The 243,793-nt window shown below is 37.6% G+C and overlaps 3 protein-coding genes and 1 long non-coding RNA gene across 15 annotated transcripts; 2 read left to right on the plus strand and 2 right to left on the minus strand.

Annotated features, from left to right (window-relative positions):
• The first annotated feature begins 5,634 nt into the window (after window positions 1-5,634).
• LOC131509415 (protein lifeguard 1-like) lies at window positions 5,635-37,523 on the plus strand. 3 transcript variants are annotated; one of them, XM_058725112.1, is made up of 11 exons: window positions 5,635-5,740; window positions 5,867-6,005; window positions 9,212-9,480; window positions 21,091-21,169; window positions 21,881-21,934; window positions 22,592-22,682; window positions 27,923-27,960; window positions 28,044-28,131; window positions 30,145-30,234; window positions 32,865-32,912; window positions 36,994-37,523. In XM_058725112.1, coding segments are annotated over exons 2-11 (912 nt in total). In that variant the 5' UTR covers window positions 5,635-5,740; window positions 5,867-6,003; the 3' UTR covers window positions 37,147-37,523. The 3 variants fall into 3 exon arrangements, with proteins under 3 accessions (XP_058581095.1, XP_058581097.1, XP_058581096.1); XM_058725113.1 differs by having other exon boundaries at window positions 5,636-5,740; window positions 5,881-6,005; XM_058725114.1 differs by lacking the exons at window positions 27,923-27,960; window positions 28,044-28,131.
• LOC131509416 (uncharacterized) lies at window positions 28,094-34,066 on the minus strand. Of its 3 annotated transcripts, none has more exons than XR_009260486.1 (3): window positions 33,413-34,066; window positions 29,268-29,386; window positions 28,094-28,285 (listed from the first exon to the last, which is right to left on the minus strand). It is a non-coding gene; the product is annotated as an uncharacterized LOC131509416 (long non-coding RNA). The 3 variants fall into 3 exon arrangements; XR_009260485.1 differs by having other exon boundaries at window positions 33,447-34,064; XR_009260483.1 differs by having other exon boundaries at window positions 33,424-34,064.
• A 15,182-nt stretch (window positions 37,524-52,705) lies between the features above and the next one.
• ANKIB1 (ankyrin repeat and IBR domain containing 1) lies at window positions 52,706-197,494 on the minus strand. Of its 3 annotated transcripts, none has more exons than XM_058725117.1 (20): window positions 196,972-197,494; window positions 145,498-145,778; window positions 135,390-135,690; window positions 122,398-122,580; window positions 112,607-112,724; window positions 105,168-105,376; window positions 103,893-103,981; window positions 96,909-97,053; window positions 95,250-95,416; window positions 84,944-85,032; window positions 76,740-76,870; window positions 68,085-68,219; window positions 67,065-67,151; window positions 66,912-66,978; window positions 64,396-64,541; window positions 63,199-63,377; window positions 62,327-62,378; window positions 58,148-58,244; window positions 56,186-56,319; window positions 52,706-55,844 (listed from the first exon to the last, which is right to left on the minus strand). In XM_058725117.1, exons 2-20 carry the CDS (start codon window positions 145,683-145,685, stop codon window positions 55,104-55,106), a joined length of 3,258 nt encoding a protein of 1,085 aa, XP_058581100.1. In that variant the 5' UTR covers window positions 145,686-145,778; window positions 196,972-197,494; the 3' UTR covers window positions 52,706-55,103. The 3 variants fall into 3 exon arrangements, with proteins under 3 accessions (XP_058581100.1, XP_058581098.1, XP_058581099.1); XM_058725115.1 differs by having other exon boundaries at window positions 58,148-58,262; XM_058725116.1 differs by lacking the exon at window positions 196,972-197,494 and adding an exon at window positions 194,299-194,525 and having other exon boundaries at window positions 58,148-58,262.
• Window positions 197,495-197,528: 34 nt separating this feature from the next.
• Window positions 197,529-243,229, plus strand: KRIT1 (KRIT1 ankyrin repeat containing). 6 transcript variants are annotated; one of them, XM_058725118.1, is made up of 17 exons: window positions 197,529-198,025; window positions 203,002-203,105; window positions 204,044-204,203; window positions 208,679-208,771; window positions 209,873-210,002; window positions 211,703-211,946; window positions 212,125-212,240; window positions 212,471-212,614; window positions 219,343-219,499; window positions 220,401-220,508; window positions 222,842-222,998; window positions 224,779-224,930; window positions 230,095-230,261; window positions 230,994-231,081; window positions 231,665-231,871; window positions 238,384-238,500; window positions 238,988-243,229. In XM_058725118.1, the coding sequence occupies exons 2-17, from the start codon at window positions 203,004-203,006 to the stop codon at window positions 239,054-239,056; spliced, it is 2,211 nt and encodes a 736-aa protein (XP_058581101.1). In that variant the 5' UTR covers window positions 197,529-198,025; window positions 203,002-203,003; the 3' UTR covers window positions 239,057-243,229. The 6 variants fall into 6 exon arrangements, with proteins under 6 accessions (XP_058581101.1, XP_058581102.1, XP_058581103.1 ...); XM_058725119.1 differs by having other exon boundaries at window positions 197,529-197,987; XM_058725120.1 differs by having other exon boundaries at window positions 197,529-197,877.
• Window positions 243,230-243,793: the final 564 nt, after the last annotated feature.

Below are 243,793 nucleotides of genomic sequence, written 5' to 3' on the forward strand. Positions count from 1 at the left end.
GGTTTAGAGTCATTGTGATGTCTGTATGTTTTATGCTTGTAGCGATGTCTCTGGTACTTTGTCTCACAGGATCCCCTTTAGGATCTCTTGTAGGGCTGGTTTAGTGGTGATGAATTCCTTCAGTTTGTGTTTGTTTGGGAAGACCTTTATCTCTCCGTCTATTCTAAATGACAGACTTGCTGGATAAAGGATTCTCGGCTGCATATTTTTTCTGTTCAACACATTGAAGATCTCGTGCCAATCCTTTCTGGCCTGCCAAGTTTCAAAAGAGAGATCAGTCACGAGTCTTATAGGTCTCCCTTTATATGTGAGGGCACGTTTGTTTATCCCTTGCTGCTTTCAGAATTTTCTCTTTATCCTTGTATTTTGCCAGTTTCACTATGATATGTCGTGCAGAAGATCGATTCAAGTTATGTCTGAAGGGAGTTCTCTGTGCCTCTTGGATTTCAATGCCTTTTTCCTTCCCCAGTTCACGGAAGTTCTCAGCTATTATTTCTTCAAGTACACCTTCGGCACCTTTCCCTCTCTCTTCCTCCTCTGGGATACGAATTATGCGTATATTATTTCTTTTTAGTGTATCACTTAGTTCTCTAATTTTTCCCTCATACTCCTGGATTTTTTTATCTCTCTTTTTCTCAGCTTCCATTTTTTCCATAATTTTATCTTCTAGTTCACCTATTCTCTCATCTTCCTCTTCAATCCGAGCCATTGTCATTTCCATTTTATTTTGCATCTCGTTTAAAGCGTTTTTCAGCTCCTCCTGGCTGTTCCTTAGTCCCTTGATCTCTGTAGCAAGAGATTCTCTGCTGTCCTGTATACTGTTTTCAAGCCCAGCGATTAATTTTATGACTATTATTCTAAATTCACTTTCTGTTATATTATTTAAAACCTTTTTGATCAGTTCATTAGCTGTTGTTATTTCCTGGAGATTCTTTTGAGAGGAATTCTTCTGTCTGGTCATTTTGGATAGTCCCTGGAGTGGTGAGGACCTGCAGGGCACTTCCCCTGTGCCGTGGTGTATAACTGGAGTTGGTGGGCGGGGCTGCAGTCAGACCTGATGTCTGCCCCCAGCCCACCACTGGGGCCACAGTCAGACCGGTGTGTGCCTTCTCTTCCCCTCTCCTAGGGGCAGGATTCACTGTGGGGTGGCATGGCCCATCTGGGCTACTTGCTCACTGCCAGGCTTGTGGTGCTGGGGATCTGACGTATTAGCTGGGGTGGGTAGGCAAGGTGCACGGGGGCAGGAGGAGTAGGCTTAGCTCGCTTCTCCTTAGGTGATCCACTTTAGGAGGGGCCCTGTGGCAGCGGGAGGGAGTCAGACCCGTTGCCGGAGGGTGGCTCCGCAGAAGCACAGCGTTGGGTGTTTGCACGGAGCAAGCAAGTTCCCTGGCAGGAACTGGTTCCCTTTGGGATTTTGGCTGGGGGATGGGCGAGGGAGATGGCGCTGGCGAGCGCCTTTGTTCCCCGCCAAACTGAGCTCTGTCATCCCGGGGCTTAGCAACTCTCCCTCCCTTTGTCCTCCAGCCTTCCCGCTTTCCTAGCAGAGCTGTTAACTTATGACTTCCCAGATGCTAAGTCGCAGTTTCTGTCAGAACACACTCCATCCGGCCCCTCCGCTTTTGCCAGCCAGACTCGGGGGCTCTGCTTGGCCGGCAGGCTGCCCCTCTACCCCGGCTCCCTCCCGCCAGTCCGTGTAGCGTGCACCGCCTCGCCGCCCTTCCTACCCTCTTCCGTGGGCCTCTCGTCTGCGCTTGGCTCCAGACACTCCGTTCTGCTAGTCTTCTGGTGGTTTTCTGGGTTCTTTAGGCAGGTGTAGGTGGAATCTAAGTGATCAGCAGGACGCGCACTGAGCCCAGTGTCCTCCTATGCCGCCATCTTCTCCACCCACATTTTCTGAAATACATTTTAAAGCCTACGATGTCAAGCATGTGTTCATTAGCTGTTGGGTGTTGATGTCGTCACACGCCCTGTAGCCTCTGATCTTGAGCACTCCACTGAAAGCATGAGAGTGGAAAGGCAAATAACTGGCTTCGCCTTGTTGGAAACACTTTTGACCGGGAGGACCTTCAGAAAGGGTCTTGGGGCCTCCCTGGGCCACACTGGCGAACAGCTGACCTAGTACGAGGGCATTATGACAAGCCAGCCCCCTTCTATGAATATATTTTCAGTCAAACAGGCTTCACCAGGTAAAGGGGTCTCTGCTTTTCAGCCTCACTTCATAGTGTAGTGGTTGCATACCTGTCTTCAAGACCCTGGGTTTTCTAGGCTTGATATACTTGGAGAGATCTCAATGAGTATGTTGGTGGCATCTCCCAAGGAGAAAAAGAAGAAAACTATACTGAAAGGCTATGATATCACAAAATCTCATTTAGTGCTTATGACAACCCTGAAAGGAGTTATTATCCCTATTTTATTGTTAACTGATGATTAACGGAGGACCATGATTTGGACCCGCTGCAGGCACATAGCCTCTGCTCTGGCACCACATCTGGAAAGACCTTCAAAGCAGGCTGTGGCTCAGGCATTCTTGCTCTGAGTCTAGGTTTCCCCAATAGTAGAACAAAATAGTAACTACTTTCCAGGACCGTTCTGGGGATTAAGACCAAGTGTAAAAATGGTTGAGAAAAATAGGTAAGGACTATTGTCTCCTCATTTTAGAATAGAGCATTCTGTGAAGGGCACCTAAGTGGTAAATTTCATGCCCCCTAATGCATCTCTCCGTCTCCTAATGTACTTCTTTTTGCAGTTCATCTGCAGATTAGTCCCTCTCTTTCACTGAGAACCTTGACCCCTGGATCACCAGCTTCCTCTCCACCATAGGACACCATCCTGGGTTGGGTCAACATCCACATGTGTGAAAACACCCAACACTGTTTCCTCCATTCCTCCTCAGCCCATATCTCCATCTCCTGTTTTTGTCAGCTCCTACAGCTCCTGGTCATCTCCTTCTGAGATCATCAGGAAGAACTACATTTCCCTCCCTTTTATCACAAAGTAACTGGCCACCAAATCAAGAAATAGAACATTACCACCATGAAAGCCCCTACTTACCCCTTATCCAGAAATAACCAGGGTATTGGCCTCAGACACCATAGATTTTGTATATTCCTCTTGTTGGGTTAAGAAAGTTGCCTTCTGGTTCTACTTTCATCAGAAATGTATACAGTTTTATCAAATAGTTTTCTCTATGAGATGATCACAATGTTTTTTCTTCTTTATCAATGTGTGTGGATAACACGGGTAGATTTCTGAATGTTAAACTAACATTACAACTCCTGGAATGAATCCAACTTGGTTGTGATACACCATCCTTTTCACATACTGCTGGATTTGGTTCAGTAATATTTTTCAAATTTTGTGTCTATGTTCATGAGATGGGCTTATAATTTCCTTTCTTGTAATATCTTTGTCAAATTTTTGCATCAAGATTATGTTGGCCAAAGTAAGGACTTAGGATTTCATTCTGAGTGACACATGACTATTTGAGGCTCTTCTATGTGCTTATATGAAGATAAAGGAAAGAAAGCAATTTATAAAACAGTGTATAAAATATGATCATTTTGCATACATTTGAAAGCTATATGTGTGTGATGAGTATTTGTGTTAGTTGTTTAGAAAGAAAACTTGTCAGTTGATGGTAACAGAATTGGTGAGGGAGACTTTCACGTTTCATTTTGCATTGTTTGAATTCTTTTCACCACATCGCGTGTTCCTTTTATTTTATTTTTTTTATTAAAAAACTTTTTTAATGTTTATTTTTCAGAGAGCAAGACAGAGCATGAGCAGGGAGGATAGAGAGAAAGGGAGACACAGAATTCGAAGCAGACTCCAGACTCTGAGCTGTCAGCACAGAGCCCAATGTGGGGCTCAAACCCACAAACTGCGAGATCATGATCTGAGCCGAAGTCGGATGCTTAACCGACTGAGCCACCCAGGCACCCAATGTTCCTTTTCTTTTAAAAATAGAGAAAGTATCAAATGGGAAAAAAGGAAACACAGGCAGTTTTTCAGCCTTTAAAATCCTCTCCCAGCTGGAGATAGTGTGCAGTGGACTGGGTCTGGTTCAAGGACTGGCAGCCGGATCTCCTGTGGCTCAGGTCCTTGTCTGTAAAGCAAGGATGGTATTGTCCATCTTAGGGCCGTGTGAAGATTTGATCAGTTCTTGTACTTGGTTCGTAGTTCTAAGTCAATAAGTGGGGCTTCTCCCCCAAGCAGCAAAGCTGTCAGTCCTGTGCAGACGTACTAGAGTGTAACAGAGTGGTGTGCTGTGGGGACAAACTGGGCTGCTAGGCAGAGAAGGTGATGCCGTCAGGGGTGGAGAGACAAGTCAGGAGGTGAGGGAAATGGGTGGGAGAAAAGAACTCAGGAAGGCAACTCGATGTAGGCTGTGACCCAATCCCCTGCTTCCTCACGGGTGCCTCAGTAAGAGCAAGAGCCACAATTGGCCAGGCTTGGCTCCCTGAGCTGCTAGAGGAGAGGTCTGAGACTGAAACAAAGACAGAGAGAGACACCCAGCCTGAACCCAAGCGAAGGGTTCAGTTGTTGCCCACAGAGACAAGTTGTACCTATGGGGATGCTTGAGAAAATTCTGTTCATGGTGTGTGTGTGTGTGTGTGTGTGTGTGTGTGTGTGTGTGAGAGAGAGAGAGAGAGAGAGAGAGAGAGCTTTGAAGAGAGAAATAAATACTTCCTAAGGTCTTAAAGTTAACACTAAGGGAAAGGAATAAAGCTTAATTCCCCAGGGAATTCTCAGTGTTGACAGTCTAATTTGCATGGTTCATTAATTTAAAGTCTTAAAATTAAAAAAAAAAGAGAGCAGATGCATAAAATATATCACAGGTTGGTTTCAAAGAGAATGCTATTCATCCCAGTGAATACGGGCAGCGTGGAACTCCTTGACCACTCATACCTTTGTCCTTTACATCTCAGGTGCAGAGCACCTGAGTTCCCACTTACTTACCTGTCAAAGGAGGATAATAAGAGCATATACTTCACAGGGTCAATGTGAGCATTCAGTGAGTGAGTGCATGTGAGACTGTAAACGACTTCTGCATCTGATAAGTGCCCAATTTATTAATGTTGATTCTGAGGCCAATAAGAAAGGAGGGGAGGAGGAGGAGAAAGAGGAAGAGGAGGAGGAGGGGGAAGCATTTCTTTTGACCAGATTGGTCAAGGCATTAGTTCTACTCCCCCCTGACATGTAACCTTGGGAAAACGTAGTTAACTCAAGTTGTCAACTGACGACAAACTAGGGAGAGAGATTGTGGACGAGACAGAGATGGTGCAGGAGAGGAGAGCCTAGGCAGATACTCTTGCTGACCTTTCTCTTTGTCATCCTCAGGAGAGGCGTCCTGATGTCCACATTCCCCCACAGACACACCTTCCGTGTCATAACCTAATACAGTTGTACATGTGTCCCATGGCTCCCACCCCCGCGCCTGGAAGCCTTGGACCAAGGTTTTAGGACTCTCCTTCACCTGTAGTTGGTTTTGGAGGTTCAGGGGTAGGGCCTCATTGAGACTCAGGACACAGCACATCAGCCATGACCCTTTAACCACTGTGAGTCTAAGCATAGACTTGACTCAGAGCCCCGCTCCTAGGCAGCAGGGACTCTGTCCCACCCCAGGTTCCAACTGCCACTCCCCTAACTGTCACTCAGAACTTCCCTTCTCAGCCTCAGGGTCTGCCTGTCCTTTGGATGACCTCTGGTTTAGGAGACAAGAAAGCTTTCTGAGGACCAGGTGAATGCCTTGTTCTAAGATTAAGGCAGGGCTGACTGTAGTTTCAGGAGAAGAGCTCAGCTGCCTTTGATCTTTGTTGGTTTGTTTTTGTTTTCAAGTGCTTTGAAACTCTTGCTGCCTCCCCAGCTTCTTATTTGCAGGACTGCCTGGGAGGAAACCAGCTCGGGTATTGAAGCAGCTTTCAGCGCTTGTGGGAGGACCGTTTTCCTCAGAGGAGCTCCAGACTTTATCAACACAGAGAAGTCTTTCTTTTTCTCTTCAAAATGTAAATATCTTTTTTTATATAAACAATAAATGCTCATTATAAAAATTCATACAACTCAGAGTGTATTCCCCAACTCTGCTGTTAGAGATAAACATACTAACAGTTTGTAGCATATGTCTTCAGTCTCTGGAAATTGTGTGTGTGTGTGGTGTACATAATTCAAAAGTGTATCGTAGTGAGCTTATGGCATGAATCCATGTATATCTACCTTTTCTTTGCCAAAATCAACCTAACCATTCCTTAATGGCTGATATTTAGTCTGTTTTAAAATTTGGGGCAGTAACAGTGAATAAGGTAATGAGCTCTCTTATACCTGTATCATTGCCTGTTCAGATATTTTTACGGGATAACCTCCTGAAAATGTAATTGTTGGGCATTTTGAATCTGATGCTGCCAAATTACTACAAGAAAAAGGTTTACACAGCTGCCAACTCCCTGAGGTTATCTCAGGGCTGACTTTGCCACTGGGCACAATAGGCACGTTGCCTGGGGCCCACTGTCTTTTAGGGGTCATGAAAAAATTTTAATTTCTTTTAAAATCAGAAAAAAAATGAATAAATAGTATACAATTAATCCAGCCTGGATTGTACTTTTTTTACACTAGTGCATTCATAAAATGTATATTTTAATATTTTTTTGTGTGGAGGGGGATCCCCAAAGGCAAATGCACGTAGGACCCCCACAAGTCGTAATGTGGCCCTGGGTTATCCATTTTTTCTATACCCTTGCGACTCTGAGATTTATCTTTTTAGTTTTCACCGGTCTTTTATGCAAAAAACAAAAACCACAATTGTTTTTACTTGAAGACAGTTCACAGTTGTTTTTACTTGCACTTCTTTGGTTATTTGTGAGGGATTATCTCCTAAGTTCATTGACCATGTAACTTTCCTTTATGAATTTCCTATTTATATTCTTTTCTCATCTTTCTGTTGAATTGCTCATCTTTTCCTTGTTAGAAACTTCTTTTCACAGTAAGCATTGCAAACTTTATTTTCACAATTTTGCATTTCAGACTTATTGGTATCTTTTTATAATGATATTTTAAGTGTTTTTGTACCCCAGATTTAGCAAGCCTTTCTTTTATGGTATCATTGTTCCAAAGGCCTACGAAGATTTTTTTGATATTTTCTTATAGAATATCTATGGCTATTAGATATTCTATATTTTATGAGATATTATAATACCTTTAATTCATCTGGAATACATTTTTGTAAAAGATGTGAAATGGTTCTTAACTTTGTTTTCCATGCATAGCTAATTGTTCCAACACCATGGGACAATAATTTCAAACTCCACCTTCATCACATTTTAAATTCTCATATATACATGGGTCTATTTCTTAAATGTCTTCCATTCCATCAATCCATTTAGCTAGCACCACACTTTTAATTCTATAGCTTCATGATATTTTGGTGTTTGATAAGGTAAATCGCTACTCCCCACCTCCCCATAATCCTTCTTTCAATTTTTTTGATTATTCTCATATGTTTACTCTTTCTGATGAACTCTAGAGTTAACGTTTTCAAGTACTAAAAAAAAAAAAAAATCCCAATGAATTTTGTAAAATTTAGAGATTAATTTGAAGAGAAGGACATCTTTACAAAATAGAATCTGTCTCTCCAAGAGTATGGTGTTCTGTTCAGACCTTCTGTTTATGCCATTCCCAGTTGGTCTATGGTTTGCCCAATCCCTGGCCCTCTCAACAATCTCCTCAGACTTTGTGGGGCAGAAGGCCAGCAGCAAGGGCTTGTCTGAGTCTTTATGTCCTCCTGAGGTTAATGGTGGGGGGCCTTTATTTGCCACTTTTGGTTCATTTAGTTCTGGTTTTCTAAGAACTGTGTTCTGCTCTAAAGCACTGTGGCAGAGCCACCGTAATCTCTTATCTGGATTTCTGGTCTCTTTGCTTCTGTTTTTGCTTATTCTGGCTCTTTCTCCACACTGTGCCTAGTGCAACCTTTCTAGTCAGATCCCCATGGTGCCCTGCTAGAGAAGCTGCAGTAATTCCTCATTGTATTAGTTGTCTATGGCTGCTGTAACAAATTACTATAAACATGATGCCTTAAAACAATACGTATTTTCATCTTACAGTCCTGCAAATCAGAAGTCCAAAATCAGTCTCATTGGGCTAAAACCAAAGTGTCAGCATTCCTTTCTGGAGATGCTAGGGGAGAATAAATGTATTCCTTATCTTTTCCAACTTCCAGAGACCTCCTGCATTCCTTGGCTCTTGGCCCCTCCCTCCATCTTCCAAGACAGCAACTCTATTACTCTGACCTCTGCTCCTGTGGGCACATCTCCTTCTGTGACTCTGATCCTCCAGCCTCCCTCTTATAGGTATAATTCTAAGGATGCTTGTGATTCAGCTGGGTCCTCCAGATAACCCTGGATCACATCCCTACATCAGAATCCTTAACTTACATCTGCAATGTTCTCTTTGCTATGGGAGGTAGCATTTGCCAGTCCCAGAGATTAGGATGTGCACCTCTTTGGGGGTGGGGACATTTATTCTGCCTACCGCAGTCATTACCTTCAGGATGAATTTGGCTTGCCAGCCCCTCATTGACCTGCCCTAACTAGTCCTCTGTCTAACCTCATTCTGCTCTGGAACCTGACCTCTCTGCTGCTTCCAGTTCTGGTCCAGGCTGATTCCCCTGCCTTTCCCCACCTCTTACTCCTACTCATCTTCCAACTTTGGCTTAAACTTCACTTTCTCTGGAAGCTTTTGACAACCTCTTCTACTTCCTGCATATTCCTCCAGATTTCATTAGGGGTTCTCATATCATCCATTCTTCCTGACCCTGCTTATTTTGCCTTTTATATATGTGTTTTTTAATATGAAGTTTATTGTCAAATTTTGCCTTTTATATTGTTTGGTTATCTTCTCTTCCAAAATATAAGCACTTTGAGGGCAGAGCTGACGAGGACAGCTGCACACTTGGCACATAAGAGGGAGATTATTAAGTCTTTGCTGAATGAATTTATAAACATTAATTTTATAATAGAATGCAAGTTATTTTACTCTATAGACCTCATCTTAAAAGTATTCATCATTCATCCAATAAATATTTGTTAAGTACTGACTTGGTAAGTACTGAGCTAAGGCAGTTAAAATTAAGAAAAAAAAAATTCCTTGAATGGTATGAGGATGCTAAGATTGTAGTGGGTTCATGAGCACAAGGACTTAAATCATGATTTTCGTCCTTCAGGAAAATGGACTTGGAGGTCAGTGAACCAGTAGACTTTAGTTCTGGAGATCATCAGCGTCTGGTTCGGAAAGCAGTAGATAGTAACGTCCAGACCAAGTCTAGTGCCTCCACAAGTTCACCTTCATCTGAGCCACAAAGAAATCATGGAGAACCACATGCAAAGACTAGAGAGCCCATGGATAGCTATGTGGTACAGATTTCAGAGGATACCACCCCAGAGTTCAGCAATACTTTAAGCCATCCGTTCTCAGATTCATCAATCCGCAGAGGTAAGAATAAAGAAATTAACTTTTTGGAACAGAAAAGCAAGTGTTCTCTTAAAATGTTTCCAGAGTGGACTGTTAGAAGACTTAACTTTGCCTTTACTTTTTCCCAGTCATACTTTACCATGAAGCATGATGTAGGGCCATGATGTAGATGGCCCCAGACTGGTCCAAGGCATTCAGAAGTTCATCACAAACATATTATGGGGAATAACTTGTGGTTCCCTTAGGATATATGAATTACTCATTGATTGTGGAATGTTGTCACCTACGTACAACGTGATGCCATGATCCCGTCTTAAGTTTTAAAGCATACTAATTCAGTGCCCTAGACATTAATTTTGTATAGGAAATACATTCAGCTGTGAGCAACAGGAACCTAAAACACTATGGCTTAAATAAATATTTCTTTTCTCTTTCATGAAATGGGAAATTTGAAGGTAGGCAGTTGAAGGCAAATGCTGCAGGTCCCCAATGATCACTTTGTCACACTTAGACCTTCTTAGGGCCTAGACAACTTAAAGGTGGACTGTGAACTTTGAATCCCATTGCCGACTCCCTGTGGCCCTCACCCCCCATCTTGTGGCTGGAAAGATGCCTTTTGGAGCTCTGGCCTTCCAGATAGGGAAAGGCAAGGGCAAAGAAAGGCCATGGCTGGTCTGCTGCCTTGACAACCGCAAGAGATGCCATTCATGGGTCTCAGATGTCCTGAGAGTCAGCCAAATCTGACCTCTATTGAGAGGCTTTCCCAGAAACCACACCCACGAATTTCCAATCTCCTGTCATTGACCCTACCAGGATCATGTGGCCACCTCCACGTGTAGGTCTTCAGTTGGGCCCATTGCCATCTTTAACAAGATTTGGGGTGGATAGTGATGGAGCCAGGGAGAATGGATGTCACTAAGCAACTAGTCACCTCTGCCACAGATACCAATCTTTCATCACCAGGTGTTGTGCAAGAGGAATATTTTTGCATTTGGTCTTTACAACAACCCTGTGAATGAAGTAGTTGTAGTGTTATTTAACAGATGAGGGAATCAGGTTTAAGGGGTTATATTGAAAACATATGTAAAGCCTCCTCACCACTGTTAGAGTTAATTATTTGCCTCTCCTGGAGGGCAGAGGCTGGGACCTTTCCCACTTAAAAAAAAAATTATATGGTATATTGACAGCACTATGGAAACAAAGGAAAAATATAGCAGGGTAATGGATTAAAAGTTATGGTAGGGGTGTCTGGGAGGCTCAGTAGGTTGAGCGTCCAATTTTGGTTCAGGCCATTATCTCATGGTTCGTGGGTCAAGCCCCGCTTAGGGCTCTGTGCTGACAGCTCAGAGTCTGAAGCCTGCTTCAGATTCTGTGTCTCACTCTCTGTCTGCCCCTTCCCTGCTCATGCTTTGTGTCTCTCACTCTCAAAAATAAATAAACATTAAAAAAAAAAAAAAAGTTATGGGGCTGGGGGGCTATAATTTTTTAAAGCAGCTTTATACAATTTATCTATCATAAATTCACTCCTTTTAAGTGTACAATTCAATGATTTTTAGCATATTTACAGTTGTGCAACCACAAAAAGAAACCCATATCCATTAGCAGTCAGTCACCCCTCATCCCATCCTCCCCCTGGCCTCTGACAAACCACTAACCTACTTTCTGTCTCTATGAATTTTTGTGTTCTGGATATTTCATATAAATGGGATCCTACAGTATGTGATCTTCTGTGATTGCCTTGTGCTTAGCATAATGTGTTCAGGGTTCACCCATGTTGTAGTACATGTCAGTACTTCCTTCTCTATGATCATATAGTAGTCTATGGCTTGGATAGAACACATTGTGGTTATTTTGTAGCAGGATTCTCACACAGAGAGTCCTGACCCTGAGGCTTTTCTTTCTAGGAAGCAACTTTATTCCTGCCAGCACCACTCAGTTGTGTTCTAACCCAAAGAAATGAGCCCTGAACGCCACGTGGAGTAGTTTTTTTAATGTATTTTTCACTTCTTTGTCTCCCATATATGGTAAAACACAAACATGCAGTCTGATTAAGTGGTCTCATGTTACAAGGTCCTGAGGAATGTTGTCAGGTAAGCGAAGAGCAAGGTTGCCTTGAGGATTTTATTTTTTTCTTTCCTTAGGGAGGGGACCCTACCACATTCCCCCCTTTGATGCTCAGACCCCTCTATTTAGGGTCAAAGAGCATCATCTTGGTTTAGAGGTTTATATAGGCTGTCCTTCCACATATCTAGTATATAGTCCACCTGGGGCCCACCACTTGATAGCTGCGTTGATGTTGTCCCAGGCCTCTCAGAGATGAGAGAAGTTAGACAAGGAGTGGGGATCTGGCTCAAGGTGATCTGGGTCCCCCACCATTGGGTTTTTCAGGCAGTTGAGTTAGAAAATGTTTGGCCTAGGCATGTTAAGTTTTTAACAGAGATGACGATGAGCTTTTTTCACACTAAGCAAGACAGTTTTTTTTCAATAATTGACCTTTTGAGAAGCCAAACCCTGATAGTAGGACTGGGGTATTTTGTTTTACTATAAGTTTGTGGGTATCTAACTTTTTTAGTCTTTTATGGCCTTTGTTTCGCCATGTTGGTACCAACGAAGTATCCTATCCACAAAAGGAAGGTGAGTGTTAACAGAAACCTCTTCTCACATTTTTAGCTGGCCGGAGTGGCCTCAGCCCATCCTATAGCAAAGAGTAGAGCAAGAATCATAATAGTGAGAAGCAAGGTGTGACAGTGCATCACAGTAAGGAAACATATAGAAAATAAGGAAAGTCTTTTGTTTCACTGGACTGTTGATTCCTCAGGCTTTTGCCCTGGGTAGATTAGTCAGCTTGTGGAGTGACTAAAGCGGGGCTGCAGTCTCCTGGAGCCTCTGGAGTTGCAGACCGCTTCTTCCATATGGTGAGCTTGCACAGCATTGATAGATCAGGAATGCACTCCCAGTTTCGAGATTCCAGCTTCACTCTGCTGTAGTGAATCCAGGGACCCACTTCAGTGATGTGTACTGCAGTAGGGGTGAACAAAATGACCGTGAATGTGCCCCTCTAGAGGGGTTTTAGGGGTTGGACATTTCATTCCTTTATCCATGTTGCATCTCCTGGTTAAAAGGGGTGAGTGTGTGTGGTCAGATTCACATGTAATCGCTCCCTGACCCAGTGGTCTAAGGTGGTTAAGGTAAAGCCAAGGCCCACATCTGTTGTCTTAGGGTTAGATTGTCTGTCTCATTTAGATCCCCCTGCCTTATGCCCTTGATAATGGGGGGAGGGCACCTATACAGGATTTTATAAAGGGAGAACCCCATCTGCTTCTTTAGCCTCCCACGGCAGCCGCAGTCTGCCTCCCTGGATGGCCCTTATATTTCCCTCCCTAATGTAACCCTTTCCCTATTTATTTCTCCCCTCGAATAGGGCCTGTAACTGCTGTTAGGGAACAGGGGCGATAACTGTTCTGGCTTCTCCAAGCTGGTAAGGGATGGTGTAGGGGTATAGCAGTTAGAGTCTACCCATGGGTCCGTCAAGTGGCCCACAGTATGGTTTTACAGGAAGGCTGGCAGGCATGAGGTAGCATAAACATTAGCAGATACCAAGAGAAAAACACAAAGTAAAGATTATACTGACCAATAAGATGGCATCTTAATGTCCACAGTTCCAAATCTGTCAAATAATCTAGGAGAGACCCTGACTTTGTAAACAATATATGTCAGGGAATCCCTCATAACCCAAGTGATGGAGAAGCAGGAGCAGTAAGTAATCAATGGTGGCTCTATTTCCAAGACTTTGGCCCTAACTGAATTAAAAAAAATTTTTTTTAAGCATCTAATGCTTGTAAGGTGTTACTTAGAGTTTTGCTGAGTATACGCAGTTTGTTTTATTTTGAGTTGTAAAACTTTTTCAAGAGCCAGGAGTTCTACTAGAGAAAGAGTCAAGGCAGCCATTTACCTTATTAATTTGTAAATTTTCAGGTAAGCCATACCTGGGTATTATTTTATAAAGCAGAGTTTTTATTACTTTTTGTCCCTTTTCTATCTTGTAGGGGAAAGCCTTTACCCAACTAGTAAAAGTATTAACCCCCACAAACAGATACTGGAATTTTTTTTTTTTTTTTTTTTTTTTTTACTTTGGCATCTGAGTGAGACCTTATTGTTAGTCTTTCCTGGATAGTCTCCAGTTCCTTGATTGTCTGGGAGAGCAAGTTTGTGGTTGAAAGGATTGTTTTTAAGACATACTTTACAGCCTGAAACTACATGCAGAATTCTCCTTGACAAGTTTTTTCGAGTAAACATCCTTTGGGCCATTTGATAAGTTTTGTCCCTCCCTAAATGAAAGGCCTGGTGCTGTATTTTAATAATCTTTTGCTCTGTGAGCATGGTAACAGTAATTGCTCTGCTCTGTTTATAACCATTCCAAGGACTGGAGACAGTGTCTAGAAGTCAGACCCCAGTTTATTTCGCGGGGGTGGGGGGGGTGGGGGTGGGGGGGGTGCAGAGAGTAGGTGGGATTGAGTCTCCTTTAATAATTCATATAGGAGCCAACTATTTTCCCGAATTCTGTTATCTATAGCCTACAATATCCACTAATTTTCAAAAGCTCACATAATTGTTTATCTGTTTGTAGTTAGTAGCACCATAGTCTCTAATTTACTTATAATGTCTCTTTCTAGCTATGGAGTAAGGCTCTCTGGCATTATGAGGAAAGAATGAGAAGAAATTAGATTTCCCCATCTACATCCCAGGGGCTGAGAGAAAATTTAGTTAGAAGTTTTCCAGAGGTCACGTTTGGGTAGTTGGCCTGGAGTGGAAAGGAGGACAGAAAAGGTAGCTCTGGTGTTAAGAAAGAAATCAACCAGTTTTTCCTTCTATATTTAGAGTTACCCAAGGCTCTGGGTTTCTGATAGACAGTTGGTTTAGGGGAGCCAGTGTGAAGAGCCCCAGGCCCTGGTTAGTCCCTTCCAGGGACATTGGTTATTTGAGCCCTCACAGATAGAGGTCCCGAGGGCATTCAGATCTCCCTCCAGTGATTGTTTCTATATAAGGGGCATGGATTATGGGGTTTTCATTTTGGTTGTCCCCTCTGAGGATGTTCTCATTTTAGTGCTCTGAATGGCCATATAAATGGCACTTGGTGCCAGGACCGCAGGAAGTCCAGTCTGACATAGTACATAAGGCCACAACTAAGGCCTCAGACTTTTTTTTTTTTTTTCTGGCCTCCTTTTCTGTTTTGTTTGTAATATACCCAATTGGCAGCTCATAAGAGCTCCTCCAAGGATCCCTTCAAGGCCAACAGCCAATTTTTGCATTTTCTCTGAATATCTAGGGCTGATTGAGTGACAAATTTATCCTTTAAAATCATCTCAGCTGGGGCGCCTGGGTGGCGCAGTCGGTTAAGCGTCCGACTTCAGCCAGGTCACGATCTCGCGGTCCGTGAGTTCGAGCCCCGCGTCAGGCTCTGGGCCGATGGCTCGGAGCCTGGAGCCTGTTTCCGATTCTGTGTCTCCCTCTCTCTCTGCCCCTCCCCCGTTCATGCTCTGTCTCTCTCTGTCCCAAAAATAAATAAAAATTAAAAAAAAAAAAAAATAAAAAAAAAAAAATAAAATCATCTCAGCCTTAGGGGTGTCAGGGGAGATAGCCATATATTTGATGAGAGCCTCCCTCAACCTCTCCAGGAAGGCCATTGGGCTCCCATTTTGTGTTTGTAAAATAGTGGCTAATTTAGCATAATTTAAAGGCTAGATTTCCTTAAAATTTTTTCTCAAAACATCTATCTCATTAAGAGTCTGATTTAACAAAAGCGTTGTATCCTTCCAGGTCAACTCAAAAAAATATGTAATATTCTGGAAAGGCTTTATATGCTTATCTGATCAGACAATTTACCTACATCTCCTATTATCTGTCTTAAACCTTGTAATGTAAAAGTTTTTTCTTCTGGCATTCTAGCTTCTTGTAAGGGAAACATGCCTGTTACATTACAGGGAGGGCCTGGATAAGGTGGGTAGCAGGGAGCAGAATTGTATTTTTTTAGATAGATAGATAGATAGATAGATAGATAAAGGACCTGAAGAGGAGGAGGTTGAGGTGGAAGACTTCCCTTCCTCCTTCTCTAGGTCTGTTTTGGGTACAGGTAAGGGGCCCTTAATTGTTTCCCCTCCTGATTGCTGGACTTTAGAAAGGGTTGTTATTAAATTAGGATCCACCTTATATTGCTTACATATATCATATATATATGTAAGCATATATATATGTAAGCATGCATATATATACATACATAAGATATTTTCTTAAGGCCCAAAAACAATGAACATAAGGGAATTCTCCCCATTTCCTTTCACATTTGTAAAACATGTCCAATTGTAGGGTTGTATTGTCATTGATAGTTTCCTCTGGTGTCCAGGTTCCCTTTTCCAATTTGTATTGGGGCCAAGCCTTGGTGCAAAAGAAAATGAATCATAATGCATTCCAAAGGAGTAATGGCCTTGGTTGGGGAATTACCCATCTATAGGAAAAAGGAAGAAAGTTGTCCCTTATCTCAATTTCCTATAGCCAGCCAGGAGAAACCTCATCTCCCTGGCCTCTTGTTTTGGCTGGCTATGCGACTGGCAGCCAAAAGCCCTGTCAGGCTTGTGAGGTGCTGGGAGTAGTCATTCTTACCCAAGCTTGACCTTACCTCTGAGAGCTGGCCTGGTCTTTCCAGTTTGTTTTGTTTTGTCTTGTCTTTTTGTTTGTTTGTTTGTTTGTTTGTTTTTACCCCTCTGTTTCCCACCTGTAGGACCTTGGGAGTATGGACTGTGACTAAGCAAGACTTTCCTGGTTGCCATAGGATGTACTAATTTTATTTTGGCCCAACAGTAACTTACATATTGATCATTGGCCATTGAGGGAAGGGGTTAAAGAGCCAAAGTCAAGGTCTATTCCCCTGCCTTTTTCAACAACGCCCACATAAATATGTTTCAGTCATGTGGAAATCCATTTTTTTTTTTAATTTTTTTTTTCAACGTTTTTTATTTATTTTTGGGACAGAGAGAGACAGAGCATGAACGGGGGAGGGGCAGAGAGAGAGGGAGACACAGAATCGGAAACAGGCTCCAGGCTCCGAGCCATCAGCCCAGAGCCTGACGCGGGGCTCGAACTCAGGACCGCGAGATCGTGACCTGGCTGAAGTCGGACGCTTAACCGACTGCGCCACCCAGGCGCCCCCTTTTTTTTTTTTTTTTTTCTTCAACGTTTTTTATTTATTTTTGGGACAGAGAGAGACAGAGCATGAACGGGGGAGGGGCAGAGAGGTGGAAATCCATTTTTGGCATACAGTGGGCTATGTTTAGTAGAATGGCTCTCATGTATCTTAGTAAAAGCCCTTTGTATATTATCCATCCCTCATATGGCAGAGGCATCCATTCCTCTGCTAAATAGGAACAACACAAATATGAAGGATTTGGAGGACTGCATTAAGGGTATTGTCATCATTTTCCCAGCCTTTGGATCAAAGGAGGAAGAATTTTAATCGCAACCCTGTGTACTTTTAAAATCCATTTATTTTAACCTTAGTTCATCCTGACCACACATAAAATTTCTTTTTAAATATTTTCCTTCACGAACATTCTACAATTTTTCCTTGCATTTAGATTCTGTCCCAAGCCATTTCTCTCCAAATAACCAGTCTCATTTAGGACAAAATTACTTTCTTTTACCTTCAACAAAAATATATTTCCATTTCTTATATCTTTGTTTCATATCTACTACTTTCTACATACAGAGTTGCTTTTCTTATTTTTATCAGTTTTAACTACATGTAGCAGAATTTTAACTCTTAGAAACCTTAGTCTTCAGTAAAAACTAAGTAGTAACCAGTTGTGAACTCTGTTACATCAGAATTTTTTTAAATGGCAAACTTATGAATCCATTAAGCACAAAGCATGTTTTTCAACAGTTCCAAATATCCTTTATTTCTGCAACAAGTCAAAAGCACAAACCTACACCTAGTAATTAGTGGTTTAGCCTCTTATCTCATTAGATATCGAATGAATTCAATCTCAATTTAGCATGCATGCAAGCAAAACTTTAACATTTTAGGTGACCAAAGACTTTAAAAGCTATCTTAACAATTACCCATGAAAACTTAAGAGACCGACAAAATTAACCGTCACTTTAAGTCATCCTTTTGTTAACAAATTGAAACAGAGATAACATGAGCTTATTTGACCCTCAGCAAATCAAGGTAGAATAAAAGTTTTTTTAATGTTGATAAACATCATCTATCTCAAACCAACAAACTCAAATTAGCTTAAACACTGAATACATTTTACTTGAGTCCACATAAGACAATTTGTTCCCCTTGGTTAATTTTTACCTGCAACGTTGGTGGGGAAATCTGACATCGGTGGTCTTTGTTACTGGACATCTAGGGTGGGAGGAGGGGCTGATGGTGCCCGAGGCATTGAGGAGCCAGTTGTGCCAGCCGCCCCTCAGGTGGTGCAGAAACAGGAGCGGGGAAGGGAAGGCAGAAGAGACAGGTGCCAGCGGAAGGCAGCTCAGACAGAGGAGCAGACTCCAGGTTTCTTTTGTTTTGTTTGCCACCAGTGGAATGAGACAGTCCATGTCAGTCCTGAGAAGACAGGGAATTCCCCGAAACAAAAGGAGTTTTGGCAGCTGCTTGGGAATATTCCCTCAAGTCCCTGTTCTGAGGTAGAATTACCAGAGACAGTTGGCTCGAATTATAGTCGTTGACCAAGGAAATGAAGGAGACACAAGTCCCCATACACAGTCACGCGGCAACTCCAACCTGCTGCCCAGCACCAACACCTTAGTGTTGCAGCTTTGTTCCTCGTCCCTTGTGGAACTACTAGTGCGCCTCTGGGAGGTGATCAGGCTCCCCTTCTGCCTCTTACGGGCAGGTCTGCCAAAACGAACCTGGGTTCTTAGAAGGCTGATGGGCATCCCTGAGCCGGTTCCTGGGCCTCTTGGGTTCCATGAGCACATACAGGGGTTGTTGCCCCAGTGTGCCAGGAAGGCTGATCTCCTGTGGATCAAGCGGCCTGCTGGCACCAGGTGAGGCTGCCTCTCCCGGCACCCTGAGGTTTGCAGCCCCAGTGGCAAAGGAGGTGGAAATGCACTGTCTGAATCCCGGACGAGCCCCCCAGTAATGTAGCAGGATTCTCGCACAGAGAGTCGTAACACCAAGGCTTTTCTTTCCAGGAAGCAACTTTATTCCTGCTGGCACCGCTCAGTTGGGTTCGTACCCAAAGAACTGAGCCCCAAATGCCACGTGGTGTAGTTTTCTATGTATTTTTTTACTTCGTCTCCCATATATGGTAACACACAAACATGTAGTCTGATTATGTGGTCTCATGTTACAAGGTCCTGAGGGATGTTGTCACCTATGCATATAGTCAGGTTGCCTTGAGGCTTTTTTTTTTTCTTTCCTTAGGGAGGGGACCCTACCACAATTTATCCTGCAGTTGATAGACATTTGGGTTGTTTCTACTTTTTGGTTATTATGAATAATGCTGTGGTCAATATTCATATTTGAGTTTTTGTGTAGAGATACATCTTCATTTCTCTTGGGTTAGATACCTAGGACTTGCTGAGCTATGTGGTAACTCTGTTTAACATTAAGAGGAACTGCCAAACTTTTCCAAAGTGACTGCATCATTTACATTCCAACCAGCAATGTATGAGGGTTCCTATTTCTCCTAAGTCCTTGTCATCATTTCTTATTGTCTATCTTTTTTTAAAAAAAAATATTTATTTTGAGAGAGAGAGAGAGAGAAATCACCAATGGGGGAGGGGCAAAGAGAGAGAGAATCCCAAGCAGGCTTTGTGCTGACAATGCAGAGCCCAACATGAGACTTGAACTCACAGACCGGACTGTGAGATCATGACCTGAGCCGAAATCAAGAGTTGGACACTCAACCAACTGAGCCACCCAGGCCCCCCTCCATCCATTTTAAACTAATAATTAGTTTTTGTGTATGTATGACCTAAGGAAGGATCCAATTCACCCTTTTGTATGTATTCTCCCCCTCTCTTTGCCCCTCCCTCCCTCCCTCCATTTCTCTCTCTCTCTCTCTCTCTCTCTCTCTGTCAAAAATAAAATAAGCATTAAAAAAAGCATTCCCTCCCAGTCTCTGAGACATAGTAGAGGTGAAATAAATGTTGATTACATGAATGTTTTAATGTAGGCAACACAGAACAAAATCGGGCACATATGTTCTGGTGTTTTTATTAAGATAGCTCAGTCCCATTTCTTTGTTGTCACCCTTCCTGTGCATAGAAACCACACAGCAAAACGGCACAGTTGACAGTCCTTTAAGTCATCTTTAAGCAGCACTCTCTGGTTTTTTTTCTCCTTTTAAAATTGAGAGAAAGCTACAAAACAGTTCATTGTCATCCCCAGCACCATATTCAGAGCACTCCAGAAAAACTTGTGCAGTAGGAAGTTAGCAAAAGGAGATGCTGACATGTTCTGTATTGTGCTTGGGAGTGCGGCTGGGAACCCCTTGGTCTTGTAATTCCTTATGTTACCTGATGTCTGCTCGAGTAGAAGGGAAGGGAGTTGCTGAAGGCAGGAAGGTGGGCAAGAAAAGTGGTGGGAAATCTGCAAACTTCAGGGCAGCCCAAGGCCATCTCCAAGGGCTAACCACCCTCACTACCTGCAGCTTTGAGGCCTCTCAGTGCTCCATTCTGCATGCATGGGGGAGCTGGATCCCTAGTAATAGGCTGCAATATTCAGAGACTTTCAGGTCACTTGTGGTCCTAAGGAGGACAGGGTGTGAATCATAAGGAATTAAGTTCCTGGGTTTGTCTTTTAGGTTTTTGGGACTTCTGTGGATAAATCCTCAGATGGCCAATAAAACACCTCTAACCATCCAAATGGAATATTTCCCACAAGTTCTGTAGAGCTGTATTTTTGTGGTTATTCCATTTGCTGACTCTAAACTACTCCTTTTCCAATCCTCAAAAAAAAAAAAAAATCAGAAGAAATATTCTTTTGTTAAGTATCAAAAATAGGTAATTACATTTCTATTAAAATTTTTTTTAATGTTTATTTATTTTTTTTTTTAATTTTTTTTTTTTCAACGTTTTTTAATTTATTTTTGGGACAGAGAGAGACAGAGCATGAACGGGGAGGAGCAGAGAGAGAGGGAGACACAGAATCGGAAACAGGCTCCAGGCTCCGAGCCATCAGCCCAGAGCCTGACGCGGGGCTCGAACTCACAGACTGTGAGATCGTGACCTGGCTGAAGTCGGACGCTTAACCGACTGCGCCACCCAGGCGCCCCTTAATGTTTATTTTTGAGAGAGAGAGAGAGAGAGAGAGAGAGAGTGTGTGTGTGTGTGTGTGTGTGTGTGTGTGTGTGTGTGAGAGAGAGAGAGAGAGAGAGAGAGAGAGAGAGAGAGAGAGAGAGAGAAGGGGAAGGGCAGAGAGAGAGGGAGACACAGAATCTGAAGCAGGCTCCAGGCTCTGAGCTGTCACAGAGCCTGATTCAAGACTCGAACTCACAAACCGTGAGATCATGACCTGAGCCGAAGTGACCACTTAACCGACTGAGCCATGCAGACGCCCCTATATTTCTTTTTTTTACTTTTGAACATTGTATCATAAACATAATGTTTCTGTCTCTTCAGCTTTCGTTATAAAAGTGTTCCTGATCCTGTCGGCTCAGTTGGTGGTCACTGGGGTGATTATCAGCGTGTTTATTTTCTGGTAAGTCTTTGTTACTGATGTAAATGAAATATTAAGTTGTTCACATTAATTCTTATCGAATCAACTCAATTTTGTTCATTAAAAATTATCTATTTTTTCTTAATCATTCATAGGATATAATATCTCTATAGCTTTGTTGTTTTTGAGGCAACTCTTAGACCAAGGTGTTGGTAGATTTCCACAGTTTTACTTCAACTTCCTAAGCCAAGATCTTTTTGTCTTAGTCTTTTTGGGGCGCTATTTCATTTTCTGTTTTCCCTGGCTATTTCCACAGATGAAAGTGGATAAAGGAAAAAAGGTGAGATTATGGAGGCCTTGGAGACTTGGAATGTTGAAATTATTTTAGGGACTATGACCCATCACTGCTTAAACCTATCCTGTGAAAATCTCTATTTACAAAACAAATATATGAGAAATTGATTTTCTTTGCTTTGTACACTTAGCAGTATTTTTTAAAAATAAAAATGTCACCAGGACATTTGCATTCATACATATTTAACTTACAACTTATTATGACTATCTTTTTATAAATATATTTTAAGAAGCAAGGTATGGTTATATGTTTCACCATTTAACTCCTCATTTATCATTGCCAATGATTAAGGGTTTACCCCTTTCCCATGAGATTGTTTTACTTCTACTGAAATATTACATTAGTTAGAAAAATAAACAATTTATCATTTAAAACTATATTAATTATTTTTTAACCAGGAAGGGTTTAAAAGCTTGGGTGCTCATGAATGCCTGGTTCACCTATGCAATCTTGTAAGTATTCTTGGATTTAATAAAGTGTGGTTTTTTTTCTATTAGCTATTGACTGAGGTTCTTTATTAGAAATTAGGTGAAGGTATAACATTCTTGAAATGATAAAATCATAGAGATGGAAAACAAGCAACTTAGTGGTTCTAAGGAGCTAGGGTGTGTGTGTGTGTGTTGTGTACCATAAAGAGATGGCATGAAGGAGATCTTTGTTGAGGTTTTAATGATGGGATAGTTTCAAATCTTGATTGTGGTGCTGGTTACACATGTCTACTCATAGATTTGTGTCCAAGTTCTATGACATAGCATTATATATACCTTGTACCAATGTCAAATCACTGGCTTTGGTATTATACTATATTTATGTAAGATGTAACCTTTGAGGGAAACTGAGTAAAGGATGCATGGGACCTCTGTCTCTTGGCAACTTTTTGTGAATCTATAATTATTTCAAAATAACATTTTTTTAAATTCTATGGATGAAAATGAGAAAAGTTAGTTTTAAAAGCTAAAAAAAAGAAGTAAAGGTAATAATCTGCATGCAGTTTTGTTTATAATAGTGATTATCAGATAATAATGTATATTTCTGTCTCTATTCATCTACCTGTATCATTTGATAAAATCACTGGAAACAAATAACACATGGCTTTCAGTTACCCTCAGGCCAGCATTTTTTGGTGTACTTATTGTATTTGCTTGTTGTGGGAATCTCCAGCGTCAGGTGCCTGTGAATTACATTCTCCTGGGAGTATTTGTAAGTAAACTTTGTTAGCATGTGTTGTTAGCTCACCTGTGAAATACATTTTTGACACATTACTAATTCTGCCTCTATCGTGGAAAATCTTCTTGTGGAATAATAGAGATAGAAATTATTTGTGAGATGTCCTCTGGGCTCAATCCTGGCTGTAACAAAGTCATAAACTTGTTTATGAGATCGTATCCATGCCCTTTTACTAAAGCTAGAGAATCTGGGCACACTGAGCAAGTCCTTATTGCCAGCGACCTTGCCTCTGGGAGGCCACGTGGGGAACCTGCTCAGAATCCAGGCTCCATTTCAGGAACAGTTAACTTGACTGTTAATGGCCCTCTGCCGGGCACAACAAACACATTCTGTTATGGAGAGTGGATTCCACATTTAGTTCACAAACTCATGTGTTTGAAGTATACTTTATTTTTGTAAGAGTTCTCTTATTTCTATTTCAAGTCTCACTGGGTGCAGAAACCCAGGTCAGCGCAGGTTCCCTTGGTTCCCCACCTTGCACCTCTGGCTTTTCCAGAGAGTTGGGGGTGAGGCTGGGGCTTCTGGTCCTGGGCTCTCCTCATTTCAGCACAGTCTGGTTCCTGTTTCACCAGCGCCTCCTGTGGGGCTTCCACTCACAAGGTCTCACCACATAGGTCCTTTCTTTGTGGATCAGTGCTGCTCTCTCTGGGCCACAGAAAATGTGTGGCTCCTTTTCTTGTAGCCAGTTCCTTTCTGTGCTGCCCACAAGGATTCCAGGAACTCAGCACCCTTCCATTGTGAAGATTTATGTACCAATTGATTTATTCCTCATCTGGTTCCATACGAGATTTGAGGTAGCTTATAAAAACACCCACAATATAAGAGGATAAGATAAACTGGTAGGGAAATCTGATGAAAGGAAAAATAAGGGTAAGAAAATAAAGTCAGTGGTTAGATTAGTGTACAAAATGCGTATGCTCCCTGAATAGCCAAAGCAATCTTGAGAAAGAAGAACAAAACTGGAGGTATCACCATTCCAGATTTCAAGATAATTCTAGATTTCAAGATACGCTACAAAGCTATAGGAATCAAAACAGTATGGTAGTGGCTCAAAACAGACACATAGATCAATGGAATAGAATAAATAAACCCACAATTATATGCTCAATTAATCTATAAAGGAGATGAAAATATACAATGAACAAAAGACAGTCTCTTCAACAAATGATGTTGGGAAAACTGGACAGCCATATGGAAGAAAGAATGACACTGGACTGCTTTCTTATACCATAAACAAAAATGAAATAAAAATGGATTAAATACCTAAGTGTAAGACCTGAAACTATAAAACTCTTAAAAGAAAACATAGGCAGTAAACTCTTGTAACATTGGCCTTAGCAATATTTTTTGGGATCAGTCTCCTCAGGCAAGGGAAACAAACAAACAAAAAAATTGGGACTACATCAGATTAAAAACTCTTGCACAGTGAAGGAAACCATCGTCAACAAAACAAAGAGGCAACCTACTGAATGGGAGAAGATATTTGCAAATGATTTATCTTAGAAGAAGCTAATATAGACCTATATCTTATCTGTATAGCTATATAGATAGATACTTATACAAATGAAATCTAAAAAAATCTACCAAAAAATCATACCAAAAAAATCTAATTAAAAATGCACAGAGAATCTGAATAGACATTTTTCCAGAGAAGACATATGGATGGCCAACAGATGAAGAGATACTTAACGTCACTAGTTATGGAAATGCAATGAGATGTCACTTCACACGAGTCAGAATGGCTAGTGTCAAAAAGACAAGAAATAAGTGGTGGCAAAACGGAGCTCTCTTGGCCTGTTGATGGGACTATAAATTGGTACAGTCACTGTGGAAAACAGTATGGAGTTTCTCCAAAAATTTAAAATTAGAAATACCATATGATCCACTAATTCCACTTCTGGGTATCTTCCCAAAGAATGAAAACACTAATTGAAAAAGATATATGTACCCTATGTTTATTGCAGCATTATTTACAATAGCCAAGATATGGGGGCCCCTGGGTGGCTCAGTCCGTTGAGTGTGTCTAACTCTTGATTTCGGCTCAGGTCATGAGCCCAGGGTTGTGGGATCAAGCGCCCCATTGGGCTCTGTGCTGAGTATGGAGTCTGCTTAAGATCCTCTCTGTCTCCCTCTGCTCCTCTTCCCACCTCAAGTGCGCTCTCTCACTCTCTCTCTAAAATAAGAACAACAACAAAACAATAGCCAAGATATGGAAGCAACCTAAGTGCTCACTGATAGATGAGTGGATAAAGAAGATGTGGACATATGTACAATGGAATGTTATTCAGCCATAGAAAGAATTAAATCTTGCCATCTGTGATAACATGGATGGACCTTGAGGGTAAGTGCAAAGTGAAATAAGTTAGAGAAAGACGAATATCATACGATTTCACTTATATGTGGAACCCAAAACAAAACACAACAAAACAAATGAATAAGCAAACAAAACAGAACCAGATTCACAAATACAGAGAAAAAGCTAGTGGTTGTGAATGGGAATGGGGTAGATAGGCAAAATAGGTGAAGGATTTTAAGAGTTACAAACTTCCAGTTATAAATGAATCAGAGGGATGGAAAGTTCCAGGGGAATATACTCAATAATATTGTATGATGGCAGCTGATAATGTATTTATTGTGGTAAGCATTTTGCAACATATATAATTGTCAAATCACTGTGCTATATACCTGAAACTAACACAGTATTGTATGTCAACTGTACTTCAATGAAAAAATTTTAAAATGCATAATCCTGTGCACTTGAGTGTGATGAGGCTAGATTTGGGCCTGTGCCTTCGGGTGGTCAAAGAAAGTAAGGACACATGACCAGTGGTGACATTCTCAGCATGCAGATAGCTCGGTGTCTAGTGTGATTTATATGTTGGGAAGCACATCTTCCTCTGGAGACTAGCTCTCTGATGCCCACGTCTGGGCATCTGGGCATTCCTTGGCTGCCAGTGCATTGAAAGGCCTTTCTTACCTGGTGTGGATACCTTGCTCATCACTCGGGGGAGCAGATGGGGTTTCCTAGTTCCTGGACAGACTACACTCAGGAAGAAGTGCAGGTTAAAAGCCAGGCATAGAAAGATAACTATACTAGAGCCTAGTCCTAGAGCAGAGGTGATAGGATGGGGAGAGGAGGTACTTTTCTAAAAATACTTGAAGTTTTTATTTAAAAAGTTTCCATGTTTTTAATGTTTATCACAAGAAGAGATCAAAGCTCTCATCTCTGAGGTTTTGTTGTTTATCCCGAAGCAGGGAACAGCTTAAGAGAAGAAATATACACAGGCAAAAAATTAGATGCATTTTGTAGACTTTATGTTTTGGCTAAGTATTAGGAAATATATGGAGAAACCATTTCAGAAAAGGAGTTGAGGGGAAAAAAGCACACATACCGAAGACAGCTTTTGTCCCATAGAATTTTGAGCCTGTGTTCTGCGCTCTTGAAGCCATCAGGCAGGTTTGACTTCTAAGGCCTCTTGTTCTTCTCTTTGGAAAACTGAAGGGTGGTTTCCACCTTTAAATCATTCTCTCTCCCTCTACTTCTGAGCCCTATCTTCCTCCCACTATCCTCTCCCCACCCCACACACACTTATGTGCTGCTAAAGATAGAAAAACATGAAGCATTTGAGCAAGTAGAAGAAGAAAATCTTAAGAGGAAGTTTGGAAGCAAGCACATTATTAAAATATCATGTGGGGGGCACCTGGGTGGCTCAGTCGGTTGGGCATCGGACTCTGGATTTCAGCTCAGGTCATGATCTCACAGTTTGTGGGTTTGAGTCCTGTATCGGGTTCTGAGCTGACAGCACGGAACCTGCTTGGGATTTTCTCTCTCCCTCTTTCTCTGTTCCTCCCTCACTTTCTCTCTCTCTCTCTCAAATAAACTTAAAAAAAAAAATCATGTGTAGGGGCACCTAGGGGGTGGCTCAGTCAGATAAGCTTCCAAATTTGGCTCAGGTCATGATCCATGAGTTCAGGCTCCATGTCAGGCTCGTACTTACAATTCAGTCTCTGTCTCTCTCTCCCCCTCCCCCCAGAGTGTCACACTCTGTCTCTCTATCGAACATAAATAAACATTAAATTAAAAAAACAATCATGTATACATGGAACAGATACACTGTTTTTAACCTGTGGTGGAAATAAGGACAGCTTTGGTAGATTTAACAAAGAAGAGAATCAGGCAACTACTCACCGAGTCTGGGAAACACAAAGATGCAATCCAGGACTCTCAGGATTCCAGTTCTTCTCGTCTCTTATCCTATATGATGTTGGCCAGCTGGAGAAGTTCAAAGCCACTCTAGCAGTCCTTGCACCATGGTTAAAATGTGTCTTCATTTGTACTCCTGGAGACCAGAGCATTCTTTCCTGGCTCTTGCCATGGACCAGAGGGTTAGCCGAGTTTCTGGATTTGGCTCTGGTGGAGCTCCCTACCAGCTGGAGAATGTCCTCAGGCCCTTCAGCCACTGTTAACTGTTGCCTCACCCCACCTGCCCACTGTCCTGGAGCCTGACCACGAACCCAGCTACAACCTCGTTGCCTTTTTTTGGTCTCTGGCTTGACCACCTGCTGACTCTCAGCACCTGCCCCTCTCCCACATGGCCCCAGCAGACCATGGAAACCCTCTGGCCTGATGCAACCTCAATGCAGCCCTCTTCCCAGCCCTGGATGGGCACCTACAGGTGCAGCCACACCCTCTGTAGAGATCTGTCCTGGAGCCCCATCCCCAGTCCTGAAAAGGTCTCAATCCTCCTCCCTCATCTGAGGTTTGAAGTTTTCAACTCTCACCCAAGCCTGTAGGAAAGGTCAGCACTTGAAACTGTTGGTGAAGAATTAGTAGAAACAGAATGTCCTGCTTTGATAAATTGTTAAGGTGTGTCTGTGTGGGTGGGCCCATTTGATCTGGTCTTACAGATAAACCTTTTATTATGGTTTCCATATTCCTAACTAACACATATTTAATGCAATCAATATGCTGAAAGTTACTCCTGCATTCTAAGGAATTTTTACTAATAGAAGAATCTTGTCAGGCTCAGGGGAATGTTAGGTAAATGTTTAGTTCTACTATTTTTGTCCCATAATTAACCTTCCCATAGCTCTGGGCACCGGGGTTGTGCATATTCCCACTCCCTAGACCCCGCCAACACACACACTCTTTAAATCATCTCTGGATTCTGGGCCTATGGGACCAGGGTTCTGATTGTGAATTTTGTCTTTAGACAGTTCTTCAAGGTCTGCTGCTGGGAGCTGTTTCAGTGTAAGTCTTTGATACATATTTCCTTTCTCATGTGTGCTTTTCTTTGTATGTATGTGAACAATAATCACAGTCTCTGGTTTTAGTTTCTGTAATACAGAGGAAGTGCTGTGGGCAACAGCAGTGACTGCTCTGGTGACGTTATCGCTCACTTTATTTGCTCTTCAAACAAAAGTATGTATCACCGAAAACGATTTCTGTCACAAGGGAGTGTGTAGATGTGTTCCTTTGGCCCTTCCTGACCCATTCTTATCTCTCCTCCTTCCTGCTCACTGCTGTCCTGTGGGCCCACCTCCGTAGCTTCTTCGCCTTCTGGCTTCTGACTTTCCTAGTAACCACGTTAAAAAAACAAAACAAAACAAAACAAAAAGAAACAGGTGAATTTAATTTTAATCATATATTTTATTTAACCCAGTGTATGCAAGGTATTAACATTTCAGTAAACAATATAACGCAAATATTGAGACCTTTTACATTCTTTTTTGAGGTAAAATTCAAATTCAGTGTGTATTTTATTATACTTACAGCATACTTTACTTCAGACTAGCCACACTTTGAATGCTTACCTAGCCACAAGTATGGAATGCATAGCTCTAGACAAGTATTTAAAAACAATTTTTTGTAAAATGTTTATTTCTGAGAGAGAGAAAGCAGGGGAGTGGCAGAGTAAGAGGAAGACACAGAATCTGAAGCAGGCTCCAGGCTCCAAGCTGTCAGCACAGAGCCCAACGTGGGGCTCGAACCCACAAACTGAGATCATGACCTGAGTCGAAGTCAGATGCTTAACCGACTGAGCCACCCAGGTGGCCCTCTAGACATACATGTTTTATTTTTTTATTTTTTAATTTATTAAAAAAAAAAATTTTTTTTAATGTTTATTTATTTTTGAGACAGAGAGAGACAGAGCATGAACGGGGGAGGATCAGAGAGAGGGAGACACAGAATCCGAAATAGGCTCCAGGCTCTGAGCTGTCAGCACAGAGCCCGACACGGGGCTTGAACTCATGGACCGCGAGATCATGACCTGAGCCGAAGTCGGCCACTCAACCGACTGAGCCACCCAGGCGCCCCTAGACATACATGTTTTAAACAGCCATCAGAATCCTCTGGAGGGTTTGTTAAAACACAGATTCTGGACACCCTGGAGTTGCTACTTCAGAAAGTCTGGGACACAGCCCAATAATTTGCATTTCCCAGATAGTGCTGGTTTGAGAACCACATGTGGAAACCTAGTGCTTCTAATTATTCTCTTGGTGTGCAAGAAGTAAGGAGTGAGGGAGGACATAAAGGAGTTAGGAAAAAGCTCTTACAAGAAAGTATCCTGGATTCAAGGGTCTTCTTTTGCTGTATAATATTCTGTTCAGGTCAGAAGATGCATATTCCCCTTTGTTTAAAAAAATTCCTCAGCTTCCCCAGGCTGTTTTCATCCCTGATTTATGAAGGCAAAACCAAAAAGCATATTAATAAATTTCAAAATTACAAAAGAATCAGCAATAATTTTTGAAAGCTTAGTGTATATATTTTTATTAAAATATATGCATACAAACATGGAAAGGCGCCCAGTTCATTGCTGTATTTTATGCACATGCTTTCAGAAATATGACCATACTGTACATACAAATTTACATTCTATTCAATGTACATTTTTTATTAGGGGAAATGTCCTATAAATACAAAAATAGAATAGTATAATGAGCCCTCATGTATCCACGGCTCTTGTTATTTCATCCATACTCCTACCTTCTTCTCCCTCATGAAGCAAATTCCAGTCAACACCACACTTTTTTTTTTTTTCAACGTTTTTAATTTATTTTTGGGACAGAGAGAGAGCATGAACGGGGGAGGGGCAGAGAGAGAGGGAGACACAGAATCGGAAACAGGCTCCAGGCTCCGAGCCATCAGCCCAGAGCCTGACGCGGGGCTCGAACTCACGGACCGCGAGATCGTGACCTGGCTGAAGTCGGACGCTTAACCGACTGCGCCACCCAGGCGCCCCAACACCACACTTTTTAATGTAGCGTTTTTCAGTGATAGGGGCAAATGGATGTCTGTGGTTCTCAGAATTGTCCAGGGTAGATTATTAGCAAATGGGACAATTTCTATCTATAGGACATAAGATGCATCTCTAAACCTCCTGAAATTCCTTCCAGATGATAAGTGAGCTGTTTTTGTGTTATATTTCCTCAGTGGGATTTCACCATGCTAAATGGGATGCTGTTCGTTTTTCTCTTCGTACTGTTAATCTATGGAATTTTCTTCCTCTTCATATGCTCATATGTAAGTGGGATCTCGTTTGGGAACCTCAGAGAATTGTTAGAGGGCAAAGTGCTGGTTGTGTTGGCCTAGATCTTCTGTGAAGCAGACACTCGGTTGGGTGAACTGGGTGAGGACTTGAATGGGAGAAGTGTCTGTGAGAGAAAAGGGGCTGGGGAGTCTCTGAGGGCTGGAAGACGTGCCCCACCACAGTAGCACATCTGACACCAGGTGAAGGGGAGGGAAGGTGGGCAGTGGGAACATTCTAGACATGAAGTCGAGGAAGGTTCAGCAAGGCTGTAGGGGGAGTGTGTGTGGGGGGTTCCTTGAGCTAAAGTTGACTGTAGTCAACTTTACAACTTTATTGTAGGAATAATACAAATATTTATTGTGTTGTGTAGTCCTGTGTCTCCCAGGAAGTACTCTGCTGCTCCCCAGTGACTGACAAGTGACAAGCGTGGCCCAGAAACTCACTGCAGTGGGCTGCACAGCACAGCAGCTGGGCACCTCCCAGTAGCTGGAGGTCTGTGAGGCCTGTCCTTGCGGCCGCCCAGCGTGGTGTGGTTGGGGTCCTGTTGGAAGCGTGGGGCATGAAAACGGAGCTCCTTCTCTAGACTATAGCTGTCTTTCCCCACGAGGGTCTTGGGGTGAACCTACCCACAGGGCTGGTCAGACTTCTCCTATACCTGGGTGCTGCTGGTTTGAAGTAATGAAAGTGGAGTGATGGGCTTTTCAGACTTTCCCGATGGCAGCGTAGAGTAATTCCAGCTTGCTTGCTTGCTTTCCTTCCTTCCTTTCTTCCTTATATATATTCATTGACTTCTTACCAGATATCAGATATAAGCTTGTGGTTTTCTCATAGGCATTACATTTAATTCTCATGACCTTTATGAAAAGTACATGTGTCATCTATTGTTTAGCTAAAAACACATGCTCAGAGAAATTAAATAATTCACCCAGGTCTACACAAGGAGTAAGTGGCAGGGGTGGGATGAAAGCCAGATCTGTGGGACGTCAGTGCCATGCTCTTCCCAGCGCACAATCTGTGGATGGAGGCTAGAGGGGGTGTGGGCCCGGCTTGTCATTGGCCCCTGTGGGGAGACCCTATGGGCAGCCAGCTCCACTGAGGATTGGCCTGGAGCCTGTGACCTTTTGACTAAAGCCCTAAGGCCAACTTGGCCCAACTGCTGAATCCAAGAGTTTCTTTGACAACAAGTAGACTTGTTAAGTGATCTTCAGACAGATAACTAAGAGTTAAGCCTGAATTGGTTTAGCTTTATGAATGACTATATAGACTTATAGTTAGGGAGATTTTATTTTATTTTATTTTTATTTATTTTTGTCGCATCTATTTTTTAGAGGTAAACTCGAAGATATAACAAAGATGTGCCTTAAAAGGCCACACAGCTCTCCATTTATTATTATGGCTGGTAGCCATAATAATACAAATTGGTAGGAATAATATTGGTAGGAATAATACAAATATTTATTAGGTTGGTTCCATAGGTCTTTACAATACCATTTAGGTGCAGTTAAGAAACAGTGTTTCCTACTAGATAGACGAAACTTTGTTCCCCCTGTAAACTTCCTTTCACAAATATTTACAATATATAATCTTACACACATGTTAAAATGGAAGGGAAGACTTTTGACAGAGGCTTGTTGTAAGTATACAGGCTTGTTTGACTTTGGCAATTTTGAATTCTTCAGACTCCAGTAATCAGGTATTTTCTTACTATTAGCTCATTCCAGAAATACTGTCCCTCCCACACTATGTCACTGATTCCTAGTTTATGTCATTGGCCAAGGATCTTCCCTGGTTAGCAGAATGCTCTATTTGTCTAGGATGAGCTTTCTTGTCCTGAAGAGTGAATGACATTATTTTTCTCAGATGTTATATACCACTTCTTTATCCTCTCCCTCTATAGAGCCAACCCCTTTGGCATTCACATCAGTCCCATATTCTGATCAGGGCTGTTTTGGTTGCAAGGAACAGACACTACCCAGACTAACTCGAGGCAAAGACCCAGGGAAGCTCATTGAACTCCTAGGTGGGAAGAAGCGGCAGGATTCACAGAAATGGAAATCCCACATTCCTCTCTTGGGCTGAGTTGATCAGCCTTTTCTGTATAGTAATAATAGCCCCAACAGTAGCTGATGATGCAACAGCCTCTGGGAATTGATTTCTGACTGGCCTGGTGCATCTGTGTGATCTTACTTTCTGGTCAGTCAAGAGAGTCACTGCTGTTGGAGTAGACATCTTCCACCTCTTGTCAGTTAGCCCTAGCTAGGGTATATGAGGGTCACTATTTTCACAGAGCCACCCATTCCAAGAGTGAGTATAGGGGCAGACGCCCTAGAAGGGCTATGCAATGGTGCATAAAGTGAACCATATCTAGTATGTTCTACTTGTCCTACCATGCGTGAGATGTTTAGCACTTATCTAGCAAAACTGATTCGACAAGGGTAGCTTTCATGTATTTGCTGAATGGAATTGAGTAGATGCTGTTGACCACTATGTTCAAAAAGATGAAATTCCCCACAGATGTGACTTTCCTTAATACTGGGTCCTTATCTGACAGCAGTAAACTAAGTGAGCCCTTTCGTTATTCCAAACCTTTTTCTTAACATACAATTGTTTCTTCTCTTTGCAGTGGTTGCACCTATTGTATGCTGGTCTTGGAACTGTACTCTTCTCACTTGTGAGTCTAATTTCTCCCTCTCTTTGACAAAGAATATGGTCTGTGCATTGACAAGTGCTAGGCCCAGAGTCAAGTAGAGTCAGTATTTCATTTTCCCCTCCTATGCCTCCCCCTCTTCCTTTCCCTCCTTCTCCTTCTTCTTTTTCTTTTTTTAAAAAATTTGTTAAATGTTTATTTATTTTTGCCAGAGAGAGAGAGAGACAGAGCATGAGTGTGGGAGGGGCAGAGAGAGGGAGACACAGAATCCAAAGCAGGCTCCAGGCTCCGGGCTCTCAGCACAGAGCCTGATGCAGGGGTCAAACTCACGGACTGCAAGATCATGACCTGAGCCAAAGTCAGACACTCAACCGAGCCACCCAGGCGCCCCTATTTTTCTTTATAAAGACATTTTTTAGAGCACTTTTAAGTTCACAGCAAAAGGGAGAGGAAGGCACAGACATTTCCCACATATCCCTTGCCCCCACACACGCATGGCCTCCCCCCCGATCAACATCACTCACTAGGGTGGTACCTTTATTACATTGCCGAACGTACATTGACGCGTTATAATCACCTAAAGTTCACATTAGACTTTACTCTTGGTGTTGTACAGTCAGTCTATGGGTCTAGATAAATATATATTGACAGGTTCCATCATTATGATATCATACAGAGTGTTTAAAAGCCCTAAAAGCCCTTTGTGTTCCACCTTTTGATTCCTCTCCTACCTCCAACTCCTGGCAACCACCAATCTTTTTCCTGTTGCCAAATTTTACCTTTTCCAGAATGTCATATAGTTGCACACCATCTATAGCCTTTTCAGAATGGCTTATTTCACTTAGTGATGTGCACTTAAGGTTCTTCTGGGTCTTTTCATGACCTGATAGTTCATTTCTTTTTAGTGCTGAATAACATTCCATTGTCTAGATGTGCCACAGTTTATGTATCCATCCACCTATTGAAGGACATCTTGTTTGCTCCCAAGTTTTGGCAATTATGAATAAAGCTGCTGTAAACATCCCTGTGCAGGTTTTTCTGTGGAGTTTTCAACTCCAATGGGTAGATAGTAAGGAGTGTGATTACTGGATCAGATGGTAAAAAGTATGTTTAGTTTTTAAGAAACTGCCAAACTGTCTTCAAAAGTAGTTGTACCATTTTGCATTCCCACAAGCAGTGAATAAGAATTTGTTACTTAACATCCTCAGCAGCATTTGATGTTGTAAGTGTTCCCAAATTTGGCCATTCTAATAGTGGTATCTTATTGTTGTTTCAATTTCCATTTCCCTTATGACATATGATGAGGAGTATCTATTAATGTATTTATTTGCCATCCATGTATCTTCTTTGGTGAGGTATTGCCTATGTTTTTCAGCCCAGAGAACAAGTAATGATCTTTTTAAATCAGATTGTTTGCTTATTGTTGAGTTTTGTGTGTGTGTGTGTGTGTGTGTGTGTGTGTGTGTGTGTGTGTGTGTATTTGGGGCAACAGTCCTTTATCAGATGTTTCTTTTGCAAATATTTTCTCCCATCTATGGCTTGTTTTCTCATTCTCTTGACATTGTCTTTCACAGAGCAGAAGTTTTTAATTTTAATGAACTTCAGCTTATGCATTATTTCTTTCATGGATTATACCTTTGGGGTCATATCTAAAAAGTCACCACCATACCTTAGGTAAAAGATCCTCTGTTATCTTCTAAGAGCTTTATAGTTTTGTGTTTTACACTTAGGTCAATGACAAAACAAATTTTTGTGAAGGATGTTAGGTCTTTGTCTAAGTTTTTTGTTTTTTTGTTTTTTGTTTTTTGTTTTTTTTGCATATGGATGCCCAGTTTTTCCAGCACCATTTGTTGAAGAGATTATCTTTGCTCCATTGTATTTATTGCCTTTGCTCCTTTGTCAAAGATCACTTGACTATATTTACATGAATCTATTTCTGGGCTCTCTAGTCTGTTCTATTGATCTATTTGTTTCTTCTTTCATCAATACCATACTGTCTTACTCCATAGTAAGTCTTGAAGTCAGACAGAATCAGTCCTCCAATGTTGTTTTTTTCCTTTAATGTTGTGTTGGCCATTCACACCTACCCCCCCCCCCCCAACCTTTCTTTTTAGTGTAATCATACTATATAGAAGGTTCTACCTTTGCTTTTTCACTCAAAAATAATGGTGTTCACATATTAGCAGTCATGGATTGAGCTTATTCTTTTTTTTTTAAGTTTATTTATTTATTTTTTTTGAGAGAGAGAGAGAGAGAGAGAGAGAGAGAGATTGCAGGAGGGGTAGAGAGAGAGAGAGGGAAAGAGAGAATCCCAAGCAGGCTCCATGCTGTCAGCACAGAGCCTGATGTGGGGCTCAAACTCACAAACCATGAGATCATAACCTGACTAAAACCAAGAGTTGGACACTTAGCTGACTGAGCCACCCAGGTACCCCAAGTTCATTCTTTCTTAAAGGCGCATGGTATTCCATTTTATGCTTTTATCATGTCACATATTTTAAGTTTTCCTTTAATTATTTTTGGCATTTCCAAACATACCCAGAAGTACCAAGAATGGAGTAATAAACTCCACATACTATCACCAGCTTAAAAATACCCACATTTTGCTTCATCACGTTCCTTTTTATTAGAATTATGTCCTGTCTATTTTCAAATGTCAGAAAAATTTAGACCAGGAAGTTATGTATGTATAATTCAGTTTTCTTATTTCTTCTCCTAATACCGAAAGGAACTAACTTGTGCTCATTTTCCTTTACTCTTATGCTCTCAGCCTTTGCATATTGATGCCTGCTGTTATATTTCTTGTGTCCTGTTTCAGGCATAGTTTGTTTCCATGCAAAAGTACATTGGTGTTTCTGTTCCCAGTTTGGAGGCAGAGCAAAAATTCTTGTAGCCTCAGACAGGTCTACCCAACACTAAACAGATAAAGCAAGAGGGACATTGACATTTTTTCAGCGGGGTGAGGAGGGGATGCTTAGCCACCAGAGTTGTAGGGAGTGAGGCAGGGTGTTACTCCCAAATGCTCCTGGGGATCTGAATCCCAACTGGGGCTTCCCTGTGGGCTGGCTGTGTCTTGGGTTGTGTCCTGAACCCCATTCTCCCTGAGGGGGAGGGGGACAGGTGGATCCCAGCTCATCTCACTCTCACTTTCCTGTCTGCCTTCAAAAACATAATTTCACCTGGAAGGTGTACTCCTAACAACCAAGGCATGTCTGTGAAACGATTAGAAGTTATTATCCCTCTTATGAGAAGAAATAAGGTAAAGTCAGGAGTTCTTGGAGGGGATGAAGAGAGAAAAGTGCTTCTCTGTAGAAGTCAGGACCTCAGGGTTATAAATGAAGTCTGGAAGCTCCGCTGCTGTGCAGCCTGCTTTTTAGGGTGACCAACTGTCCTTGGTTTGCCTGGGACCGAGGGGTTTCTAAGGAAACCTCCTCTAATGTCCTCATGCTGCCCAGGGCTGCTCACCCAGCCACAAACACAAGGGTGAGTGAGCTCTCTGGCTCTTTTCCTGCAGTTTTAGGAGCTCCTCATTCTATCTACTGCAGCTGAGCTACACTTTTTTGAGGGGGAAATATTTATCTATATACAAATCCCACCTTCCCCTCATTCTATGTTTTGGAAATACTAACATCATCATAAAGCCATTCCAATGGCAAGGTTTGAAAAATGCTATCATCCAAAGCTCCAAGAATTTCAGCATTATTGCTGCACATCAATCTAAAGGTCAGGAACCATCTTTATTTTCATTCTTGGTTCACCAAGAACATGTGGGAAAATCACAAATACAGGGCAGTTTGTAGTTTATCTCTGTGTCCAATTGTCCCACCTCATTGGCTAAAGGAACAAAGTTTTCTGGATTTGGAAAGCAAAAGAAGGCTCACAGACTTGATCCTGCTGGCCTCAGGAGGATGAAGCACTTGTAATAGAGTACAAACTCTGGGACATAGTGAATGGTTGAGGCTGTAAAAATAACCTAACTTAGCCATAAATCGACTTTATGCAATATATTTTACTGATGCTAAAATATTTTCTCCAGGTAATTTAGGATACTTATTTGATAGAAATATACCATTTTTGTAGCTAATTCTTCCTTCTTTTCTTTAAGTACTTGGTGATGGATGTGCAGCTCATGGTGGGAGGGTGCCACCATCACTCTGACCGGCACCCCGAGGAGTATGTTTTTGCTGCCCTGAACATCTACTTGGACATAATCAACCTTTTCCTTTTTATTTTGGAACTGATTGGACTGGCACGGTAGTCATATGGCCAAACTGGTTCATGTTGAAAAAAGGGAAGGAGGGATGCTTCTGAAATGTTGCCAGGCTCAGACATGAGAAGGTTACCACTTCATAAACCTTTTGTTAACAAAAATATTTAAAGATACTTACTTTTTGTCAAATTAAATCAAGCATTCAGTAGATGGTAGCTGTAGCTGTGATATTTTTGGTTCTATTGTCACATTGCAAAACTATCTGGGGGACATTTCTAATTTTTATAAATTCAAAAGATGAGTATCAAAATTACATGCTTACAAACATTTGCAAGATGCCCATTACAGTGTTGAAGTTTTCCAGGCAGTATTTCAAGCAGTAAACAACATCTCTCTACATGAATAAATTTGATTACAGAAACCTATATGTACCCATTCTCTTCTCTTGGACATTCTGTGGACATTTTTGAATATTTTGGCATCTGACCTTTTTTTTTTTTTTTTTGAGTAAGATAAACTAAAGAATTCTGCCTTTTCCCTGTATTCCAGAGTCAGACTGGAGAGAATAGTAGTATCTATCTAGTAGGGGTCAGAGGAAATTAAGAGAGTTAATGTGCAAAAAGGGCTCAGGATAGAGTATCAGCTATATTGTCACTGTCCTATCTATACTCCCAGGCTTAACTCAGCAACTACCTCCACTGATTGTCTGGAACAGCTAAAAAAATAATCATGATAAAACACACATAACAAAATTACCATCTTAACTATTCTTTTTTTTTTTAATTTTTTTTTTAATGTTTATTTATTTTTGAGACAGAGAGAGACAGAGCATGAATGGGGGAGGGTCAGAGAGAGAGGGAGACACAGAATCTGAAGCAGGCTCCAGGCTCTGAGCTGTCAGCACAGAGCCTGACGCTGGGCTCGAACTCACAGACCGTGAGATCATGACCTGAGCCGAAGTCGGACGCTTAACCGACTGAGCCACCCAGGCGCCCCACCATCTTAACTATTCTTGTACGGTTCAGTAGTGTTAAGTACGTTCACAGTATTGTGCAACCCATCTCCAACAAATGTTTCATCTTGCAAAAGTGAAGCTCCATACCCACTGCAGTAAGAAGTCTCATAGCATTTTCCATCATTTATTTATTTATACATATCTTATATAACTGGTTTGATTACGTTCCTGAAGGTCATAGATTAGACAGGTCTTTATATCCCTTCTGGAGTCTCTCACCTTGTTGGTGTGAGATGCTTGATGAGAAAATTTTCACTGAGATGTAAAAGTTCACAGTTTCAGAGCCATCCAAGTGAACCTGTGGCTACATCCTTGCCTCACTTGTTTCTAATTTCAGCCAGTCTCTGGTGCTCGCCCCAGCAGGAAGCATGTAAGTCACGTCTGCAGGATGAGCAAAGGCATGAAGCAGGCCCACACCTGGTGTGCTTCAGGTGGCTCAGGGAGGGAGTTGGAAAGAAAGATTTATGTAGAAGGATGGTTATGCCAGGTGATTAAGGACCTCAACTTTCAGGCTCAGGATTTCAGACCTTTATCTTGTAGGCATAAGATTTGGATTGCAGTATCATGGTGAAGGTAGTGCTTTAGGAGAATTAGTCTGCATTATGGTGGGTGGGTTAGAGTAGAGAAGGGAGGTGTTAGAGAGGAAGGTTGTATGAGAGCTAATGCAATACACGGAAGGCACGAAAGGACAGTTGATAAATGGGGTAGAATGAGTCAATCATATGTGACCATGATAATGGCCAAAAGGCTTGATGGAGGTTGAGGTATGATTGGATGATTCTTCAGGGCAGGTTTTTACTGTGGGTAATTGTCACTTACTAAAGTAAAGCCTTCTGAAGAAAGAAAAAAATGGCTTGGGGAGTTGTGAGGTGATGTGATAAAAGTAGGTTTGGATATTTTGATTACTTGAAAAGAGAGGAAATGTTAATCTGGCAGAGTTTCAGGAGATGAAGCTTGGGGCTAGAGGTAATTGGGGGCCATCACAAGCAAGAACTGAGGCTGAGAGAACAGATGAAATAGGAATGACATAAATAGGGGAGTCCAAAGACCAAGTTTTGGAAATGCCATAATTAGGATATGGAAGGAAGAAAAAGAATGTGGGACATGAAAACAGAGCAGTGAAAGCATAACATTATGGAGGCCAGACAAGCCTTTCAGGAAGGTGTTGATGAAGTGTAGCTATAATTCACTTAGGGCTGTGGTGTTCTAGGCCCTTGAAAATACACATCGTTTCATTTAACCTACACTCAAAGGTCAAGGCACAAAAAAGCAATAACAAACCCAACAAATCTGACAATGACTGGATCACTGATCTGGAGAAGCAAGGAGAACAGAGTCCAGACTTCATGGAGGCAAAAATGGACATTGTGGAAGGAGAGGCCAGACCCTGAGAGAAGTCTGGTTGCTTCATCTCTGGAAGGAGAGAAACAGCAGAGGCAGGCAAAGGTTGTAGGTTTTTTTTTACTTTTTGGTTTTTCACTTTCCAGGACAGGGGAAATTTGGGGCATATTTGAAGGCAGAAGGAAGTGAAGGCACTAGAAATGGGAAAAAAATATCAAAATAAGTAGGGATATGAGGAGGGATGGCCTTGGACAGGCCCAGGGCCCTTTTTTCCAAAACTGGAGAAAAGCATTGGAACATTTACCTGTGGCAGCCTCTTTTGAGATGGAGCGGGGAGCTGTGGAGCAGAGGAAGCAGGGTCTGCAGAGCCCATGCTGGGGGAATCAGGGCTTAGAGAAGAATGGAAGAGGTTTGATCTGGCTGCCAGGGACTCTGCATTGGGAGTCAGCCAAAGAGAACTGGGAAAACTCCTTCCTCCTTAATCGAAAGTATTAGAGAAAATAAGGCTGCGAATCAGGCAAATGAACTTCTCAAAATTGATACTCCAAGGAGTTCCAGTTTGGGTAATGTTAGAACAACAGTGGATTACAATTCTGTGATGACTGGATCATGATAGCATAAATCTCTTATCATCAGTCTGAAATGGATCAGTTGGACAGAGATTTAGGCAAGTGTTGTCTGCACAGTCTGTTTGTGATGCTATGGTATTACAAATTAGACAAATAGAATAAAGTAGAATCAGATTGAAAAATCCGGGCTGGGGGAATAAAAAGCTTACTGGGGAAGGAAGTTTGATTCCATTCATTGAGGAGGTTAGTCTTGGTTCTTCAGAGGTCCACAGTTAATCATAAAGAAGGCTAACATGGAATTCAAGTGAACCTGACCGGGCAAAACAATTTGCAAATCCCACCTCTGTTTTCTGTTGGGGTCAGGCATCTGTCTCACAGATGAATTTACAGATCTCAAGTAATACATTTGAATTTAAGTACAAGCACTATAGTCATATACACCTGACTTTTTGGTTACCTATTGTTTCAGATTAGCCCTATCTCCACTACTTAAGTAGAGTTTCTTATGTGTTTATAACCACTTAATACTACTGGCAAAGTCCTGAAGATGAGCATAACCTCTGAAATATGGGCAAGTAGAAGACAAAGGGACTTTTTCAAAGCCACCCAGCAAAAAATCTGGGAGGGCCCTCTAAAGCTCCTGGGTTGGCATACATTAACAAACATTGCCACGGGTACAACTGCCAAAGGCTTTGGTAGCCAAGTCGTGGTGAATTAATTTAATAAAAGAAGAAAATTCAGCTGGGAAGCTTGAGGTTTTGCATACTCTCCTGGCATCAAGAAAACCTTCCTGCATATAATAGGACATGCTGGCCAATTTCGGTAAGTTTCTGCTGTCCCAGCACCACATTAGGTATTCCTGTTGTTTTAGCAATGTTCACAGCCACACACAGGCTATTGTGTGAGTCTACTGTGTATGCCATTACATAGCGGTGACTTGATTAAAAGAAATTCCAATATGTCTATGACAATCTTTTTTTTTTTTTTAATGACAATCTTTTGACTTTTGCATTTAGTAAGGACTCTGAGGAAGCCATACCTCTTGGCATCAGTCTATCCAGTGAGATAGACTATCCACTGAGATAATTTATTCACAGTATTAGAAATCTGTCTTTTAAGAAGAGTCCCCAGTTTGGAAATCTGTCAGGAGTGGTCTCTAATGTGTGACACACTTGAAAATCAACTCAGGATGTACTCAATAGGCAATGGAAGCTTACAGGAAAAGAGAGGAGAATCTATAGAATTCTATAATTTTAACTTCTTTTCTTATATTATCCCAAATGGGTTCCCTCATCTAGCTCTAGGTTTCTAGGTTGTGATGAGCACAAATATTTATCTACATACAAGTGGACCTTGCTGAAACTACTCATGTTAAAGGCTGTTGCACAGTCCACTTTGTTCATTTTTTAAAAAAATTTAGTTTGAGAGAGGAGCATGGGGGGGGGGGGGAGGGGGCGGGGCGGGTGAGGAGGGCCAGAGAGGGAGAGAGAGAATCCCAAGCAGGTTCCATGTTGTCAACATGGAGCCCCATGCAGGGTTCGATCTCACAACTTTGAGATCATGACCTGAGCTAAAATCAAGGGTCGGATGCTTAACTGATTAAGCCACCCAGGTGCCCAAGCTTTGTTTTTTTTTTTTTTTTTTTCAACGTTTTTTATTTATTTTTGGGACAGAGAGAGACAGAGCATGAACGGGGGAGGGGCAGAGAGAGAGGGAGACACAGAATCGGAAACAGGCTCCAGGCTCCGAGCCATCAGCCCAGAGCCTGACGCGGGGCTCGAACTCACGGACAGCGAGATCGTGACCTGGCTGAAGTCGGACGCTTAACCGATTGCGCCACCCAGGCGCCCCAAGCTTTGTTGTTTTTAATATCAGTATGCCACTTGGCACTCTGTGGCTCAAAGAATGTCAATAGCTGAAATGCTGTGGCATATACTTGACATTGCTGTCAAGAACAAATGTTGGCAGTTTCAGTAGTTTCAGTAGGTTTACTTAATCCAAGTCATTGAAACAAGTCAACTGCTGAAGATCTCATCAATGGTTCCCAAGCTGCAGCACTACTGACAGCTCATTATGCACTAAGACAACATTTTATTTATGATTGTTGCTCTAAAGATGCGGTCAGCAAACTATAGCCTGCATGTCAAATTTGGCCTGCTTTTTAAATTTTTATTTTGAAATAATGACAGATTCACAGAAAGTTACAAAGAAAATGTAGAGAGGCCCTCTATACTCTTCACCCACTTTCCCTGATGGTTCTTACATAACATACAACACCAGAACCAGGAAACTGACATTGGTATGACATGTATGTATATAGTTCTATGTGACTGTACTACATAACCAAGGTAGCCAAGATAGACTATGACATCACCACAAAGATGACCCTTGTGCTACCCCTTGATGGTCACACACACTACTCCCTGCCCCCACCATCCCAAACTCTTGATAACCACTAATTTGTTTGCATCTCTATTTTGTATTTTCAAAAATGATAAATGGAATCACACAATATGTGACATGTTGAGACTGGCTTCTTTCACTCAGCATAATGCCTTTGAGATCCTCCCTAGTTGTTACAAATTGGGTCAATTGTTCCTACCCTTTCATTGCTGAGTACTAATCTAATGCATGGATAGAACACAGTTAGCCATTCCTCTATTAGAGGACATTTTGGTGGATTCCAGTTTTTGGCTTCTATGAGTAAAGCTGTTCTCAACTGTTGTGTACAGGTTTTTACATGGACATGTTTCTCACTTTCACACTAGGTGTGTGGGTGCTGGGTCATATGGTAAGTGGATGCATGGTTTTTAAGGAAAATACCCAACTATTTTCCACCGTGGCTGTGCCATCATCTATTCCAACCAGCGGTGCATGAGTGACCCATTTCTCTTCCTCCTTGCAAGCATTTGGCGTTGATGCTATTTATTTTAGCCACTTTTATAGGTATGTAGTGTGTCCTATTGTGATTTCAATTTGCATTTCCTGATGGAGTAATGTGGAACTTTTCATATGCTTATATATTAGCCATGTATCTTTTTATGTCTGTGGTAAATATTTATTATCTTTCTCATATTTAAAAATGTTAAAATACCATTTTGAACATGAGTGATTCTAGTTTTATTTTATTTTTATTTAATTTTCTAATTTACATCCAGTGAGTTAGCATATAGTGCAACAATGATTTCAAGATTGGATTCCTTAATGCCCCTTACCCATTTAGCCCATCCCTCCTCCCACAACCCCACCAGTAACCCTCTGTTTGTTCTCCATATTTAAGAGTCTCTTAAGGTTTGTCCCCTTCCCTGTTTTTCTATTATTTTTGCTTCCCTTCCCTTATGTTCATCTGTTTTGTATCTTAAAGCCCTCATATGAGTGAAATCATATGATATTTGCCTTTCTCTAATTTCACTTAGCATAATACCCTCTAGTTCCATCCACGTAGTTGCAAACAGCAAGATTTCATTGTTTTTGACTGCCGACAGATACACACACACACACACACACACACACACACACACACACACACCCACCCCACATCTTCTTTATCCATTCATCCATCGATGGACATTTGGGCTCTTTCCATACTTTGGCTATTGTTGATAGTGCTGCTATAAACATTGGGGTGCATGTGTCCCTTCGAAATAGCACACCTGTATACCATGGATAAATACCTAGTACTATAATTGCTGGGTCGTAAGGTAGTTCTATTTTTAATTGAGGAACTTCCATACTGTTTTCCAGAGTGGCTGTACCAGTTTGCATTCCCACCAGCAGTGCAAAAGAGACCCTCTTTCTCTGTTTCCTTGCCAACATCTGTTGTTGCCTGAGTTGTTCATGTTAGCCATTCTGACAGGTGTGAGGTGGTATCTCCTTGTGGTTTTAATTTGTATTTCCCTGATGATGAGTGATGTTGAGTATTTTTTCCTGTGTCGGTTGACCATCTGGATGTTTTCTTTGGAGAAGTGTCTATTCGTGTCTTTTGCCCATTTCTTCCCTGGATTATTTGTTTTTTGGGTGTTGAGTTTGATAAGTTCTTTATAGATTTTGGATACTAACGCTTTATCTGATATGTCGTTTGCAAATAACTTCTCCCATTCCATCGGTTGCCTTTTAGTTTTGCTGATTGTTTGCTTCGTTGTGCAGAAGTTTTCTTTTGATGACGTCCCAATAGTTCCATTTTTGCTTTTGTTTCTCTTGCCTCCAGAGACGTGTTGAGTAAGAAGTTGCTGCGGCCAAGGTGAAAGAGGTTTTGGCCTGCTTTCTCCTCAAGGATTTTGATGGCTTCCTGTCTTAGGTTTAGGTCTTTCATCCATTTTGAGTGATTTTTGTGTATGGTGTAAGAAAGTGATCCAGGTCCATTTTTCTGCATGTCGCTGTCCAGTTTTCCCAGCATCACTTGCTGAAGAGACTTTCTTTATTCCATTGGATATTGTTTCCTACTTTGTCAAAGATTAGTTGGCCATATATTTTGGGTCCATTTCTGTGTTCTCCATTCTGTTCCACTGATCCGAGTGTCTGTTTTTGTGCCAGTACCATACTGTCTGGATGATTACAGCTTTGTAATACAGCTTGAAGTCCGGGATTGTTGATGCCTCCTGCTTTGGTTTTCTTTTTCAACATTGCTTTGGCTATTTGGGGTCTTTTCTCGTACAAATTTTAGGCCTGTTTGTTCTAGCTCTGTGAAGAATGCTGGTGTTATTTTGATAGGTATTGTATGGAATATATAGATTGCTTTGGGTAGTATTGACATTTTAACCATATTTGTTCTTCCTATCCAGGAGCATGGGATATTTTTCCTTTTTTTGTGTCTCTTCTACTATTTCTTTCATAAGCTTTCTATAGTTTTCAGTGTATAAATTTTTCACCTCTTTGGTTATATTTATTCCTAAGTATTTTATGGGTTTTGGTGCAACTGTAAATGGGATCGATTCTTTGATTTCTCTTTCTGTTGCTTCATTATTGGTGTATAGGAATGCGACCAATTTCTGTGCACTGATTTTATATCCTGGTCATGTTACTGAATTCATGGATCAGTTCTAGCAGCTTGTTTGTTTGTTTGTTTGTTCGTTTGTTTATTTTGGTGGAATGTTTTGGGTTTTCCATATAGAGTATCACGTCATCTGCGAAGAGTGAAAGTTTGACCTCCTCCTGGCCGATTTGGATGCCTTTTATTGCTTTGTGCTGTCTGATTGCTGAGGCTAAGACTTCCAGTACTGTGTTGAATAACAGTGGTGACAGTGGACAGCCCTGTATTGTTTCTGACCTTAGGGGGAAATCTCTCAGTTTCTCCCCATTGAGGATGATATCAGCGGCAGGTCGTTCATATATGGCTTTTCTGATCTCGAGGTATGCTCCTTCTATCCCTACTTTCCTGAGGGTTTTTATCAAGAAAGGATGCTGTATTTTGTCAAATGCTTTCTCTGCATCCATGGAGAGGATCATGTGGTTCTTGTCCTTTGTTTTATTGACATGAAGAATTACATTGATTGTTTTTGCGGATATTGAACCAGCCCTGCATCCCGGGTATAAATCCCACTTGGTCGTGGTGAATAATTTTTTTAATGTATTGTTGGATCCGGTTTGCTAATACCTTGTTGAGGATATTTTGCCTCCATGTTCATCAGGGAAATTGGCCTAGAGTTCTTCTTAGTGGGGTTTTTGTCTGGTTTTGGAATCAAGGTAATGCTGGCTTCATAGAAAGAGTTTAGAAGTTTTCCTTCCATTTCTATTTTTGGGAACAGCTTCAAGAGAATAGGTGTTAACTCTTGCTTAAATGTTTGGTAGAATTCCCCCGGAGAGCCATCTGGCCCTGGACTCTTGGTTTTTGGCAGGCTTTTGATTACTAATTCGATTTCCTTACTGGTTATGGGCCTGTTCAAATTTTCTACTTCTTCCTGTTTCAGTTTTGGTAGTTTATATGTTTCTAGGAATTTGTCCATTTCTTCCAGATTGCCCATTTTATTGGCATATAATTGCTCATAATATTCTCTTATTATTGTTTTTATTTCTGCTGTGTTGGAGGTGATCTCTCCTCTTTCATTCTTGATTTTATTTGTTTGGGTCCTTTCCTTTTTCCGTTTGATCAGACCGGCCAGGGGTTTATCAATTTTGTTAATTCTGTCAAAGAACCAGCTTCTGGTTTCATTGATCTGTTCTACTGGGTTTTTTTGGGTTCGATAGCATGGATTTCTGCCCTAATCTTTATTATTTCCTGTCTTCTGCTGGTTTGGGGTTTTATCTTGCTGTTCTTTTTCCAGCTCCTTAAGGTGTAAGGTTAGGCTGTGTATCAGAGACCTTCCTTACCTCTTTAGGAAGGCCTGGATTGCTATATACTTCCCTCCTATGACTGCCTTTGCTGTGTCCTGGAGGTTGTGGGCTGTGGTGTTATCATTATCATTGGCTTCCATGTACTTTTTAATTTCCTCTTTAACTTCTTGTTTAGCCCACTCATTCTTCAGTAGGATGTTCTTTCGTCTCCAAGTATTTGTTATCTTTCCAAGTTTTTTCTGGTTGTTGATTACGAGTTTCATGGTGTTGTGGTCTGAAAATATGCATGGTATGATCTCGACTTTTTTGTACTTGTTGAGGGCTGATTTGTGTCCCAGTATGTGATGTATTCTGGAGGACGTTCCATGTGCACTGAAGAAGAATGTATATTCCACTGCTTTAGGATGAAATGTTTTGACTATCTCTGTTAAGTCCATCGGGTCCAGTGTGTCATTCAAAGCCATTGTTTCCTTGTTGATTTTGTGTTTAGATGATCTGTCCATTGTTGTCAGTGGGGTGTTGAAGTCCCCTACTATTATGGTATTGTTATCAATGAGTTTCTTTATGTTTGTGGCTAATTGATTTATCTATTTGGGTGCTCTCACATTTGGAGCATACATGTTTACAATTGTCAGGTCTTCTTGGTGGGTAGACCCCTTAATTATGATATAATGCCATTCTTCATCTCTTGTTACAGTCTTTATTTTAAAGTCTAGATTGTCTGATATAAGTATGGCTACTCTGGCTTTCTTTTGGTGACCGTTAGCATGATAGAGGGTTCTCCATCCCCTTACTTTCAGTCTGAAGGTGTCGTTAGGTCTAAAGTGGGTCTCTTGTAAACAGCACATATAGATGGATCTCGTTTTCTTATCCATTCTGTTACCCTATGTCTTTTGATTGGAGCATTTAGTCCTTTGACGTTTAGAGTGAGTACTGAAAGATATGAATTTATTGCCATTATGTTTCTTGTAGAGTTGGAGTGTCTGGTGGTGTTCTCTGGTCCTTTCTAGGACCTTTGTAGTTTTTGGTCTCTCTCTCTCTCTCTCTTTTCTCTTTGACTTTTATCCCCTCAGAAACTCCCCCTAAAAATTTCTTGCAGGGCTGATTTAGTGGTCCCAAGCTCCTTTAATATTTGTTTGTGTGGGAAACTTTTAATCTCTCCCTCCATTTTGAATGACAGCCTTGCTGGATAAAGAATTCTTGGCTGCATATTTTTCAGATTCAGCACATTGAATATATCCTGCCACTCCTTTCTGGCCTGCCAAGTTTCTGTGGCTAGGTCTGCTGCAAACCTACCTGATCTGTCTTCCTTTGTAGGTTAAGGACTTTTTTTCCCCTTGCTGCTTTCATGATCCTTTCCTTGCCTGAGTATTTTGTGAATTTGACAATGATATGCCTTGCTGATGGTTGGTTTTTGTTGAATCTGACAGGAGTCCTCTGTGCTTCCTGGATTTTGATGTCTGTGTCTTTCCCCAGGTTAGGGAAGTTTTCTGCTGTGATTTGCTCCTGTAACCCTTCTACACCTCTTTCTCTCTCTTCATCTTCTGGGACCCCCTATGATTCTGATGTTGTTCCTATTTAATGAGTCACTGATCTCTAATACTTAAATTGTGCTCCTTTGCCTTAGTCTCCCTCTTTTTTTCTGCTTCATTATTCTCCAGAAGTTTGTCCTCTGTATAGCTGATTCGCTGTTCTCCCTCATCCATCCATGCTGCTGTGGCATCCACTCGAGATTTCAGCTCAGTTATGGCATTTTTTATTTCATCCTGACTAGCTTTTCCTTCTTTTATCTCCACGGAAAGGGATTCTAATCTATTTTTGACCCCAGCTGGTATTCTTATTATTGTGATTCTAAATTCTGGTTCAGACTTCTTGCTTGTATCTGTGTTAAGTCCCTGGCTGTTGTTTCTTCCTGCTCCTGCTTTTGGGGTGAATTCCTTTGTTTCGTCATTTTGAAGGAAGAAAAGGAATTAATAAGGTACAAAAAAAACATTGAAATTAAAAAATTAGAAATCACACACACACACACACACACGCACATGCACACACATATCAAATAAATGATGCTAGATCATCGGTGTGTTTTGGTCTGGTTATTGAAAGGAGGTTGAAAGATTAGAGAAAAGGTGGGGGAGGGAGGAAAACGTTTGAAAATTTGAGAAAATGAATGCAATGAAATAAAATGAAATGATGGAAGTAAAATAAAACTTGAAAAATGTACAAAAAAACAAAAAATATAGTAGAAAAAAATATTTTAATAAGGATTGAAAATGAAAATAATTTTTTCCCTTTCTGTATTGAAGAAAAAGAAAAGAAACAGAAAAGAAAATAAAGAAAATTGAATAGATGGACCAGCAAACAGACTGAAATACGATTAACATTACATCGTTTTCTCCTAGAAGTAAAACTATGAAGCACTTCATAGTCCGTAAAGTAAGCAGGCAGAGAGATTTGTGGTGTTCCTGAAGAGTGCAGTTGGCCCAGTTGGGTGGGGCTTAGTGCAACAGCTCCGTTCCCCACTAGATGGCACTGCTTAGCTTGCTTGGGTGTATTGTTGTGGCGCTTGTAGGTGTGTATGCACATGGGTGGGAGGGGTGACAATGGCCTCACCCAGGTACCCAGTCTCTACAATTGGAACTCTCTGCTCTCCCCGATCCGCAATCGTGTACCCGTCCTTTGTCTCTGGCTTCTCCACTTTACACTTTCTCTCTGGCTGCTTTTGGGGGGGGGGGGGAGTAGTTTTCCTGTGCTCCCCCCCCGCCCACACACACATCCGCCTACTCCCGTCTCTGTCCTGTCTCCACACGCAAAAACAGCTCCCTGCCCTCCACGGCTTCTCTCTCCCCCAGTTCACCTCTCTGCACCATGTACCTGCTGAGTTCTGTGGTTCAGGTTGTGCAGATTGTTGTGTTAATCCTCAGATCAGTTTCCTAGGTGTGCAGGATGGTTTAGTGTTGATCTGGCTGTATTTCATGGACGCGAGATGCAAAGAAAACTTCCATGCTGTTCCACCATCTTTGCTCCTGTCCCTGAGTATTATAGTTTTGATGTTGGAAGGGATGCATGCCACTTCTAAATAATAGTTTTTAGCTATTTTTGACTTTGTATATAAGTTTTCGAATATATCATCTATAGCTTAAAGCACTATTTCCTGGGATTTGGTAGGAGTTTCTGCTGAGCAATTGAATCAAGTGCAGGCCTTACTGTGTACTGAGACCCCCCACTAAGCCATTGCCTTTTTTTCAGGTTGAAGTAATACATCAAAGTATTTCCTGAAGGGGTACCTACTAATTTATTCATGTAAAATTGAGATACTTACTTCCTTGGTTACTTGGTTACTTCCTTACTTCCAAGTTAGCTGTACTCTCAATTATACCTCTTCTAACATAATTTCTATTTGACTTGCAGGGCCTGTTTGGCCTGTGTTAATTTTCTAATTCCAGCTAACTCACTTCAAATTGGAGAGGTCATCCCAATGAGTCACAAGGCCTCCATGGGTCAGGCATTCAGTTTCAACAAGGGCCTAGCAGCAGGTTGATAGGTGAAGGTCTCTAAAATGGTTGTACTTAGTGGCTGCATCAGGCAGGTGGCAATGTTGTGCTGGGAAATGGTCTGCATACTTTCACAGGAGTGATCTTCCTTTCTCCTGCTGGGGTTTCTTTTATTGTTTCTGTTGGACCACTGGAGAGGAGACAGCCGGGCTAACCGGGGAGCAATTTACATGCCCCACTGTTACTTCTCTGGGTATGGCAGTCCTTGAATGGGAGAAATCCCAGTGACAATTATGAGACAGGTAATCGTAAGCATTAACCCATCAATTCCACATTTGGATTTGGAACCTGCAACATTACACTGAATCACCCATAAGACCCCACTCATAAGGGAAGGCCTCCCTTCTCTGCTGTGGAGCTTGTGTGAACAGTGTAAAATATGTGTGAGTTGGGAGCTATAGCAGGTGGCATATGGGTGCAGGATCCTGCTATCCCCCTACCAAGAGAGTGGGAAACCTGAGGAGGTGGGAGAGGCTAACCTGTGGGGAAGAAACTGAACTGTTGGCTTTTTTCTCCTTTAGCCCCTCACTCCAGGGTCAGTGCTCCAACTAGCTCTCCCATGGCAGTGGTGATGCCTGTCAGCATCCAGAGAGAACCAGGGCCCAGAGGCTCCTTTCTTCTCCACGTGCCACAATGTGTTTTACCCACATTGTGAGGGCCGCCTGCTCTACACTCTCAGGCAAGGCTTTGCATGCACTTTTGCAGTTGAACAGTGTCACGACTGCTTGCAGCCCAACCAAACGAACCTTTAAAGTTTTTGGTCTACCTAAAGCTCTCAATCAAAAAGCAAGTTTCTTATTGCTGACAGCATTTATTTTATGTTTGGGGGCTCCTTGACTCAGGAACTACAGCAATATAACCTTTCAGATAGGGTCACAGGAATTGCTGATTGCTTGTCATGAAAATATTCCTTCCTCTGCCTTCCTGCAGGAATCACCAGCCATCAAGGTACCATTTGGGCAGCTTGTTTAATCCTAGCTTTTATGGTTAAGCCTTTAAACATTAGGTCAACTTCTGTTCAGTAGTAAGTAGGACAGAGGGAAGCCTTTCTCCCTCACCCCCCACCTGTCACCTGGGTGAGAGCATTCACTACCAGGTAGATTCTGGTGAGTCTTATATTCCCAAATCTGGCCCATGGTTCCTCTTCCAGAAAAATCATGTTTCTGTCAGCATTCCATCCCCATAGCCAAAATTGCCAGGTCTGGGATTTGATTTTACCCTATCAGTAAGAACCAGTAAGTTGACCTGTCACAGTATCATGGCTGCTGACAGAAGACACAAGACTCCTGGGTCAGAGGTCAAGGATTTTATTTAGCATTCTTAACACAGCCTGCAGAATGAACATTAGCATGTTTGTTGCAGTTCCCATTGTCCCTAGATCCACATGGGCAATGCACTGGGCCCGGAGAGATGTCAAGCATGCAATTGAGATACACTGAGGGTGAGGAATCCACTTTTACAGCAGGCCTGCTCCCTGTCCTCAAGGTTACTAACTACATACATCCTGAGAAATACCCAGGCAAAACTGTTGTCAGCCCTGTGGTCTTGGCCCACCCAGCAAAGTGTGTAGGTGCAGAAGAGGTGCAACAGAACTGGACAGTCTTGTCTGACAGCTTTTCCAATATTGTGTTTTGTTTGTTCTTTCGTGTATTTCTCTTTCATCCTCTCTGTAAGTGGACGCCCTGTGCAGGCTAGGCCCTTGGGCAATAGGTGGCTACAAAATGATGTGTAGCCTAATCAAGAATGTTTTCAAATTATAGTTTCAAAAACTGAAGAAGGATAAGTCCTTTAAAAGTGTGCCCACCACTCAGTATGTCAGCCACCTGTCAGTCCTAAGTGGGACAGAGAGCTAAAGAAAACTTTTCTGGTCCATCTCTCTTTAAGAATTAGGACTACTGCCAGTTTCTAAAATAAGGACAGTCACATAATAGTCTGGAAATGGCCACTTACATTTTTCTAGAAAGAAATCTATTCTGGTGAGAGGGTGATGACTGACAAGGCAGTAATATACCGTTGCTAAGGAGAAGACCCAATAATTATGCTGATGGTACAAGGCTGACATAATATAACTCAGCCCAAGTGTAGAGCATGTGACAATTTTTTTTCTTACAGAGTTTTTATTTCAGCCTTAAAAAGACTCCCAAAATTTGTTATTTAGATTCCAAGATTTTACTCTTCAGAGATATACTAACTGTTACTGTTTTAAAATTACAAAGCAAACTTCAGTTAAGTCTCAGCTTTTAATTCATGACAGGTAATAAGCAACAACATTTGAGAACTAAAAGGAGAACAAAAATGAGATCGGTGGCTGCAATAAACAACATCTGAAGAATCATTCAGTAGATGGACATTAGTGGTTAAGCTTCAGAGTCACACAATGAAAAACATAAATACATGACTAGTTATCGCTGGCAGACCCCACAAAGCCTGAAGTTCAGATGCAAAGGGCTGTTTTGGTAACTCAGAGGAGATAGAATAATGCAATGATGGTGTTTCTATTCATTTGGCATAAACTCTTTTTCCTGTCCTAAGCAGTTTCACAAAACACCTTAAAATTCTATCTTTTCCTGTGTGTTTCTATTAGAGATTTCAAGGAAAAATCCTAACACTTTTCTCCTGAAAGTGATGAAAATAAAAGCACTGAAGTCACAATGTTTTAACACATTGTCATGCAGTGTTTCAGAGTTTATCTTTGGGGTATAAAATAGTAAGTGGGCTAGTGTAAAAAATATTATGCACTAATTAGTTACATGTAAGAACCAAATTAATCCCAATTTTTTTGGAGAGAATTTAATTTGAAGAAAATCAGCTTCCTGACTTGGTTAAAACAAAGACTATAATGTAATGAGACAAAAGTGAAGTAGTTTAAGTAATAAATGTTTAATCAAAGAATTTTACATATTAACAGCATTCATTTGGCCAAACATCTACACGTTTGTAGAATCCTACTGTATATAAAGTGGGAATGTATCAAGTATAGACTATGAAAGTGCAAATAACAAGTCAAGGTTAGAGTAATTTTTTTTTTTTACATTATAAAATTAACTTGTTTACAAAATAGGCTTTGCCAAACTTTATTTCTGAACTGTAAAGTCAATGACTGTGTTGTTTTTAAAATATGTACCAAGGAAATACAAATTGAATAATGATCATTTTTCATGCTCAGGAGATAGCACAGAAACAAAGGGTACTGCACAAGGCGCAAGGAACCAGAACCCATCACATACACTGTCTTCACACAGAGCACTCTTTCTCACCTTATTGCAGCTTCGCAAGATGCCTCAATGTGATACAAAGACTCTTTCTATTGAAAAGTTACAACTCCGTCTAAAAACTGATTGGTGTTGATATTTTTAATCCAAAATAAATTTGTAAAAAAATCCTTTAATGGACTGTTTCAGTTGAATATACAGTAATACACTGTAGACAAAGTCAGTATTTTCCCCAACTAATTTACTGGGGATTGATATCACTGTTTCTGAAGACCGGGGAAATAAAAGCTAATGTGGACCTTTGATATCCATGGCCTAGGAGCGATTCACACACAGTTTATTCTAAGGGAACCCGGGGAATATTAAGAACTCTAATAGAGTGTCCTAGCCATATGAATTCCAAGTACAAGAGTTTCAGAAACAGGTTTTGGAGGAAAAAAAACCGTAATCACAACTCACATGGATATCCATACTAATGTAACCTTTTACCCAGCCCAGGACTTGCCTGTACAAACTCAGTACTGAAATTTTGGTATCTGTAGATTTCTGGTAAGAATCTGGCAAAACATTAAATGGAGTGTTGCATATCTATTTTGTTTATGTTACGCTAGTTTTGATAATATGTAAGTAAAACAGCCATTCCAACAGTTTACTCTAGTTTTAATTACACACTGTATCACTGTATCTTAATTACAACTAAGACCAGTATTTTCTTCACAGTAAGACACTGATAACTAGGAAGTTGATTTTTTTTCAACACTAAACAGTAATCACACAGCAAATGAGTATTGTGCAATAGAACAAACACATGTCAGCATTTGCTATTTAGGCAAACAAACCGATTGAACATTTAGTTGTTACATTTACTGTAAAGGCAAGGCCATGGGTGGTTTTATGGAGGTCTTTGCAATTCATAGCATAGTTATTTCAGAAGAGACACTGAAATTTCAATTACTCACTTATTTAACTGGCAACTATCCATTTAGTTAGGCAAAGGCACGGTAACATGTTGCGCAGGATGTTTCATTGAAATTTTTTAATAATTGTGGGATTTACTATAACTCATGAAAACTCCACTTTTTTTCTATTTTATAAAACACCATTAAAAGTAATTGCACCCATTAGTAATTAGAATGCACTGTAAAAGTGTGAAAACAAAGAACTATGATTGCACTTCCAATAAAGTGTCTCTTAAAATACAGCACCGCTGTTGCTAATCAACTGTATTTTAATATTAAAATAAACTGTTTTTAACAGCAGCATTAGGTTTAGTTAACTTAAGCTACAGGCTACATTTATTTAAATGCAGTCTCCATGGCAACAAAAGCCCATTATATTCTGGTACCAAGTGGCACCTTTAACTCCCGAGAAGGCTGAGACTACTCTGGAGCCCTCTAGGACACTACACACCTAAACGCCTTGTTAGTGCACGAGTCAGTTTGGCACAAGTGGACTGGAAATAGACATGAAAAGAAATCTTTGATTCATGTGAATATTAAAACTACACCGTGGTAGACGTAGCACTAAAGAGATGCCTTGGATACCTCAATTCACACCGCTCAGACAAAAAGGAATAAAGTTATAGAAGAGCACAGAGATCGAGGAACAACATGTTATTAGATCTGTCCAAAATAACTTCTAAAATGAAGAAAACTTTTTTCTTTAAAAGAGGAAAAAAACCACCCAAGGATTAGGGAGTAAGCCTTTAATTTAAACATTCAATTTAAGTATCGCTGACTTTAGGCTAAACAGAGGACTGCATTTTCTCACAATGTGGAATCTAGCCTATTTATTCCATTTGTGTTTCTCTTACTCTTCTTTTTTGTCAGCACAAAGGGGAAAAGCTATCCAATTAAATACAAAAGAAATTCCCTCTAAGGTAAAAATCAGAAATGAAGCTACCATTCAAGGGAACTCCTTCGTATTCAATACTAATGTCAGTGGTTTATAATTGAGTTGGAATTAAGTGGATCAAGTCTCTACAAAGCATACTCCACTAGAATACCATCTGTACCTGTGATTCATTTAGAGCCCAGAGGTGTGCAGTTCACACTAAATGTACTTGTTCAAGCCAGTCACTTGAGGTCTGAGGTGTTTGGCTTGAAGCATCTGAACCATCCCCATTGTTGGCTGCTTCATTACTACTAATGCCAGCTTGAGATGCTGCTTCCCCAGCCAGAGTATTTTCTTCCAAAGGATTTTCTTCTTCTATTTGGGTTCCTCTACCTTCACTGACCATGGCATCTTGAAACACTGAATCTTCTGGTGGCACCAGCTCCACATCCCTCTTACCTTCTGATTCATCTTTGACACAGGGGAGCTGGGGATCTGCACTGATTTCTGTAACTGCTGGAGGAATCAGGGCGATACTCTGAGGATTCATGTCATGAAACCAAGCCATGATGTTGCCAAGAAGATTGTCATTGATGTTGGCATCCTGGCCAGCTGAGTCAGGGTCACTGGATGAGGGATAGAATTCACTTCTCGCCTCACTGAGAGGGTGTGAACTCAGAGTGTCAGTTGAAAATGGGTCACTCTCTGCTCCTAATCTCATGAGGCTGTCACCAAGTTCCAACAGCTCAGAGCTGCTCAGTGCAGCCCGAGGGCTATCTGTGTTCCTGGGGACCGAGTCTAGTCTGGAAGGTAAAGAGGTGCCTATCGCTCCTAAGGATGCTTCATTATTGAGGAAGTCTCTATTTTCCTCATCAATGGCCAGCCCGGATTCTTGCAATGACAACTGTATTGCAAGAAGTATATTGGGATCATCTTCATCCAAGGAACTCAGAGCCTGAGGCAACAGAAAGTTAAATCACTTTAAAATTTAAAAGGAAAAATTATTTAACCTAATGAAGTTTACCAACTATTCTTTCACCAGATAAATAATACTACCTCTATTTATACAGAATTATTGCTTTATCTACTCAAATCTTAATTTTTTCCTTGTCCATGCTAAAGAGAAAAAAATTCCTTAAGATAACTCTGACATTTAGGAATCTTTTCCTGTAGTACATCTCTGAAACAAAGATTTTTAATGAAAGGAAGAAAAAGAGCAATAAAGTAAAAATAGGAAGTCAGGCTAAACAGAGAAAGAGCAAAAACAGGAACAATGAGGCTGCCCACAAAGGCTACCTGAAGAGAGTCCTGGTTTTCAGAGCGACTGGCAGGGGTGTAGTCACGCAGGGAAGAGCTGTGCAGCACGCTCATAGATGCGGAACTTACCACAGAGGCACCCGGCCTGCGGCCACTGCCACCATCTGGGATGTCTGTTTCAAAGCAAGTGGAACCAGAGACAATTCAGTCATACAAGATTTCACACATGTTTTTTGCACTTATTTTTTTAATTTTTATGTTAGCAAGCAGGGGAGAGGGGCAGAGGGACAGAGAGGGAGAATCTTAAGCAGACTCCACACTCAGCGCAGAGCCCAATGCGGGGCTCAATCCCACAACCATGGGATCATGAGCCAAAATCAAGAGTCGGAAGCTTGGGGCGCCTGGGTGGCTCAGTAGATTCAATGTCCAACTCTTGATCTCTGCTCAGATCATGATCTCACATTGGGTTTGAGCCCCATGGTGGTGGGCTCTGTGCTGACAGGGTGCAGCCTGCTTCAGATTCTGTGTCTTCCCCTCTCTGCCCCTACCAGGTGCATGCCCATGTGCTGTCTCTTTGAAAATATATAAATAAGCTTAAAAAAAAAAAAAAAAAAAGTCAGATGCTCAGTGGACTGAGCCATCCTGGAACCCCGACACATCTTTTTATTTTAGTCAATAATTTGTCTTTCAGTGCTGGTGAAAGCCTGTGTTCACATGTTCACTTAATCTTTCAGAGATTCTCCTCCCTATATGTCTCATCAAAATATATCTAATATTACCACTTCAAACACGATTGCTCTTTACGTTTTTGTTTGCATTACATATGGTTCTATTCATAAATGCAAGTGCTACCACCACTCTTGTTTTCTTAAGCAATAACAAAGGTATTTTAGTTTTCAAAGTTCTTAAAACTAAAGAATTTTGGAATTACAATAGCCTGAAGAACAAATCTTTAGGTTCATTGATCCTGATTTATTAAATATGATCTGCTGACATAAGAATTTGAAGATTTTCCATTAAGAATTTAACATTTAAAAGTTGATAATCAAAATAATTGATTTCTAGAGGTGCCTGGGTGGCTCAGTCGGTTAAGTGTCTGACTTTGGTTCAGGTCATGATCTCACAGTTTATGAGTTCAAGCCCTGCATAGGGGCTCTGTGCTGACAGCTCAGAGCCTGAAGCCTGCCTTGGATTCTGTGTCTCCCTCTCTCTCCCTGCCCCTCCCCTGCTCACATACTCCTTCTCTCTCTCAAAAATAAACATTAAAAAATAAATTTTAAATGATTTCAGAAATTTTCTTTTAAAGAATGTTAACGGGAGAAGTGAAGCTAGGAGGAAAATATTCCATGAACACAGTAACTGATCAACAGCTACAATTTATTAAGTGCTCTCTAGGTGTTACTAGTGCTTAATTAAGGGTTTTATACACATTATCTCATTTAATGCTCACAATGAGCCCACAATGTGGCACTGTTTTTATTGCTTCTTAAAATGAGGAGACTAAATCTTAGAGAAGTTAAGTCAACCTGACTGAAGTCTTACACTGATACATAGAGAAGGGGTCATGAATGCAGGTTCCAGCTGACTCCACAGCCCATGTTCTTTTTTTTTTTTTTTAATGTTTATTTATTTTTGAAAGAGACCGTGGGCGAGCAAGTGCAAGTGGGAGAGGGGCAAAGAGAGAGGGAGACACAGAATCTGAAACAGGCTCCAGGCTCTGAGCTGTCAGCACAGAGCCCAATGCGGTGCACAAACCCACGGGTTGTAAGATCATGATCTGAGCCAAAGTCGGATGCTTAACCAACTGAGCCACCCAGATGCCACTCCACCGCCCATGTTCTTAACCTCTTTGGTTTTATGTATCCTGTGACATTCAAAGCATCTGCATATTGATTATATATCTACACTACAAACTATTTCACAAACATTTAAATTTGCCAGTTTTAAGAATAAATTCAAGAGAACTAAAAAGACTAAAACCGAGCCAACTTAAGAGCTTACCTAAAGTGCTTTCACTCGGCTCATCAGGGTCTGGAGGGTTACTGAGCAGACTGTGCACATCTCCTCGACGGCGTTGTTGTCTGTGCCTCCTCCGATACTGAAATTCAGCATATTCCTGCATAAACCAAAGGTTATAAAATACAGAAGAGCATGCAATTTTTTTTAATGCAAATAAAACACACACTTTTTTTCCAGGAAAAAAGAATGTGTGATTTTATATACATATAAAGTCACTTGGCATTAACGAAAGAAACTTCAGGTTTTGCCATGCCAAGGAAACAGAAAAGGTAAAATGGAAAAAGAAAAATTTTAAATAGTCATTACAACTGCCTGGATAAATTGGGAATACTTGCAAGCTCCAATGCCAGGGCAGAACTGAGCCTTTTTCATATGCCTGGGTCTTGTTACATAATGTTTAACACCATAACGATTTTGCTAATATGTTAGGCTTTTATTAATATAAGCTAGGCTCTTGGAGGTCTGGTTTTTAAAAAGTGACTGTGATATATGCAACAGAAAGGGGGAAAGAAAAAAGTGTACACTACCAATTGCTTATCAGACTATGAGATTTTGCATTCCTTGGGACTACAACATATCATACTCACAAGTTAAATGATTAAAAGAAAAATGTGAAATTAGCTTTAAAATAAGATGTTACTTGGCTTCCTTCCTATATTAGTTAATATGTGGGGCTATCTACAACACAGGCAGAGGGCATATGGGAAGGATGAAGGTATGGGTGGAGGCAGAACCTGGGACCACCTGCTACTATCTGGGTATACACATACTTTTCCAGGTTTTAGTGACGGAAGAGATTAAAAGAGAGGCCAGTGTGCATGACACTAGCACAAATAGGCTGATTTTGAGAATCATTATAGAATCTTTCAGTGATAAACACAAATATACTCAGGTTTATGATCATCCTGGTTACCCTAGGATATTCAATATGTTTACGTTGTGAAAGTACTAGAATAAAAACAAAGACAAGTTTTTACATCATAAATAATACTTTCACATCACACTACTCTGGTTAAATTTATTTAAACTCCATTTATGTAAACAAGCAGTTGGACTCCAATATGAAATGGGAGGCATCCTACCAGGTTAGAAACCAAGAAAGATCCTACAGGTTCTCAGAGGGATTATTTAGGTTCTTTAAAATTTACTGCTGAGCTGCGGTATGAGTTCTTCCTTTGCTGGAGGCCCATGATCCCAAACTGGATAACTATTATGTGTCATCATGGTTCACTAGACCACTGAGGAACACTGCATTTCTTAGCCAAAGATGGCATGAAAATTTTATTTCAGTTCAAGGTTTATATTTAAGGACAATTTGCTTCCTTTGTACACTCAAATACAGTACAAAAAGTTATTCTGAATTAATAAACTATTAGTTTAGTTACTATTACTATTAGTTAGTAATAGTAAACTATTACTAATCACATAATACACATATTTCCAATTTAAGAAAACTAAAATTTGGGTTAAAAACAACCATAAAAGAGGGGTGCCTGGGTGGCTCAGTGGGTTAAGCATCGAGTTCGGCTCAGGTCATGATCTCACAGTTCGTGGGTTGGAGCCCCGTGTCAGGCTCTGTGCTGTCAGCTCAGAGCCCGGAGCCTGCTTCAGATTCTGTGTGTCCCTCTCTCTCAAAAATAAATAAAACATGAAAAAACATTTTTTAAAAACAACCATAAAAGAAACTTGTTATAATTACTCTGATGGTAAACCCAATAGCATTCTCTCATGATGCAACAGGCTTAAAAAAATTGATCTCATAAAATTAAACCTATCTGAAAATTTCTAAGAATTCCTAGATTTTTATATAAGCATATGAAAAAGCTTTAGTTGTACTCCAAAAGGTTGAAGAGTGTTAAGGTTACAGACAAGACTGAGAAATTTTAAGATTTATAGGAGAAAAAGCTGCTAGGAGCTTTTTGTTGAGCACTAATTTATTGAGCACCAAATTTATCAGTGACTTAAAGAGATGCTTTAATCCTTCTAGAACTTCCATGGTGTAGATACTGTCATCCATATTTTACAGATGAGAAATTAAGGAAGAATGGGGAGCCTAACGTGTAATAAGTTCCAGAGCTAGACCTTGAATTCAGGTGTCCCTCAGACTTTAACACTATGCTCTTTCCTCTGGGCTCCACTGCCTTTAAAGTGGTACAAAATACTTATGATTGTCACTGACTCAATTTAATTAAAAAAGGAGAAAGATGGAATTAACTTGACTGAAAAAATATAAATTCAACCTAAAAGTCTATTGAAGTTTGGTAACATTAATTTTTTTTTTTTCCAAAGTATATATGAAGGCAAAGAGCTAATTTTTAAAGATATTATTTTGGCAGTTACTTGATAGTCAGAATTTTAGAGTTTCACACTGTAGAGTAATTCTTTAGACTTGCAATAAGGTTTACATAAAAGCTTGGTGTTTCAATGTGTCAAAGACTTTAAAGAAAAATAAAAGTAGTTAAAAAAATTCTTATAAAACTTATGAACACATAAAAATAAATTTAAGAAGGAAATGTTACTTATACTTTCATAATTGTCAATCTCTGGAGAACAAGAGCTCGATAATTTTATTCATAAATATTCACATGTGAGGTAGCAAGCTTTCCTGTTTTTTACAAAATGAATCTGTGCCAGTCACATTAGTAGGTCCTCAATATTCAAGGACAAATATTTAGGATTCCTAAAGTTACTGTCAGAGCTAGAAGCTACAAGAGATGTGTACATGACTATGAGTACATTGGTAAAGGTTTTATTTTTGCTCAAATAAAGCTAAATTGTTTTCTACCTTGAAATACTGAAATCTTTAGTACTCTTTTTTTCATAACTGAAGCATGTTTTTCATGCTTTTAGGTAGAAATTTTCCATAACATCCTCAAAGCTGTAATAGAATAAGCATAGCATAGAAAAAGGTTGATAATTTATTTTATAACAGTTTCAGTAATATATTAAAGTCTTTATGCAATTTAAGTGAATTAAAAATTTTCCATATCAGAGCTCAAAGCACAAATTGTTTTCTCAAGTCAGTATTTTCTTAGATATATCTACCAATACAACAGGCCACAAGGTGATTGCAAGTATCCTCAGTAGCTGAAAAGACAAAGTATCTGTTTTAAATAATCCACAGTCATTTCTAGATAATTTCATTCTCCTTCAGTTGAAGACAACAAATGGGCTATAAATTATAAGGTTTCACTGTTTGTCCTGCTCCCTTCTAAGAACTAAGTTAAAAGGTTATTGTAACATAAACACCAGATAGTATACTGTTTTAAAGAATAAGGAAGGAGAGACAGAAGTAGAGATAACTGCTAAAACCATTTAAAATCAGACTCAACAGGAACAGTGGCAATTTAAATCTCAGAAAATAGCAATGTGATTAAGATTTTCACTCTATCTTATTTGTGGGAATTGCTACTTGTAGTGTTTGTATTTTAGACTGCATTTTATTTATTTACTTTTAAAGATTTTATTTTTAGGCAATATCTACACTCAACGCAGGGCTTGAACGCATGACCCCGAGACCAAGAACTAATAAAGTTCTTGGTGACTGAGCCAGTCAGGCACCCCCTAGACTATTTGTATCTTAAAATCTATCAATAACAACTAAAAAAAAAACAAAAACAAAAAAAAAATCAAGACAAAAACAACCAAGAAGAGGGTGAAAATCTTAAAGAGCAGAAAGCAACTAAGCAAAGCATTTTTTCTGCATAAACATTATTAATGTCAAGTTTCCACCTTAGAAACTGATTTATAAATCAATTCAATCAGGTTGTTGCAGTAACTTAAAAAAATAGACTGTGCAGGTTTTTCATAGATTCAGACTGAAACAAGATTATGACAAAAAATGCATTTCTAATAAAATTTATACTCATTAACCAATTTGAAAATACACTCCAAAATATATGCTATATGTTAGCCTTAATTGTGACTGTTCAGTAATTACAAATAATAAAAAGGGGGATGCATTTAACAATGTGATGATAATCCAATACCACAAATGGCTAAATGCAGGCTCTGCTGAGGCATTTTTATTATATAAGAAAGAGAAAACATTGCCAACGATCTCAGTAGGATTTAGAATAGATAAGGGTGGAAATGCAAGCAAGATATCACTAAGGAAAAATATAATTAAAAAACGAAACAAAACCCCCGCAAAACAATTACCTCAGGTGATGCAAATCCTAAATATTCCCAATCCCATGTTCCACCAGCAAAGCTACAAAGAAATTGGACATACCATTTGATTTATTATCAGCACTACAAAGTATGAACAATCAGACCCTTGCCCATTGAACATTATTTTTAATTCCTCTGCTTGCAACTTGCTTAACCAAAGTACACCAACTACTGAATTAAAATGATCTTTCAATTATTTCTTTCAAATTCTAATTGTTTGTGTAAAATAGTATAAAAATAAAAATCATCATGTTATAACAGTATTTTATGATTGCTTCTATTTTTATGTGTTTATGTAAAAATAGGGTCAAAGGAATTTCTAATGAGTATAATTGTTATGAATAAGAAAACATGCTTTAATTTATAGTGGCAGAAATAGTGTAAGTATCTGAAACAACCAAAACTCAGCTGTTCTTTATTGGATGAATATGAATCACTTAAATTATTAATATGAGATTTCTAATTTCTTCATAAGCTCTTACATAAAAATATAAGTATGACTATAACAAGTTGGCAAGGCTTTCAACTTTGACACTGTAAGATGTTTATGACTATCCTATCACTACATACATTACATATTTGAAGTGATGCATTAGAATACTCTGAATTATGAGTTCAATGAAGTGTGAAATTAACCTAATTTATTCCAAGAAACTACACAATGACAAAAAATGAAAAAAAAAAAAAGAAATAGTTCTGTGGGTGGAAATCACCAAAAAGAAGTTAACATGCTTTTATCAGCTATCCATATTTAAGTATAAGTAACTTCCAGGAATATAAACCCTAGTTAGATAAAAAATAAACCTGGTGGCATTTGTGGCTGGGGCTAGGATAATTTCCACAGTGTGCATCTTTTTTACCTGCGCCTTGGAGCTTCTGGTGAGTCTGCAGGAGCAACTCCCCGAGCCACAGATGCCAGGAATTCTTGTCTCTTCTGCTGTACAAGGCATGCTGCCTTGATGATCTTGTGGCGGGGTGTACGAAGGTAAGGCCTATTGACTTTTTGGGCAAGGTCTTCAGTGACCATTTCTAGGTCTGTCTATGGTTAAGAGAGAAAAAAGAAGGATTATAGGCTGAGTACGTTAGTCAATTGCAAATCCATGGTCTATCTGGTTTCTCAGTTAAATCTAACTCTTTTGAAGTCAGAAATTAATCCAAATTATAAAATAACTTCCTATTTGACACATACTTCTTTTTTACAAATTTCACAAAAATAGCCCTCATTTGATAGACATTTATAACAATGTAGAATGGTATGGATTACAAAGACATAGTATACCAGCTGTCTACAGGAAATTTATCATTTGTCTATGTGAAAAAAAAAACGAGTAAATTTCAAGGCACTACACATGCAAACACATGACTGCGTAGTGTAGATGTAGACCAAATGTAAATGCTGAAGGAATCTGAGGCAAGGCAAGACCCCTGTGATCTGGGGTTAGGTCTGAAAGGCTTCATGGAGAAAATTAATATCAAGCTTTTAAAAGAAATGTAGGATATACGTTAGTAGACAGCAGTTCAAAGGGGTGACATGAAAATTGTAGCAAGAGAAGAAAGTTTGGTGGATTAAAAAAAAAGAATGTACAATGAAGTTGGTTAGCCACAGTGATGTCACTTGGCTTAGGTGTTTTTGTTTTTAAATGCTGTAACTTTTTCAATTGGACTTTTAATATAAACTGGTAAATAGCAACTTTCCCATCTAGTATGTAATGTGGTTTCATCTTTGAAGATAAAATTTCTAATTACATAATCAGAATTAGGCCATATTTCAACATCAGCCAGTGTAAAACAAACAAATAAATGTGGTAGGAAATGTTTGCTCAGTCAATAGCTCAGAATTGACTCAGATCTTACAGTGGCAAATTTAAATACAAAAAAATTTCAGTTTATTACTGGTTAACTTTTCCTTTATTTAAAAACCATTCTAAAAATGAAAACAAAATTGTTTACTGGTCACACCCAAATAAGATAAAACTTAGTTACATGGTTGAAAAAGGACAAAATCTGTTTTTTTTATAATTACTGCATTTAAATTTAATTTTAAAAAGATATCTTACTTGCATGAGTTCAAAAATTTCTTTCTTTGTGCTTTTAGGTTCTAAGAAAAATCCATATGGATAAGAACACTTGAGAATGCGTCGAGTTTTTAAGAGCACATGAACTGCATCTTCAATGAAAGTGGTATCTGGACAGCCTCCTTCAGCTATAAAGTAAATCAGGCACAGTGAAAAAAAAAAACTGTTTTGCAAATATGCTGTTATACTATTAAATGACTGAGTTTTCTTAAAAAAACACTCACAACAAAGGATCTCTGGGAAGAAACTGAAGTAGCTGTATGATAATAATAATTTGGACGACTAAAAACCTACACAAAACATTCATGTGTGGCTTGTATACATTTATAAATGAAGCACACACTGCAGCCACCTAGGAGCACTAATGGCAATCATGAAGGAATGTGTACACGAAGTCTGGATTCTGTTCTTACCCTGTTGGTTAAACAAATCTAGCTTTAGGTCAACTCCTCTTCGCTATGTTTTTCAGGTTATCTTTACTGAAACTTTGCTGATTAAGAGATAGGGGCACCTGGGTGGTTCAGTCAGTTCAGCGTCCGACTTCTGTTCAGGTCATGATCTCACAGTTCACGAGTTCGAGCCCTGTGTTGGGCTCTGTGCAGACAACTCAGAGCCTGGAACCTGTTTTGGGTTCTGTGTCTCCCTCTCTCTTTGGCCCTCTCCCGCTCATACTCTGTCTCTGTCTCTCTCTCTCTCTCTCAGAAATAAATAAAACATTAAAAAATTAAAAAGGAGTTGAAAACAAAGGCGGGTGGTGTCTGGCTGGCTCAATCCGAACAGTCCAAGACTCTTGATCTTGGGGTCATGAGTTTGAGCCCCACATTAGGTGTACAGATTACTAATACAAATAAACTAAAAAAACAAAAAGGAATTAAATGCCCTGGTAAGTTGTTTGCTAGGAAAAAAAAAATAGCCTAATTATGATTATGCTTCTGCAAAAAAAAACATTGTAAGAAAAAGATATTATGGAGGGACAACTAGAAAACTAATGCTAGTAAATAAAATATATCAAGGAGAGAAAGAAAGGGAGGAAGACTGAGGAAAACAGGAGATGAAACTGCCTTAATACTGAGACTATTCCTTTTCCAAGTATCATTATAACATTCTAGCTTTCTCCTTTAACTGCAAATAAAGGGAAACTAAGCAGTAGAATCTAGATTCATAAGTACTTTTAAAAATAAGATTATTCTGCATGCCCGTGGAAAGAAATTACATGTGTACGTACACACACTGATATATACAGACTATTCCAAAATACCTACCCTAGAAGAGGGATCTGAACTAAGATGTAAAAAAGGAAAAACAAAACAAACACCATCCCCCACTATGACATGTGTGAGAAGTATGTGAAGGTTTGTTTCTTAAACCTTTCCAATTCTTACATCATTTAATGTATCTTATTATGTTGTCTAGAACCACCGGAAGGTTCAATATAAGCAGTAATTCACACCTACAGATATTTACTAAATGTTTGCTATGTGTCAGGCATTGTTGTAAGTATTAGGGACAGCCTCAAAGAGACAAAAATCCTTGTTTGAAGAAATGTAGAATGTGTGAGGGTTTTGTCCCTTCAATTTTCACTATGGACAGTACCTCAAGAGTTTGATAATGGCAATATAGTTACATCATTACCAAAGTCTAAAAACGTAATTAACAAGGAGATAAAGCTGCTACTGATACTTTTTCTCCTACTCTAATTTATTTAATTTATGCTTATTATCTTAATTAGGGAATTACCCTCATGAAAAGGGGCTTTTTATAAACTAGAGCAAATACAATTACAATTGCATTTTTAGGCTGAAAACCTTTCATATATAAGTTATGATTATATTAAAAATATGACTTTAAAACAAATATGGTAGAACCTATGCTCTGTGTGGTCATTGTGAGATATTATATTTTAATGATGCAAACAATTCTTAATCCAATTTAGGAATTTTTTTGGATTTCCATCTTAGGATCTGTAAGTCAGCCCTATCACGTCTTTGCTTTTAGACTCCGATGTGCATTATTTATCAGTGAGATGATTTCTCCCAAAATTGTACTTGACTTCCATCCCATTAGGCACTCTGCTAAATTTTCTCAAGAAACTTTGGGATTTCAGTCACACTACAGTTGGGGGGGGGGGGCATGTGAATCTTGCTCTTTTGACTATATCAAGGATGCTTTTTAGGCCCTTTTAGGGCCCATCCACTGTTTCTGATATTGTAGAACATTAGCAGTGGTGCAGAGGAAGCAAAACTATAATGTATGTTTATCTGCTAATAGCACAGGCTACATTAAGAGGAGCATATAAGGTAGTCTGGGTAGAAAATCTAATTACAGGGGACTCAGCTGCTGAGATGCACTCTGGGCTTCAGAGAACTCTAAGCAGTACCAGAATGAGCTAATGGAGATCATGTTTTCCTTGAAGGGCCTTAACCTCCTACCAATTAAGTGACTTAAGCATGGAAAAGGCTATTTTATATTAATTATCACACATACCACTTATAACTTACTTTCTTTGAGAGCTCTACTCAATTGCTCCATCTTTTCTTTGGCTGTTTTAAGAAGGCGTTGTTCTAACTAAAGGAATAGAAATACATAATTTATATAATTTTATTTATTTACAACAGTATAATTCAGAGCATTTGAAATGATTTGGGACATACCTGATAGCTATGCTCATGGTTTTTAAATCTTGTATAATAGTGCATAAATCTGTCAAGTTCCTGAAATCGTTTGTGTTTTTTCTCAGCCTAGGAAACAAAAGTCCATAAATGACTTTTATAAATAAAATACTAGCTATTAAGATTGGGGACTTTTGTCACTTAAAATTTTTATTAGTAATAGGTAATTGTGCACACCGATTTGCTGATTATTTTATTGAGAGAAATCTCAATTTTATTGAGAGTACATTTTTAAGGCTACCAGAACAAAGTCTTGCATTTGTATTCTCTGTGATAAACCATTGAATCTATGATCCCAGAATGTAAGGCAAAGATGCCTCTCGAGACCTTCATTTATCAGATCTTCGATGTTTTACTACGTTGCTTGTTGCTATGGGCTGAACTGTCTCCCCCCAAAATTCATGTTGAAGCCTTAACCTCCAATGTGACTGACTGGATTTGAAGACAGGGCCTATGTATGAGGTGATCATTAGGGTGGGGCTTTAATCCAGTAGAATTAGTGCTCTAATAAGAAAAGAAAGAGACACCAGAGGTTTCTCTCTCTCCATACTACGTGAGGACATAGCAAAAAGAGAGCCAGCCCTCTGCAAGCCAGGAAGAGAGTCAACTACCAGAAATCGAATTGGCAGGAATCTTGAACTAGGCTCCAGAACTGTGAGAAATACCTTTCTGTTATTTAAGCCACTCACTTTATGGTATTTTGTTATGGCAGCCAAGCAAAGAGATTTATTATATGCTATAACATAATACTGTATTGTTGACATTATGCTAAAACTGTTAAGTCATTACAGAGACAGGGATATCTGAGACTTATCTCTACCAATATATAAAAAAAAGGAATATTAAAAAAAAAAAGCTCTCAAGTTGATAGACCTATTGTGTTTAAATTAAAGGCTACTATAAAGGCCTCATTATAACAAAGGTAGGAAAAGAAGAAATGCAAAATACTTGCAATGGTATTAAGTGGCTTAGCCAGAGGCCTTAATTTAAACAGTTGTTTACCTCCACAGTCATTTCCTTGGATTGCTCCTCCACATGTTGAATGACTTCATAGCGAGTACATCTGTAATAACCTCCTGTGGAAGAACTATGTTTTTTCCATTCTTCTAGGCAAATCCAGCAAAAGTCATACTTGCACTTCAAAAGAAAACATATATGCAAACATCACCCTGTGTTAAGATGCAAATTGTTTTCTGATTTCAATCAACCACTTTGTAGAGATTAAACAATTCTGCCTCTGTGACCAGGAATAAATCTTCATAAAGACATGCCATGTTTTTCAATGTGTCCTCTGGGAACCTCATCTGCACTATGAAAGATGTGGGGGTAGTTCAAAATTCCTGCTGATGAGGATAAATGAAAAAGTAAATCATAATATTATGAAGTAGTATCAAGGAATCTTTAAAAATAACAATAGGAGGGGTGCCTGGGTGGGTCAGTAGGTTAAGCGTCTGACTTTGGCTCAGGTCATGAACTCGCTTTCATGAGTTCGAGCCCCACGTCAGGTTCTGTGCTGACAGATCAGAGCCTGGAGACTGCTTCTGACTCTGTGTCTCCCTCTCTCTCTGACCCTCCCCTGCTTGTGCGTGCTCTCTCTCTCTCTCAAAAATAAAGATTTTAAAAAATTAAAAAAATATATCAATAGGATATTCTTTCCCAGTGATAAAGACAGATACAATATTTAATATTTGATTTTTCCAGTGCATGGTAGTCTTACTTTGGTCTCTGAAGCTTTACCAGTCTTCATCAGAAGTTGTTCTGATGACTTTGACAAATTGGTTTTGAAACCAGAAACAAGTTTGAAAGGTTTCTAAGTAGGAGGACTGATATAAAACCTGTTTCTCATTTTTAAGAAAATTTCACTTTCTTAATTACCAAAATTAGCAGATAATGCCAAAAATATGAGAATCCCAGTATGAAAATACATCCTTTTTAAATGCTTACAGATTGGGGGTCAGAAAGATCTTCTCATTTTAAGTCTGTTTTCTTCTGGCACTTTTTTTTTTTTTAAACAGTTAAATATTGGAGCTGTTCAGAATTTATCTGGGTATACTGTATACAGTATGGATTCAACTTTCTTTTCCACACAGCTACCCAGTTATTTCAATTCTATTTACTGAACAGTTCATGTTTCTCCACTGATTGGAGATCCTCCTTTATGTAATATATACTAAATTCCCACATATCTGTGTCTATTTTCTGGGCTTTCTGTTTCTAGATTAATCTCTAGATTCATGTCCCACCACCATGATGAGCTTTTACAACAGGCTTAGTATCTGACAAGGCTAGTTCCTCCTTAATGTTATTTTTCAGAGTTCTCCTAGCTGTTCTTGCTTTGTTTCTCCATGTGAACTTTTGAATTAGCTTATCTAGATACAGAAACAAAACCTGCTGGTATTTTTGTTTGGAATTTTTCTATCCAACAACTTCATTACCTTTCCAATTATCATCTTTTGTGTCCTACACAAAAGGGGGTCTTAAGGTTTTCTTCATATAAGTTTTGTGTACTTCTTAAGTTTCTTTCTAGATAAATGAGATTTTCCTTTTTAGTTTATATTCTATTTGGATGTTTTTGGTACACATGAAGGCTATTGCTTTCTGCATATTAATTTTCTACTCTAATTTACTGAATTTTGTTAGTAGTTTTTAAATTAATTCTTGTGGGTTTTCTGCAATCTGCAAAAAAAATTTTTTTATCACTTCATTTCTAATTTTTACATCTCTGATTTCTTCCTATTGTCTAAATATGTTGACTGGTATCACCAGTCCAAGTTAATACTATTTGAACAACTCCTTATCTTGTTCTTGATTTTAGTGAGAGTACCTCTAGTATTTCCCATTAAATATCATGCTAACTTTTGGACTGAAGTAGATTTATTTTTATCACACTAAGGAAGAGTCCATCTATACCTATTTCTTTGAGTGTCTTAATAAAGAATGGTTGTTGATTTTTTTGTCAAATGCCCTTTTGGCACCTATAGAACATATATCTGGTTTTTCTCTTTGGATCTACTAATAAGACAAGGTATAGCAATTGCTCTTAAAAAGCAATAGCTTAAAAAAAAATTTTTTTTGGATGTTTATTTATTTTTGAATGTTTATTTATTTTTGAAGGAGAGAAAGAGCTTTAGGGGAGGGGCAGAGAGAGAGGAAGACACAGAATCAGAAGCAGGCTCCAGGCTCCAAGCTGTCAGTACAGAGCCCGAGGTGGGTCTCAAACCCGTAAACCATGACCTGAGCCGAAGTTGGAGGCACAACCGACTGAGCCACCCAGGTGCCCATCATTTTATTTTTTAATGTTTGTTTATTTTTGAGAGAGAGAAACAAAGTATGAGTGGGGGAGGGGCAGAGAGAGGGAGGCCCAGAATTGAAGCAGGCTCCAGGCTCTAAGCTGTCAGCACAGAGCCTGACATGGGGCTGGAACTCACCCACAGTGAGATCATGACCCGAGCCGAAGTCAGACGCTTAACTAACTGGGCCACCCAGGCACCCCCAGCAATAGCTTTTTATTTAATTTTTTTTTTTCAACGTTTTTAATTTACTTTTGGGACAGAGAGAGACACAGCATGAACGGGGGAGGGGCAGAGAGAGAGAGGGAGACACAGAATCGGAAACAGGCTCCAGGCTCCGAGCCATCAGCCCAAAGCCTGACGCGGGGCTCGAACTCACGGACCGCGAGATCGTGACCTGGCTGAAGTCAGACGCTTAACCGACTGCGCCACCCAGGCGCCCCAGCAATAGCTTTTTAAATACCGAACCATTCTTGTATTCCGGAAATAAACCTCATGTGGTCAATTACTTCTTTTTTTATAAAACAAAATTTTCTAATTGAGATATAGTTAACAATTATATTAATGTTTTCTGCTGGATTATATTTGCTAAGATTCCCCCCTCTAATATCTTATTTAGGACTTATGCATTATTGTTCATAAGTAAGACTGATCTATAACTTTCTTTTAATATTTATAATCTTGTCAAGTGTTGATATCAAGGTTCTCACTTTATAGTAATTTGAAAGTTTTCATTTTTTAAAAATGTTTATTTTTGAGAAAGAGAGAGACAGAATGTGAGTGGGGGAGGGGCAGAGAGAGAGAGGGAGCCACAGAATCTGAAGCAGGCTCCAGGCTCCAGCTGTAAGCACAGAGCGCCACACAGGGCTGGAACCCACTAACAGTGAGATCCTGCACGACCTGAGCCAAAGTCAGATGCTTAACTGAGCCACCCAGGCGCCCCTCATTTTTTTTTTTTTTTAAACAACTCCCAGAAATAGTTTAAGTCACAATAGAATTGCCTGTTCTTTAAAGGTTTGATAAAATTCTATTGTGAAACTGTTAGGGCCTATTGCTTTAAAGGGGGGAGATTGCTGAAAAACTTTGTTTTCTATGGAAATAAGTTTGTTTGGGTATTTCTTCTAGGTTCAGTTTTAATAAATTACACTTTCTTAGAAAATCAATCCATTCCACTCCAGGGCGCCTGGGTGGCTCAGTTGGTTAAGTGTCCGACTTTGGCTCAGGTCATGATCTTGCAGTTTGTGAGGTCAAGGCCCACATTGGGCTCTGTGCTTGACAGCTCATACCCTGAAGCCTGCTTCTGATTCTGTGTCTCCCTCTCTCTATGACCCTGCTCTGCTCACGCTGTCTCTCAAAAGTAAAAATAAACATTAAAAAAAAAAAAAATCAATCCATCCAAATTCAAGTTTGCTTTATTTATTGATTAGTCCCCTTAATTCTTATATCATGTTTTTGAACTCCCTTATCTTCATTTTTTTCTTATGTAAGCTTAATGGTTTATCTTATCTTAAAAAAAAAACAAAATATTTTTTGGATTTATTAGTTGTATTGTTTTTCAGTTTTTAAGTCACTGATTTCTGCTTAAAAAAATCCTTCCTCCTGGTAGTCTCCAAGTTTATTGTTTTTCTAATTTTTAAAGTCATATGCTTAAATCATTCCTTATTTTGTATTGCTTTAATAAGGCTAGGGGACATTTCTGAGCAGTGCTTTAGATATAGGTACTCAGGTTCTGATAAAGTAATATTTTCATTATCCTAGTTTTCTATATATGCTTTAATTCCCACTTTTACAATTTTTTTTTTTTTTTTTTTTACTCAGGAGTTGAGAGATTTAAATTTTCCAAATGGAAAGGCCTTTTGTACCTTTATTACTAATTTCTTTTTTTTCCTTTTTTAAATTAACTTTTAAAAAAAATTTTTTAAAATTTACATCCAAATTAGCATATAGTACAACAATGATTTCAGGACTAGATTCTCCAGTGCCCCTTACCCATTTAGCCCATCCCCCTCCCACAACCTCTCCAGTAATCCTCAGTTTGTTCTCCATGTTTCTGAGTCTCTTCTGTTTTGTCTCCCTCCCTGTTTCTATACGATTTTTGTTCCCCTTCCCTTATGTTCATCTGTTTTGTCTCTTAAAGTCCTCATATAAGTGAAGTCATATGATTTTTGTCTTTCTGTGACTAATTTCACTCAGAATAATACCCTCCAGTTCCATCCACATAGTTGCAAATGGCAAGATTTCGTTCTTTTTGATTGCTGAGTAATACTCCATTGTAGATATATATATATATACATACCACATCTTCTTTATCCATTCATCCATCAATGCACATTTGGGCTCTTCCCATACTTTGGCTATTGTTGATAGTACTGTTATAAACATTGGGGTGCATGGGCCCCTTCAAACAGCATACCTGTATCCCTTGGATAAATGCCTGGTAGTGCAATTGCTGGGTCGTAGAGTAGTTCTACTTTTAGTTTTTTGAGGAACCTCCATACTGTTTTCCAGAGGGGCTGCACCAACTTGCATTCCCACCTTTATTACTAATTTCTATTTCATTCCATTATGATAAGAGAATGCTACTATTATTACTATTTGTATTTTCTGCAGTATTACTGAGATTTTCTTTGATGAACAATGGTCAATGTTTTTGCTAATGCTCTATGGATACTTGCAAAGATGGTGTAATCCATATTTTCAGGATATAGAGTTTGAATATACAGCAATCAGATATACCTTAGTAATTATGTTAAATCTTCTGTATCTTTACTAATTTTTTCTTTACCTGATAGGTCAAGAACACAGAAATGAAAGTCTCTGTATTCATCTAGCTCTTCACTAACATGCATTTACACAATAAATTGTGGATATCAAGGTTCTGAGAGTATGCAGGTTTTGTTGTTTGCTATTAGCAAACTCTGTGCCTAATTTGATACAAGTACCCTTCAGTACAGCTTTACTGATATCTCCAAATTAGTGGCAAAACTTTCTACAAAATAGCCAAATTTCATATTCTATTAGAAAAATAATACAGAACTTAAATAACTTTTATTTTTTAGTTGCAGCACATAGTTTTACAGACTCAGTTGAAGAAAATTACTGTAAGTGATTTAAAATGTGCGAGAATGCAAAACTTAAATAGTCTCCTAAAAATTATCTAAAAGGAAATGAATAAAAGTGGGTTTTTTCCTGAAATATACAAAACTATTTTTATAAGGCTAAATTTGTTATTCTGTTTTTAAAAAAATTTTTTTTAATGTTTATTTTTCAGATAGAGGCAGAGTGTGAGTGGGGAGGGGCATAGAGAGGAGACACAAAATATGAAGCAGGCTTCAGGCTCTGTGTTGTCAGCACAGAGCCCGATGTGGGTCTCGAACCCACGAACGGTGAGATCATGACCTGAGCCGAAGTCGGATGCTTAACTGACTGAGCCACCCAGGCGCCCCACTATTCTTCTAAGATGTTTAACAGTTTGATTCCAGAAAGTAAAAACTGTGCATTGCATCACAACACTGTGACATTAATAAAAGTAGACTATGACTGGGGCGCCTGGGTGGCGCAGTCGGTTAAGCGTCCGACTTCAGCCAGGTCACGATCTCGCGGTCCGTGAGTTCGAGCCCCGCGTCAGGCTCTGGGCTGATGGCTCGGAGCCTGGGGCCTGTTTCCGATTCTGTGTCTCCCTCTCTCTCTGCCCCTCCCCCGTTCATGCTCTGTCTCTCTCTGTCCCAAAAATAAATAAAAACGTTGAAAAAAAAAAAAAAAAAGTAGACTATGACTTAGTCATTATATTAGAGCATGGATTCAATTACACATGATCTATTGTTCCACCTTCACATTTAAATTTTTTTTTTTTTTTTTTTTTTTAACGTTCATTTTTGAGACAGAGAGAGACAGAGCATGAACGGGGTTGGGTCAGAGAGAGAGGGAGACACAGAATCTGAAACAGGCTCCAGGCTCTGAGCAGTCAGCACAGAGCCCGACGCGGGGCTTGAGCTCACAGACCGCGAGATCGTGACATGAGCCAAAGTCAGCCGCCCAACCGACTGCGCCACCCAGGCGCCCCTCCACCTTCACATTTAAAAAGAAAATTCTAGGGGCGCCTGGGTGGCGCAGTCGGTTAAGCGTCCGACTTCAGCCAAGTCACGATCTCGCGGTCCGTGAGTTCGAGCCCTGCGGCAGGCTCTGGGCTGATGGCTCGGAGCCTGGAGCCTGTTTCTGATTCTGTGTCTCCCTCTCTCTCTGCCCCTCCCCCATCCATGCTCTGTCTCTCTCTGTCCCAAAAATAAATTAAAAAACGTTGAAAAAAAAATTAAAAAAAAAAATTCTAAAAGTATAAAATTTTTCTGTAGCAAGGTTATTACTGTCTAGATGTCTTTCTTCTTCTGTGTCCTAAGAATTGTTAGTTTCTTTTGTTCAATGCAAATACTTTAGATGGTATATTAGACAAGACTATTACATTTACATAGTGTGCAAGTAAATGTTTCTTTTAAATGCAACAGAAGCTTAAGCAAAAAGCTGTTTAAGATAAAAAATCTTAAATCATTAGCCTGATGAATTCATGAAAATATTCACTCAATACGTATTTAGCAACTACTTACTACTGGTAGGTGTTTGAAGGAAATAAAGGTAATTATCGGATCTTGCCTCTTTACTGACTCTTTATTAGTAGCCCAACTGCTGATTTTTATGGTCAACCTGTATTTCTTTACACATCTATATAGTCTGTATCAGATTTTCTAAGAAAAAACTAATAATGGATATTGGAGAGAAGACCACAAATAAAATACTTTTGGCCTGACCAGCTGAACTAATAATAAGCACCTCTGAGCATTTTGCTCAGAACACTGTACTACATTTTTTTCTTCTTCCTTCTTAGGAAATCATTACTGTCTCACTAATACAACTAATTTATGTTAATTTTATAGTACTAATTAGCTTATAAAAATGATCTGGTAACTGCTATCATTTTTTATGTAATAATGATAATGATCATTAGCTTTAATATTAAAGCTCAAGTCATACTGGGGCTCTTGGGTGACTCAGTTGGTTAAACGCTGGACTCCTGATTTCAGCTCAGGTCATGATCTCATGGTTTATGGAATCGAGGCCTTGTTGCGTTGTCAGCTCTGAGCTGACAGTGCAGAACCTGCTTGGGATTCTATTTCCCCTTCTCTCTCTGCTCCTCTGCTGCTTGTGCTCTCTCTCTCTCAAAAATAAATCAATAAACTTAAAAATATATATTAAAAAAATCAAGTAATACTTAGAAGATATTGATGTATTTAATATTGGAATCTTCTGAACTATTTGGGTTTCTTTCGCAATGTAAATTAGAAAAGTTACATTATCCTCTCAATTTTAAATAATTATTTTTTATATACATGGAGCTTCCAATGAAAAGAAAAAAATTGGATATCATTATAATATAAAAACAAAAATGTTTATAAATTTGGCATGGATTAATAAAATATTTATTAACCTAATCCAGAGAATTTATTTTCAATATGGCAGTTTCTTTCTATGCAACTATGTCAGGAGGGTAGTCTTCCAAAAGTCATTATTTATATTAGTTATTTTTTGGTCAAGATCTTTGTTGGCATTTTCATTTCCATTATTTTTAAGTTTATTTATTTACTTTTGAGAGAGAAAGTGAGAGCATGAGCAGGGGAGGGGCAGAAATAAGGGAGGGGAGAGAGAGAATCCCAAACAGGCTCTATGCTGATTGTGTGAGCCTGACGTGGGGCTCAGTCCCATGAACCATGAGATCATGACCTGAACTGAAATCAAGAGTCGGACACTGAACTGACTGAGCCACCCAGATGCTGCAGCATTTTCAATACAGGAAATAATTACTTGTTTGACTGATGATTTCATTAGCAGACTTAAAGTCTGCCTACAATCTTAGGTACTTTTGTTACATAGCCACTTACACATAGACACCAAGATTTAGATTTGGACCTAGCGGAATTGCCTGGGTCCTGACTTGGGCTTTGAAACTAAGCTGTGTGCTCAAAAGCCAGCTTTGTAAGAGTTCTCTATATAAAGTAGCACTTTATCATTTAATATTATTATTTATATACAGGCAAAACTCTCAAAATAATCACTAGGAGAGATGATTAGCAGGGAAAGATTCAGGCATTTTTGATCTTCTGGCCAAATATCACTGAATCCTTAACCTATTTTTAACATTCATCATGAGTATAAAATTTAGTAGTATAAAGCAATACTTATGTCATTCAACAAAGAATATAGAATTTAATCTGCTAGAATCCATCTGAAACCCAGCAACATTTTTATGCTTGTTTCTTCTTTGGATTAACAGATTAAGATTCTAACAGTAAAGCATGCGAAATCCTCTTTAACTTCTTACCTTGGCACACTGCATGTGATTGCATCCCTCATTCTTCTGTATCGGAGACTTACAGTTAGCACAAGGCTTGGAGTTTGTTAACAACCAGAGACAATTGGCAGCATCCTCATAAGCTTCACTAACTCCTACAACTTTAGGATATTAAGCACAAACACAATATACATGATTTAGTGTATAACTTCAGAGGGAACCTCCCCCTACCCCCTGTGAAAGTGTTCTTTGTAGGGTGTCTCTAAGTTTTAACCACGTATTTTTCTTTTTTTTAAATGTTTATTTATTTTTGAGAGAAAGAGAGACAGAGCACAAGTAGGGGAGGGGCAGAGAGAGGGAGACACAGAATCTGAAGCAGGCTCCAGGCTCCAAGCTGTCAACACAGAGCCCGATGCGGGGATTGAACTCAAGAACCAGGAGATCATGACCTGAGCTGAAGTTGGACGTTTAGCTGACTAAGCCACCCAGGCGCCCCAAACCATGTATTTACTTTCTTATTAGGATCTATGGCAAAGTTTTAAAACTGCTTTATTCTGAATAGCAGGATTATAGGATAAGGAGGTTATTCCAAAAGCTTGATATATGAAATATGATTTAAAGATTTCTTTCTAAAGTTGTGTTCAAATAAATTGGGGAAGAAAAAACCCATTTTAAAAAAGCAACATATTACTGTCTGTTTAAAATAACTATTATAAAAAGAATGGCCTCTAGACCATAATTTCTTGTGGGTCAGTTGTAAACATAATGACCAGATACTTTTCACCATAGTAAAAAACATGAAAGTTATATTGAAATATCAATATTTTTATCCATGAAAACTTCAGATAAACTAAAAATGAATCCCATGTGACATGTCTAAAACTAAACTTATCATTTCCCCTAAACCTGCCTCTTTCTCTATTCCCTGTCCTAGTAAATGATATGATCATCAACTCAGAGTCAATCCAGGAAGACCATGATTTTGGACACCCTCCTTTCCCTCACCTGCCACATTCCATTGTTTCTACCTCTTTCTCTTTGTTTATGTCTCCTCTCAATTCCCACTGCTTACTGCTTTAACTAAAGTACTCCACACCTCTTGCCTAGACAATTAAAACACACAAAAAAACAATCTATTTCCCTGGCTCCTTCTTCTGCCCCCGACTTCTACTATACTGCCTACACAGTGATCTTTTAAAAATACAAATTGCTTTTTGGGGTACCTGGGTGGCTCAATTGGTTAAGCGTCCAACTCTTGATTTTGGCTCAAGTCATGATCTCACAGTTCCTGAGATAAAGCCCTTACATTGGGCTCTGTGTTGATAGTGTGGAGCCTGCTTGGGATTCTCTCTCTCTCTCTCTCTCTCTCTCTGCCCCTCTCCCACTTGTGTGTGTGCTCTCAAAATAAATAAATGTCAAAAAAAAAAAAAACAACAAGTCTCCTTTAAATCTTTAAGATGCTCCCCACTGACTGCAAGATAAAATAAAACTGCTTTAGCAAAAAATGCAAAGTCCTTCATGATTTGGCTGCTGTCTACCTGGCAAGCTTCTCCTACCCTCTAACCCCACACTAATCTTCTATTCTTCATCTGAAACTCAATTTATTCTACTTTGATTTGAGATCTGCAGTCTTACGGAATGTCATGGTTTTTAAAGATTCTAAATCTTACATTTTATGTTTTATAACCAACACCCCTCCCAGCACCCCAAGAGGAGAGTTAGGAGCTAGAGAGAGTTGCAGATGCACAATTAAAAAATCATTTTTTTCCTCCCTGTCAGTATGAAGTTTGTTTTGTTTTCTAGCTCTAAGTGCACAGGGAAGCTCTACCTTTTCTTTCCTGAAAAAGATGTCCAAAACTCACTTTGACATCAGTGCACATGGCCCATCCAATCAAGGCCCTGAGTACATGCAGCCACTCCCAGAAGGGTGGGGTAGTTAGTGTACCGTTAAAAGCAGGTGAGAAATCAGACTCTTTGAGTTTTGAAGTTTAAAAGGAAAAATTACCCAACCCTAGAGAGGGAAGGGAGACAAAGGTTTGGGCTGGCTGACCTCTGGGATGTGACTCAGTATATGAACTGGAAGAGCTGAGCACTATGATTAGCCCTTCGATGGAGCTTAGCAGTGGAGGAGTGGGGCTGTCTTGCTGCAAGGAACCCCAAGTGCCTACCTACTTACGTTTGTTCAACAACAGAACAGCAGCTACTGCTGGACTATGAAGCACTGTTTTTCAATTTCACCACATAGCAAAGTGAGACAATAACAACAATGAACAGACCAGACTCCACTCCAGTACTAAACCCACTTGGTAGAAGATGGTTTGATTAGGGTGTTGCTACAGAGAACTCTCAGTTAATTTAGTGGAGAACAGGAGTTTCAGAAAGAACTTACTATACTTATGGTTAATCAGCTCAAGCTGTGGAGGTAATGCCATTTACAAAGGGTACTGCTTTAAAACCTAATCACTAAGTACAATGTCTAATTTTTTTTTTTTTTTTTTTAAGGAGTGGCCTTTCTCCTCCTTTCAGCATCAACATTATTTTTAGCTCAGAGGCTCTAACATATTCTTATGGGCTTTATTGTCCATTGTTATAATAAATAAAGCACAAAGCCATTAAAACAAAGCAGCTTGTGTGGCCTGCAACATAACAGTTTTTTCCTACCACCCTCGGAGAGAATGCTAGTTCCTGTGTTCTAGAGGATTGTATGAAGTAAATTGTGTTCAAGAAATAACTATTATTAAAACAGAAACTTGTAGTGGGAAAAAGGCCTTTACTTCTAGTTCTCTGAACATGCTCATTTCATACATGTGCCTTTTGTATATACTCTTCTTCATACCTGCAATATCTATCTCCCTTCAGTCTACCTGGTGAGTTTTCTTCACCCTGAGTTCCAGACTCTTCTCTTCAATTACATGACTATTGTATCTTGATCTTCCTTCCTCAATAATCTAGTGTGCTTAGGTCTCTTTGTAAGAAATATTAACTTCATTTAATCAAGTATTAGAGCATAACAATCTAAGATCTACTAGTAGAATCAACATGTATGTAAGTGAAAAAAATGTTGATTTTAAAGACTGACTTCTTAAAAAGACTATTTGAATTCTATTCAATAACCATTTATTATGTAGTATGGAAAAACTGGCCTGAAAATTTTTATAAATTAGCTATCTTTTCACAGAATATATAATCATTCCCCTTCTTGCTCTCATTAGACATAATAGAGGCAGTTTCAGTGCTGAAAAATAGTATTTGAATCCTATATTGAATTCTTTGAACTAACCTTAGTATATGTTCTAATACTTTTTTATCATTAGATTTTGTCACTCCTTTTGAGTCTCATAATTCAAAGACTTTGGAAAATTGGGCATAAAGGAGAAAATGATCTCAGGAATTGACAAGTTCAGTTGAAAATGCTTATGCCAAAGATATGTGACCATGATCCAAATTAATATGTAAACAATACAGCATTAAATCATACTTTTCTTTCTTGGAATATTATTTTTATATATTTAATGATGATGTTCTACTTAAACATTTCAGTTGGTCCACTATTGTTTGCATGAAGCCTTATCCTAAATTTCATAAACTTCAGTGGCCATTAATAGTGGTCAACAGGTCATCACATTTCAGTATGGAAGACAATGAGAAAATTCCTAGGTTTTTCTCAGCAACTGGGAACTTTTCTGCAGTCTTGGCTTTGGTCCTTCTCTGGTAGACAACTTTTTAGGTATCCTCAGTCTTTTGTCTTCTATCCAATTTTCTAAAGTTCCTCCATTTTTCTGAATTAAAACCCTATTTGGAACTCTTTAAAAGAATCTTCAGTTTTTAATTTGAGGTCTCCCTGTCTCTGGCCACCAAAGTAACTATGTATAGACTATATATACCATTTTCTAGTGCTTCTATTTCTCTTCTCTTTTCATTATCAGAATCATTATCGTATGTAAAGATATTCTGTCACAGTTCCACCAATAATCTGCACTTACTAGCTAGGTTGTTCTCTCTCTCTCTCCCTAGTAAAAACTTATTTGTGGGTATGGAATGATTGACCAATTTTACAATGTTAAAAGATAACTAAAAATAATCACCCATTTCAAAATGCTTGTTTTATATCTTAAATCAGACATGGCCATTTTCTACTCAAGAATTAAATAATATATTGTACTAATTACTTCCTGTTGTGCATTAAGTCTCCTAGGCAACTGGTAAGTGCACTAGATTTACAACTTAATAAAATTACATCTTCTTAACTCTCCTCTCCTACCTGCATTGCCTCTGTCTTGTTCCAGCCCTCATATCCTCTTACCTGGACATTCTGAAGTTTTCTCAGAAATAATGTTCTTACCTACTGTCTCAATGGTCCTTATTCACCATCCACACATCCACCTGAGTGTTCTTTCTCAGTAAGCATCTTTGATTATCACTCTCCGACTCAAAACTCCTTTTCAGTGTCTCAGGATGAAGTCAGACCTCCCAGCATTGCACATAACCTCTACCTCGCCGCACCCGTGACACCTGATTTGGACTTCTGCCTGTGCAGTCTCATCTCTGGTGCAGCACCTTTCTTTGCACTGGTTTGTACTCAGTATCTGCAGCCCTTGAATACACCATGCTATCTCACAGCTCTGCTTCACCCAAAGCCCCAGTACCCTTCCTGTGTGCGTGAAGTACATCTACCAGTTCTCAAGAAGCAGCTCAAGCACCAATTCTTTTATAATGCTTTTCCTCACACTCTCGTAGAGAACTGGTCTTCTCTTGCTCTCTTCCCTCCCTCACAATGTGCCACAGGTATGCTGTTCTTTCACAGCATTAATAATATTTCTTTTTCTTAGTTTTGTATATAGCTGTCTTCATCTCTAAAATGTAAATTTCAAGTAGAGGTCACCTTATTTCCATATTCTAATATAAAATACCACTTAATAAATGTTAAATAAATAATAAAGATATCACTTAAAAGCAACAAGTTATTTCTAAGTTTTCTCAGCATCTCTTCTAAGCTGCAGATACGCACTTGTAAAATCCCACTGGACATCTCCACATATATGTCCTACAAGTACCTCAAGTTAACAATGTCCGTAACAAAACTCATTATTGTTCCCTGAAAGTTACTGTTTTTTAAAAAATATTTATTTATTTATTCGTGTGGGGGTGGGAGGAGGGACAGAGACAGAGGGACAGAGAATCCCAAGCAGACTCTACGCTGTCCGTACACAGCATGATGTGGGGCTTGAATTCATTACCTGTGAGATCAGGACCTGAACTGAGATGAAGAGTCGAACGCTTAACTGACTGAGCCACCCAGGAGCCCCAAAAGTTACCCATAACTGAATTTCCTAGGCTGACCAATGATCTACCCTCTTACTCAAATTAAAAATTCCCCTCCCTACTTTGATCTCTCCTTCAGTCTAACCTTCCTAGTCATCACTTATCTTTATAAAAATATCTCAGATGCCACTTCCCTACTTAAAAAATGCATTCTATGGCTTATTCTGTTAATAAAATAACTTCAGACAATTTGGCAAAACTTCACAATCTGGCAACACCTATCTTTCCAGCCTCATCTCTTACAAATTCTCCCATGGACATTAATGTTAGGCTTCATATAAATGTATAAAGAAATGTAAGTAGGTGGGCAATAGCAAACCATGTCTAATAAATATGTTTCTTGGTTCCTGAAGCAAAAAGAGAAAGCAAAATCCAATTGTCTTGTCATGTTTAAAGGTGTTGCAGGATATTAGCATTAATCTATGGAACTCACACATGTACACAGACCCATACATATCAGGAGAATAGGGAAAATGGATGGGTGTCAAGGGAGCAATGGCAAGCTATTATCTGGGATTCAAGAAAGACACACAACGTTCCGGGGGAATAAAAATCTATACAGGTGTTTTTGATTTGGGAAGTTCCTAGCATGTACCAGGTACTCAAAAAAATATTTGCTGAGGAGGGTCTGGGTGGCTCAGTCAGTTATGAGTCCGACTTCAGGTCATGATTTGTGAGTTTGATACCCGCTTCAGGCTCTGTGCTGAAAGCTCAGAGCCAGAAGCCTGCTTCAGATTCTTTGTCTCCCTCTGTTTCTGCCCCTCCCCTGCTCACACTCTCTCTCTCAAAAATAAATAAGCATAACCAAAATTAAAAAAAAAAGAATTGGAAATATTAAAAAGAATTGTTGATTGATAGAACGTACAGGGTAGAAATATTTAATTGGATCTCACCATGAAATGTCCTAAGATGATCCATTTCTTTTTCTCCTGGATAAGGGACATAAGCCTTCTCATCATGTGAAAGGTATCTCCCTCATTATCAATTAATAAACTGATATTCTGGTTTACACAGTAGTCTCTTCTTCATGGATTTGAATGACCCTGAGTCAATGCATAAAATGAATCTTGTGAATCCAAAACGCTAAGGACAAGCTCCTGGGCAATGGTATATTGCCTGATAGAATACAAAACTGTAGGGTTTCATAGCTGTCAGCCAGACTCTGCCAGCGTCACTTCAGCTGCTGACAGGAATAACTGCCAGATCTCTGCCTCTGCAGATATGCTAAAACCCAATTCCTCTCTGTCTTCAGGAGGATTCTTTAAAAAAAAAAAAAAAAAAAAAAAAAAATTTTTAACATTTATTCATTTTAGAGAGAGCACGAGTAGGGGAGGTGCAGAGAGAGAGAGACACACACACAATCTGAAGCATGCTCCAGGGTCTGAGCTGTCAGCACAGAGCCTGACATGGGGCTGAACTCACGAGCCATGAGATCATGACCTGAGCTGAAGTCGGATGCTTAACCGACTGAGCCACCCAGGTGCCCACCTTCAGGAAGATTCTATGACACCCGCCTGCCCAGCCTGATTTACTCTCATCTTTATCCAACTATAGTAGTTATCATGTGATATTGTAATGATCTGACTGCTTCCCTTCTAGCCTATTACTTTTTGAAGGCTGGCATCATCATCATGTGCTTTGCTCATAATAAGTATAGGTTCACTGAGTGAATTTTTAAAAAAAATTTTTTTAATGTTTATTTATTTTTGAGAGAGAGAGGGACAGAGTGTGAGCAGAAGGGCAGAGAGAGAGGGAGACACAGAATCCGAAGCAGGCTCCAGGCTCTGAGCTGTCAGTACAGGGCCCAACAGGGGCTCAAACTCACAAACTGAGAGATCATGACCTGAGCTGAAGTTGGACGCTTACCCTACTGGGCCACCCAGGCGCCCCTGAGTGAATTCTTTTTTTTAAATTTTTATTTATTTTTAATTTTGAGAGAGAGAGCACATGTGCAGTTGTGCATGAGCGGGGTGGGGGGATGGGCACAGAGGGAAAGAGAGAGAGAATCTTAAGCAGGCTCGATGTCCACATGAAGCTCAGTGAAGGCCTTGCTCTCATGACCATGAGAACATGACTTGAGTCGAAATCAAGGGTCGGATGATCAACTGACTGAGCCACCCAAGTGCCCCAGTCAATTCTTAATCCTGATTTGTAATACCTCCAACTAATTCCATTATATAAAAAGTTAAAAAAATTAACTTTTATATTAATTTGAAAATAAACAGTTGTCATAAAACACTTCAGGGGATGAGAAATTATTGCAAAGCAGATATATTTACTTGTTAAATGCAGGAATTGCTATTAGGAAGGCTAATTCAAACCCATTCTGTTTCTAGGCACATACCCTGTTCCTGATGTCACTCATTCCAATCTAAGGGTTAATTTCCTCATCTGCAAAATGGAATTACTAACACCAATTTCATAGCATTTCTGTAGGATTAATATTTATAAAAATCTTAGTTAAAATAGTTATAGACATGTCATTTAATATAAGTAAATCTACAGAGCCACATAATACCAAGAAATTAACTTATCTTATCATCCAATGGAAGATTCCAGGGAAGTAAGAAACTTCCTCTCACTACAGTTTATACATTTCTTCCCTTAAAGTACAGAAAAGCTAGTTGGTCTACCCCAGGATAAAGGGGAATGGCTGTAGGAGAAGGACTTAAATGTGACCCCTGTTTACCCTGTTTATCTTAACTTAAAACAGTCCGTTAGAAATATGGAACCTCTGATTCACCATTGCAAAAACCTTGTGATGTCCAAAAGGGTGTTGGTTAGAGGTGTAATGTTAAACAGGAGAGCTATAGCATTGAAAACTTACTTAATGAAGACTCTAAGTAATATGACCATATTATCTTTTGAATGCTATTAGAACATATAGTATAGCTTTCTAAGATTCCTCTTACGTTCTTCTGGTTTCATTTCAGTTATTTTTTGTAGCCAATTTTTCCATGTTTGGCAGTCACAAGGCTCATGTGCTTCACCAAGGCACTCCCTGAAGAGGAAAACATAGAAAAGGCAATTAAATATTCTTTATCAACATCAAGGCAAAAGAACAGGTGAAAAGTGTTCTTCCAATTAAAAAAACATTTTTTTAAAGTTTATTTATTTTTGAGAGAGACGGACAGCGAATGGGGGAGGGGCAGAGAGAGAGACAGAGAGAGAGAGAGAGAGAGAGAGAGAGAGAGAGAGAGAGAGAGAGAGAGAGAGAATCCCAAGCAGGCTCTTGTCTGCAGTGGCATCACAGAGCCCAATGCCAGGCTCAATCTCATGAACCATGAAATCATGATCTGAGCTGAAACCAAGAGTTGGATACTTAACTGACTGAGCCACTCAGGTGCCCCAGTGCTCTTCCAATTTTAAAGCTGAGAAAACTGAAGCACAGTGACTAGTGAGAAATGAAGTATTTCAATAGAGGAAGTGAAAATATGATTCTAGAACTTGATACTGCCAGGTCAATTTTTTTTTAAAGCAGCACATTCATTTACACGTTTTTAAAAGTTCCAAATAGATTACCTAACATTTATAATTTAGTTTTGCATGCTATAAGTTATGAGCTATAAAATATTTTTATCAGTTAGGTTCTGTCCTCACTAATACTACTCAAAGTTTGTTCCCTGGGATAGCAGCATTGCCACTGCTCAGGAGCTTGTTAAACATGCAGAAGAGCAGGCCCATAAGACCTACTGATTTAAATCTACATTTTATCAAATTACCACGTGACCTGTCTGCATTTTGAAGTTTGAAAAGTACTGTTTTACATTACATTTTTGTTACTTTGACCTTGGAATTCCCAAGTAACAGCTAGGGCAATTTAATTTACCATTGAGTTTGCTGAATCCCAATTTTCTGTTTAACTGGAATTTGGCAAATTTTGATTTAAATAATTAAAAACATCAATTTATCATTTGTAACTTGATTTTACATTCTTTCTATAGCTATATAAAAAATCCAACAGGCTTAAGGGGGAGCCTGGGTGGCTCAATCGGTTGAGTGTCTGACTGTTATGATCTCAACAGTCATGGGATCGAGCCCTGTGCTGATGGCTCAGAGCCTGCTTGGCAGACTCTCTCTTCCTCTCTCTGCCTCTCCCTCACCTCCTCTCACAATAAATAAATAAAGATAAAAAAAAAAAAGGCTTAAGGCCTTTAAAAATTACTTATTTTAATTCAATACAATGGTATATTTTGTAGTACAAAGGAAATTTTACAGTAAATAACAAAATATCATTTTGAAAGGAGAAAAACCCAATCTGTAGGTGCCATCATCATCATCATCATCATCATCATGTGTTATTTTAAACAAAGATCTTATTTGCAAAGTTTAAGTCTTAAGAAGACACACCTGTTGATGCAGGTAGAGTCTTACCAACTATGAAGAACATTTTACCATATTAAGAATGTTTTGGGGCACTTGGGTGACTCGGTTAAGCGTCTGACTTCAGCTCAGGTCATGATCTCACAGTTTGTGGGTTCGAACCATGCACAGGGTTCTGTGCTGACAGCTCTGCTAAATTTCAGTATCTCCCTCTCTCTCTGCTCCTCCCCTGCTCACTCCATCTCAAAATAAATAAACAACCACATAAATAAATAAATAAATAAACAAACAAACAAACAAACAAATAAATAAATTGAATGAATGAATGAATGAATGAATGAATGTTTCAATTCTCCTTCAAGCCCATTAGAGTAACTACTATTAAAAAAATAAATGCTAACTAGTGTTGGGAAGGATGTGGAGAAACTGGAACCCTTATGCAGTGCTGGTAAGAATCTAAAATGATGCAGTTGCTATGGAAAACAGTTTGATGGTTCCTCAAAATTTAAAACACAGAATTATTACATGATCTATCAATTATACTCCTAGATATATACCTAAAAGAATTGAAAGTTTCACAATGACTAAAATTTTCTCACCAATGTTTACAACAGCATTACTCGCAAAAGCCAGAATATGGTTTACAACCCATATGTCCATTAACAGATGAACAGATAAACAAAATGTGGTGTATATACACACAATGGAATTATTAGTTGGCCATAAAAAGGAATGAAATTCTGATACACACTACAACATGGATGAAACTTGAGACATTATGCTAAGTGAAATAAGTCACACACAAAAAGATAAATATCGTATGATACCACTTACATTAAATATTCAGAAAAAGGAATTCACAGAGAGTAGAATGGTGGTTAACAGTGGCTATGGGGCAAGGGAAGATGGGGAGTTATTGTTTAATGGTTAGAGTTTCTGTTTGGTATGAGGTTAAAAGTTCTATAAATGGATAGGAAACGGTTGCACAACATTAGGAATTAAAAATTAAAACCACTGAATTATATACTTAAAAATGCTTTGAAGGGAAAAAAAAAAAGCATCAATTATCTTGAAAGAGTAATTTAGTTTGCTTAAGTTCCTGATATTACTGGGGTGCCTGGGTCATTCAGTTGGTGGAGCATCTGATTCTGGATTTCAGCTGAGGTTATGATCTCAAGGTCCTGGGATTGAGTCTTGAGTCGGACTCCGAGCTGAACATGGAGACTGCTAAAGATTTATTTTCTTTCTCTCTCTCTTTCTTTCTTTCTTTCTTTCTTTCTTTCTTTCTTTCTTTCTTTCTTTCTTTCTTTCTTTCTTCTCTCTCTCTCTCTCTCTCTCTCTCTCTCTCTCTCCCTCCCTCCCTCCCTTCCTTTTCTTTCTTTCTTTCTTTCTTTCTTTCTTTCTTTCTTTCTTTCTTTCTTTCTTTCTTTCTTTCTTTCTTTCTTCCTTCCTTCCTTCCTTCCTTCCTTCCTTCCTTCCTTCCTTCCTTCCTTCTCTTTCTTTCTCTTTCTTTCTTTCTTTCTTTCTTTCTTTCTTTCTTTCTTTCTTTCTTTCTCTCTCTCTCTCTCTCTCTCTCTCCCTTTCTTTCTTTCTTTCTTTCTTTCTTTCTTTCTTTCTTTCTTTCTTTCTTTCTTTCTTTCTTTCTTTCTCTCTCTCTCTCTCTCTCTCTCTCTCTCTCTCTCTCTCTCTCTCTCCCTCCCTCCCTCCCTCCCTCCCTCCTCTTTCTCTTTCTCCCCCCACCCTGCCCCCCCGGTCCTCTGCCCCACTTGTGTGCTCTCTTTAAATTAAAAAAAAAAAAAAAAAAAGTGTTAAAAAAAATTCCTGACATTACTGAATCTGGCATTTGGGAAATCTTTTCCGTAAGTGTGGTTTTATAAAGTTTCTTAGGAATTTAGTGGTGACTTAACAGTCATTCAAAAAATATTGGGTTGATTAAAAATGGAAGTAAAAAAAATGCAAGTAGATGTATTATATATTACATTCACTTTAGTACATATTAAAATCAACTCTGCTTTCCAGAAATGTAAGGGATATCTGTGATAACTGTTAATTTTAATTTGGCACATATACTAGCATACACTAGAGTAAAAAATATGCCACAGATCTAGGAACAGTGTTTCCATATGGTGCTTAGGAATACATGCAGGAATAGAGTGTCTAGATTTGTCATGACTTATTAAAAAACAATTTAAGTGTAAAATAGACTTCTATATCTGCAGTATCTAAATGAAGCCAATGAAATAAATTATTTCTGTTAACTTTAAAGTTTTTTCCCCATGAAGATTAAACAACACATTGAATATTTTTCCCTTACTAGAATCAATACCAGTATGACTGGCTCTGGTGTCAGAACATTTTCTGACAGAACCAGGAAAATAATCATGAGGGTTGCGAGGGGAAAACCCAATGTTTACAAATGGAATCTGAAAAAATAAATGCTATTTCTTCAAAAGGCCATAATTGCTTATCGGTGTGCTTGGTTCTCTAAGGTGCTGCATTAGACAGCAATACAAATGTTCTTTTCCAGAACCTCACTGGAGGATACAGACCTGCTGCTTCCTCAGGTGCTAGCTCAATCAGCAGGATCACTCTGAATGTTATAACTAGGCGGCACAGTTTCCAGAGCAATGCTAAGAGTGGGTATATAAATAGGAGAGGCTTATAAATAATAAATAAGTTAGAGCAAGGACTGTAAATTAAAAAGGGAGTTATTTTAAAACTAAGGCATTTGCGAAAATAAGCCCAAACTACTTTAAAGTATGGTAATAATAATGTTACCAGACATTACATGGTTGAAAATCTGAATTATGCCATGTGTAGGGAAAGGGTTATTCTGAGAGAAGTAATAAAGAGACTGGAATGTTCTGCAAACACTGGAAAGTTAAATAGCTGAAGAAAGTTTCAACCAAGACACCAATAACTGGTGACAAGTTTTCTGACAGACCTAGCACCTGCTGTTGAGACTGTACCTCAAAATGTCACTAAAAACAAGTGAACTGGAAGAGGGATTTTGTTATATAGTTAAATGAGATGTAGACACACCAATAGAGTGAGTTCACTAAGGGGAAAAACTGCTTCATTATAAAGGAAAAAGAGGTTATCTAATATAAAATCCTTAACCCTGTCCAAATATGATAGTTAACTAATATCAAGAGATCAAGGAATGGTTCTTTCCTTGAAAATTTGTCAATATGCACAACCGTTGGCAGGAATATACAGTGACTCCAAAGGATTCTGGAAAAGTAAAGACCTTCTACTAAAGTTTCATCATCTGATGGAAGAAATTTCTATCAAGAAGTTGACAATTTCAGTTCACTGCCATTTTAGAACTATATTAATGATGAATCCTGATGAAGTAGAAATCCTCATTTTATGATTTTCTTCCTTTAGTTAACTTTCTCCCTTAATTAACAAATCAACAAAAAATAATAATTTTAAAAAACTAGAATTTGGGGGGCACCTGGGTGGCTCAGTTGGTTAAGCATCTAACTCTTGGTTTCGGCTCAGGTCATGATCTCACAGTTGAGGAATTTGAGCCCCAAGCTGGGCTCTGTGCTGAAAGCACGGAGCCTGCTTGGGATTCTCTCTCTCCCTCTTTCTTTGCCCCTGCCCCATCCTCTTGGAAAAAAAAAAAAGCTAGTAGTTTTGAGTATACCAGGCAATGTTGTAATACCTTACATATACTGACTCATTTAATCCACATAACAACTCTTTCAAATTGGTACTATTATCCCCATTTTTAAAAATTTCTTTCTTTCCTTCTTCTTCTTCTTTTTTTATAATTTTTTAATATATATTTTTGAGAGAGAGACCAAACATGCACATAAGTGGAGGTGGGGGGGGGGAGAGAGAGAGAGAGAGAGAGAGAGAGAGAGAGAGAGAGAGAGAGAGAGAGAGAGAGAGAGAATCTGAAGCAGGCTCTGCACTATCGGTGCAAAGCACGACATGGGGCTTGAACTCACAAACTCAGTGATCATGACCCGAGTCGAAGTCAGATGCTCAACTAACTGAGCCACCCAGGTGCCCGTGCCCCTATTATCCCTATTTAATATTTATTTATTTTTGAGAGAGAGAGAGACAGGCGTGAGTGGGGGAGGGCAGAGAGCGAGACACAGAATCTGAAGCAGGTTCCAGGCTCTGAGCTGTCCGCATAGAGACTGATGTGTGGCTCGAACTCAAGAACCATGAGATCATGACCTGAGCTGAAGTCGGACACTTAACCAACTGAGCCAGCCAGGTGCCCCCGTATCATCCTATTTAAAATGCACAGAGAGGCTCAATACTCTGCCAAAGGTCACACAAGGAGCAAGCAGATGAGCTGAGATTTGAAGCCAAATTGTTTGAGTTTGGAACTAGTACATTTTATGTTGACTGCATCAGTTACAAAGGCTTCAATTGTATCACTGTATTATAAGAGAAGATGCTTGTTTATCATCAAGTCACACAGCTAGTTAATGGCAGTTAAGTCTCAAATGCAGGTCCTATGTTTCCCATGTCAATCATGTGCTCCACTGAAATCTGATAAATTGAACTTTCAACAGTATTTATTTAGATGGGTATGATACTTTGTATAGAGTAGACACGATATTTAAACAGGGTCTTATGATCGATTTGTATCAAATAAATATCATGTTTCATTTCTGGGCCTAGGACAAGCTGGTGAATATATTCTGCTAGTTAGCAGGACTCTGATACTAAAATAGCTAAATACTGCCAATCTGGAAAATTTTTTTCCAGAGCCAGAGCTTATTAAGCTAAGTAAGGGTTTGAGACTCTAATTTTGCAAGAGAAGATGAGACTCAACTATTAGGGTCCACAAACAAGAACAACAGCATGTATTTTTCCCAGAGGACTCTTAAAGAGTCTGTTGAGTCTTAAAGAGTCTGTGGAGGAGATGAAGCATGAAACTACTGCTTTAACTCAATCAAGATTCATGATCCTAACAGGAGAGTAGGTTTTATCAAAATCCTTATTGTGGGTATTGGAGGCAAACAGAATGAGCTGACAATATTCATGCAGACATTTACTTGTGAAGTTTCCTGAAATACCTGACAAGTCTGCACATTGTACTTTGATTCACTGGAAACTTCAGTGGACTAGAAACCTGACGCTGTTGTTTCTCATCAGTTGCATCACTATAATCCAAATCTTCTTCTTGGGTTCAATTTGTTTCATGGTGATGGTGACACTACTTTAAAGGGTTCTTTGCATAGTTTCAGAAAATAAATGCTCCACAGCTGGGTGATATATTAAAAACCACATAACATTACTGTTTAGAATATTCATGCCATTCAATTTTATTCAATAACTCAAAAATATGTTTGACAGTCTATGGATTTAGAAGAGATGAATTCTATTTAAGTTCTCCATTTCCAATGGCAACAATGGTGATTAAAGGGACTGGGGACAGTGATATAGGAAAGATAAGACCATTATACATAAGGTTAAATTTGAGTTCTTCTCCTCACAGATTAGAATTTGGGTGGTATTAAGAAGTATTTTTGACAATAAATCTTTAAAAAGTTGCCTCGGAAAAGAAAGACTTTGCATTAGTTCAGAGGGCACAGAAGTTACAGAGTAGCATATTCTACTTCATAAAGAGGGAAACAGAGGGGAAATGCTCATTGGCTCAAGTTATGAACCCGGTCTATGGACAATATTGTCAAGATCAGACAAAATACAATTATACAGGCTAAGGGAAGAAAGCATTCTAGGTTCAGTTATTAAGGGGACAGAACTGGTGGGTGAAAAAGTTACAAAAGAAAGGACTACTTTTTGGTGGGAAAGGAAATGTATACTCCTACCTTCCCTGTTATCAATAAATATGTTGTTATACCCAGGCCCACATCCTTCTTGGGGATGGCTCTCAACTCATTCTGTCACATGCAGCTCTTAAAAAGAAGGAACTATTAGGGGCACATGGGTGGCTCAGTCGGTTAAGCGTCTGACTCTTGATTTTGGCTCAGGTCATGACCTTACGGTTTGTGAGATAAAGCCCTGTGTCGGGCTGTGTGCTGACAGCGCGGAGCCTACTTGGAATTCTCTCTCTCCCTCTCCTCTGCTCACGCACTCTCTCTCAAAATAAATAAACTTAAAAGAAGACGAAGACGAAGAAGAAGAAGAAGGAGGAGGAGGAGGAGAAGGAGGAGGAGGAGGAACAATTATTGTCTTTTCTCATGGTTTTTGTAATCATCTTTAGAGAATATTTCTGAGGTTTCTGGGGAAAGAAAGAAACCGAGAATCATATACCTTTATTTTATAAAGATTTCTCTTACAAAGCTTTCATTTGCATAGAGCTGATTTTGCCTCTTTTTGAAATACTAGATAAGGGCAGTAGAATTCTACTTAGAATTGTTTTAATTTTTAGAATTTCTGATTACAGACAAAGCTCTTTTATTACATGAATAAGATTAGGAAGCTAAGAATGTAAAAACAGAGACTGCAAATTAATGCCTAGAGATGTGAAACAGGCAATGTAAAAATCCTAGAATAGGATTTAGAACTAGAATTGCTATGTCCAGAAAATGATGGTTCTTTTTGCTAAGCCCTCTACTACCCTTATGAATAAGAGCAAGAGAAATGATTACCAAATGTGACTTTGAATCCATGTGGCCATTCACAGATCCTCTGAACTGGGATAAAATTCAAAAGAGGGCCTGTGATCTTGGCATACAGTACCACCCAGCCTGACTGGGGTGTGACAAAAAGCAAGCTAATATAATTCTCCAAACACTGGTCTAGAAATGTACAATTTGTAGCATCATATATGTTTATAGAAACATTGATACAGCTTTTAGAATCTGTCATTGGTAGGTTTTTCCATTAGTGTCATCATGTTCAGTCAAACCAAATCTACTACTTGTAGCATACAAAGAAAGGTGGGGAAGAACATAAAAAAAATTAGCTAATCTGCAATAAAAACTAGTAAAAGCTAGACCACAGAAATCATAGAGCTTAAGAAGACAATGCCAATCATAGGTTCTTCCCTCCCCTTCAAAACTTTTTATTCTCTGATCTTAGCAAATACTATCTTCTTAGTTTCTAAATGTTTTATTAATTTACCTTTTCTATTTTTGTAGCTTCTCCACCAATCCTCTGAATTAGCCTTGTTCAACCAGGATGCTTACATGAACCAGAGAACTCAGAAACTGATTTATGTGGTAACTTGCCTCAACGTTCCCAAGGATAATACATAATTAGTACCATTTTAGATGCACAGGGTGCACACGATGTGGTGCCTGATGGCACATGTGCTTAAATTTCTGAAGTAACTCCACACTAAGTCAGAACAGGGAGCCCCTTTATTTTTCTTACTTTAATTTTCTTATATTGTAGTAAAGCGGGTTCATATTCATCTAAGGACTATTTATTCATGAACAATTAAACTCTTGTGTATTCATTAACTCACTTGTCCCTTCTGAGCTGGATCCTGAACTCCTCTGGTGAGGTAGTAAGGTGGGGTTAAGAACCAATCCGCAAATAGTAAAACATGTAAAATTAAAAATTAGGAATTTATCTTTTAAATGTTTTGAGAAATTACTATAGTTCTTAAAATATAATAAATTACTATTATATGTGGATATAATCTATTACTCAGTAATTTGTTGCTGTTTTACTTTCTGAGTCTGATTTAGCCATGAAAGTAGTCAATATGGTTTTCCTTTCATTAATCCCTTCATTCAAGCACCTAGTACAGAAGTCTAGCAAACTTTTTCTGTAAAGAACCAAATGATACATATTGTGGGTTTTGTAGACCATATGGTCTCTGTTACAACCAGGCAATGCTGTCATGGCCTGAAAGCAGCTATACACAATAGGTAAACAAACTGGCATGAATGGGTATGGCTGTGTTCAAATAAAAAATTGGTGGGGACAGTAGTTTTCTGACACCTGACCCAGAGTTCAGTGGTACATATAGACTGACAGTTCAAGAGATACTTTTAGCTAATGATAATGATGATGAGGGTAAGAAATAGACCTTTCAGGGTAGGAATATTTCCACAACTACGCCTTTTTACTACTTACCAGTGCTAGAATTTGACTTTGGTTTCTGATAAGTAGATAAGAGTTTTATACCCACCTAAAGTATATCCTTGCATATGTGATAAATTTGGGAATGAGAAAAAAGGAGAACAAATACTATTTCTTATTGTGATCATTTAATTAACTAAAACAAAACAGTTAATTATGACTGAATTGACTCTGAACAAAGCAGAATGCTGATGTCAGATATATAGCCAGCCTATCCATTACTGATTTATCACCAGTTCATACTTATTAAGTACTTTCTTTATTAAACAAAACACAAGACACACAAAGTGATTCCTAAGTAGGACTGTGCATTAAGAACCACCTAGAAGCTTCTTTCTTGGGGCCCTACTCCAAAATCTATTATCAAAATCTTACTTGTTGGTGTCTAGATGAAAATTTGGGAAAACTGTCTTAGTTAATTCTGGTTATCCCTGGAGTCTTCAATTTTAAGAAAAAAAGTTAAGCTCTAAACATGTTCTAATCTATGGTCAGCAATTTGGTATTACTGTTTAAGTGCATGAGCTCTGGAGTCAGAGCTGGGCTCTAAACCCATTTTTGCCATTTCCTAGCTGTATAACCTGGGCAATTTCTATATGCCTGAGTTTCTTTATCTGTAAATTGGGTATAATAACAGCACTCAACTCATAGCATTGTTGGGAGAATTCAATAGGTGAAAATATCTGGCATAACACCTGGCACACATCAGTCACACAATAAATATAAACTATTACTACTTATCACACATTTTTTCAATTATTAACAATGATATCAAAATATACTACATTTTAAAGGCCTAATTCAAGGTGCATAGTCTTTTAAAAAACTGTTAAGTGAATAGGCTATTCCAACTTGTCTTGTACTGACCAGCAGAAGAGGTGTCCTTTTCCACAGTCCACAGCAGGAGCTCTGAGCAAGGGAAAGCTGAGTGTATCAGACCCAGATGTATTTGACCCTTGTTTTGTAAGTCTGACTGCTCTTTCACAGCCTGGAGTAGGACACCATTTAATGGCAGGATTATTTTCAACAAAGGCCTGTTGGAACAGCAATAACAAAACATGACAGGAAATATTTTAATACTAAATTCTCAGAGTATATCCCATGTCAATTTAATTTAGAGGGAAAAAAAAGGCGTGAAATAAAAAACAAAGAGTAATCAGTCTAAAGAGATACTTAAAATAGTACCAGAAAGTATGAAACTTAAAAGTAAGAAGGAAAAAAGAGGTAATTACTTTAGTAACAACATGACTTTTTAAATTTATATTTTCTTTAATCTAAAAACCAGGTAGGGGTGCCTGGGAGGCTCAGTTGGTTAAGCCTCCAATTTTGGCTCAGGTCATGATCTCATGGTTCGTGAGTTCGAGCCCAACATCAGGCTCTGCACTGGTGGTGTGGAGCATGCTTGGGATTCTCTCTCCCTCTTTCTCTCTCTGCCCCACCTCCACAGTTGCTCTCTCTCAAAATAAATTAAAAAATATATAAAAAACACAAAAGCCAGGTAGATGATGATGAAGTAAAACATAACTATTTACAAAGAAAATGTGTAATTTAAACATGTTTTCTCATACAATGTGCTGCTTTTCTGATGGCAAATAATTATAGAATAGAATCTTGTATGTGATTATTAGTTACATTAGAACTGCAAATTTCTAAATGGTGCCCTAATAATACAGAAGTCAATATTATGATGCTTTCTATGTTATGAAACAGCAGGATGTCTTTTTAAAAGTCCGTATGTTATAGGGGTTAGACTACAAAAAATCTGCATAAAGCAGTCAAAGTATAATTTTTAAATCACACAAGAAAGTAACTTACCTATGCTTCTGCACAACTCTTAAACAAAAATAAAGAATGCAGAAAAAAGAAACATAATTTATTATATGAAACTATTCTTTCAAAAAACCCATTCTAAATTGATAATCTTTATTTCTGAATATTTACATGTAGTAATGTAAAATATGTCTTTTAGAAAACTTCAAATAGGTACTACCTACTTTGAATACTGTTCTCATCAATCAGTTATACAAGTGCCAACAGGCAAATCAGCATACAGTTCTGACCAACATTTTTTATTTTCTGTAAATTACTACTTCGGCTTTTAATTTTTACTTGTTTTTTAAAATAAAAAAAAAATATTTTAGGGAGCGAGAGAGCGAGTGGGGGAGAGGGGCAAAAGTGGGGAGAGAGAGAGAGAATCTTAAGTAGGCTGCATGTTCAGCATGGAGCCTGGTGGGGGGGCTTGATCCCACAAACCTGGGATCGTGACAAGCCAAAATCAAGAGTTGGACACTCAACCTACTGAGCCACCCAAGTGCCCCTACTTTTACTTCTATCATGACTACAAAATAATGCTTTAGCTTAAAACTGTAATTAATGCCACCACTCCTTCATGCAGTTTTTCTGGGAGACAAAAGTCAGAGTCCATTATTTCACGTGTTTTCAAAAAAAAAAAAAAAAGTTAAATAAAATCTGTTACACAGTTTTAATAAAATTAAAATGATGGAAATCAGATAATTGGCAGCATACCTTAATATCAAACTGTAGGTATCGTTTGTCCATCTCCTTAGAAACTACACTTTCTATGATATCCACAGGCACAAGTTGGAAGCAATCATATGCAGGGCAGAAAATGTTGTGAGCTTCACCTTCTTGAATTTTCAGATTCAAAAATCTATTAAAATTATCAATTGATAGGAAAAAAAAAAAGGAAAAATATAACTTATTTTCACATTCTAAGAATTTTTTCTTCATGCTCAATTTTCTTTTAGAGTGTAATTAAAATAACACCAATGAACAAAGTGTGGAATACCAATTATAATACAATTGATTTAATAAAATATATATAATTCACATAATTCACAAACATTATTAAATATTATTTGCCCAACCATTCATTCATTTATTCATACATACACACATATGAATATATATACTCATATTTATGTTATATATATATTTTATACATGTTCCTCTTTTGCTTTATTCTAAAAATCTGAAACAATATACATAACATTAAAATTTAAGAAATGAGTGGTTTGGAAAGGTCACATTCAATTCTCAATATTCCGTACTTTTAAAGAAAAGGGAGCAATTGTACAGAATTAAAATCCTGGATAATCCAAGAGATTTGGGAGTGGCATTGCAAAATGGCATACCTTTTTGAAAAGACTTTCTGCTTATATTTCATTCAGACGAGTATTAAGTTGCATGTCCTACTCCAGGCACACTAGTTGACCTAGTCAAACTAGTTCCCTAGTTGCCCAGGGAAAAGGCATCCTGGAGAGTGACAGGAATGTAGGCCTAGGTGAATTAAGTGCTTAAGAGCAGGATTTTGAGTTAGACAATTCCAGGTCTGCCACTAACAAGTCATATGATCTTTAGCAATTTGTTTACCTGTCTGCCCCTCAGTTTCACTATCTGTAAAATGGAGGTAATAATAAGCATTTCTTGGGGTTGTTACACAGATTATATGATATAATGTATGAACATCTCCATGGTGCCTGGCATAGATAAGAATTCATAAATTTTAGCAAGGGTTTTGTTTTTATTATTAATATTTCCTATGGACAAACAAGAAGAAATGAGCTTTTAAAGTGTGATTTAACACTTAAACCTAGAGAAAATAAATGGAAAGCCAGGCAATTAAGTCACCATTCTCTAGTGATCACTATCAACTGTTTGACTCTTCTGCCTGCAGTATTCTTCCTTCAGGTTCTCTCAAGCTCTTAATTCTACTGCACTTAAGAAAAAAAAAAAATCAAACTTACTGTCATCAGATCTACCCCCTCTGCTCCATTTCCTTCTTCCACAATTTCATCCTGGCACTTTTAGGAAAACAGAGCCCTCTCTTTTGCTTTTTTTTAATTTACTTATTTTAAGAGAGCAAGAGAACATGTGCTGGAAGGGACAGAGAGGAAGAAGAGAGAATCCCAAGCAGGCTCTGCACTGTCAGCACAGCCTAATGGGGCTTGAACCCACGAACCATGAGATCATGACCTGAGCTGAAATCAAGAATTGATGCTTAACCTACTGAACACCCAGGTGCCCCCAGAACCCTCTCCTAATACCCTTTCTAACATACCCCAGACCTAGCCGTATCTTTAGCTGTCTCTGCCTTCTCACTTCAGTGAAAGAGGGCTTCCTTCTTCACCCCCAAGCTAATCCTTAAATATTCTGGCCAGCTCTGGAACTTGCACAATCCAGAAACCTATCCCCTCTTTGTCTCTGTTTCTGTCTCTCTGTCTCCCTAATGGCTCTTTTCCTTGGCACAATACATATGATCAAGTTTTTTCCCACCCTGAAACATTTCTCAACCAAATGATCCTTTTTAGCTCTACTTTCCTTTCATATCAAATTTTCTTGACAAAATAGTTTGATGATTTGTCATTACTTCCTCAAGTCCATCCCATTCAACCTGCAACACTCTGGCTTTTGTCACCTCTTCACTGAATGGCCACCTCTCAACAAGGCTACCCATTAGCCCAAGGATTCAAGACTTCTCAATTTTTATCTGCATTGACTTCTCTGGAGCATCAGACATCGCTAAACAGTTCCTTCTTTCAGATTCTCTCTTTTCTCTGGCTTCTAGGACTTATTTTTTTCTGCTGGCATTATCTTCGTACTTCTGGTTGCTCCTTATCCATCTTTTTCACTGTGACTTTTACTCCTCTGATCACTGATTTTTACGTTCTCTAGGGTTTTCACACCAAAACTCTTTTCTTCCCATTCCATTCAATCTTCCTGGGTGATCTGAATATTAACTTGGGGTGCCTGGGTGGCTCAGTTGGTTAAGTGTCTGACTTTAACTCAGGTCTCATGGTTTGGGGGTTTGAGCCCCGTGTCGGGCTCTGTGCTGACAGCTCAAGTTCCTGGAGCCTGCTTTAGATTCTGTGTCTCCCTCTCTCTCTGCCCCTCCCCCACTTGCACTCTCTCAAAAATAAACATTAAAAAAACTTTTAAAAATACTCCTAACTTAAACTACCACCTATATGCTAATGACTCCGAAATTTAAAGCCCAGATATCTCTCCTTAGCTATAGATTTTACTACACACAATATTTGTTTAAATGCCTCATATGCATTTAAAATTCAACATGTTTAAAATCTTCCCTTCTATTTCTCAGTATAATTTAAAAACCACACACACTCCACAAAACTGACGTATGTCAACAGAAGGCCACTCTGTACCTTAGTTACTAGTTAAAAATTACCTGTATATACTCTGTGTCAAGAAAAACAATTTCACAGAAATAAAGATAGATGAAGTGTTTAGGGGAAATGCTATAGAGCAGCAGTTCCCAAAGTGTGATCTGTGGACCTGAGACTTTTCAGGGGGTTTATGAGGTCCAAACTACTTTCATAATGGTATTAAAACTTTGTTTTTCAGTTAAAACTGCTGATGCTGTAGCAAGAATCATGGCAGTGGTGCTAAAACCGTACTGGTAGACTTTATATTCTTCACTGCTTCACACTTGTAGTTAAAAAGCCAGTTTCATTTAAGAATAGCCTTGATGTAATAATTATGAACTACTGGTTATTAATAAATTTTATTATTTATTTTATTATAGTAAGTCTTAGCCCACAAGTACACATCTTTTGGGTATGCTGTGCAAAGAAATGGGAAGTAAGCATAAGGAACTTCTGCTGCATACCAAACCATGCTAGTTGTCTCGGGGACAAGTACTTAGGAAAATGTTCAATTTAGAAGTGGACCTACCTACTTTTATCATGGAATGCTATTTTTATTTGAACACTATTTATTTAGAAAATTAATTAAATGAGCCTGTCATGTCAAGGAAAAAAATTGACAGTATTTGTTGCCAATGATAAAGTTCAAGACTTCACATAAAAATTAGAATTTTGAAAAATTCTTAATGCTACTGTGAACTTGACAGCCTCCCAATATTTATAGACTTTCCCTTTTTTCTTTTAAAAACTTATTTATTTAAATTCAAGTTAGTTAACATACAATGTAGTATTGGTTTCAGGAGTAGAACCCAGTGATTCATCACTTACATATGATACCCAGTACTCATCCCAACAAGTGCCCTCCCTAATGCCCATCACTCATTTAGCCCATCCTCCTGCCCACCTCTCCTCCAGCAACCCTCAGTTTGTTCTCCGTATTTAAGAGCCTCTTATGGTTTGCCTCCTTCTCTGTTTTTATTTCCTTCCCTTCTCCTATATTCATCTGTTGTGTTTTTTAAATTCCACATATGAGACTTTTCTGATGAGTTTGGTGATGACAGTAATTAATGTGCTTTTTTTTTTTTTTTTACTATATTTATGTGTAGTGAAATATGTTAACACTGGAAGATCTACATAACCCAGTGAATCAATGTTTTCCAAAATGATGCAGTGCAAGACAGACCAACAGATTTTAATGTAGAGTTACCAAAAAAAAAAACAAATCTATTGATAAGGTTTCAGATTTTATACTGCAGCTAACCATTAAGAAACTACCAGTATGATGTATATTAGAGTATCTAAACTTATTAATATACTTCTCTTTTTTCCATCTACACATCTTTGTGAAGCCAAATATTCTTTATATATGTCAACCAAAACAATATATTATTATAGACTGAAGGTATGGGAGTACAGCTGTCTTTTATTAAGGTAGACATTAAAGAGATTTGCAAAACAACATGACTCTTCTAATTTTTTAATTGAAAATAGTTAATTACTCACAGTAAATGTTATTTATGTTAACACATAAATAATGGGTTATTATTCCTTTTAGCTATGAATAAGTTCCCTGAAAAGCTGAATATATCTTAATAGTCTCCTGTGAAAGTGCACTGTTTGCTTACAGTTCCTATATGATGATGTTTTGAATTTTATGTACTCTAATCAGAGCAGGTTGAACTATCTCTGGGGGTTTAAATGACAGAACTGAGAAGATCTCAACTGAAAGCAAGATCATTTCCCTGTGAGCCATGCTATTAATCTTCATCAAGATACAATTTCCCACTAAATTTATGAGCGGAACATGGAGCTGATGAACGTTAATAAAAGGGAGAAATCTGGGGCAAACTTTACTTACATTTTTATCTTGTTGGTTACCCACCCTTAGGAAGATAACAATAACTACCATTTATCAAGTGGTAACTATGTGCCAGGCCCTGTTCATTCTCAGTATTTTACATACATTAAGTCATTTGACAGTAAACTGACAACAATCTTATGAAGTACTATTATCACCATTTTATAGATAAGGAAATGGAGGCACAAGGAGGTTACCACTTAGCTAAATTAACAACTAATAAGTAGCAGGAAGATATTCTAGGCTGGGTAGAAAATAATTTTTTTTCATTTAAGCCCTCGGAGTAGATGCTTCCAAGCACCTGGCTGGATTGATGACATTATGGGGTAGGGAAGAGTGAAATAAATTGAAAGGTTTTTCAACTATCTAAGGATCTTTTAAAATTCTTCCAACCTTATTAAACAAAGAAGTTTCTTTTCTATATGCCTAGAAAGGGCTACATTTAATTTAAAAATGATTTTATCAACATATAAGTCACCCAACCTAGAACCTGTTTTACTGCTGCTTGATTTGACAAGAACTACTGGCAGGCTGATGGAAGGGGAATCCTAGGTAGGTTGATAAAGTACCACAGAAAATAATAATTAGATCTTTCAAATTTAAATCTTACCATAAACTTCCCATGGCTAGTCTGATGAGTATGGGAGATGGTTCCTGTGACAGAAGTGTGGCGAAGGAGGTAAAGGAAGTTCAAAAAAATTCAAGTAAATCCCTTGGGGAGGCTGAGTTTTCACACAGAAACCAAGGTCCAAAGTAGCAAACTTGGTAGAACCCAGAAAATACTCCCTAATGCAACAGAGTTAACAATTAAGCTAAACAAAGTATTGTACGTGTGGAAGATTTTCTGCATCCAGAACTAGGTCAAAGTTAGCTTTGGATTGTAAACCCTGACCCTTACCAATTAGGTTGCTTGTATTACCTGTACTAATTTGATCTTATCTAATTAGAGTCTAGTCTATGTTTAAAGAAAAAAAAACCCGACCATGTAGTCTCATTTATTCTGACTTTTTAAGAAGCAGTATTTCCCCCTCCAAATGAAATCTTGCACTATACCCTGACTTAAAAAACAAAATGTACTCAAAACCAGAATGACAGAAAGATGAGTGGTTGTCTACAAATTGGAGGCAGGAGGGTGTGCAGAGAATGAGGGAGACAGAGAAAGGAGGACTGGAGGGATTTCAAGGAGGAATGAAGTTTTGGGGGATGATGGATATTTTTATTATTTTGATGGTGGTAATGGTTTCATGGGTGTGTACATTTGTCAAAGCTTATCAAATTATTTATTTTAAATATGTGGTTTATCATATGTCAATTATACTCCAACAAAATTTGTTTAAAAAAATCTGTTTATAAGAAAAACAGAAAATTTGCTCAGGTTCTTGCTCTCTCACCCAACACAGTATTCCCCAGGTCCCTATACTTGGTACCTGGTACTCCATGAAAAATAATACTTTGAAAACTTCTGATTTTTAAGATTCCTTAAATACTAATGACATGCTTTGCCTAGGTCATTAATCAGTAGATTTATGTGCTCCAGAGATAACATGGTTATTGTATTACTCACTAATTACATTGATCTTCTCTTTCATTTTGTTTATAAACCTCTCTTGAAAAGTGCGACATTAGAGCAAAGTTAATGGATGGAAAGAAAGTATAACTCTTGGCAAGATAATGGGAAGGAGAACAAAAATAAACATGAGAAACAAAATAAATTTCCCATTTTTAAAATATACCCAAACCATGTCTAGAAGAGACATTGAACTCTGAATAGGTTAAAAGGGGATTTAAAAAATTTTTTAATGTTTATTTTTGAGAGAGAGAGAGAGAGAGCAAGGGAGGGGCAGAGAGAGAGGGAGACACAGAATGCAAAGCAGGCTCCAGGCGCTGAGCTGTCAGCACAGAGCCGTCAGCACAGAGACTGATGTGGGGCTTGAACCAATGAACTGCGAGATTATGACCTGAGCCAAAGTTGGATGCTTAACCAACTAAACCACCCAGGAGCCCCTAAGAAGGGATTTTAAACATCCATCTTGTTACAAATTTTCAAGGCTATTTGCTTGTCACAAAAAATTTAGAGAAAGCATAAACAAATGTTTACAAATTATTGGAATATAAAAAAAGTTATTCTTGATATTTAGGTGTAGGCTTGAAACTTACATTAGATGTAATATAAATGAAAATACTAAGGAAACTTATTTATGCATACCTGCTTTGTTACCAGAAGTACCTTACATTAAGTGAAATAACATTTATTACTAAATTAAATGATTTTACTGTATTAATAAATGGGAAGATGTAAAAATAAGGAAAAAAAAATTCTTCCTTAGTAGTAAAGTATATTTCAGTGTAACTCTGAAACCAATATTAATAATCCATATCATTAAATATCAAAAGCAAGCAATTTCATTACCAAATCAGAGCGTTGTCATGCAGTAAGAAATACTAATAAGCTGCACATATACTCACGACTCCCAACATCCTCTACAAAAGTCATGTCCACAGGGCATATCCACTGGGTCTTCAAATACAGAAATACTGCACATACAAATGTCACACTGGAGATGAAGAAAAGCAATGATTTAAATGAAGTTATGCTTTGTAGAGAGAACAATATATTCATTCGTTTGTTAGTTTAATACAAAAATGCTACTGTAGTAATTACAAAGTTAAGTGTTTCATAGTTATAAGGGAAGTTAAAGTTAGTACGCCTATTTTTGACTGAATACCAAATACCATGCCTATTGCATTATAAACTATTAAGGGATTTAAATATTTTAATGTACAAGTCAAACTCTTAAATTCCAAATTTCCCAAATGCAACTATCCATTTGGGAAGAAAAGTATAAGAAGCAAACCATTAGAGTCTATTCAGGTCCAAAAAAAATTAAAAAAATCTACTCAGGTCAAGATCAAATTGTCCACTGCAAAATAACCATTTCAATATCATGTTCTTTAGCCCATACTCATCCCAGAAAATCTACAAAAACAGAGTAACTTTGTGTTTTCAACATTAAAAACTCAGGATATTTAGAGTAGCAATTTAAGGATTTCTACCCAGGGAACCCTGATGCAAGGCTATGTATCTTCTAAACAATGACTTATCAGGAGCAAACATTCCAATGTTACAGATGCAAACTATAGAAGTAGGATCCTGTTTTCTGAGAAAGCCGAGATAAAACCCAGAATACTTTCATTTTTATCACATATTTGAGTATAACAGCATAACAATGGTATGCCATTTAAAAATGCAGACAATGGCAGTATTGTTTCTCAATAAAAAACAAACATTTACTATGGAAATCTAGATGATACACTCAAGAAGCTTTACTGAAACAAATACATAATTATCAATATTTTATTGTAAGCGTTTTCATATTTTTTATTTAAAGTGCCTACATAAACTCAACTTTTAATATTTCAGCATGGTGTGTTTAAAACTTTAAACACCTGGAGATTTTAAGTAAAAATACAGTAGATGGCTTTCTCAAACTCTTTTCTGTTTTCTGTTTTGAAATGAGAAAAGAAGAGCTTTTGTTTTTCAATCTGTAATTCAGAGATCACCAAAATATTCTATGATAATAAATACTTACCAAAGGGTGAAATAACTGAACCCTTTAAGAAGGGTATAGGATTCAATTATAAGAATTTATCTAAAAGGTTCCATGAAACAACATTAAATAAGTTAAAAGTTAAAAGACTAAACACAAAATTAGGAGAAATACACTGAATACCGAACCATACCAAACTGGTGTCCAAATCCCCAGGAGATAAACTTATTTCATCTGGAGAGGTGACAGAAGAACGTGTAGTCCTTGGAGTTCTTGGAGAAGGGAGCGTATCCCAGGCATTATACCCACTCGGTGGTGGAGTTGGCATTTGAACACCTGATCGTTGGCAGCAGTTCTCTGGGTTGGACATCCAAGCCTCAAGTAATTTCTCCCTGTCCCAGTCTTTAAGAAAAATGGAATAGATAGCTCTCAAAAAACAGAAAATATGGTGATGTTTTAAGAGTTTCATAATAACAAAAGAGGATAAATTAAAGTGATATAGGCTATCTCTTCTATATGAAAGTAGTAACTGCAAATGAGTATTCAGGTATGTTATATGCACTAATACTTTTAAACAAGAATTTAAACTTTTATAATCTACTGTGGTTTACAAATATGTCAATATCTACCAATATCATCAAAACTCCCAGTCATTTCTAATAACCAAAAGAAATGCCTCATCACTTTTGGAAGTTACTAAATTTTTTTTGGCATAGGTTTCATTTAGCCATTTTACTCTTTTCAAGAAAAATATGTAAATTTTGCAACTGGTTTCACCCGTGTCAAGTGGTAAAATGATTGGACAGCTTACTATAAACATGTCAAAATGTCAACAATAAGTCCAAAAATCATTTGATATACAGCTTGAGAGCAGAAGAAACTTCTGAAGGGATTATGGTTATAAAGTTTTAGTGAATTAGGTATAAATTCTGTATTGAGTTCACATCTGACTGAACTAAAGATGATCTTCCTACTATGAACACTTTTTTTTTTTAATGTCTATTTAGTTTTGAGAGAGACAGAGACAGAGCGTGAGTGGAGGAGGGGCAGAGAGAGAGGGAGACACAGAACCCAAAGCAGGCTCCAGGCTCTGAGCTGTCAACACAGAGCCTGACGTGGGACTCGAACTCACGAACGGTGAGATCATGACCTGAGCTGAAGTTGGACGCCCAACCGACTGAGCCACCCAGGCACCTCCCTTACTATGAACACTTTTAAAATAGCCAAGTGAAGTGTGTTATAAAGTCCAGAGCCATAAAAACTAACCCATTAAAAATAATAAATAAGTACATCCAATTTTGTTAGCTGTTTTATAGACATTACTTAATTTATTCCTCCCAACAAACCTTTCAATCATTATTTAGGTGAAGAAACCAGGACTCAGGAAAGTTATGTAACTTGCTCTGGCTCACACGGATAGTGAGGAATTTGAAATCAATTTCTGTAATTCCAAAACCTGTTTTCTTTCCACTGTAGCACAGTGAAGTACAGGGTCAAGAGTCATTCTAGAGTCAATTACTCAACGTAGGCCCATTCTATACAATTTTACAGCTCTAACACAAAGAACTATAGGAATTTCCTATGCAAGACTTTTTCTGACCATATTAAATCAGTGTATTTGGTGGTTTAACAGCATAATTATTATAACTCAGAGGTGCAATACAGATAGACTGGGTGTGTTTCTGGCTGTGTAAACCATTTGTGAAAAGGCACAGAAGTATAATGAAGAGACATGAGCAATTCTGTAAAGTTATAGCATATCATACTGTGGTTTGAAAAGATGTAAAACAAGATTGGAAAAGGAATCAGATTACAAAGAGGAAGAAAAATCTAACAACTGAAAAAAACTGTATGAGTGCATTCTAGGAAATGTTGCTACATGGACATCAGTGTTTTGATAGGTCATTACTTACTTAAAAAGTTAAAATTACTTTTCTTCGAACAGTAGGATTATTTTCCAAAGTATCCATTATGTCACTTTTTAATAAAGGAAAAAGAGAGAACTACTATAATTTTTATAAACAGATATTAAGTATGCTAAATTTTAGTTTTATCTACTAGAAATATTTTTCAGTACAGATTCTGCTTGGATCCTATAACATTCACTTAGCAAATATTTACTAAATGTCTTTTATATGCACTGTCAGGCAGTAGGGATACAATGGGAGGAATAATCAGGCATGATTCCTGCCTTTATGAAACTTATAGTCTAGTAAGGAGAAAGACATGAAGTAAAAAATCAATACAATAACAAAAGAATCATCACCGTCAGAGTGCCATGGAGAGAATCTGAGTCAGAGAAGGTGACGCTGGAGAAACAGTTTGGAGTGGACAAATGAAGGATGAGTGGGAGTTAACTAATAAAAGGGGGGGGGGGAGACATTTTAGACAGGCTGTACACAGCATGTTCAAAGACCCTGTGGTAGCAGGGAAGATGGCATTCTTGTGAAATTAAAAAGGTCAGTGTGGGGGCGTCTGGGTGGCTTAGTCAGTTAAGCATCCAACTCTTGATTTTGGGTGAGGTCATGATCTCACAGTTCATGAGTCTGAGCCCCGCATCAAGGCTCTGTACTGACAGTGCAGGGCCTGCTTGGGATTCTCTCTTTCTCCCTCTCTCTCTGCCCCCTCCCTGCCCCTGTTGTCTGCCTCTCTCTAAAAATAAACAAATAAACTTAAAAAAAAAAAAAAAAAAGAGTCTCTTAAAAGAAAAAAAGGTCAATGTAGCTGTAGCATGGAGATCAGAGGGGAGGCATCGTATGAGATAAGGCTGAAAAAATAGGCTGGGTCTAGATCATGTAAGACTTTTTAATAACACTTCTATCATCAGCTTAGGAGTGATAGATAGTCACTGAAAAGTAGAGCTTGGGGTTAAGAAGGACAGGTTATCACAATCAGATTTGAAAAGATCATTGTGACTACAACAAACAAAGAAACTGGATAGGGCAGAAGTAGAGAGAAGATAGTCCAAATAGGATGGTAATGGGTAGTATAAGTGAGAGATGAAGCTAGGGCCAGGTGGCTGCAGTGGAGATAAAGAGAAAGAGAGAAGTTTAAGACATGGAAGGTGAAAGTGACAATTTGGTGATGACAGCACATAGGGTCTGAAGGACAAGATATGCCAAAGTTGGTGTCCCAGGTTTATCCAGTTGGCTGGTTGATACCATCTATGTAAATAGGGACTACCAGAGAATGATCTTAGTTTTAGACATACTGAGGTTTAAGAAGCTTCTGAGATATCCTAGAGATGCTTTAAAATAGGCAATTATGTATAAACATGTGGAGCTAAGAAGTCTAGTCCAGAGGGAAAAATCTATACCTATACAAACCTTGAGAGAAGATATAATATCCTAGGAAGAGAGCAGACTGAGAAGATATAGGCCACTGACATTTAATTGCCTACAGAACATGACGAATCTCCAAAGGAGCTTAAAAAAATACTTCAATGTAAATGAACTCTAAGCACAAAATTAGCCTTGGTCTCATATTTTGTAAATTTTACTTATTTTCTTATTAGGTAGCATTCAATTATGTATTACTTGTATTAATGAGGCAATACTTAGACAATGACCTCTGTATTCCTAACAGAGTCCTCCTTAAAATTCAATTACTGCTCAGCAAATACTGCTCAACATTTCGGTCTTATGCTTAATCTAGATCAACTTCATTACTTTGAGACTAAATTTGACAACAGATAATATAGTGCTCAAATCTATTTTCCTGTGTAAAGCTGAGTGAATGTGACCAAGGATATAATCTATAAATCTTCCAAATAGTTCAGTTTAATAGCTCTAAAACAAAGCCTATTCAGGTTTTGAGAGCAATTAGTATAAATTGTGGCTCTGTGCACTATTTTATTCTCTAACATCATTTATACCTGTAAATATTATTTGATTGTCAAATGTCACTGTCACCAATACTACCCAAACAATTAGAAGAGATGTCCATTTGAAAACCCGCTAGCCTCTATTTTATTCCTTAATAGGGAAGTAAAATACAGAATATGTAAGTTATCAAGAAAGTTATCACAGAATAGATAAATGCCAAATAGGAAAATTCAATTAGATATCACCTTATTAGAACTGATCCCTATTATGTAAAAGAAGTAACAGGAAAATATCAATGGAGTAAAAATGGAGTTGATTATTTAATAATACTTGATGATATAAGGTAAACAGATACAGATGAAAATGTTCTTTTAAAAAATTATTGGTAAAGTTAGCCTTGGATTCTCTCTATATTGTGACTTGGAGCTATGATACATTGTATTATCTAGGTGATTGTAGATTCCTAAGGCAAAAATGGCTACAAATACACAAAAAATACTGCAGTGCAGAACTGCTGTTTGCAGTTAAGTGTGGCCAAGTGACCGAATTCTAGCCAATGCAATATGTGCAGGAGTAATGTATATATAAATAACATTTCAGGTATAGTACTTATTATGTATTATTCTTTCTGTAAACATTTTCTGAGGGCTTAATGTATGTCAGATATTTTGGAAACAAAAAATAATAAAAGCTATCCTCTAAGAGATCTCAGGTTAAGCAAAAAAGAGATTATCATAATATTGTATTTCCCAGGTTAAGCTCCAGGAAAAGCAAAAAAAGAGATTATCATAACATTGTATTCTAAGTGTATGACAGAAGATGTAGTAGGAATAGACAGGAAGGGTCTCAGTGCAGACTTGGGAACACATAAGCAGAAAAGGCTTCCTGAAAGACATGGTTAATTAAGAAGGCGTAAGTAAAGGAATGGGGTGACTGACAGTTCAGGTAAAGAAATTTGGGTCATAAAGGTCTACTAAAGAGTCTGGATGGTTTTAAGTCTGTGGAATGCTAGTGAAGGATTTTTCAGCAAGGCAGTGACATGCTCAGATGTGAATTTTAAAAGAAGAGTCTAATGGCAATATGAAAAATTAATAGGGTGAAAGAAGAATGGCAACATGGGAGACCAGGACTCAGGAGAATACAATTTAGATGGAAACTAATGACAGCCTGAATTTAAGTCAGTGACAGTGGGAATCGGGAATGGAAAGAGCTAGAGACGGTGGGGGTAGGTATGCTAGGAGGATGAGAGACACTTAAGAGAAATGGTAAGATTGTGGCCAAATTTAACAGAGATGGAGGAGTAAAGTAGACTTTCAAGTTTCTGGCAGGATAATTTAATGAATGTTGATACTCATGTATCAAGACAATGGGAAAAAAGAGGAGTTCAGGTGTGAACATCCTTAGAATGGGGAGAAAATTGTTAAACAGACATTTAGAAATGCAAACCTTGGGGCACCTGGGTGGTTCAGTTGGTTTAGTGTCCGACTCTTTTGACTCTTGATTTCTGCTTAGGTCATGATCTCACAATTCATGAGATCAAGCCCTGAGACAGGCTCTGTGCTGGAGTCTGCTTGGAATTCTCTCTCTCTGCCCCTCCCCCCACTCTCATGTGCACATGTATGTACTCTCTCTCAAAATAAACAAACTTAACAAAATGAAGTATTTGAGGTTGTATTTCTTTTTTTTTTTTTTTTAATGTTTATTTATTTTGAGAGAGAGAGAGAGGTGTGAGCAGGAGAGGGGCAGAGAGAGAGAATCTCAAGCAGACTTTGTGCTGTCAGTACTGAGCCTGACACAGGGCTTGTTCCCAGGAACAGTGAGATCATGACCAGAGCTGAAATCAAGAGTCAGATGCTTACCGAATGAGCCATCCAGGTGCCTCTCAAATACTTTATTAAAGTCAGGTTGTAGATATACTCTTTATTCTTTGGGTGGTTTTTGAAATCTTGGGTTTCATTAGATAAATGTGTGCAGCAATGTTTCTCAGAGAGTGGCCCACTTGTAGGCATCTCTACAACACTTACTTTAAGCCTCATCCCTCACCTAATGACTTGGACTCTGTGGAAAGTCCAGGAATCTCTGGTTAGTTCCCAGGTAATAATCCTTATTTATATGAAAATTTAAGAATCCCTGGCATATAAAGTGGAAAAGAGTCTCAAGTACAGAACTGTGGGAAATTTCAATACTGAAGGCAAGGATTCTAGAGAGTTATATTCCAAATTATTCATAGTGATGATCAAGGGATGATGAAATATGGAATTTTAAATTTTCTTCTGATCAAAAGATCATATATTTTTGAAGTTGACATTCTATTTTAGTATAGATGATACAGATTTATAGTTAAAATAGGTAAGCCAAGTAATGACTAGAATAGTTATTTACCTCTCTCTTTTTAAAACTAATTTTTATTTTTTTTTTTTTATTATCATCTTATTTTAGAGAGGGAGAGTGTGAGCAGAGAGAGGGGCAAAGGGAGACAGAAGAGAGAGAGAGAGAGAGAGAGAGAGAGAGAGAATCTTTTTTTTTTTTTTTATGTTTATTTATTTTTGAGAGAGACAGAGACACAATACAAGTGGGTTAGGGGCAGAGAGAAAGGGAGACACAGAATCCAAAGCAGGCTCCAGGCTCCAATCTGTCAGCACAGAGCCTGATGTGGGGCTTGAACTCACAAGCTGTGAGATCATGACCTGAGCCGAAGTCGGACGCTCAACTGACTGAGCCACCCAGGTGCCCTGAGAGAGAAAGTCTTAATCAGGCTCCATGCTCAGTGCAGAGCCCAGTTCAGGGCTTGATCCCACATCTCTGGGATCATGACCTGAGCTGAAATCAAGAGCTCAGTTGGATGCCCAACCAACTGAACCACCCAGGTGCCCTAAAGATAATTCTTAAATCGGAAAAAACTTAACTTTGAAACGAGACAAAATATCAAATATGAACTGTGCAATGAGAAGCTCCAGCTCACCATATGACAACTCCCAAAATTGCTGCCTTAAGTATATCACAGAAAACTTAAAATAAGCTGAGTACTTTTCCTAAGTTGGTAATGTTCTTAAAAACAAAACAAAACAAAACAACTTAAAAGGGATAGTATATTCCTGCATTGACTCTACAATTTCACTTTGTGCATTTCATGGCAAGAAACACCCTTTATATAAAATAAATATAACTGACAGTACTAATAACACAATTGTTAAATATTTCATTGACTTTAGTAAAAATTAATGTCAAAACTAGTACTAGGATTACAGATTCCAACTTTCAATCCTGCTTAAATCAGACACATTTCTAAAATTAGACAATCTTTAAGCTGATTTAGTAGCCATGCTTTTTATTTTTTTTTAATTAAAAAAAATGTTTTTTTTAAAATTTTTGAGAGAGAGAGACAGAACAGAACACAAGCAGGGGAGTGGCAGAGAGCGAGAGGGAGACATAGAATCCGAAGCAGGCTCCAGGTTCTGAGCTGTCAGCACAGAGCCTAACGTGGAGGTCGAACTTAATGTACTGTGAGATCATGACCTAAGCCGAAGTCAGATGCTTAACCGGCTGAGCCATCCAGGTGCCCCTAAAAGCATGATTTTTAAAAACAAATTTCCCATTTCCCCTCTAGGATTTACAGGCAGTTTATACTTCAAAATATAGAATGTTCTGAAGATGGTGGATACTGCAGTAACCACTGCACAAAAAACAACTTAGGCTTGTTTAACAAACTATTTTGTTTTATACTGAAATAGTAAAATGGCTATATTTTAACTCTGAAAAGTTTCAAAAGGCACTCATGTTCTCAGAAGCATAAGAGATTTTTCATTACCATGAGCTCGAAGTAAAGCTTCAGCAGTAAACAGTGGAGCCTGAAGCATGTCTGCAGTTTCCACAATAAGCATATCTTTCAATCTACGAAGATCTTGAGGCCTTAATCCTTCATATGGCTTTGAAAAGAAGAAAATCAAGTTAAATTGGCTGTTATACTCTTAGGAAATTCTAAATGCCTAGAAACAAAATTATATGATTATCATTTATTCAGTCTTCCTATTTCAGTTTGATAACTGAAGTTAAAAAGGTTCTATATGTTCTACAACTATGGACTTCAAACTACTCTTTCACAGGTCTTATTATAAAAGCTAGAAAGTGGAATGAATGCCAAGGTTCATGCACCTTATCTAAAATAAAGGTATCATACTATAATGACAAGACAAACTTACTTTATACCTTTGAAAGTTTGGATAATATAAAAATTAGAAATGAAAACCTTATAATACCACCACTGAGCAATAATCATTATTAAAGTTCTAAGTGTTTTTATCCAGTCTTTGCTTTTAGCAAATCAATTATGTGTAAATATGTGTTCAATGAGTTTATCCACTGAACCACAAAACATTTACACTTATTAAGATCCAACTTGGATTATTAGTGGTTTACATGATACTTATTAATTAATTTGGGGAGAAGTGACTATGCCATACTATTCAGAGCTCTTAGTCACAAACGTATTACCTCTGTTTATTCAAGTGTTCGTTAATGCTCCTTAGTTTTCATTATATAGGTACTATATCATATCAGGTTTTTAATTTTTTTGTTATCCTTTATCTTTTCTTTTAACAGAAAACAAAGAATAAAAATCACAAGTGTTTCACTATTCAGAAACAATTACTGTTTTTGCTATACTTGTTTCAAGTCCTTTAAAAATTTTTTTTAATGTTTATTTTTTTTGGCGAGAGAGCAGGCCCGCGAGCGTGCCTGAGTGGGGGAGGAGCAGAGAGGGGAGACACAGAAACCGAAGCAGGCTCCAGGCTCCAAGCCGTCAGCACAGAGCCCTATGCAGGGCTTGAACCCACGAACTGTGAGGTCATGACCTGAGTCAAAGGATGACACTTAACTGAGCGTCCCTCAAGTCCTTTTTAAAACACAATGAAACAAAAGAAGCAAAACTTTATATAGTAGTCTCCCTTGCAAAACCTCATTGGTGGGAGAATGTGTGTTCCAAGACCCCCCACCATTGATCTGTGAAAACATGGATAGTACTGAACCCTACATATACTGTTTTTTTTCCTAGATATACATACCTATGATAAAGTTTAATTTATAAATTAGACATAATAAGAGATTAACATCAATAAAAAAGAACAATTGTAATACACTGTAATAGTGGTACGAATGTGGCTTCTCTCAATATGTTAATGGACTGTGCTCACACTTCTTGTGATGGTGTGAGATAGTTAAATAACTGCGTGATGAGATCAAGAGAGGTAAATAACATAAGCATTATGATACAGTGTTAGGCTACTACTGACCTTCTGAGGATATGTCAGAAGGAAGATCATTTGCTCTGGATTGTAGTTGACTGCAGGTAAATGAAACCTCAGAGACAAGGGGTGAGGGATTATATAAAAGTAAAATAATCTGTGACATGTTTTCCCCATTACATTTCCCTAACTCTCCCCATCCTTGCCTATGGAAATCACTATCATGAATTTGACATATGGTTGTCATAACATTATGGCATAACATTATATCACTAGGCAATTTCCTTTTATTTTCACTCAATATTGTTATTATTAATATTGATACACATGTATTCAAATCTTTTTTTATTATAAAATTTTTTAAATGTTTATTTATTTTTGAGAGAGAGAGACAGAGCACAAGCAGGGGAGGGGCAGAGAGAGAGAGGGAGACACAGAAACCAAAGCAGGCTCCAGGCTCTGAGCTGTCAGCAAAGAGCCTGACGTGGGGCTCAAACTCACAAACCCTGAGATCATGACCTGAGCCGAAGTTGGACACTTAACTGACTGAGCCACCCAGGCGCCCCCATGTATTTCAATTCTTTAAACAGTTGTAACCAGATTACTACAGTAAACATAGACTAAAGGCCATAGCTTAAAAAGCAGTAGAAATTCCAAAGAACTGAGAATGTATTTTGGCAGCATGTATCACAGTCTCTAGAGAATTCTGGGTAATTAGCAAACCTCATCCATTTTAGCTGATTTACAGATATTTTAGAATAATATATTACCTTTATTTCTTGCTTCATTTTTTTGGTATCATGGAAACCATTTTACCAAGTCTTACTTAACCTCCTATGACTGCGATTCAATTGGGATAATTTTTCTCAGTTGACATGATAAACTTTCCTGATCCTTACAATCCCAACTATCATGTATAGTTTGCTTTTAAACTAATTTATGAACCACATTTTCCCCTGCAAAAACTTAAGAAATCCTTTCATGGTTAAATTTATAGTATTCACTCCAGTATAGAAGTTACACACTATGTAGAACATTACTTCTAAAAAATATATTCCAAGTTTATACTTGGGATTCCAGGTACCTTTCCTGCCTCAGCAATGAGAATGGATATTTCTCTCTCTCTCTCTCTCTCTCTCTCTCTCGTTTTTTTAGAAGAAGAGAGTGTGTGTGCATGATCAGAGGAGGGGCAGAGAGAGACAGAGAGAGAGAGAGAGAGAGAGAGAGAGAGAGAGAAATTCCAAGCAGGTTCCACGCTCAGTGTGGAGCCCGATGTGGGGCTCAATCCCATGACCCTGGGATCATGACCTGAGCATGACCCTGGGATCATGACCTGAGCAGAAACCATTGGATGCTCAACTGATTGAGCCACCCAGGCACCCCAAGATTAGGTACCATTCTGCTTTCATTTATGTAATCCAAATAAATTTTGAGTACACGTATATTAAAAAAGAGAGACTATAAAGCAATCTGCATATATTAGGTTTAAAAAATGCATAGTTTTAAACTTAAAAATGTTACATTGGAAGAAAAATAGTTCTTGAAGGACAAAGATATACTGCCTTCATGGGCATGTGACATATTCACTCTGAATCTCTGCAACAGAACTATAATTAGGTCATGTGAAGCATTTCAATACATTGCTCAGTCCCAAGTGGGCACTAGCCCTCTCTTCTGCAAGAAGAATGAAAATGAAGGTGCCTTTCTCTTTCTTGTTGCAAAGATAAACTGCTTCTATTTTCAGATTAAACACAATCTAGCAATAACCTTCAAAGCAGTCAGTACTGATACATAGAAAGAAAACGGAAACTAATTTAAAAAGGAAGACAGTGAATAAAAGTACCTCTTTTGCATCAATGCATACTTTGCTACCAAAATACCACTGAAGAAACGCGAAACAGCCCAACATACAAACTGTACCCCTTTGATATCAAGTATAAAGTGACAGTTATCTTCAAAAACTGTTTCAGAAAAAAACAATGACAAAGGATTTATGAAAGAAGAAATTTGTTTTTATGTTTTTCCACAATGAAAACAGCTTCCCCTTGACTATATAGGTAAAACATGCTTGTTGTTAAAAATGAAAAAAAAAAGGGGGGGGTACTTATTTACTCAATTATATTGGTAACTGTTAAAATTTTAGAAGATGTGAAAGGCACTCAGGGAAAAAAGAGTATTTCCAATTTCTCTTAATATCAATCTCTCATTACCTGATCCATGAGCCTAGCCTGGAGGAGAAAGGGTAAAGAACATCTAAAGAAAGTCTTTAGAATTCTAGGACCCTTCCCTTTGTTTTAGTTTCCTTGCTCCTTACTCAGCTGTTCTCCCCTGGGATTAAGACAAGGTCTACCCTGATCTGTACTTTGACCTAAGAGGAAGGCAGCTGCTCTTGCACAGTAGGTTAAACCAGCTAAGGCAATGTCCATCATATGGGTTCCCTGCCAGAAAAACAGCCTGAGCCTTCCTGGGTTAGAAGACCTAGAGAGGAATTGGGAGAGGGGATTCTTCAGATGGCTTTCATAGCAACATATTGCTCAGTTTTCCCTTCATTTACTACATGTAGCCACACAATCTACTCCTACAGAGCCTGACCCCTACCAGGCCCAATACCCACTAGTTTCTTTGTTCTGCCTTTCCAGATTTATATAAATTAAATACAGTCTTCCCAGCCATCACTCCAACACAACACCTTGTTTTTATGCCCCTATAGCAATTAGCACTCTCACAAACTGTGTTCATTTACTTTTTAAGCTTATTTGTGTACATCTCTATCGATGCTGGAATATAAGCACCTAGAGGGCAGGGGTTTATCTTTGTTCCTCAATGTATCTCCAAGCTCCTAAAACAGTGTCTGGCAGAGTAGTCCCTCTGCCAGTTTTGTTGAATGTCCCTCAACAGTTTTGTTGAATGATGGGATGAAGAAGTAGATTTTATTCATTTGTAAACTAATCTGAAGGAAAGAACTTAATTAAAATGTGTCAAGAAGAAATTATAGAGATATAATATTATACACTGTTCAGATCATTAATTGAATCAAGAAACTTAGCTAGAAAAAACACTTCACCTTGGGAACAGGAATCTTTTAAACTACCTAATTATATAGTTTAATACAACCACATAGTGGGTTGTATAAAACTATTAGCATAGGCAGAATAATCCAAACACTGGTCAGGGTCAAAGTAGAAAGTATAAAAATGAATTTTAAAGAAAGCAATTTTGTTTGGTTTTATTTTTATCTTTTTTTTTAAGTTTATTTATTTTGAGAGAGACAAAGAGAGAGAGCGTGTGCATGTAGGCACGAGGGAGGGGCAGAGAGAGAGAGGAAGAGAGAGAATCCCAATCAGGCTCCTCGCTGTCAGCATGGAGCCTGATGTGGGGTTTGATCATGCAGGGCTCGATCTCACTAGCTGTGAGAAGATGACCTGAGCTGAAACCAAGACTTGGACACTTAACCGACTGAACCACCAAAGCATCCTGGTTTTATTTTTAAAATTGTTATGAAACACACATTACTTAAAGTTAACAATTTTAAAATGTATATTTCAGTGGCCTTAATACATTCAATAATGTTGTACAACTACCACATACATCTAATTCCCAAAATTCTCATCACCCCAAAAGAAAACCTCATACCCATTAAAGTAGTCACTCCCTAGTCCTTCCTCCTCTTCGGCCCTGGCAAACACTAGTGTGCTTTCTGTCTCTATGGATTTACCTATTCTGTATATTTCATATAAGTGGAGCTATTTAATATGTGACCTTTTGTGTCTGCCTCCTTTCACATAGCATGATGTTTCTGAGATTGATCCATATTGTAGAATGTATTAGTACTTCTTTCCTTTTTGTGACTAATATTCCATTGTATATGTATGTATACCTCACGATTTATCCATTCATCTGTTGATAGAGATTTGGTCTTCAACGTTTGGTTATTGTGAATAGTGCTGCTATAAACATTTGTGTATAGGTATTTGTTTGTGAACGTATTGTTTTTAAACATTATAAAATATCAGACAAAACGATCCTAATAAGGATTAAAAACAAAACTAGAAAACTAAAAAAAAAACTGGGGCATATGATTACAATATTAACATTAAACAAATTCAGAAGCCACGGAGTAAGAAAAATTTACATCTCTGAATATCCTAAGTGAAAACAGAAAAATACACAAACTTTTCTTGGAAAGCATTAAGAACACACACACCATCCAAAGAAAAAAACTCAAATGAACAATCAATTTACAGAATAGTCAAGTAAAAAAATTCAAACAGGTACCATTTGTCTAAACTAGCAAAAATAAAAACACTGATAATATGTAATGCTAGCAGAAATATGTGGAAAAGAATTCTCTAGCATGCTACTAGAAGAAAATAAACTGATATAATCTTTTAGGACAGTCTAACAACATCTATTAAACTATAAAATATGTACATCTCATGATCCATCAAACCAATTTCTACAAATTTATAGGGAATATACTTTTAAAATATGTATATAAATGCAGTAACAATGATATATGATGACCATGATTATAACAGCATACATTTAGATAAAACATATAACGATTCAGGCACTGTTCTAAGTATTTACATGTATTAACTCATTTAAGCATCACTACAATTCTATGAAGTAGGGACCATTATTATCTCCATTTTAAGGAAGAAGAAACTGAAGCAGAGGAATAACTACTTAAGGCCACATAGTATGTCACTCATAGGACTAAAATAGGAATCCAGTCAGCATGGCTTCAGATCCATGTTTCAAACCACAATAATGACACAACTAGATAAAAATATATACGAAATAAATAGATAAATATTCACTTTAGCCTGTTTTTAATATCAATAATATCTAAATTATTTAAATATTCATCAATAGGTAAGTGGTTAAAATGTGTAGATCATATTCTGATTTAGGAAAGATGGTCACGATATATTGTTAAGTTGAAAAAATATTTTAGAGTTGTGGAGGATGTGGAGAAAAAGAAACTCTCATGCAACTGTTTGTGGGAATGTAAATTGGTATAGCTACTGTGAAAAATAGCATGGATGTTCCTCAAAAAATTAAAAATAGAAATACTGTATTACCGAGTAGTTCCACTACTAAAGAACTCAAAAACACTAATTTGAAAAGATATATGCACCCCCATGTTTATTACAGCATTATTTACAATAGTCAAGATATGGAAGCAATCTAAGCATCCACTGATAGATGAATGGGTAAAGATGTGGTGTATACACACATACCTGATGGAATATCACTAAGCTGTACAAAAAGGATGAGATCTTGACATGTGCAACAACTGGATGGACATACAGGGCATTATGGCTAAGTGAAATAAGTCAGATAGAGACAAACAAATATATGATTTTACTTAAACATGGAACCTAAGAAAAACGAATGAATAAAAAAAAAAAGCAGAAACAGACACATACGAACAGAGAACTAATGGTTGCTAGAGGGAGGGATGGTGAAGGGGTGGGCAAAATGGGTGAAGGGGAGTGTGAGAAACAGGCTTCCAATTATGGAATAAATAAGTCATGGGAATAAAAGGTACACATTAATTTATTAGGGAATAAAATTAATGGTATTGTAATAGCATTGTATGGTGATATATGGTAGCTATATATTTGTGGTGACCACTGCATACCATATGAACTTGTTGAATTTTGTACAACTGAAACGAATGTAACACTATGTGCCAAATATACTTAAAAAAATTTTTTTACAGAAAAAAAATATTGTAGCAGAACTCAATGACCTTCCTTTTGCAATAAAAATTCTATGTTATACGTTTGTTTATATCATATGTATGTTTCTTAAACAAGACATACACACAAGAAATTGTTACCACTGTGGGGTAGAGTCAGGAAGGAGGAAATTTTTTACATTTTTTAGCAATAAATACTCATTATAAATTTTAAGAAATGCATGAAAATAGAAAAATAATAATAGTAAAAAAACTTATCCATACCATAATTAGCATTTTGGCATACTTCAATCTCAATATATACTAGTCTTTTCTATATAATGAGTATCAAACTATTATGTAACTTTTTGTTAACTTAATAGTTTATTATAATTACATTAAATTCATTTAGATCTTAAGTCCATTGATAATGAATACTATTATTTTTCTGATTTAATTATAAGTTAAGATAGTATCTTTGATAAAAAGCCTAAATATAGTCATAAATGTTTTTCAGTTTAATCACATTATTTTTAGAATATTACTGTTTAAATATTTTCTTCTGACTAAATTACATTAATTATTACAGTAATAGTATGTATATATGTATGTATGACTCAAGATGATAGATTATGAAAAGACAGACAGTATAGCAAATAGAGATGCTTCGGCTTGAAGTCCAAAGAATCGGTTTAGCTCACTTTGATCCTGGTAGGTTATTCAACTATTTTCTGGTTTATCTTCCTCATTTAAAAAAAGAAGCGGGGCATAACAGTTACTCAAGCTTACTGTGTGAATTTAACAACCATGTGAAAGTGTTTAGGACATTGGCCTCTCTTTCTATGTGTGACTTAACCTGAAAAAGCATTCCGATAAAATAACCTAATTTAAGAAACACAAAGGGTAAAAAAATATAAATTTCGTAATTCCAAGAAACTCAGTTCCTTTGGTAATCTGGAATACTGAAGCTCAAAATACTTAAGAAATACCATCTATGGATGTTCACTGTATAAGCAGTGTGTCAGACACTGAAAATACTCTGTTGAATAAGGCAGTTATGATTCTGGCCCTCATGGAGTTGACAATCTAATAGGAAAGAAGGGCAAAAAAAAGAATAAATACATAAACAAAATCATTACAGCATGTGATGAGTGTTATAAAAAGTAGGGTGTTATGGTAAAGAATAATGGAAGGAGAGGGACCTATTTGGGAAAGAATAGTCCAAGATTGCCTCTCTGAAGAACTACTGAGCCAGCCAAAAGAAAAACTGGGAGAAGATTTCTGATATAGAAAAGAGCAAATGCAAAAACCTTACTGTAGTCTAGGTATTATAATTAGAGCAAAATATGCTGGGAAGAAAGGTTTGAGATGATGTTGGGATAGGTAGTAGTGAGACCATAAGGTTTTATATCTGAGAGAATAGTTTGGATTTTATTGCAAGTACAATGAAAAGTCACTAAGTAATTTAAGAGATTTATATAATCTAATTTAAGTTTTAAAATGTCTTTCCAGCTTATGTGTACAAAATGGATTCTAGGGGGACCAAAACAGTAGGAAGGAGGTCAGTTAGGAAACTGTTACAGTACCTCAGATGAGAGGTTCGGGTGGAGAGGGCCTGGAGGTAGGAGTAGAGACTAGGAGGAGTAAATGGATCTAGGTTATACTCTTGGAGGTAAAATTGACAACATTCTCAGATTGTTTGGATATAAGGACAAATGAGGAACTGAAACGCTTGCCCATTTATTGTTTAAGCAATTCAGTGGAGGGAGGTAATGTTTATTGAAACAAGAAAGACTTAAAGGAAAACCAAAGAACAATGTCCCTGAAGCTAAGGGAAGAATGCTTCACTAAGAAGGGAGTGGTCAATTGTGTCAAGTGCTGCAGAGGAATTCAAGTAAGAGTGGGAGAGAACAGTACCCACTGGATTTGGCAAAATGGCAACTCTTGATATCCATGACAAATGCACTTCCAACAAAATAGAAAGGAAGAAAGTCACACTGCAAGAGGCTCAGAGATATGGGGCTACAACTGAAGGGGGAGAGGGAAAAAAGTGGTCAATGGAGTGACTGTTTCGCTGTTTTTGTTTTGTTTTGTTTTTAAGATAAAAGTTAGCAAAGCATGTTTGTTGATAAGAGCAACCTAGAAGACAGGAAGGACTGAGGAACAGGAGGACTGCAGTTTTAGAACAGTAGAAATGGTTAGGAGTTCATATTACACATTAGCATCTCTACTTAAATATAAGTAAACATATATACATATTTTAGAGGACAGTTACCACCTCCAGGTTTTCTAGATGTATTTTTATACTTATGGCTATAGAAAATTTTTTTTTTAATGTTTATTTATTTTTGACAGGGAGAGAGAGAGACAGAGCATGAGCGGGGGAGGGGCAAAGAGAGAGGGAGATACAGAATGCAAAGCAGGCTCCAGGCTCTGAGCTGTCAGCACAGAGCCCAACATGGGGCTCGAACCCACAGACCACGAGATTATGACCTGAGCCGAAGTCAGACACTCAACCAACTGAGCCACCCAGGTGCCCCTACTTATGGCTATACAGATGAAATGGTGTTAAGCATATTGCAGAGAAGACCACACAAACTGGATTTTAAAGTAAAACATAAAATTTAATATAAAATCCATATCATTTATTTAAAAAAAAAAACACCTTACCTCTCGTTTGTCTAACGCAGCATATTCAGCTTCTATTTCTTCAGCTTCAGGATCTCGTGAGAATACCATTTGTGATTCCAGATTGAGGGCCAAATCTTTGTGGTGCTGCTTTTCAGCACAATCACAAGGAGTATCTTTATTCTCATTCTCAGCAAACAAGTCTCCTCCGTGTTTTACTAAAAGCTAAAAAAGATTTTTTCAAAAACTTGCAACCACAGATTTAAACAGGTTACTTCATGCTATGTATTTGAAAAAATTAACAATATAATGAAGTGCAACAAAAATACAACAGTATGTACTTGAAATAACAATAAAAATTTAGATACCAGTGACTTTTTAAAAAAATATTTTTAATGTTTAGTTATTTTTGATAGAGAAACAGAGTGCGAGCAGGGGAGGGGCAGAGAGAGAGAGAGAGAGAGGGAGAGAGAGAGAGACGCAGAATCAGAAGCAGGCTCCAGGCTCCAAGCTGTCAGCACAGAGCCCGATGTGGGGCTCAAACTCACAGACCATGAGCTCATTACCTGAGCTGAAGTTGGACACTCAACCCACTGAGCCACCCAGGTGTCCCAATACCAGTGACTTCTGATTTTAAAATGGTAATTCTTGTTTATTAGCATTTAAAAAAAATGTTTACTTTTGTGTGTGTGAGAGAAAGAGAGAAAGGGAGGAGACAGAGACTGGGTGGGGAAGGGGCAGAGAGAGAGAGAGAGAGAGAGAGAGAGAGAGAGCAAGAGAGAGGGAGACAGAATCTGAAGCAGGCAGAAAATCCAAAGCAGGCTCTGCTGTCAGCGTAAGAGCTTGATGCAGGGCTCGAACCCATAAACCATGAAATCATGACCTGAACTGAAACCAAGAGTCAGACACTTAACTGACTAAGCCACCCAGGAGACCCAAACAATCTTTCAATTTTTTAAAAATATTTTATTATTTTATTATTTTTAAGAGAGACAGTGCGAGCAGGGGTGAGGCAGAGAGAGGGGAGACACAGAATCCAAAGCAGCTCCAGGCTCTGAGCCGTCAGCACAGAGCCCAGAACGGGGCCCGAACCCACAAGCTGTGAGATCATGACCTGAGCCAAAGTCAGACGCTCAACCAACTGGGCCACCCAGGTACCCCTACAATCTTTCAATTTTTAAAGGTAGGATTTCATTCCAAGAAATCTCACCTTAAAAATACATGGAAAAGGGCACCTGGGTGGCTCAGTCAGTTGAGTATCCAACTTTGGCTCAGGTCATGATCTCACAGTTTGTGAGTCTGAGCCCTACATCAGACTCACTGTTGTCAGCGCAGAACCTGTTTCAGATCCTCTGCCCCCTCTCTCTGCCCCTCCCTAGCTTGCTCTCTCTCAAAAATAAATACACATTGGGGCGCCTGGGTGGCTCAGTCGGTTAAGCGTCCAACTTCGGCTCAGTTCATGATCTCATGGTTCGAGTCCCGCGTCGGGCTCTGTGCTGACCGCTCAGAGCCTGGAGCCTGTATCAGATTCTGTGTCTCCCTCTCTCTCTGCCCCTCCCCTGTTCATGCTCTGTCTCTCTCTGTCTCAAAAATAAATAAACGTTAAAAATAAATAAATAAATAAATAAATAAATACACATTAAAAAATACATGTAATAGTGGCTTATTTATTACTATTGAGGTTTCTGACAGTTGTGCAGAAGTTAAATATGTTGTTACTAGAGGCTATAGGTTCAAATTTCCCCATTATGTCTACAGAAACATTAGGAAGGACATTATGCCATGAGGACCATAATCTAGGACGCAATCTACCCTAAAGGACAGCCTGACAATTAGTCATGGAGCTGATTCTTTTATAGAATTCAGTCATGATCATAATAACATAGTAATGGCCACCATTTATTGAGTGTCTTCTAAGTTCCAAGCCTGATGTTAAGTAATTCAAGTACACATTCTTATTTAATATTAACAACCCCAGGGATATTATAATGTCTCAGAAAAGTTAGGTAACTTGACCAAAGTTACCCACCTGGCAAGCAAGAGAACTGGGATTCAGACAAAAGTTTGACCAATTTCTTATAACCATAATTGGATATTGTACAGACACAGAACAGGCTGATCACATAAATTAAAAGAAGTCAAATACATCCTGGGTCCACCATAAAGTTCTACCTAGATCTTACTTATGATCTAAAAGTGAATAGTGTTTAGTTTTTATGGCATTTCATAAAAAAGGTAGCTTCTTCCCATTTTCTTCCATATAATTCTACCTTCTCTCCCTACAACAAACATTCAGATCTTCCTATAAAGTTTCTTTATTGCTTTTGGAACTGGAATCCTTATGATTCCTCTATAGCCATCCCAAGAGGCCTGAGAACATAAAGGACTTATATCAATGCCGGGCCTGAAAGCTATGGGCTAACTTGACAAGCCCAATGGATATGACCTTCAGTTTCTTGCTCTAGGCTGAAGGTATACCTCAGAGCTAAAATGGTTTAAAAAAATTGTTTTTAATTGTTAAAAACAAGCATAGAAATAAATCAGGAAGAATACAGCTTATGGCCACAAAGCTTAAAGTATTTACTCTTTACATCTGGCCCTTCAAAAAAAATTGTTAAGCATATCTCTAAGCAGTCACTGCTGTAGTCACCTTCTAGAGCCTGCTATTTAGCACCTAGAACCTTCCTAGTCAAAGTATCAACTGGGAGTTTGTTAGAAATGCTGAATCTCAGCCTTAACTACCCAAATCCCTTCCACTCCAGTCCTCTGAATCAGAATCTGATTCTGATGTCCAAAAGATTCTTAAGCACATAAAAGTCTGATAAGCAGTGACCCTAGACTATCACCTATGTGTCTGTGGAAATGGATGTATTTACATTTTATAATATACTCAATACTGGGGACTTGTAGTAAGTCCAGAGACTTATCATACCTATAGTACAGTCTATTACTATTTTTTAGCCTTTCTGCTTCACAGGGTACCCAATCCTAACAGACAATTAACTATTTGCTTCTGATTGCTATTGCACTAAGAGAGCCGACTTTATTTTCTGTTTTTATATTCAGAGTAGTCGGAAAATGATTTCTAAAATGAACACTGGGAAAGCTTTCAAAGCCATGATGTATGTGATTTACTTTCACAACAGATATTACCACAGAAGAGATTTAAATATTAGCCAATAAGATAAATCATCTTTAACTTAATGCCCCAGTCCTTAACAAAAGCAAAGACAACAAAATTTAAGAGGTTATGCCATTCCAGAATACTGCTGTGGGGAACCTTCTTAAGAGGATATACTGGAGTGTAGACTGCATTCCTTGGGGTTAAAAAAAAATGGGGAGGGGGGTGGCACCTGGGTGGCTCAGTTAGTTAAGCGTCCAACTTCGGCTCAGGTCACGATGTCAAGGTTCTTGGGTTTAAGTCCTGGTCAGGCTCTGTGCTGACAGCTCAGAACCTGGAGCCTGCTTTGGATTCTGTGTCTCCCTCTCTCTGCCCCTCACCTGCTCACACTGTCTCTCTCAAAATAAATCAATATTAAAAAAAATTTTTTTTAATTAAAAAAATGGGTGTGTGAAGAGGGAATGTGTGAGAAGCCATCGTTGAGAATCACTGCTGAACATATTTAGAACTTGGATAAGATTTCTTGCCTTCATTGGTAATCTATCTTCAAAAGGGGTCCCCAAATGACTGGAGTGGAGGCAAGGGGACTACAAAGAACTATATCTCATTGCTGCAATTGGCACCTGTAGAGAAATTCGTAATCGGTGATAAAATGTAGGGTCCATTTTTGTAGCCATTTGTTTTGGCAAGTTAAGTCAGCATGTATGTACCTTTGGTATAGAAGCTAGTAAACAGCAGTACTGCTTGACACTGGAGCAGTACTTAAACAGTATTCCAGCTTGGGGTGCCTGGGTGGCCCAGTTGGTTAAGCGTCCGACTTCAACTCAGGTCATGATCTTGCGGTTTGTGAGTTCAAGCCCCACGTTAGGCTCTGTGCTGACAGCTCAGAGCTGGAGCCTGCTTCAGATTCTGTGTCTCCTTCTCTCTGAGCCCCTCCCCCACTCATGCGCATGCGCCCTTTCTCTCAAAAATAAACAAACATTAAAAAATTTTTTTAAAAAAGTTATTTCAGCTTGCTGACATTTGGGGCATCAGGTTGGGAACACCAATAAGTGAAAGATGTTTTAGGTAGGGATATCCATGAAATCGATGCTGCAAAAAGTCAGATGTTCTGCTTTCATACAGTAAGGGAGTTACTTGGGGTTCTGAACAGGTAGTTTTTGTTTTTTTTTTAATTATTATTTTTTATTTATTTATTTTTGAACAGGTAGTTTTTAATCACCTTCCTTACTCTCAAAGCAAGGAGGACTGAATACTTTATTCAAACGTGATTTTTAGTCTATTTTATACACTTGGTAGTACTTGAAATGTTCTACCTTAAAAGAAACATCTGATTATTACTATGTCAACACCTCTGTTCATCTATTTTGCCTTCCTTTCTGTTTATAACCTGAAAGGGAGAGGGGTAGGGCAGCCCCTAGCATTCAAGACAAATCCCTCCCCAACCCTTTGACCCATAATCTAAGTGGCTGGTAACTCAGGACAAGTCAATTGACTTAAGTCTCAGTATACACAAATCCATGGGTAAAATGAGGTTTATACAATCTTGAGAAAAGATGTTTAGGGGCGCCTGGGTGGCGCAGTCGGTTAAGCGTCCGACTTCAGCCAGGTCACGATCTCGCGGTCCGTGAGTTCGAGCCCCGCGTCAGGCTCTGGGCTGATGGCTCAGAGCCTGGAGCCTGTTTCTGATTCTGTGTCTCCCTCTCTCTCTGCCCCTCCCCCGTTCATGCTCTGTCTCTCTCTGTCCCAAGAATAAATAAAAAATGTTGAAAAAAAAAAAAAAGATGTTTAAAAAAAGGTAATTGTTAAAGTCTGTTCTGGTTGAAAATTACCATTTCATCATCTCTATTTCCTGTATGACCTTGAGCAGTCCATTACCCCTCTATCTTCCCTCTACAACTTTTTATTGGCTCCTGGTACAGGCGTTCTTTATCTTAATTTTGTTATCCATCTAGTTACTTTCCCAATGTGTTCCTTTCTTTCCCGGCCACATTTCTCAAATTAGTGACTGACACCCACTGTCTCTCCACTTCCCCAGCAAATGACTCAATTACTCCCAGCAATGACTTTTACCCTGATCATTTCACTAAAACAGCATTTCTGAAAATCGTAAGTACTCTCAAATTCAACAGCCATTCTTGGTTTTCTAATAGCTTTACCTCTTTGCGGCATGTCACATGACTGATTATCTTCTACCCTTGAAATTCTCTTGGCACCCTTGACAGTGTTATCTCAGTTCTTTTCTCTGCTTTTTCTTTTTGCTTCATAGGCCACCTCTTTTTTTCACTCCCTTTAAATACAGGTATTCTCCAAATTGATGCTGTGACTTTAACTCTGTAATTTTGTCTATAAGTTAAAGTCTTTTCCTTAGGCTACTCATCTATACCTTGTTTTTAGTTTTTGACTCTATGCAGATGACACTTAATTCTAAATCTATATTCTTTACTCCCAAACAACTAGTCCTAATTTTCAATAACCTGAATACCATTTCATGTAGCTAATCCAGGACCTCAATATCCATCCTTCTAAATGAAAACTCAATTCGGTATTTGAACAAATTCCTTTACCTCATCTTACTTTTTTATTTTTTTATTTTTTATTTTTTTTTTAAATTTTTTTTAATGTTTTTTATTTATTTTTGGGACAGACAGAGACAGAGCATGAACGGGGGAGGGGCAGAGAGAGAGGGAGACACAGAATCGGAAACAGGCTCCAGGCTCCGAGCCATCAGCCCAGAGCCTGATGCGGGGCTCGAACTCATGGACCGCGAGATCGTGACCTGGCTGAAGTCGGACGCTTAACCGACTGCGCCACCCAGACGCCCCTCATCTTACTTTTTTAATGTCTGTTAATTGATAGCAGGCTTCAAAGTAACCCAGGCTCAAAACCATACTCATTCTACTTAAAAATAATTTGCTTTACTCTAATTATAAGTATGATAGCAGATTGTTATAGAAAATGTGGAAAATCAAATCATTCAAAGAGAGCTTAACATTAACATTTTAAAGTCTCCATCTTTTTTTTAAGGCACAGATTTTACTTTTTTAAGTAAGCTCTAGGCCCAATGTGGGACCTGAACTCCCAATCCTGAGATCAAGAATCAGGCAGGTGCCCCTAAAGCTTCCATCATATTTAACCCTTAGTCTCCCACACTTTCTTGTATCAATTGACCAAGTCACCAAATGCTACCAGGTCTTCACGATGTCCCTTGCATCTGCCTCATTCTTTCATTTCTAATACGACCACACAAATCCAGGCTTTTTTTCAGTTCATACCAGAATTAGTGCAGTAATTTAGCTCCTATCACTCTCTTTAGTACACTGGTTTTCAACCTTGGCTGCCCACTGGAACCATCTGGAGAAGTTCAAATACTAGTGTCTACGCCCCCACCTCAGAAATTACAATTTTATTGATCAGAGATAGGGTCTACACTATGGGATTTTTTTGCATGCAGCCATGTTCACAACTACTGTTCCAGCACAAAGGCTTTCAAACTGTTTAAGAATCATCTGGGTAGCCTGATAGTCATATTAGGGGGAAATGGGGTGGGGTGGGATGGGGATAAGATATATGCACTTTTTTACAAGAAGCGTTATGATTCCACTATAGGTGTCTCACTGACTATCCTCTATGCCAGGACTTCTGAAACCTTAATGTGAATACAAGTCACCTTGGTATCTGGTTAAACTACAGATTTCAGATTTATTTGGTCTGGAGTGAGGCCTAAGATTCTGCATTTCCAACAGGTTTCCAAATAACGCCAGTGCCAGTCTGAGGACCACTGTTTGTGTGGCAAGGCATCAAGAAACACTGCTTTACAAGTATCCCATTCAAATCTATTCTACACAACAACCATTAGGCTAATCTTAACCATATTTGCTTTCATAATAGCACTTCTCTGATCAAAAATTTTCAGTGGCTCAACTTTCTAGAAATCTCAAATTCTTGGCCTTGGCATTTAGTATTTTCTACTTGGTATGGCCTCTATCTTTATTTTAAGTCATCTGTCTTATCATTCTTCTGCAAAATGCTTTAATCTGCATATGTCTGAGACCTGGAACAGTGCTTCTCAAACTCTGACATGTAAACAAATAATCAGCAGAACTTGCTTAAAATATTCTTGGGAGTTTAGCCCGAGAGATTCTGATTTGGAAATGTGGAGACCTGGTGGGGCCAAGATTTTGTATTTATAACAAGCTCCCAGTAATAGCTGATGCTACAGGTCCGAGGGGCACACTTTTAAGTATCCTCCAAATACTAATATCTTACCCACTCAAATTATACTACTACCCATGAATTCTTCCAGGATAAGTAAAATTAAAATGGTCTTTCTCTTCAATGCCTTTAACATTTACTGCCCAAATAATTAATATAGCCCTTAGCAAAGAAACATTTGGAGGTAGAAATGAGATCACAATTTTCTTGATTACATATTAGAAAACTGAGGCTCAGATAGGCAGTTACTCAGTTGCTGAGCTGGGACTACAATTTCTGTATTCTTTTGAGTTTTAAAACTCCAGGTGCTAAAAAACACAATATAATTAAATAAAACTCTTCAGTTTGACCTGTGAATGGTTTTTATGACTTTCCAATGAAGTGTGAAATGCTCTGATAGCTGCCAAAGTGTCAAATAGGCCTTATGGCTGTAAAGAGAAAAGTGATTTACCACCTCTGGTTTTCTAGTGACCTCTATTTGATCTAACAATAAGCATCCATACTTAAAGCTTTGAATAAGCAAGTAGGACAGGGGTGCACAGGAAATACCCAAGATAATGCTCATTTAAAAACACACTTTTCACAAAGAATGAAGCACTATCAAAACCAATAACCTCTGCACATCAACCATTTATTGAATGACTATGACAGGAAAAACACTAATACAAATAAAATGAGGCTTAATGACTAGGCTGACTCTTAGGGAAGTCTGCCAAGAGGAGAAAGATCACTGGGCTTTTAATTGGGGCATGCTAATAGAACTAACCCATCATTCCTCTCCAAAGCCCATCTCTATTCCAAAGAAATAGAAAAACAAAAACTCAGCAACTAAGAAAAAATGCATTATTCACTGTATTAAATAAATTCTTTTAAGATTTATATTTTATTGGAGTTCCATTTTTGGGTACTGGGTATCCATTACATAGTATTTTAAAAATTATTTGTATAATTAAAGCATATAGGACTTGCTACACATTGAAAGTGTGTTATTTTATATATTTAAAATAAGCTTGTGAAGTGTGAAGTCATCTTTGCTTCCCTCTTCCAATTCTGTGCATAATATAGGGGTCGAAGGCAAAACCGTCTGTGAGCCAAATTCAGCCTGTTGTCTGTTCCTATACAGTCCATGAACTAGAAACTGTTCTTACATTTTTAAATGGTTGAATGAAAAATCAAAAGAATATTTCATTATATGTGGAAATCATAAGAAAGTCAAGTGGGAGTGTCCATAAACAAAGTTTTACCAAACACTGCCATGCTCATTTGTTTACATATTGTCTATGGCTGCTTTCAGGCTACAATGGCTGAGTTGAGCAGTTGCCTAAAATATTTACTATTTGGCTTTCACAGCAAGAAAGTTTGCTGACCCCTGGAAAAATTCTTTGAAATATAAAAAAATTAGAATTAGAGGGGCTTCATTTATCATTTGTCCTTATACATGTTTAACATACAAGCATTTTCAACTTTCAAACAATTGCAGCCCACTCCTCTTTGTGTTACTTTTATCTCCTAAATGAGTTTGAATCATTTGTGAAACTCCAGATTTTCCTACTTAATGAAGTTTTGATAAATACACCAAAGTGAGGATTCAATATAAGCACCTGGTTACAGAGTAGTCAACAGAGATTAAAAAGGAGGCTGGCCAAAAGAGAAAAGGAAGAGCTCTATTCTGCAAATGAGTGGCATGAGTTTGATGCAAAAAAACAAAAACAAAACCAAAAACCAGTACAAGGTAAATTCAGGTATCAAGATTAGATATAGGGATAATGATGGCATCACTAATAGAAGGCAGTCATGAGGAGGAGCTAGAGGGTAGAAACGACTAAGTACAGTTTTTGAAATGTTGAATTTGACAGACTCTTGGAATATCAATACAAGGAAGTCAACTCAGCAGCAGTATAGCAGGAGAACTACACACTCAGTTGCGGTATCTTATATAGAGCCACTGATACCGCCACACTTGGAAGTTCCCAGAAGAACCCTATGATTGAGTTTTTTCTTATGTTGCGTGTGTGTGTGTTTTGTACCTTTAGCTTACTATGCAACACAATTATTACAAGGAGAAGGGGAAGTTTTAAAGTTAATCTTTCATTTTTATGGTTTGAAATAATGAGCCAAAAAAAAAAAAGAAAAACGAATCTTTTTAATTATTAAATGTACATAAGAAATTATCACCTGATGAGTTCATCAACTCTGTCTTTAAATAAACATAGAAAAACATTTTAAAGAATTAGAGAAGGTATATTTTCACAGAAATGAGTAAAAAAAAAAAAACAAAAAAACCCAAAGCTTGGCCTTAACTATGCAATAAAATAATCAATTTAGCCTTAAAGGCTATACACTGAAAATGGGGTCTATTTTATAGCAATCAAAGATCAACAGAAAATTAGTGCTAAAAGGGGTCTTTTGAGGTAATGGTGATAATTTGCTCTTGGACGGTTGGAACTGATAACCTCAAAGAGATTTAGTGACCCACTCAAGGTACTACAGATAATCACTGTGAAGACTAAGTCCTTTAGCTTTACGAAAAAATTAATAAATACCTGATAACACTCTTTTAACTCAAGGAGTATGATACTACATGAAGATAACTATAGACTAATACTGTAAGAAGTACTGTTATTAGGTTCTTTATTTCAATGTATTTATTTTATGTACTAGTATTATTAGAAAACACAGTAAGACATCTGGAAATTAATTACACTTCCCACGGAAACTCTTCTAGTTTAATTAGTAGTAAGCATTACCAAAAGTCATTCAAGGCTTAAGGCTGGGCAAGTGTACACTCATGTATGTATACAAGATTAAAGATAACTTTATATAGGTAAAATGATACGCTGGATGTTGAGGAAAACAAGAATAAATACAACCAAGGTATTTATAGGGCTCTTTTTGGATTTTTACATTTGGGCAAAGAGTTCCTCTGAATACAGAAAAATGAAAATAGTCCCCAAACGGTGTGGTTTATGAATGTGATTTGCTGACAGATCAAACAGTTGAAACATACACACACATTCATTCACACAAAGCAAATCATCAGGCCCGTTAATTCAGAATAAACCTAGCACTAATCTCCTTCACTGAGCAAAAAATAAAACTGGTAAAAACACTGTACTCAATTTTGGAGAACAATTTAATAAGCATGTCATTGTAAACATACTTCAAAATCAACAAGTACTAAAGCAATGCTTCTAGGGAATTTTTGGAGGCAAGATATTAAAGCAGCAAAATAAGAGAATTATTACTACTATCAAGAATATGCTATTATCTACTCTAACCCACTTGAGAAATATGCAATCTCATCAATAATGATGAGTCACTATAGCAGAGATTCTTTCATAGGAGGTGGGCACAGAACAATACACAAAAAGGTTTGTATAAAAAGTCAAAAAAGTTTGTATAAAAAGGAATTCAGGGCACCTGCATGGCTCAGTTAGTTAAGCATCAGACTCTTGGTTTTGGCTCAGGTCATGATCTCACAGTTCGTGGGTTTGAGTCCCGTGTTGGGCTCTGCGTGGAAAGTGTGGAGCCTGCTTGGGATTCTCTATCTCTTCTCTCTCTGCTCTCTCTCTGTCTCAAAATAAATTAAATAAACTAAAAAAAAGTCAAGTCTCAGGAATTCTACTGATAGCACCACCATCCCCAAATCCTAGGACATCCTTCCACCACGCTATAAATCAGTGTTAGAAAGCACTGCTTAAAAAAATAGTCTCAGGTTAAATGACTGTCACTAACTTGCTAGTGGGCAAAGGTGACACAATCTTAAGAGACAAAATAGCAAAGATTCTAAAAGATTTTTGATGTTTTTAAATGTTTTATTTATTTTTCAGACACACACACACACACACACACACACACACACACACACACACACACAGAATTCAAAGCAGGCTCCAAGCTCTAAGCTGTCACCATAGAATCCGATGTGGGGCTCAAACCCACGAGCTGGGAGATCATGACCTGAGCCAAAGTCAGATGCTTAACCGACTGAGCCACCCAGCACTCCTAACTAAAAGATTTTTTTAAAGTTTGTTTGTTTGTTTGTTTGTTTGTTTTGAGAGAGAGTGTGAGTGGGGAAAGGGCAGACAGAGAAAGGGAAAGAGAGAACCCCAAGCAGCCTCTGTGCTGTCAGCATGGAGCCCAGTGCTGGGCTCAACCTTATGAACCGTGAGATGATGACCTGAGCTGAAATCAAGAATCAGATGCTTAACCGACTAAACCAAGGCGCCCCAAAGATTCTAAAAAATTAACCGGTATCACAAATAATACCAATAAATAAAACATAAGATCAGAACTATATATTTATAAAGTGTATATAAAAATATATATTTAAATAGATACGAATATATATTTAAATATACAAATTTATATATATTTATATTTTATATATTTATATTTATATCTATTTAAATATATATTTATATATGTAAGTATATACTTATATATACACAAATATATATATATTTAAAGAAACACTAAATTTTCAGATATGTATTTCAATCTGATTAGGATCATTGCTTTTCCATCAAAGATCTACATTTTTGGTAACATAGATATTCTGTGATCCAATCTATAATGATCCCCACTCACACTTGAATATATCTACAAAAGAACTTTTATGAGTTATGTACAGATTGACATGAATGTAGCTGAGAAAAACCCATTTTGTTGTATGTATAGTAGTGATGATACTATAAAGAGTAATGATTTCTTAGCTAAAATCCTGTATTATATGGCTGATTTTACCTAAGCCTGTTGTTATTATGAAATATATATATGGAAAAATTCAAATGCAATATAGTCTTCAGGAGCACATTAACATTAATGAAGATTAAACAGAAAATCAGCACATTTTAAATTACAAATGTTTTGGGGCACAGAGCCTGCTTGAGAGAGGGGGATTCTCTCTCTGCTCCTCCCCAGCTTACATACTGCACCCCCCCCCAAAATAAACATTTAAAAAATAAAAAAATAGGGGCGCCTGGGTGGCGCAGTCGGTTAAGCGTCCGACTTCAGCCAGGTCACGATCTCGCGGTCCGTGAGTTTGAGCCCCGCGTCAGGCTCTGGGCTGATGGCTCGGAGCCTGGAGCCTGTTTCCGATTCTGTGTCTCCCTCTCTCTGCACCTCCCCCGTTCATGCTCTGTCTCTCTCTGTCCCAAAAATAAATAAAAAACGTTGAAAAAAAAAAAAATTTAAAATAAAAAAAAAAATAAAAAATAAAAAAATAAATTACAAATGTTTTTTTGAAAGACTGAAATAAATATATTCATTAATATTTATCCCTTGCTTAGGGAACTGATCAATTCTAGATAATATAGCTGTAAGTGACACTTGCTAAGATGTGCCACATCTAATATGTATAAACTGGTTTCTAAAAATCAACGCAGAAGTAGAACATATCTCTATTAAAGCCGTTGCTCTCAGTGACAGGGTTTAATTGATGACTGTTATCTTCTGGGATGTTAGCCAATTTTCAACTGCTCTTGATTCCATTTTATTCCCAAGGTAGACTTGTTTATGGATTTGTTTTTAATCTTTCCCTAAAATAAGGGAATGAGTTTATTTAAAATGGGTCCAGATTCTTGTAGAACCACAGAGCAGACAAAAAGGACTAAAGTAACTGTTAAGCAAAACAAGCTCTGATTATTACGTATTACCAAATACACAACTTTTAGAGTATTAGAAAACAAAGTTTTACCTCTACACAGGTTTTCATCCCTGAGGCAGCAGCATAGTGTAGGGGTGTGTTTTTTTTGTTATCAACAGCATCAATAGCTGCTCTCTCATATTCGCCTTGGTCAAGTTTTGCTCCTTTCCATCTTAAGATCATCTGCAGACAATCTGCTCTTCTGAAATCATCTTCTGCCGGGCGTGCTAAGCGAGGATGAAGGGCTCCTTCAGATATCATAATTTGAGGTCCCATACACAACAAATGCATAGATGTTTCATTGTGCACATTCCGTTTATTTGGATTTCCATCTCTACCAAAAAGAAAAGTCCTAAAATGGTAAAGAAAAGAAAAAATGAAAACCAGTTTCTTTCTATCTTGACATAAGAACACACAGAAGATAAATTTAAAAGATAAACTCTATTCCTAAGATGTTAATAAAATGTCTATTGAAGTACTGTTTTACAATAAGCTAAATGACTAATTCTTACAGTTATAAAAACTCCATTCTAGAATAAAATACTAAAAGAAAGCAAGCTGAATATCTTTATGGTATTGGCTAATAAAAGAAGAGGGATAGGAAGAGGAAAAGGAAGGAAAAATGAAGAAGTGAAGAAAAAAGGGAAGACAAGAAAAAAGGAAGGGGAGGAAGAAAGAAAGCAACAGAAAGGGCCATGTATAGATTAATATGTCAATTACATAGATGCTTTAGGGTACATTCTTAAACATTTCACAGCAACTTTTTTTTATTATTCTTCCCTATTTCTCTCAGGTACATCTTTACTTAGTAAGGATGATGGCAATGAATATAAGTACAGCGAGTAATGCATAAGTCTAATTTTTAGACCTAGGAAAAATTTTTCTACTTGATAGTCATTGGCTAGCCTTTGAAAGAATAAGATATATATTTGTGCAGCGTAATACTGTTTGAGGAGAATAAGTTGTGGTTAGTCCTAGAAGACCAAGATCTAATTCCACAGTGATAGCCTTTACCAATGACAGGTCTAGGTGAGCTCCCTTAACTAATGCCAAACCTAGACCTGACAGTTATGCCTATTTCCCTGATACATCTTTGTACTAGGATCACAGGATTAATAATTGAGCCAATTTAGTGGCTATAATAGGATATTGGAAAATAGGTTGGGAAAAACAGCTGCAATATAGTCAGCCTATATGAGAAAACACACAAATACATTATGAAATGGGCATATAAGTCCCATAACTGAGGATGAATGCCTACATTTACTGTGGAGGGATGATATCATTTGCATTTCTATGCCCAAGTCCAGAATAGCAATGGGAGGGTAGCAGAGCCAAACTCTAACCCCTAGTTACAGTTGGGTTGCTTTTAGGTTAGTTTCAGCTTAGACATATGGGTCTGATAGAAAAAAATGACCATAAAGGAACTAGGATGGACTCTTCAATTTGAATGAGTTAGCCAAGCTGGGAAGCTCTTATGAGAAAAAGGCTGAGTAAGAAGAGGTCCTATATATCATTTAGTCTCTCTTTCAGTTTATTCAGGAGACTTCAGGTCCTCATCAACACGGAAAATTTAATGCAAGTTGGAAGGTCAGTTGATACAGAGAGATCTTTCTCTTATTAAAAATCTCTAGGTCCTCCCCAATATAGAGAAGAGACAGATCATTTTGCAAATGTTCTCATATCCAATCTGCCAGACTCTGATTAATCAAACAAAAAAGTTTATTCTGAAGTTAAAATATTAAAATAGCTTCTTTATACGTATTTACTCAGGAAAGGTTCTTAAATTTATTAGACATAGTACCACACCTCTATAAACATTCTGTGCTAAAACTATAAATGGGGATAGGAAAGGCTAGATAAAATGTGGCTTACACAGAACCCTACAGAATCTGAATTTTATTTTCTAAATAAATTTTTAAGAAATGAATTTTTTGTTGTGAATTAAATGCTTCTTAGAAAAGGTTTTAATTTTGAATATACTTTTAGAATATCATTTTAATTTTAGTTATCTACTAGAATCACACTATATAATTCAACCATTATAAATACATATTATCATCAATTGTTGACATGGGGAAAATACTGTATGTTTTCCTTTTTTTTTTTTTTTTTAAACTTATAAGCAATATTATGGTCATATAAACAAACAAAACTACCCATGTTCCTGCCTCCCTAAAACAACTGTTAGAATTATTCTGTATACTTGGGGCACCTGGGTGGCTCAGTTGGTGGCATCCGACTTTGGCTCAGGTCATTATCTCACAGTTTGTGGGTTCAAGCCCCTCATCAGGCTCTGTGCCGACAGCTTACAGCCTGGAGCCTGCTTCAGACTCTGTGTCTCCCTCTCTCTCTACCCTTCCCCCGCTTGTGCTCTGTCTCTCCCAAAAATAAACAAACTTAAAAAAAGATTTTTTTAAAGAATTCTGTATTCTCTTCTAGTTTGAGGTATAGTATATGCGCTGCCGAAGCGAGCACTAGTTTGAGGTATAAACATTCATAGCTAGACTTCATAATCTTTTATTGTATAGAATACTAAGATTTATGTTTCCCATTTCTCCTATAACCAGACATTTAAGTGATGCCAAAGTTTTTCTTTTTTTTTTTTTTTTCAACGTTTTTAATTTATTTTTGGGACAGAGAGAGACAGAGCATGAACGGGGGAGGGGCAGAGAGAGAGGGAGACACAGAATCGGAAACAGGCTCCAGGCTCCGAGCCATCAGCCCAGAGCCTGACGCTGGGCTCAAACTCACGGACCGCGAGATCGTGACCTGGCTGAAGTCGGACGCTTAACCGACTGCGCCACCCAGGCGCCCCTATGCCAAAGTTTTTCTATTTAAAGTAACACTGTGTTGAATGTCATTGTTCTTATAGATATTTATTTCTTATAAGTAATTTCCTTTAGGATAAATTTTCAGAAGTAGATTTACCTAGTCAGAAGATATGAACCATGTATTAGTTGTTAATGAGCTATTTATTATGTAACTTGCCCAATTTCACATAGCTTAAAATGACAGAATTGGGATTAGAGCCTGGCAGTCTACATTACATGTCATGTTCTTGACCAGTCTATTACACTGCTGGCTTGAGAGATCTACGGTGCTGTCTTGAGAGATCCCCAATGCTGTGTCACCAGTCTAGATCATAAGAGTAATATATATTCAATTCATCTGTCAAAATTATAGCAAGAAACTGCTGTGACACTGTACTGAGGATTTCAGGAAGAACAGGATATAGACCCTGCCTTAGAATCCCCACTTCAATATGACTCTAATCTTATCAATGCATTGAAATGGCCCTCGTCACATCACCAGGAATTTCCTAAGAACTAAATTCATCATCATTGTCCTTCTCAAATATCTTTTTTCTTTTTTTTTTTAAATTTATTTATTTAAATTCAAGTTAGTTATCATACAGTGTAATTCTGGTTTCAGGAGTAGAACCCAGGAATTCATCACTTACATATAACACCCAGTGCTCATCCCAACAAGTGTTTTCCTTAATGCCCATCCCAACTCAACTCTTCCAGTAACCCTCATTTTGTTCTCTGTCTTTAAGAGTCTCTTATGCTTTGCTTCCCTCTCTATTTTTATCAAATTTTTCTTAAACATTTTTTTAGCCATGATGATAGCTCTACTTCCTAACCCCTTATTGGAAGCAAATTCAGTTCTTGAATCCATTTTCTTCTTCATATAACCTCCCTCCTTCAGAGAGCAAATCTGTTCTCAAAGCCATCTATTTTTCAATGGTTTCTGTGAATATGTTTTGAAATGGTAAAGTATTATCAGAACCCAAATGATAGACAATGGTGGTGCAATCACAGTTTGTTTGTTTTTTTTTTTTTAATTTATTTATTTTGAGACAGACATAGTGCAAGGAGGGGAAAGACAGAGAGAGAAGTAGAGAATCCCAAGCAGGCTCCATGGAGCCCAATATGGGGCTTGATCTCAGGAACTGTGAGATCATGACTGGAGCTGAAATCAAGAGCTGAATGCTTAACCAACTGAGCCACCCAGGTGCCCTGGAATCAAGGTTCTCTTAAAGGGCTTCTATTATTACTTTTGTGATATTTGTTAATGCTCTATCATCCTGTCTGATTTCTTGTCTGACCTCTAGACCATATTCTAACTCTTTATAGGCTCCTTTCTTCTGCATATTCCACTATCATCTCATATTCAGCTGATCTCCCTCCAAAATAATAGTCAGCCCTGTCAGACCCTCAATTTCTTGCCATTAACATTCTTATTCTTCCAGTCACTAACATGTATATATTCCCTTCAGTTCCTTTTAAACCTTCTCTTTCATGCAACAAGTATTTATTGAGCAGTTGTAACTTGGCAGGTATTATTCTAAAACTTAGGCATATTGTGAAGAAAACAAATTAAGTCCCTGTCCTTATGGGGTTTGCAGGCAAGGAGGGGTAGGAGAGGAGAACTTCAATCCATTTAATTCATTAAAAGAACTTAACTCCTAAAATACAAGAGTCAAAAAATAGAAATCAACAATTAGAAACTCTTTTAATTCTCAAAGCTTGATATTAATGTATGTTCTAATAAAGGTCTTAGATTTTATTTACACCATAAGATAGTCCCCTTTTATTTCCAAAGAAGCAAAAGAGGCTACTCTCTAAAATCTAAGGAACAGCATAATTCCCATTTTATACATGACTTTCCAGAAGATAGAACTAAAAAGTTATATATCCCAACTAGGACACAATGACACACTGAGTGCAAAGTCTAACAGTCTTTTTGCTATATTAAGTAGTAGCTATTTATGAATATGGATTTAGTTTCTCATGAAGAAGGCAATGTGGTATGGTATAAGGTAAATACAGAGAATTTGGGTTCAGAGAGATATGGAGCTCCTAAACTGTAAACTACCCTTCTTTTACCTTATTATTCTGCCTAAGAAGAGAGGAAATTTATGCCTGCTGTTGCAGGTACCATAAAGCTAAAGGAAATGGTGATAAAACCAAAGTCTTATTCCACATAGAGGCTTTATTTACTTTCTGGCCGCTAGGTCCTTGACTAAATATATCTACCTTTGTCTATCCATATATATTTCATGGGTTAGGAATCTAGCCAAGCTGAGCCTAGGGTATATACTGAAGCCAGCAGACAGGTACTCCAGATTAAATGAGGCATCATGAGAAAATAATGGCCATCAATTTGTCAGAAAGTCTACAAGGTTAAATACAGTGAAATATTTGAAGCTTTTTAACCACAAATAATTGAAACAGACTTGCTATTTTATTTAATATTCATGAGTAAATGCTATTTATCTTTATTTTATATGACAGTGTTAAGAAGAGTAATTTCTTGGGGCACCTGGGTGGCTCAGTTGGTTGAGTGTCTAACTTTTTTTTTTTTTTTTTTTTGAGAGAGAGAGAGAGAGAGAGAGAGAGAGAACAAGTGAGCGAGGGGCAGAGAGACAGAATCCCATGAGGGGCAGTCCCACAAGGGCAGAGAGTGGTAGAGAAAGAAAGAGACAGAGACAGAGAGAGAGAGAAGCAGGGCTTGTGTTTTACCTGAAGTAGGGCTTGTGCTCACCTGATGTGGGACTGGAACTCATGAACTGTGATACCATGACCTGAAATGAGGTCAGATGCTTAATGACTGAGCCACCCAGATGCCCAAGTGTCAAACGCTGGACTCTTAATTTCAGCTCAGGTCACAATCTCACAGTTCATGGGATCAAGCCATGCATTGGGCTCCACGCTGACAGCGCTAAGCCCGTTTGGGATTCTCTCTCTCCCTCTCTCTCTCAAAATAAATAAATTTTTAAAAAATTAAAAAAAAAGATATTTAAAAATATTTATTCATAAAAAAAACCATTACACAGTAAACATTCTTAACATCCTAAAATGAAAAAAATATTTAAAAAATTAAGCAAGAGGAATGGCATTGTTTTACATGTTTATAAATTTTTTTTAATGTCTAGCTAACAGAAGACAAACTCAGTATTCTATCTGTTGTGATATGTTACTTTGGTTCAAAGCATATGAAGAAAATCTAGCCTTTATATAGTTGGAAAAGTAGTATTCTAAAATGACTTTTCAGATAACGTGAATATTCATATTTGATACAATACCAGAAATTTAACAAGTGGCCACTTCTTAGGTCATTTGTAATGTAAAACCTGAAATCATATCAATGACTTTTTGTACTCTGTTACATTAAAAGCTATTGGTCTACCTTGCACTTTGAATAAATCTTTTACCCATGCATAATTTAAAAAAATCATATACTATCTTTTGAAAAATACTGATTCACTGAGTTATACAGATCTTCCAGATATTGTCACTTTTCACCATACAATACTAAGGAAAATCACATTATCACACTGCCAATCTTATAATAAAAGTCTTTAAGTACTGGGAAGCTGCCAAGCTAAAGACAGTGATACAAGTTTTTTAAATTTGAATATTCACCTGAAAGCTCAAATTTTATAATTTTCAACAAATACTGTCAGCTTCTCTTTGAACTGATAGGCTCACATAATTCATTTTCAAGAAAATGTGAACCAAGTATCTCAGTCTGAATAACCATCATTTTTGTTGTGGTTAGTTTAAAATAGTGTTTCATGAAAAAAGCTGTGGTTGCAGCTTGCAACTCAAACAACAGTACAAGTGTTCTTATTCAAAGCTATCATGATACTTCAGTATGCAGAGCTGCTTCAGGCACTCTTCCCATCTGCCACATGGAATATTAAGATGTGTACTGAAGGATGGAGATTAATTAAAAATAATAATTTTTACTGCTTCATCAAGGACACTTCTAAGGGAAATGCTTGGCCTTTCTTTTCTAAAAACAGCAAGTGGCTAGCAGTAATGAATACAATGATTGCTAGTTAAGGTTGGGTGCCACTGTTGTTTTTTTTTTTTTTTTTTTTTTTAATTTTTTTATTTTTGGGACAGAGAGAGACAGAGCATGAACGGGGGAGGGGCAGAGAGAGAGGGAGACACAGAATCGGAAACAGGCTCCAGGCTCCAAACCATCAGCCCAGAGCCTGACGCGGGGCTCGAACTCACGGACCGCGAGATCGTGACCTGGCTGAAGTCGGACGCTTAACCGACTGCGCCACCCAGGCGCCCCTGGGTGCCACTGTTTTAATTCATCTACAGGCATCAGCAGTCTTAGCCTCCAGTTTTTGCGCTTTCACGGCAGGCAAACGTCAACACAGTGAAAAGGGCAAATAACACTTTAGCATTAGTACAAAAATAGATTTGACCACATGTACCTCCTAAGAGTCTCAAGATCCAGGAGTCCTCAGAACACACTTAAGAATTACTACATTAGATAATTTTCTTAATAGTGTTTTCCAATTTTAGAACGTATATTTGTAAGTTACACTATAAACGGTTAAAAAACATTTTGCTACTTGTTTTTTATGTTAAAATATACATATTATTTTAGTAATAATATGTGAATATATTTTAGTTTAGTATTCCAAGCAAGTTTTAATTAATCATGTAACAAGACTTGATACTAAATATTATTGTAGTGTTCAATGTTAGGAAGCTAATGCAATACAACAGTTCTGTAATCTCAATATAAATATTTAACTTCAAAAAAAGAAAGCTTTAATAGATTAAGCATTCAATAGCTAATCTATTGAGAACATTACCAAGTGTCTAGCACTGTATTTACAATCTTTAAAACGAAGTGGAGAAAATGAGTTTAATAATAAGATGGTTTAAAATCTAAGTTGTAGGAATTTCAGAAAACAAAAAATACTGCAGGTCAGAGTAGTTGTAGATAAATTAATGAAAAAGGCAGAAACCAAGTTAGGACTTAAAGGAGAGGGAATTAGAGAAGAAAGAAAACATTGGAGAATCAAGGAACAACAGGAATAAAGTGAAGGGGGTAGCATTTCTAAAGGTGGGGAGAGTACAAGGGAAGTCAATCAACTAGTCCCAATGATGAGAGCATGCTAGAGAGTAATGAGATTGGGTAGAATGAGGGCAGAGTCAAAAGAGCTTTGGAAGCCAAAGAGAATAATGCAGACAATAGGGTATTGTTACAGTTTTGTCATGACAGAAAAATATTAAAAAGGATACAATTGAGCAAGATTAATCTGGCCACAAGATTACGACAAGAAAAGATTTGCAAAAAGAACATTTAGGAATCAGATAATTTCAATATTGGGAGCACCGGTTGATAAGAGTGAGCTAAGCTTGGGGCAATGGGAATAGAAAGAAATGAATTCCAGAGATAAGACTTAGTGAACTTCATATCAGCAACAGGTTAGGTAAAGGAGAAGAGTAAATCAAGGATGACTTGAAGATATTTAGGGTTACAGAGATGAGAAGTAATAACATTACTGAATACATATTGTATCCTAGGCAGCATGATAGACGTATAACACATTAATTAAATTGTCCCACAGCTGTATGTAATAGCAATCTATTTTACAGATAAGGGAACTAAAGCCCAGAGTGATGAAGTAACTAGCCTTGCTAATAAGTGGCTTAGGCAGCCCTGACACATAGGTTTATCTAACTGGAGAGATAAAAGGCTATCACAATGGTTAAAAAGCCTGAAGCCTACAAGTCATTTGCCTAGGCAATTAGCTTTGTCACTTACAAGCTGCTAGAGACCTGACAAGTTGCTTAATCTTTCTGTTCCTGTTTTCTCACCTCTAAAATACAGACAGCAAACTACTTCACAGAGGTGTAATAAGGATTAAATGAGATAATGCATGGAGACACTGTTAATAGTGCCTAGAAAATAGTAAGCACTCAATACAGTTGCTATTATCATATCAGCACAATATACTAGTGTCATTAACAGAGAGAAAATCCAGTTTGGGAAGAAAAAACATAAAATTCCAAACAAGATGAGTTGGAGGTGGCTTCTTTAAAGTTAATATTTTCTTTTCTTTCTTTCTTTTTTTTTTTGAGAGAGGGGGTGCAAGTGAGCACGGGGCAGAGACAGAGGGAGAGAGAGAGAGAATCCTATGCACTATCAGTGTGGAGCCTGAAGCGGGGCTTGAATTCACCCCATGCGGGGCTCGAGCTCACCCTATGCAGGACTCAAACTCAGAAACCATGAGATCATGACCTGAGCCGAAGTCAGAGCCACCCTGGAGCCCCATAAAAATATTTTCTTGTGTGATTTTATAAAACTGTTGTTTACTTTGTATAAGATACTATGCTAGATGCTAAAAGTACAAAGGAAGGTAGATAAAAGAGTGATTTAGGTAGAGAGAAGATAGACAAATTATAAAGTACAATGATACACTATATACCAAATAAGCAATACATACAAACAAAAAAAGCCCCAGAAATTAAAAAAAAAAAAAAAAAAGATTGAGGTTCCCTTGACAGGCTAAGATAGATAAAGCCTGCACAGGACCTTGGAGGAAGGATAAGACTTAGATAAGAAAGAGAAAGCTGAGAAGAGTAAGGAAGGAGATCTGTCAGGAGAGCAGCATGCACAGGGCAAACAGCTCACATGATATGTTTCAGAGAAACCAAAAGGAGCAGCTTAATGGGAACAACAATTTGCATTAAAAGATACATTAAAAAGGTTGAAAGTTTTTTTTATCAAGTTCTAAAGAGCTTTGAATACTGCTTTATGGACTGTATTTCACTATGTAAGCAAAGAAGCGTCTCTTTAGTTTTCTAGCATCAGACTTCTCTAGCTACATATCTACTTCTAAAAACACTAAATTTGTTTTAGAACTACCATCCTCTGCGTCTTTCATTTTATAAGCTAGCATATATAAAATACGATCATACTCAAATACGATCATGACTAGATGAGGCAAATGAATCTGTTCTGTCACCTTAAACTAGCTAATCAGAGCTTATAACTTTGCCGTAGGCACCATTTTTTGACAGCTGATAAGTACTTTTCTAGAATTGAAATGCTATAAATTAAACACTAAATTATTACCAAGATTATCATGCCATGAAACATACTGAGGATCTAAATAAATTTACAGCCACAAGAATATGTGAACCAACCTCACTATTAGAACTTCTGGTCTAATTTAGGCATGATAAAAAAATCATAATAACTTTAGCATTATCAGTTTTAAAAGTTTATTAGAATACCATAAAACATGCACATACGCACATATATATTTTCAAAGATCAAGGATTTTTTTTCCCTTTCACTAATTTATTATTAATTGGTTTACAGTATTACTTACCCTAGTATTCTATTCATTCCATGTCTAGCAGCATAGTGTAACGGAGTATTGTGCTGGTAGGGCTCTCCATAAGATATATTTGGATCAAGGGATTCTTTTAGCTGAGGGTTGTTTTCATATATTTGGCAGGCCAGGTTTTCATCACCATTGATAAGTGCTTTACGGAATTTGGTGGTTGTATTTCCCATGTTTTCTTTTGTTTTTTTTTTTGATAGGCAGTGGCACTTTTTTCCTTCCCCCTTCAGCCACTTCTTAAATGTTTCTGCAACATGTTTCACATTCTAATGGAAGAAAAAATTATCAAATTAGCTTGTGAAGCAGTACCCTAAAGAAACAATAACACAATTAGGAACACTAATAAAACATAGGAAGCATATACAAGAGAACAAAATAAATTACATTTTGCCAAATTCATCTTAACAGCCAAAAAAACTCAAAACTTTAACATTGCTCAAATTAACTTCTTGTTAAACTGTACCATTTACCCGCACAAAAACTTTAAGGCTGTACTTTGTACTATGAAGAGTATTGTACTATGAAGTTATCTACATATATGAGACTTTCAATTTTCCTCTTCACATAGGCAGGAAATAACTTGACTGAATTTTATGATTGCATACACTTAAATCTCTGTATAAATTATGTATAAGATGACTCGGCCAATTTTTGGGAGAGTAAAAAAATGTAGGAAATTTTGCTCATACATGAACTTCAGAATAGGTGTTAAGTTATAATAAAAAAACACAGAGTACTTGGCTAGCATGCTCAATAAATGCTAGTTTTGCTCCATTTCAATAAATCTTCCTTCCTTCCATCCTTCCTTTCTTTCAGTTATTTATTTTGAGAGAGAGAGAGAGAGAGAGAGAAGAGGAGGGGAGAGGAAGGGAGGGGAGGGGAGGGGAGGGGAGAGGAGAGGAGAGGAGAAGAGAGGAGAAGAGAGGAGAAGAGAGGAGAAGAGAGGAGAAGAGAGGAGAAGAGAGGAGAGGAGGAGAGAAGAGAGGAGAGAAAATCCCAAGCAGGCTCCGTGCTATCAGCACAGAGACTGGTGCAAACACACAATGTGTGAGATCATAACCTGACCTAAAATTAAGAGTTGGACGCTTAACGGACTGAGCCAACCAGGAGCTCCTCCAACAAATGTTTCTGAATCTATTCTTGAACTATGATCAAAATTAGTGATAAAGGAAATAGCTGTGTGAAGGCAGGTATGAAATAAAAGGACTCTTCAAAGAATGATCAGTATAGATGGAGTTGAGGGTTATCTAGTATTGAATTCACAGAAGATAAAAAATGAAAATAGGTTGGGGCCAACTAAGAAACTTATACTTTAATCTGTAAAGAATGGGTATTAAAGGCTTTTATGCATGGCAGTGATACAATTATTTTATGCTTTAGAAAATTAACCATCGGGACAGCATAGAAGATAGACTGGAAGGAGAAAAATTAGAGGCAGAATACAGAGTCCATCATGTTACCCATTAACTCAGTGAGAGGCAGGCTGGACATTAAAACATAGCTTTTAAAAAAATTTGAAAACAATATGTACTTGTTCAATACAAGTTTTATATAGGGTAGTAACAGTTTCAACATAATACAAATTAACAGACTAAAAAACAAATGAGTTATTTTAAAAGCTTGCTACAAAACAGAGGCTCTCCACCTTGGCTATACATTGAATAACATGGAGAACCTCAGGGTCCCAACAGCCAAGCTACACTCCGGACTAATTAAATCAGTTTCTAGGGGGTGGCACACAGGCACTGGTATTTCAGCTTCCTTGGGTGACTTCAATGTGCACACACTACTGTAAAAAAACTCCTAACTCCGTCTAGGCAAATGGTTACATCTGAGAATGTAGATGAAGGTGAACAGGCAGGATAAGACATGTACTAAACCTATTTTAGAGACAGGTGTTGACTACTAACTATAGCAGCATTGGCACACATCTATATACTTAATGAAGTCACCATTTGAGTCTTTTAAGGGCTCTTTGTTATTGACATTTTTACTTTAAATATGCAAATACATACGCATAGTAGAATGAATAAAGAAAACCAAAAGATAACCAGAAGATAACCACAATTAGCATTTTGATATATAACTACCCTATTTATAATGTACGCAAATATGTGTCTTATGCATAACATATACACTATAAATATTTATATACATAAACTGGATCACACTACATAATTAAAAATTTTTCATTTAATTTTCCAGAGGGTTGATGAACTAACTTTAGACTAACGTACTACTCTTTTATCATTTCATCTAGAATAAAGAAAGTCTTTTTCTCCCAAAGACAGTCTTCTACTTGTCGTAATATACTATAGACACTTTGGAGATTTTTCAGGGACACCTAGTATTTTTTTCTTTTGTTTTTCATAAAATCTAGGAGCCATGTGTTTATTCTCAGTGAAATAATTTGTGTTTTGTTGTATTGCTTCAAGCACTTTAAGGATTTATTATTTTTAATGAGAACTCCATTCAGTTTACTGTATATTTCAATCTATAACCAAATATAAAATATATCATGTAGATTCTAAGCGTCTTACCTAAAGGATTTGAAAACATACAGTTGTTTAGTCTTACCTTTCTTCCCTGTTAGAATGTAGCTCAAATTATAAACATTTTTGGAGTTTGGATTAGATTAATAAACAACATATTTTCTTTGATTTACATTATACTTTAGCTAATACTCTATAAGAAAAGTAAATTCTATCCAAGATGTGAAAAAAAGAAATATCTAAGAAACCAATGTTCTCTTGGAGTAATTAGTTGAAATAACAGGATACTTAAAAAAAACAATAATTCTCTAAATGTGTACTGAACATTACTGTCACTCATGGTGAAAAGCATAATGGCATCTCTAAATCTTTTTGTGGTTCTCAGTTATTTTAAGGTCTGTTTCATTTTTTTAATTTGAGTTCAATAAACCTGAAAGTCAGCAGGAAATGCGTCACTTAAAATTCATAGCTCCATTAGCTCAGATTATTCTGTCTTATCTAGAAATTTACCAGATGTGTCCTTTAACTTTTTCATAGCCACAGCTAGTATAACCTGAAGTGACTGTTTCCTCTGAATCAAACTCTTAAATAATACGTTCCCAACTCCAAGATAAATTTATGTATAGAGTTTCATGAAGCAGGTGATAGATTACCAAAGAGGTGAAAATAATTCCTTATTTGGGGGTTTTAAGTTTTACAGGAAAATCTATACAAAGTTTCAACTGTCAGTGGTAGAATACAGCATCTGATAAGTATTTAATGAAAAAAGTAAGAAAAATATAGACTATCAATGGACTCTAGAAAGCTTTCTCTAATTCCTGATTAATTTAACTGTGAGGAGCTCCATAACTCTTGCTTTAAATCTTTGTCTCTCAACTTCTGTTTTCATAGGTTAATAATCTGCAACAAAAATTCAAGGGCACTTAAATTAATAAACTATTACCAGAAGTCTTTTATAGAATATGAAGTTCTTCAGAAATAACTTTCTCTTAACTTATCTGTTTCCACAGAAGTAAATTATTTTTAAAGTCATAATTACAAATTAAAGTTGTTGACCTAAGTGAAATAATTGGCTTCCATTCTTCACTTACCTAGAAGAAAACCCATTACATGCATACACACACAAACACATTCATTAACCATCTACCCCCAATTCATCTTTCTTCAACTGTCTGCCATATTGATAAGAATAACAATTGTAAATCTACAACTAAACGTCTCTTTAGCCAGAATAGAAACAAATAGAAAGTTTATTCAAACAGTAAGTCCCAACCTCATTCCACTCTAGGTTGAGAGATGTACCTCAAAGAAGATTCGAGAAAGCTCTACATCCAGAGAAGGAGAGGATGGTTTAAGAACTAAGAGAACTTTCAAAGGACAAGGTAAAAAAGAAAAAGAAAAAAGAAATAAGGATAGGAGAAAAAAAGCCAGGAAAAGTCAATATACTACAGCAGACAAAAACCACGTGGACAAATAATATATTAAGCTATCAACTCTGTTCATTCACCATTCAACAAGCACTATTAAACTGTAGTCATTTTCATTTGTCACTATGCATCAGAATCACCTCAAGAGGTGATTTCAAGTGGTCTAGGGAGCACAAGGCCAGAACAGAATTTTAAAAGCTTCCTAGTTGATCAAACCCTGCAGGTCAGAGCTGAGGACCATGGACTCATTCTGAAATCATGCCAAACCATAGGTACTAGAAAGCAGTGTGATAGCATGGAAAGTGTAAGAGTTAGAAAGACTTGTGTTCAAATTCTATTTTTATATTACCAACTAACTTAACTTTTGAGTTGCTTCTTCATCTGTAAACCAGTAGTATTAACATCTACTTTCTTCAGCCAACTAAAATAAATGACCAAACATAAGCATCACTGTACCTATGGAATTTATATTCTAGTGGGAGTAGAGGAGATAAACATTGTAAGGCTTTGATTTTATTCTGTGTCCAACAGGAAGCCATTACAGGTTTTGAGCTACATCTTTCTCAGGGTTTAGCATTTTTAGAAAAATGCAATCATGGTTTATCCATGCTGACAAATTAATCAAGTAGCTCAATCATTATTATTGCTGAGTAGTATTCCATTGCAAGGATGTACCACTAATATTCACATATTAAAGGACATGTTGATTATTTCCAGTTTTGGGCAATTGTTAATAAAGCTATCATAACATTCACATACAAGTTTTGTGTGAATGTATACTTTAATGTCTCTTGGGCAAATATCCAGGAATGGAATTGCTGAGACATGTGCTAAGGCATTTGTTTAACTTCATAAGAAACCATTAAACTGTTTTCCGGAGTAGACGTGCCAATTCATTCCTAACAGCCATGTATGAGAGTTACAGTTGGCTCTGTATCTCAGTCAGCATTTTGAATTATCAGTTTTTTGGTAGGCTTTTGTTGTTGCTGTTGTTGTTATTGTTGTTTTTTTGTTTTGTTTTTGTTTTTGATAGCCATTCTAATGGATGTATTGTGGCACCTCACAATGGTTTTCATTTCTATTTTCCTAATGATTAATGATATAGAACATGCTTTGATATGCTTACTGCCACAACTATATCTTGACTGTATATCTAAAATGTCTGTTTAGATCTTTTGACAATTTTTAAGGCGGATTACTGTTGAATTTGAGTTCCTTATACAGTCTGTAAAAAGTAACTCCTCCGTTAGAAATGTGATTTGCAAATATTTCTTCTAGTCAGTAGCTTCTCTGAAAAGTCTCTTAACAGTGTCCATAGGCCACAAGTTTTAAATTTTGAAGAAATCAAATTTGTCATTTTTTTTTCCTTTGGACTGTGCTTTTGAAGTCATATATAAAACTTGCCTAACTCAGGTCACAGAGATTTTCTCCGATATTTTCTTTTAGGAGTTCTTTAATTTTACGTTTATATTTAAGTCCATGATCATTGTGAAATCATTTCCATATAAGGTTTAGGTGTGGATTGAGATTCATTATGTTTTATGTATGGACAACTTCCTTTATTGAAAAGAGTATCCTTGGGGCGCCTGGGTGGCGCAGTCGGTTAAGCGTCCGACTTCAGCCAGGTCACGATCTCGCGGTCCGTGAGTTCGAGCCCCGCGTCAGGCTCTGGGCTGATGGCTCGGAGCTTGGAGCCTGTTTCCAATTCTGTGTGTCTCCCTCTCTCTCTGCCCCTTCCCCGTTCATGCTCTGTCTCTCTCTGTCCCAAAAATAAATAAAAACCGTTGAAAAAAAAATTTAAAAAAAAAAAAAAAAAAAAAAAGAAAAGAGTATCCTTCCTCCACTGAATTAATTGCCTTTTTACCTCTACCAAAAACCAAATGACCAGCAAAGTGAATTCAAAAATACATTAAAAGGCTCATATACCACCACGATCCAGTGGGATTTACTCCAGAGATGTACTGGTGGTTCTGGAGTAACTGCAATGGTTCAACACCAATCAATCAATGTGATACACCACATTAACAAAATGAAAGATTAAAAAATCATATGATTACTCAATAGATGTAGAAAAAGTATCTGATAGGACCCTGGGAAGATGGCGGCGTAGGAGGATGCTGGGCTCACCGCGCATCCTGCTGATCACTTAGATTCCACCTACACCTGCCTAAATAACCCAGAAAACCACCAGAAGACTAGCAGAACGGAGTCTCCGGAGCCAAGCGCAGACGAGAGGCCCACTGGAGAGGGTAGGAAGGGCAGAGAGGCGGTGCGCGCTACACGGACTGGCGGAAGGGCACAGGGGTGGAGGGGCGGCCCTGAGTCTGGCTGGCAAAAGCGGAGGGGTCAGATGGAGTGTGTTCTGAGAGCAAGCGGGACTTGACATCTGGAAGGTTATAGGCAAACAGCTCTGCTCAGAGAGCAGAAGGCTGGAGGACAACGGGAGGGAGAGTTATTGAGCCCTGGACGACAGAGCGCAGCTTGGCGGGGAACAAAGGCGCTCGCCAGCGCCATCTCCCCCGGCCCATCCCACAGCCAAAATCCCAAAGGGAACCAGTTCCTGCCAGGAAACTTGCTTGCTCCGCGCAAACACCCAACGCTGTGCTTCTGCGGATCCATCCCTCTGGTGGGTCTGACGCCCTCCCGGTGTCACAGGGCCCCTCCCAAAGAGGATCTCCAAAGGAAAAGCCAGCTGAGCCTGCCCCTCCTGCCCCTCCCTCCCCTGTGCACCTTGCCCATCCACCCCAGCTAATACGCCAGATCCCCAGCACCACAAGCCTGGCAGTGTGCAAGTAGCCCAGACCGGCCACGCCACCCCACAGTGAATCCCGCCCCTAGGAGAGGGGAAGAGAAGGCACACACTAGTCTGACTGTGGCCCCAGTGGTAGGCTGGGGGCAGACATCAGGCCTGACTGCGGCCCCGCCCACCAACACAAGTTATTCAAGACAGCACAGGGGAAGTCCCACACCACTCCAGGGACTATCCAAAATGAGGAAACCGAAGAATTCCCCTCAGAAAAACGTCCAGGAAATAACAACAGCTAACGAACTGATCAAAAATGATTTAAACAATATAACAGAAAGTGAATTTAGAATAATAGTCATAAAATTAATCGCTGGGCTTGAAAACAGTATAAAGGACAGCAAAGAATCTCTTGCTACAGAGATCAAGGGACTAAGGAACAGCCAGGAGGAGCTAAAAAATGCTATCATGAGCTGCAAAATAAAATGGAGACAACTACGGCTTGGATTGAAGAGGCAGAGGAGAGAATAGGTGAACTAGAAGATAAAATTATGGAAAAAGAAGAAGCTGAGAAAAAGAGAGATAAAAAAATCCAGAGTATGAGGGGAAAATTAGAGAACTAAGTGATGCACTAAAGAGAAATAATCTACGCATAATTGGTATTCCAGAGGAGGAAGAGAGAGGGAAAGGTGCTGAAGGTGTACTTGAAGAAATAATAGCTGAGAACTTCCCAGATCTGGGGAAGGAAAAAGGCACTGAAATCCAAGAGGCACAGAGAACTCCCTTCAGACATAACTTGAATCGATTTTCTGCATGACATATCATAGTGAAACTGGCAAAATACAAGGATAAAGAGAAAATTCTGAAAGCAGCTAGAGATAAACGTGCTCTAACATATAAAGGGAGACCTATAAGACTTGTGACTGATCTCTCTACTGAAACTTGGCAGGCCAGAAAGGAATGGCAGGAGATCTTCAATGTGATGAACAGAAAAAAATATGCAGCCGATAATCCTTTATCCAGCAAGTCTGTCATTTAGAATAGAAGGAGAGATAAAGGTGTTCCCAAACAAACAAAAACTGAAGGAATTCGTCACCACTAAACCAGCCCTACAAGAGATCCTAAGGGGGATCCTGTGAGACAAAGTACCAGAGACATCACTACAAGCATGAAACCTATGGACATCACAATGACTCTAAACCCGTATCTTTCTATAATAACACTGAATGTAAATGGACTAAATGAACCAACCAAAAGACAAAGGGTATCAGAATGGATAAAAAAACAAGACCCATCTATTTGCTGTCTACAAGAGACTCATTTTAGACCTGAGGACACCTTCAGATTGAGAGTGAGGGGATGGAGAACTATTTATCATGCCACTGGAAGTCAAAAGAAAGCTGGAGTAGCCACACTTTATCAGACAAACTACACTTTAAATTAAAGGCTGTAACAAGAGATGAAGAAGGGCATTATATAACAATCACAGGGTCTATCCATCAGGAAGAGCTAACAATTATAAATGTCTATGCGCCGAATACAGGAGTCCCCAAATATATAAAACAATTACTCACAAACATAAGCAACCTTATTGATAAGAATGTGGTAATTGCAGGGGACTTTAACACTCCATTTACAGAAATGGATAGATCATCTAGACACACTGGTCAATAAAGAAACAAGGGCCCTGAATGATACATTGGATCAGATGGACTTGACAGATATATTTAGAACTCTGCATCCCAAAGCAACAGAATATACTTTCTTCTCGAGTGCACATGGAACATTCTCCAAGATAGATCACCTACTGGGTCACAAAACAGCCCTTCGTAAGTATACAAGAATTGAGATCATACCATACATACTTTCAGACCACAGTGCTATGAAGCTTGAAATCAACCACAGGAAAAAGTCTGGAAAACCTCCAAAAGCATGGAGATTAAAGAACACCCTACTAAAGAATGAGTGGGTCAACCAGGCAATTAGACAAGAAATTAAAAAATATATGGAAACAAATGAAAATGAAAATACAACAATCCAAACGCTTTGGGATGCAGCGAAGGCAGTCCTGAGAGGAAAATACATTGCAATTCAGGCCTATCTCAAGAAACAAGAAAAATCCCAAATACAAAATCTAACAGCACACCTAAAGGAAATAGAAGCAGAACAGCAAAGACAGCCTAACTCCAGCAGAAGAAGAGAAATAATAAAGATCAGAGCAGAAGTAAACAATATAGAATCTAAAAAAACAGTAGAGCAGATCAACGAAACCAAGAGTTGGTTTTTTGAAAAAATAAACAAAATTGATAAACCTCTAGCCCGGCTTCTCAAAAAGAAAAGGGAGATGACCCAAATAGATAAAATCATGAATGAAAATGGAATCATTACAACCAATCCATCAGAGATACAAGCAATTATCAGGGAATACTATGAAAAATTATATGCCAACAAACTGGACAACCTGGAAGAAATGGACAAATTCCTAAACACCCACACGCTTCCAGAACTCAATCAGGAGGAAATAGAAAGCTTGAACAGATCCATAACCAGCGAAGAAATTGAATCAGTTATCAAAAATCTACCAACAAATAAGAGTCCAGGACCAGATGGCTTCCCAGGGGAGTTCTACCAGACATTTAAAGCAGAGATAATACCCATCCTTCTCAAGCTATTCCAAAAAATAGAAAGGGAAAGAAAACTTCAAGACTCATTCTATGAAGCCAGTATTACTTTGATTCCTAAACCAGAGACCCAGTAAATTCCTGGGATGCAGGGCTGGTTCAACATTCACAAATCAATAAATGTGATACATCACATTAATAAAAGAAAAGATAAGAACCATATGATCCTGTCAATCGATGCAGAAAAGGCCTTTGACAAAATTCAGCACCTTTCTTAATAAAAACCCTTGAGAAAGTTGGGATAGAAGGAACATACTTACACATCATAAAAGCCATTTATGAAAAGCCCACAGCTAACATCATCCTCAATGGGGAAAAACTGAGAGCTTTTTCCCTGAGATCAGGAACACGACAGGGATGCCCACTCTCACCGCTGTTGTTTAACATAGTGTTGGAAGTTCTAGCATCAGCAATCAGACAACAAAAGGAAATCAAAGGCATCAAAATTAGCAAAGATGAAGTCAAGCTTTCACTTTTTGCAGATGACATGATATTATACATGGAAAATCCGACAGACTCTACCAGAAGTCTGCTAGAACTGATACATGAATTTAGCAAAGTTGCAGAATACAAAATCAATGTACAGAAATCAGTTGCATTCTTATACACTAATAATGAAGCAACAGAAAGACAAATAAAGAAACCGATCCCATTCACAACTGCACCAAGAAGCATAAAATACCTAGGAATAAAGCTAACCAAAGATGTAACAGATCTGTATACTGAAAACTATAGAAAGCTTATGAAGGAAATTGAAGAAGATATAAAGAAATGGAAAAACATTCCATGCTCATGGATTGGAAGAATAAATATTGTCAAAATGTCAATACTACCTAAAGCTATCTACACATTCAACGCAATCCCAATCAAAATTGCACCAGCATTCTTCTCGAAACTAGAACAAGCAATCCTAAAATTCATATGGAACCACAAAAGGCCCCAAATAGCCAAAGTACTTTTGAAGAAGAAGATCAAAGCAGGAGGCATCATGATCCCAGACTTTAGCCTCTACTACAAAGCTGTCATCATCAAGACAGCATGGTATTGGCACAAAAACGGACACATAGACCAATGGAATAGAATAGAAACCCCAGAACTAGACCCACAAACGTATGGCCACCTAATCTTTGACAAAACAGGAAAGAACATCCAATGGAAAAAAGACAGTCTCTTTAACAAATGGTGCTGGGAGAACTGGACAGCAACATGCAGAAGGTTGAAACTAGACCACTTTCTCACACCATTCACAAAAATAAACTCCAAATGGATAAAGGACCTGAATGTGAGACAGGAAACCATCAAAACCCTAGAGGAGAAAGCAGGAAAAGACCTCTCTGACCTCAGCCGTAGCAATTTCTTACTTGACACATCCCCAAAGGCAAGGGAATTAAAAGCAAAAATGAACTACTGGGACCTTGTGAAGATAAAAAGCTTCTGCACAGCAAAGAAAACAACCAAGAAAACGAAAAGGCAACCAAAGGAATGGGAAAAGATATTTGCAAATGACATATTGGACAAAGGGCTAGTATCCAAAATCTACAAAGAGCTCACCAAACTCCATACCCGAAAAACAAATAACCCAGTGAAGAAATGGGCAGAAAACATGAATAGACACTTCTCTAAAGAAGACATCCGGATGGCCAACAGGCACATGAAAAGATGCTCAACATCGCTCCCCATCAGGGAAATACAAATCAAAACCACACTCAGGTATCACCTCACGCCAGTCAGAGTGGCCAAAATGAACAAATCAGGAGACTCTAGATGCTGGAGAGGATGTGGAGAAACGGGAACCCTCTTGCACTGTTGGTGGGAATGCAAATTGGTGCAGCCACTCTGGAAAACAGTGTGGAGGTTCCACAGAAAATTAAAAATAGACCTACCCTATGACCGAGCAGTTGCACTGCTAGGAATTTACCCAAGGGATACAGGAGTACTGATGCATAGGGGCACTTGTACCCCAATGTTTATAGCAGCACTCTCAACAATAGCCAAATTATGGAAAGAGCCTAAATGTTCATCAACTGATGAATGGATAAAGAAATTGTGGTTTATATACACAATGGAGTACTACGTGGCAATGAGAAAGAATGGAATATGGCCTTTTGTAGCAACATGGATGGAACTGGAGAGTGTGATGCTAAGTGAAATAAGCCATACAGAGAAAGACAGATGCCATATGGTTTCACTCTTATGTGGATCCTGAGAAACTTAACAGAAACCCATGGGGGAGGGGAAGGGAAAAAAAAAAAAGAGGTTAGAGTGGAAGAGAGCCAAAGCATAAGAGACTGTTAAAAACTGAGAACAAACTGAGGGTTGATGGGGGGGTGGGAGGGAGGAGAAGGTGGGTGATGGGTATTGAGGAGGGCACCTTTTGGGATGAGCACTGGGTGTTGTATGGAAACCAATTTGACAATAAACTTCATATATGGGGAAAAAAAAGTATCTGATAAAATTCAACATCAGTTCATGATAAAAAACCTTCAACAAAGTGGGTAGAGGGAACATACCTCAACATAAAGCCAAATATGAAACACCCACAGCTAAATCATACTCAGTGATGAAAAGCTGAAAGCTTTTCCTCTAGATTCAGGAACAAGACAAGGATGTATACTCTTGGCCACTTTTACTCAACATTGTATTGGAAGTCCTAGCCAAAAAAATTAGGGATGATAAAGAAATAAAAGGCATCCAAATTAAAAAGAAAAGAGTAAAATTGTCACTACTTGCATATGATTTGATACTATATATAGAAAACCCTAAAGATTCTGACCAAAACATTTAGAATAAATGAATTCAGTAAAATAGCAGGATACAAAATCAATACACAAAAATATATTCTGTTTCTATATGCTAATAAATGAACTATCAGAAGGAGAAACTAAGAATAATTCCATTCATGACTGCATCATAAAAAATACCTTAGGAATAAGTTTAACCAAGGAGGTAAAAGACCTATTCAGCAAAAATTACAAGACACTGATGAAAGAAACTGAAGATGACGCAAATAAACGCAAAGGTATTTCGTGGTCATGGATAAGAATTAAAATCGTTAAAATGTCCATTCTACCCAAAGCAATAATCTATAGATTCAATGCAATCTGTATCAAAATTCCAATGGCATTTTTCACAGAAATAGAACATCCTAGACATTGTACAGAAGAAAAGACTCCAAATAGATAAAACTATCTTGAGAAAAAACAGCAAAACTGGAGGCATCAGATGCCTTGATTTCAAACAATATTACAAAGCTACAGTAATCAAAACAGTATGGTATTGGCATTAAAAACGGACACATAGATTGGGGCACCTGGGTGGCTCAGTTGGTTAAGCCTCTGACTCTTGATTTCGGCTCAGGTCATGATCCCACAATTTGTGAGTTTAAGCCCTGCATCAGGCTCTGTGCTGACGGTGTGGAGCCTGGTTGGGATTCTCTCTCTGGCCCTCCCTTGCTCTGTCTCTCTCAAAATAAATAAATAAACTTAAAAACAAAAACAAAAAATAGACATGGTTCAATGGAATAGAATACAGAGCCCAGAAATGAACCCATGCAAATATGGTCAATGAATTTATGACAAAAGATCCAAGAATAAACCATGGGGAAAACAGTCTCTTTACTAAATGGTGTTGGGAACACTGGACAGCCACATGCAAAAGAATGAAATTGGAACACTATCTTACACTCTATATAAAAGTTAACTCAAAATGGATTAAAGACGTGAATGTAAAACTGAAAACCATAAAACTCCTAGAAGAAAACAGGTGGTAAGCTCCTTGACATCACTCTTTATGATTTTTTGGCACTGATACCAAAAGGAAAGGCAACAAAAGCAAAAATAAAAGTGGGACCATATCAAACTAAATAGCTTCTGCACAGCAAAGGAAACCATCAACAAAATGAAAAGGCAACCTACATAACGGAAGAAAATATTTGCAAATCATTTATCTGGTAAAGGGGCTAATATCAAAACACATGAAGAATTCAGTTAACTTAATAACAAAAACATCCAATCAAATTTGGACAGAGGATCTGGATAGACATTTTTCCAAAGAAGACCTATAGATATATGGCCAACAGGTATATAAGATGGTCAACACCATTAATCATCAGGGAATTGCAAGTAAAAGCCATAGAGACATCAACTCGTATCTGTTAGAATGGCTATTATCAAAAATACAGGGAATAATAAATGTTGGCAAGGATGTGAAGAAAAGGGAGCCCTTGTACACTGTTGGTAGGAATGTAAATTGATGCAGCCACTATGGAAATCACTGTGGTGGCTTCTCAAAAAATTAAAAACATAACTACCATATGGATTCAATAATTCTGGGTGTTTATCCAAAGAAAACAAAAACACTAACCTGAAAAAATACACGCACCCCCATGCAGCACTACTTACAATAGCCAAAATATGGAGACAAACTAAATGTCCTTCAATGGATAAATACATAAAGAAAAAAAAATATATATATATATATATATACATAATGAAATATTATTCAGTCACTTAAAAAATGAAATCTTGCCATTTGTGACAAATGGTTGGACCTTGAGGACATTCTGGTAAGTTTAACAAGTCACACAGAGAAAGACAGTGTTATGATCTTATTTATATTTGAAATCTTAAAAATCAACCAACCAAACAAAAACAGCAAGCTCACAGACATAGACAGGGAGTCAAAAGGCACAAACTTCCAGTTTTAAAATAAGTAAGTCGTGGGGATGTAATGTACCGCATGGTCACTAAGTTAACCATACTGTACTGAAACTTGATATGAGAGTAGACCTAAAAAGTTCTCATCACAAGAAATTTTATATGTGTGCTGATGGATGTTAACTAGACTTACTGTGGTGATCATTTCACAATACATACAATTACTTATTCATTATGTAGTACACCTGAAACTAACTTAAAATTGTATATCAATAATACCTCAATTAAAAAAAAACAATTAACTAGGGGCACCTGGGTGGCTCAGTTGGTTAAGTGTCTAACTTCGGCTCAGGTCATAATCTCACGGTTTGTGGGTTTGAGCTCCGTGTTGGGCTCTGTGCTGACGGCTCAGAACCTGCAGCCTGCTTCAGATTCTGTGTTTCCCTCTATCTGCCCCTCCCCCATTCATGCGCACGCGGGCTCTCTCTCTCTCAAAAATAAACATTAAAAAAAATTAAAAAGCAATTGACTACATTTGTATGCATCCAATTCTGGACTCTATTCTGTTCCATTTTTCTGTGTGTCTATTCTTTCAGCAATACTACCTTGTCTTGATTACTGGGAGAACTGACATCTTAACGATATTGAGTGGCCCAAGCCATGCACATGGTATTTCTGTCAATTTATTTATGTCTACTTTGATTTTTCAGTGAGTGATTTGTAAGTTTCATCATACAAATGGTATACATATCCTGTTAGATTTATACCTAAGTATTTATTTTTGGGGGTGCCATTATAAATGGTACTACAAAAAATTTTAAGTTCTCATTGTTCATTTCCAGTATACAGTAATACAACTGAATTCATATATTAGACCTTGCAATCTAGAAGTTTGTTAAATTCACTTATTCTAGGAGTTTTTTGGTAGATATTTTGGGATTGTTAAAGCAAGCTCATGTCTTCTATGAAAAGAAGCAATTTTATTTCTTCCTTTAAAATCTACATGCCTTTTCTTTTTCTTGCTTTATTACACTGGCTAGACTGATTTTTTTTTTTTTATGTTTTTATTTTTGAGACAGAGAGAGACAGAGCATGAGCAGGGGAGGGGCAGAGAGAGAGGGAGACACAGAATCTGAAGCAGGCTCCAGGCTCTGAGTTGTTGGCACAGAGCCCAACGCGGGGCTCAAACTCACAGGCCGAGAGATCATGACCTGAGCTGAAGTCAGACGCACAACCGACTGAGCCACCCAGGTGCCCCTAGACTGATTTTTTAATTAGTCAGCAAAAGTTTGAGGAAAAATAGGATTATCTGTATAGAGTTAAAGTATCTCCCCTCAGATATTTAATAATCACAAAGTGAAAAATGGCAATTTTACAATGAAGAAATATGGGAAATATCACTTTAACCAAGGGATTAAGTTAATACCACCAGTAACATATTGACACCAGTAACACCACCAGTAACATGTTCCCTGAATTAATACGCTAAAAAAAAAAAAAAGCACATTACTTCTGTAATATTCTTGTGAAAAAATGCATAACATCAATCTAAATATACAAAAACATTACATAAACACAAATTGAGTGACATTCTACAAAATAACTGGCCAGTACTCTTCAAAAAAGTGTCAAAGCCATTAAAGACAAGAAAAGACTACAACTGCTCACAGATTAGGGGAGACTAAGGCAATGTGAGAACTAATGTCATGTGGAATCCTAGATTAAATTCTAGAACAGAAAAAAAGTCATTAATAGAAAACTGATGAAATTCAAATAAAGCATATTGTTTAGTTAATGTTGTACCCATGTTAATTTCTTAGTTTTGATAACTGTACTATAGTTATGTATGATGTTTACATTAGGGCAAGCTGAGTGAAGGGTAGGTCTTCTCTGTCTTCTCTGTCCTATTTTTGCAACTTTTCTGTATGTCTAAAATTCCTTCAAAATAAAAAGGTGGAAAAAAAATTTCTAGCTTCTGTGTTGAGAAAAGACCATAGGAAGGCACAGACAGAAACAGGGAGACTATCTGGAGGATACTAGGGTAACCCAGTCAACAGATGACAGTTTTATAGATCAGGATGGTACAAATTGAGGTGATGAAAAATATTTACATTGTAGATATATTTTGAATAGTATCTCCTGAAAGAAACCTAAAGAGTGTAGAAAAGGAGCAGTCTGCGTTGTTATCTGATAGAATAACAAAAGGAATAAAATGGGAACAATGTCTTAAATTCCCAAATCTTTGAAGAACTGTTCCCCACTGGGAAATGAGTAGAATGGACACTCCAAGAAAAATCAATGCTATTTATTACTAATTTTGGTACCAAACTTCTAATCCCTATACAGTCTCTTAACCCAGAGTATTTAGCTGTGCCATGTGTAAGTCACAAAGTCCACTGGCCCTTCTAGCCTAGGTTTCTCTGATGGTGAGAAGAGACAAAGAAAGACAGGGGGAAAGGTTAAGACTAGCTGCCTGAATCCATCTACATTCCTGCTTCTTGTAACAAAAGGTACAAACCCTAGTAGTCAGGTCTGACCATATACCTAAAGATTCCATGATGTTAAAACATTTCCTTTAGAGTGGAATAAGGAAGAAGTCATATCTTGCCCTTTTCTAGAGCCTAAGGTGTAGAGTTAGCTTCAGTGATGAAGGGTTTAGGATGTGTTCACAGAAGTGTGCAGGTGAGGGGGTAGTGGTAGTCTTTTGGATTTACTTTCTATAAAATATTCAATGGCTTATGATGACAGATTATAGTCAAATTCTTAGGAAATGCATAACTAAGACTGTACCATAAAAGTGTTTTTAAATGAGTTGGGGATTTGCATAGAGGACTAAGCAGAGGTAAGGCTGAATAGCTAGGTAGGACTGGACCCTTAGATTCCTGTCCTAACTTTGGCTTCAGCTTTCAACTTAATTTCAGATCATCACAGTTCTTAATGATATTTCCTATTTCTGAAATGATATGATTATTATGATATTTATATAATTATTTTGACTTTAAACTTGGCCAGTGTAATTTGGTGTTATGTATATACTGTTTGCTCTGACAGATTAATTAATGATATGGGGTGTAATGAGTTGAAAGAGCTGTTTTTAAAAAAATTTTTTAATGTTTTATTTATTTTTGAGAGTATGTGAGCAGGGGAGGGACAAAAAGAGGGAGACAGAAGACCGAAGCAGGCTCTGCTCTGAGAGCTGCAAGCCTGATGCAGGGCTCAAACTCACGAACCATGAGATCATGACCTGAGCCAAACCCGGATGCCCAACTGACTGAGCCACCCATGTGCCCCTGGAAAGAGCTTTTAAGCTAGGTAGACCTAGAATCCTGGCAAGTCTCTTAATGACAACATCCATTTTCTCATGAAGAAAGTAATACTTATTTCTGAGGGCCCTTGTAAATATCAAATGTAATAATATACATAACATTCCACAGCTTATAATAACTGATACAACATATCTTCTATTCCCCTAAAGACTATAATGTACACCGATACAAATAAATACCTTTTATTTTCCTGTATGAAGAAAATTTGTAGTATTGAATTTTTACCAATTAAACTCACAAAATCACAGAAATAGAAAGGGCTACATTTAAATGCTATCGGCGTATATTCCTAAGACTTACCCATAAAAGCTTTAATGGCTTGTAAGTAACTAACTGCCTTCCACATTAGACAATCTGAAAAGTGTATCCGGAAATTGACCATAAGATGATCACTGAAATCTTGTATGAAATGTATTTGGTACTCTTTCATACTTCATATAGATTTTAGAAAACCATGGGCATTTAGTGAGATACAAGTTGCCCCAAAAGATAATGCCAAGAAAACATGATTAAAAATTAACATGACTTAAGGTTCACTTTTCCCCCACCTTGTATTAAGAAGTGGGATGTCAAAGATTAGAGAACTGCCGTTTTTTTTTTAAAAGTCCCATGCAGGGGCGCCTGGGTGGCGCAGTCGGTTAAGCGTCCGACTTCAGCCAGGTCACGATCTCGCGGTCCGTGAGTTCGAGCCCCGCGTCAGGCTCTGGGCTGATGGCTCGGAGCCTGGAGCCTGTTTCCGATTCTGTGTCTCCCTCTCTCTCTGCCCCTCCCCCGTTCATGCTCTGTCTCTCTCTGTCCCAAAAATAAATTTAAAATGTTGAAAAAAAAATTTTTAAAAAAAAAAAAATAAAAGTCCCATGCAGATTTTAGCAACTAGTAACAATAACAATAGAAAGTACTGCAGTAAAATGAAACTGGCATAGTTCCTTATGAAAATGACTTGAGATAAAAAGTCTGAATCTGATCGACCAAAGGGCAATAAAAAACACCTTCAGTTATATGATGTCAAGCCAGTGAGACTCTACTGAGGAATCTTAAAACCTCCTGTAAGGTTACATACTGTAGCAGCTGGTGTCTATGCACCCTTCACCCCCCAACATATATCCCTTGATCTTAATTCTATTACTATCACAGATTCAAAAAATTTAAGCTATATTATACTTTATTACAAAAAAACTGTATTTGAGTGCAATCATTAACACGACTGAAGGTACAGCTTAAATTCATAAATATACTACTGAAATGTTAACTCATATTCACCAAAAATAAAACAAAAAATAAGGAAAGCAATTTAGGCTTGCCATCACAAGAAAACTTAAATGTTTACAAGTATCGATTTTTAATGAATTATAATACATAGAATCATAGATATAGAAAGGACAGCCAACAGTTTATCTGTCTTCCTCATTAGATTATGGGGAAACTACTTTATTGTTCTTGTCTCAGTCTAATGTTTCAGTAAGATTGAAATGTATATTACTGAATGCACACTCAGTTCAAATTCACCTCTAAGCAATGTATGGGGTGGTGCAGGTGTCAACAAACTTTCCTTTTCGTTTTCTTAACCTTTTATTTAGAGATAAGTACTTTTAAAAAGCACTTATTAGCACAGTACCTGGCACACAGAAACTCTCCCAGGAAGTGTTAGCTATTAGAGAATTAGAAAAAAGGAAGAAGGCATTCAGGAAGGGCCTTTGAGGAAGGAAGAGCTTCTCTACAGAATGCTTGACGCGTATACATACCAAGCTTAGGTGATCTTTCCAACGACCTTAACAAGCAGGGAAAAAAAGGGAGGGTGAATCAGGATGGTACCAATCCTGGCCTTGCTATTAACTGGCTATGCGCCCCTGGCTATCAGTCAGCCTCATTTTCTCACTGACCAAATGGATCATAGGGCCCTGGTATGTTCTGGCCTTAGCTATCCCCTCTCTTACCTTATCTCCTGCTTTTCCCCTTACGGTGTTGCTCTAGTCGCACTGTCTGCCTTCTAGTTTTTCTACATATATGCTCTTGACACCTTCTCACCTGCTCTTCTCCCAGTTTGGAATGATCTTCCTCAGAGAAGCCTTCCCTGGATACTTTTTAACACTTTATCCCTGCTTATCTTTTCTTCAGAATACATATGAAATCATATAACTAGTGATTTAACTTGTTTTGTGTCTTCTCCATTAAAGCAAGTTCCATGAAGGCAGTCTTTGTTTGCTTTACTACCATATCCCAGTCCCAAGAGTATATATCAGACATTCGTTGAATGGATAACTGAAGTGTATGTATGTATGTATATGTGGTGCCTAAAGTCTCTTTCCAATTCTGGTATGCTATGATTAACTCATGGGCTTGTGGAATTGGAGAACATCTCAGAAGTTCAAGCCTGAGCCTTAGATCTAAACTGTCCTTTTGGCTCCAACTTTTTAAAAAGAATTTCTATGCTCAACTTGAGGCTCAAATTCATTACTGAGACTAAGAGACACATACTCCACCGAATTAGCCAGCTAGGTGTCCCTTTTGGCTCCAATTTTTGATAACTGCTTTGCCTTAGGTGGATCTTTAAAAACCATCTCCAAATATAACACACACATGCTAACACAGAGCTACACACATGTACAAAGATAAATATCCCTTAATTTAGGAATCATTATTGTATGCTGTGTGAAACACAATACACACACAATATTTCCTTAGCCTGGAATATTAGTCCTCATAAAGTTTAATACTAACTTGCTTTAATAGCTTCAATTCTAACCAAACTCTTTTCCAGAAATTCTATACCTTGGCTATAGTGGACTATTTATCCTTCTCTGAGACACACATGTAAGCTTCTTCTATGCCTTAGTTCTCACTGGCCTGTTTGCTGGAAGGTACAGATTCCCTTCACAATTGCCAAACACCTCATCTTTTACAACTGTCAATGTCTCTTACATCTTTGAAGTCCAACTCAAATATGACCTCTTCTGTGGAGCTTCCTTCATCTCTCAGGGAATTAGCGTCCACTCCATATGCTTCCATCATAGTGATCATCATTGCAGTCTACTTACTTGCTTGTCCTCTTCAATCAACTATGAGCTTCAAAGGCCTCGACCATGTGTCTGCCTTCTCCTTATTGCTAAGGACCTATGTGTGCCTGGCACAAATGTTTATCAAATTGGATGTTAACATAGAATCACAACTAAGAACGCTTCCTAACGTTTACCGGCAGTCTTCATCAGGTAGTTTTTCCTTCATACTGTTCAAAAGTTGGTTCCCTTAATATTTCTACCCACAGCAAACTTCTTCTATAAAAGGCCAAATAGATATTTTAGGCTCTGTGAATCATACTGATCTCTGTTGCAACTAGTCAATTCCACTGCTGTAGCTTGAAAGCCACAGGCAATATGTAACAGAATGGGTGTGGTTGTGTTCCAATAAAACTTCACTTACAAAAATAGGCAGGGAGGTTGGGCCCATGGATTATAGTTTGTCAACTCCTGATTTGATGGAAGGAGTATAGCATAGAACAATTTGGGTTGGAATCCCATATTTACTATTTCCTAGTTCTAGCACAAATTCCTTAACCTCTCTATACCTTAATTTCCTCATCTGTAAAATAAGGTTAAGGCCACCTATCTTGCAGGACTGTCATGATTATCTAGGTAAAGTATGTAATATGGTGCCTATCAGATACTAGTTACTCAATAAATTTTATCTCCCTTCCTCTTTCAGGATCTGTAAAGCAACTGGTAAAGATTCAGTTGTTGCCTTTAAAGAACTCAATACTCATTCTTTTTTTTTTTTTTTTTTTTTTTAACATTTTTTATTTATTTTTGGGACAGAGAGAGACAGAGCATGAACGGGGGAGGGGCAGAGAGAGAGGGAGACACAGAATCGGAAACAGGCTCCAGGCTCCGAGCCATCAGCCCAGAGCCTGACGCGGGGCTCGAACTCACGGACCGCGAGATCGTGACCTGGCTGAAGTCGGACGCCCAACCGACTGCGCCACCCAGGCGCCCCAATACTCATTCTTTTTAAAAGACAGTGAAACCTTTTTTTTTTTTATTTTTTAAATTTTTTTTTTTTAACGTTTATTTATTTTTGAGACAGAGAGACAGAGCATGAATGGGGGAGGGTCAGAGAGAGAGGGAGACACAGAATCGGAAGCAGGCTCCAGGCTCCGAGCCATCAGCCCAGAGCCCGACGCGGGGCTCGAACTCACGGACCGCGAGATCGTGACCTGGCTGAAGTCGGACGCTTAACCGACTGCGCCACCCAGGCGCCCCTAAAAGACAGTGAAACCTTAAGAAAAATGTCACCAACTCTATGTTCTATATTAGGAATGATATATAACTGGTAGTCTAGACTTTATCATTTATCAGGTGTCTGGCTGTTGGCAAGTTAAAAAACATACTTTTTTCCACTGTCTTCTGAACCAAGGTTAACACCATTTTCACTTTATTTCTAGGTCACTGCCAATATTCATAAAGGTCTCTCCTATGTAACTGCACTTAAAATTCCAAGTAAAATGGATATAGAATTGAATACAAAGCAAGGAGACAGAATCTCACACTGGAAGTAAGTGCAAACACATATACACACAAAAATACCCACCTTTGGCAGGAAGCAAGAGGTCTTAGTCTTAAAATGTTGCTAAAAATGAAGTCTGGTTTAAGAGCTTTGGGTTTAGCTTGCCTAATTGCATATTAAGTTAAAGTCAAATGTGGCTTTACCTTTGGTGGCTTCCCAGAAGTTCACGAATATCTCCAGTTTACAGGAAAACTTTATGAAAATGACCTGAGCTCAGAAAAATCTTTTAACAAAGAATGCAACTTCTCAGTCATAGGCATTCCTGATTTAAAAATTACTTTGCTGTTATAACAGTATCTTAATATGATAGTATTCAAAATACAACTACACAAACACAAAAGCATTATCATGATAGTACTAAAAAACTCTGTGGCAGTTTGGCTGCCTGAGGTTTCTCAGCAACCAAGGTAAAGGAGATAATCCAACATATTCTGGCTGTTCTTGGCTATCTTTTATATTTACACAGCTTTCAGTGTAGAAAAGGATGCTGCAGTTAGAAAAGAAGAAATAAAAACAGCTGCAAAGGGCAGCAGCTGTCTCTTTTAGCCAAACCAGCAAATGAACACTGAAAATAGCTAGCATGAGGTCCACAAGTAGAAAACTGTCCAAACTTGGGATACAACCACTATATAAAACACCACTCTTACTTTTCTGTTTCCTACTAAAACATAAGTATTTGGAATGATCACAGACTTCAGAACTCACCACACAAATATTTACTTATTTTTCTTTCTTTTCTTTTTTTTTTTTTTTTTTGAATATAATTTATTGTCAAGTTGGTTAACATACAGTGTGCTCTTGGTTTTGGGGGTAGATTCCTGTGATTCATTGCTCACATACAACACCCAGTGCTCATCCCAACAAGTGCCGTCCTCAATGCCCATCAGTCATTTTCCCTTCTCCCCTGCTCCCCCCCCCATCAACCCTCAGTTTGTTCTCTGTATTTTTTATTTTTTTATTTTTTATTTATTTATTTTTAAAACTTTTTTTTAACGTTTATTTATTTTTGAGACAGAGAGAGAGCATGAACGGGGGAGGGTCAGAGAGAGGGAGACACAGAATCTGAAACAGGCTCCAGGCTCTGAGCAGTCAGCACAGAGCCTGACGCGGGGCTCAAACTCACATACCGCGAGATCGTGACCTGAGCCGAAGTCGGACGCTTAACCGACTGAGCCACCCAGGCGCCCCTGTATTTTTTAGATAGCTGCAATTTTTCTTAGGCAATATTCAGCTTTCATATATTTGACTTTCCAACTACTCAAAATGTTAATGTATTATACTCTAACTTGCCCTTCACAACTACTTTTCATACTTTGAATTCAGAATTTCATTTGGTGCTGAAAATTTAACATTTTGGTCTCTAATGCTATAGTGCTGTCAGTAAATAGCTTAATTTCAGCAACTTTGGTATCTCTGACTATTGAGCAGTATAAGAGATGAAGGTTGCCTAGAAAATTTGAAAATGATAGACCCATCCCCATGAAAGCTGGCTCACAGATCCTCTTGGTGCTTCTGGCTATACTGGCTAAAGAGGGCAGGGGGTGGGGGGTGGGGACATGGAAAGGGAGGAAGAAGAGTATATCCCAGGTGATCTCTCTCTCTCTCTCTCTTTTTTTTTTTACATTTCGGCTTTTTTTTTTTTTTTTTTTAATAGAGGGAGACAGAGAATCCCAAGCAGGCTCTCTGCTGTCAGTGCAGAGCCCAACACAGGGCTCAAACTCACAAACTGTGAGATCATGAACTGAGCTGTAACCAAGAGTCTTAACTGCCTGGCTTAACAGACTGAGCCACCTAGGCACCCCTGGAGGTTTGGTTTTTTTTTAACATATATTTTTATTTTTTTATTATATATATATAGAGAGAGTGCTAGTGGGGGAGAAAGGCAGAGGGAGAGAGAGAATCTTAAGCAGGCTCCACACTTAGTGCAGAGACTGATGCAGAGCTTGATCCCATGACCCTGGGATCATGACCTGAGCCAAAAACCAAGAGCTAGATGCTCAACTGACTCAGCCACCCAGGTGCCCCCACTTCTGGAGTTTTAATAAGCAGTTTTTACAAATAACGCCGTGAAGAAATGGGCAGAAAACATGAATAGACACTTCTCTAAAGAAGACATCCGGATGGCCAACAGGCACATGAAAAGATGTTCAACATCGCTCCTTATCAGGGAAATACAAATCAAAACCACACTCAGGTATCACCTCACGCCAGTCAGAGTGGCCAAAATGAACAAATCAGGAGACTCTAGATGCTGGAGAGGATGTGGAGAAACGGGAACCCTCTTGCACTGTTGGTGGGAATGCAAATTGGTGCAGCTGCTCTGGAAAGCAGTGTGGAGGTTCCTCAGAAAATTAAAAATAGACCTACCCTATGACCCAGCAATAGCACTGCTAGGAATTTACCCAAGGGATACAGGAGTACTGATGCATAGGGGCACTTGTACCCCAATGTTTATAGCAGCACTCTCAACAATAGCCAAATTATGGAAAGAGCCTAAATGTCCATCAACGGATGAATGGATAAAGAAATTGTGGTTTATATACACAATGGAATACTACGTGGCAATGAGAAAGAATGAAATATGGCCTTTTGTAGCAACGTGGATGGAACTGGAGAGTGTGATGCTAAGTGAAATAAGCCATACAGAGAAAGACAGATACCATATGTTTTCACTCTTATGTGGATCCTGAGAAACTTAACAGAAACCCATGGGGGAGGGGAAGGAAAAAAAAAAAAAAAACAGAGGTTAGACTGGGAGAGAGCCAAAGCATAAGAGACTGTTAAAAACTGAGAACAAACTGAGGGTTGATGGGGGGTGGGAGGGAGGGGAGGGTGGGGGATGGGTATTGAGGAGGGCACCTTTTGGGATGAGCACTGGGTGTTGTATGGAAACCAATTTGACAATAAATTTCATATATTGGAAAAAATAAGCAGTTTTTACTTGCTAATGAGCTTGTGTGAAATGAAATTTCTGATCCTTAGAGGCTGATGATTTTTCAGCCCAATGTATATATTTTTGAGTGGGTCGATTTGGACTCTATGATGGATAAGACACAAAGGCTAATAAGAAAGCTTTAGCTTATTACTTGGATTTGGAACACAGTTGTTGGGCCTTGTAGAGTCTCAGCGTTGCAAAAGACTAGGTTTTTTGGAATTCTGAACTCACGGGGCCTAGTTGCTTGATCCTGACTCTAAGCTAAAACCTGCAGCTGTCTGATACTGGCTGTTTTAGTCTCAGCACAAGCTCCACTGAACTGAAAGTAAGCAGAGGCTCAATGAACAGAATTCAGACTCTGGAAGCGTTGTATATTTAGGACACTCCCTGTGGGGCCCTAAACTATGAAAACATCAATGGATGCTAGCTGGACTGTCTGGGTCACATCCACATGCCCACAATAAATGTCTTATTCTCTGATGGGACCATCTAAAATTAGGCTACTAATAGGCTCTATATTTCTGATGCAGAGGCCAATTGCATTCCTAACTTGTGATTCTTACCAAAAGGTCCAAGTTGGAAGAGGGCACATCATAAGGAGTGTGACCCCACCACTCAGTACTGGCAGAATGGATTCTGGACTTCCTCCCGGGGATGGCCCACTCCTGTTGACTTGTGTTCAGGTTTCCAGATTAGTTACAATTTACAACAATGGACTAATAGCCTTACTTTAATTCCATCACCTTTCTCCTGGTAGATATGCCTCAGTGAGGCACTCTGATTATTTAATACAGCTGTCCCTAAAAAGGAATTGATCTTTTCTAGGCTGCTCACTAGATAATTAACCAGGACAAAAGAGAGAAGTTATGTTAACTGATTTTGAAAAATTTTGAATTATCAGTATTTAATCCTGACCAATTCCTTAACATAATGTCTTTCTGGTCAAATTACATAAAAATGCTTTTCTATGAAAATGCTTTTGTCCTTCTTGTAGTCAATCCTTGTGGATAAAAGGTCTGGGTAAGAACAGGGAATGATTGAAAAAATGTAAAGTTAAGATTGTTAAATGAGACACAATGATTTTGTAACAACATAGACCAAATAAAAAATCTGGCAATTGGGGAGGCATGTGAAAGAGTATTAATAATGATCTTTGTTTCTCCCAGAAACAAAGAACTATTCTTGGAGGTGTTCTTTTCTTCCTGAAGGAGGCTGCCTTTCCAAGAGGCTATGAGCATTCCAAGTTCATACTGACTGCTGAGCTATGATCACACCTGACAGTCCTGACTACAAGACAACAAAGTGTGTCCTACTTCTTGTACTCTCCATGCAGAACATCTCTAGATGTGGTCCATACTTATCAAGCAAATCATGGTCAAGCAAATCTGTTTGGAACTGTCTGCCTTCAGGCAGTCCTGAGGCCAAATAATGGACTGAATTATTTGGGACTGGATGGGGAACCTTAGGGTGGAACACCGCACAGTAGGTGGTCACATTAGGGGCCCTGTTACCTGTACTGCCTAATATATGTCCTGCTGGGGGTTTCCTAACAATTGTGAATTGTTTGTTGCCAGGGGTATTACATATGGCCTTTAGAACTATACTTCTTTGTGTGTATGCTGACTCTTGAGGACACTGCTTCAGCCCTAAAAGGCATTTAGGTCACTTTCAACTTATCAGTCAGATTTGTGCTGTGTCTTAATTGATGCCTTTGGCTAGATAAAAAAAGAAACTTAAATACAAAAACTTAAAGAGAAGCCACCTGGCTTTCTAAGATAGACCTTTATGATTAATTAAATTTAACCATTTAGAGGTTCAGCCTAAACTCTGAACATCTTTTTTAAGTTTATTTATTTATTTTGAGAGAGACACAGACAGCATGAGCAGGAGAGGGACACAGAGAAAGAGAGAGAGAACCCCAAGCAGGCTACATGCTGCCAGCTGCAGAGACCGACATGGGACTTGAACTCACGAACCATGAGATCATGACCTGAGCTGAAACCAAGAATCAGTGGCTTAAATGACCAAGCCACCAAGGCTCCCCCTAAACGCTGAACATCTTAGAAGCACAGGTATCAAGGACTTCCAGATTTCAAACTACACTACAAAGCCACAGTAATAACTACAGTATGGTACCGGCACAAAAATAGACACACTGACCAAAAGAACAAAATAAAGAGCCCAGAATTAAACCCTGACATATATGGTTAATTAATATTTAACAAGGAATCAAGGAATACTCAATGGGAATGGAGAAAGGACAGGCTCTTCAACAAATAGTGCAGGGAAAACTGGAGAAACATGCAGAATAATGAAATTGGACCCCTATCTCACACCATTCAGAAAAATTAATTTGAAATGGATCAATGACTTAAAACATAAGACCTGAGACCATAAAACTCCTAGAAAAAAATGTAGGAAAAAAAGCTCACTGGTATTGGTCTTGGCAATAATTTTTTGTTATAATGCTGAAGGCAGAAACAACCAAAGGAGAAATTAGCCAATAGAACTATGTCAAACTCAAAGTTTCTGCACAAAAACAGATGCAATTACCAAAACGAAAAGACAACCTACAGAATGGGAGAACATTTTTGCAACCTATAGATTGGATAAGCGGTTAATATCTAGAATACACAAAGAACTCAGTCAACTCAATAACAAAAAGCTGAACAATCCAATTAAAAATATGGGCAGAGGAACTAAATAGACACTTCTCCAAAGAGGACATCAAAATGGCCAACAGACACTTGAAAGATGCTCAAATATCACTAATCATCAGGGAGATACAAATCAAAACCACAATGAGATATCATCTCACACCTGTTAAGAATGGCTACCATCAACCAAGAAGACAAAAGACAACTGGTGCTGGCAAGGATGTAGTGAAAAGGGAACCCTTATACACAGCTAGTGGGAATGTAAATTAGTCCAGCCAGTATGGAAAACAACATGGAGGTTATTCAAAAAATTAAAAATAGATCCATGGAACTATACAATCCAGCAATTCTACTTGTGAGTATGCATTTAAAGGAAATGAAAACAGGATTTTTACTAGGTATATGTACTTCCATTTTTACCACAGCATTATTCACAATAGTCAAGATATGGAAACGACTCATGCTGAGCATGAAGCCTACTTAAGATTCTCTCTCGTGTGGGGCACCTGGGTGGCTCAGTCGGTTGAGCGACCGACTTCAGCTCAGGTCATGATCTCACAGTCTGGGAGTTCGAGCCCCGCGTCGGGCTCTGTGCTGACAGCTCAGAGCCAGGAGCCTGCTTCAGATTCTGTGTCTCCCTCTCTCTCTCTTCCTCCCAGCTCATGCTCTGTCTCTGTCTCAAAAACAAATAAACACTAAAAAAAATAATTTTAAAAAAGATTCTCTCTCTCCCTCTGCCCCTCTTCCCTGCTCGTGCACTGTCTTAAAAAACAAAAACAAAAAACCAGAGAGTAAAACAGTGGTTACGAGGGTGAGAGATAAGAGTAATGGTGTTTAAGGGTATAAACCTGTAATGAGGAATAAATAAGACACAGAGATCTAAGGCACAGTATAATGAATATAGACAATAATGATTATATTGTAATCATGTAAGGTGATAAATATCGCCATATTGGCAATCACATTACAGCATATACATGTATCAAAATAACATGTTGTACATCTTAAACTCTTAAACATATATAATGTTAACGTGTCAAATTTATTCATAAATAAATAAATAAATAAATGCCATGGGTAGAGGGAGAAAAAGAAGAGAAATGTACCAAATTGAGGTAGTTATTTGGTAAATATGATAGTCACATTTTTCCCTTGATACAATCTTAGGAATTTACTTCACACAATAAAAATCACCAATATTAAATTTGAAAAAAAAAATAAACAAAGCCAAATGTAGCAGCATGCAATTGGAAAATAAGAATTTTAAATTCAATTTTTATTTAGCATCAAAAATATATTTAAAAATAAATTTAACACAAGAAGTGAAAGACTTCTGTGCTTAAACAAGTATTGTTGGGATTAAAGACCTAAAAATATGGAGAGATAAACCTTGTTCATAGATTGAAAGACTAAATATAGAACAGATCAGAAAACCCCTGACAAGTACACAAAGAGACCTGTACACTAATGCTTATTTTGTCATTATTTATAATAACAAAGCTTGGCAACAAGCAGGTTGCACTGTAGCATGAAACTGGCTGGGCAGACCAGCTGCAGAATGTTTACACCTATTCCCTCAGGCTAAATGGAGGAAAGAAGCAGCTGGGGTAGGTCTCACTACAAAGTATGTATATTTTCACCTAAAGTCATTTCCAGAATGGTGCATCACTCTCTGCTGTCTGTCCTTGTGCTTCTGTCAAACTTTGTGCAGATGGTATTATCTCCTGTCTTCTTCCAGCACAGAAATGGAGCAATAGCTCAGCTGCACAGAATGGATAGAGGATCTGGCTGATCTTTTACTCCTCATCAAGATTTTTAAATCTCTGCTGTTTTTAGCCATGTCCCTTCTTCATTTAGAGAGACCTGTGCCTCCAATTCCTGCCTTTTTTTCTTTCACAATTGTTGATTTGACCTCTGATTCATCAGTTTAGTTTTGCTAAATAAATCAGTTGTCTTTTGTGCAACTGCTGTCAGGCTTTCAAAACTTTTTTGAAGCGTTTCTTCTGCTATTATTTCCTCTCTTGTTCTTTTTGACCTTAACATAAAATTTACCATTTTAACTATTTGTAGGTATACTGTTCAGTGGCATTAAGTACATTCACATTGGTGTGTAACCATCACCAACACGAATCTCCAGAAGTTTTTCACTTCAAACTGAAAGTCTGTTCCCATTAAATGATAACTCTTCCCAGTTTCCACCATTCTATTTTCTGTTTCTATAAAGTTGTGTGGTTCTTTTTTAAATTCACTTTTCCAAAACAGAGCTCTATCTCCTTAATTCAGTTCTAGGACAAATTCTTTGATCATCTCTGCCTCTCCATTTGTATTCTCCCTTTCTGGAACAACTATTATTTGGATAATGGATTTCCTAGCTATATTGTCTAATTTTTTAATCTTTCTCTTCTTCTTTACCTCTGCCTTTTTGTTCTACTTTCAGGGAGATTTCCTTAACTTTATTTTCCAGCTATCCTATGGAATTAACTTCCAGCTGTATCATGTTTTAAACTCCATAGTTCTTTCTTGTCATTTGGTTGTTCCTTTTCCTATAGTATTCTATTTTGGGGTCATTGAGGTAATAATATCTAATCTCTATGAAGATAGTAATCTTTTTAAAAAGTTTTGTAGACTTGACAGAGTTAGAGATATCAATTCTCCATAAACTGACCTACAGAGTTAATGAAATTACAATCAAAATCACAGTAGGACTTTTTATAGATATAAACAAGCTAATCCTAAAATTTATATGGAAGGGCAAAGGAACTAGAATAATTAAAAACAGTTCTTAAAAGAAGAATAAAGCTGTAGGAAAAAATACTAATTCAAAACTTACCCTAACACTAAAATAATTAAGACAGTGTGCTACTGGCAGAGATATATATACAAAGACTCATGGAACAGGGGCGCCTGGATGGCTCAATGGGTTAAGTGTCTGACTCTCAATTCTGGCTCAGGTCATGATCTCACAAACTGTGAGATTGAGCCCCACATCAGGCTCTGTGATGGCAGGGTGGAACCTGCTTGGGATTCTCTCTCTTTCTCCCTCTCTCTTGGCTCCTCCCCCACATGCGTGCGTGCATTTGCTTTCTCTCTCTCAAAATAAACAAACATTAAAAAAAAAAAACCTCCAGGGGCACCTGGGTGGCTCAGTCAGCTGAGTGTCCGCCTTCAGCTCAGGTCATGATCTCACAGTTTGTGGGTTCGAGCCCCACATCAGGCTCTGTGCTGACAGCTCAGAGCCTGGAACCTGCTTCAGCTTCTGTGCCTCCCTCCCTCTTCTGCTCTCTCAAAAATGAATACATGTTTAAAAAAACAAACAAAAAAACTCCAAAAGTGTACCTACATCTAGGGATTGCTTTTCTTTCTATGTTGTGCTCTGTGCTGACAGAACAGAGCCTGCTTGGGATTCCCTCTCTCCTCTCTGCCCCTCCCCCTGCTCACATGTACATCATACTCTCACTCTCTCTCAAAATAAATAAACATAAAAAAACAAACCAAACCAAACAAACAAACAAAAAAACAAAAACACAGGGCTCCTGAGTGGCTCAATTTGTTGAGTGTCTAACTTTGGCTCAGGTCTCACCTGATCCTGAGTTCAAGCGTCTCACCATTCCTGAGTTTGAGCCTCGCATGGGGCTCTGCAATGACAGCTCAGCACCTGGAGCCTGCTTCAGATTCTGTCTCCCTCTCTCTCTCTCTGCCCCTCCTCCACTTGTGCATGCACATGCAGGCTCTCTCTCTCAAAAATAAATAAACATTAAAAACAAACAAACTAAACTAAAGATTCGTGAAACAGAAAACAAGAGTCCAGAGATACACCCATACAAATATGGTCAAATCATTTTTGACAAGGGTGCAAAAGCAGTTCGATAGAGAAAAGAGGTTTTTATTTAAATAATGTTGTTCAAACAACTAGATATCCACATGCAAAAAAAAAAAAAAAAAAGAACAGAACCATAACCTAAGGAGTAAGAACAGCTTACACAAAATTATCTAAAAACAGCTCATAGATCTAAATGTAAAACTATAAAACTTTAAGAAGAAAACATAGGAGAAAGTCTTCATGACCTGAGATTATGTACAGTTCTTATGTAAACAATTTTTAAATGTTTACTCATTTTTGAAAAAGAGCATGCATATGAGTAGGAGTGGGGCAGAAAGAGAGGGAGACAGAGAATTTGAAGCAGGCTCCATGCTTTCAGTGCAAAGCCTGATGTGGGGCTCAAACTGTGAGATCATGACCTGAGCTGAAGTTGGACACTCAACCGAGCCACCCAGGCACCCTGTATTAAGTAGAGTTCTTAACATGATACCAAAAGCTTAACCTAAAAAGAAAATAAAAAGATAAATTAAGACTTTATTAAAATTAAAAACCTTTGATATGCAAAGACAGCTGTTAAGAGACTGAAAAGACAAACTGCAGAATGGGAAAAAATATTAACAAATCACCTATCCAACAAACAAAATGCCAAAGTGGATGACTCTCAAAGGCATTCTGCTGAGTTTAAGAAGCCAGGCTAAAAGGATTACGTACAGTATGATTTCATTTATACAACACTCTCGAAAAGACCAAACTATAGTTATGGGCAACAGATCAGTAACAGCCAGGGGCTATGGGTGAAAGACTATAAAGGGACAGGACAAAGGAGTTTTTTGGGGGTGACAGAACTGTTCTGCATCCTGATTATGATGGTGGTCACACCAATCTATATAACGTTAGAACTGTACACCCAAAAAAGTCAGTATTACTATAAAATTTAAAATTAAATGTAAAAGATTTCTTCTGTTCTTCAAATTATGGAAAAGTCATATGGACTTCTCTCTTTTTGTTTGTTTCAGCCTCTATCATGGTACACATGTTCCTCAAATGTCTTTTTAGCTCACTATTCACAGTTAAGAGTGGAAATTGTAGTTAGGCAAGAAAGATAGTGGAATGCTTTCAGTTGTGGGAAAGGAAGAGAATACGATGCTGATTAACCAATATATTTTGGGCGATGCTGGCTAACTCCTTGGAAGTACCGATGATCTAGTTGCCTTAGGTTTATGTAAAGTTAGAAATATTCTTGTCCATACTAGGACTACAGGATCCCACCAAATAAAATCTTGATAGGAAAAGAATTTTCAAAAAAAAAAATCACATATTCAGCCATTCTTCACAAATTCAGATGCTGTTACTGAGCAATCACTATGCGTGGAGCAAAGCACAAAATAACAAAAGAACTTTTCTATGTGGTTAGCTCTACTTCCTTTCTCTTACTTAAGGAGTAAATCACAATACAAAAACATTTGTTTTTCTATCTGGTTCTACTTCCCTTTTTTATATGAAAAATCATTCCAGGATCACAGATTTACCTGATGAAAGCCAAACTCTTCTATTGCTAAACAGCTATAGCCCTCAACCTAAGAAAACTAGTTTAGAATCTGGGGACATTTTATTATTTTCCTGTCCTTCAATGCTATCCTACTGATTCAATCTGAAAAACATGCTATTCTGAAAGAGATTTCAGAAGAAAGTGAAGCTATCTTACAGGCAATGGTATTGTATTTCAATTTTAAGATGAAAGATAAACATTTCCAATGTTCTTTGTGTTTAAAGTCAAACATTTTAAGAAAAGTCTGGCAAACACTGTGTGGTCCATTGCCAGGTCTGCAAAAGTTATCTTCTTGTGATGAATAATTTATACTTTGGAGTAATACCCTCTCCCAAATACCTTACTGCAAACTGGTAGAGAAAGAAGAAATACAAGCTGAAAGGAAATACCTATAGTCCATTGTTTTTTGGTTTTGTTTTGTTTTTAAGTCAAAAGACACCAACAGTAAAGACAAATTGTAAAATAAGATTAAAACCTTTTAAAACATAATTGCTTCAGTTTTTAATTCACTGATTTTATAAAAGAGACTATCATACTCCTTTGAAGATAAAGGGTCAAGGAATGCTTTTCTCCATTATATTCCAATATATTTTTATCTCCTTAACAGCTGCTCCTTCCTTTTCTGGTAAAAGCAATCCAATTTTTCTGGAGAAACCCCCTTCCATCACAGTCAAGAAATGGTTTTGATAGGGCTGGCTCCACCAGGGGGTAGGGGTTAAGGCACAAATTTGGCTAATCGGTTTTCTATTCACCTAACCACAGCGATTGGTTCATGTCATCCAAACTGGACCACTGACTTAATTCTACAACTTTTGTTGGAGGAACCAAGAAAGAAGTGTTTCCTTTTAAACAAAAGACAGACATGTGTAAGTTGCCATGTTTTATATCATGTGTTCCCTGCATTACCACTGGCCCATAGCTACTTAGACTAAGGATGGACATCTGATCCAAAATGAACCTTTTAGGCAAGTTAGTCACCTATTACAAGGTTTAATTCCAGGGTTTTACCCCAAAAAAGGGGCTCTATACTGGATAGTGACTAACTTAACCAATCAAATTCTCTCTCAGAGAATCTGAAGGTATGAGAAAGAAAGAACATGAATGAACTGGGCATTCACACTTTATCATTTCTCCTCAATCCTCCACAGCCCTTCCCTCCTATACCTACCTTCTCAAGACCCACCCTTATTTCATGAACAGAGCAGACCACACAGAGAATTCCATTGTCTTCTCATAGCCAAGCTTATAAACCAACCTGCATTTGCATTCATTTTTCTCTTCTTAGAATGAAAGTGCATCCCTTTCAAAGCAAAGACAAATATGCTATGGATCCCTTCCTTCGCAAAAATGTTTCTTTCCTCTTCAGAAACTATGTCCTTTCATTTACCTTATCCCATTCCTATGCCATCAGTTCCCTAGAATATAGAAAATGATCTAGGCCTAGATCACCTTTCAACAAGCAAACATGTTCTATGATTTTCCACCATTAAAAAATCTCCTTCTTTAAAGAATGTTCTTCTCAACAAACGCTTGGTCATCTGTATCCACATGGAAAAAAAAGAATCTTGAACCCTACCTACAGCTCCACACAAAAGTAAAATTCCATATGAATTACAGATCTAAACTGGGGAAGGTAAAACCAATAATGCTTTTTCTTTCTTCTCTTTTCTTAGAGAGAGAGAGAGCATGCGCACAAGCATGCTCAGGGGAAAAAGGGGCGGGGGGGGAGGGGGGAAGGGAGAGAGGAAGGGAGGGAGGAAGAGAGAAAGAGAGAGAGGAAGAGAGAGAGAGAGAGACAGGGAGAGAGACAGGGAGAGAGAGAGACAGGGAGAGAGAGAGAGAGAGAGAGAGAGAGAGAGAGAGAGAGAGAGAGAATCTTAAGCAGGCTCCATGCCCAGCGCAGAGCCCAACGCAGGACTCGATCCCATTACCCTGGGATCATGACCTGAGCTAAAATCAAGAGTAGGACGCTCAACTGACTGAGCCACCCAGGCATCCCATAATAATGCTTTCAAAAGAAAATACGGAGGGGCATCTTCATAACTGCAGGGTAAACAAAGATATCTTAAGACATTGTTAATGTTAATTTACTTCATGTCCAGAATGTCACTGTCTTTTCCTCTGTAATTGTTTCAAATCTCTTTATTTTTCAAAGATACAACATATAATTAGATTTTCCTTCTGCCACAATTCTTTCCCTTCCTCTCTCTCAGAAAAACTACTTTGAGGGGCACCTAGGTGGCTCAGTCGGTTGAGTGTCCGACTTTGGCTCAGGTCATGGTTTCCAGTTCATGGGTTTGAGCCCCACACTGGGCCCGCTTCTGTCAGTGCACAGCCCACTTTGGATCCTCTATCCCCCCCCCCTCAAAAATAAATACACATTAAAAAAAGAAAAAGAACAATCACTTTGAAGTTGGTTTTTTAAAACTGGAATAATCTTGTTATTTATCAGTAGGAGAACAGAAAAATAAATGGTGGTTAATCATGTAATAGAAAACTAATAGTTCAAGTATACCAAAAAGTCTACATGATCACTGTCTAATGGAATGTTTTTTAACCAGTCAAAATGTAAACTTATAGTTAAATATAGTTTCCTATTTCTTTCCATTTCCCATAGAGAAGAGTGTCCATAGTTTCCAAATCCAAAATTAAGACACTTGAATAGAAAAATATACAGCCCAAATGTAATAATTGATATCATAGTTGTCCTGGACTTTCTGGAAGGTGGTGTTTCATGTACCCATAAGCAACAGTGTACTCTGAACATCAAAGTAAGCAATGTATATTTACCTACCTACCTACCTACACATTATATTGCCTATAATAGTTATCATCAGCTGGACTCAATTCACCATACTTAGGTGTTTCAGCAGCCTTTTACACTAACTTCTAAACAAAAGTATGAAACTTGAAAAAGATGTTGACAGTAACACTTTCCCCCATTCCTAATGATTTCCTCCATTTGCAAGGAGCCCAAATGGTGTAATATTCTTGACCCTTATCTACCTCAGGGATTTTAGCATATCTGGAGAGGCAAAAAAAAACTGGATATGCTTACTGTTTTGACCTCTCAACTAGTTCAGAGCTTAGGGGAGGAATAGAAGCCCTTGCAAATTTAACAAAATACTAAGTTTCTTAAAACATCTTTTAAGGAAGCTGAGAAACATAAGCTTTGCTCCTTTTAACAAAGTATCATTGATTCTCATGAAAATGAAACTTCCAAAAATGACTGCAAAAATGCACTATATAAACATAAAAACTACAAAAAGTGAAATGCCAATCAACTGATTTTGTTCTAAAGAAATGCAATTTACAGGTTTACTATTATAGTAAATTTCAGATAATGTTGTCAATGGAAATATTCAACAACAGTTTGAATAATACATGTGCAGAATCTGGGGCGCCTGGGTGGCTCAGTTGGTTGGGTGTCCTACTTCGGCTCAGGTCACGATCTCACAGTTCGTGAGTTCGAGCCCAGCCTCTGTGTGGAGCCTGTTTCGGATTCTGTGTCTCCCTCTCTCTGCCCCTCCCCTGTTCATGCTCTCTGTCTCAACAATAAACATTAAAAATACATGCATATATATATATGTATATAAATATACACATATGTATATAAATACATATATATATACACATATGTATATAAATACATATATATATATATATATATATATATATGCAGAATTAGACTGAAAAAAAAAAAAAGCCAGAAGGCTATAACTATAACAAGATCTCATGAAGGGGCGCCTGGATGGCTCAGTTGGTTGAGCACTGACTTTGGCTCAGGTCATGATCTCACGGTTCATGACTTCAAGGCCCACACTGAGCTTGCTGCTGCAAGTGTAGAGGCCTGCTTCTGATTCTGTCACTCCCTCTCTGCCCCCACCTGCTTGTACATTCTTTCTCAAAAATAAATAAAAAACATTAAAAATAAATCTAAAAAAAAAAAATCTCATGGGAAAAAAACTTGTCCTATGCTTTATGTTCCTTGTGCCATTTAATATGCACAACAATTCCACCACCGACATTTTACAGTAAAGAAACACAAACTTTGGGAGTTAAATTATTTTGGAATGGCCTTATGGTATATACAGAAAATTCTGCAAACTGCAGTATTAATCCTGGCTGTAACATTTACTAGCGTACAAGCCACTTAAAAGTTTTGAGACTTTTTCCTAATATGTAAAAGTAAATAATTAAGCCTCCGTTGCTGGGCAATTATAAAATAGGGTAATGAAATATATAAAATACATTCATTATTTGCCAAATAGTAGGTAATCAATATAATGTAGTCATCGTCACTGTTATTAGTAACTTGCCTAGAATCACGTAGCTGTATCTAGTTCCAAAAACCTTTTTCCTTCTTTTAAAAATACTTAATAAAAAGGGTGCCTGGGTAGCTCAGTGTTTAAGCATTTGATTCTTGAATTCGGCTCAGGTCATGATCCCAGGGTCATGGTATCGAGCTCCACACGGCGCTTCATGTTGAACACATAGCCTGCTTGAGATTCTCTCTCTTTCTCCCTCCCCTGCTGCTCACATGCTCTCTAAAAGTCATGTTTAAAAATAAAATAAAATAAAATAAGAACACTTAATAAGGTTATACAGAGTATAAAATTGGAATGTATATAGAAAAATATAAAGAATAAAATAAAAAGATCACTATAATCCTCAAACCCTATAATAATGACTATTAACACATTGGCATGTCTTTTACATAGAGAGAGCCTTCTTTTTTTTTTTTTTAATATATGAAATTTATTGTCAAATTGGTTTCCATACAACACCCAGTGAGAGAGCCTTCTTTTAAGTGAAGAACTGGATTGTGCTGTATAATGAAGTTGCAATTTTTTTCTTTTATATTTAAGTTTTATCATTAGTCTCCTCTCTATAACTTTACATTAAGCAGGTTCTAACGTATCCACTATAATAAGTAAACTTATGTGTATCTTTGAACCTATGCTTTTTTTCCCCCAAAGAATGTCTTAAGCCAAGTAGCAATATCTCTGTTTTTAGCAAAGCTCCAGCGACTACATGTTAACGTTCAAGTATTGGTTTGCATCTGAAAGAATTCATTTATACTTTATATATTTTTACTACTGATAGTGAATCTTAGCATTAAGATTCTACCACATTCTATTGCCATAGCAATGAAATATAATTAAGGCTAAGGGCTTCCTCATGTTTGTTCCTGCTGTCCAAATCACAGCCCCAGTCTGAGACTGGAAACTCTCCAACATCAGAAAATAAGAAACTGAGTCCTATGTATTTGACTTAATGTTTTCTAATTCATTTTATATTCCACATATCTTAATGAAATAATGAAGGACATAAGAATATAACAGTCTTTAACACCTAAAAGAATTTAACACCTAAAAAAGACATGAAGAATTGAGATTTGAGCCATGCTTTCCTGCATCCTGAAGAAATGGAAAACTGAATGAACATAAGTGCTTCAATGACCCTTTCAGACTGAAAAGTTAGAGGACATGATTCAAAACATGACCTGATAAAAAGGCACAATACCTGAAATGAAAAATCTAACATGTATGACCTCCATAGCAGGTACATAAAATTCAAGTCTTTTTGAGCCACGAGAAAATGAGTAAGAGAACGAAGTATGTCTGTGGAACCTAACTGATCCAATAGTTATTAAGCACTGGCTACACAAACAACATTAAGACCTACAAAACTCTCTCAAAAATCAAAAAAGGACCAAGTACTCTCAATCCAGATTTACAAGGGAACAGGTATTGACCTTTCTGAAATAATACGAAAGAAGCTATGGTATACAGTTGTAAATCATGAGAGTCATGTAAAAGCAAGATGCATACCAAAATACCACTATGACTGTTAAGAAACACCATATCCAAGAACAATGAATAATTCATATACTTTACAAAGGATTAAAGAATACTTATTTCCCAAGATAATACATGAATTTAGGAACTACAATTTATGCAAATTGTATGTTGCAATAAAAAACAAACAGTAATTTCAAATTGAACAAGAGAAGCATACGATATGTCATTTTTAGAAATGGGACAAGCCGAATAATAAGTATTGGAAGTCAATGATTGGTAGTCTATGCTAGAAGCACATGATTATCAGGTGCATTTTTCAAAGGAAAGGCATACTCCTCAGGCAGATAAAATCATAATTCATGCCACATATATTTACTGAGCACCCGCCATTTGCCAGACAAGTAGGGAAATACAACAAAACAAAATAAACTAAAATCCCTGTCCCCATGGAGTTTACAACATATTCGTGTAAGATGTTATTTTAACAACAACAACAACAACAATAACAACAACAACAAAGCCAAGAAGGGGATGGGGTTTTGGGATGCTGTAATTATTCAAAGGACGATTAGGGAATGTAACATTTGAGTAAAAAAGGTAAAATTTTATTAGTTCCAATTATAATATTCCAGGCAGAGGAAATAGGCAGTGAAAGGAGTGTGCTCAATACATTCAAGGAACAGAAAAGAGGCCAGTATTATTGTAGTGTACACTGAGGAAGAAAGGAGTAGGATATGAAGTCAAGAAAAGTAATGGGGCAGACAGACTTTTGAGGGTCTTAAAGGGTCATCGTAAATTGCTAGGTAAAAAGAAAAAAGAAAAGAAAAACCACTAGAGGATTTTTAGGAGAGGAATGAAAGACTTGACTTAGATTTAACAGGATCACCCTGGCTGGCTATCTACAAGACTAAGGGGAGAGGCAGCAATGCTAGAAGCAGGGAGACTACTTAGGAAGTAGCTGCAATAATCCAAGTAAAAGTTGATGGTAGCTTGGACCTGGGAGGTAGCAGTGGAGGTGGTGTGAATATTTGATCAGATTTTGGATGTACTCTGAAGGTAAGGATGGAATTTGCTGACAGATGGGAAGTAGGAGTAAGGGAGAAGAGGAAGATAAGAATGACTCCACAGTTCTTGGCCTGAACACCTAGAAGGCTGGAATTACTATTACTGAGAAGGGATGATTGCAGGAGGTGAAAATGTGAGTGGGAAGGTGGGGAATCTGCTTAAAATTGAGCATACTACATTTGAGAGGCCTACAAGACGTCAGGTAGGCAAGAGGATATACCAACGTGAACCTCAGGAGACAAGTCTGGGCTAAAGATACAGTTTGGAAGTTAACAATGTATATATTGTATACTATTTGTGTAAGTAATTTAATATTAAATATAAACCCACTGACATTTTCTATACATATTTTCCCAACTTTAAAATACTGAGATTTTTCTCCTGCCAATCTAATAGAAACTAATGACTTATAAGTTATTTAGTATATACATGTTAAAAATGATTCAAAAATAGAAGCCAGAAATCCAATTAGGGAGAAAACAAACAACATCAAGGAGTAAAGGATATGAAAAAGCAAGGTAGTGAAAGGGATCATTCAGACCTTTAGGCTATATGACTTTTAGGTTATGCATTGGCACACTGACATTATGGTACATACTCTATTTAAAACTGGTCCTTGACATGTAGTTGATATGACCTAGGTTTAAGGGCACAAAATTCCAAATGAAGAGAGGTCTCTTTAAATCATATTCTAAATAGCAGGTGGATAAGAGAAGTTCCTAACTAAATGGACTTGAAACCTGTTTTTTCCCACTCCGATCCTTCCTGCACCTATTAATCTTATGTCCATACAGCTATGTGTTTACCTTCTCTTACAAGATAAGATTTGGAATTATAGTAAATTTCCTTCATTTTATCTCTCCCATCAGAGTTCCTCATCTAAAGAACTTTGGAGACAGGGCGCCTGTGTGGCTTTGTTGGTTAAGCGTCCAACTCCTGATTTTGACCCAGGTCATGTTCATGGTTCATTGAGTTCGAGCCCCATGTTGGGCTTTGTGCCTGCTCAGGAGTCTGTGTCTTCCTCTCTCCCTGCCCCTCCCTGCTCTCTCTTTCTTTCTCAAAAATAAATAAACATTAAAAAAATAAAGAGTTCTGGGGGCGCCTGGGTGGCGCAGTCGGTTAAGCGTCCGACTTCAGCCAGGTCACGATCTCGCGGTCCGTGAGTTCGAGCCCCGCGTCAGGCTCTGGGCTGATGGTTCGGAGCCTGGAGCCTGTTTCCGATTCTGTGTCTCCCTCTCTCTCTGCCCCTCCCCCGTTCATGCTCTGTCTCTCTCTGTCCCAAAAATAAAAAAAATAAAAAAAAAACGTTGAAAAAAAAAATAAAGAGCTCTGGACACAGAAAAATGATTTGAGGAACAGTTTTTAAAATTCTTCCACTGCTTCTATACAACTAGTACTATTTTAAGGGCCTAAGAGAGGCATAAATTAATTTCATACAATAGATGCCAGGAACATCAGCAGCACCTGAGACATTACTGGAAGTGAAAACTCTCAGGTTCCACCCCAAATTGACTGAATCAGAAACTTTGGGGGTGGGGCCAGCGATCTGTGCATTAACAAGCCCTCCCAGTGATTCCAAAACATTTTAAACTTTGTGAACTTCTAGCTCAGAACACTAGGGATCAATTCTCTCAATGAATATCAATTGAAAAGGCTGCTAGGCTATAATCCTTGAGCATAAGAATCTTACTACTTTGCACTTTCACTGCATGAATCTGGCATTTAAGCCACATTCAAAGATTGTGAATAGTCAAAAAATCAGAAGTAACACCTCCCTCTGAATTTGTTTTTCTTCATCCTAGGATACCAAGTTCTCAGTACAACTTCTATCTTTCCTTCCTAGTCCTCCTTACTCTATAGAAAAGGTAATTTTTTTCAATCAGAATATCATACACTAACTTTTAAAGTAATTCTGTAGATGTCATGTCAAGTCACATTTCAGAGCAAGAAATACTCTAAGATTACAGTTGGCCCTTAAGCAACATGGAAGTTGGGGTGCTGACCCTACAGTCAAAAATCCACATATAACTTTTGACTCCCCCAAAACATAACTACTAATAACCTTCTGTTGACTGAAAGCCTCAATATAAAGTTGATTAACACATATTTTTAAAAATAATATATTTTTTAAATGTTTATTTTTTTTTGAGAGAGAGCAGGGGAGGGGCAAAGAGAGACGGGGGGGGGGGGGGGGGACGACACAGGATCTGAAACAGGCTCTGCGCTGACAGCAGAGAGCCCAAAAGCAAGGCTTGAACTCATGAACCGTGAGATCATGACCTGAGCTGAAGTCCAATGCTTAACAGACTGAGCCACCCAGGCACCCTGATTAACACATATTTCATACATTATGTGTATTATATACTGTATTCTTGCCATACAGTAAGCTAGAGAAAAGAGAATGCTATTAAGAAAATCATAAGAAAAACACATTTATAGAACTTTACTGTATTTATCCCAAAAAATCCACATATAAGTGGGCCTGTGTTCAGATCCATGTTATTCAAGTATCAACTGTATTTATCCAAGTGTATCAACTTACAAGTAAGAAAATTGGGGCCTACAGACATTACATGGCAAGTAGATCCTAACAGAGGTGGACAGACACCAAAGGATAAAATTATCGTCTCCAGTCATCTCTACCTGGACTGAGTCAAAATAGCTCCTCTAACAGATTTAAATAAAGGCATTAGAAAGACTGAAAGAAATACAAGATAATCTTTACTTTTCCAACTGTTTTCTGGAAATACAAATAAATACATCATCAAAAACCATCATTGATGGGGCACCTGGCTGATTAAGCTGATTAAGCATCCAACTCTTGGGTTTTGGCTCAGGTCATGATCTCAAGGTTTGTGAATTCCAGCCCTGAACCGGGCTCCATGCTAACAGCGACAGCAAGGGCCTGCTTGGGATTTTTCTACTCCCCTTCCCTCTTTGCCCCTCCCCGCTTGTGCACATTGCTCTCTCTCTCAAAATAAATAAATAAACTTGAAACAAAGAAACCCATCACTGCTTTATTTCCTTGCAATAGTGATGTCTTTTTCTCATTTTGTGCTCTATATACTAACTGGAGAAAAAGACCCTTAACATTAATAGGAACACTCTGCAGCTATCTAGTGAGGTGGCATGCTGCACGCACCAGAATCTTGTCCTCCACTGTCCTATCAGTTCAATACTAAATTTCCCAGAAATGAATCTCAAGACTGTTTACAGCAACTATTTCATTCAGATAATGTGGCAATTTTTCTGACCAACACTTACCTTCCTGGTTATACCCCATTCAACACAGAGACTGCCTGGAGAAAACTAGAGTGTAGCTCCTTTGATACTCTGTGCCCCAAGTTGAAAACCATTTTTTAAATTTATTTTAAAAATTTTGTTTAAGAGACGAAACAGATGAACATAAGGGAAGAGAAACAAAAATAATATAAAAACAAGAAGGGGGACAAAACATAAGAGACTCTTAATATGGAGAACAAACAGAGGGTTACTGGAGGGGGTTGTGGGAGGGGGGATGGGCTAAATGGGTAAGGGGCACTAAGGAATCTACTCCTGAAATCATTGTTGCACTATACGCTAATTTGGATGTAGATTTAAAAAAATAAAATTTAAATAAAATTAAAAAAAAATTTGTTTAAAGTTTTATTTATTTTGAGATACACAGAGAGTGCATGAACTGGGGAAGGGCAGAGAGAGGGAGAGAGAGAATCCTAAACAGGCTCTGCACTGCCATTGAGGAGCCTGATGGCGGGACTGTAACTCACAAACTATGAGATCATGACCTGAGCTGAAATCAATAGATGGACACTTAACCAACTGGGCCACCCAGGTGCCCCAAGCTGAAAACCATTTTAATTGTACTCTAATCTTATTTCACAAGGGTTCTGCGGTAACTTACAAGCAACATTCTGATAAATAAGTTAAGGGGAATTAAGTGTTGTGGAAGGTAGCACAGCCTTCCACGTGGAAAGAATATGAGCTTTGGAGCCACGAAGATCTACTGGGTTCACGTTTTATTTCTAGTCCTTAGTTGCCCTCATTTTAAAGGACAGAAGCCATAATATTAGCATTCTGCCTTACATTGTTGATATATTTAAGTTTTTAGTTATTTTAAAATATAAACATATTGAGAACAGGAAGTACATTTTATATATCTCTGTATCACTCACATCATATCCACATAGGTGTTCAACAGATATTTAACTAATATGGAATAGATTTTATTATTATTTTTTATAGTAAGCTCCCTGCCCAGCATGGGGCTCAAACTCACGACGCTGAGAGTTACATGTTCTACTGACGGAGCCAGCCAGATAGCCCTAATATGGAATAGATTTTAATATATCAGATAAAACTCCTAATAAGTGCCCTTGCTTCCAGATTCCACTCCCTAGAGCACCCTCCCCCTCAACTACAACTAGCTTACCTTTATCAAAAGACACATCTGATTTTGTCCAATTCCATTTTAAAACTTTCCCAAGGCTCATAGCCTTTAAGAAATTAAGGGAAAGTCTCTGCCCAAACCAGAATTTATCTCATCCTACCCTATCTCTTATAACTCAGGCCCACTTCTGAATTACTGAAGCTCCTGGAATGTTCTTCCCATGACCCTAACATGCTCCTCTTTAATAGGCTAACGTCTACCAGTCATTCAGGTCTCAAAAGCCACAGTTCCTCAACTCTTAACATAGTTAGATGTCCTGCCTCCCTAACTTGATAATACACCCAACTTACCATCTAATACTGAATATGTACTAGAAATGTATCTACTATCTACTATCTAGTATCTACTAATACTAGAAATGTTTATTCTGCTTCTCCAATTATCTGTAAACTTTTTGGGGACAAGGGTCACACTGTACTGAGTTAAAAATTTTTTTTTCAACGTTTTTTATTTATTTTTGGGACAGAGAGAGACAGAGCATGAACGGGGGAGGGGCAGAGAGAGAGGGAGACACAGAATCGGAAGCAGGCTCCAGGCTCCGAGCCATCAGCCCAGAGCCTGACGCGGGGCTCGAACTCACGGACCGCGAGATCGTGACCTGGCTGAAGTCGGACGCTTAACCGACTGCGCCACCCAGGCGCCCCCTGTACTGAGTTTTATATGCACTGTTTATCATAGTTACTGACACATAAAACACCTTTAATTAATATTTATTGAACATAATGATAAAGTCCAATGTTCTCAAAATCATTAGTTTCCAATTTGGTAATATAATCATGTTTATTTCCCTGTCTATAAATAATTTTGGGGGGAAAAAACCATAGCTGCCTAGTAGGTTAAAGAAAAAGATTCTGGTGCCTTATTCTGTACATACATTTATTATGACAAAGAAGACAAAATGAGCATTATTACTTTCAAAGAACAGAGAAAATATTTCACAAGAACTTGTTATTATCAGGGGACCTGCTTTGTGCTGGCCTCATCCCCAGAAAAGAGAAGGCATTTATAAACATGGAAAGAAAGAAGGTGAGAAAAAATCCTGGAGTATTAGACTGGAATTGGAAGTACAGGGACGAACTTATGGTTTTATAAAATATACACCTAGATACAGAAAAAATTATGGATATATATGTATGTATTACATATGTGTGCATGTATGCAAACCATACTTGCGTAGTCACACATTTCCTAGTCCCTATAAGTAATGACACCCCAGAAAGCAAGAGCACACTAAGCCCCTAAATCTTTTTTAATTTTCTTTAATGTTTTTATTTATTTTTGAGACAGAGAGAGACAGAGTATGAACAGGGGAGGGGCAGAGAGAGAGGCAGACACAGAATTCGAAGCAGGCTCCAGGCTCTGAGCTGTCAGCACAGAGCCTGAAACGGGGCTCGAACTCACGGACTGTGAGATCATGACCTGAGCTGAAGTCGGACACTTAACCCACTGAGCCACCCACATGCCCCTAAGCCCCTAAATCTTTGTTTTTAAATACCATCTTTTACAAAAACAAACAACAATGACAAAGACCAAACAGGGCTCCTTGGAGATATGGCTGATTCCAGGGCTAGACCAGGCAAAGTACAGAATGAACAAGGAACAGCATGTTCTGCCAGAAATGCAGAATGAATGAGATGGGAGAATGACAAATAGGCAAATAAGCCAGCTTGAAGGGGCTCCCATGGGTTAAGTCAGGAACAATTTAAACAGCAAAGTAAGTAATAATAGTAACAAATCACAACAAATTAAATAAAATTGAAATCCATGAGTCCTTACTGATTTAATACACAAATGGGGGAGAAAGGAACTTTCCACCTTACAAAAAAAATACCAACTAATACAAGTAGAAGGAATAATAGAAATAGAGGAATATCATTTGGCAATCATCATGTAAGTGGTTAATTAAGGTGAGAGCCTTCACTGATACCCACATTAAGGCTAGTAGTACAGATGTCTGATGAGAAACTAGACGCTGGCATAATTTTGGAATACCTCTCCACAAATACTGATCAAATGCAAAAGGATTTCAATATGATCAAGGTTTTAATCACCAACAGTGGCAAGGTTTGACATCATATGCCTCTGGATGCAATGCACTAAGAAGGGGACAGACCTATTTCTGTGGTATTCCTGGCCAGGAATGCATGAACTGATTGGAGTCATGAGGAAATATTACACGAACCTAGGCTGAGGGTCATACAAATGTAGGGCCTGTGCTTCCTAAAACTGTCAAGGACAGGAAAGACAGGGAAAAATGAGGCTGAAGAAGTCTGAAGAAACATGACAACTAAATGTAAAATGTATTCCTGAACAGAATCCTGGACCAGAAAAGAATGAGATATTGCTCGGATTGTCAATGAAATATAAATTGGTTCTTTGCACTAGATGGTAGTGTTGTACCAATGCTTATTTTCTGATTTAGAGGGTTATAGGTTGGTTATATAACAGAGTAACTTGTTTTTGAAAAATAGACACTATAGTGTTTACAGGTGCTGGGACAGCATATCTGCTGCTTGCTCCAAAATGTTTAGAAAAAGACTAATACAGGATAAATATATATATATATTTTTACACACATATATACACACGTATGTAGCATTATGTATGAAAACAGAGGACCGGCAATAAAAGAAATGCAGTAAAATATTAACAATGGTGAAATGTGAGGGAAGGGAATATAGGAGTTCTTTGCTATCTTCTGGCATCTTTCTGCAAGTCAGAGAAAGTTACCTTTTCTGTAAATCACTTTTTTCTGCCAGAGGCCAGAAAACAGAATAAAAACCCTGGCCTAATATGTTTATTTACATACTTTCCTTTATAATACTCTGAGGGGATAGGTTAAGAAGGAGGACAATGTTTTTAGGCTTATTTGGAAAAGAGCATCATTGAGTTTTTAAATGAAGTTTCCTCTCTTTGTGGATTTTCAACAGGCATTTTACAGTTCAATGAAGAAAGGAATCTTGACTTACTCATCTTTATGGTCCTAACACCTAATGCATTTATAATTTAGTCACTATTATATACCGGAACAGGAATTCTCAACATCGTTCTAATCAGAAAACAGTGACCTGAGTAACAAGAATTCTGCTACACAGAAAGGGAAAAACTGTCTATGTCAAGTGAAAATATGTCTGAGAACAGGAAAACAGCAAGGATTATCTTTCTTAGGAACTTGAAGGAGGATTATCTGCTCTATAGTCCTAAAAACAGAAGAATGTGTAACCAGTAGCAAAGGCCTTAACTTAAAGAATGGCAAACTGTTGGGAGTTTATGGTAAAAACAAACCAAACCAAACATACAAACAAAAACAGAATAAAATGTTTAGAATAGAAGTGAGGTTTTTGGAGAAAACAATGGACAGTGGAAGATCATCTTTAAAAAAAAAAAAATGTGAGGGTGGGACGTGTGGGTGGCTCAGCTGATTAAGCATCTGACTTCAGCTCAGGTCATGATCTCATGGTTGATGAGTTTGAGCCCTGCATCAGGCTCTGTGCTGCCAGCACAGAAGCTGCTTCAGATCCTCTACATCTCTCTCTTTGCCCCTCCCTGCTTGTGTGCACGCTCTCTTTCTTTCTCTCACAAAAATAAAAACATTAAAAAAAAAACCTTTTTTTTAATGTTAGGAGAGTCTTGGTGGCTCAGTGGGTTAAGCATCAGATTCTTGATTTCAGCTCAAGTCACACGGTCTCACAATTCAAGAGACTGAGCCCCATGTCCCGTGTTGGGCTCTGCACTGACCATGCAGAACTTGCTTGGTATTCTCTTTCTCCCTCTCTCTCTGGCCCATTTCTCATTTCTCAAAATAAATAAATAAACATTAAAAAAAAAAGTGAGACTTTGGAAAATGATTAGATAGAACTATATTAAATCATTAGGATAAACCATATATATTTAAAGATTTTTAAACCTGAAGGAATACATTTTCACTGAAATGTATTCAAACCTTCAAGACATCAGACAGTTGTCAAAGTTAAACTCAAAACTTAAAAAGCTGAATAGATTTCATATAGCTCAACATCCTATCTTTCCTGGAGAATTTTTTTGGTACATTTTATAAGCTGTTGATCCCATTGCTAAACTAGAAGAAAAAAGAAGTTATGTACCTGAAGATCTATAATATGATTAACCATGATGAACTTCCAAATTATCTTTTCGAAGGTTTCAATAACTACTGAAAATTATATTTATAGTACATAACTCATCTGCTTTAGAAAATAAAAGATATTAATACCTTATGAAATGAGAATTTTTCTATTCAAAGCATTAGAGAATTAAAAATTGCTATATCTATATTACAACTTCTTTTCCTGATAGAGGAATCTAGCATATTACAAGTAAAACAACATTCAGTATTACTATAAATCAGAATCTGTATGGTTTTTAAATGGAGATAAAACACTTATGACTATTATACTAATTGAATGAAATTATGTATATAAAGCATTTAGCATGGTGGCTAGTGTGAGTCAAGTACTCAGTAAATGGCATTAAATGTGTTTATTCTCATAGAAATGATGTGAAACAACCCTGAAATATGGTGAAGTGACTTCAAAACCTATTAGAGATGTCTATAAAGGCAGATGGATAGAATCTAGACTGACAAATTCGATAAGGAAAGGAATTCTTACTTAAACTTGTAGTCCCAGAATCTAACAGTGCCTGGCACACATAGTAGGCATTCAATAAAGGTTTACTGACATGAAGTGAATATGAAAGGAAGTTATCTGTAAAAGAAAAAAAGAGGTAGCCTGAGATTGTCTGAAAAATAAGCTTACAGTCCAAGAATTACTATTCCCTAAGCAAGTCACTTTGAGAAAGTAAAGAAAATACAGAAACATTTTTAGAACCATGCATAGAAACTCCTCTGACTGGCCTTTTAAATAATAACAGAGTCACTCTCAAGTCTATTTTGGCAAATGTGTCACATATGAAGTCTAATATTATAGAAAAATATTTTTAGGGGCGCCTAGTTTGCTTAGTCGGTTGGGCAGCCGACTACAGCTCAGGTCATGAACTCACCGTCTGTGAGTTCGAGCCCCGCATTGGGCTCTATGCCGCGAGCTCAGAGCCTGGAGCCTGCTTCCAATTCTGTGTCTCCCTCTCTCTCTGCCCCTTCCCTGCTTGCTCTCTGTCTCTGTCTCCCTCACAAAAATAGTAAACATTTAAAAAATTTTTTAAATAAAAATAAATTAAAAAAGAAAAGTATTTTTAAATTTCATCTAAATAACTGTTGTATCCATCCTCAAAGAGTGAAAAAGCACCCACGGCACTGAGAAATATTTTCTAAATTCCATTCAAGGAGAATCAGATAAGCTTAATTCAAGTTTTTCCATCTATTTATACAGAAAAATTACCTCGGAACTTTTACTTACAAGTACATTGTAAATATACATATTTCACTTTCACAAATTCATCTTGAAAATCAATTGTCAAAAGTGACCAGTGCTACCGGAATACAAAAGAGTAGCTAACGAACTTTTCTCCCTTGTCTCAGCAGCCACCTGTTAGAGCTCATCCTGATGGCACAATCTGCAAGGTTTTGCAACATTTTCATACTGAAAACTCTAAATTCTCAGTGCAGCTGGCAAAGAGAAAAGTATAATACGAAAATACAGTCCTATCTTCCCCACTCTATTTCCAAAGATAATAGGAATCAATAGACTTTTTTTTAAAAAAAAGGGCTTTTCTAAGTTATGGCCCATCACCTCACTTTTATTTGGAAACTAATCAATTTTATGCAAAGCAAATCATGTCTTTAATAATACACTCAGTGCCTGATTCTGAAACAAGCCAGTAAAGTACACTTCTAGACAGACAGCTGGAGCTACATCTCCTGAGCCTACTTCAAACTAAAATCTGTGAACAATGTGAAGTTACAAATCAAGTAATAATCCAAAATCAATTGCTGGAAGAAGGTTTTGAAAACAACAATAAAAATCATCATTAAACACATCTACCTTTCCTAACAAAATGACTATGTCTTCAGGAAAAAAAAATGACAAAGCTACCAGTTTACATCACAGAACAGTTTACAGAATAGTAACAAGGAACCTGCAATATGCAGAGAAAAATTATTCTTAAATTATTATTTGCTTCCTGCAGTGCCCTGTAAAGTGTCAAAAGCATGAAAGCCACTGACAATATTACAATTATTTTTTCATCTAATTTCTGAAAAGTTCTGCAGTGGCAGTTTAGAAAGCAAACTAAATTTTGAAGAGAAAAAATGCTTAGCCGGAAATCTGGAAATAAACATTTCATTTATTTTTTACACTAAGAAGCAGTAAGGTCATAGGGGCCAAAATGTGTAATATCTGTAGGTGGCTGATCCAAATCAGTAAAAATGGGTCTCTCTGGAATTAAGGACTTAAAATAATATCTTACCAATACAATCTGACATGATCTTTAAAAATCACTTTTTTTAATCACTGACAATGCAAAACTTTCCAATACAAAATTTATTTCAACAAACACAAACACATACTTCATAAATTAAGAACTAAATGTAAATCCAAAACACTAAAAATTACTTAAAGACATGAAAAAACATATTTGAAACATCAGACTTTTGTTTTTATGTTCATTTCTTAGATCTACTAGCAAAGCTCTTCTGGAAAGGGTCTTCATTCCAATACAAGATTGTTTAATATGCAAATTCCGTGTGAATAGAGCTTTTGAGACTAATTCTTAAAACCTCCTTAGGAGATGCTTAATTACAGCTGTAGTTCCAATCTCCTGCAACTCAAACAGTAATGCACAGAAAAGAGCCTATACACAGTTACGGTGAGGAATGAAGGTCCAGGAGAGACCCATCCTTTTGTTTTGGTGGCAGACGCTGCAAAAATAAAGGTCCAATAGAGCTATCTGCACCTATCCCCACCCATCACAACCCTACAGAGCACTTTCACCCATCCACTCAAGACCCTCTAGCTCACGAGATTTGCCCAACCCGTGGCTTTCCACGTCTTAAAGGATGGGCGGGGGAGGCTGCGAGGTCTGGGATACAGATAGAAAAAGGGGGAGAACACAGATCTTTGAGGACAGAGGGACAAGGAACTGCATCTGGACGAGGATGGGACGTGCCACGGAGACTTGCAAATTCACTGGGAGAAAAGCCCCATGGGACCAACAGAGGCTGTTGCCTATTCAAGGATGGGGACAGGCGGAGGTACAATCCTCCACAAGAGGAAGGAGACACATTTATAAGAGACCCGGGAGGGCGTGGACTAGGCAGCGCCGAACTCAGAGCCCAAAAAGGATTGAGATAATCTCAAACACATTCGTATGGTGAAGCTGAGACTTACGGTTACTTCCCGGGCTGAGGATAAGGGTCAGGTGGACCCCGAAGCTCTGCAGTTCTGCCAAAGCCGTGGCCGCCTCAGCCTCTCGCGCCGAGCAGGTGACCTCAGGTACCCTCCCGCCCCACCCACCAGGCGGGTGCCCCCTCCTCGCCGGCCGGAGTGCGCCGGGCAGAGGCTGCTGGGGCCGAGGGTGCGCACTAGAGGCCCGCGAGGAACGCTGCGTGAGACGGAGGCACCCGCGACGAGGCTCAGACTGGGCGGGCGCCCCCCATCCCTCTCTGGCCGCCTCGCCGCCTCACTCAAGAGAGGGGAAGAGGGGGCGGTGGCTTTTGCCTCCGCCTCGCGGTCAAGTCCGGCTCATGCTCCAGCCTTGCACGCGCGCACGCAGCCTGGGCCGCCCTCCTCCCCACCCCCGCCTCCGGCTCAGCCGCTAGCGTGCCGGCCGCTGCCACCCCCGTCCTCGAGCCGCCGGCACCACCAGCACCAGACAGCCCGCAGCCCCAGCGGGAAGCAGCAGGAACGGCAGCAGCTAACCCGTCGACCCGGAAGCTTTTCCGTCGCCAACCGCGACGCTGCGAGGCGCATAAACCCGGAAGTGATTTCCTCGCCCCGGTAGCGGCGATATGGAAATCAAAGGCTTTTGAAGACCTGGAAACCCTTACTTTCGGGAGAGTGTGATATGGTGCTGAGGTCCGAGTAGAGGGAAGGCCAATAAAGAACTAGGCGGCAAGAGTTTCTCCGAGTCCAGAGACTGGAGCGCTTGAGGCGCATTTTGGGAAGAGCGGCCGAGCACTCCAGGAGGCTTCTGGTGGCTACGGAGGGTTTTCCTGTCACAGGAAGTTAGGCCTGGCTGCTGGGAAAGAGAAGGAAGGAGGAATGAGAAAGCGGTGACAGCACCCCGCCCCGCAGGTGACTGTCCCACCCAGTGAGTTGAATGTAGAGGTCCTGGAAGTGCTCGGCCGCCCGCACGGGTGAGACGAGGAGGAGCGAGAACCAGATTCCCGCGAGGGAAAACAGAGGTGGGAGGCTGAACTACCTCCACATCTAGTTTCTCCAGGCAAGGAATTTATTTCTTAAAAGTAGTAACAAAGAGGCCAGAGCCACTTCTGGGGTGGCAGCTCTTTGAGCAAAGAGACGTGCACATCCTTTCCCGGTAGTGGACGTTGGGTGGTGGCGGAGGAAAAATCTGGCAGAATGTTGGAGATTTTGTTTTTGTTTTTGTCATTTCGGGGAGGCGATTCACAACTTGTCATTCCAGCTCATCTAACCTCTTAACACTTCTATCTTTTGAGGCTTTGAGCTTTCTCTGCTTTTTATTTATGGTGTATTTATCTTCAAAAGAAATCATTGATCTAGCTGGCCTAACTCAGGATCTCACTCCCATTCCCTTCTGACTCGCTTAGAGAACTTGTGCGCCTTCACAATTTGTTTGCAAATGCTTCTTTCTCTTTGAATCTATAGTCTCTTAACTGCCTTGGTGGCCTCATCTTATTTGGGGGAAATGACAAAAATTCAAATATGTTTTCAAAAAAGTATAAAAACGATTCATTCCATGATCTTCTCCAGCCCTCACACCATGCTTTACTGTTAGTTGGTTCACCTAAATATTGGGTTGCAGAACTATAGTGGCAGCTGATACACAGCATATTTAGTACACTATGTATGAAATTATGCTCCCCCAAATAACCTTAAGTAACATTGGTGTTCACTGTAGGATTTCATTTGGTTCCCAATGTCAGTATTACTTAGTTCCTTCTGTATTAGCCATATTTAGTGTAATTGCCTTCAAAAGCAATTTGAAGATTATTAAATATCAAGTTACAGAACGGAATGCCACTTAACAGAAAGAAAGTCTTTGAAAATTATCAGTGACACTTGTTGACCTTGATAAGTGATGATTAGAATTGGTGGGAGGGACAAGGAGAAAGCAAGCTTACTTAGAAGTAGCACCAATGGCTATTTTCTGTTCTACTTTATTAATAATTCCTCTCTTTTTAGCAAAAGGATGAGATTTCTATGGTCAATAAATCCCTATGGAGGAATTCTTACTGATAATTTAGTTGCCATCTCTTCTCTTTAACGTTATAATGCTATAAAATAGTGAATTGTTCCAAGAGAATAGGGAAGGGTCAAATAACTTAGCTACTCTACCTCAGCTTTTTTCCTGTAACATGGGGATAACAGTAATAATACCTATTTCATCAGGTTTAGGGGGGAACAATGAATTAATGTATGTAAAGCATTTAACATAATGTCTAGTACATAGTAAGCATTGTAAGTGTTATTCACATTATTTTTAAAACATATTAAGCGTTATATTGAGAAAATGAAAGCAACAAAACCTAAGGACAACTTGATAAAATCACTTTGGCTGGTGGGGATAAAAAATATGCTTTCTCAGTAATTTTCAACTATGTGAATAGAAACATTTTGTGGGTTTGGCTTGGTTTGGTTATTTCAAGTTGACGGGAGTTAAACAAAAGATTGAGAAACATTGTTTAAGGATGAAGAAAGGGGATCATTTTCTGTCTCAGGAACATTTTACAGAGACATAACGTAACATCCCAATTTTTGGTTTTTACTTATGAAGATATACTTTCTGATCACTGCTGGTAATTTCCTTTTTTTTATGAGGGAAATATTTTATTACTTCTTTTAATTTAATTTTCTTTTTAAATTTACATCCAAGTTAGTTAGCATATAGTGCAACAATGATTTCAGGAGTAGATTCCTTAATGCCCCTTATGCATTTAGCCCATCCCCCCCTCCCATAACTCCTCCAGTAACCCTCTGTTTGTTCATATTTTGAAGTCTCTTATGTTTTGTCTCCCTCCCTGTTTTTATATTATTTTTGCTTCCCTTCCCTTATGTTCATCTGTTTTGTCTCTTAAAGTTCGCATATGAGTGAAGTCATATGATTTTTGTCTTTCTCTGACTAATTTCACTTAGCATAATACCCTCCAGTTCCATCCACATAGTTGCAGATGGCAAGATTTCATTCTTTTTGATTACTGGTAATACCCCATTGTATCTATATACCACATCTTTTTTATCCATTCATCCATTGATGGACATTTGGGCTCTTTCCATACTTTGGCTATTGTTGATAGTGTTGCTATAAACATTGGGGTGCATGTGCCCCTTTGAAACAGCATACCTGTATCCCTTGGATAAATTCCTAGTAGTACTATTGCTGGTTTGTAGGGTAGTTCTATTTTTAATTTTTTGAGGAACCTCTATACTGTTTTCCAGAGTGGCTGCACCAGTTTGCATTCTTACCAGCAATGCAAAAGAGATCCTCTTTCTCCGCATCCTCACCAACATCTGTTGTTAGCCTGAGTTGTTAATGTTAGCCATTCTGACAGGTGTCAGGTGGTATCTCATTGTGGTTTTGATTTGTATTTCCCTGATGATGAGTGATGTTGAGCATTTTTTCATGTGTCATTTGGCCATCTGGACGTCTTCTTTGGAAAAGTTCATGTCTTTTGCCCATTTCTTCACTGGATTATTTGTTTTTTGGGTGTTGAGTTTGGTAAGTTCTTTATAGATTTTGGATACCAACCCTTTATCTGATATGTCATTTGCAAATATCTTCTCCCATTCTGTCGGTTGCCTTTTAGTTTTGCTGATTGTTTCCTTCACTCTGCAGAAGCTTTTTATGTTGATGAGGTCCCAGCAGTTCATTTTTGCTTTTGTTTCCACTGCTGGTAATTTCTACTAGCGTGTACTTTGTAAACTGGTAAGTCATCTTGTCAACTTTGACTTCTGCTTACTAAATTTGCAATACCCATATTCACATACTGAATCTTCTCTTCTTCTCCGGCGTAAAAGGCTCTAGTTTGTTCATCTGTACTCAATATAGCAAATGTTTTTTTTTTTTTAAGTTTATTTATTTTGAGAGAGAGAGTCGGGGAGGGGCAGAGAGAGGGAGAGACAGAATCCCAAGAAGGCTTTGTGCTTTGGATCCTCTGTCCCCTTTCTCTCTCTGCCCCTCTCCAGCTTGTTCTCTCTCTCTCTCTCTCTCTCTCATAAATAAACCTCTGTCTCCCTCCCCCCCCTCCCCCGTCTCACTCTCCCATAAATAAACCTAAAAGAAAATCATTCCTTTGGGGGAAAAAAAAGTATTTTTGATGTTTTGTTAAACAGAACTTTCTGGAATAGCAAAGAAATGTAACAAGCCTGCCCATGGGGACTAAATGGCATTTGTACACCTCCCCTTTTCCAAAGTGAAAACCAGAAATGCCCCTACATGCTTTCAAATGATCCCAGGTAGGGTACCACCCTTAGTTGAGAACCACTTCTATATATTTGTAAGACCTTATCGCTTGGAACATTATCAGTTATACCTAAGCATTTTTCAGAATAGAACGAGCCATAACAAAATGTCACCTATTTCCTATACTTAGTCACTTGAACTTTTATCTAAAACTCAGTCTAAACATATTACTAACTGTAGTTATACCTTTCTCTATTATTTTTTAGCTCAAGTTATTCTTTTCCAATCCCTCTGCATGTGTTTCTGCCTTAGCAGTTTTGCCTTGATATGTTAACAACTTTTGTTCTTTTCCTAACTTAATTAAGCCTTTGTTTTCTTTTTTCATGTCACTGAAAATGTGTGTATTTAAAATATTCAAGTATGAATATTTTTTGAAAATCAATTTTTAGAATCTTTGGAGGATATGTTAACATTAAATGATATAAAAACAAAATACCGTAACCCTCATGGTTGTGTCTTTTTTCTATTACATCACATTTGTTTATGTTTTAAAAGGTGAGTGGACTGTGTAGTACTATATATTCCAGAGAAATTATGAGTATTAGTAAAGCATTTTCCTAGATTTTTAAAAATGTTTATTTATTTTTGAGGGAGAGAGAGAGAGAGGAGAGAGAGAAAGAGACATAGAGTACGCATGAGGGAGGGGCAGAGAGAGAGGGAGACACAGAATCCGAAACAGGCTTCAGGCTCTGAGCTGTCAGCATAGAGCCCAACGTGGGGCTTGAACCAACGAACTGTGAGATCATGACCTGAGCCAAAGTCAGATGCTTAACCGACTGAGCCACCCAGGTATACCCCTCCCCATTTTTTTAATGGAAGTTTATCAGCACAGGAATTGATTATTTTATATTGTGTCTAGAAGATTAAGGATTACTTGATTTCTCTTTTAGGTGCTTAACAGAAAAAAAGGTTTGTGTAATTTTGCTACATATGTTATACAATGTATTCACAACACAGTGTCTTTTTTTTTTTTTTTTTAAACAACCAAGAAAGTGCTTGAAATTCAAATACTTTTTGGAAATTCACCAGTGGATACTTAAATTAGTCTGGGGAAAAGGTGTGTGTGTGCACACAAGCGTGTGCATGTGCATGTGTAAAATACATATTTGGAAGAAAAAGTTGGAGTTATCTAGGGAATTGATAATGGAAGTGGAAAAGATTCTTAAATCATCATCAGAACGATTTTATCAACTGACCAAGTGTTTTTGATTCTGCAATAGGCATCTCCAAAGAAAATTTGTAAGGTATATTTTAGCTAATCCAAATGTCAAATATCAAAGTTCTTTCTAAAGATTTTGGAGAGAATGTCAATGGCAGCTGCCTATTTCCAGCTTCCAAGCTTTTAACAATATGACATTTACTGGTGTAATTTATAGAAAATAAGTGTGTAGAATTCTGAATTATTATCTCAGGTCATTATTTGCTTAGTATTTATAAGACATTTTATAATCTTTTTTTTTTTTTTTTTAGGTCCAAAAGGCAGATTCTTACACAGTTTAGACATACAAAATTATTATCTCCATTAAATTTTTTCACAGAAAAGGAAAAAAGGAACATGAGAAAATCTTAAAATTATAAGCTAAGATTTTGAATAGTTCAGTGGTAAGATCATCATCTCTGGCTTGCCTTTTAGGTAGTATATATATTCTAAGATAGAAAAATAAACACGTTATTTTTGAAATTGTTTTTCAAACTGATTATGTTGATTATGTGTTTTTTAGTATTTCAGAGGATTTCTGTTTGTTTGTTTTATAAAGCAATGGGAAATCCAGAAAACATAGAAGATGCATATGTTGCTGTTATTCGTCCAAAGAATACTGCCAGTCTCAATTCTCGGGAATACAGAGCTAAGTCCTATGAAGTGAGAACAATTTACTAACATTTGATTTGCTACCATTGAATGTCATTTTTGGTTATTTTCATTTACATATATAGTCTCCTCATATCCTGTGAATTTTGGTTGACAACCTAGATCTTGGAAAAGTAGAACTGATGCTTCTAAAATCTCTGCTCCTCACCGTCTGCTTATCTGTTGCATGCCTTGTGACCATTTTTTAATTGATAGGTGTAAATTATTAGATATTAAAGGCAGTCATTTATGTTTTCTTTATAATGTATAGATTTAATTTTTAAAAAGTACAATTTATGAAATGACTCTAAAAAATTAAAAAAAAACATTGCAAAAGTCAGCTTATTCCAAGTTCCAATGTAAATATTGTTCTTGGTTATTTCCCCAAAGAACTCTTTTTTAACAGTTCATTTTAAAATATCTTTTTAACTTTAGTTAAAGTTTTAGGCAATTAAGTTACTTCTCTGTAGTCCGGAATTGTATTACATATACTAATAAACGTGATTGAGGCCAAAAAAAACCCAACAACAACAAAACCTAAAACAGAATTATCTCTTCTATGTGACAGATTCTAGGCATCATAAAATACTTCTAACTCCAGCTAATTTCTCTAGCTTAAATTGCTTTCTTAAGGTTAGTTATCTGAAACCTATTAAAGGATATTGCAGAGGTTCTCAGGAGGTTGCTGCTTCAGTAATGCTCTGGCTTACCAGTTCTCAATCCTGAATGTACTGTTGAATCACCTGGGGAACTTTAAAACTTTCACTACCAGGGCCCCACTCCCCACACATGCTGATTTAATAGGTCTGGGATGAAGCTAGGAATTGCTATTGTTTTAAAAGCTTCCCAGGATATTCTAATATGAAGCTAGGGTTAAGAAAGACTGTTGGCTTATTATAATCTAGGGCAAGTAAATTTTATTTTAAATTTTAATATTTTTCTCATCTAAGATTTTGTTGCATGAAGTTCCCATTGAAGGACAGAAAAAAAAGAGAAAGAAAGTTTTATTGGAAACTAAACTTCAAGGCAACAGTGAAGTAACACAAGGCATATTGGATTATGTAGTAGAAACTACCAAACCAATTTCTCCTGCAAACCAGGGTATCAGAGGTAGGAAACTTTTTCTTTTCCTTTTCTTTCTTTCTTTTTTTTTTTTTTTTTAAATACAGTTTCCTTCAACTGGTTGTGGAGAAAGATATTTTTAAAAATATATTAAGATCAATTTCTTTGGGTAGCCTGGATAGCTCAGTTTTAGAGTGTGTGACTCTTAATCTCAGGGTTGTAAGTTCGAGTCCCACATTGGGTTTAAAGATTACTTAAAAATAAATTTTTTATTTATTTATTTTTTTTAAATTTTTTTTTTTTTCCAACGTTTTTTTTTTTATTTATTTTTGGGACAGAGAGAGACAGAGCATGAACGGGGGAGGGGCAGAGAGAGAGGGAGACACAGAATCGGAAACAGGCTCCAGGCTCCGAGCCATCAGCCCAGAGCCTGACGCGGGGCTCGAACTCACAGACCGCGAGATCGTGACCTGGCTGAAGTCGGACGCTTAACCGACTGCGCCACCCAGGCGCCCCAAATTTTTTATTTTTTAAAAAAATGTTTATTATTTTTGAGAGACAGAGAGACAGGGTAGGAGCGGGGGAAGGGCAGAGAGAGAGGTAGACAACTGAATTTGAAGCAGGCTCCAGGCTATGAGCTGTCAGCACAGAGCCTGATGTGGGGCTTGAACCCATGAACTGTGAGATCATGACCTGAGCTGAAGTTGGACACTTAACTGACTGAGCTACCCAAGCGCCCAAAAATAAAATCTTTAAAAAAAAAAAAAAAATCAATTTCTTTTTATGTTCCTTTCCATTAAAAAAAAAGAAAAAAGCTTGAAAAAGACTCAGAAAACTTCTTTTAAGGTGTAGCAAAGCCCTTCAAGAAATAACTTGACTGTAATGTTCTTTTAAGTTGAAAAATATTTAAATAAGTTGCAGTGTTAATGATTTGTTCAGTAGAAATAGGAAACCAAGGGGTGTCTTGAAAACTAAGAGAAAATTCAAATCACTTTTACGAGAAATATAGTTCTCAATTTAAGTGTCTTTGAACTACAATTTTTATTTATAAGGAAGCTGTTTAAAAATTAACCAATTGGGGTATCTGGGTGGCTCATTCGGTTAAGTGTCCAACTTCAGCACAGGTCATGATCTCGTGGTTAGTGAATTGGAACCCCATGTTGGGCTCTGTGCTGACAGGTTAGAACCTGGAGCCTGCTTCAGATTCTGTGTGTGTGTCTCTCTCTGCCTCTTCTTCACTCACGCTCTGTTTCTGTCTCTCAAAAATGAATAAATGTTTAAAAAAAAAAAGTTACAAAAATTATAAACTATGTCCAAGATTCAGGCATTATTATTAAGAAGCTAAAGCCAATTTCAGTCAAACAGCTGTTGAAAACAGTTGTTGATGAGGTAAGGCATACCTCTCTGTGCCTTTTTTTTTTTTTAAAGCTTACGCAGTGTTTTTTTTTTTTTTCTGTTACTCTGTCTAGAAATTGTCTAATTCATCTGTTTTCAGTAAAGAGACTATTTGTGTTGCAGAGATAGGGTTGAATCCTGTGGTTTCAGTTATTAGTTATTTTGGGTATTTGTTGTCTAGAGACAGTTGAACTGTAAGCCTCTGATTCATAATTTTTAGAGTATCATTCACCATATTTTACCTTTTTTTTAATGTTTATTTTTGAGAGAGAGACAGAGACAGAGCATGAGTGGGAGAGGTGCAGAGAGGGAGACACAGAATTTGAAGCAAGCTCCAGGCTTTGAGCTGTCTCCACAGAGCCCGACGGAGGGCTTGAATTTGTGAACCATGAGATTGTGACCTGAGCCAAAGTTAGACGCTCAACCAACTGAGCCACCCAGGTGCTCCCATATTTTACCTTTCTAATAGGTAATCTCCCTAAGAGGGCCTGAAGGGTAGAGGCTCTAAGGCCTTACAACTCAGTTATAATAAGTTACTGCATAAATTTATAGATCTCTGATACATATTCTAAGTCCCTTAAAGAGATCTCCTTTCCCTAATCATCAGATTGATTTTTTAATAAAATGATCTAGAAATTGATCTTAGCTAAAAAGGGGACTATCCTTGTTGGTGATGAAGGCACATAAAAGGCTCTTTTTGGACGCCACAAATTTGTCAGTCTTTTCTACCTTAGTCTTGAACTTCTCTGATAAATTTTCATCTAGACTTGTTCTACTGTTGCCAAATTGTTGTAATTATCAGGATTGATCCTGAGATCAAATTCCTGAGACGTATATCCAGATCACATATTTGAGCTAAGACAGAGGAGTCATAATTTGTTATGTGAATTAGCCATACTCTGCCACTCAGTCCATTCACCCAGAAGGGGGATGGAGTGGTGTCATTGTTAACAAAGATGTCCTCTGGCCCAGAGAAATGGGTAGTGCTTTTAGAAGATTTTCCAGGAGATGTAAAAAAATTTTTTAATGTTTATTTTTTGAGAGAGAGAGAAATGGAGAGAGAGAAACAGAGCATGAGCAGGGGAGGGGCAGAGAGAGAGGGAGACAGAATCCAAAGCAGATTCCAGGCTCTGAGCTGTCAGCACAGAGCCCAATGCGGGGTTTGAACCCACAAGCTGTGAAATCATGACCTGAGCTGAAGTTGGACGCTTAACCAACTGAACCACCCAGGCGCCTCTAGGAGGTTTTAATAAGAGAAATTAAAATGGCGAACTTTAACCTAACTAGTTATATTAGTTATAATAAGCCATACCACATCCTGACTATACTTTTTGTATTGAGTTTTCTAAATATATGAAATATTTTTGTAGAGTAAGAGGATTCCTTATACAAGCATCACATGTAAATCACAAAGACTTTATAATAGCAGTGGTTATACCTTAATTTTTTGTGCAGTGCTATATATCGTTTATAAAAGCACTATCACACCTACTTATTAATGAAATTCTTAAAAAAATTTTTTTTAATGTTTATTTATTTTTAAGAGAGAAAGAGACAGAGCATGAGCAAAGTCAGGGCAGAGACAGAGAGGGAGACACAGAATCTGAAACAGGCTCCAGGCTCTGAGCTATCAGCACAGAGCCCAATGCAGGGCTCAAATTCGGGAATGGAGAGATCATGACCTGAGCTGAAGCTGGATGCCTAACTGACTGGGCCACCCAGGTGGCCTTTAATGAAATTCTTAAATTGGTCCTGTGAGTTGGTATATGGTCATCTTCACATCTGTAAAATGGAAATGCAGACATAGGATATTACTCGTTAAGGTCATACTCCCATTAGTGGAGGAGTTAGGACTAGAACCTTCATTTCCCAACTTGTAGTCAGTGCTTTTATTTTTTCCCCACAACAGATCTCATTACATCTATCATTTGCAAAGTACGCAATTAAACAATGGATCAGAACTGGGTTTAGGGATGCAGCAAAATAGGAAAGATAAAGTGGGACAGGACCTCAAGCTAGACAAAAGAAATTGCCTCTGAAATTTATTAGATGTTATACTCTATGTAACACTTATATTTTGTACACATGTCCAATTTGTAAAATAATTGGGGGCTATAATAATCACATATATTGACTCCAGTATTTTGTGAATAAATGAAGCTGCTTGAACTCTTAGATTATCTACCTGTCCATAGAAGGTATCCAGTCAGTCTTCCTACTTGGGTCAGGAACAAGTTTCTGTATGTTGGAGTGGGGAAATTGGAAGAGTTGACAAAAATCATGGCAAAGGTGTCCAGATGAGAGGTTTTAGAGGGCACGATTTGTAGGTTATTATTTATAGCCCCCTTGTGGCCAAATCTGGAAAAACTCTAAGAATGGAGGTTACAATTCAGAATACAGTAGTAGTTTGTAGCCCTGTCAGATTTTAATAAACACTGACATTGAGGGTGGAGGTTGAGTGTTAACTTTAAGACTTTGCAACTTACATATACCACCCTCCTTATCCACCTGAGATCATAGTAAAATTCTTCCCATCTGTATCTCAGCTGAATGAGGAAGTACTGTATATGGCTCTTGACTGCAGGGTGCCTTGCTATTCAGCTGCTCTGTCAGTCTTTAGCAGGACAGTTTTCTTTGCTATACATAGGAAGCTTCTCTTTTAGTCAAGACCAGGACCATGAATCTACTGGTTGATTGTGCACAGAATAATTTGCATTATTATCAGGATTAAGATTTTTCATTAGGGAATATAATAAAATTGGCTGTTTTTATATTTTAACTCCTTTTAATGCTGCCTTTTAAAAAATTTTCTAGTTCTCAAAAAATAAAAAATGGGATAAACTAAAAAAACAAAATCTTAACATATAGAGAACAAATTAGTTGTTACCAGAGGGGAGGTAGCTAGGGGGTATGGGTGAAATAGGCGAAGGGGATTAAGAGCACTTATCCTGATGAGCATTAAGTAATATATGATATTGTTGAATTCCTATATTATATACCTGAAACTACTACAACACTAGATGTTAACTACATTGGAATTAAAGTATTTTTTTCTAATTCTCAAGGTAATTTATAAAATTTAAAAGACTTTTTTTTTTTTTTTTTTTTTTTTTTAATCAAATGGTTAGGAAAACGAGTGGTCCTAATGAAGAAATTTCCTCTGGATGGAGAGAAAATTGGCAGAGAAGCAGCATTATTTATTGTTCCATCAGTTGTCAAAGGTAAAGTCTAAGATTTACCTTATGGATCTTTATATATTTTAGACACTAAGTTAAAATCTCCTGAGGAATTTAGGAATTTATATTCATAGTTACTATTCTAATATTGTTTTGTAAAATACGTATTTTTAAATTAGTAGAAGGTGGGGAAATTTGTTACTTAAAAAAAGATGTTTTGATTTCAAAGTAATATTCAGCCTTCTGGACTAAACAGTAATGTTTTTGTTTCTAGTTTTAAAAATAGAATACAGAAGTGAGGAAGGAAGCCATAATTGAAATAAAAAGTTTTCAGGTTATAAGGGATTTTTCAAAGGATATGACTAGAAATAGATATTTCAGTATTTTGGAAAATTAACAGACTATCATCAGGACCTATCTGGCATAAGAAGGTGTTAATAACAGTTCTAAAATATTCTGCCCAACAAACAGTATCGGTATTATTTAAAGACTTTAGATCAAATGTAAAAATTTGAGCCCTTGACATCCTGGAATAATTGAAAAATTACTAAATTTCAGTGCAGAACATGTAGCCTACTAATTTTGTGCTCTTGGGCAAATCACCTCTTTAAGCCTCAGCTCTGTAAGATGGGTATCTGCTCCTACCCAAGTTCATTGTGCTGGAAGAATTAATTAAGGTATTAGGTGTGAAGATCACTTTGGAAACTTTAGAGTACTACTCTCCTATAAGGCAGTAATAATACTGATGATAAATTAATGACCCAGTGGGGATATGCCATCAGCCTGCTGCTAACATAGTACTTACACATATTTTATTAGCCATCTCTGGCATTCCAATTATATATATTTTTTCCCAGTCATACTTAGACTAAGAAGTACAGTATTTTAAATGGTGTTGGAAATGTTATTAATCAGAGTTTTGCTACATTGTTAAGGAAGAAAACAAGGAAACAACTTCTGCAATCCTCTAAGAATATAGGTCTTCTAATTCCAAGTGGATAAGGTCACAGAACTGGTCATCAGTTTAATCAAGGTCTTCTAAATCCAAATCTAAAACAATTCATGTTACACTTAACTGTTTTTTTAATGAAAAATATGTTATTGTAAACCTTATATGTGATGACATTATTCATTTTTCTTTTTCAGATAATACTAAATATACATATACTCCAGGATGCCCAATTTTTTACTGCTTACAAGATATTATGCGAGTCTGTAGTGAATCCAGCAGTCACTTTGCTACACTTACAGCAAGGATGTTAATAGCCTTGGATAAGTAAGAAATACCACTAAAAATATTTTTTAATAAGCCAAATACAGCTTCATAGTAAAATTATCTCTGTTAGAACAGAAGCAAATAATATGTATGTAACACAATGTTAAGTTTTTGAAGTAAAATATAAAAATGAAAAGCTCCAAAGACAGGATTTTCCTGGTTTGCTTACAATGGGCTAATTTTTTTCCAAAAATGACAAAGACTGCCCTGGATGAAGGATTAAGATTCCTTGATATAAAACTAGATTTGGGGTTTTTTTTGTTTGTTTTTTTGTTTTAATTTTCAAGTTGAGTTAACCACTGCCTTTGTTTTCCCTCCTACTTTTATACGAGATCTCTTATTTCCATCTTTCCTCCACTGCAGTAGTTCAATAGAACTAATTATGTCTTTAAAAATAATTAGGAGTGCCTGGGTGGCTCAGTTGGTTAAGTATCTGACTTCAGCTCAAATCATAATTTCACAGTTCATGGGTTCGAGCCCCGTGTCAGGCTCTGTGCTGACAGCTGGGAACCTGGAGCCTGCTTTGGATTCCGTGTCTCCCTCTCTCTGTCTCTCCCTTGCTTGTGCTCTGTGTCTCTCTCAAAAATAAACATTAAAAAAAAGTTGTTTTTTTAAACAGTTAAATACGCAATTGACTGAAGTTCTCTTTCTGTTTTCCCTAATGCTGGGCCAAATGGCTCCTCGAGTTGTTCTGACAGATTTAGTATTGAGTTACTCTGAGTGAGAGTAGACAAGAGTAAGTTAGACAAGTTGTTTAAACCTATCATGCCTTTGTCTTTCTGTAACAACAGAGCAAATGTCACCTACATCTCAATGGTTCAGATCTTAAAAGTACTTCATGTTTTTTGAAAGGCGTTTTATTATAATGGTATATGCATTTTTAAAAATTTAATTATTTTGAGAGAGACAGAGCACAAGTGGGGGAAGGGCAGAGAGAGAGGGAGAATCCCAAGTAGGCTCCATGCTATCAGTGCAGAGCCCCATGTGGGGACTGAACCTACGAACTGTGAGATCATGACCTGAACTGAAATCAAGAGTCAGATGCTCAGCCAACTGAATCACCCAGGTACCCTGGTATAAACATCTTTAAAAATAGTTTGCTGTGTCTATTAACAAAAACTTTTATTAATACTAAATGAAGTACTTAACACTAGTTAAAAATTATAAAAATCTGAATGTGATATTAGAATGTATCACACAATAGGGGGCACCTGGGTGGCTCCGCTAAGCATCTGAGTTCGACTCAGGCCACGATCTCACAGTTTGTGATTTCAAGCCCCACACTGGGCTCTCTGCTGTCAGTGTGGAGCCCGTTTCAGATACTGTCTCCTCACTCTGCCCCTCCCTAACTTGTGCTTTCTCTCTGTCTCAAAAATAAATACAAAAAAAAATTTTTTTAAAGGGGCACCTGGGTGGTTCAGTCAGTTACTGAACTTTGGCTCAGGTCATGATCTCACGGTTCATGGGTTCAAGCCCCACGTTGGGCTCTGTGCTGACAGTTCAGAGCCTGGAGCCTGTTTCATATGCTGTGTCTCTTTCTCTCTGTCCCTCCCCTGCTCATGCTCTGTTTTTATCTCTCAAAAATAAATAAATTAAAAAAAAAAAAAGAATGTATCACACATCAGAGTTGGATGGTCTACTTTCTTCATCTTCACTTTTGAACAAATACTTCTACTACCTCTTCTTTTTTATTTTGCCAGGTGGTTAGATGAACGCCATGCACAATCTCACTTTATTCCAGCTTTATTCCGGCCTTCTCCTCTTGAGCGGATAAAAACTAATGTCATAAACCCTGCATATGCTACTGAATCAGGTCAAATGGAAAACTCATTACATATGGGCTACAGTGCACTAGAAATAAAGAGTAAAATGTTAGCCCTAGAGAAAGCAGATACCTGTATTTACAACCCTTTGTTTGGATCAGATCTTCAATATACGAACCGGGTAAGAGTTGAATGAATTTTGGCTCTGATTTCAAAAGACATTTTATGTCAAATGTAATTTTTTCCTAAGGTAAATATACCTGTTAGATGACATATACAGTTAGTTGTATTTATGTCTATTAAAGCCAAGTATCTGAAGCTCTTAAGGGGTTTTTGTTTTTTCTATTTTCCCATTTTAGGTAGATAAAGTGGTAATAAATCCATACTTTGGTCTAGGAGCTCCAGACTACTCAAAAATCCAAATTCCCAAACAAGAAAAATGGCAGAGAAGCATGAGCAGTGTCACAGAAGACAAGTACTGTTTTGGTTTTACTCCACATTGCTTTTTTAAAACTTATATTCTAATGTTAAAATATTGTTTAAAATGATATATGCAATTAGTATGCAATGTAATCATTGCATAGATGATTTAGTTTGCAGCTACTAAGTGACCAAAGCTTTCATATATATATCATGTTTGTTTTGAAACAGTTTGAATTTCAAAAGTGCTTTATAAAAAAAAAATTGTTTGTTTTTAATAATTAGGGAACGACAGTGGGTAGATGACTTTCCTCTCCATCGAAGTGCCTGTGAAGGAGATTCAGAATTACTAAACCGTCTTCTCAATGAAAGATTTTCAGTCAACCAATTAGATAGTGACCACTGGGCGCCCATTCATTATGCATGCTGGTAAATGGATTACTTTTTTTTTTTTTTTTCTTAGAAGGAATGAATCTTTAGTTATAAACGTTAGTGCTTCTTTTCAGGACTATTCTCATTCCGGCTCCTTTTTCTCTACCACTTTTGCCTTATGAGCTTTCTATTTAGATATCTGATTACTATATATACATACCACTGTTCAGAATTACAAGGTCTGCCCCATGAGAAAAGTATCATTGGTGTTCTTATGCATTACCAGGTCATCCTGTGTAATAGCTAATCATTAGCAAGTGTCATTATATAGCAGTAGGTCCTTTATTCACCCTTGTAATTTCTATTGTTTTGTATTAGATAAATGTTTGTTTTACTCTTCTCTTGCTATGAAACTTACATGCGGTAACTACTTATGTTTTGATGTTGATCATATTAGATAAGTATCCATTTAGTACTTTGGAAAACCGTGGCATCAAGAAACTCCCAAAAGCCTTCATTAGAATCAAAGCCTTCCATTCTTTATTTTTTTTAAAGCGGAATTAACTCACAAGATTGGGGTTATTAACTCTTTCTACTCACTGTGAACTTGTGTTCATTACAGTATTTAAGTGTTAGCTATAGTTTATTCTCTAAAAAGGATGTAATGAAGTGATTTACCATTATTTCTTATGGGTAAGCTGCTTTTGAGTTACTGTTGAAAGTGAACTTCCTTGGCTAGTTTAAGAAGTGCCTACATTATTCACTGCCTGTTAAATGTCCACTTTTTCTTTTTGAAGGTTTATTTCTTTATTTTGAGAGGGGTAGAGGAGAGAGAGAGAGAGAGAGAGAGAGAGAGAGAGAGAGAGAGAGAGAGAGAGAATCCCAAGTAGGCTCCGAGCTGTTGGTATAGAGCCCAACGTGGAGCTGGAACTCATGAACTGTGAGATCATGACCTGAGCCAAAATCAGGAGTCAGACACTTAACCAGCTGAACCACCCAGGCGCCCCAAATGTCCACTATGTCTTATCTGAGCCACATTTAACAAGATATTTCACCTCTCCGCGTCTGTTTATTTATCTATATGTAAAGGCATTAATTCGATCATTGCTCAAACTTATTTTGATTTCACTGATTCCAAAATTTGTGATCCAGTAGCTAAATATAGTTGCTTTTAATATACATCTTTTCTCTCTTAAAAAATATGCTGTTTCCCTAAAACTATGCTAGTTTATTCCAGAAATATGCTCTTAATTTTTTTTCTATTTCCTCAAAACTAGGCTTCTTTATTCTGTGTGTTCTTAATTGTTTTCCCATTACAGGGAATTTTCTATTCATATTTGGAGTTACCTTAAATATATATATATATATATATATATATATATATATACACACACATATATGTATATTTGTATACATATATATGTGTATATATATATATATATATATATATACACACACACACACACACACACACGTATATATTTTAATTTTTTTATTAGAGAGCTTGAGCTGGGGAGAGGGGCAAAGGGAGAGAGACAGAAAACCTTAAGCAGGTTCCACACTCAGCACGGAGCCCAAAGTAGGGCTCAATCCCAATACCCTAGGATCATGACCTGAGTAGAAATCAGAAGTCAGACGCTCAACCGACTGAGCCACCCAGGCATCCCTACCCTAAATATTTTTTAACTGAACTTCTGTTTGTTTCTTCAGATTACTAATAAATATTGGTAGCAGCAGCAGTACAAAAAGAAATCATGTGCCTTATATGGAACTAAACGAAAAGAGGTAGAGAATATACTTCAAATCACAAGAAAGTACACTATGGAATTGGGAAGGATGGAGGCAGAGAATTTTAGTTGAGAAATCCCAAATTTATATTTGGTTAATATTGTCCTTTTTTGTGGCATGGGTTATTTTCTAATAAAAGAATGGTAATATTTTTAAGTATCTATTACATAAAAACAGAAGTATGGTATTGTATTTAATGTTCTTTGGAATGTACTGAGGTTTTAGTCGTAATAATTCTTATTTCCTAAAAGTATGACCTTTGGGAAGTTACTTAATGTCTCTAAGGACCTGTGTCTTTATCTTCAAGATGAACTTAATATATTTCTTAAGATTAAAGGAGAAAATGCAAATAAATGCTTTGAGGGTACCTTGCACATAATAAGTATTCAATAAATGTTGGCTGTTATTAAAATATTGTAAAAATTTAAAGATTTTGATTTCTAAATCAAATTTATAAATCCGTAGTTTATTTATTTTGTTTATTTATTTATTTTTTTTAGAGAGAGAGAGAGAGAGTGTGTGCATGCCAGCTGGGGAAAGGGGCAGAGGTTGAGAGAGAGAGAGAGGGAGGGAGGGAAGGAGGGAGGGAGGGAATCTCAAGCAGGCTCCATGCTCAGTGTGAAGCCCGACATGGGGCTCAATCTCATGACTCTGGGATCATGACCTGAGCCAAAATCAAGAGTCTTAACCAACTGAGCCAGTCAGGCGCCCCTAACCCATAGTATTTTTAATTGGAAAATCTTACTACTACAGTATACTACAGTATACAGTATACAGGAAAAGAGTTTTATCCTTAGATAACATTTTCTGTCAGTTAGAAATAATAATCATGTTTAATATATCAGGAGTAGTATGGGCCACCTTGCAATACTTTCATCAGATGAATCATTTAATTAATGTGAATTTGAATGAAGGTAGATTTGACCATTTAGTAAGAACTTAAATTACTTTATCTTGGAAATGTACTTTTATTTCCTAATTAGTATAAAGATCGAGGATGGGAATACTAGGTTATCCCATTAAGAGTTGGATTTGAGGCCTAACTTTATAAGCTTAGACAAGATGTTTTACCCCTCTTGGTCTGTTTTCTCATCTTAAAGTGAGGGTTTTTATTAGATTGATGGTTCTCAAACATTTTGGTGGCAGGACTCCCTTTTCACTCTCAGAAGTTACAGGATCCCGGGATGCCTGGCTGGCTCATTGGTTTTAGCTCAGGTCATGATCTCGTGGTTTGTGGGTTGGACCCCCACTTGGGCTCTGTGCTGGCAGTGCAGAGCCTGGTTGGGATTTTCTCTTTCTCTCTCTGCCCCTCCACACTCGCACTGTCTCTGTTTCAAAATAAATAAACAGAAACTTTTAAAAAATTATTAAAAAAAAAGTTACAGAATCCCAAAGAGCTTTTGTTTATGTAAATTGTATCTAGTGTTGTTTATCATATTAGAAGTTAAACCTGAAAAATATTTTAAGTATTTATTAATTCATTTAAAAATGTTTATGAAATATGCTGTATTTTTCAAAATAAAAAAAAATTAATGAGAAGAGTAGAATTGTTCTACATTTGTTGCAGTATTATATGTCACATGGCTTCCTGAAAATCCCACTGTACACTTAAGAGAAAGTGAAAGTTTAAAGGATCAGTAGCATTTTAGTATTATTATTAACGTATGTTTGACCTAGAGGATACCTTGAAAAGATTTCAGGGATTCTCAGGGGTTCCCAGATCACTCTTTAAGGACCACCCCTAAGATTACTCCAAGCTTTTAAAATTCTCATATTGGTGACCATCTACCTGAAAACTATTCTGTACTATTTTCCAAAACTGTTTAAGTTGCCTTTCTTCCCATATGGGTAACTTACCAACCACTCAGTAAATGTTTCACCGACATCACATAATCTATGACCTTTCTCAAATCAATGTCTTTTTTCTCTGATCCTATTTTTAGGTTTCATGTTATTGCTAGAGAGTATTTTTGAACTATGAGTATTTTATTCCCTTCAAATTACCCCATCTTCACAGTAGCTTAGCTGTCTATCCTTTTGGTCTCATTTATCCTGTCAGCCATTTAGTCCTCCCTTATGAGCTGTTCTAAACCTTTGTAGTCATAAGCATTTAAACTCCCACTACTTCCTTTCTCTCCTCTTATCAGGTAGTTTTACCTCCCTATTTTCAAAGAAAATTGAAGCCATCAGAAATGTCCTTCTGTATAGTTTTTGTTCTCATCTCTCTCCTGTGTCATGCAGTATGCAAGTAAAAATCCTTGTTTGCCATTAAATTCACTCTCTCCTTTTCTGCATTTTCTTTTTTATTGCCTTCAAACATGTGTGGTCTCTCCCTCTTGAAAAGAACATTAATTTGGCCCTGCTGCCTTTTCTGGTCACTATCCCGTTTCTTTCCTTCCTTTCACAGCTAGATCTCAAAGGTGAGTGGGTCACACTCACTGTTGTCTCTTTTTTTACTCTTCATGAACCTTCTTAAACTTTTCTGAGTTTTTAATCTCTTCCCTGCTCTCCAGCATTAAATACTGTTGACCACCCCTTCATTCTAAGAACAAATTGGAGTTGAAGGGGCATAATGGAGCTATAATGAAGGTCAATACAAATGCAAATTATTATTGTTACATTATTAGTATTCTTGAAATACTGGCTTCCATTCTGTGACCTAAGCGTGTGTTATCATATGGAAACTGCTATACTGAGATTCAGAAAACTGGATTCTAACACTGGCTAGTAACCATGGGACCTTCAGAAAGCTACTTACCTGGTTCAAGTTTCATTTTTCTTAACTGAGCAATAAAAATACTTCTGCCTGCCTCATAAGTTGTTTTGAAGATTATATTAAGTAATTATATATGAAAGTACCTTGAAAACTTTAAAGCATCATACAGAATGTATGTTTATATTAATTATTTGTATTACTTCTTGAATTGCTGTCTTAGATGTGTCTTTTCCTGTCCTGAAAGATTGTTTTTCAAGATGCATTTCATTGGTCTAAGATAATTTTTCTCTAAATTCTCTCTCAGAAGGATTTCATCCATTCTCCCAGCCTTAATGGTAATTCTTTTCAGTTAGATGAATTTGCCTCTTCTCAGATAGATATGCCAAGCCTTTGCCTTCCTCCTGAGTACTAAGCATGCATTTTCAAATGCCTACTGAACAGTTCACTCATTTTTTGTGCGTAAGGCAGTTTATAGAATGCAGAGCCAGGGTACCTACCCTCCAGGAATTTCTAGGCTACCTCTTTGTGTGTTATATTGTATTTCCTCAAAAAATATATTTAGAAGGAAAAAGGTTTTCTACCCATTGTTCCAGAATAATAAGGGGGAAAGCACATAAAATAAGTCCCACAAAAGAATGAAAAATGAAATGCTGCAGGTAGTGAGATTATAGAAGGGGAAGATTTTAAACTGTTTCTGAGAAATAACAGAATTTAACCTAAACAAAATGAGGAGGAGGGAAAGGACATCTCAAGAATAGCAAAGAACATAAGCAAAAAGTGAAATGAATAAAAAAGAGTAGCATACAAGTGGCAGGTTTAGGGTATAAGAAGGATATGTGAAAGGAGAAGAAAGGAAAGTGGACGGCAAATCAAATCACTTTTAAAGATGTGTAATTTTCCCTCAAATGTACCAAATTTCCTTTCCCTTTCCCCCTCCCACCCATTTATTTACAAACAATGAATATACTTTTCCAATATTGCTTCAGATTGTAGCCTTATAGAAGTCTTTGGCTCTGACCAAATTGTGGACTCAACTGTGTCTGACACAAGCCTTTGTACTCTTTTGTTTTTGTTTTTGTTTTTGTTTTTAAAGTAGGCTTCACACCCAGTGCAGAGCTCATTGCAGGGCTTGAACTCACGGTCATGAGATCAAGACCTGAGCTGAGATCAATAGCTGGGTGCTTAACCAACTAAGCAACCCAGACACCCACCATGCTTTGTACTCCTCTGGGTCTTTGTTTAGTTACTCTTTTTCCCCCTACCTAAAATATTTTTACCTCTCTTCAGCATCTCTTCTGTTCCTTCCTATTTACAGTCCAGTTCTAATTCTATCAAAACATTTCAGGAAGTCTTAGACTGAAGTCCTGCCTTTTCTGACATTTTTTTAAAGTGTTAGTTATATATCATTTTGACTTGAGAAATAAACAATGCTTATTTTGTTGTTATTCTAAGCTGTTTCTTAAGTTTTACAGCATAATGTAACTTATCCAATGTTTTTGTTTTACCTCTGTGATTACACTGTAAGCCTTTATCCTTAAGGCTTTATCCTTTAGGATAAAGCTATCCTTTAAGGCTTAAGGCCTTAAAGCAGAGACCATGTATCCTCTCCATCTTTATGTCTCCCACATTGCCTAATACAACAGCTACATATCAAATTATATCTTTGGGCTTATTTTACAAATCACAATCAGACCTAAGTGAAAAGCATTATGAAGTTTATTTATGAGTTACATTCTGATTCTGAACCTATTTTTGACTAAAAATTTTATTTCCTTAGTTTATAATTTTTGTACCTTGCATGTGGTAGTTCTTTCTCATCTTGTATTTGAGGTTACAGTCCCTCCTAGTTGATCAGAAACAGAAACAGTTGAATTGAACCAGAAGAATTCGTAAGAAATGCTTAGACACTGAAAAACATTTATGTCAGTATCTTACTAAAAAAAGATCTTAAATTTCTTTGAGATAGTATCTGAGATTTAACTTTTTAAGACATCTTGGGGGCATCTGGATGGCTCAGTAGTTTAAGCATCCAACCCTTGTTTTCAGCTCTAGGTCATGATGTTGCAGTTGATCAGATCAAGCCCTGTGTTGAGCTCTGTGCTGACAGTGTGGAGCCTGCTTGGGATTCTCTCTCTCCTGTCTCTGCCCCTCTCCTCCTCACATGCACATTCTCTCTCTCTCTCTCAAAATAAATAAATAAATACTAAAGATAATAATAAATTTTTTTAGTGTTTCAGATTATTTTGGGGGGTAAGTTTCATTTTTTTTTTTTTTTTTACAGGTATGGAAAAGTTGAGGCCACTCGCATATTGTTAGAGAAAGGAAAGTGCAATCCAAACCTTTTAAATGGACAGCTTAGTTCTCCTCTTCATTTTGCTGCTGGAGGAGGACATGCTGAAATAGTACAGATTCTCCTAAACCATCCAGAAATTGACAGAGTAAGTTATTTTCCAGGGTTTTTTTAAATGTCTAAGCAATGAAAAACCAGTAATGACACTAAAATGTTCAATTGTATACTTGAGAAACCAACTGAAAAAAATAAATTTTACTTAGTATGTAGTATACGTAATATCTGTGTATAAGCTTTGATTTTATACATGTTTTTATTGTGATAAAATATGCCCCACATAAAATTTACCATTATAGCCATTTTTAGATGTATAGTTCAGTGGCATTAATTACATTCATTTTTTTTTAATTTATTTATTTTATTATTTTTTTCTTTATTTTTTTCTTTTTTCAATATATGATATTTATTGTCAAATTGGTTTCCATACAATACCCAGTGCTCATCCCAAAAGGTGCCCTCCTCAATACCCATCACCCACCCTCCCCTCCCTCCCACCCCCCATCAACCCTCAGTTTGTTCTCAGTTTTTAAGAGTCTCTTATGCTTTGGCTGTCTTCCACTCTAACCTCTTTTTTTTAATTACATTCATATTGTGGTGCAATCATCACCACCATCAATCTCCTGCATATACATAAAATTTAACCTCTTTTTATGTTACGTTGTATTTCCTCAAAAAAATAAGAAAGAAAAAGAATTTCCCATTTTTCAGAATTTGTGTTAATAAGTATTTTAAAGGGGAAAATAATCGCTTTAAACAAAACCTTTGTTGGATCTTATAATCAGAACTTTTAAAAAAACAATAATCACATTGATTAGTGCTTTGAGTCATCTTTATCAATTCATATTTAAGTATTGTATGTGCTAAGTGTGTTTAATATTTAATACTTGACAAAAGTCTGTTTTTTTGTGAAACTGTGACATTTTCACTTACAATACCATAGATCTGTAATGCTTTTTTCTTTATATTTTTATTTTTCCCAACATTTCTAGCACATAACGGACCAACAAGGAAGATCCCCCTTAAATATTTGTGAAGAAAACAAACAAAATAACTGGGAAGAAGCTGCAAAACTGTTGAAGGAAGCCATTAACAAACCAGTAAGAATTACTTTCAGAAATAGAGCCACACCAACTGTTTAAATTAATAAGTAATTTGAGGATCTGTGGCAAGAGTGGAATGGATGGATGGTTTCTTTATTGCTTTTAGAAAACCTCATAGTTAGATCTCTTAAGTATTAAATTTGTTATCATCTCTAACATTAAGACATTTATTCTTGAATAACAAAATAAAATTGCATGATAAATCTTTCAAGCACTTAAAATTAACCTAATTTCCAGTATAATCTCAATACTTGATAATGTCTGAAATAATTAGCAATAATATTAAGATAGAGAAGAATTAACAATTAGAAAAGCTCAGTTTGCCTAATAGTTACAGTTATGATAAAATTATGATTAATTTAAAAACTGTGAAAACTTGCAAACCAGATAAAAGGATTTATATCAACAGATAAAGTGTAAAAGTTTGATCTCAATAAATATAATCTCTGAGCCTTTCCAGACCTTTCCATCAGTTAGGCAATAAGTATTTGTGGAGTATTTCTGTGAATTTAACACCTTGAAATGCTGAAAGTGACAAATGATAAAGAGTAAACATATGATCTCTGCCTTTAAGAATATAAACACACAAACTCACCACACAACAGATTTTGTCAAAATACTGTTCCATGAGCACAAGACAAAGTCAAGGAAGTAGGTAACAGTACAGGCACCCTTCTATTATACTTTATTACAATTTTTTTTTAATTTTTTTAATGTTTATATATTTTTGAGAGAGAGAGAGTGTGTGTGTGCAGGCGAGGAGTAGAGAGAGAGGCAGACACAGAATCTGAAGCAGGCTCCAGGCTCTGAGCTGTCAGCACAGAGCCTGATGTGGGGCTCGAACTCATGAGCCACAAGATCATGACCTGAGCCGAAGTCAGACTCTTAACCGACTGAGCCACCCAGGTGCCCTCAATTTATTTTCTAATTATATAGAACACATTATTATTCCTGGCATAATTTTTATATTCTAAATGAACACGGTAAGAGGAATTAGGTACTTTTATCTAAAATGAACTGGCCTGGAAGTTATTTGGGGGCTTCCAATATAGTAAAATGTGTTGAGAACATATTGAGTTACTTCCAGTGACAATAAAAATGTATTGAGGATATATTGAGAAACCACAATTAGCTATTACCTCACACCAATCAGAATGGCTAGTTTCAAAAAGATAAGAAATAAGAAGTGTTGGTGAGGATTTGGAGAAAATGGTGGAACCCTTGTGCAGTCTTAGAATGTAAATTGGTGCAGTCACTGTGGAAAACAGTATGGAGGTTCCTTAAGAAATTAAAAATAGAGATACCATATGATCTGGTAATTCCAGTACTGAGTATTTACACAAAGAAAATGAAAACACTAAATTAAAAAGATACATGAAATTGCTTCTCGACCTTTTGGCTAAAATCAAATATAAAAAGATACAGGTACTCCTATGTTTATCACAACATTATTTATAGTAGCCAAGATATGGAAGCAAACTAAGTGTACATCAATAGATGAATGGATAAACAAGATGTAGTACATATATACAATAGAATATTGACCATAAAAAAGAATGAAATCTCACCATTTGCACCAACATGGATGGACCTAGAAGGTATTACACTAAGTGCAATAAGTCAGACAGAAAGACAAATGCTGTATGACTTCACATATATGTGGAATCAACAAAACAAAAACAAAAAAACAGACTCTTAAATATAGAGAACAAAGTGGTGGTTGCTAGAGGGGAGGTGGGTGAGAGAAGGGCAAAATAGGTGACAGGAATTTTTTTTTTTAATGTATTGAAAATATTTTTACTCTCTGAGATTTTTCTGAAGAGGAGGAAAGAAAATGGCTCAAGGTCCGTTGTTCCATAACTTTCATGTGTACGGTCTTCCATCACAGATTCCTCTTAGGACAAATTACTGCTAGTACACATTTCTACCATATAATCTTTAGCCCACTAGACTCATAAGATACTTGACTAACACCAGATTTAGTAACCAAGTCTGTATCCCCCATAGGATACCTACTTTGTACATGAAGAGCTTTAAAACATTTCCTAGAAGAATCCAAAGTTGAATATTTTTTAGGAATCATTCACCTTAGTCTCTCAAGCTTACATGATCATGAATCATCCAGAGGAAAAAAAAGTGGAAAATATACATAATGGAAATAAAACTTTTTTAAATAATGCCAACAGATACTCACTTGAAGTAGTTTCCTGTTATTTTCCATTTTAGAAATCTATAATAAAGCATATGAAGTTGAAACTGAAGCATTTTGTTAGGTTGGGATATATAATTTCTAACCAGATTGCATAATTTATTATTGTCTTTTGTCCTAGTATGAAAAAGTTCGGATATACAGAATGGATGGATCATACCGTTCTGTTGAACTGAAACATGGAAATAATACCACAGTGCAGCAGATAATGGAAGGAATGCGTCTCTCTCAAGAAACACAGCAATATTTCACTATTTGGATCTGTTCAGAAAACCTCAGTAAGAAAGTTGTTACTCTGTTGTGTAAACCTCACTATTTTTGAGAGTAGGTTGACAAACTTAAGTATAGCGTCAGTTTTTTAATGACTTTCACATTTTCAAATGATACAGTGATCTTCCCTTTTATATAAATTACTAGCATTCCAACTGTTGAAATAGGTAAGCCTCTGGGTCCCGCATCCCTTGCTTCATTCAAAGCAATTTTTAATCATTTTAAAACTTCTTCTTTAACCATGGAATTTAACTTGAATGCCATTAAATGTATTGCTCCTCCAACTTGCCTTTATTGTCAGTGCTCATTTCACCTGAAATAATGCAAATATTTTTTGTGTTAGTTTTCTATCAAATCTTTTTTTTTAATTTTTTTTTTTAACATTTATTCATTTTTGAGACACAGGGAGAGACAGAGCATGAGTGGGAAAGGAGCAGAGAGAGAGGGAGACATAGAATCTGAAGCAGGCTCCAGGTTCTGAGCTGTCATCCCAGTGCCCAACGTGGGATTCAAACTCACAGACCGTGAGATCATGACCTGAGCTGACGTCAGATGCTTAACCAAGACTGAGCCACCAGGCGCCCCTCTATCAAATATTTTCATTTAAAATTATCCTGATGTCACTATAGATTTGTCTTTCAAACAAATACTGCAAATATATAAAGGAATTAATTGAGGTTATTGTGATTGGTTATTTAATGATTTGTCTTTTTTTTTAACTCTAGATTCTACTGATTGTATCATAAATAGGCTATCATGGAATTAAAGATCTTATATACATTTGATACATTTTGTTTGTTTTAGGAATTATCATAATTCTTATATTCTTTAATTTTTTACAGATTTTGTTTGTTTGTTTCTTTCTTTATAAGTAGGCTCCTTGCTCAGCACAGAGCCCAATGCCAGGCTTGAACTCATGACCCTGAGATCAAGACTTGAGCTGAAAGCAAGAGTTGGAGGCTTAACTGACTGAATTACTCAGGCACCCTTTTAAGATTTTATTTTTAAGGGGCGCCTGGGTGGCTAAGTCAAATGGCCTGGGTGGCTATGTCGATTTAGTGTCTGACTCTTGATGTCAGTTCATGTCATGATCCCAGGATTGTGGGATCAAGCCCCATGTTGGGCTCCATGCTGAGCATGGGGCCTGCTTAAAATTCTTCCTCTTCTCCCTCTGCCTCTCTTCCCTTTGCCCCATTCATGCTCTCTCTAATTAAAAAAGAAAAAAAAAATTATTTCTAAGTAATCTCTGTACCCGACATGGGGCTCAAACTTAAAACCCTAAGATCAAGAGTCATATTCTCTACAAACTGGGCCACCTAGGCGCCCCTCATAATTCTTAAATTCTTTTTTTTTTTAATGTTTATTTATTTATTTTGAGAGTGAGTGAGTGCATGTGTGTGCAGGAGTCAGGGGGCTGGGGAGGAGGTAGGGAGAGAGGAGAGAACCAGAGAATCCCATCCCAAGTGGGCTCTGCCCTGTTAGCACAGAACCTTGCGTGGGGCCTATCCCAGGATCCATGAGACCATGACCTGAGCTGAAATCAAGAGTTGGGTGCCCAATCAACTGAGCCACCTGGGCACCTCCATAATTCTTACATTCTTAAAAACAAAATCTCTTCACCTAAAATTGGGTAGTAATATTATTGGTTAAAGTCAGCGTTGATTAGAATTTAGACCTTTACTTTGTGTGTATTCAGCACTTAAGTACAGATAATTTAATACAAATTTTCCATGTGTTGATATAATTTATTTTTACATTATCATTTATAAAAGGAAAGATGTTTTTCAGGCCTTCAACTCAAGCCTTATCATAAACCATTGCAACATGTTCGTGACTGGCCAGAAATACTTGCTGAATTAACTAATTTGGATCCCCAAAGAGAAACACCACAGCTTTTCCTAAGAAGAGATGTGAGACTTCCTTTGGAAGTTGAAAAAAAGGTTTGTGTGGAAATCTTATTTTAGTCATTTAAATACACAGAATCTATTGAGTTCCTGTGGTAGGCACTAGAAATAAAAATTGTGCTTTTCCTGTATGAGGACGAGGAGATTTTCTGTTTTTCTGTTCAATCCTTACATCCCTGGGGTAAGTGGTAGAGTTTGAGTTAGTCTACTTACAAAGCCCCTGGTTGGTTTTCCTATTTCTACCTTCATTGTTGTAGAAACAAAAGAAATAGAGAATCTATTGTAAAGAGAGTTAGCAACCAGATGGAAGATGGATTATACAAAAAGAAAAAGTTTTTAGTATAGTTAGGAAGTACAGTATCAAAGATAAATTTAATAAAGTGCTAATCAGTGGTAAACTTCAGACGAGCAAAGAGATATGTTGATGTGGGAGGAGAACAGAAAATATATTCTGAATGGAGAAGATTATATTTGCAAAGGGGATATAAAAAAGTTATTCTCAAAAGTCAGTAAGTGGCTATTTTCAAATCAAGCAGAAATTATATAGATAGTAAAAAATGAGAATAGAATTTACATTTGATAAAAAGATCTGTTCCATACAAGTACACTTGGATTTGAATTTCTGTAAATTTTAGAGGATGTGGGATAATGCTGTCTGAAAGATGAATGGACAACAAATAAATTTAAGGTAGATATCACAAGTTAAACTAAGTGTGAAGGCTAACTACAAGAGTAGCTTTGAAATTGAAGAAAAAAAGTTTCAAGGTCTCATAACTTTGGTGAAGAAAAAATATACAGTGCATTTCCTGATTGTTATCCAAGGGAATATTAAACAGACAAGGTTAAGCAAAGTTATATGAAAAGTTCAGTGGCCATGTACAAACTTGATACATGTTTTGTATCTAACTATTCATATTGTCACTTTTATATTATCAAACCAAAGATAGACTTGATCCTGTCACTGAAATATACTGGCAGTTACATAAAGAGTGTATGAAACTTACCAAAAACAAAGATCTTAATTATTCATTAAAAAATGTGTTAGATTTTCATAAGTAGAACAAAGGGAAAAAAAAATAATTTATCATCTCAATTGACACAGAAAAGATAGTTGACAAAATCCAATACCCTTTCATGATAAAACTCTTATAATAGGAATAGATGGGAACTTCCTCAACATGATAAATGGCATTTATGAAAAACCTACAGCTAACATACTCGATGAAAGGCTGAAAGCTAAGATCATGAAAAAGACAAGGATGCAGCTTTCATCAATGCCATTTAACACTAACCAGAACAATTAGATGAAGGAAGGAAGGAAGGAAGGAAGGAAGGAAGGAAGGAAGGAAGGAAGGAAGGGGAAAAAAATAAAAAGCATCCATACTGGAAAGGAAAAAAATAAAACTCTATTCGCAAATGACATGATCCTATATAGAGGATCCACAAAAAAGCTATTAGGGGTAATAAATAGATTCAACAATGTGCAAGTTACAAGCTTAACACACAAGAATCAGTGGTTTCTACGTACATCAATGAACAACCAAAAAAGGAAATTAAGAAATTAATTAAAATAGCATCTTAAAGAAAATGCTAGGAATAAATTTAACAAAAGAGGTGCAAGACTTGTACACTCAGAACTATAAAACATACTGAAAAAAACTAAAGATCTGTGTACCTGGAAAGACATCTGTGTTAAGGGTAGGAAGATTTAATATTGTTAAGATGTCCACACTAGCCAAGCATGTACTGATTTACCACATTATCTAAAAAAAAATTCCAAAAGCCTTTTTGTAGAAGTGGAAAAGGCAATCCTTAAATTCATATGTAATTACACAGGGCCTTGAATAGCTAAAGCAACCTTGAAAAAAGAATAGAGTCAAGGGATTCACACTTCCAATTTCAAAACTTACTACAAAAGCCACAGTAATTAGGGACAATTATATAGACCAATGGATTAGAAACAAGAGTACAGAAATAAACCCAATACATCTATAACCAAAATCTATAGTCAGCTGATTTTTGACAAGGGTGCCAATGAAAAAAGAGTGGTCTTTTCAACAGATGGTGCAAAAGTATGAAATTGGACCCTGAATCACACCATATATAAAAGTTAACTCACTGGATCAACAACCTAAATATAAGAGCTAAAAACCATAAAGCTCTTAGAAGCAAACCAACAGATAAACCTTCATGACCTTAGATTTGGCAATGGATTTTTTTTTTTAAGCTTACTCATTTATTTTGAGAGTGAGAGAGAATGTGCAGGGGGAGGGTGACAGAGAGGGAGAGAGAATCCTAAGCAAGCTCCATGGTGTGGACCTGACATGGGGCTTGAACTCAAAAATTGTGAGATCATGACCTCAGTCGAAACCAAGGGTTAGACACTCAACTGACAGCTACTCAGGTGCCCCTGGCAATGGATTTTTAAATAGGACACCAAAACTGTGAGCAACAAAAGAAAGTATACATAAATTGGACTTCAAAATTAAAAACATTTGTGCATAAAAGGATATTATCAAGAAAGTGAAAAGACGATTTACAGAATGGGAGCTACAACTCAACAACAAAAAGACAACCCAGTTAAAATGGGCAAAAGACTTGATTTCTCCAGTGAAGATACACAAATGACCAAGAAACTTGTGAAAAGATGCTCAACGTCAATGGTCATTAGGGAAATGTACATCAAAACACAATGAGAATCTACTTCACCCCTCCTAGGATGGCTATTTTAATTAAAAAAAAAGAAAATAATGAATGTTGGTAAAGTTACAAAGAATTTGTCATCCTTATACATTGCAGGTAGGAATGTAAAATGGTATAGCTGCTGTGGAAAACAATAGCGGTTCTCAGAAAAACTAAACACAATTACCATATGATCCAGTAGTTCCACTCTTTGATATATACCTGAAGAATTAAAAATAGGAACTTAAACATATCTACATGCCAGTGTTCAAAGCAGCATTAGTCACAATAACCGAAATGGTGGAAACAAACTAAGTTTCCATCAAGAGATGAATGGATAAACAAAACGTTGTATACACATAAAATGGAATATTATTCAGCCATAAAAAGAAATGAAGTTCTGATACATGCCATGACATGGATAAACCTTGAGAACATTATGCTAAATGAAATAAGCCAAGCCAGATGCAAGAAGAGCACAAATATTGTATGATTCTACTTACACTAAGTATCTAGAATAGGAAAATTCATGAAGTCAATTAGTGGTCACTACAGGTGTTAGAGAGAGTGTGGAGTTACTGCTTAGTGGTTAGCAGTTTCTGAATGATGAAAAAGTTGTGTAAATAGTGATATTTGTACAACATTGTGAATGTAATTAATGTCACTGAATTATACACTTAAAATGGTTAAAATATTTTTTGTTATGTGTATTTTAGCACAGTTAAAAAAAATATTAGGTCCATAAAGTCTGCAAGTAATTTAAGTATACTCAGTCTATCTTCCTTCTCCACCTAAGTAATATTTTAAAAGTTGATTGGTGGAGAAAAAGAGCAATAACGATAAAACTTGGATGATAAATTAATTGCATTATTATAAAGAATATAAAGTGAACTCAGGTGAAAAAGAAGCAAAGTTTAGTAAGTACCTTAAGACAAATCAGAATATAATGATCATCTGATAAGACAGTTGTGTTCTTTCATTATGTAATTAAGAAATTCCAATTTGTACCGTCTTAAAAATGGAAGAATTACATTTATTGGTTGCATTATTCCTTTAGGATGAAAATGGCCTGATTTCATTAGTAAAGAATAATTGTTGACTAATGCTCACTAAATACACTGTTAGGAATTATAACGCTTAACTACTCAAACTCTTTAAATTCACTGTTAATTTTGAGAAATTAAAGCCCATAGGAAAGTTGAAAAGGTAATAAAATTCATTAAATTCACTAATGGCTAATATTTTGCTTTATTTCCTTCATCTTCTCTATTTTTTCTTTATGAACCATTTAAAAGTGTGTTGCAGACATCATAGCACTTAATCCCTACGTATTTTACATATATCTCCTAAGAAAAAGGACATATGAACCTTTTTCAACCATTTTCAACCTAGAAAAATTAATATTTCCATAATAATGTCTGATATGTGATCCATATTCAGATTTTCCCCAATTGTTTAAAAGTCTTTTTTTTATAGCCCCCATATGTAGGATCTAGTCAAGGTTCATAATTTCTATTTGGTTGTTATCTCTTTAGTCACTTTTAATCTAGAACACTCCTCCCACCTTTTTTCCCCGTGAAATTCTCTTTTAGGTTTTTAATATTATATAGAGCATTATAGGATATTATTTTAGTAAGACAAAAGGAACTTTTACCACAGGGAATTGAGATCACTTTGAATTATATTTGGAAATCCTTTAAGTATTCATTCAGAAACTCTATAATTGGTGACTATTTCTAAGCATAGGTATATTCTGTAGGCTAGCTTTTTTCAGTCTTTGTTAATCCTACTTGATAAAGTGAAACTTCATGATGTTTTTGAAACTTAGGGAAAAATCTTCTGCTCTCCTTTAGTGTTATTTGGAAGTACCAAGTAGTTTTAGTCAAGTTAAATAAAAAATGTTTTAAAATAAAATTTTTTAAAACTACATGTACACTTCTAGGAATTAATACACTTTCTTGTATTTTCCTTGAGGTTCACTACTATATCATATGAAACATGTAGAATAATGTTTGAGGAATATAATTGATTTAGGTAAAATTGTGGTAGAAATTATCCATATCCATAAACTAATGATAATCTTTTATTAGACTGTAAATCAGAGGTTAACAAACTATAGCCTATTGCTGTATCTGACCTGCTGTTTATTTTTATATATTCGGTAAGCTATTAAAGTTTGAAAAAATTCAAAAGGATAATATATCATGTCATGTGAAAATTTTATGGGTACCAAATTTTGGTACCCATATGTAAAGTGTTATTACAACACCATCACAGACCTGTTTGTTACTGTATTGTCTATGGATGCTTTTGTGCTCAGAGAGACTATGTGACTCATAAAGCTTCAAATATTACTCTCTGGCCCTTAACAGGAAAAATTTGTCAACCCCTGCTCTAAATAACAGCTCATTTATATACAAATATGTAGCGTTTGCTTTTCCATATTAGACAGTGACAAGTTGTATATTTCTAACAGGAAATTGTAGCCCAATAACCAAATTCTGCTTTTTCTTTTAAGATTGAAGACCCACTAGCTATTCTTATCCTCTTTGATGAAGCCAGATATAATTTATTAAAGGGCTTTTATACAGCTCCTGACACTAAACTGATAACATTGGCAAGTCTACTGTTACAAATAGTTTATGGAAATTATGAGAGTAAGAAACACAAGCAAGGTTTCCTAAAGTAAGTATTTAACACAGTATGTGGTCTTGTGCTATGTTCAAGATTATATTTAACCAAGAAAGTTTAAAAATGTTGTTAAATATTTATACTTTGGTTTGGAACTAGAGGATATGAGGAGGCATGAAATGAAGGGAAAAAATGGTAAAGCATTCTTAAAGTTATATTCTCTCCAAAATTATTTTTCTTACATTTGACTCTGGTTTGATACACCTTTTTTTTTTTTTTTAAAGATTTTATTTTTTTAAGTAATCTCTACACCCAACATGGGGCTCAAACCCACAACTCTGACATCAAGAGTCACATGCTCTACTGACGGGCACCCCTTGATATACCTTATATTTTTTCTTTAACATCTTTATTGTATGTTTAAATATAAGTTCATTAAAACCTGACTTGATAAGTAGTAGAAAATGTCATAAGGCAGATTTCAGTTTTTGAGGAAAAACACTGAGGTTTTAAACACTGAAGTTTGTTTATTGTAGTTTTCAATTTTCAAAAGTATTTTGTGGTTATTGAAAGAAGAAACATTCTCTTAAATGAGAATGTTAGGATTGTGGCTTTTGCTTAAAATTTTTAGAGTTCTCTAATATTTTACAATATATATTTTTCAGCTCAAAAATCATGTTACTTAAAAAAAATCATGTTATTTAAAGCAATTTGTTTCTGAGTGATTTATGTACTTTAGCTACTAAAGATGATTTATTTAAAGCATGTTGGCCTGTTTGCTTACAGTGAAGAAAACCTAAAATCCATTGTACCTATTACCAAATTAAAAAGTAAGGCACCTCACTGGACAAACCGAATACTTCATGAATATAAGGTAAGCTGTTTAACAGAAATAAAAAGACATTTTATACCCTAGTTGAAATTTTGTAAATTAAATCGTGTAATATGTTTTAAATGTAGTTACATTAAATTTATAGTACTGAAATTAAAAATTCATCTTCTAGTTCACATGAAACTGAAAGTAGCATATTTTTATTTTTAATAATGTGGAATCTTTTACTGAATACCTTCTATATGCTGGATACTGTGGTAAGGAATAGAGATTAAACACACACACACACACACACACACACACACACACCTCACACACCATGTTCTATATGCTGGATACTGTGGTAAGAACTAGAGATTAAACACACACCTCACACACCATGAAATTATACACTATCCTTGTCCATGAAACACTTAAAACCTAATAGAATAGACAAGCACTATTTTTATACTTTGATATTTCTTTCTTTTTTGAAGTATTAAGAACTGCTCTTGGGATAGTTCACACAATTTTATTCTTCTCTGGGGGCAGCCACGATTTTAGAAACTGCTTAGTTGACCTACTTGGATTATCAAAAGTGTGTTCTCTTTTCACATCTCTTTTATTTTACCTTATTTGTTTTTAGAATCTTAGTACAAGTGAGGGTGTCAGTAAAGAAATGCATCACCTTCAGCGCATGTTCTTACAGAATTGTTGGGAAATTCCTACATATGGAGCAGCTTTTTTCACAGGACAGATATTTACAAAGGCAAGCCCCAGCAATCATAAAGTCATCCCTGTGTATGTAGGAGTGAATATAAAAGGACTTCATCTTCTCAACATGGAAACTAAGGTAGATTTTCAGCTTTACAGCTGTTTTTGACCAATGTCTTAAAAAAATTGTACCAGCATACCTGAAAAATCTAGAAATGACATATATAAAAGTATTCATTGCAATTTTATTTATAATAGCAAAGGAAGAGGGATGAAAAGTAAATGATTGTCAACAAAGTGTTAATTATTAACATTAATTGTATTCTATAATTATGTAATGTATTAATCATAGTACATTTCTACATTGAAATACTGTGCAGCCATATAAAAGAATGAAGAATGTAGAGAATGATTTCCAAGATATATTTAGTGAAAAAGTACAGTGGTGGACCATATGTAATATGCTGTTATTTGTGTAAAAACGAGGGGAAGTCAAGACCATATTTACATGAATACATATTGCTTGTGTATGAATAAAAAGTTTCATGAAGCCTTTAGAGAAGGCAACCAGGTAACTGGAAACAAGAGTAGGAGGGAAACTTTACTAAGTACCATTTTGCAACTTAAAATTTTTTTAACTGTGATTATATTACCTATTTTAAAAATCAATTAATTTAAATGAAAAAATATAGGTTAAAAAAAGAAAAATATATTGGGATGCTCAGTCGGTTAAGCATATGACTCTTGATTTTGGCTCAGGTCATGATCTCATGTTTTGTGAGATTGGGCTGGTGTTGGACTCTGCACTGACAGCACGAAACCTGCTTGGGATTTCCTGTCTCCCTCTCTCTCTGCCCCTCCCCTGTGTTTGCACACGCTCTTTGTCTCTCAAAATAAATAAACATTAGAAAAAAGAAAAATGTAATACCTGTCACAAGGGATTCACTTTGAAAAGCAGAATTAGTTATAAGAGCCTTTTGGGGAACAGGCAAGATGAAGTATGGAAGGGATTCAGACCTTTCCCATCAGAGGCTTCTTACTATATTATATTCCTTTTTCTAATCAAAGTTGTTATATATAAAATATGGAATTATCAATCATTTTTAGCATATTTAACACATTTATCTGGATGAACAGCTTTCTAGCTTTAATAGCTAATAAAAATCAAATTTATTTTGTTCATTCAGATTTGTTTAAGAATAGACCATTTCAGGTCTGTTAAAGTAATAACTAAGCTTATATATTAGAAAAGGTATTTTAGGGGTACCTGGGTGGTTCAGTTGGGTAAGCGTCCGACTTCAACTCAAGTCATGATCTCACGGTTTGTGAATTTGAGCCCCACATTGAGCTCTGAGCTGATAGCTGGGAGCTCAGAGCCCAGATCCTGCTTTGGATTCTGTGTCTCCCTCTCTCTCTGCCTCCCTTTCTCCCCTGCTTGCACTTGGTCTCTCTCTCTCTCTCTCTCAAAAATAAACATACATTTTTAAAAAAATTAGAAAAGTCATTTTAGGTTAGGAAATTTTATCATAAACCTAATTTTTATTTTCACCATTTTTATAACCCTTACTTTGTAATCACATAACTTCTGAAAGTAGTTTGGTCACTTCATGATAACTCAGGATCATCCTTATGGGCAACAGCTATTTTTACCATGCTGTTAGATATGCCCGTGAATGAAGGTAGAGAATATGTACGGACATAGGGCTGAATAGGGACTGAATTCAGTAGTTTATCTAGAACTTGATTTTTTTTGAAGCCTCAGATGTCAGCTTGCTTTTGGATCATTTGCTTATTATCATTTTCTTTTTAAGCTTCTTTACTCACAAAAAATAAGCTGCTTCTAATTAGTTTGTAACCAGTTTTCTATTTCTTTTGTACTAAGTTTATTAAAGGAAATCAAAGGAGAAACTCCCCTCACCATTTCAATAAATTTCTCCTCTGCTATTTCAGAGCATTTTATACAACATTTACAAATCCTTTACTAAACTGAATGGTGATGCTGTGGGTGTGATGCTGAGCCTTTTCTCTAAGCTATAGTTTATATTTGCCTTGGCAGCATTGCAGGTTTAGGCAACCATAAAATGTTTTATTTAGTTCCTAAATGATGCTTCAGCATTATAACATTTCACATGAATAATACTATGGTCCAGGAATCAAGTAAGTGAGATAGCAATTGCAGGCAGAGGATGATAACAATGTTATTAGTGAATAGTCTGCTTTTTTTAGGATAAGATGTTCGATTTCTAGAAATATAAATTAAAATGCTGTCCTTGGGTGATTAAACCAAAGAGTAATGATGTTTTCTGTCCACCTGATCATTACCTTGTGTTCTGTAAACCACTGATAAATTTACAGCACCTATGAAAGCTTTAAGATGATTATATTTTCTAATCATCAAAGGTGGGAGCAGGCAGCTTGTCCTCAGTTGTGTTAGAGTCATCAAGATATGCTAGGGTTGAATTTGACAAGTTTAGAATAAACAACTTCATTTGCAAAAATACCTTAATTTATATTAAAACTCTGCTTGGGATACAGTAGCTTCAGAGATTAATTCTCATGAAAACCCATAGAATACAGCTGTGTTTTTTATATCAATTACTTCTACCTTCTATATCTTGTTTCTCTTTGAAATAAAGAGTTTTCCATTAGGGAGTATAACTCAGCCAATTTCATATGCTCATGAGAGCATACTTACCTAAAATGTAGACACTATTGAATATATAACGCACTGTGTTGTGAATCATTGTTTTACTATAGTGAATGTATTTCTGTTTCATAACTAACTGTGCTTGTTGATATATCTTTAACCATAATAGTACTATTGCCACACCCAAGCAATAGATACCCTTTGCTGATGTCAGTTTATGTTGGCCATAATGAATGCCCTTCTGAAATAAAACTGGTTATTTAGATATCCACATAGTGTCATTCTTCCTGATCAGTTATCAACATCACTTTCTCCTGTCCACTGGCTGGCTATTTGCTACTTGTCACTTCTGTGGTTTTCCCTTTTCTGCTTTCAACTATTCCTGACATTTTCTCTTGTGCCTTTTGATTTCCCTCACTAAACAACTTGACCCTTTGTAGGTTTTATCTCGTAAAGAGAACTACTTTTTCCTTCTAGAGTACACTGCATCTCTCAAAGCTACCATATGGACTCTGACTTTTCAGTTCCATTGAGCTGCTTTCATTATTGTGGGTTTCTCAATCTCTTCCTTTGTGCATAGCAACAAAACCTTTATTTTTAATTTACAACCCCAGTATTTTTGTTAGTAATTTAGCCCCCATATAATTGAGGACTTATACTACAGATGTATTTTTTTCTATATATTAAACTGTTTTGAGACCATATTAATGGACTATTTTTTGCTTCTTGATTAAACAAATTTCAAGCAACTGATCTAAAAAATAGACAATGTAAGGTATTACGATATCTTGACTCAAATGTTGGTAAATAGCTATTTTAGCATATCATATCCATAAAGTTATATTTTACAATATAAATACAGGTGGCTAATTTTAATTTTTTTTTTCAACGTTTTTTATTTATTTTTGGGACAGAGAGAGACAGAGCATGAACGGGGGAGGGGCAGAGAGAGAGGGAGACACAGAATCGGAAACAGGCTCCAGGCTCCGAGCCATCAGCCCAGAGCCTGACGCGGGGCTCGGACTCACGGACCGCGAGATCGTGACCTGGCTGAAGTCGGACACTTAACCGACTGCGCCACCCAGGCGCCCCCAGGTGGCTAATTTTAAAGAAGATGTTCTTAGTTTCCCATTATACGTAATATACACTCATGTAAATTAATTGTACTGTTTCATTTAAGAACGTCACTTTTTTTTTAAGCTTATTTATTTTGAGAGAGAGAGAAAGAGAGAACACAAGCAGGGGAGGGGGAGAGAGAGAATCCCAAGCAGGCTCTGCACTATCAGCACAGACCCCTATGTGGGGCAGGAGCTCAAACCCACGCATGGGAGATCATGATCCTAGCCAAAACCAGGAGTCGGACACTTAACCAACTGAGCCACCCAGTGCCCCAGTTTAGGGCATTTTTAAAGTGAGGTTCTTGGTGTGCCTGGGTAGCTCAGTCTGTTAAGCACTGGACTCTTTTTTTTTTTTTTTTTTTTTTAGTTTTTGTTAATGTTTATTTTAGAGAGAGAGACAGCGCGAGCAAGGTGGGGAGGGGGGAGGGCAGAGAAAGAGGGAGACACAGGATCTGAAGCAGGTTCCAAGCTCTGAGCTGTTAGCACAGAGCCCCATGAGGAGCTCAGACTTGTGAACTGCGAGATCATGACCTGAGCTGAAGTTGGATGCTCAATCGACCAAGCCACCTAGGCATCCCAGCACCAGATTCTTGATTTTGGCTCAGGTCCTGATCTCATGGTTTGTGAGTCCAAGCCCCATGTCAAGCTCTGCGCTGACAGCACAGAGCCTGCTTGGGATTATGCTTCTCCCTTTCTCTGTCCCCCACCCCACACTTGCTCTCTGTCTCTCTCTCTCTCATAATTAATAAATAAACTTCAAGAAGTATGAAAATTATTTTTTAAAATGCCCTAAAACCACATCCTTTTCACATAACATTAATTACCTGTAATAAGGGGGCCAGGGTGGCTCAGTCATTTGAGCATCTTACTCTGGGTTTCAGTTCAGGTCATGATCTTATGGTTGTAAGATCAAGCCCCACCTCAGGCTCTGTGCTGAGCACCCAACCAGCTTGGGATTCTTTCTCTCTCTCTCTGCCCCTCCCCTGCTTGTGCATGCACTTTCTCTCTCTCTCAAAATAAATAAAAATAAACATGTTATCAACATTTTAAGAACTGCTAGTCATAGAAAGCAATTTTTTTATGCTTTATTTATTTTTGAGAGAAAGAATGGGAGCAGGGGAGGAGCAGAGAGAGAGAGAGAGAGAGAGAGGGAGGGAGGGAGGGGCAGAGAGAGATGGGGACAGAAGATCAAAGCAGGTTCTGCGCTGACAGCATCAAACCCGATGCCAGGGTTCAAACTCACAAACCTGAGCTCAAGTCTGACGCTTATCCAACTGAGCCACCCAAGTGCCCCTGAAAGCAAATGTTTTTAAATGTGTATTTTAAAGGATGCACAAACACTTTCTTTGTATATGTGTACATAAATAATATATTTTTAGGGCAAGACAATGCAAGTTGCTAGGAGAGATTCATTTTAAAATGATCAAAGTATATTGAGGGGCGCCTGGGTGGCGCAGTCGGTTAAGCGTTCGACTTCAGCCAGGTCACGATCTCGCGGTCCGTGAGTTCGAGCCCCGCGTCAGGCTCTGGGCTGATGGCTCGGAGCCTGGAGCCCGTTTCCGATTCTGTGTCTCCCTCTCTCTGCCCCTCCCCCGTTCATGCTCTGTCTCTCTCTGTCCCAAAAATAAATTAAAAATGTTGAAAAAAAAAAATTAAAAAAAAAAAAGTATATTGAATGCTTATTTAAATTTAAGTTTTTTGTTAGGAAAGTGTAGGAATAGGTTTTTTTTTAATAGTTTTTTTTTTGAAAATTTATTTATTTATTTTGAGTGGGGGGCAGAGAGAGACAGAATTTCAGGCATTAAATAATTTGATGAATTTATGAAGGCTATATTAATTATTAAAATTATGCTTATTTTTACCATAAATATATCACTATACTTATTTTCAGTGAGATGGAATTGCTTAAGTCAACCTGTTACCTCATTACATAAATTTCAGATCTGAAAGTACTATGTGCATATTCAAAAGGTACTGAATAAAGTGAAAGGGATTTTTTTTAACGTGCGGAAAGTAAAAACTTGTACATTTAATTTTCTTGAAAGTCACTGAGAGAATAGGCATCTTCTCAACTTTACTGAGACATAATTGACATAACATTGTATAAGTTTAAGGTGTACAATGGGTTGATTTGATATGTATTGCAAAATGATTAATACCATAGCATTAGCTAATACCTCCACCATGTTACATAATTGCCATTTTCTTTTTGTGATGAGAACACTTAAGATCTACTCTCTCAGTAACATGAACTATATAATATAGTATTATTAACTATAGTCACCATGGTGTACATTAGATCCCCAGAAATTACTCATCTTATACCTGAAAGTTTGTACTTCATGGCCGACATCTCATGTTGACTGTCCCCCAGCCTCTGGTAGCCACCATTCTGTTTCTCTCTGTTTCTACGAGTTCAGCTTCTTTAGACTCCACATGTAAGCGATATCCTCTTTCGTCTTTTTCTGACTTATTTCACTTAACATAATGCCCTCAAGGTCTATCCATGTTGTTAAAAATGGCATTATTTTCTTCTTTCTGATGGCTGAATATTATTCTTGTGTGTGTGTGTGTGTGTGTGTGTGTGTGTGTGTGTGTGTGTTTATATGTATGTGTATACATACCACAGAATGGGCATCTTTAAAATGTTTGTCAGTGTGATACAAAAGATACCATTGCTGAAGGCAGTCTCCTAAGAGTCTACCAGATTCTGTGTGGTTCTGTACTTGAGGCTCTGTAAGGTTATTGAAGGAACTTTGAATACAATTTATTGTAACATTCAAAACCATTATGTTTGGACATGACTAGATCATTGTAGATAATAAGAGAAGATAGGTGTTGTTTTTAACATACATTTCAATATAACAATTTCTAATTATATTGCAGGCTTTACTCATCAGTCTTAAGTATGGTTGTTTTATGTGGCAATTGGGAGATGCTGATGCATGTTTTCAGATCCATAGTATGGAAAATAAAATGAGCTTTATAGTACACACAAAACAGGTAAGTACTTATCAGTTGCTCTGGACTTCTAATAATGAACTATTGTATTAGTAAAGATTCTTTTTTTTAAGTGACAATCCATTTTACTTCAAGGAAAACCTTTGATATTATGTGAAATTAAGATATTTAAGACCAAGGATAAAAGGCAGGCCTTTCCTAAGCAAACAAGCCAGAAACTTATCTGAATAATTTATTTAGTTTTATAACAACGAAACTCTGTTTTCTGGCGTTTCTTTTAATTCTAGTTAGTATTCCCTATCTCTTTTATCCAGGTGTCTGTCAGGTAATCCTTCTCTCTTGATAAGTATTCTATCTGAGCCACTAGTTGCATCCCTTCAAAGCCTTAGTACCCCCTCTATTCTTGATAAACTTCCTCTAATAAGAAAGTTTCTTTTCAGATAGATAGGGAACTGCTCGCTGCCATGTATGTCATTTACACATCCTTACATGTTTCACATTTACTGTTGACATATATTTTACTTTATAGGCTGGCCTTGTGGTAAAACTATTAATGAAGCTAAATGGACAGTTAATGCCCACCGAAAGAAATTCATGAGAGGAAAGCAACTGATACTTAAACTACCACATTTTGTAATGCAGATTTTTTCCATGAAAGATTTCTTAAACTATCACTTTTAACAAGGCACTTAGTCTCTTGTAATATATGAATGTATACTACTACATTGTACAGAATCTGTACTTACGTTTGGTGTGTAATATACCAATTAGTTTTGTATAATATCCTCATAAGCTATTCTAATTTTTAGAGAAACACATAAAAATATGTAGATTGATCATCTGTATAATAATGGACAAAATAGTAAGCTTTATAAAAAGTTATTTTTGGTAAATGGTAAAGAATTTGGAGTGGGATGTAATGAAATTAAAATATAGCTTTGGTATAACTTTGTGTGTCATTTCAGAATATACTGAAACTCAACATATTTGAATAAAAAAATATATTTTCTACTTAAACCACATAACACTGTTATTTCAAACATTTTTCTGTAATCTATGAACATCTCTCAGTATGTTTTTAAAATTCTTAGTTAAAATGTGTAACTACTATAAGCTAGTATTTCTCAAAGTATAGTTCTTGAATCCCCTGCATCAAAATTAACCTGATGCTTCTTTAAACAAAGATTGCTGGGACTCAGTATATACAAGTTCATTCACTCTCTAGAAGTAACAGAGCCTAGGAATCTTAAGTTTTGGGGTTTTTTTCTGTTGAAATGATTCCAGATGCAGTAATGAATTTGGATTATTAAAGTAAATTACACAAAAGTGCCTGGCACATAAGTACTCATACGTAGACACACAGAGTAAGTGACAGTCTCTGGATATCAGTAGTTGCATTTATTATGTACATGTTGTATTTTTATGATTTAGCCTGATGAATTATATTGCCTTTATCAAAGTAGATCACCAAATATCTGTTTCATTTAGGGGAGTACTGATATCATAGATGAGGAGCTAACTGAATTATGATGCTATTTAATAAGCTTAGAAACTGGTCTTTCTGAGCCAGTAGATGGGTATGTTCTTAAATTTTTTTTTAAATTTTTTAATGTTCATTTTTGAGAGAGAGACAAAGTGCAAGCAGGGGAGGGGCAGAGAGAGAGAGACAGAATTCGAAGCAGGCTCCAGGCTCTGAGATGTCTGCACAGGGCCCAATGCAGGGCTTGAACATATGAACCGAACCATGAGATCATGACCTGAGCTGAAGTCAGACACTCAACTGATGGGCCACCCAGGCGCCCCTAGACTGATACGTTGCAGGTAAGTTCAGAGATACAATAGTCATATTTGAAGCTGTCCTAAAGATTGCAGATAAGTTTTGTATATCAGAATTTAACCTTCACATTAATTTCTGTTTATTTCTAATGGTGCTCTGTCTGAGCCTTATTAAAATTATATATGATTAAGTAAATTGAATGAGAAAGCCTGCTTTATCTCTAATTCTATGCTAAATACTTTTGATTCTACATAGACAGTGCTCTGTTCAGTTTCATACCTTCCAGTGACCTCAACTGTTGACTCCCAAACCTACTATTTCAGCCTCAGATTCTCTTCTGAACTCTGGATCTTAATTTCCAATTTCTTGCTGTTCTAGCTCCACCTAAATGGCCTACAAAAAGAACGTCTATTTCATCACAGCTGGAAACCGAATTCGTTTACTTGCTCAATTCTATCCTTCCACTTGTATTCTGTTTGGTTAGTGGCACCATCAAATTGCAGCCAGTTGCTTATCCTGGAAATCTTGGAGTGGTCTTCAACTTCTCTCTCCTTTATTACCCTTGACATTCCACTTATCAAATCTTGTCAAATTTCTTATGAGTCCTTTCCCGTTTCCTTCCTCTCTAGTTGCCCTGCATCCGCCTTAGTTGAAGTCCTTCCCACCTGTTCCTAGGTTTGGTGTTACTTCCTCCCTTGCCTCCCCTGGCTGAGGCTGTACACTCTGCCCACTTATCTGCCACACTGGTGCCAAGTTGACCTTTCTTATGGATCTGATCATTTCATTACCCTCTGAAAGCTTTTCATGGTTCCTTACTACATTACAATTAAATTCCATGTCCTCAGTATTGAATGCAGGGCCCTTAATTACATGGTCACTAATGTTCCTATCCAAATTAATGTGTAACCACTTTTCCCACACTTATCCTGTGCTCCAACCCAGTGTTTCCTAATCCTGACACTGCAGTCACGTGAGGAGTTTCAATACATTATGACTCAATAAATCTAGGGTGGGGTTCAAGGATTTCTGTTGGTAAAGTATCCAGTGTGATTTTGATATACAGCTAGGGTTTAGAACTGCTCTTATAACCAACTTTAACTAGGAGTTAGCTGAATGCTTTTCCTTTCACAGAGGGAGGTGAGGATGCAATGCTACTACATCAAACAACTCCCTGCCCCATAGAATACAGTGTGCCCTCCTGGAGTTACACAGTAATGCAGCCTTGTAGAGAAGGGAAGGAAAGACTATTAACGTACCATGGCTATTAAAGGCTTAAAAATATATAGCATTAGAAAGTCAATTTTCAGGGGTACCTGGGTGACTCAGTCAGCTAAGTGTCTGACTCTTAATTTCAGCTCAGGTCGTGATCTCTTGGTTCATGGGATGAAGCCCCATATCAGGCTCTGTGCTGGCAGTGTGAAGCCTGCTTGGGGTTCTCTCTCTCCTCTTTCTGCCCCTCCTCTGCTTGTGCTCTGTCTCTCTCAAATAAATAAACGTTAAAAAAAAAAAAAGTCAATTTTCAAATAAGGTATTGAGAGGAAAAACTGATCATTGTCTGTCAGACCATAACAAACCAGAAATAACCAATAATGGAGAAATGCAAGTAGGTTTTAATGAGTGCCTAGGATTGGCCAGGCATTATATGTGCACTGGGGATAAAAGACAACTTTTTCTTTTTCATCATTTTTCAATAAATTTGAGTGCCTTTTATATGCCAGGGATCCATTGCCAAGAAAAACAAAGCCCCTGCCTTTAGGGAACAAATTTTAATGAGGGAGACAATAAATACTCATGGAAATATATATTTATAAAATCTAGTAAGTGTGATGAAAGAAAAATAAGTGTATTATGTAAGCATAAAGAGGGAAACTTGATCTAGCCTTAGAGATCAGGAGAGGCACCCCTGAGCAAGTGGTGCTTAAGCTCGCATCTGAGGGATGAGAGTGACAGAAACATATGAGGGAGAAGGGAAATGGGATGAGATGTTTTGACCCCAAGAGTGGTCCTGGAGAATTGATACAATTTTCTCATTTTAAGCTAAGAAGTAAATTTAAACAATTGTTTATCCAAATCACAACAAATGAGTTTCCATTGTAGAAATAAAACCAGAACAGTTAACATTGCACATGATAAATGTATTAGGAAAAAAACTTGGCAAAGAACGTTACATCTTGTAAGATTTAAAGTTACCAAAACTGACCCCCCCAAAAATTAGACTTGATAGAAATATGTAAAAAGTAAAACTGGCCACAGGTTTTTTTTTTTTTTTTTTTAAGTTTATTTCTTTTGAGAGAGAAAGAGAAAGCGAGCACAAGTTGGGGAGGGGCAGATAGAAAAGAGGGTGGAGAGAGAGAATCCCAAACAGGCTATGCTCTGTCATCTTGGAGCCTAACGTGGGGCTCAGTCTCATGAACCATGAGATTATGACCTGAGCTGAAATCAAGAGTCAGACACTCAACCGACTGAGCCACCCAGGGGCCCATGGTTCTTGACCAAATTTAATGGATAAATTGCCTCAATAAAATTTAAAATTTAATTTGAAGGGTGCCGGGGTGACTCAGTTGGTTAAGCGACTGACTCTTGGTTTCAACTCAGGTCATGATCTCACAGTCGAAGGATCAAGCCCTGCATTAGGCTTATGCTGACAGAGCCGAGCCTGCTTGGGATTCTCTCTCTTCCTCTCTCTCTCTCTCTCTGCCCCTTCCCTGCTCTCTCTCTCTCTCTCTCAAAATAAATAATACACTTAAAATAAATGTAAAAATAAAATAAAATTTGATCCTGAGGAACCCAATGGCAAAAACTGTAATTAGAAGAATTTGATATATGCAAAAAACTGATGAATCAATTCCATGCTTTATAACTTATTCAGTAAAAAATACTTCCAATGAAAATAACTTTAGTAAAATGAAAATGGAAAAAATATAAATTGTTTTTGCTGTGCTGTGTAGAAAACTGATGGAGGAATTAAAGTGGCTTGAGTCCATGCAAAAAATACTTTCTCAGCAAAAATCCACTTGTGATGGTATGATTCTCATTTAAAGTTTGTATTCATAAGGTCAGAATGCAGAGGTAGGCAGACCGAAAAGGCCCTAAAGCAAAAGAAGGGTAAGTGCTAGGAGTTCTTAGAGGCCTGGGGGCTGGAGGTAAATGAAATATATTTCAGACTTCTTAGAGTGTGAGAAAGGTGATTGCAATACATTGTACCAATTTCTATGTTAGAAGGAAGCACTGGTTATTCAGGATTTGCTGGAAGGGCACCAACCATGGATGGGAAATTAGGGACATACCCATTAGTTAAATAATAACAATAGCTAATACTTAAAATGTGCCTACTATGTGCCTTGCAGTTGTTTTAGATATATTAATTAATGTAGCCCTTACAATAGTCACTCTGAAGCAGATACAGTTATTACCATTTTACAGATGAAGAAACAGAAATTTAGGTAGCTTTTGCCAAAGAGAATATTAAGCAGTGGAGCTCAGATTCATATCTAGGCAGTCTGCCTCAGGGTATTAATGAACCAGGACCATGGTGTAAGATTATAATAAAAACATAAC

Source organism: Neofelis nebulosa, chromosome 4 (genome assembly GCF_028018385.1).
Source record: "Neofelis nebulosa isolate mNeoNeb1 chromosome 4, mNeoNeb1.pri, whole genome shotgun sequence".
Classification (NCBI taxonomy): Eukaryota; Metazoa; Chordata; class Mammalia; order Carnivora; family Felidae; genus Neofelis; species Neofelis nebulosa.

What these genes read in the sequence shown, in the direction of transcription:
- LOC131509415 (XM_058725112.1), top strand. An exon ending in ACATTCTCCTGGGAGTATTT is followed by an intron (nt 22,683 to 27,922) that starts GTAAGTAAACTT and finishes TTTTGTCTTTAG; the next exon opens with ACAGTTCTTCAAGGTCTGCT. An exon ending in CTGCTGGGAGCTGTTTCAGT is followed by an intron (nt 27,961 to 28,043) that starts GTAAGTCTTTGA and finishes CTCTGGTTTTAG; the next exon opens with TTTCTGTAATACAGAGGAAG.
- KRIT1 (XM_058725118.1), top strand. Translation starts at nt 203,004, where the DNA reads ATGGGAAATCCAGAAAACATAGAAGATGCATATGTTGCTGTTATTCGT. An exon ending in ATGTTAATAGCCTTGGATAA is followed by an intron (nt 210,003 to 211,702) that starts GTAAGAAATACC and finishes TTATTTTGCCAG; the next exon opens with GTGGTTAGATGAACGCCATG. An exon ending in ACCATCCAGAAATTGACAGA is followed by an intron (nt 219,500 to 220,400) that starts GTAAGTTATTTT and finishes CAACATTTCTAG; the next exon opens with CACATAACGGACCAACAAGG.
- ANKIB1 (XM_058725115.1), bottom strand. Translation starts at nt 145,685, where the DNA reads ATGGGAAATACAACCACCAAATTCCGTAAAGCACTTATCAATGGTGAT. An exon ending in GGGATTTGGACACCAGTTTG is followed by an intron (nt 103,982 to 105,167) that starts GTATGGTTCGGT and finishes CTTCATCTCCAG; the next exon opens with TGTGACATTTGTATGTGCAG. An exon ending in AAATTTTTGAACTCATGCAA is followed by an intron (nt 63,378 to 64,395) that starts GTAAGATATCTT and finishes TCTTAACCATAG; the next exon opens with ACAGACCTAGAAATGGTCAC.